Source organism: Lonchura striata, chromosome 3 (assembly GCF_050655825.1).
Source record: "Lonchura striata isolate lonStrDom1 chromosome 3, ASM5065582v1, whole genome shotgun sequence".
Lineage (NCBI taxonomy): Eukaryota > Metazoa > Chordata > Aves > Passeriformes > Estrildidae > Lonchura > Lonchura striata.
This window is the reverse complement of record NC_140705.1, coordinates 15013435-15301792: the sequence shown is the minus strand read 5'-3', so window position 1 is coordinate 15301792 and position 288358 is coordinate 15013435. Positions and strand designations below refer to the sequence as shown.

The following is a 288358-nucleotide window of genomic DNA, read 5'->3' as shown; positions in this document are numbered from 1 at the left end:
TTGGAGACATGTCTGTAGCCCCTCTGCCTTAGTGATTCCTCATGTTTTGCTTCAAAGGTGAGATGGTACAAATCATTATTTCACTAGTAGTGAGACATTTTTCATGGCCAAAGATGATCAGACACTGACTTAAATCAGCTGCTAAAATGACTGCTCTTTTTAGTGAGTCATCTGAAAAAGGATAATGAGGATTGACACGGAGGAAGGAGCCTTGGCTTCGGCTACTTAGGAGCTACTCTGATTAGTTCCTATTTCCTCTTATGTTTTTGTTTAATGATCAAAAACCTTTAATAATTTCTAAGCACAGCCCACAGTACACTTAGGAAGAAACAACCTCATTTGCTAAAGCAGGATGCAGTTTGCAATTTTTGTGTATTTTTGTTAAGTTTTCTGTGTGGTATTACTATCCGTATTCTCTCAACAGGGGAACGCGTAGTAGCCTTTGCAGCTGTGGAAGGAATCTTCTTTTCTGGCTCTTTTGCATCAATTTTTTGGCTGAAAAAAAGAGGATTAATGCCTGGACTCACTTTTTCTAATGAACTCATCAGTAGAGATGAGGTATGAGTCAAATTCTAGCAGTTAAGATGGTAATGTGCCACAGTAGTTCAAAATAATGACACTCAATTGGAGCCTATATTTTAAAACAGGAGTATATTTAGAAACAGGCAGACTATAAAGCTCACTAAAGTGTGTAAACATGTGTCATTGTGGATCTTGCAGAAGCATATGAATGAACTTAGCATTCTACTTCTCTAAAGTAGTCAGAGGGCTCTCACCAATGCTTGCAGCTGCTGTGCCTCACACTGGCAGAGCTTGCTTGTGGTGCCTTCTGTTGAGGCAGAAAGTTGTAGGAAAGAGTAACATGGCAAAGGTGATGCCACTTACTCTGTGCTCTCTTAAATCGGTATTCCTGAAATAATGTTCTGAAATTTCTTTACAGGGTTTGCACTGTGATTTTGCCTGCCTCATGTTCAAGCACTTGATACATAAACCATCAGAGGAGAGAGTAAAGGAAATCATCATGAATGCTGTTCTCATAGAACAGGTAACTGTCTCTTGTTTAGGAGCTTCATTGCAATCAAACAAAGCTGGGGAGCTGTTGGGCATAAAACTAACCTAGACAATAGAGTGAATGCCAGTTTCTATACATAAAATACTTGTTATCTGCAGGAATTCTTGACGGAGGCACTGCCTGTAAACCTGATTGGCATGAACTGCACTTTAATGAAACAGTACATCGAGTTTGTGGCAGACCGGCTTATGTTGGAACTGGGATTTAACAAGGTGAGTCTCTGATACACTGAGTGTTTCATGGGGAAAAGATAATGTTAATTTCCTTCAGAAACCCAAATCCTAAATTGGCTGCAGAAATATTCTTTTAACTTTTGAAATGATTTAGCAGTTCTGCTGCTACATTTTTTGCAGACTCGCAGAACAAAGAGCAAAAGGATGCTATGGAAAAAGCTGTATTAGTAGTTGTGCTTCTTAGGCTGCTTTACTGCAGCTAAAAGAAGACAGGAACAAATAGAGAAGGCTTGGGGCAGAGATTTTTGTTCACTAAATAGTAAGCCTGCTGATGCTGCCATTAGGCTCCTTCCAGCTGATCTCTAAAGTTCTTGCATACTCAAAATGTGAGCACCTGTGGTGACTACAGAATTGCCTGTGTGTTTCAGATATACAAAGCAGAGAATCCTTTTGACTTCATGGAAAACATCTCTCTGGAAGGCAAGACAAATTTCTTTGAGAAGCGAGTAGGTGAATATCAGAGGATGGGAGTCATGTCGAAGCCCACAGAAAACTCTTTCACCCTGGATGCGGAATTCTAAGTGACCTGGAACCACGTGCATTAATGTGCATCCTGCCCTGCTTACAGGGAAACGCTCAGTGTGCTGAGTCACTGTGACTTGAACCCTGTCCTGAAATCCCACTCTTGTAAAGTGTGGTGCTACTGGTGTACTTTAGAAGGCTGGTGTAGCTCCAGCAGTAAAACCCCTTTTAATTAGATTTTACCAATGGTATTAATGCATAGGATGCTCAGGTGTATCTTACAGCACATGCTATTCCACTTCCTGGAAGATACAGGTAGTTCTTTCTGCAAGGGGAGGGGTTGTGGGTACTGACCCCTAGCTTCTGCTGTTCTCACCATAAATAGAGGAACAGTTAAAAAATTTCAGTTGTAAATTTGTTGACTAGTCTGTAGAAAACTCCAGAGGCAACTACATGATGACCTCACTGCTTTTTTAGCAGGTTTTAAGTTTACCATTTTTACTATTTTAATTGTTTGTACATAAACCTGGCACTTTAATGTTTTAAATAAACAACTGTCTTGTAGTGTTCAACAACAGTAAAATGCATGTCAAAATCTTTTGCAGTCCAACCTTTTATGACTTGTGCTTCTTTCTGGATATGTAATTTAGAAATAGTGCTGTGAATTAAACTATTCATCTTAAAGTATATCAAAGAACAGGAAGAAAATTGGTACGAAAGGTGAAGAACTAAATAGGATATTCTGGTATTGAAAAATATAATGTAGCTGACTTGTGGACTTGATTGCTTTTTCTTTAATACCTGGGGACAGAATTTCATGTAATAAAGGGCTGGTTGGACTCAGTGTTGTACTGGCTTCAGTGTTCCAATGGGCAAAGTTGTATGCTGATTTCCTTTTGAGTTGCAGCTTTTCTGAGGAAATGCAAGGTCTTCAGGAAATGGCTGCTTAGTCATGTGGTTGATACCTAGTGAAATTGTTGTGCTTAGCTCTTTCAGACTGACTGCACTAAACAACTGATGTTTCAGGGCTAATTCAGGCTGGTGCAGTATTCAGAGCTTTTCATCGTGCCAGTTAAGTCTTGAGTTTTAATACTTAAAAGTAGTGCATACACCATGGTTATCCCACACAAACAGGAGTGAAAATGAGTATGCTTTATATAACTGATATAAGTTGTGTGGTCTGTGAAGGAATCCCTCTGGTCTCAGAGTTCTTGGAAATTATTTGCAGTGAGATGAAATGACAGTGGGGTAGACTGAAAATGGCTACTGCCTTGCTGTACAAAAGGAATTTATCCATTTAGTCTAATATTCAGCAAGGAATGTTCGGCAAGCCTTTCCTCAAGCATAGTTAAAGTGAATAAGCTTTATAAAACTCAAAACCTTTTTCTTCACAGGAAAAAAACGAGTTTGCTTCTTACTGCTTAAGTGCTCCCTCTTTTAAAGCACAGTATTTGTGGTGCTTTGAGAGTGCAGCCATGGTGTAAAATTGAGTGGCTTTGTTCCTTTGCTCTTGATTGCACTGAAGGCAATGGTGTGTGACTGCTCTTCCCCTGAGTCTGAAGTTAGCAGGATGCACAAGGCTGTCCTAGGGAGAAAGCCCCAGTAAATAATTAAAAAATCCTAACCTCCAAAGTCTGGAATTCAAGATGGAGGACTGTTAGCTGAGGGGTCTGATAATGGCCTTGCAGCACTGATGCTGCCAACAGGTCAGTGATTGCAGTGGCCTGAGAATAATGTATTAGGAACTGCAATAGGGATGTGCTAAATTGGACAGCCAGACACATTATTTTGAAGCATTGAAATTTAATGCTTGTTTCTGCCTAAATACCAGCATTTCCCATTTCCTTCTCAGCAAATTGGGCTTAGTGCCTTTTTTTTTTTTTCCTTCTCTCAGCAGTCAAAGCTTTGATCAAATTAAGTGATAAAAGTATCAGAAGTCAGAATGTTAAGGCTATATTGTTTAGAGCACAAAGGAGACAGTAATAAAATACTGAGATTAATTTTGACCTGAGTATGATTTAGCAGCATTCAATTTATATTCAAATCTGTTAATTTATATACTTAGATGATGTAGAGAAAGGGTAAAACCTCTGATCTGTGAGTGTAGGGGTCTACCTGTATTACAGCCATCTCTTCCAATTTGATTCTTGGTATGTGCCAAGAATCAATATGCAAACAATTAGGGCAGAAGGATTTAATCTGCCATCTGTAATACTGGGAAATAGGAACTGAAACTATTTTGAACATAATATAGGAGGTCTGCTAGGAATGGATATGATGGCCAAGTAATTAGTTATAATGGGAGGTAGGATGAATCCCTTTTAGCCAAGCATTGCTCTTATGGGGTAATAGACACTGTAGCTGTGTACCCATTAGAGATAGATTAGATAAGAATTAAGTCATTCAACAGGAGAACAAGGCTTGTGGCTGCTGTGATCTTGTGCTGCTGATCTCTAAATGCCTTTAGTTTGGTATATGTACCTGCTGTAATGCGGGTCAGTTTTTCCTGTACAGTCTGGAGAAAAGCTGTGCCTCTGATCCCACCTATTTTAATTCTCTGTTCAATTCTCTATTTCAATCACAAGGATTGAAATGTCTTGCTATTGCTTAGTTTGAACAGATTATGTCCAAGTCTTGATGAAACACTTGTTTCCTGAAAACGGATTACTTTCCAATTTGACTGCAATACCAGTTGTTTGGACACTTGATCCTCTTAAGAATTGAGGAGATAAGTCTTTTATTTCTTTAAAAAAAAAACCCAAACTAATACTCCCCCCAAAAAATTTCAATGAAAATTGAAATGGCCCTCTGGAATGTATTTTGAAGTGGAGTTGGAAGAACCAGGAGAGATTTGAAGTGATGAAAGTGCAGATGTTTTTGTTCATGAGTAAATCAGAATGGCTGGCTGGTAGGGTCTGCAATTGCCACAGAAAAGTAAAAAGTGATTAGGCTACTAGAGGAAAAAAGGGATAAGTGAAACTGGATGTGTTTGATGCTGCAGCAGCAATGCTCTAATGTCCGTGATAAATCCATGCATAACTGATTCCTAGCTCTCCCCTGTGTTTCTTTATTGCTGATAAAATTAATGGCTTTTAGTAGCAGCAGATAAAATGGGAGAAGGGTAACCTCAAGCATAGTTTTTCCTGTTACATTTTTTATTGTAGTTTGTAAAAAAAGCCAAACACAGGGGTGCACATAAAACTTCCATAACTCCTTAATTGACAGATTTTTCACTTCACATTACATGTCGAACGTTGAAATCTTGACAGTGATTGACAAAGATAAGCAACCTAATGTCAACCTTGTCCTCAGGAAGTAACTGTAACATCAGAGTGTAACAAGTAGAAAATCCCCTGATTTCTCAAATTTCCTGGGGTGATTATAAGAATTTGTGCCCAGAAGAGGTCAGAGAACAATTACAGTTGCTTGTGCCTGCAACAGGGCACAGTCAGCCTGTGAATCTGAAGGCACATGAACAGTCTGGTGTGATCCCTGAAGGGGTAACTACTTCCTCCACACCAGTCAATCAGAAACTGCCTGGCAGAAGCAGGAATGAATGGAGTTGCCTTATTCCAAGTCTATTTTTCACAGCCTGCTTTATTTTCAGCTGTTGATTACCTCTTGGAGCTTTGGCCTCTCTTTTTGTGCATAATGTACTATGAGAAGTAAATGCTTTCATCGGGAAAGGTTTGAGAGCTACAGACTTGACTTTCATGTCCTGTTTGCTGATGGACAGCTAGTTTTTTATTAGGAATTCATCCCTTGGAATTGTTTCTGATATTCTATGATCCACATAGACTGTTTTGGTTTATTTAGTAAAACAATCCTTACATAAAGAATGGTGAAAGATTAAGCTAATAGGAAGAATGTCTAATATGTGTCAGACACTGGTTTTGCATTTCAAGTTATGCCCAATGGATTTTTGAAATTACAATATTGCTGCTTCCTGTGCCTGCAGAGAAATGAGGAGAAAATCCCTTTAGAGAATATCTCAGAATATCACATATCAGTGATGAGATCTTACTGGTATCATTAATCAGCAGATAAATGTTAGTGTTTGTAATTTAGGACCTGCTCTTAGAGATAGCTGTGAGGCCCTGGATTGCGTGAAGAAGGAATACCAGCTGTTAATCTCTAACTTCAAATATCTAGACAAAAATACCTTAGTGGAATGTTCTTGTAATTCTCCCAAATAACCAAATTACTCCTGCTTCTCTCCTGTTTATTTTACAGTATGTAGTTGTGCCACAAGTGATACCACTTTGTCCATACAGCACTTTGGAGCTTTTCCCTGATGCTGATCATGTGTTGAGGTTTTTCTGTTGGCCTAAGGGTGAAGACTCCAGTGCTGGATAAACTCAAGTGCTTCTGAGATGCAGACTGGGGGAAAAAAAAATATCCCAGGCTAGTTTCTGCTAGCTGTCACCGGTAAGTAATTTGTGTTTTCTAAGTACTGTAGGAGTTAGCTGAAAGCAGGGGAGAGTTTGCAGTTCTTAGGTGTCTGAATCTTGAGTGTTAATCTTGCAAACATACTCCAAAATATTGAGCTGTATTTCTGTTCTTTTTGGGGTCAGGAGGTGCTGCTCTTTCTGTTACAAAGTGCTGCTGATATAATTGGGTAATTCTTGAACCCCCTGGGTTGGGCCTAGCAGAGAGTTGAGTTCAATTTTTTTGCTAGATTTTAATTTTAACAAGGATCTAGCAAATGGATTGTCAGGCAGCTAAAACTTAATGCCATCTAAACAAATTGTGGGGTAATGAAGCCACTCATATGAAGATTGAGGTATTTGGCCCCAGAGAAAGATGCCTGCAGGTATTTATTTGCAGATGGACTACTATTCAGGCAGATCAGTTCTTGCAATCTTAGTATATCCTGTGTATGCTCCTGGAGAAAGGATATCTCTGGATCTCTGGCTCCAAAGGTGCAGCACCAGGGAAGGACAGTGCATTTCTGTTCATTCCACATTCCTGCTTCTTTGGCAGATGAGCATTTACACAGCACCTACATAGCATTTTATTTCATAGTTTGACAGTAGTTTCTGATATCTTTAGCCACATTGCCTGGTGTTTTTCCTATCCTTCTCTTAGGGAGCTGCATGCCTTGTTTGTCCTTTCAGTCAGAATCCAACCCCTAGGTGCTCCCAAAGGTGTTCCCCAGTGTTCTAACTGGGAGGCATTTGTGAGCTTGTGTAGATCCAGGACAACAACAAATACCAGCCTTGTTCTGCCTGTGTTCCAGCATCCCTCTGCAGCCTTGTGGGCTGCTCTGCTGCCAGGGACTGCAGTGAGTCTGCTTTCTGACTGGTGCTGGCCAGAGCTTCCCTGCTTCTCTCTGGAAGATGTTGCCTCATTAAAGTGAAAATATTTTGTCAGCATTTATCTCTCAGATACTCAACCAGGAAAGCCGTGATATGATTCAAAATCAAGATGAAGCATTTGGCTTCAGCAGCGTTTTTTGTGGTGGCTGTAGCACTTCCTGTAATGATTTTGATGTGATCCAGGAGTTTGCAGTAAGTATGTTTAAGGGCTTCAGAATGGATCTCCATCTTCCTAGCCCTGGATTTCTGCTCTGGGAGACATTGAAATGTATTCTTCTGATTCAGGACACAAACAGCAGTCATGAGTTGCCACCTGCTTTAGTTTAAACCTGATTCTATAAGTAGCAAAGATTATTGTGACAGTTAAATTTCCATATCCCTGTTTCTTCTTGGTATTTAATTGATTTATTTCTTCTTGAACTTATTTTCAAGGTGCATCTCAGAAAAGGAATAACAAAACCCCTGCACTTCCTTGCTTTAAAAGTTAACATTCAGCAGGCAGCAGTGGCTTGGCAGGGAAACTCTGGAGCAATGAGCAGGTGAAAAAGAAATAGGGTTGGAGGTAGGGAGTGGTTTAGAAAGGGACATTTCAAGATAGGGAAACATTGGCTAGGGCAAGTGTTTAGTGTCTGTTCTGGCTGTAAATTTCTTTAATGTCACTTAAATGCAATGTCAGCTATAAGGAGGACTAAATGTAATTCACTCATAAAAGGAATTGAAATATTAAGTGTATATTGGATTTGGTAATAACTTTAGGTAGAACACACTAGGTTTATTGGAGGGTTAGCAATAACTTTGCTGTTTCAATTACTGCTTGTGAAAATTGTATCTCATTCTATTGATATAACTATTGCAGTTACTCTTGGTAATACTATAAATATGTAAAGATGTACAGACTTTGGAGAAGTTTTTCTGATCGGGGTTTATTGCAATGTGTGGATTAAGACTGGCAAATGTTGAGCAACCTAACAGGATTATTTTTAATATATGTTTTCATAAAATGGTTATCCCTTGTCAAATTGAAAAGCTATTTACTATGCTAAATAGGCTAATTTTATGGTAAGTTTTTAATTTTGCCACCGTTCCATTATTTAGCTGTGATGCTACATTTGCTTCTACTAAATCCCTGGGATTATGTGTGAAAGAGTTGGATGGCTGGGTTGCATTTAAATTAATTAAAGCAAAATATTTCAAATAAAATGTTAAATATTGCTGTGTAGATATTCAAGAAGCAGATGTGACTGCACCATTTATATCCCCAAAATAACACATGCAAAAGCAGATTGTGAAACATTTAAATATGCCTATACACTCAAGTGTAGCTTTGCATGTTCCCTAGGGGAGGGGAATGTGTGGCTTAGGGAGAGTTGTTCACCACGATGGAGCAGTTTTGTTTGAAGAAGCCATTTGGGGTGGCACATGTGGTTCTGGAGATCTCCAGCAAGTGTGTTCCCACGACCTGCCACCCTCCTCGTGCCTGCTCACACACCATTGCTCTGCCACCTCAAATGTTCTCTTTCATCTCTCTTATTTTGGAGCAGTTTGTGCCGTGACACGTTCCCTGTGGCAAGCAGTGCATGTGGCTGTCACCAGGTAAGGTGGCAGCAGCTGCCCCAGCAGCTCAGGTGACACTGCCAAGCCCTGGCTGGAGTGCCACAGCTGGTGGCTGCCACAGCTGGGGGAGCTCTCCCTCCCAGCGGCTGCTTTACTGAGTGCAGGGCAAGAGGGCACCCAGATCAGTGCAGATCCTGCTCTGCTCAGGATGTCGTAGCAGACTGGTTCCTTCAGTGGGGTAGAGGCTGCTGGGTTCTGCAGCATGGGTGCTTTTCTTATGACCTCACAGACATAAATGGAAGTGCATCGTATGTGCCAATTAACCCCGCAACATGACAGCTGAGGTTGGGAGTGGTTTTCTTGTAGATGTGTCATGTATTTTCATGAATGCCAGAACTCTATTTGTGCTCTCTTTCATTCACCTCTCTGAGAGTCCTTTCTGGACTGTGCTGTGCTCTTTTTGGGGTGCTAGGTCCATAGCAAACCAGCAGCATAGCTCCTGTAGAGAAGGACTTCTTAGGATGACACCCCAAGTACCCTCAGTAGGAAGAGATCCTAATGTCTGTTAATCTTAAATTCTTCCCTCAGGAATCAAGGTCATGGCTCTCCTTGAGGCCTTCAGCAGATAAAAGCAGTCCAAGCAGAAAGGTCGATTTAATGGGGTGAGAAGAGAGCAGAGAGGGGCTTTTTGTTCTATCCTACAGATCCTCTGACTGGGGTTGCTTCTCAGCTCAGTGTAGTGTCAGTCCAGGAATAGTTATTTGGGTGCAATCACATAGTGAATTGAGGCTGAGGGGTTAAAGGTGGGTTTATCAGGCCTGAATTTGTGCTGCTGAACAAAAGCACCAGGTGATATTTAAACCAGGTAGAAGCAGGGTGCATCTGACTTGTGGCAAAAACCCCATGTATTGCTGTGCTGATAGTTCATCTGAAATTCATTTAAAATGGGCCGTGATGTAAACTGAGATGTTACATCTCCTGAACTGCACAAGTGCAGGGGTTCCCTGTGGGATGTTTACCTGGGTGGCTTCCAGGACTGAACCTATATTTATACTGCTGCCAGCACAAAGGTGTTGGGGTGTGGCTGTTGGCAGGGGATGGGACTGGCTGCAGTGTGGTGCCCGACCTCAGCTCTTCCTGCTGCAGCCTCATCACCCCTGGGCACATCAGCATCTGCTTCTGACTGTGACTTCTACCAACACCCATCCAGGGAAAGCTCTCCAACAGCAAGTGCCCTTCAGAGCTGCCACAAATGCCTGGTGTGATAATTCACTTTCCCCTGGCTTAGATGAATCCTGAAAGACATTTTATTTGGGGGTTAGTTGTGCCCTGCTTATCACATATTAAAAACATAGTAGGTTTATCTTGCCCTCTACATGCAAACAGGCAGAATCCACCTAGAAGTGCCATGGTAACAGGCTGAAGCGATGCTGTCTGCAGTGCTGCAGGTGCTGTGCCTGCAGCTGCTCTAGGTATTCACTGAGCTCTGTTGACAAAGCATTGGGGTTGTGAGACTTACTCTAAATGTTTGCCAGAAAGTTTGCTTGGGAATGGTGAATACTATGACACAGGATAGCTAAAAATAGAGCTCTCACTGGTAACTTTTCAGTGTTTGGTTTCATGGTGCGAGATGTGATTTTTAAAAGAGTTGTACATCTCTGTTCCCCCCTCCCTGTTCAATCACAGCATCTTTTCAAATCAGGCCTTTTGTGCCTCCCAAAGTCAAGTTCTTAGATAAAATAGAAGACAGAGTAATGGAAAAAAATAGATCTTGAAGTCATGCTAGTGAGGGTTTATTATGGGGGTTGTTAATGCCCCATGTGTCATTTTAGAGTTCACCAAAGGGAGATTGGAAAGGAAGTCTCACAGTTGTGTAGGACTTGGGAATTAGCTGCACAGGCTTTTCAAGTTGTTTATGCCAAAGAAAGACAAAAACCTGAGGAGGAAGAAGTGGGCTACTGTGAACCACAAATAACTTGATCCTGCCCTTGATTAAGTGAATGCATTGTCTGTGAGAGAAGGCTGGGAGGCTCTTGCAAACCCTACCCTAATTAACTGACTGCTGCCTTAATGCCTCCCAGGAGCCTGGGGTGATGCTCTGTTGTGTGCTGTGGGAGCCCGCTTGGTCCTGAGGCTTTGTAAATCATGTTCAAGACCTCCTGAGAGGTAAGTTAAAAACATGGCTTTATTTAGAAAAAAAAAATTCTTTCTTTGGGAGCCTGTAGAGCTTTCTGGTAAGGAGGCTGCTTCTTGCTTTGAGCTGGAGGTTCTGCTGAGGTAGAGAGGCTCAGAATTGTTTTGCTGTGGGCTGAATTGTCTCTGTTTACCAGGAATATATTTCCCCCTGAACCTGAGGATGAGGGTCCTGTTTTCATGTGGAAGGCTTTGAGATGAAACAGATGGAGTGCCCTTGAATTTTTCCTGCTGGGTCCCTAGCTATGTTTTAAGGCAGAACTATTTGCAGGAAGGTTCAAGCCTGTGTGTCAAATGAGTAAGACTTTAATTACTGACCTTGGAAAGATTGGCCTGGAATGGGTGGACTTCTGATTCACCCTTGACTAGTGATGATCTATCTGACCTTCCTGGAAGCATGAAGGTGTGGGGTGTTAATGTGCCTCTTCCAAATGAGGGATTAATGGGTGTTTTACGGCTGTTTTTCAGGGAGTGGAGGTTGTAATAAAAGCCACTGTCCTTAAGCAGAATGTTGTCATTCTCTCTGTGTGTTACTATGGTGCTCGAGCAACTATGGATTGCCAGGTACTCTTTCAAAATAATAGTTTCTTTAATTATTTATACCTTAAAGGTCAAATAAGGTTTTGTTTTGCAAGGGTAGAGGAACAACTGGATGAGTCAGAAGAACAATTGACAGTGCTATCAGAGGAACCTTGATATTTCTAACAGGAAGTTTGTAATTAAGCTGAATCACTGTGTCATTTGTGTTACCCAGATCCATGTGTCCAAAAAATATCATTAGCCTTGTCTTGTATTACAGGGCTATAGCTCCATTCAAAGCTGAAGGCTGCTAAAGCTTGGTTTTGTTAGCTCTGCTTGTGGTGCTTTGGAATAGGATTTGAGGTGTGGAAGCATCAGGTCAGTGCTGAAGTACAGTGGTGTGTGTTAGGGGTTTCAGTGTGCATCCAAGCCTCTCTGCAGGACACTTTGGGTACAGAACCCTGAACAGGTGGATTGGTCTTTCTTGAAAGTCTGTAAGAGAGCTCCCCCAAGTCCCTCTAGTATCTGAAAGACTTTTTCTCACTATGAGGCACTTCTTGCTAAGTCTTCACTTTTCAAGAGGCTTCCTGTACTGTCTGCAAGAAGAGTAATTTCCCACAAGGCAGCCACATTTCCTTGGTGTTGATCTTAATTAGGACAAGTATGACAAATACTGCTGCCCTTAAAACTTAATGAATAATTTTCCCAAACAGTTGCTAATTATTACATAAAGCACTGCCCTCGGACTTCATTGAAATGATGCAGAAGATGCATATTTTTAAAGTTTATCCATGTTGGGCAATGAGCTGCTGGGATGGAGCAGGCCTGTGGTAGCATGAAAAGCAAGTGTCACGTGTGAGATGTCCTGGGATTAGTTTCATTTAAGTCTCAATGCTTTTTCAAAGAAATTTGTATCTAAGCTGGTAAACCCAGTATTTTAGAGCTGATGAAGGGGAAGGGGCAGCTTATCTGGACAGTGTCAGACAACAGCTTCCAGAGGGATGGAAGGTACCTCATTTCTTTTCATGAATGGCACAGGCAGTCTTAGGGATTAACTCTTGTTTTGGCATTTACATCTGGTGCCACGAATTCCAGCTTTACACAGCTGGAATCACATCATCTCCCTGATGCATCTGAAGCTTGTGGGTTTTGTAAATGGGATTCTCAGTGCTGCCCAGCTGCTGGTACCCTGTATCACACTGGGGTCAAGCCAGTCCTCCTCTAGTTCCCTCTTTCGTACCTCACACAACCTTTTTCAGACCTTTGTTGAGCAGGCACTCTGTTTGCTGCTTAAATCCCAGGGATTATGTGATTGCTGAAGTGGTGAAGCTGAGGAGGGCAGCTTACACTAATGCGAGCGGCAGGCAGGAGCCTGCAGCCCCTGCAGCCAAATCCAGCCCTGCAGCCAAATCCAGCCCTGCCCATCTGTCAGAGCTGCCCTCCATGGGCTCACAGGTTATCACTGAGTTTTTAAAGGCTGCCTGTTGAGCCGGGAGCTGCTGCATCCTGGTTTCAGCAAAGGCAGAGAGGCACAGCAGGCATTCTTGGGGTGGCTGTTTGGGTGGGAGCGAGAGCATCACAGGATCTGCTGAAAACCACGGTCGTGGGCCGGCTCCTCGCATCGCTTCACCTGCCAGCCTCATGAATGCCTGTCTCCCGAGTTTGCCTCTTTTGCTGTTGATGTTGTCTCTTACATATTTTGGTTTGTATTTTTATTTCCTCTTTGTGTCATCTGTTTTCCCTCTGTCTTTCTTTGCACAGGCTCCTTCCCACTTTGCCCTGATGCTGTGCCCGCTGTAGCATCAAGGCAGCCAAGATGAAGACTGCAAGCAGTGATATTCATATTGGGTCTTTTTTCATTTGTTTGTTTGGTTTTTCCTTTTTGTTTTGTTTGATGTTCATGTCTGTGGAATATGGCTGAAAGGAGAAGAATGGGATGTTGGAGCATCTCTGCCCAGGTGGGTGCAGGTAGCCCTGAGCTCACACGGAGTGGATGCTCAAGCTGTGTTTGCATCCATGCAGGCAGGTCCCCAAACTGTGCAGCAGCCCCTATGGGCACAGAGGCCATGTATAGGAACCAGAACTCTCTGAATAAAACCCTTGTCCTGAGAGAACACGTGAGAGATGCAGACTAAAATTTAGGTCATGCTTAATCTGTATCACAGATTAACTTGTTGCATGGATCCTCATAAGTCTCATGGATGTGCGGAGTGTGTAATACAAATGAGATTAAAGTAGGCATTATGGATAGGCATAAGCAATTTATATGTTAGCTTATGTGTTTACTAATGTGTATAAAAATTTATGTATTCTGATTGTTATTGACCCTTTATGTGAAGACTTTAAATAGAAACATTAGATTAAAACATTCATATAAACATTTCTGCAGTCTAACAGTGGCCTGCAGCACCAGAAAATATGTCTTCTATGCTTTCCTACATTAACAATGTTGTACTGTCTCATTCTCTGAAAACACCTCAAATGGAGAATTCCCTCTGTTGGCTGCTAATAAATTTCACAGGTTGTTGTAGGGAAAACTCTGAAGCTTGTAATATTTTTTTGCTTATGCTGGAAAGGCCAGTGATGAGGACAAAGACTCCCTGTTGGATCCCATCTGCTGCTCAGAGATGCACCCTCTTCCAAAACTGGACTTATTTTCTGTGGCAGCTCACTCCAGAGTTAGATCTGGGGCAACTGGGGATCATTCCTTAGCAAGCTCCATGTTTGCTGAGATGCTCAGGCTTGCCTGGGGCTATGGGATAGCATCTCCAAAGAGTATTGCAGGCCAAGCCTGGCCTGTTTGGGAAACACTGTTCTGGGCAGCCTAATGTGTGTAGGGAGAGAAGTTTGCTGACTGTGTTGAGGATCTAAAATGTAAGATGTAGCAAATTTATTACCAATCTGCTCCTTGCAGCAGCTTTTTGCAAGGTGAAGAGATGAAGCAGATTATTAGATCTGTGAAGAAACACAATGGTGATGAACAGCCTTCCCTAGGGTGGGAGTGAAAACCAGTCGAGCACATCTCTCCTATCTTGCAAAACAAACATCCTTCCCTTGTAGATTGAAGGAACAGTCTGCACCTGGATGTGCTCTGCTGTGGCTGCTTGGCAACTCCTGAGTGCCTTGTAATAGGGGAAAACCCCTTGTGTATAGTTCAGCCTGATGAAAAAAGCTGTTTGTAATCAGCAAAAGGGGCTAGAACTGACTCCCCACCACCCATGTTTTACCCACCTGCTATAAAGCAGCCAGTGGCTAACCTCAGCTGGAGCTGTCCCACAACCTGGGACTAAAATCCCAGAATATCCAGTCCTGTTGCCAGCCAAATTTCCTCTAGGCTTGCAGTGCTGGTTGCAATAGCAGTGAGCAGCTCATCCCTGCATGACGTGTCCCCCGTCTTGGTCGGGTTAAGGTGATGTGCTCCACAGGAACTCTCCTTTGCCTGTCAAGCTTTTCCCCCTCATGTTCCATAGCCAGGTGTTTGCTGGGCCAGGGAGAGCCTCTGACTGTGCATTCATACTTAAGGGGAAGGGTGGCCAGCTTGTGAGTAACCTGAAGGGGTGGGGAGAGTGGGGGCTTCTGGTGCTGAAGCTGCAGAATCCTCAAAGGCAGCCTGGCTTTGCTCAGCTGCTTCCAGCACCTGAGTGCTGTGGCCTTCAAGAGCAGGTTCCCCACTCTTCCCTGCTCTTTGGCTTCTAAGACATGCAACATATATTTTGTGGCTTGGCTACCTGGAAGCAGAAGTCTTTTATGGTGAGGGAAGCCTGTTCTTGTGAGTTATGAGCCAGATAGGGCTCATCTATTCTTACCTGGGAAGTCACAGGATGAGCCCAGCCCTGAGGGACTCTGGAGCCTGGGGTTAATTTAAACAACCAAAATCAGGTGCCAGCCCAAGTCCCTGAGGCAGCTGAATGAATTCACTCACTTAAGTTCCTAATAAAGCTTCCACTAGTGCCGTGCAAGAGACTTCTTCCCTCACCTCTGGCTGGGAAATGTGGGCAGTATTTAAGGTTTGTGTTTTCTAAGTGCCAGTCTTATTTGGAGCCTTCTACCTCTGTTCACTTAGTGCTTCATTGCGCCACTAGGGGTGTTACCTTTGCAAAGCCATGCTCAAATAGGACAGGAAATATTTATATTACATGAACTCTTCCTGGCTCTCGTGCTGCTGAGGCTTGCTGCTCATCCTGCTTCTTCATCACCCCAGTAGATGACTCCCTTGCAAAACTCATCTGATACCACAGTGGGAGAGAAAACAAAAGCTTGTATCAAGAAAATCATGGCCAGTAGGACTAGAGAAGAAATTGCTTAGCACTGGTGAGGCCTCACATGGAGTGCTATGTCCAGTTCTGGGCCCCTCACTTCAAAAAGGACTTTGAGGTCTGGAGCTGGTCCAGAGAAGGGAAATGAAGTTGATGAAGGGTCTAGAAAACTTCTCTTACAAGGAGCAGCTGAGGGAACTGTTCAGCAGTTTAGGCTGGGAAAGAGTAAGCTTTAGTGGTGTTGGAGCATTGGATGGTAGGACAGTCAGGACGGACGGAGACGAGAGATCTCTGGAGCCAGGTCTTGGAACACGGGGATTTTTACACAGGGTGTGGCTGCAGGGGCCCTGCTTAGAGCTGCCAGCTACACCTCAGAGCAGGCCTGAAAGAGCAAGAGAGAGAGGCAAGAACAGGGGCAAGAGAAGAGAGGGAAGTTCCCATTACAATACAATAAATCTTCTGTGCTGAATATTCTAATTTTCACTAACCAATCTAGTACAAGATACAAATCCTATAGCATTTACATACAGCCTATAAGAATCATGACGTTAATATACTGTGTTACATTTTAAACCCTAAAAACTACTCTCTGGACCCCTTCTGCCAAGCTAGTAGGGTCTGCTTGGGCCTGTCTGCAAGCAGAGGGAATTGTTTCATCAGATGGGGGTTACCTTCAGGCAGCCATACCATTGTTTTCTAGTTGTTAGTAACTAAGGCTTGGTATCTCAATGCTTGCTTTCATTTCAATCTTGCTTATAGTTTCTATATTCTCAAAATCTTTTGCCAGGAAATCATATTTATAAGGCTTTCCTGTTTCATCTTCCCTAACAAGTGAGGACTTCATTGCTTCCTCCAACTCTGAAAGGAGATTGAAGTGAGGTGGGGATTGGTTTCTTCTGCCATGTCTCAAGTGACTGGACAAGAAGAAATTGCCTCAAATTGCACCAGAGAAGGTTCAGTTTAGATGTTAGAATTTTTCTTTTTTTTCCAATGAAAGTCTTTAGGCGTGGGAATAAGTTGTTCAGGGAGTTGGTGGATTGACCATTTCTGGCAGTGTTCAAGAGGCGTCTGCATGTGGCACTTGGGAATATGGTTTAGGCACCGATATGGTGGTGCTGCATTGGTGGTTGGACTGGATGATCTTGAAGATCTCCAACCTATTAATGATTCTGTGAAAAGGTGAATTATACGACTGGGCCAAATCTGTTGTGATTATTGAAATGAACAGAAGCCCCTGGAATTAGGTAGATTAATGCATAAAACCAAACAAAAATGAAGAATTAGTGAAAACACTGAGTTGTTATGGAGTTCTTTAGTAAAGAAATTAACAGTGAAGTGAATTAAAAGTGGTGTAAGATAAGTCACAGTGGAACACAAATATCTCATGATTGTCCTCTATATTTTATAGCTTGTCTTTGAGACTTGAATGGAAGAGAGTTACAGTGAATGAGATATGGAGAATATGTTTTATTCTGTTTCGAAAGAGGCAAGATTTAAATTACAGAGTCTTGAATTTTGAGTTTGAGGCTGGGAGCTGCAAGTTCCAAGGATGGCATAATTTACTGCTGTATCATCATTTAATATTTAAGCACTTGCATTCCACAGGCAGTATTTTTTAATTGTCTTCAGGTGTAATTTAATTCAGATTATCCAAGTAATCTTCCAGATAAGGTCAAATCCCAAGGTGGGATATTTTGGTCATTATGGAAAGATGTAGATAGAAAAAAAAAAATCTGGTTTTGAATATGTACAGTTTAGCAATTATTTCATGTGTGAGTGGTCTGATAAAGCTTTAACAGTAAGAAATCTTTTTTTTTTTTTTAACACAACAGATGACTATGTTGAAAGTACAGTTTCTAGAAATGCAATTCCAAAATTAAGAGCTACCTCTTAAAGGCTGCTTATCCTTTTAGTAGGTAAATTGTTGGATATTTTCCCTTTGGGTGCTCACTTCCCCCTGTAATGCTCCAGGGCTTGTTAAATTCATTGAGGCTTTGTGATGTCCTGGGGCATCGCTCAGGTTGCAATCAAAGATAGCATGGTTTGTGTTCACACATCACTCTTCATGTGGAGGGAGTGTGCCAGAGGGAATGATTGCCTTCCACCCTGACCCTGATCTTGCTAGTCTGTTCAGAACATGAGGTTTTATGTGTAATGGTGTGTTGCATTTGGAATATCTCTGTTGATGCCTAGGCTGCCTCTATCCACTTGTGACTGCTGATGGTAAATCATCTCTTCTATCAATCTAAAGTCATGTTTTGACTCATACCTCTGAGTCTAAAGTACTATCTGCCACCTTCTCCTGCTGTATTCCTCCCTGCAGGCAAGGGCAATATTAATATTTCAGCCCTCTTATTTTTGAGACCAGGCTGTTCTTGCTAGTGAGATTTTCACCTGTCATTTTGGTGTCTTCAATTACTCTTTCTCACCGTGTTTTTTAAAAATCTTCTTCCATATGTACCAGTGAGCAGATGTTTCCTCTGGAGATGCTGCATTATGCTTAGGCCTTGCCTGCATGTTGAACATTTCCTTTTGTATCTCTGTGAAGTGTCAGGTCACAGCTATGTCCCTTACAGTTTTCATTCCACAGCTTTGGTTTTGTGTGCTCTGGGCTGCTCTCAGAGTACCCACCAGCAGTGCTGAGCATGCACTGCACAAACCTCTGAGCTGGGATGAGTGCACACAGGGCTGTGATCCCCCAGAGCCTGGCTGGGTATTGGCACCATGGGTTTCTAAAGATGCCCTGACCTTCTTCCTGGCTTTCCATGGTTGGTGAAGACTTAAAAAGTTTTGCCAGATGTGGGGAGAGCAGGTGTATGTCCTTGTTGCAGCTGTGGTTGAGGGACATACCAGGTGGTCAGGTACTTGCCTGTAAAGTGTGTAACTGCACTGCTGTGGGTTCTGGAGCAGGAGATGTGAGACAAGCATCCTCCTTCTCAGACCCACCAAGCTTTGTGTGCTGAGAGAGCTCCTTCCACACAACTACTCTGAGCTTTTTCATTCTACATTGTATATCTTGACCTCACATCATGGATGTGGCTCTGACCTGCAGTGAGTGCTGGACATGGCTGAGGAGCTGGATGCAGGATCAGGCTGCCAGTGGTGATGGTGGGTCCATGCCAGCCACAGCCCTTCAGCACACAAGGTCTCTGACATGGCTGGATTGTTGGGTGCATAAATCTCCTCTTCCAAACTTGGTGAACTTTCTTGCAAGTGAAACTCATATTTTGGTTATGTATGCTGAAATTCAGGCAGGTACAGTCACAATTGTTACTGCTGACTGCAGGGAAGAAACTGTGTCTTATTAAAGAGGCTGGAAAAAGATGGAAAAAAAGAACGAAAAGAACACATACAGGACTCCACTAGTTTAGATTAAAACCCATACAAAGGATTTTTGCTCTTTGTCTGAATGACTTGCTTAAATGACTGGGGGGGTGGGGCAGGGGAAGAGAGTTCCTGTGATGCTGTTTGGAAATGTCACTCCTCGCTGTTTAAATACCACATTGCACAAAGGCTTGTAAATCACACGTCATTTTCTAATTAAAAAATGATGAGCATAATTGTATCTTTCACTGCTGTGGCAGAACCTTGCTCAGACAGACCTGCTCTCTCTCAAGGTCTCACTGTGTAATCCACCCTGCCTGCCTCCTGCTTTCCTGTTTGGACCTAGACTGATCACAGGAAAGGGTAAAGCAGGTGACCAATTTTAATTGCTGGCAAGGGGATTTTGAATGACATTGAAAAGAAAAAGTCTATGAAAGCCTATTTCCTGTGTGCTGAGCCATGGATTGGAATTGTAGTTCAGGCATAAAGGCATAAACTACCGCTACAGCAGGGTGCTGAGGAAACGTGTTGGCTTTCTGGTTCTTGGTCTCTTTGGGACACACTGCATCTGTATCAGTAGCATTGGGATTCATAGTACCAGTTATAAAATATTTTTCTGGATGTATCTGTCCTGAAAAATTTTAGGAGTGCATTTTCTGCTGTGGTGCAACTCTCCTCAGCAGAAAAGAAACTGTGCTGTGTACACTGTCACAGGGACATTTCTCTCTCTCAGGATTTTTGTGCATATTTTCTCTCTCTCTCTCTGTGCACAGAGGTGCACAGAGAGAAATGTGCCTTTGACATTACACAGCATATGCATAAGAATACTAACAAATCTTATAGGCAGAAGTATGAGCTCGTGTAGGCATTTCTAATAAAGTAAAAACGGCTGTTTTACAAACTCTGGTTGTATTTTTTTGTCTCCTTTACTAATTAAAGTAATGAGTGTTGCTTTAGTTATCCTGCTGTGAATAGCAAGCCACTTGGGGGAGAATTAATATTGACAGGAGCTGTTAGATATTTAATTTTTTTTGTTATGTGTCCAATGTGGAAAAAGAGTTTGTAGACCAAGCATAGCACAAGTATCTGTGGCCTCCCATGGAGATTGCTCATCCTCTGGGACCTCCACAGCTCAAAGCCTCATGTGCTGCTGGGAAGGCACTTAGCCAAGCTGAGCTTCCCCTCCAGTGCAGGAGGCTTCTTTCTGCTCATGTTCCTTTTTCACATGATTTATTTTCCCAATTTATGAGTGAGTGCAGTTGTGAGGTCAGGTTGGTTTGCTCACTGCTGGTGGTGAGGAGCCAGCCAGTGGCTCTTCTTACCAACCTGCAGCCCAACAGAGAAAAGGACCACCTCTTCCAGGAGCCCTGATGTGCCTCCCAACTGTCTGCCTCTCAGTTCCTGTCAGCAGGGCAGATCCCATCCTCAAGTGATCCTGAGTACATCTGGGAGCACGAGAGCTGCTGTCTTTGGATGTCCTAAAGGAGACATTTCAAATTCAAAAGACAAGGGTTTGTTTAGCTGCAGAAGTCAGAGGCCATCCCTTGTCCCAAGACAGGGTGAATTCTGCCTGAATTACCTTATTTATATGCACCAAACAACAGCTTTCCCTCTCATCCCTAGGTGACCTGCTCTGGATCTTCACTATCCCACTGTTAAAAATCCTTTCTCTTGCCTACTCTAAGTCTCCTGATGATTTAAACCTTTTGGTTATCCTGAGAGAGAGGGCAATTAATCTTGTCTGCTTGGCAGCTAACTTTTCATGTCTTCAAAAAGAAGTATCAAGTATCTCCTCAGCCTTTTCCTCCTTACCTGCCTCACCACCAGTTAGTCCAACCTTTCCTTTAAGGCCATACATTTCTGGTCACTGCTGGTGCCTGTGGGTCCTGTGAGTGTCTCTTCTGAAACACATATCCAAGGCTACATTTAGGTTTCCTGTTGAGATCTTAGAGCTGTTGATTCCTGGGTGATACTTGCCTCCAGCCCTCCCAGGTGTTGCAGGATGTTTGTTCATTCTGTCTGGTGTGGATGCACACAGTCCTTGCAGGGCACTGCTTGCTTGTGATTAGTGGTGATGCACTGATCCTTTTTTATGAAGTTGCTGCTTTATTGTCTCTCTGTCATCCTGTATTTTTCCACTGTCATTTTGAATTGCATCCAATTTCTTTTCAGCTTGATGTTTTTTTCTCGTTTTGCTTTCTTCTCATCTAAAACATAAGCTATATAGCCTGAAAATATATGGTTGTACTACATGTAAGGAAAGAATAACACTTTGCATGTCACTCTTACCTTTCAACAGATTTAGCTAACTAACTTCAGTTATCTAAGTCTTCTCTGAGGCTGCATGAAATTGTTGTTAGCCACATGGAATATTCCATCAGAACAGTGCCAATTTCCTTCTGCAGCCTCTCAGAAGAGCTGTGTTGTAATGCTGGGTAATTAAGTTGTACTTCTATTGTCCTTTTAACCAAGGATACCATAACCTTGCTTTAAACTGGAAATTCACAAGAAAAGCTTATACCTGAGTTCTGGCCCAGCAAAATCCCATGTGAGGTGCTACTATGAGGTAGTGATGCTGGAACCAGCGCTGTCCTGGGACTGCTCTGGTGGGAGAGATAACTGAAGGAATTGCTGTGTATCACATCAGAGGGCTTTGTGGACTTCTGTGTCTACGTGTGATTTTGTGCAGTAAGAAATGCCTGTGCCACTATGGAGCTGAGCTCAGCATCAGAGGTGTCTTCCCAGTGATGCAGTCCTTTAAAGCACATACCATACTTCCCTGCTCTTCTCCCTTGGCAGATGCTCTCTAGGTTTTAAGGAATCATTGATGTGTGCTGTGCCATGATTTGGGTTGCTGCAGCCCACAAGGAGCTGTTTGCCTCATAACCCTGGGGAGGCAGGGAGGGGTACAGGCTGCACACCTGTGTCCCCTGCACAGGCCAGGGGCTGTGGTTCCAGTGCCAGCAAGGTGGCAAGGTGCTAGGAGGGGTTCAGAGATTAAATTGTGCTGGCTGGAGCCTCTCTGTCCTGGGACAGGCACTAAGGCAGGTATGGATGTCTTCTGCAGGAGTGGGCAGTGGTAGAAGCACATGAAGAGATGGGTACTGATCAGTGCAAGGAGCTGAGTGTCCTTGGTGGCTCCTTCTTTGGTGTCTGCAGGCATTTAGTAGAGAAGATCAAATCACTGGTGTCTCCTATATCATCACTGGAACAACTCAAGCAAAGCCTATGGAGCAACAGTCCAGGCTGCCACGTTTGCTTTTGAGGCCATTGTGTTTAACTCGTTCTTGGGAAGGGGGAAGGAAAAAGCCAATGGAGAGGTGGGAGCTTCTCTGCTCTCACTCCTATAATTTCAGAGTTAGATTAGATATTAGGAATGAAGAAACTCTTTATTGTGCACATGGTGAAGCACTGGAACAGGTTGCTCAAAGAAGTAGTGGAGGCCCCATTCCTGAAAGTGTTCTAGGCCAGGCTGGATGGGGTTCTGAGCAACCCAGTCTTGGGAAAAGCATCCCTGCCCACAGCAGGGGGATTGGGACTAGAAGATCTTTAAGGTCCCTTCTAGTCCAGACCATTCCATGAAACACTGCTTAGCTCTGGCCTCAGTTTCTTGAGCACATGCATTTCCCAGGAGTGTGGAGAGACTTAACTGTTGCACAGATTAAAACAGATATAGAAACAGCAAGGGCTGGAGTGATGTGTCTGTTCAGCAGAAAGTGGGGTATGGCAGGAGGCACAGAAATGGCAGTTTTAATTATAAATTAATTTATAATGCAATTTGCACTTAATACATCTGGCACAATAATTTTTCCATGGGAACCTCAGGATGCTGGGTTGAACAAATTGAGTGCAGTTTTCACTAAGTTGTACCAAGTTGCTCTAAACAATTGCATTTGTAATTCAGAAAATTCCTGACCTTTGCTGGGTGAATAAATTTGGACAGTAGGTTGAATGCACAGACACAAACATGCTTTTTGCTTGGCATTTAGATACCATTCATGAGCACAAGTAAAATAATAAATTCTAGCAAATGTAGGTTATTTCAGTAATTGGAACAATAATGATTCAAGTTTCATGTTATATTTACAAGTTTATCACTCATGTGAAGCTTTCTAGAGGAAGCTGCAAAGCCAGACACCAAATTAAAAGTAGTTGGTTGGCTTTCTGTAAGAGACGCTGCCTGGAAATCACTAGACAGAAGTTTAAACTCATCCCATGAATCCAGGTTTCTGGCCTCCCCACAGTGTCATTGAATTCCAGGTAAGAAGATCAATAAAGTCTAGTTTGTCTCTGGGTTCAAATCTAATTCTGGTTGCAGTTGTGATGACATTTTTGGGGTAGTGGCTGTGTTCTGGTCAAATGGCAGATCTTGGGATCATGCATCAGTTCAGAGATTGTTCAGTTAAGGTCAGAGACTCTTTGCAGATTGTTTTACCAACTATCTACCTGAAGAGAAGTACTTCATATTGGCTGATTGAATTCTTTCTTTTCTTCCTTTTTTTTCTTTTTTTTTTTTTTTTTTTTAATGGCTAGGTGGAAGGTGAAAAAGATGCTGTATAATTTCATCTTATATCTTTGATCCCTCCACAAAAGCTAAGTAGTAACAGAGGATATCAGAGAAAAATGTTTATCCAGATCATCTTTCTTAGAGATGGTATAAGTCCAGCAGGATATAACAAATTGTTGTTGTTTTATCTATTGACAATTTAACAGGGAATGAGGTGTTTCTCATGCTGCTGTAAAAAGCTAGTGTGGTTAATTATAAGAAGGAAATGAACAAAAAATTGAGGAAACAGCCTCCTATGTTTATCACACTGGATAAAACAGCAAAGTAGATGGAGAGGAACGAATGCTTGAAATATTGTTCATGGAGAAGATTAGTTAGTAAATAACTCCATTATCTTCAGACAAGTGTGAGCAGATGATTTTTATTTGGTTTTGTTGGGCAAGTCAGAAGTTAGAGGAGGATAAACTCTCCTGTGGACATGGATTTGTGATTTGTGTATGTGTCATTGCTTATCCAGCTCCTCTGTGACTGGGAATCATTTCTCAGTTTCTCCTTGTAGATGATGAAAACAATGGCAATTGCTTAACTATTTGGAAGCTGCAAGATTCTGAAAACAAGTAAACCTTTTTGTTTTCTAAATAAAGTATCCATGCAGCATCAGTCCAAAGTGAAGCTATATGTATTTTGTTGCAGTGGTTGGACAGTGCCTGTTTAGCCTGATTACTTCTCCTACTCTGATTATGTTTTGCAAGTGCCAAGGAAACTTTCCATTTGCTGCTTCAAATGCAGGACTCCAAAGTGGCCAGCATCAAGTCTGTCTTCTTGGTGGTGCCTCTGTATCTTATGCTGTGTCCAGACTCTGGTCCCACTGGAAATCACTGCCATCATTTAGTGCTGACTGTCAGACTGTGCTGAGTACATCATCCTCAGGGTACCAAATGCTTCTGACATTATGCAAATTTTCATAATAGCTCAAGTCTTAATTTCCTGGCTCCTGTGTGCAGTGAAACTAAGGGCTGGGAGCAGCAAACTGTGAGCCTGGAGCAGACTCCAGGAAGTTTTTACCTTCTCACTGTAATTCATTAGTCCTTTCACAACAGTCACAAACTGGTTTGGGACCATTTCAATAATTATTTGTTTTGGAATTATCTGGCAATGTGGCACCAAGATTTACAGCACACTTGTGCATTTGAGCTGTGTCAGATCTTGGTGACTTTGATAAAAGCATCTGTGGAATAGGTGGAATGTTGGTGTAAGGACTGTGTGTGCTAAACCTCTGTGCTGAATAATCTTGCCTTTCTCAGGCCTGGACATGCCTGGTCACTCAACTGGGTGTGAACCTAGCCAGGGGAAAGTTTGTTGGAGCTTAGAGGGGAAATAATTAAAAGTCTTGTCCTGAACTCTGCTGTTTCACTGACCACAGAGTTCCCTTCTGGGTTACATCCGTTCCCAGGTTCTCCTAAGGCTTACATGATGATAAGTCATGTAGGAGTTGTGACAGGTCCTAAGTACCTGGAAGGAAATTACCCAGCTCCAGTCTATCTAAAAACAGGATTCAGTTTAAATGCATGCAAACACTGGGAAGACAACAAAGGACATAACTTAAGGTCATTCACCTTTCTTAAAAACCTCCGGTAGAGCCTCTTCTGGAAAACCCTTATGGTTATTAGACCTCTCTCTTGCAAAGTGAGAACCTTTTTGGGGGAGAACTGATGATCTGGGGAGCAGAGGACCAGAGATAAACATAAGTCCATGAGGTTTTTTTGTAACTTGTGTAGTCTATTTCTAAGGCTTCCCCATGACATTTCAGTGTAGATGGTTTGATTCAGGAGCTCTTAGATACAATTATAGAAGACAGATCCTGATCTGCAGTTTACAGCTGTGGGAGCAGCAAAATTAATGTTTAAGTTGTTTATTTTTAGAGGCAGGCAAGCAAAATGTCATGTATAAAGATTTTTTATAAGGGTAATGCTGAAGTTTTGTTGGCAAACTTGGAAACTTCTAATTGTTTTGTAGATCAAGCCCCTTCAGCTGATTTTATTTGGATACCTCCCCCATTCCTGAACTGCACTCCTCAGATGTTTCTGTGGCTGGATGCAGTGATTGTCTGTCGATTGCTCAGTCAATAGGCAGCCAAACCAGCTGCCCTGTGCTGGGTGCTAACAAGCACAGAGGCTGATCTCACAGGCTCTCCTAATTGAATTTTGCTCACAGCACAGCAATCAGTCACTTGGTAGGATGAGACCTATAAATGGTCCCAATGTCTTTTGTGTAGTTGTCCATGGATATGAAAGCTGTGCTAGGGAGTGATGCCCTTTGCAGGAGACTTTAGAGTAGGAGAGAAAGACTCAAAAGTGGGGGGATGTTGCTTGAATGAATGAACTCCAGGGTTTTATATCCTTCACCAAAAAGTCTGTCTGGATTCAACAGGGATAAAAATAATGGTGAAAATAAATTACATAATCTAGATTCTGAGGCAATTCTGTTCTTTGCATGTGGTTTCTAGATCATACTAGAGAAGAACTAATTCTCCATTAAAATCTAAAGACTATTGCATGTGAGATGTGATGGGTAATGTCCATGGGCGCACTGATGAAGGCAGCTAGTAGCTCTCTTGCAGGACCACAGCATCTTGGAGGAGAAGCTGGATGCCTTCATAGCCTGCAGGGATTTGCTGTACAATGATTCCTGAAAATTTAATCTGGGCTGCTGCCAAACTACCCAAGAGATCACAAAATCACAGAATCCTTAAGGTTGAAAAAAACATTTAAGATCAAGTCCAGCTGTCAACCCAGCATCACCACCATGTTCACCCTCAAGTCATCAAAACTTTGATTTCCTCTCCCTTTCAAATACTTCAGTTTATTTTTTAGTGAACTCTAGGCTATACTAATGTGCAAAGAAGAGCACCCCAAAGGCCTCCAGTTCACATTGTCTGTTGGGTTTTAGGTGTTTTTAGGGCAGAAATTGTCTTTTTTCTTGTATCGGACATTGCCTGTTTTGTTCCTGGCACAAAACAGGTAGCAGCTACTGTGAGAATGCAGACTGCAAGTTTCTGTCCATGTAGAGTGTGACCTGGTTCCAGTAAAGTTTTCAACTTGCAGGTCCTAGAGTTTGACCTCTTAAAAATGGTTTCCATCACTTATTCAACAAAATACCTTACCTAGAAAATCCATCCAGGTTTTGTCAGAGAAACCTACACAAAAATGGTTAGGTTTTCCTGATGTAATAGTTGATGTTTCAACTAGGTTGAAACACTGGAGCATTTACTTAAATGATGACAATCTGGCATGTTTAAAAACAAAGATTCTTGCTCCTCTAATTTTAGCAAACGGAGCTGCTGCCCAGGAGCTCACAGTAGGTGATGACATTTTCTTGAATTCTCTAGGTCACACTGCCCTGTTTTTTAATTGGTACCAAGCTGGGCTTCTAGAAGCAGTCAGGTATTTGGTGTAAAAACCTCCACAAAAGCTCTTTGTCAAAATTAAGTTTTATTTCAATAAAGAGTGTTGCCCAAAGTAGCACTGATGAGGAAACTGACAGTGGAAAAGAGCTGCTTTGGTGTTGCTTGTAATTAAAGGCAGCTACCTGGATGGCACAGCTCTTGCAAAATGACTGCTTTAACCAGTCTTGCTTTAAATCTGTATAAACCACTGAAAGCCAAAAATAAACTGTGTTAAATTAACAGCTTCCAACACAACACAACTGCTTTGGAGTGTTGCATCTGAGACCCCTGTGTCTCTGTGGAAGCCTGACATGCTTCCAGTTGTTGTTAGGCTTGTTTTGCGTCCCTGATCTCCTTCCAGAGGTTCCCAGTTGTCCCATCTCAGGTCATGTATGATTATCCAGAAGCTTTGGATAGTCAAAATGAGCTGGGTTATGGGGGGTTAAAGAAACCCTAGACCAAGACAGATTTTTTTAAGCTAATGCAGATCACTTGACTAAACCAGGTTTAGGGACTGATTACGTGAGCTCTTATGCTGGAGGATTGGAGGGAGCAGACAACTTCAAAAGGGCTAAGAGATGGGGTTGGGTGGAGGGTGACATTCACAGGAGGTGACTGACAGCTGAGTGCAGTGCTGAGAACCTGGTAAGATGCTATCCCTGGGCCAGCCAGAATAGTGGGCTGGGGCTGGATGTCTTGCCCAGCTCCCTGTGAGGTGTTCACCCACCAGAGCTGCTCCAGCAGCCTGTGGCTGAGGGCAGATGGGTGCTGGGGACAGCTCACTGCTCTGTCAGCTCTGTGCTCCTGCCAAGGTTGAGCAGGTCCCCTGGTCTGACATCACCAGGTGGTTTTGTCTGAAGCAGATTTTAACCTTCCCTCACACTGCTCTGCTTTCTGAGAAGATGAAGTAACTGGTGAACTGGTGGGAACTGGTCTTTGCTGATCTCACTAGAGCCAGGAGAGGACAATTTTCAATTGCTTTAAAAGCCATTTGGGCTTGTACTTGTTGAAAACCTCCTGGCTGCTCTCCCTTTTAATGTATTTTTTGCTTTCTAAGCTTCCTTTCCTCGTCTCAACAACTTTCCTATATCTTTCCTGGAGCATAACATCTCTCTTGCTCATAAACAGCTCTGCTGTTCTGGGGTTTGGAAGGAAGTGCAGGAGTATCACTTGGCTCCCTGGGCCAAGTAGTTTCTCAGAAAAGGAAAGTCTTGAGGTTTTTCTGATTATCAGCCTCTAATCTACTTAAAACACTTGGAACATATACAAATGTGAGCAGCTCTCTTAGTGAGACCCTCCCATACCTACTGGACACTGCTCTCTGCCACTTCAGTGTCTCTCAGTGAGACTCCAGATGCAGCTTTGCCACTTTTGAGGAGATAACCATAGTCTTTTCCAGTCTTTGAGTTCATGGAGACTTGAACTGTGTGGATCTGCTTTGCACTGTGATCTTTGTGTTGATTCCCCAGGAAGGATGACAACTTGGGACAACCCAGGATGTTTCTGACAGCAATGTCAGATGGCAGAATGGCAGCAGGTCCATCAGGGCAGGGTAGAGGTATGTTTTATTCCTTATGAAAGAAAGAAAAGCTGTGGGGCAATCTGAGCAGAGCAGCCATGTCATTGCTGCTTTATGTAGGAGTGAGATTTAGAAACAGGATTTGGGTAATAAATGCAGGCTTCATGCTAGCTACTAAAGCAAACACACAGTAACAGAGATAAGCCAGCTGCATTTGTTCATGGATCAGAAGGTAATATAGAGGAACACAGAAATACTTTGTCAGAGGACCTCTGTTCCTCTGGAGAGTACTTTTAATTGCAGTTCCCTCAAGGCAGCTGGACCCCACTTATGAAGTGCTGCAGGGGAGAAAGAGCCTTGTGACCTCTTTTGGCCAAGATCAAGGGCTCAGACTCAAGTGACTGCTGCATAACAAGTTGCTTCTCCTTACCTTCTGGTCTTGCTCATGTATTTGCTTTTAGCCATGGCAAACATGGAATAATTTAGCTTGATTTAGAGGCAGAGGTGAAATCTAATTGCCACATGTGTCCCAGAGGCTTGGAGTGAACACAGACTATTGCTGGGGCCTGGAGGAGGCTTGTTAAGCACAGCAATCGTATCGTGACCCTAATGTCTGCTTTAAGATGAGATGGGGCAAGGTGGTGCAGCAAAAGGAGGGTGCAAAGCAAGAGTGATGGTATTGATCAACACTAGCCACCAGCTCCCTGACAGAACAATCCCTCTGCTTTGGGGCACAGGAAAATTGCAAGAAGTTAATGTAGGATTTAAAAAGTTTTACTGAGAACTCTATGTCCACGAGACAGCAGAAGAGAAGCAGAACAGGCAAAGAAGAGCTTGAAAAAGGGAAGCAAAATACGTTATGATTTTGATATGATGGAAAAAATGATCTGTCAGGTACGAGCTAGTTGGAGAATGAGGCTGCTATAGTATAGCATTCAAAAAATTATGGAGTGAATGAGGGCAAAGTGGTATGTCTGAAGCCAGCAGCAACCAGGTTGTGGTGTTGCCCATGAGCAACTCAGCTTGGGTGGAGTTAATTTTTACAGTGGGTGAAGAAAGAGTATTTTAACTTGAAAGGGAGGAATGGACTGATAAATCATCTGGGAAGGTTATAAACAGTCATCAGCAAAGTTTTCAAGAACATGCTATACGAACATGTGACAGGGAGAGGTTAGGATCCTGTGCTTCCCTGCCTTGGTGGGATCACTTAAATGATTTTTGCAGTGTCTGATTCAGCTAGAAGGAAGATCATCTTTCCTCATGTAATCAGGAAATTAAATAATTAGTCATGGGAGGTCTGGGAAGACAACCTGAAATAAGGCAACACTTTTATTGTCCTGAGTCTGTTTCTGCTGCTGAGGATGTTGAGAATGAGAACTGGAATGGTGGTGGTCCCTACACACAGGATATGCCTGGGTTAAGGAGAAAGCTTTGAGATGAGGTTTAGGCAAAATTTTGACTACTGATGCAGTAAAATGCATGTCTGTCTTGGTAAATCCTTCTCCCCATCATTGCTCCTGGTTGATCAGGGGCAAACAGAGGTGGAGGGGTAGTTCTTTGGGCTACTTTCATGAAGTTGCATCCCAGGGGACATGGTGGGAAGGGATTTCTGGGGGATCTCATGTGTGCACTCCTGTGTCTAAGTGGGCTGTGACGGAGTGTATTAACAAAAATAAATCCACATTGTCCTTGAAAGGTATGTATTTCAGAGTTTTTGCCTCTCAGCTCCTGTCTTTTCTTTCAAACTTGATTCCTAGGGCAAGTGGTGGGGTTGATCTCAGGGTTATAATCTCTGCAAGTAGGAAGGACTAAATTCAAGCCTGGGTTTGCTTTTGGTTTGCAGTAGATGATACACAATACCCATTGCCACATTGCATTGTGCTAGATTTGGATAAGCAAGGAGTAAAAAGGTGCAACAAAGGTACCTATGTAAAGATAGGTGTGCTTTGAAGAGAGAGCAGCCATGAGAAATACCCTTGTCAGTTTTCTCTATTTCATGTGTATGCAGAAGTAAGCAATGCTTGGATGGCTGGTAGGACAGAAACAGCAAGCTATCAATCTTTATTTGATTTAATATGTCTTCCAAGCATTTGGTTTAACACTCAGGTGCACACATAGATATTTCTGAAGTGGGCTGTTAACCTGAATCTTAATAAGGTCAACAGTCTTAATGTAATCCAATAGAGCAGTACAAATGAAAAATGCTCATCTTGAACCGTCTTTATTTTCTTGTCATGTTGTGTGTCCCAATCACTCAAGTTTGTTCAGTTAATAATCATAAAAGGCAGCATGAAAGAGAACTGTTTTCTTGGAAACTGGAAAAGGTTGTGTAAGACTGTGAGCCTGTGAAATTCTGTCCTGGATTGAAACTAACCCCCCCCCCCAAAAATTCTCAGGTGTAATGTGTTGTCTCATCTCATTAAGACTGTAGTCCTATTTCAGGTCCCAGCCCTTCCTTGGGTACCTCTAATAGAGTGAACATCAGTAAATTAGGATAGTTTTAAACAGCTGAGATGGTTTTGAAAAAAGGAAACATTTCCAGCCTGTTTGTTTTTGAAAGCAAGTGCCCTAGTCTCAGCAAAACACAATTTTCTGCACAATAACTCCTATTTGGCAGTGTTTTGGGTTTGTAGGGAAACAAGGTTAATAACACCAAGATGTTGTTGCTATTTCTGAGCAGGGCTCACACAGAACCAAGGCTTTTACTGCTCTTCAACCCAACCCATCAGTGAGTGGGCTGGGGGACCATAAGGAGCTGGGAGGGGACACAGCTGGGACATCTGACCCTGACTGACCCCAGGGACATCCCAGACCATATGGGCTCATGCTCAGCACACAGAGCTGGGGGCAGAAGGAGGAACAGAGATGTTCAGAGTGACAGCATTTGTTCTTAGCTGTGTTGTGTGTGATGGAGTTCTGCTTTTCTGGAGATGGCTGAACTGCCTGCCTGCCTATGGGAAGTGGTGAATGAATTCTTTGCTCTGCTTTGCTCACGCATGTGGCTTTTGTTATTAAACTACCTGTTCAGTTTTCTCATGTTTATGCTTTCAATTCTCTTCCCCATGTCACTGGTGAGGGTGAGCACGTGGCTCTGTGGGGCTGAGCTGCTGGCTGTGGTTTAACCACAACATATACAAAATACTTGAGGGATTCAGGTCTAGTGGAAACAGCTAGGAGGAATGTAGAAATAGCATCCAGGATGGCTGGAATGGATGCTCACTAAATGCCTCCGTCAAATCTGGAGAGGGCAGTGATGAGGGGAAGGCTCTTATCTGCTGCCATCACCATCTGCTGTTTTGTCTGTTTCAGAGTCCCACCTAGAGATGTTCCCACAGACCTGTCAGAGCTGAGAATATCTGGGATCCTCCATGCTTTCTTCCTGTCTTATTCCATGTCAGACTTCCTCTAGTATGTTTTTTAATAAACCATGTTGGGAGAGGGATGGCTAAAGATGGTTTTGAAGTGAAAGATGATCCCTCCGGGGCAGCATGGTCAGAGGACCGGAGGGACTGATCCCAGAGTCCTGCTTCAGCTGTCTCTTGCCCTCTGGGAGGGAAGGACAGGAGCTGACAAGCTTTTACATTGAATTCTCCTGATCTCTGACAGTGTGGATATGTTGATGTGCTTAGGACTTAGAACCAAGGAGTTTGCATAATTAATACCACATTTTTCTGCTGCCTTTATCTGTCATCTTGTTACCATCAGTTACATGAAGATCACATGCACATAGGATGAAATACCAGCAGTACTTCAACAGGATTTATTTTTATGGGTAGATTTTACTGAAGCTAGTGCAGTGCCTCGGCCCATTGCTGGTTATCACTTGTCTTTCCTTCATTCAAGATGTTGCTGCATAGGGATAAAGCTGTTTAATTGATCTCTAGTTGCTCTTCAGTGTTTCTGTTACATTCAGCAATGTGTATTACAAATATTTTTCACCACTGAAGAAGTGGCAGCTGTAGCAGATTAAGGAACTGGGCTGGTATGAAAAGAGACAAGGGTGAGAGGAAACATGCTTGGCACTTGTGGTTTCTTACAAGTCTTTTTTAGATGGAAATCTGATTTCTCTCTCATTTTTAGTGCTGCTCTTCAAGTCGAAATGGAGAGCTGGAAATAGAGAAATAAGTGATTGCTTTGGAGAAATGCTCTTACCCATTTGTGATTTGACCTTGTGCCAGTGCTGCTAAGTCATTAGCCAGTGAATTGACTAAAATGACTCCTATGAATCACTGAAATCACTCTTAAGATGGCAGCTTGATTTTCTCCTTTGTGCCTTGCCTATTGCCACCTTCCCTTGGACTCTGACTTTAAGCTGTAGTGCTGTAGCTGTCTGCACATCGTGACAGCCTTGCCTGGGTGACCCGAGACCCAGCTGTGTCCTGGTGACTGAACAGCAGTAAATAACAGGTAGGAAAAAGTGGCCCCCATTGCAAAAAAGCAGAGTAGACATAGGGTGTGATGAACCCCTGTGGCTGACACCACAGGGGGTTTGTGAAAGCAGGCTGGGGCTGTCTGGTTTGCAAAGGAGCTGAGAAAAACAGGCTGAGAGAATGGTGTGGAAATACTGCAGGGGAGTGCTGAAGGTTAGCTTGGTGTCCTTTACTCTTCTTCCTCATCCAAGAACAGAGGAAATGCAGTGAAATGGAGGTTAATGAGTCTAACAGCGGTGAAGAAGCTGCTCGCTCCTTCTGTTTACTGTGGGCCTTTACTGAGACCAGGAATTCAGCATTTTCCAAAAACATACACCCACGTGGATGATTAAATTCCCTGTTTGAGGGCAGAAGAAGATGTGTTTGTGTGTATCCTATTTCATGGGAAATGCCAGGGAGGGCAGATGCTTCCCTTTGCAGGGGATTAGGCAGGGCTGGGGCTTCCCAGGCAGTCTCCGTGCCCATCCCAGCTTGGCAAGTGGCTGCAGGGTCAGAATCACCTCGGCTGGGCAGAGACGGGCAAGGCTCCCATGTGTGCCTCATGCTGAGAGTGGAGTTTGTGCATTAAAGCTGTGTTACCTGCTCAGGTGGAAGTCTAACAAGTCTTTCTGTAGGAGCAGAGCCAATGAGCCAGACCTCAAAAATGTTTAAAATGCATTTGACCTTTTAAAACTTCCAGCATGATTCTTTTTGTCTCAGCTTTTTAGTGGCCACCGTGGCACTTGAAGCTAACTGCACTTGTGATCTGGCTCAGGAAGACAGCGTTTGTGGCAGGCACTTGTCTGCAGAACCCATTTTGGCTGTTGAATCCATCTGTTTGATCCCTTGAGAGCCTTTTAAGCCCTAAAGAAAGGAAGGGGATTATTTGGAGACTTATTTAGTAAGCTAGGTGGACAAACAGAGGTTTTTGCAGACTCAGACCCCTCACCTCAGGCTTGATGCAGGGCCACCTATGTTCCCAGGGTTGCTCAGGGCTGGTGATACTTCTGTGCCTGCTCTGTGCTGGGATCACACAGAGATCCTGTGACAGTCCCTGGGAGCCCGGGGGATCACACAGAGATCCTGTGGCAGTCCCTGGGAGCCCTGGGGATCACACAGAGATCCTGTGGCAGTCCCTGGGAGCCTGGGGATCACACAGAGATCCTGTGGCAGTCCCTGGGAGGCTGGGGATCACACAGAGGTCCTGTGGCAGTCCCTGGGAGCCCTGGGCAGGCAGGAGTGAGCTGCCTCCTCGCCCGCAGTGGGTGCTGCTGGCATCGCAGGACTGCTTTGGTACATGACACCTCATTCTTCCAAACATGGGTAAAAAAGTTCCAAGCTATTCAGTTTGAAATGTAATGTTGTTTTCCTGCTTCAGTTTTTATCTTTTTCCCTTTTTTCACCTTTGCTGCCTGTTTAGCTGCAGGGCTGGGAGCCAGGGAGAGCTTTGAGTGCAGCCTCTGGGCTGCCAGGCCACCTCCGCATCATCCCCTGCGGGCATCACCGACAGATGGGCGATGCCTCAACAGCAGCTTTGTGTTAATCGAGTTAAAAACCAGCCCAATCTCGTAGAGGAAACAGGATTTCTTAGCTCTGGAACTACTTTCTTTTCTTGTTCTCTCCTCATATTGTGTATGTTTTGGTTGGAAAAAAAGGTAGAAAAATCAAAACTCGAATCAAATTTAAACTTTTCTTTTTTGGAAAAATACTTCCTTTTTGAGGTAAGGAAAAAAGCAAATGTTTCCACGGACAGCTTGGAATAGTGTGGTTTAGCCACTTCCAGAAAACTTTTAACATTCTTTTGAACTGTCATAATTTTTTATTTAGTTGAGCCAGGAAAGAGTGATTTTAGTTTTGTCCCTTGATGTATTTGCCGGTGTGGTTGCCATTATTTTCTCTCTTTGATAGAAGCAATTGTCATGTTACTTTCTGCCCTGGGAAGCCTCAGCTGCCACAAAGGGCTGCAGTCTGATGGGATGTCAAACCTCAGAGCGCTTGTTAAGCGCCCGTGACTGGCAGCATCTGTGCATTTGCAATGACATCTCTAAATCCATCCAGGATACAAAAGTACTCTAAAATTGTAGCCTTTATGTGTGTGTGTGCTGTATGTTTTATTTATAATGCTTTTAGAGATAGCAGCTTGTTCTCTAATTTATTTTGGGTTGGTGAGGAGGAGGAAATCTCATTGGCAAGATAAGGAATTTGCATACTGAATTTAAAAGGCATGTAGAAAAAAAAAGGAATTAAAAAAATTTCTATGGTTCTGGGACATGTTTGTGTGAATAATAATGCTTCCAAAATGATAATGGGCTGTGTGTCATCCATTTGTAGAACTGTAGAAGCTGCTGTGATAAATAAAATGTCACATTTTAAACAGCATGGGGCCTGTGAGTGTCACTCATGAGATACAATTAAACATGGGAATAATTGCCTGCCTGCTAAGTGAAAAGTGGCAATGTCACAGTGCCATGTTCAGCTTTTGTTTGCTCTGGACACCCAGTTAAGGGCCTGGCCCTGTTTGGTGAGGAGCTGTGAAGCCAAAGATGGGTAAATCTGCCAAGCTCTCTGAAGAGCCAGAGCTGTGCTGTTGTGATTCAGTGTTTGAGATTTCTCTGGCGTATTTACAGGGCCTTGCCCATGACTGACACTGCCGGATCCTTGTTCCCTGCTGGGTGTGGAGTCCTTGCAGCACCGAGCACCATCCACAGTTTCTTCACAGTGGTCACATACATCTCACTAGGATGGTGATGCTGGGTCTTTCCAGCCTGACAGTGAAGTCTTTTGCTCTTGAAGGAGATCCTAGTTTAGAAGAGGAAGAGACATTCAAAGACATAGCCCCAGTCCTAGGGAACCTCTAGTGGCAGCATTTCTTTTGCACAGCTGTAGAGGTGGATCAGGACCTGCTAGAGGAGACCTGAGCTTGCCTTGAGGAGGAGAGATGCAGACTGGCTGCTCTCTGGTCAGTGCCAGGTCTGTGTTTCTGTTCCACACCATGGTGTGACTGCTACTGTCTGGAGACTAAAGCGGTGTCAGAGATGTGGCAGGTGGGACAGTTTCTACAACTGATGGAAAGGCAGTAGAACATCCTTTTTTTATTCAGCCCTGTCCTGTTTCTCCTTGCTTCTTTTTGTTTCCAGTTCCTGGCATGTGTTGGTGCTAAAATTAGAACTCTGAATTGCTGTCTGCTCATTAACTAATAATAACTCCTTAGATGCAGATCATGGATAAGTGCCTATTAGCCATTCCAGGTTTCACTGTCTGCAAATACTTTACTGGAGACAATAAATGTTTCTATGAAATTACTTGAAAATTGCTTTTGGGATCCAGGTATTGTAGTCAGATGTGAGGGAGATGCCTATTGTTTTGTTTTGTTCTCTTTTCCTTTGACCAGGTCTTTGTTGCTTCTAAGTCTTTCTGTGCAGTGTTTTCCCTTCTGTGTGGGTCTCTAACCCAGCTCTATAGTATATGAAGATTTCCATCTTCATGAAGGTTTGATGAAAAACACAATTGTAGTGCCAAAATTCTGCTTGCATTTTGCATTTTGGGGACTTAAAAATAAACATTAGTCTCAGGTAATGAAAGTTCTCATTTGGCTTCAGCTGTGTTGTAACCTAATGCCCAAGGTTATGCTGGTCCAGCAGAGGATATGAGCACTCATATATCTTACTAGTAAGATGGTAAAAGTATGATGAAATCAATTACATTGGCTTTTGCAAGAATGTGCTATTCTGCAAGATGCATGAGCAGATAAACTTAGCTCCCAATCATAACTTCATGGTTGGCACTGTGCTCAGAAGCTAGGCTGGCTATGGACAGAACAGTCATTTAATGTTATTTTCCTCTCTTGTGTGTTCTTTCTATGTTGAAAGCTCCTTGGAGTACCAGTTTCTTGTGTTTGGCAGTGAGTGCACACTGGGCTTGTGGACTCTACTGGGGTATGAAAACACAAGGGGTCAGGGCATGGAATGGACTGCCACTGGAGAGGAGGCTGATGGTGGCAGTGGCAGCAACCTCAGTGCTGTGGTCCTTTATCCCAAGAAGACTTTGCATCACTGAACCATGAACTTTACAGAAAGCACTGCTTGGACAGTTTGCTTCAACATCTTGCCTGGGTGTTATGAGGAAGAAAATAAAACTGGTGGTGAGCACTGAGCCAGCCTAGATCCTTTGGTCCTTTTGCTTTTCAGATTTTGCTTCTGCAGCTGAAAAGATGCTACTGCTGCCCAAAAGCTAGCAGCAGCATCTTCCTTTACTGATCTGTTAGAAGCTTCCTGATCCCAGGTCAGGACAGCTCCTTTGCTCCATCCCCACACAGACTCCCTGCACACCTAGGACTGGAACACTGCTTGGCCTGCTGGGACTGCCACCAATGTTGCTCACAGTGCTTGTCAGCCCAAGACCTGGCTTAAAGTGTACAAGTCCAAATACCTCAAATGCAGACAGAGCCATTAACCTTAAAGGTCAGTGCTGAAGCCTTCTGTATACACAGTGCAGGAGCTGTGTTAGGAAGTTCTCATAAAATTAGAGGGTGATAAAATGAGAATTAGCTGGGGAGTAAATGGATTTGCTGGATTGTGCCCAGTAAAACAGTGAAGCTGAGGCTTGTGTCTAAGCAGTGCCAAGCTATCCTAGGGCATGGCATTGTGTTCTGTCAGGCTGCTCTTCATCTGGCACCCATGAGAGTCATTCCTCCTCGTGTGCAGCTGGGACTGGTCTGAGTCCCCATGGGCTCTGAGCTTCCCTGGGTCCCCATGGCTTATGTGCAGCCCATGGGGCACATCCATCAGCTGACTCAGTTGTGGCCTTTGATGTCACTTTAGAGGAGGTTTCTTTTGGTCTTGATCATGATCCTTGGAGATTTCTGCACCTGGATGCAATGCTGTGGTTTGGCCCAGGACTCAGAAGCGTCAGGGCCCTCCTGGATTTTAGGCTGACCTCCTATGGAAATGAATCTGAGCATTGTGGTCTGTGCCAGAGCATCTGTCATTCTGCTTGGAAAGAAGAAGCCCTGCACATGCATGAAAATCTAGTTTCAGTTAAATTTTACAGAGGGGTGGTGGTCAATGGTCTCAAAGTTGTAATGTCCCAGCAGGGGCAGATGAGGAAGCGCTGCTCTGATGAGCTCCCATATGGGCAAGACTGAGAGAGCTCAGCCCTGTGGGATACTCCTGCCACAAGGGTGTGGTTATGAAATTCCCAACCTTGCAGGAAGCTTTGAATTTAGAATCATAGTGTTATTTAAATTGGGAAGGACCTCTAGGATACTGAATCCAACCATTAACCCAACACTGCCAAGTCCACCACTAAAACATGTCCCCAAGTGCCACATCTACATATATTTTTAATACCTCCAGGGCTGATGACTCAATCACTTTCTTGCACATCTTACATGTTGTTAAGCCATGAGGGAATCCTGCCATAGCATAGCAGCACTGGTCTGGGGCTTTGTTTTAGGGTATTTTTCTTCCCTGTATAAGTCAAAATGCCAGTGACAGTGTGTGTGGAATGCTGGCTGAGATTGGACTGCCTGTGCCGGAGGTGGCCTGCAGGGAGAGCTGGAGCTCTGGGCACAAGCATCAGCAGGTGACATCAAGGGTGTGCACCCAAGGGAGGGAGAAGTCTTAGAGGGGAACCTAAGATCAGGTCCTCCTGATTTTCAGGAAGGTCAGGTTGAATTGCCATCTACAATTTTTTTAAAATATTATTTTAAAATATTTTTTTTCCACAGAGAAAAGTCCTGTCACTTTTTCATCTCTTCTTACTGCTCTTAGTTTTAGGACTATGCTGTCAACTCTAAGGAGCCTGAAAAAAATTGATATTTATTTTTCTTCTAGGAGATCTTTTGCCTTTGTCTTTTGGAAAGCCCAGACCATTTCCATGATCCTGACTCCATAATAGGCCTCTGAAAACTTGTGTCCGCACAACCAGAGGGGACATCAAACTGAAAACATGAGAAGCTGGACAGCAAAGGGGAGAGGGCACTGGGCATTGCCAACTGCCTGTCAGACCTGCTGGGAATGCAACTGTGCTCCCAAACTGGTCAGAGGACATGGCACAGGCTGCATCAACTTCACATTTTTGAGCTGGCTTTAAGAGAAACCGTGCCTGTCTGAATTTAGGGTGGTTTGGGCAGGTGATACTCAACTCCTAATTTTTTTTGAGAACTTTATATCTGTATTTATTAGACTTTATTATTTATTAAGGAACTTAAAACTTTAGAGGTGAATTTGTACCAAACTGATGGGGCGAATTTGCCCCTGGAACTACTCTGTTCCTGTAGGAGCCCTGAAGCCAAATTTGATGAATTGGCAGAACAGGATCTTCTTCATTATTACAGAAGAGGATTTAGGTACCTAAATCACACTGCTGCTTTCAAAATCTTCTTCCGTGTTACTGTGTGGTTTTGATAAATTTAGTCATCAGAAAACTGGACTTTTTTTGAAAACACATCTGAACTATAACAAATGCCATCTTCTTCTGAAAAAAATAAAAAAGGGCTGGAGCTGAGTAGAAGGAAAAGTCATAAAATACTGACAAGCTCTGAGAATTCCTCCATGCACAACTCCATTAATCATATTTTCACCCAATTTTTAAAATCTTGATGTTTGAAAGTGGCATTGGGAATAGCCATGCTTTATCTGGCAGAGGAACCCAAATGAATGTGTTTCTCCTCTTGATGTTGCCAATGATCCTTGAGATCAAATGCTGTAAACATTGGTTTGAGGATTTGAAGGGCTGGATGATGGGTAGGGCAGGGACTTGGGGTTTGGGATGGAGAGTAGAATAGGTGTGTGTTCCCAGGGATCTGCATGGGAGCCTCTGGGGGGACACGGCCCCTCACCACAAACCATGTGAACTTTGCTGTGCTACAAGGAACGTGAAAAACTGAGAGATGCAGCCCTTATCATAGCTTTCAACTGTCACAAATATTTCCTCCTGACTTGGGTAAAGGAGGGTTTGGAGCAGTTTTTATTCACGAGGCTCTGCTGGTCCCTGAGAAGTTTTCTATGTAGGCATCGTACAGCAGGCATGCCAGGGAACAGGGCACATATTTTTCTTAATTTCATGGAGATCAAAGAAAGTCACATTTGAAAAAGCTGTGTGAAGATGAAGGTTTTTCAGAATTAAAGGTCATGATTAGGTGTGGGTCTTCACGTCACACTATCTCTCTGCATGTTTTCATGTCAGCAGAAAAAACAAGAGTGAGGATTTCTGACCTTGAAAGAAATGCCTGAGGGAAAGACTTCTTCATGAAATTTTTAATACTTTTCCTAGTGACTTTTTTTTTCAAACTGCTGTAGCACGATACAGGTTTGAACTAATGAATGTCACGCTCATATGGGGCAGTTCCAAAAATGAAAGACCTTGAGTGACTGAACGCTATTATTGCACTATTTGAAGATGTTATCCACATCACCTACATTTCTGACTTTCAAGTGTCTCAGTATCTTGTAGTTAGCCTGTCTGATGCATGAGAGGCACAATCAAGATCTAGTTTTAAACCCATCACACAAAACTTTACCCAAAAAAGAAAAGTTTATAAAAGAGAGCATTAAATGCCGATTTTTTTTTTCATTTTACTGTCATTTGTGCTTTTATTTAAAATAGTATTGCTAAAGGCTGTTCTCAACAGCTGTGTCCCTCCCAGATATGATGGGAAGTAGGGATCATTTTCAGATCCCTTTGAAAACCAATTTTTGGAGGTCTTTGAAAGACATCAGATTGTTTTTGTGGTACAGCTGTGGGTGCATTTTGTGCCTTTAGCAAAACACCTCAGTCATACCACTTGTCTCCTGGAGAGGGAAGACATCCTTCCTATCAAACATTCCCCATAGTGGATGTGTTAATTTCTTGAGGGAGGCAGCAGACACCAGGTCAGGTCCTCCTCCAATGAGGTGTTCAAATCCAGCACAAAATTTGATATGATGAGCTGCTCAAATGGGGCTCTGTTGCCATCAAGACAGGTGTCAGGGTTGGAATTGAGTCCATGTTAATGATAATATATTTCCTGATCTCAGTGAAGACAATGTTATCCCTCTCTATTTTGGGTAGGAGTATGAGGATGTAGGGTCACCTTTCAAACATAGCAGGTGGTATGCAAAAGGCACTGCACTGGGCCTGGGCCGATTAATTCCTAACTCTGCCACTGGCTTTCTGGAGCACTGAAATTGGGTTACAGCACTTACTTCAGTCTCAGTTTCTCCAGAAAAATTTCTTTCCATGTAGAGATTCAGCCACACTTTCTCAGTCCAGACTATACAACTTCCTAGATCCATGCTAATATTTTGCCTTTGTTTCTGCTTTTGTTTCAAGACCATTGGATTAGCTGTGTCTCTTTAAAAGTCTCCCTGGCTATTTTTTTTCTTGAAGTCGTGCAGAATATCTCTGTACTAACATTAATTTTCCTCCTCCATATCCCTTCCCCTGCAGCTTCGCGGGTTAGCAAAACTTTTCACGAATATCAGTCAGGATTTAAAAGCTGGAAAAAAACATGTCCTGCCTGAAAGCTACTGAAGTGAATGGGGGGTTTATAGATCTGGATAGAGCACGGTGTACTCAGGACAAAACTGATCTAGTTCAGTGATGCAGAGGCGTGTGCTATCTGGGGGTAGGTACCTGCTTTGGTGAGTGCAGTGTGATCCCTGGACTTGTGTCAGGGAGGGGGGAGCTTGCGGAGTGCAGTGAGATGTCGTGTCTGGCACAGACCCTTCTGCAGCACTGCTTCACAGCTCCTCAGTTTAAGTTAATGCAAATTTTTTGCCTGCACTTCTGCAGTGTTGTGCACAAACTACACACCCACACCTTTACACTACAGAAGAATAAGATCGGAGGAGTTCTGGCTGTTTGGCACAGATGTATGTGACAATGGACAGTAATATCAGCAACACCACAGACTTTGTAGTCGTGAATCCCCTCTTGCCTTAGGAGAAGAGGTGCTTAACCTACCTTAGCAAGTCACAGCAGACAGTGCACCAGCTTTATTTAGAGGGTCTGTGCTGTCTGTATGGGATTCTTCCGTGCCAGAACTGATTAATCTGTGGTCTTGTGTGGTATAACTTGCAAGCAGAGGGAGGATGTTGTAGGACACACATTGACTTTTGATTGACAGAGAAGGCAGAGTTTAACAGAAAGCTGCACCCAGAGCCTCATGGATGATCTCTTCTTGGACATGCTGGTGGAGCCTTGCCTGGAGCCCATAGCCTGTGGCTGCACAGAAGGTCCCAGAAGGTAAGTATGTGGTCTGCAGCTGCTGCAGTAGAACCCAGGCAAGCTGCTCTCTGGTTCTGCTGCTAGAACGTGGTACTCCTCCCCATTTTAGTGCCTTTACCATCCAAGAAGGTTATTTCAATAAAGTCCCTATGTTACAGGACCCTCTCAGCTTATAGAATGGGGCTGTTGTTCTGGGGCCCAGAGCCAGTGTTTCCCAGTCTCATTTCTGCTGACCAGCACTATCTCTTCTGCTAAGGAGACATGAAGGGGCCTTGGGTTTTTCTTGGCAACACCTCATGTAGCAGCCAATGCAGGGTTTATTGTCAAACCCCAACCACAGCCCCTTTTTCTTTGTGTGGCTGCCCAGCAAAATGTCCTAGGATGGTCTGGCAGGGTTGAGAAGTTTTCCACCAGGCATGTCCCAAAGCTGTTTGCAGCTGGAGGAAAATGGAATTAAAACAACGAATCAAGCCAACTATAGAAAACATCTTTTTAGCGGTTGGCAAGGTGGTTTTCTGATGTGAGTCTTGGACTCTCGGTTCCCTTTTATTTTCATAAAAACATGGAATCAGAGAATCATAGAATCATTTAGGCTGAAAAGAAATCTAAGATTTTAAGTCCAGACATTAGCCCAGCACTGTCAATTCCACCACTAAACCACATCCCTAAGTGCTACATCTTTAAATACCTCCAGGTATGGGGACTCCACCACATCCCTGGGCAGCCTGTTCCAGTGCTTGACAGCCTTTCCGGTTAAGAAATTTTTCCTGATATCTAAGCCTCCTCTGGTGCAACTTGAGACTATCTTCTCTGTACTATCACTTGCTGCTTGTGAGAAGAGGCTGACCCCAGCCTTGCTACAGCCTCTTTTCAGGTGGTTGTAGATAAGGTCTGCCCTGAGCCTCCTTTTTTCTGGGCTAAACACTCCCAGCTCCCTCAACTGCTCCTGGTGAGACTTGTACTCCAGCCTTCCTACAGCCTTCCTGCCCTCTCTTCCTCCAGTTTTGCATCTGTAGTGGTCCAGCCTGGAACAGGCTGTAATTATTTAAGCAGAGCTGGTACTAAAAATGAAAGTTGTGGCTACTTGGGAAGCACTGGGAAGGGGTACCTGTTCCCCCTAGAGCAAACACCAAGGGTCTGGTCCAGCCCCTCACTCTGACAAATATCTTGCAGATATCTTCTTAGTTCTCACTGATTGCACCAGGGCTGGTGTTTTCACTTTGGCCAACAGTTCAGAGGGATCAGCCCACAGGCTGAGTTTCGCACGTTTTGTCATCTTTCAACAACAAAGTACTCCAGAGATAAGATAGAACTTACCAGAAAAAAAAAAGGACTGTGGAATCTGGTTCAGTCATATCTTCCTTTTTCTATAATTTTCTTCTAAGTAGCTCTAGCAAGAAATTTAATCTTAGTCTGCACAAGCTGTCGTTTTGTGTAGAAAGTATAATTCAACAAAGAGGAATAAATATCCAATAAACTTGTTTTAAAATAGGCACACAGACTGGTTGTACTTGGGCTATTTTAGACTGTATTTTTCAACACATTTTGCAATGGCAGAAGAAAATATGATTTATAATTTGATGAAGATTGTTTTCATCTGAACATTTCTGATTTAAGTTTACCAGGAAGAAATGCAGCTTTATTTTCCTTCATTAAATTGAAAGTCAGGTTGGAAATAAATAATATTGTCAAAAGAAAAAAAATTCAGTGGTTAAAGAACTTATTGAACAGAAAAAAAATTCTGCATACAAAATAATATCTGCTTTTTTCATAAGGAAGGATACCCTCACTTTTAAAATTCCCATATTTGCAAATATAATTTCTTCACGAAGAAATAAATGCTAATGGATATGCTAAGAATTTGGTTACTCTGTAATGCCTCGTCATTCCAGTCAAGATGCTCAATATCTTCTGCTACTCTTAATAAAATAGCTCTGGCAGACCAAAATTTACAAGGCATTATAAAATTTCACAGTACAGTTTTATAAGTTAAAATTCCTTTCCATAGTGGAAAGTTGGCCTTTTATTTGTTCTGTGGAGAAGGCCAGTATCAGAGTTGTTTCAAGGGTATAGAAACCACTGGATAGAGAATGAGGTTTTTTCCCTGGGTGCAAGAGATCATAGTCGAGTTAGACAGATTTTGTGCAAGCAGGAGGTAAATTCCACAACTGATTGTATTATGTGGGTACTTGATAAGTGGCTGTTTTTCAAAGAAGAAAAATTAATAATGCGAAAAGGTTATTTGAATACCTGAAGAAAAGTGCAATTTTTCTCATTGATAAAAATTACTTTGGTTACAAAGTAGTTCTGGTTAAGATGTGGTGTGAAAAGTTCTGTAAACAAATCAATATTTAATAAGGGTAAAAGGGAAGCTTATGAATGTGATTAGCTGGACATTAGGAAATGCACCGGTTGTTGAGGGAAGATAAAACCAGAAATTAAAAAATCTGTAAATGAGGTTAAGGAGCTGGCTGCCCTACAAAAATAACATTTATGTCTTAAAACCTGATTAAATGACACCTCAAAAAAATCTATGATCATTTTGCAGCAGTGATCAGCTAGGATATGATTTTTTTTTGGCCCAGAGTTAGTGAAGTTTTATATCCAACATCTAACGTGGTGTCTGAGACACCTGCTGAGATGAATGTGTCTGTTTCACTTCATTGCCATTAAAAGAGATCTCAGTGACAGACTAGGCAAATGCTGGATAAAACTGAGATTAATCCCTCTCCTACAACATTGCCAGGAGCAATAATTTTTGGGCCATTATGAGTTTGGGTTAAAAAACATCAGATTTTAGAGGAAAATACTAATGATGCTCACCTTGGTTTCATTGGTTTGGTTTGCTTTTCTCATGTTCTCCAGGTTTCTTCCTAGGCAGAAAGGACAGAAACTTCCTTTATAATAAGAAGAAATAAACCCCAAGGTTTTCCCTTTAAAACTTGGACTTGCAACTTAAGACTTTACAGAGAAATCTGTGCTGCCACTGGCCCCTGATGAAATTCCAGTGCAACCACAACACCTCACCCACAGTGAGCGTGGTCCAGGGCTGCCAAGGGCAGGGTGAAGTCTGTCTCTATCAGCTGTTGTGTCTGCCTGGGAGGACACAGGGCTTTGCATGTTAAAGATGGAGGGGTGCAGGAGAAGGAGGACGTTCCCAATGGAAAAGGTGCCACCATGGGCTGGTGCCGTGCTGGGACACCGCGGGCAGCGCTGGCTGAGCCCCGCTCCAGAGCCCAGGGGTGTAGCAGGGAAGGCTGTGCTGTCACAAAGAAGATGCAGTGTCCTAAACACAAGTGCCTTTCATCACCTGATGGTCCTGGGAGGTCCTGGGGTGTCTCCAGCAGAACACAGGTCTGTGCAGTCATTGTGATGTGCCCATCAGCCCTCTGCAGACACCCTGAGAGCCCTCAAATGGCACTTACTGACTAGAGAACTAAAATGATCCCTAAAACACCAAGGACTATGATGGGAATTTTTACACTCAGTGTAAATGTAAGCATCTGAAATGTAGGCTTCTTAATCTAAAATTGAATCATGACCAAGCTCCCACCAGCATCATTCAGCAATGGGCACAGCATGGCTGCTGTGGTTAAGTGAAATGTGCTGTGTTTGTCAGGAGAGCTAAGTGACTTTCCAGACAAACCTTTCTCCACTCCAAGCAGGTAATCCTATCAGCAGGCCTATTTCCAGTCCTGACTGCTGGATACTTTTCAGTTGTGAGATAAAAAAGGGAAAATCTTTCTAGTATGCCCTGAACAAGAAGGGAAACATGAACTCTGGCCACCTGGCTGACCCCAGCAGATGCTTGGGGACTTGCTGGCTCAGTAGCTCTGTTTTGTGCCCTCACCTCTCTCTTACCTTGGTCAACACCTGATGGCTGGACACGAGGGGTGGGTGGACACCATGGGGCTTGCAGAACATGTGGGGGTGGTGAAGGAATTGTTTTGTATGAGCCATCATCTGAAATCTTGTATTTCTTCAGTTGCCTTGTGATTAACAGCTGTAGTTCAGATCCTTTGTCAGACTTTAGAAGTGCTCTTAGCCTCCTGGAAAATGACTTTGTGGGGCCAGTGCTGCCATGTTCGCTCTTCCCCTGAGAGGATCCTTCACCCCAGGTGCCTTTTTGGGTTCTCCCTCTGCAGCAGATGCTGTACCAGCCTTTCTCACAGATTTTTTTTCCTCTGGTCCCTTGCTGCACACTGGGCTTTGTCTCACTCAGTTGCTGCCAAGTGCCTTGTGTCTCAGTGTTTCACTTGACTGTGAATGAGCATATGTGCATGTGTGTATGTGCGTGCAGGAGGGAGGAATGGTATTTAAAATTAACCAACTTTGAACTTCATATTACTGCCTGTAAAACGAACCCCAAAATCATTTATTTCTAGGCTCTGCCTTGATTCCCAGCTTTTGATTTAATCTTAAAATATTTAATCATTTCCTTGGCAAATGACACTGAAATTGGACAGATGGTTTAAACTTAGCTCTCTTCCCTGGAGAAAAGCTGCTCAATTAAAAAAACTGTAGCTCTCACACTTTCAATTCATCCTTATCAGGCTGTCCCAATTAATCCTTTAAATGCAGTGTTACATAACGTGGGATCCTCTCTCCCTCATTTACTTCATCTTGTCATTATTTCCTCTGTGTTTGCTTACCTGAGCGGCGCTGTTGGGAGCCGAGAGAGCTGCTGCAGGAGGAGAGGTGTGGGACATTTCCCAGTCACATCTGTTCGAGCAAAGGCAGGGGGTGCACAGCCTTCACACCCAGTTGCTCATGGTTTTACTCTCTGATGTAATTTTTCTCCTTGGGCAAATGATTTTTGCAAATCCTTCAAACAGCAGAATTAAATTTCTATTATGCTGTTTTTTGAAGAGCCATTTTTTGAATTATCTCTTTCTGCTGCAAGTGCTGGGAGTGCTTGCCTTACAAGGTATTCACTGCTTGTGAAAATTTGCTTCTGTGTGTGCTGGGGGAATGCAGTTGGTTTTGCTGCTGGGCTCAAAGACTGTCAAAAATGGCCATAATAAATCCCACTGGAGACTGGGAGATCTAACATTGTTAGTCTCACCTCTGTGTGGTACTGCCTGCATCGTTTTGCTCCACCACAGTATTAAGAATAATAATTTGGATTTAATAGGTCTGGATCTAAATCATGCAGTCAGAGAGGGCAGAATTCTACCTTGAGGAGCCTTGGTTCTTCCATTGCTGTGGGGCTATGGAGAGGTGAAAAATAGGTCTGGGACACACATGTCAAGTGCTCCAGCTCACTTCTGCTTTATCTTGGCTGTATGCTGGGCTCAGCACACTCCTGGGTGAGTAGGCTTCAGGGCAGCTGGAGGTGGCTTGGGCTGCCATGCACTCCCTGTGCCCTTCATGTGCTCCCTGGGCACCCAGCAGTGCTGGATGGGTCTGTGGAGTCTGTGGGCAGGCTCCCACTGCACCCATGTGGAGCATGGAGAAAGCCTTGGGCACAGGAAGTGCAAAATTCATACATAGGCTGGGTTTATTCAAGCCACCTTCAGATTGTAATGGAGGAGACTGCCCCAGAGTGGCATCTTTGCCGCTGTGGTTCTGCTCTAAATGGTAGAGTGCCACATAGATTTCTATTAATGGTCCAGAAGAGAGCTGATATGCAGGGTAATAAAACCTGAAATTTGAAGGGCTTTGAAGCTAGTCCTGTTTTGAGTGGGAGATTGGACTGAGGACCCCTAACAGTCCCTTCTACCTTGAATTTTTCCACGATTCTACAGACGAGAATATTAAATGCAATTCTGAAGAAGGACAATCATTAGGAAATGCAAAAGAAAATTCACTGTGTTTCTCCTCTAAATAAAGGAATACAATAAGGCAATATGCCCTACATATTTATTTAAATACCTTCCTATAGTATTTGTGTTTCTTCTGAGTAATTCCTTTGACTGCTAACAGTACTGGACAAATGGCTGTGTGGGGAGGGGAAAACCCCACATCTTCAAATATGTGGAATTTCCATTGTATTCTACAGTTATTAAACAAGGTTTTGTTAGTTACCTGAAGAAGATCTTTTGTTATTTTTCTGCAGGACAATTTAATTTATATCAATTCAGAGTATATTTGAATTCTGAGCTATGAAAGCAAAATATTCTGTTTGAAGAGATTTGTGGGGAGCCACTGAAAAGTAGCAATGTATCTAGAGATCTTTTACTCAATCTCTATATCAAAAAAGGGAAAAGCTTATCTAACACTGAGGCAAATAAGAAATAGAAAATATTTACTGACAGGGCAGAATTTTTTTCACTGCTGTTTGTTTTTCCAGTCATATATCCAAGGCTGCAATTAAATTTGGAAGGTACTGGGAGGCTGCTTACCTAGGGAATTATTCCGCTGCTTTGTTTTCCAGGAATTCTGGGTATTCAGGGAAATGTCAGGACCTCTTAATTCCTTCTTCTTATTTATAGATTATTTCTATGTGTCAAGTGCTGGATCATTAGTAACTCTTAATAGCATATACTTGCAGTAGAAGCAAAGCAAGGCTTCATGGCCTAAGACATCTGTAAGCTTTGCCAGGATTTTTGATACTTGTTAAAGTCTATGCACTGATCCTCTTTAAATCCAAGTAGTTACAACTATGCATACAGTACTTCTTTGTAGTAAAAAGTCTGATGCTATTATTCTTCAGTAATATGTTAGCAGGAAAAGCATCTTTGCCATTTAAAAAGGGAAATTGTACAAATATAAATTGAAATATTGATCTTATTGTCATTCCTGCAGATTCTTCTCCTCTTTGGACAAAAGCATTTTGACCTAAATTTTCCCTGCTTCAGTTCCTATTACAAGGCTGAATTGAGACTCTCACTTTTTGTGTCTCTGTCTCCTCAGTTGTAGAAAAAATATTTTCTGGCCATGGAACAATATTGGGAATTTAATTTTTTTTAGATTCACTAAGGGCCCTGAGGTCCCCAGTGAAAATGAGTTTTGAAGGTATCAAATCTTTTTGTTGCAGCTGCAACTTACTTACAAATATTTTAAAATAAATTAATGTAAAGACAAACTCACATAAGACCCTGACTGTTTACTTCTAAGCAGCCTTTTTTGAATGCTTCTAATTTGTGGAAATTAATTACGAAACACAACCATATGTCCCTGTAATTACAAGAAAATAGATGGAAGATGAGGAGACTGACTGCATCCCGTGCATGAATAAATTTCCTCGTCAAACACATCAGCCGTAATCCCTCCCTGGGGAACTCAGTGCAGCCACACAGCTACGGGCTCCATCTGTGGCATCCTGCCATACTGCTGGGCATTGCTGTACCATGGAACTAAGCCTTCTGGAAAGGCACTCACAGTAACAGGCTGGTGAGGCTTTAGCTCAGAAGTGGAGGAGTGAAGGCTGCTTTTGTGCTGGTGGCTGAGGCACACGCACCTCGCTCTCTGCCTTTTCATAGGGACCCTTATCTCCCATGCCCAGCTCACCTCTGAAGCCTGGGGAGCAGTAGAAGAGAGCCAGATGTGTAGAATTGAAGCTTCCCTTTGGTCCTGAGGTGCTCAGACTGAGCAGAAGCAGTTCAGTTCCACCTTGGCATGGAGATGACCCTGTGGAGAGCAATGACTGGCAACTGCTCAAGGGGTTGCTGCCAAGGGATCCTGGAAACTATTACTCAATACGTTTAGGTTTTCTGCAGTCCATATCAAGGACAAAATGTACACATCTGACTCAGCCATTGTGTCCCAGGATTAATTTATTGACTTGTATGGAGTTACTACTCTTGCTCCCCACTGCCGAGGGTGGAACAGAGCTCCCAAAGGATCTTGGTGAAGGTTACAGAGAGGGGAACCACACCTGGCACAGCTAAAAGGTTTTCCACAGATAAAAGGTAGTTCTTTTCTTTTGACTGACTGTGCTAGAAGAACAGCAAGTATATACTTTTCAAAGTCCAAGTCAAAAAGAAAGCCTAATAACTAGTCTTGACCCAAACAACAGTGTGTGTGAAACTCTTTCAGGCTTTCATTTGATTGCTGGGAGAAGATCCCTGGTTATTGAATTTGTGTCATCATCCTGCTCTCCCTAAAACACTGCTGCCAGTTTTCATCAGGTGGTGTTTTCAGTTAAGTGACTATCAGGAAAAAAGGACAGGAAGAAACCTGAAGCTGTGCTGCTCATGACAGGTTCAGTATCAGTGTCCTCTTCAGGTCATCACCCTGCATGGAGCCTTTGTTATCAGAGATGATTCCCTGTGACACCATGTCATTTAAAAATTATTGCACACACTTTGACATTGCTTTGCACATCTTCTGTGTGGCCATCCATCCATCAAAGAGGCAGCTTGAAAAATGAATGCCCAGCTGAGCACAAAAGCATATACAAGTTTTACACACAATAGTTTTGTATGAAAAGTTGTGAATGAAGCTCAGCTCCCTTCTTACCATTTTTTATCTCTGGATACATATTGATTTTGTATTTTAAATGTACAATAACCACTATAATGTGTAATTTACTTATGAGACTAAATAAGTATTTATACTCTTGTTTTACAGACTTTGACTACAGGTAAATGACTGTTGTCAGCCATCTTTCATCTCCAACAATTTGGCTGAACAAATGATGCAAAGCCAAGTGTGTCTAAGGAGCACAGACTTGAGGTCCAGAATTGAAAGTCTTCCAAGAGGAATAGAAAATCTGGTGGGACCAAGGAAAGCCAGGAGCCCTACTATGCTTGACTAACAAAGGTTTAGCCAAGGAAATTTTTGGTAGAGCAACAAAAAGCTGAAACAGATTGTTTTCTTTTTTCTCAGGACTGCTTGCTGACTTCATGATAACCCATTCTTCCCTTTTTTATATTCTCAATTCCCCAGGTGCTCCTTGTGGTAACCTTTCACTTTTTGTATCCAGAGAGTAGGATGTTTCCTGTGGTGTGTCAATAACAATTTGGTTTTCTCTGACATCAAATTGAAAAATTCAGCTGCCAAGTCCAAGACTGGCAATTCAGCTGACAAACTCAATACCTGTGACTTAAATATACGACAAATGTGAGCTGACTTGAACAGTAATTTCAAGTAACCTATCAAGATATTGAAGATCTTGGGTCAATTTGAAACTGAGGAAAAAAAGCCATTAATATCTATTAATGCAGGACTAGCATTGACAAACTAGTATGCTTTGACATGGGTTGGAGAGAGGCATATGACCCATGTGCTTGGAAATAGTTGTGTTAACTAGAGCAAGGTGAATATTGAATACATAGCCCTTTTTTGTAAGGTTGGATTTTTGGTTTTGATATACATTATATCCTTCATTTCTAATAGCATCACTGTGATTCACAGCCCCAGAGAAAAGCAGGCTCAGTTTTGCCTGCAGTCAGGTTTGATGTTTGTACGTGAACCTATCTTTGAAATTCTCCAATTACAGAAAGGATGGAGTTAGAGGTTGGTGTTACACATACCCATCAGCTGAACTGCAGCCCAATGAAATGGTAAGTACTGTGAGACATTCCAGCATCATGAAGTTTGTCTCTGTCCTTAACTGGAGTGAAAAGCTGGAATTTTGAAATGTTTTGCAGAAGAGAAAAACTAAAAATATTTCCGGTGGAAACATCAGACAAATTTCTAGAAATGCAGCATCTCAGTGGGGTGTCAAACAGTGCCATGGATGTCAAGCAGCTTCACCTAATAAGGTGAAAAATATATTCCAACCTGCTCTGTTGTGCTCTGTTCTACTGTCAGTGCAATGGGAAGAGAAAAGAACAGTTGGACATGAAGGAAGACCATGAATTTTGATTTTAGATTGTTCAGAAACTTTTTTTCCATGGAACATATCAAGACAGGACTCTTTCGGAGAAACATCAGAATACTTCTTTATACAATGCTATTTGCCATGTAGTTTAACAATGACAGATAAAATATGCCCATCTTCCCTGATCGCTCATCCCTGCCAGCACTTCTCTCATTCCATCATCCCTCCTTCTGCAGCCAAGGCCCCAGCTGCTCCTTGGGTGCTGGAGCTGTGGTGGGTCTCTGCTGGGATGGTCCCACCAGGACATGGTACAGCTGTGCCAAGCAGGCAGATCCCCCTTTAAATAAAAGGAGAATTTTTATACCCAAGGTGTTCACAGCCTAAATCAAGCTGAGGACTCTGTGTTAACCCATCTCTTGAACCTAGATAATACATCTTTGAAAATGAAGGGCTGTGTGGCCTGGCATTGTTGTTTTGTGCCATTGCCCTCTTTGAGTGTGGGCTGGTTTGGGAGGGATGTCTCTCTCTTTCACGTGGAGGTCGGTATCTATCAAAGAGGTGGTCCTCTTTGGAATGTGGTTGGGCAGCCTGGAGGTGTCACATATCTTCTGGTGCTTTGGACAGGCTGCCAGAGCAGCAGTGCAGTCGCCCTGCAGCCTGTGGCCAGCAAAACAAGATGGTCTCTTGAGAAGTATGTCTAGTTAATGAAAAAACTCCAGTGTAAGAGTGACCAGAATCTCCTTGTGGTGGTCTTGCCAGTCAACACAGTCACAGGAGGGAAGGCAGTCAGAGTTTTACCAAGAGCTAGGCTTTAATCACAGAGCAAACAGGACATAGTGGGATTCCTGTGTGTGCTTCAGGGCCTGACTTAAACACTACTGGGAGTTAACCTCAGTGTGATGCTAGAACATCCTACTAGCTGCCAAATACGAAAAATGTGAAAACAGTAGATTGATTGATTGATTGATTGATTGATTGATGGATGCAGACTCCCACTGGGCACAGTGTATTCATGGCTTTGGAGATGGATCCTCCATTTGTTCTCTCAGTTTGGCTCTTCTTGGCTAAAGATCTAAATGTTCTAAAGTGAATTTATCTCCATTCCTGTTTTCTCTGAGTGTGTAGGCATGGATGAGCACTTGGCTATGGAAATTACTGTGAGAGTTATTAAAGTATTTTAATTGTAACATTAGTCTTGTGGAATGTAGAACACTGTCTTTTTAATAAATTGCATACAGAAGCACTAATTAATATTCCGATGGGGTGCTGTTTGTGTGTGTGCCTATCTGCCACACAATGTCCTGCTAACAAAGCAGGACAACACTCACAGCTGTACAAGAAATTAATCATTCTTCAGTGAGAGAAAATGCTTCATCTTAATCTCTGTGCCATTCCACATGTCCCATTAATTAGCATTCAGTAAGCACCAAGAGCATGCCTGGTGCTGTGCATTATAGAGCTTGCAGACTGGGCATGGGTAGATACACCCATGGCAAAGACCACGCTGGGAGAAGTGGGCACCCAAAACCAAGCTGGGGATGAAGGCTGAAGAGAGGAATTGAAGCTTCGCTCTATAGAAAAGACAAGGACAAAGTGACTGCAGACTTTGTAATTCTAGTTTAGCATTTAACTGCATCTAGGGGAGGAATCCTCTTAGTGTGATAGTAGGGCACGTGGGATTTCTAACGTGGCTGTTTTGGGGGAAGGAGCAGAAATCATCCTGTTTTCACTAATATTGTGGTAGATATCAAGTATTTGAGTTCAATGCCAGCTCTGCATGCCCTAAGTCTCCGTTTAGTGCTTTGGTGGTCAGTGACTATGTAATAAATGGAAAGCACAGTGGTGGGTGGTGATTGGATAGCAATCCTTCCTCTTGTTTACTCCAGTTCAGCTTTCCTCTCCATGCGGGGTTCGTAGGGCTGCAGCAGAGCTGGAACTCTGCTAATTACAGGCATTGGAAGAAAAGATTGTGTTTCATTAATTTGACTGTATGTAACCACTGTTATCCATTTTCCTGTAAGCCCAGATGCTGGTGACTGTAAGGGGAAAGACCTTTTGGCAATACCTGGGATTAAATGAGAAAATGTGATCACTTAAAACAAAAGGGAAGACCTGACCAGAAAAGAAAGACTGTAGTATCATTTGTTTGCTTGTCTATCATGCTATTGCTGTATTTTAATCTCAAATTCAGAAGTAATAGCAGGTGTAATTTTTCTGCACTAGGGTGAAGACCTATTTTTTATTCTTTCAAGTACTGTTTGCTTGGCAGGGGATGGACTCCACTGACAGATGATTTATAAACTGTGATCAAGAGCACAGAAAATCCTTTTGCCTTCTCTGGCTTTTAGACAACCCTGCAACTGAGCGAGGCAGCAGGATCCTAGAGCAGAGATGGAGATCTGCTGGTGGTGCTGTCGTGATGCTGCCCAGCTGCTGACCTGGACACAGAGGGGCTCAGATGGGTCACAGGCAGCTGCTGGACATATGCCCACCCTGGGGATGGGCTTGGAGCCCTGGTGGAGCAGGGTCATGGCTGCAAGGAGTCAGCTGCAGAGCAATGCGCAGCACGGTGTAGGCTTTGACTTTGGCTTTGAAGCTGAGCTCTGGAATTAACAAACTGATGGGTTAATATGCTCCCTGACTCACACTGTGCTCCTTTGCTGCCTGTGCTGGCTCGAGAAGGACAATATTAATATTAATATTGATATTGATATTGATGTGGCAGTTATTCCTCTTGCGCGACATTCAAGAAAAGGAATGTATAATATACAGAGGTCAAGGTAGGCCACTCCTGACATTTCAAAATGAAGAGGAAGTGAAGACAGAATAGCTCTCTTCTTCTGTTAGTTCAACATTCCCATGGCCATATTTCTGAATTTTTGTCACTGCAGGTGACTTGTAGGCACTACTTTATGTACTTATACAAACAAATATACATACAAATATGCATGTATATGCATATATATGCATAAACCCCAGTATAGCTCAGAACATTTTCTTGGTTGACTTGCAGTTGTACACTCACACACATTGGTATACACTTTTTTTGCAGATACTTGATTAAGGAGCAATCACTAATAAATGCCTGAACCTGATTTAAAGATACTAAAATGATAAATCTCTTTTCACCAGAGATAACAGGTTTAATTTTGGCTGAAAAATCCTCCACACATTTTGCTTCCCAATGATCCATTTGTAGCTTAACAATTAATTTTCACATTTCTACTCTGTGAAGATGTGGAATTCATTTCCTGCTGGAGAGGTTACTGGAATGATAATGCGCAGGTGGCTTGAGATAGAGCATAAATATATTATGCTTTGGTATGTCTCATTTTTTATGTAAATATGGAAATGCTCAGTGAAGATGAAGCAGTTTGACACTGCAGCAGGGCGGTGCCTTGTCTGGCAGACACTGTGAGACTGTTCAATAATGCAAACCAAGCACTGACCACAGAAGCTGTGGCTTCAGAGAGGGTGCCCTCCCCACAGAAGCTGGAGGGTGTGAGGCTGTTCTCATAATTTTATTTTGATTGACTCTACAGCTTGCAAGCAGTGAATGGAATGCAAGGAAAAGGATGCAGGACCTCTGCATATTATGAGAGCTGTAATAACATTGTATGCTTGCTCTCCTTGGACGAATTTCCTGATTTTTCCATATCAGCCCTCGCCTACTAACCTTGGAGGAATAAGGGAACATCAAGGCACCACAATTCAATGTCCAGATTGGTGTGGTGGCATTTGAACAGTTTACTCACTGACTGGGAGACCTTTAAGGTGTTTTCACTGGAAACATGGCCTCCCTCAGTTTCTGTTGGTTGTATTTTGGGGGAGAGATTCTTACTGTTCCAGGAATTGAACCCAAGGAAATCCTAGCTACAAGCAAAAGACTTCGAAGAGTAAGACTATGTTATTTGTCCTGAGATCACTGTTTCAGAGGGGCTGTGTCTGCTGTGGTATCATGAAAACATCACTGTTGTATCTCAAGATGGCATCTGACTTGGTGGTGATTTTCTGATGCAGGAACCTCAGAAAAGATGTGAAGAAAAACAAAGACAAGGAGAAACAGTTTTTGTTCTACGCCCCTGGCATTTCATGATGCGGTGTTTGGGCATGATGAGAGGAACTGGCCTGTCCCCTGGTGCTGGGGTGGGGGCTGCTAATTTACAAGCTGCAGGATGTTATTGGCCCTGAGTGATGCTCAGGTCCCATAGGGGCCCTGGCTTTGGGTGCTGAGAGAGGCTCCTGCTCTGGATCCTGATGCTGGGCTGTCGGTGGGTTGGTGTGTTAGGATCATGTCTGCAGGAAATACTTTATACCACCTTGGCAATTGGTTTCCCCACCTTTTTAGGTAGGTGCAGCCATAAACCAGGCACTTTGGGAGAATTACTCTTTGCACAGGGATTGGCAGTGTTGCCAAGGGACTTTCAGCTCAAAATGGTCCTCTCGTTTTGCCTTTCTTTGCAAATCGCACTGCTTCACATTCAACTCTGCTCAACAAAAATGGCTGAAACAAATCTGCCACTGTTGCTCAATTCACAATGATTTGCAAAACAGATCTGAGCCTGAACAGTTGTTACACAAATTAGGACTCAATGTGCAAATGAAAACTAGAAAACAAACAAAACGCAGCACATTGTTGTGCTTTGTTGTGCCTCTCCACAAGACAGGTTTGAGGAGGGACGTTTGCTCTTTTCCTCAGGAAAGCAAGGTTGCCAGCTGCTTTCCCTGTTGACAAAACAGCAAGCCTGGGAGAGGCTCACTTTGCCATCAGATAAACGGGAGCGCTTCCCATTGCCGTCATGAGTGGCAAAGTGCATCCCATGAGGGCAAAGCTTGGCATCATTATAACTAACAAGTAACTCCTGGAATTTTTCCCTCCACTGGCAGTTCATAAAATGTTAAGAGACTAAGCTTTGTGCATGCCTAAAGCTTTGAATAGGTCAATAAATAAATAAATATTCCTCTGCAAAAAAAATGTTTCCCAGAAAACAAGAACTGCTAATACAGTGGGGGATTCTCTGAATATGAGTGATGAGGGGGGGAAGGGGACATGTGATGAGCAGATGGGGGATTGTTACCCTGACCTTATCTTCCTTATACTTAAAAAATAAATTTCTCCTTTCTTTCATGCCATGGAAACAGTAGTATCTGCCAGAATAAACACCATTCAACATAATGACCATTCTCTTGAAAATACCCCTATAAAAAATTCAGTACGTGTGAGCAGTTTATGAAGTTCTGGTACAGCCTGACCTAAAAATTCAAATCAGAATAGTTTTTCTCCAATTCACTTTGACTGAAAGGCTGATGCACAGCTGTTGGTTTGAGAACTGGGTGATTTTTCATCTTTTTCAGTTAATGACCCTAAACCAAAAATAGTCAAATTACTGTTTAAGTCAAATGACACAAGCCATGTGCTTCCCATGTACAGCCTTGATCTTGGTCAGTCAATAATCTTTGCTCTTTTACCACCAGATTCAGACATAGTCTCTCTGGGCAATACTCCCATATGTGTCAATCACAGCTTAAATTCGACTTTCATTTTGCAGCACCCTGCCCCTGCAGCTAGATGATGGAACCATGAATTAGGTGGTGCAGGAGGGAGAGGGAACTTCATGGTTTCTGGTAAATCACACCCAAAACCAGCAACATGATTGCATGTTACAACAACCTTTGTGGTTCTCTATGCCCAGGCAGAAACAATGGGTGATGCAGAGCAAAGGAAAGAGCTGAAAGCTGCAGTGCCAGGTGGGTCTGTACAGAAGCAGCCTGGTCTGGAACAAGTGGCGGTCATGGGTACGTGTGAGCCAAAAGCAGGAGCTATTTCCAGCTTTGTACAGGGCAGGTCTCAGGCCCTCTCTGTGCCTCAGTTTCCCACCATGGTCAGGGTTTGCTGAGATGGTTGATCAGCTCCTGCAGCTCTTCCCTTGCTACTGTCTCACACCTGCTTTTGGTCAGCTTTTCCTCAGTGAAGTACAGCATTTAAATAAAATTGCTATTTCAGAGTGCTTGCTTTGGGATCTGGGAATTTTCTGAGGTAGGAAAAAAGCTGTTCTTTAAACTCCTGTGGATTAAACCATCATTGAAATAATAAGTAGAAATAATGTAAAGGAAGTTCCCTCATCCTTTCAGTACATCGGTGCCCTGCTCTTCTTGGGTTTGCCTGGAAGCACTCAGATGCAGGAAAGAAACTTGTGATTTTGTTGTTGCAGGCCTGTATAGGCAGAAGGTCTATATGGAAAACTTACCTTTTTCACTGTAGTTTTTGAATTACTTAGATTGGCAAAGACTCAATCCTGTCATACACCTAAAACTACTAACTCCACCAACAGACCATGTCACTAAGTACCTGTCTACATATCTTTTAAATAAAAGCAATGTCAAAATCATCTGAACATTGATTCTCAGGGAATCTGTGCATTTTGAAAATGCCTCTGTTGGGAGAGGAGTGTGTACAAGTGCAATTTTCAAATGTAAACCAGAATTATTCATGAGTTTATAATAATCACTCATGCCTCTCATCCAGAGCTAGTGGTTCTCTGGTGGCCTTCTTTCATTGTGCTGCAGACAGCAGTAGTAGCAGAAAGTGCTATTACTGTGCACTAGCTTTCTATTAATAATGCATATATTAAAAGTGCTTTTTCCAAGGTCTGCATGCTTTTTCTAGAGAGTAGGAAACTGGTGACAAGCATAATTTATGCCTGCTCTTGTAGATATTTGCTTTTTTGCCTCATGGCAGAGAATTGCCCATGTTTCTCCCTGCCCCCAGAGCCTGATGGATGGGGAGAACAGGAATCTTCTTGGCTGCCACCAGTCACAAAGCACCACTCAACCCTTGTGTGGGATGAGTGGGAGTATCAGAGGGTGTGAATGGGATTTCAGTGGTTGAGGCACAGCACAGAAGAAAACACTGTATGGAGTCAGCATAGCCTGCTGCCTGACTCCTGGCATTGAGGGAGTGAATAGTAAAACATTAAATGCAGTTTAGTCATTGCTGGTGGCCCCACTGGCAATTATGTATTTTCTTTCTGATCTCAGAGCATTCTTGCCATGTAGTATCTCTCTGTTACCAGATTAGCTATTGTGGTATGGCTGGTTTGGGAAAAAAAGATTTTATTGCTACAGAAAATTGTGCCTTTTGGGAGAAATAGCAAACACTGAAATATTTCAAATCAAAATCAAACATTTCCTCAACTAGCAAGCCAGGACAATAAATTTCAGTCCATATCTGAGGAGTGGGACAGACAATAATTTCTGAAAAGGCAGCTCTCTCTCTTCCTTGTGGGGTGTGTCCACAGGTAGCAGGATTGGTAGCAGACCAGTCGAGATTTAAATTTCCCAGTGGTGCCACCCTGGTGATTGAAAGAGGTTTCCAAAGACTTTAAGAGAGCAAATATACACCAGATTGTTGTGGTGCTATCCATGGGGACCTCAACAGGCTGGAGAGCTGAGCAGAGAGGAACTTTGTGAAGCTCAGCAAGGGTAAATGCCAATTCTTATACCTGGAGAGGAACAATCCCATGCTCCTGGTGCAGACTGGGGGCTGAGCAGCTGGAAGGCAGCTCTGCAGAGAAGGATCTGGGGCTCCTGGTAATCAGCAGGCTGACCATGGCCCAGCAGTGCACCATTGTGGCAAAGGCCAGCAGCCTCCTGGGCTGTGCTGGAGGAGTGCTGCCACCAGGTAAAGGGAGGGGACCTCTCCTTCTGCTCGGTGTGGGTCAGTACACATGAGGAGTGCCAGGTCCAGTTCTGGGGTCCTCAATACAGAGACGTGGATATATTGAACCGAGTTCAGAACAGGGCCATGAAGGTGGGCAAGACACAGGAGCATTTCTTCTGTGGTGAAAGCCTGAAAGAGCTGGGACTCTTCAACCTAGAGAAGAGCAGGCTTAAGGAGGGCATAAATACCTGATGGGAGGAAGTGAACAAGAGTGAGCCCGACACTTCTCAGAGTCTTCTTCACCGAAGATGCACTGGGAGAAAATTAGGAATAAAAAGGAAAATTTAATCTGAATGCATGAAAACAGCTCTTTCCTTTGAGGGTGGTCAAATTGGCACATTGCTGCCCAAAGAGGTTATGGAGCCTTCATCCTTGGAGCTATCCAAACCCCAAGTGGACAGTCCTGCGAAACGTGCTGTCGCTGGCCCTGCCTGAGCTGGAGAGTTTGACAGGATGATTTCAAGAGGTGTTTGGCAACTTCAGCTGTTCAGTGATTCTTTGATATATTGGTTGTGAACATCTGCTTGTGTCTGATAAATAAAAAGTGCTTTGATTAAAATGATTACTCTAAGTGTAAAACCTAAAATGCAAGTAAGAAATAAACCCTTAAAGGAGCCAGTATATTTGACAATGTATTGGTCCAATATTCACTGGTGATGAGACCTGCCTGTTTTTAATGTTTTTTAAATTGCCACCTGGCAGAGATGAGAGATCCTCATCTGAAAGCAGTGGCATTTCAGTATTGCTTATACGATGATAAATGGAAGCCTGACATACCTCCAAACACAAGAAAATGTGTGTTCCTCAGATAAAATGTCTGTCTTGGTTATTTTCTGGAAGCAGCACAGGGCAGTTATGTATATGCAAAGCCTAAGAGACAAAGGGATTTTTTGGATTATTTTTCAAGCACCAGTTTTTTCCTAACATGTTATAAATTAATAAACCTGTCATTGAGCTGAGATAAATTACTTGAAGTTCCTGGGAACTTATTACTGGCATCCCTTGTTTCACAGCTTTGACCTGCCCTTCCAAATGTTTTCTTGTTCGTCTGCAGCGTGTGGGCCCCTCCTGGATGGCTCCACTGTGGCTGCAGCATTGAACTCAGAGTTGGATGCCACATTTTCCTCTCATTCCAGCTTGCATGTGACAGAAGTATAGCTGTACACAGTATTTATTTTACAGATCAACTTTACAATTTCCATCTATTCAAGAGGTGGTCTTTTAATTCTCCCCTCTTGCCCCCCACCATTTCAATCTACATTTATAATTTGCCTTGGGTCATCATCAGTCATGTCTTTTATTTCTCAGTACCAGTTGTTCCATCACCCAGGCAGGGAGTCACAGAAATAGTTGTTCTGTGTTTGGATGTGTTTCCCCCTGGAGTTATTTGCATAGCCATACAAAAGGTATCAGGATGCACAAATTATAGTGACGACCAAGGCACTAATTCTTGAGCCCTACTTTATTACTAGAGTAGTTATTGGAGGAACACTGGTGTCCTTCTGCTATTTCCATTGAAATCCAGGGTGTGATGTGTGGGCATAAGACAACTCTTGGGTTTACTACCTGCAGAAGACAAGTCTCACATTTTCAGTACTATGGGACTAACTCATATATTTACAAAACCCTCACTCTGCCCAGAATAGAGCAGCAGAAACAATGCATGTCAATGGAGATTAAGAGGAGGATATTTGAAAGTGCTCAGGTCCTGTTTTGAAAGGTGAAACAGACTGTTCAGCTTTTGACTCTCATTATTACTCAGGCTTAGTAAGCCTTGGAGAGGTTTAGATCACCTTTGAAAATCAACCTTAGGTTCTGAAAGAAGAGATGAATTGTTGAAATATTGCCTTTGGTGTTGAAATAATAGCCCCCTATATTTACCTGCCAAACATGTGAGTTAGCCAAGCCAGTGCACACACAAATGCCCTTACAGGGCAGCAGATTCTGTGCTTTTGTGATTACTGCTTCAGTGCAAATGAGTTTTCCTAATTGTATGTATAGATATGTTCTGAAACTCCAGCATCTCCAGTTTTGAAAATTTATCTAAGCTTGTCATACTGTGAGAAGTCTCTCAATACATTTCTATTTAAAAAAAACCCCTAAACTGTATTTTAAGCCCATTAATCTTCCATCTTCTCTAAAAATCCTAACTCAGATGCTGTATCAAAATCCACCCCACTATTTCATGCCTGCTTTCGCTTGCAGACATCACATTTCTGCTTTCAACCTGTTACATACATAACCTTTATGAAGACTGCAAGATACCTGGCATTTGAGGGGCAGCAGAGCCAGCTGGTGCATCTCACAAATAGCATCTCTACACCTACATCTGTTTGATGGTATTTTGCACTCTGTATACATAGAAATGTGCACCACTTGTTTCTCTGGTTTTGATAAGAAGGCATAATCAGCTCTGAACAGTTCAGTGAAACTAAATAACTGTTATTTTTAAGTGCACTGCATAAGGGAAGTTTTCAGACAATGCGAAGGACATCCATGTATCTGAGTCAGGTTGGAAGTTAGTGAGAGTTGAGGGCTGACTTCCTCTGCCCACCCACCCTCCAGTCATGTCTCTCTGTGTCAAAACTTTTCCAGGCTCTGTTGGACCTTGCTTATGTGAGTATCTTCTGAGGAGTAGGGCTTCTATCCTCTTCTGTTTGGTGAGATCTGTGAGACTGGCATCCCTGACTTTTCAGGTGTCGCTGTCTGGGCAGTTGAGTTCCTCCGTGTGGTCCTGTGGGCATTCCCTCAGTTTGCCTCCCTGCCAGCATACAGGTTGCATCAGTAAATGTCTCACAGGTAAAACCACTTGTGCCTCCCTGCAAATAGACACAGTTTGAGTCTATCCCCCTGCTCCATGTTGTGTGTCAGCTTGCTCCAGGAATGGCCTGATGATGGCCACAAGAGAAACCACCCTTGGTCTGTTGGGGCAGACCCTGCTGCTTTTCCCTTGTGGTGCAGAACAGGATGTGAAAGTGGGATGGAGAGGGCTCAGACCTGGAGTAGCTGATGAAAATGACTGGTTTTACTGCTCTTTGTGGACTTGTGGGGCACAAGGTTGTACAATGATGTGGTTTCTCTGTCTGGGGCAGCTTGTCCATCCGCTCCAGACAAAAGTAGACAAGCACTCTGGTATCTAACACCAAGTCATCTGAAAAGACTGACCCATCCAATGAATTTCCTATGATGAATCCCACTGTTTCCATAGAGATCTTCATTTTTACTTCTTAGACATGTCAAATGAATCAGAAATAGCTGGGTTGTATTGTTGTGCATTTCAGGCCTTTCATAGTTTGATAAAGCAGATAGATGGAAATATAATGGAAATAGAATAGATTAGAATAGAACAGAATAGAATAACTATTTCAGTTGGAAGGGACCTAGAATGATCATCTAGTCCAACTCTAGTCCATGTTACTGTCAATATGTCTGTCACAAGGGCAGAATCTCACTAGTGAATTTTTCATGGCCAGGTTGGGACAGGGCAGTTTCCAGGACATTGATCCTCATGATGAAGCAGCTTCTGCTTCTCAACCCAGAAAGCCCTGCAATTTGTTAATTTGGAAAACTGGCATTTTAGCAACCACTCAGAGCATCCCAAAGCTCAACACTGTAGACTGTGGACACAACATCAAATGACAGGTTTTGATGTGCTGGTGCTGCCTGACTTTCCAACAAGCTGCATGGACATACTGGTGCTCTGCTTTGAGTGGAATCTCCCAGAGCAGAATTGATAGAAAGCATCCTCTTGCCCAGTAGCTGGCAGGTGAGGACCTTTGGTGGCCCCAGCAAGGTCTCACCAGCTGCCCAGAGCTCTTGGTGGGGCTGTCTGACCATGTCACTGACTATCACTCGTATCTGCACTGGCGCAGTCGAGGTCTCAGTCAGAAAATCTTGTGTGGCTGCCCAGGAATGCTGGGAAGGAGCTAATCTGGCTGGCAAGTAAAAGGCACTTCTGCAGCTGGAACTGCTACCAACCAGTCAGCCAGACACCATGGAAAAATCACATAAGACAACAAACTTGTCCTTTATTAATAAATGCCAGGTGACAGCTAGATAGTGAGACAAAAGCTTGATTAATTCATTGCTTGTGTTTCCTCTTGAAAGTGACAGCACCTTCTTCTTTCTCTGACATATAACAACCATGAACTGAAGGTTAAAGGACATGATCAAATTTCTTATTTATTTTCCCTGGTTCAGAGCCAGCACTAACCTCAAAACACCTGGATTTAACTAATTAGAAGTCCTGTGCAGGGAGTGCTAGAATGGGAACTGGATCAGCTGGAGCTCAGGCCAGCTGCTGGCCAGCTCCTCACATCTGCCAGGCTCCCACAGCTGAATGTAGGCGGACAAGACTTCTTCCTCCCAGATCTCTGTCTCCTTCCTCACCAGCTCCAGGAGAGAGGATGTCTCCACGTGCCCAGAGCTGCAAAGCTTGCTCTGGCTGAAGGCAGCTCAGCTTCTATTCCAAAGGTAGCTCCCAGGGCCATGGAGTTGGGAGAAAAATTCTGCAGGCAAGGGATTTAAGACTGCTTTAAGACTAGTAGTCCTCACAATTATTGCAACTACTGAAGGAAAAAGTACAAAAAAAAAAGGCAAAAAAGGCGCTACATTTTCCAAAAACCTGTTAAGTGTTGTTCTGGCTCCTTCCATTTGCCTCCTTTGCCCCAGCTGGCACTGGGTTGAATTCAGGTGCTAGAGAGGAAAATAGGAACATTAAAAAGAAAACAGGCATTTTTGCTTTGATTTTTCTTGGTATGTAAAAATTTGAAATTCTGGCAGAAATGTTTATGTGATTTTTTTTCCCTATGAATTAAAAGAGAAAGGATTTAATTTCTTTCCTCTTGCTAATAGGTTTTTTAGAATTTCTTGTATTAGTCAATTATAGTCTCTTTAAGCATAACCTTCCTTTTGCTTAAATGTAATTTACTGCCATAATTTGAATTTGTCCTCCACATAGCAGAGATAAAACAGGAGGCAAAAAATGCATTTATTCTTTGTACAGTGTAGCTTTGTCTCTACCAAATAGCAATATAAGATGTTAAGTAACATTATTTGAAACTAAATAATGCATTTTCAATTACTTAATAATAATATTAACAGGCTTTCTCAAACATGATACTTTATGTATTTTCTTTTAAAGCAGAGATCCAAGACCACAGAAACTAGTTTAGCCCATGGAAGAACTAAAAATGTTGTCACACCATCTGTAAAGGAACATGAGGGCCAAAGAGCCTCTAGAAATAAATGGGATTGTTTAGAACATGAAATATCCCATGTTTGGAGATCTTCCTGTAATTTGGCAGTTCTTCTCTTCTGTCCATACTCTCGTGGTTTCCCAGTCCTTGATGTCAGATTTCAAGATCTTGGTGCTCACTGGATCTTGGGTACAGATTTATGGAGGATATTACCAAGCTGACACAGAATCTGTTAGGAAATGTTTGTGTTGTGATATTTATGAAACATAGGTAGTTTTGAAGGCTTGAGAAGTGTCATGCCAGCTTCAGTGTTTTAATCAAAAGCATCTTCAAACTAATTGATCTGCTCTTGTATTTTCTATATGCTCTTCTTTTAAACTAGTCTCCCATCACCATAAAATCCTGTATTGCATGATACAGTGATAACGTCTTTCTGAGAATACCTGGTAATAACTAAGCTTTATAGGGGAACAAATCTTAGCATTCACAAAGGCCACTGCCTCTGCCATTTGTGTGTCTTGAATTTTTGAAGCTAAAAAATGGAGCAGTGTGTTGTGACATTATTTATGATGCCTTAGGGAGAAATTTTAAGTGATGGCTCTGCCTGTGATGGAGTAAACATTAGAGCTGGCGGGGAAAAGATTCTTCCCTCATCATGAAATTTCTTGCTAAGAATCTTGTTTAGCAGAAATTTATATGGAGTCAAGTAATTTTTTTTCACTGGAAAATATTATGACAAAATTTTCAAGGACATTCATTATGAAAAAGGCAGCTTTGGCTGTAAACAGCATATTCAGCTGAATGACATAGGAGCCTGATGTAAACATATCTGGTGCATACTCAGGGGAGAGTATTTAGATTTTTGGAGGGAATATGCACTTTTTTTTTTTAATGAATTGACATTGTGAATTATTATTCTGTAATCTAATAGTTAACAAAGAAGATGTGGTGCATCAATAAAACCAAAGAAGGAAATAATGTGTGTTTCCCATTTTTCCTTTTTTGTTAATGAATTCTGTTGCTTCTGCTAATGTGGGACACCTGTAGAGATCCTACGTGAGGCAATGGTGATGTGTGCTGGGTTCACATCACAAGCAGTCCTAGGATGCACAAAGAAAGTCATGAACCTGGATTTCCCTTCAGTGGTGTATGGGGTCTTATCTGGGAGTCATTAGTGGGAGAGGTGGTTATAGATGCAACCACACTGCAAATAGTTTTAGTATTGTGGTGAGAGAGCAGGACAAATTAATTCAGCATGCAGATGTTACATTCAGAAATAAGAAGCGACATTAAAAGGCAGTAATTAGTAAAAAGTCACACAGAACAAGCTCAACCTCCCTCAATAGCCCGAAATGCTAGGGTAAAATGCAAAGGTGAAATGTGTGCCAAAAATAAAGAGTGATACAGAACAACATGGTCAACAAAAAGGGTGGCTCTAGAGAAGACAAAGATCAGAAAGAATAAAAGAATTTTCTTTGTCCAAGAAAAACAGATTTAAAAAAAAAATAAATGTAATGGCAAGGCCCACAAAATATGTGAGCTGAAACTTAAACATGAGAATAAGAGGGCTGAAAAAAGCATTTGGAAAACACCTCACAAAAGGTACACAAGCTCAGAGTAAAAATGTTCCTTAGGTATAGCTAAAGAAAGGTAATGAATTGGTAGAAAAATATGAAAGGGACCTTATGATAAATGGACTTCATGGACAGGAAGACATAGCAGAACAGCCCATTGGAACTTGGAATGCATTGCTGAAAGTGTTGAAGACATTTCCACACTGGGTACATTCCTCAGGGCCTGTGGGTCAAAGCATTGAAATCAGTGTGAAGAAAATACGTGAGAAATATTAGCTCAAATAGCTGAATTAGATAGTGCTGGCCAAGGTTTGTAACCTCTCTTTAAAAGTGCCTTTATGCCTGATGACTGGTGAACTGGCAGTGTAATTCCCAACAACCCAAGAAGAGACTGTAGAAGATTGTTCATGGGGATGATGAACCAGTGATCCTGACTTCCATTCCTTGTACAATGGTGGACTTCATAATAAAGAATAAGTTTTCTGAGTATTCTATAGCTAAGAAGTTGTCATGTTCCCATAACTTCTGAGAAGAAGTTGTTGTGGGAAGGGCATCCTGCCCCAGCATCCTGCTGCAGCTTTGGAAATATTTCTGGAAGATGGTGGATAGAGGGGGTGCAGTGTACATCATGTGTTTGGTTGGGTGGATACTTGGATGAGCCCCAGGTGTTGCTCAAGGAAGGAAGCAGCTTCACTGCTTACAGGAGGAAAGTCTGGGTACAGGGTGAAATCTGGTTAACTATTGGAGAGGTTAGCAATGGGAGGGTAACAAATGGGAAAGGTGTTTAACAAATGGAAAGGAGAGGATAGGGCCTAGTGGTCACTTTGCAGGATGGAGAAGAGTTAGCATGGGAGTGATGAAGGCAGTGGATAAAGTGAGGACAGAACTAGGATTTACCAGATCCATCAGCATTCAGAATTCAGAGGGCATTCAGAATGGACCAGAAACAGCATTTCCTATTGGGATCTCTTGTCCTACCCATCATGGCCCCTCTTCTGGTGCTGCACCCTGCCTAAAGATAGGCACATTAAGATTATGGCCTTGGTCTCTTTGGGCTTTTGAACCCCTTTTCCCCTAACGAGGCAGGCATTTCCTCGTTTGGGAGAGAGCATGGTGGAAAACAAGGCTATGCCTTCTGCTCCTAAAAGATGTTGCCTTGTTTGAGAGCTGGTGGTCTCACACACTTGCTGAGGTTCAGTTCTGGGGTGCTGCATCTTGTGGAGGAGGAGGAGGATGCTCAGAATCTTATGCTCTGTAGGCAGACAAATGGGAATTATTGTAACTCAGAAATATTGTCGTGAAGCACTAGGTGGAGGACTGTGGGTGGGATGGGGGCTGGGGGCAATACCCTCCTGGGTGATAAGCAGAGATCCTTGGAGCCATGGATGGACAGACAATAAACTATAGATCCTCACAGCTTCTGCTGGATGCCCAAAGCATAAGTGTGAGGTATCTGAGATTCCTGTGTTTGTATAACATTCTGTGTGTCTGGCAGAGCCTTGTTAAAGAAATGCCACTTTCTTTAGAAGTGCCAGCACAAGCTTCTGCTCATTTCCCATCAGGGCAGGGGGATGGTGCTGTGTGGGGGGTGCACACAGCTCGCCTTTAACTATGGATGAGGAAAAATTTATAATGCCATGCATGCGTGATTTCCTGATCTGAGGGAGGAAACAATCAGAATGAACTCCCTGACAAGATTTATTACTGTGTTTGTTGCAGTTCAGAGGCTAGGCTAGTAAATCTGAGCACATTGATAAGGCAGTTGTAGCTGATATCATTTCTTTGGTATGTGTGCAGACATGTCTCGAGAAAGGGTTGCAGGTCTTTAATGGAAGGATGTGGTGAAATAATGTAGATTTATTTTCTTGGTAATGCACTGGATTCTGAAATAAATTATCTATTTTTCATGATTTAGGACAGAGTGGGAAAAAAGAAAGATGTGAGATACTGGTTAGAAAAATGCATCAATGTATAAATTAAAGTGCAGTATAAAAATGAGTTTATTTTGAAAAGTTTGGAAAAGTTTTGGTTTCAAGGGTCAAAAAGGCAGGTAAGTGGTTTAGGACAAAAATAAGGATCATGATAAAAATTACCTTTTTGTTAGCAGAGAAGTGGTAAATATTTTTAAAAAGTAGTTAAAAATATGACTGTAAGAATAGATGTACTGCTTAGCATTCAGCTGTTGAAATTGATTCCTGCTATTTGTACCATATGAATACAGTGTTTAGCAGTAGCTTTTTCAATATTTATTCAGTTAGCCATGGGTTGTATTTGAAACGTATTTCTTTTGTTGTGTATTGTAAATGCACTCCTTGGACCCCCAACTGGAGAAAAGCTGAGCACTTTGAGGCCACACATCTCTCATCCCTTGGCAATCACTCCATTGTGTCCCTCAGTGAGCTCCTTAATGGCTCTACAATGAAAGGAATTATTTTATTAGTGGAAAGCACTGGGCTATCAGAAATAGAGTCAGCCTAAGGCAGAAAATGACTGTGCCATTTCATTTCCAAATACTTGCAAGTGATTTATTTTAAAGCAAAACAAAGGAATGCTATGTGTATTCACACTCAAATTATCAGAGGAAAAGTCCCAAGATATCAGTAATCTTAGTTATTCCAGTAAATTATCTTCCTTGCCAATAATAATATATTTTTTGATTATATTTGTTTTAAGAAATTTAAGAATTGTATTCTTAAGCACATTTTTAAAGGAAGTACTCTGGAGATTTTACAGAAGAAGCAGCTCAGGTAAACAGTCTGGTTTAGTGACCATAACCCTCCCATCTTACCTAACTGAAGCTCATCAAAGCCCAGACTGAGTTTCAGCAGCACTGCTTTAGCTTTTCGATGCTCTCCATGAGCATAAAGTGTAAATACGAGTGGATTTTTATCGATCATACACAGGCATAAAATATCTACTTGGGCTTTCTGCTCATCTCCATGATCTACTGCCCTGGTTTGCTTCTCCCTCGGGAGCGGGTGCACTGGAGCTCCAGGGATGCACATTGGAACTGCTCCTGGCACGCTGCACGGCATCCAGCGCTCGTGGGAAGCAGTGCCTGTGTGCAGAGTGCAACCCAGGGCAGTCTTGGCAAGCCCTCGGGTCCCGGTCCCCCAGTCTTCTCTATCAGTAGGTTGGCTGAAACGCATCTCTGCAATCTGATTTTCCTCCCATTGAAGTCTGCTCATGGGAGGCTGATTCACAGCCCATCTGTATTTCATCCTGACATCAGATGCAGATTAGAGGGACTCCTGGGCCCTGCTGCTCACAGTGGCAGAGCTGCCCAATGACTCTGTTGGTGTTTGGGTCAGAAGCCTAATTTTAAGGGCTTGCTGGGATGAAAGAAGATATACTGTGATCATAAAGGTGGTGTCAGAGGGAGACCTGTCAGCTGTGGGTGTAGATCAATCTCTCTTTTGGATAAAGGAGCTGGTGGTAATAGCCCTGCAGTGTACATAACAGCACTCAACATTTATGGGCAAAGTAATCTGACTAGTGCTAAATGCTTCCAGGGAGGAAATAAGTGAGACAAAAATATCCCCCACCATTAGGAAATGCTCATCAATGAAAAGATTAAAGCAACATATAAATCTTAAGATGACTTGAGGTACTTCATGTAGATGGGAAATGCATCTTAATAATGCAAGATTTGTCAGGTGTTTGAAAGATGAGAAGCCTAAGTAGCTGTGGTCAGTCCATTTTACTGATGGTCCAAATAGTGTTATTGGTAGAAAATAGCCTTAAGCAAGAGACTAGATCTGTGAAAAAACCTCTTCCTAAATAAGATTTCTTCCCAAACTGAGGGAGTTCAGCTGCTGTTCTTATATCAGGTAGTTTTGTAAAATTTCTTCTTGTCAAGAGATGGTTTAGCCAAAACTATGAATATTGCTTTGGAGTTTTAGAATACTTATAATTTTTCAAGGCATAGGGGAGATGGGCATTATACACGTACTTTTTTATTTCAATTGATCTTTTAATTTTCCTGTCCCAAAGATGACGATAAATATTTTGTTGCAGCTATGAGACAGATGTGTGCTGTGTATTTTCAAGTAAGTCAGATTAAGAACAGCCCTTTATCTAACCCTACAGCTTGTCCCTCAAAACCATCTCAATCAGTGGAATCAGAAGCTGCTTAGTCCAGCTGGGAGCACATTTCAAGAAAATTCCTGTCATCTAGTCTTCCTCCTGTAGCTTTTTTTATTAGATTATTCCTTTATTTTTAGTTATACTCTGGACAGCACAAATCTGCTCACATATAGGCACTTTTTGATGGTGGATGGTGTTTTTGTGATTCATATGACTGTATTTAAAAGACTGTTCCTTGGACGGGTCCCATTTCCCAAAGGTCTTGCAGAGCTACAAGAAATACTCAGTATACACCTTCAGGAAAAGCTTTTTCTTATAACCAGAATTATTTCAAATGGACATTTTGGTAGTGTCCAACAGCTCTAGTGACAGACCCTTTTTTGCAAGAGGTTCTTGATTATATTGGCTGTAATCAATAGACAATCCTGGCCACAAGCATGCAATTCAAGGCTGTCTGCTCTGCAGCTTTGGGCATTTCCAAACATTTCCACCCAGATCACAGGCATGAGCTGTGAAACCCACCCAGATATTCCTGCCTGGACTCTCCAGGGAGACAGTGAAGGAATTCAGGGATGGTGATCTCAGACAGCCTGTCTGAGTTCAGGACATGACTGGAGATTTGCTGGCCTCTTAGTTTTCCAGCCTGATCTCTCAATTTTAAAATGCACAACCCAACTCCTTTTTTATTTAGTAGAGTAGCTGAAACTTGCAGGTATTTAGCTGGAAAGCAGATTCAAAGACACCTTAAAAGTTACTCTGGAAGGATGCTTTCATGTAGGGTGGACCCTACAGCCATGTAGAGTAGACCCTGCTCACATGAACCTGAGAATCCCAGAAGAACCCCAGAAAGACAAGAACCAAAGGCATCCATCCCTGTCTAAGACTTCCTGTAATCCTCTGTAAACTTGGCATAAACAGCTTGCCTGAGACTCATAGGAATTCTGTGAGAGATGAAAAAACAACACTCAAACCTCCAGGCAAACCATTCTTCCCCAAACCACTACCATTGATTGATGAGCTTTTCCTTTTGCTCCCCTCACATGTATAGATATTTCACTTGCCTGTACAATCAAATATCTCCCTTGAAATCACAGCATCAACGTGTGCTGATCACTAGAGCATCCCACAGGCTGCTGGGAATGCTGTGTGATTGCTCTCCTTATTTGACTCTGGTGTTGATGACTCCCATGATTGCTGGAGCACAAAAATGTCAGCCACTGAATCTCTGCAGTGGATTTTGCCAGTGATGACCCTTTGAAAAGCTGATGACCAGAAACAGGAGATATGAGGTGACTGTCTGGGTTTGGGGGTATGAAAGGTTTTTCTATCACACAGTGTTTTGGAAATGTCAGCTGTAATTGAAACTTAATCTTCCAACAAGTTTCATCTGTCTGTTATTTGCAGACAATGTGAATGTTGCATTTTAATAAATGGCATCTAAACTAAAAGGTTCTGTTGATTTAGTCTATTTTTTTTTCCCCCAGAAGGATAATGACAGCTGGGGTGTGGGTCCTATATTAATTTAATTTTCACAAATCAGATACTTTGTCTTCCCCAAATATAATTTTTAAAAAGTAGTCTAGGTAGCAAAACTCCAACATCCCAAAAGTTTGACCTGATGTAGCAGGACAAGTAATACTGATTCCATTTGGGAACTGGAGAGCTGAAGAGTAGGAGCAAAAAAAGAAATCTAAACTTGTGTCTGCAACTAGCTGGTGGATACTGCCCAAAAGCAAGGAGCAAGCAGATTTAGTCAATGTAATCAGAATTTATGCAGCACCTAAACGCATAGAAGAAATAAGAAATATTTATTATAATTAAGAAATATATTCTTATATAAGATATAAATTTTGCAAAGACAGTAGAACATGAAAAGTTGCAGAGGAAGTTAATCAGAAATATGAAACTGTTTCTATAGCAGAAAACATTGAGTAGACTAAACTTTCAAGACCAAGAAGAGATGACTGGGGGGGTGATGTCAGATGGTTAGAAGAGGTGAATAAAGGATAATTATTCACTATAATTTATAATAGAGTATCATCAGAATATAAGGCATTGTTAGCAGAAAATTTCACACAAGAAGAAGGAAGAAATGTATATGACTGAATCATGGAAGTTGTGAAAAAATATTGCAGTGGCAATAGGAAAAGAGAGGCTGGAATATACAGTTGGTTGTGTCAGTCAAGCACAAAAGTGTAGCCCCCAGTGCAAGTATTCTCCAAAATGTTGGTTACTGGATGATCTGGAACAGTGGGAATAGTGCACGCTTCACACATTTCTTACACCTTCTCCTTGCCACCTGTTGATATTCGGTATCAGAAACTTGTGTGGCAGCTCTGCAAATAATAGTAGTAGTAGTATCAATATCAATATTATTATCATTATTATTATTATTATTATTATTTTAATAATAATAATAATAATAATAATAATAATAATAATAATAACTGACTTTGATTGTTTTTGAGTGGCATTCAGGGATGAGCTCCTCCTGCTGTCTTGGCATGGATCCCCTCACTCTGAACCCCATTCAAGCCTTGGACAAACCTGTCCATCAGCTTCCCAGAATTTTCTGTACTCATCTTTGGCCTCAGAATAGGACTTCCTTGGGTGACTAATGCTATTTGCTCAGGGTTGAATAGATGTGCCAGTTCTCAGAAGCAGGTCACCTCAAAAGATTTTGTGATCCAGGGTGGGAGAAAGAGCCACTTGATGTTTCCCCAGAGCAGCCTAAATAGATGAGACAGTGTCGTTGGGCTGCAGTCAGATTTGGGGTGGTGACAGATACTGCTCTTAATGTTACAGTCTAGCACTTGAGAGATTCCTCCAGGGACTTCACCTGTGGGGAAGTTACGTGCCATAGTACCTACACCAGTCTTTAGGCTGTTCTGACTGCTGGGTGTCGTGATGTAACCCAGCAGGCAGCTAAGCATTACACAGCTGCTCCTCCACTCCCTCCACCCTCCCTGCAGTGGAGTGGAGGAGAACTGGGAAAAAAAGTCAAATTCATGGGTTGAGATAAAAGACAGTTTAATAGGACAGAAACAGAAGGGAAAATAACAGCACTAATAACAATGATACAAGAATTAGAGTATACAAAACAAGTGATGCACAATGCATTGCTCACCACCCACCCCCTGATGCCAAGCCAGATCCTGAGCAGTGGCCCCTGGCTAGGTTTCCCCCAAATTTATATGCTGAGCATGAAGCCATATGGTCTGGAATATCCCTTTGGCCACTTTAGGTCAGCTGTCACAGCAGTGTCCCCTCCCAGCTTCTTGTGTACCTCATCCTACTTGCTGGTGGGATGGGGTGAGAACCTGAAAGGTCCTAGATTTAGTGTAAACAGTGCTTAGCAACAACTAAAACACCAGTGTGCTGATAATAATCAACATTATTCACATCCTAAATCCAAAACACAGCACTATATTTGCTACTAGGAATAATATTAACTCTATGCTAGCTGAAATCAGAGCAATATTCACCCCTTTTTCTATACCATTTATGTCATGCCGGTCCCACATTTTTCAATAGATCCCAAGTAACCACCATCACTTTTCCTGTCTTCTGATGTATAAACACAGATATCATTCCCTTAGTCTGTCATCTCCCTAACAAGTCCACTGACTTCATTTAGTCCATGAATTTGTTTGAGTAGGCTCATGAGTAGTTCACGAGTCCAGTTTCATCTGTCATTTTACTCTGTTGGGGCAGGAGAGGTGCTGTGTGGTGTTGGATTTTTGCCTGCTGAAGCCAGTTCTCATTCCATGACTGCTGTGCTTGTTCAGTTCTATCTGGGTACTTTGTCCAGTTCCACCAAAGTTTGTTCTTCGTTAATCTGAGTGACTCCTACTGTAATATCCTTGATGTAGCATGTAGCCCCCTCAGCAGTGGTGACATGAGTGTTATATGGCAATTACCATCATACAGTCCATATCACTGGCTGTCCTCACACAGAACCAGATCCCCTGGAACAAAACTTTGGACTTCCCTATCCTCCCACAGTACCCACCAAGTGCACTGAGGTCCTCAAGCAAAAGCAATCCCATGGATCGGGTTGTCACTGACTGTTGCAGGAATAACCCCAATTGTTTTCCCCAGAAGCTTTTTTGTGTGCACTACAGGGACTTTATCCCCCTCTACACTGTATAAATGTTTTCCTTGAGCACAGCTGGCCCAGCTGGCAGACCTCTAGTGCTGACTGCCCAGGTGGCCTTCGCTAAATGTGTATCCCATTGTTTGAAGGTCCCACCACCCATTGCTCTCAATGTTGGCTTTAAGTCTTCTGTGTTTTTGATTTTCACAGATAAGGATGTGATAAACCCACACATCCTTCAACGCAGATGTCTGTGAGGTTGTTTTGGAAATGAGTCCCCTTGTCTGGCTCAATTCTTTCTGGGATGCCATGTTGCTGTAAGACTTGCTTTCCAAGGCTCAGGACAGTGTTCCAGGAAGTGGCATGGGGCACAGAATAGGTTTCCAGTTATCCAGTGGAATAAGCACATGGTACTTGCTTTGGCAGATTTGTGGGAGAGTAATAGAGACAATCTGCCATAGAATATCCTGAGTATCTACACTTGACACTATTCCTGACAAAACTGGTCCTCTTTGGAGACAGGTGTCATGAGTTCAGGTGAGGGGCAGCCTGGAAAACACAGCACTTGAGCCTTGGTGTTAGGCCCCCTTTGAGGAGGAAGGGAGCTTGACTGTTAACCCTGCTTTGATTGTGGCTTCAACTGAACAAATAATTTGATGGCCCAGAGACTGTTCTTTTGTATTGAAGACAATTTGTGCAGCACAGATTGCATTAATACATTTATATTCCCTTACTCTCCAAACTGTGAGAGCTGCACCTTGACAAGGCCCACCAGGCCATGCCTGGGTGGTGTCTTAGAAAGTTCTGAGCCCGGAGGCTGTGCCAGGGAAACCACAGGGAGAATGTGATGGTGAGCCACCCTCGGGCCACGTGCAGTGTGTGGCGTTTCTCAGCTGCCCGTACAGACTCCCCTGTTGAAGGGAGGTGGCCCCAGCTGCCCTCGTCTAGCCCAGAGGGGTCACTTGGAGTGAGCCCTGTTGGGGCTGTGTGCCCTCCACCCTCCTGGCCGTGGCACCTCCTGCGTGGTCTCTCCACCTGCAGGACTCTGACATGGCAGGACAGAGTTCCCTGTCCACTGCAGGGCTGCCTGTATTCCCCCATCTTTAGCAGCCCTCACTCTTCTCCACTGATTCCAGAAGAAAACTCCAGAGAGGTGTATCAGGCTGCCTGAACTGCCTTCTTCCCCCTCCTCTCCCAGGCCAGATGCCTAAAATTGCACTGCAACTTTGCCTAAATTACTCACCTAAATGAAACTGACTGGAGCCTGTCCAACATGTCTGTTCTAATGGGTGGTTTTATTGCCTCAGCCTCAATTGTTTTGGAATGTGCTTTGTTTATAGCAATAATTGATCATGCTTTGTTACAAGTGAATTAGTGGCAGCTGGAAGATCTAAGCTCTAATTTTCCTTCAAACCAGGAGAAATTTTATACCATCCATTGCTCATGTATAAGAAAACCCCTTTTCTTTTTTTCCTTTTACCCCTCTAGTTCTGGAAATAAAATTACAGTGTACAACCCCACAATGGGAGTCTATCATAATCTAGGGTGAGTTTGCTGCTCAGGACAAGTCTGTTATTGGTCTTTTTGATTTAAAAAGATTATTTGATGGTTTTTCATTAGCCAGAGTCTAACAAAAATACTTTACAGATATTGCTTCAGCATAATACAGCTTTCACAAGGCAGCTAAAGGAAAATATTCCCAGATGTTTTAAGGAGAAGGTTTGGTGCTCATTATTACTAGCAAGGGCAATTTTGTATGCACAAAGAATTGGCTGGTGAGGGGACCATGAGGCATGATCTGCAGCAAGTGTATCCACTTGAGCTCATCAAGGTCTGCAAGATAGTTAAAGTTTCTGTGAGATGAATGAAAACCTTTGAATAACAAACCCCCTAGAACAGAGTATTTTGGAACTGTCTTCCAATTTAACAGTCACAGAAAGCAAAGTGAACAGTCCAGCTAAATAATGAGACTTCAGGCTGTGTTCAGACCTGCCACAGTTCTCCAGGTACCCCAGTTTTAAGCACTTAACAGTAGCCCCTGGTGAAGCACACCTCTCAGTTCTGGCTATCTATATGGTAATGGAAAGAGTTGCCATTTTCTAAGATTGTCTGTGTCTTGGGAGAGCTGAGCTGTGCTGTGGAGTTCTTGGTTTCCATACACTTGTTCCCCACTGATGCAGGTGGGCTAAGTCTGTGCCTGAGTATCCCTATGGGCTTGGAGGAAGATATTTTGCTTTCCTACTTGCATTAGCCTGCCTTAAAAAGCTTAAATAAAGGTATTGGCTATAAAAATGTGATCAGAAAATTAAAGTAGATTCAAAAGGCTTGAACAAAGACAACATGGTTTAAATGACAGATGGTTTTTAGAGTATTGCCTGAGGTTTCCAGTAATGAGGGATAGTGACTTTAATTTAGGGAGGCTCAGCTACAGATCTGATTTTAGGTCTGTAGCATCTAAACTGATTCCTCCTCCTAAGTAGTCATAAAAACCATGTTTTCTGGGCTGGAGCAGGAAACAACCAGAAGCCAATGAAAACATAATCTAACCCCCAGATTCCATCAGATATAGGGAATGAACAGGTGTCACATATTTCCTTATCTTCAGTGCCTTTGCTTTGAATGTTTCACAGCAAAAAATGCCTAAAAACTCTTGAAGACTCTTATTGTGTTACATGTCATGTCAAGATAGGAATGCTGCTGTGGTCTTCTTTGCTTGAAGGAAAATATTAGAAAAATGTTCTTGTGGCTGGTACTGTGAGTTTAAAAATATTGTGTTGATTGATTTGACATCTTACACTCACACTCTCATGATATTTTTGTTTGCAGCAACAGGTCCTGGTGGAGAGTTACTCGTTAAAGCAGTGGGTTCAAATGCATCCACCTGGCTTATTGACAGTGGTCTTTTAACTTTAGAGATGTACTTCTCTGGCAGAGTCCACTAGCTGTTTGTCTGTTCTCCTTGGACCTCCCCCAGAAACTCAAGCTGTCATTTTAGACACCTATACAAGTATTTCTAAGCTTCAAAAAGCCTGAGCTTTTGTGCATCTCTTGGCTGCTGCCCAAGCCAAATGTCATTGCCTGTCCCGTTGATGTGAGAAGAGCGCTGACAATTTGCAACAGTTCGTGCCTAACCCTGTGCACTAAGCTCTTTAAAATATAGAGCTTTTATTGTTTGCTAACCTTTTAAAAATAACTTGACTTAGAAGCCTGAGAGACAAGATCACCTTGAAAATGGGTGCTTAGTTGTAAATCCAAAACTAACCCAAAATTTCTGTCTTGTATGGTTGAAAGATATTGATTGCTCTGACCCAGTTCCTGAAGATATGGCCAAGTGCTCTTATAAGAGCTGATCACAGCTGTGAAAAAGTTTAGTGCACATATTTGTACAGCTGATTGAAGGATTTAAACTCAGTCATCTAATGCCAGACAAGGAGAGAAAGGGCTCTACAGAAGGTCTGCTGGAGCCCCACAGTTTGTCTCTTGTTCTGAATCATAGAATCAAAGAACATCCAGAGTTGGAAGGGACTCACAAGGATAATCAAAGTCCCAACTCCTGGCCTTGCAAAGAACAGTCCCAGAGTCACACCGTGTGCCTTAGAGCATTGTCCAAATACTTCTTGAAGTCTGGAAGGCTGAGTGCTGTAACCACTTCACTGAGGGCACTGTTTCTGGGCTCTCTCAGGAAGAAGTTATTGGTCTTTCTTCCACCAGTAACCATGGAGAGCCCATTTTGTGAATGGAGCAGGCAGTGCTGGATTGTCCTGCTTGGTCCTGAGGCATTTATGTTCTTGGTTACTCTCTAAATGGGTTTCTTCCTTTCTTTTGCAGTTGGGATGAAACCAAATGAAAGCAGCGGTGCTCTAACTGAAAAATTGAAGGCTAGGGTTGATTTTGAAAAATGAGTTCTTTGCATTTTTTAATAGACCTATTTTTATTCAAGTTTAATGAAGGCAAAAGAAAGAGTTCTGAAAAATGCAGCCAACCATGACAAAATGTATAAAGCCCTAGAGAAGCCATGCCTGCATGTTGGAATCCAACTCTGTAGCAGTTTATAAAAAAGCAGGAGGAAAGGAGGCAATTTTATCACTATTGACAGGTCAGAGAGACACACAGAACAGGTTTAATTCCTTCAGAGCAGATGCTGAGGTTTTGAAGCCATATCTTTAGTTAATTAAAACTTTTCTTGCTGTTATCTCTGTCTCCACTTCTACCAGGCAGCACAGTCACGTTGCCAGGTTTGGCTGCATTTGACAGTCTCTGACAGCACTGCTCACACTCACTGCTGCTGCTGAGGGTATCCTGCTGGGCAGGACGAGTGGAAAAGTATTTGCAGTCTGGGCTCTCCAAGAGGCAATGTCTAGGGCTGGGATTCCCCCTCATTCTTACCCCTGTCATGGCATGCAGAAGGGTCAGCTTTCCAGTTTCTGGGCAAGCCTTTACTGACCTGAGTTTTGTCTGGCCAGAAGAACTTGGCACGATAATACCTGGCTCTGAAACTTGTAACCCTCCCTGAGGTGAAAGTGTGTTGGACATGTGAGCACCTGCATGAAGGTGTTAGAATTCTGCTTCTGTTTTGTTGACATCTAGTATTAAACCCAAGGCTGCATAGATGAGCTTGGTCTCTCCTAAACTGAGGTGCTCAATTCACAGATTATTGTGTCCTACTGCACCAAACATCTGTGCAGATATGTGATACATGTGAAAAGTCCCTGGAGTATGTATCTCAAATACAATTTGTCTCCTAAGCAGAGAGACAACCAGTCAACTTCCCAGACAGCTTGCTTTGGGAAAGCTGTGCTGCTGCTCACATGGCTAGCAGCAAAAGGTTTCTAGCAGAACACTTAATCATGTGCTTCATTTTAAAACCACGGGCTGTCCTGAAGACCCCTTGGCCACATGGGCTGGGTGGGTTTGCTGACTTGTTCTTCTTTCCTGCATGTACTCTTTCCCCATGTGAAATTTTTTCCCGTGGTGTGGGTCTTGGGGTGATGTCACATTTGCACAGATTTCTGGCTCTGCATCCCACCCCATCCTTGCAACAAACCCTGTGGCATGGTGCAAATAGTGTGCATTGCTTGAGGGGCACAAGCAAGAGTGTCACTGTTTCAGTGGCTGCAGGGATCCCCCCTGCACATGTGGGACACATTTAGAGCTCTGGGGGGGACAGCTCAAGCACGTGCCCCTCGCCACAGGCAGGATGCTGCAGTGAAGCAGCCAGAGAGGTTCCTGGGCAGCCTGCATGAACACGTTTCAGTTTAATGCTCACTGGCATTAAGCCTGTGAACCTGAGGTCTGGATACAGATTTCTGCCTTGGCACTTGTCAGACACCTTTTAGACAGAGGTGTAAGTGTCCCTTTACAACACACACATTTTGGAGCATTTTCCTGGCTCACGTCAGGCTCCCCTTGTGACTAGGACTGCATATTTGCCTAAAGTCTTATTTGAAAAGTTATCTTTATAAGGAAATGTAGGATTTCCTCTATTCCTGAGTGCATTTCTCATGGAGTAACAGCATTGTTTGTCCATCTTATGCTCCATTTCCCACCATGATCTTATCAAGTTTCAAGTGGGAGGGAAAGGAAGCAGTCAAACGCAGCAGCACAGCGATACAACCAATACAACCCCGGAGCAACACAAGCTCACTTTGAAAAATATTGTGACTCCTGGCAGGATTTTGGCTATTGATAGCACTGTACAACAAGCTGCAAGTTGGAGACTTCTAAACATGGCTTTGCTTCCAAAGGGACCCTTCTTGTTCACGTGCCCTGAAGGATCATCACTGAGTTGTTCTGCTTGTACAGACATTCCTGGAAATTGTGGTTTTACCAGAATTTTGTTTCAGCATGAAATCAGAGTTGGAAGTGGTGAACAATAATCATAGTGTGGCTGGGTTGTTCCATCTACAGGATGGATTATTGAATCATAGCTCTGGGGCACTTCTGGTTTGCTTTGTGAGAGATTCTCGAACCAGTGCTTTGAGGCTTTCTGGGGTAAAAATTAGGAGAGCAAAATTTACCAGGTATTTATTGTCTAAATAAAAGGAAATGAGCAAGCAGAAAGTGAAAGCTGATTTCCAAACTTTAAAAAGAAACCAACAAAATTTTGCTTCAAACTGTGTTTAAAAAAAGATTTTAAACTCAGAGTGTCTAGTTCAAGCCTTCTTTTTTGAAGTCAGTTTCCATAGAAGCCCCTTAAGGCTTCATTGCAGAAGGTATGGTTTTGCCAATTAATTTTTTGGTAGGAGACATCATGCTAGCCATGTATATTACCTTTAAAGCAAATACCTCTCTGCATATAGTCTTGATGCCATTACTGAGCTCATGATACATGTATGTATGCATATATTTTGTATTCCCACTCATCCTGAAGATATAAATCAATGATGTGACAATTTCCTGCCTAATTTGAATTATTAGCATGAAATGCAGGTACTTCTTTTGCTGTTAACTGCTATCATTTCAGGGTAGACACTAAGGGCAATCTGTTTTGCTGGAGATGCTAGCTGCTGGTAAGCTATAGCCCTACAAGATTAATTTTAATTTATACTTAGCCAGTTGGAAAATAGAATCTTTCTCTGAGTAGCAAAATAATGTATTTTTCTATTAAGTTGGAGTTTTTGGACACAGGACTGGTTTTCAGTACTCTCTATGTATACATCCCTACTAGTAAAGAAAAGAGTCAAAGACTGATCTTTGTGTGGGAGGCCAAGGGGAACAAACAGCTTCATGTTTGTTCTGTTCCCTCCAGAGCAGACTGGCTGCATCTACACTTAACAGCACTTGGCCCCGGCTCTTCCCTGGGCCCCATATAAAACTATGATTTTTACTGTATTTTTCCAGTTTCACTTCTCTAAAGGAAAATAAGTGAAGTGTTGCAGCCCACCACAGCAGTGGGCTTTCCCCATCATCCTGGTGGTGTGTTTTGCTGCTGCTTAGCACAAGGACGTGTGAGGTTGCAAAGCCATCCAGGATAGTTCTGGAGACGTGGTGGAGCAGAGGGAGCCAAACATGGGGCTCTTTCTCAAATCAGTCACACAAATGTAACACTGGGGAAAAGTCCTGCAAAGAACCATCTCAGCACACATGTCCAAACCCTGCTTTGCAGACAGCTGGTGGGGAAGTTTCAGGGCAAAGTGAGAAATCACCTGACTGAAGCAGTGCTTATGGTCAGGGGCTTAGTGCTGGGCTTTCCTCCTGTCTCCCTTACTTGGGATGTAGATATATTCTGTCTGACAAGCACTTGCTCTTGGCAGCTTTTAGTAGGAGTGAAGGCTGGGGAGGGTTGGAGGGCTGCAATTTTCCCCTCCCCAGCAGCACCACTGCTTGCTGCAGTCTGCAGCCCTGCCCATGCTATGTGATCTGTGGCACAGATGATTGCCTGGAGGATGGCAGCTCAGGGGTTGCTGACTAGGAATGAAAGGAGCCACCCTAAAGCCATGTCAGAGGCAAGACTACCTCAATGGGTTTTTCTGTCCAGCTTTTAGGAGTCATAGGATGCACCTTCTTTACAGCCCCAGCCTCAGTGATGAGCCTGATGTGGAGAAAGGCTGTTCTCTCCTTTCTTAGGCTGGGGAGAGAGGACTGCCCAGGCAGGAGAACCATGTGTCAGCAACAGGATGCATCTGCAAGGCCCTGGGTTTGCTGTGGGACTTGGGTTAAAATCTTCTAGATACCATTTTCCACTGATGGTCAAACAGATGCTGGAAAAGCACTGCAAGGAACTAGGATGCAATGTGGTTGAATGCTGCTGGGGGAATGACAGAGCTATATATAGAAAACTGTTATTTTTGCGGATATTGTGGCTTGTGTTTTGTCTCCATCATCTGAGAAGGCAGCTCCTGGAATGCCAATAAAACTGTGGAGTTAATTTTAATTACTGACAACTGCAGCTTGGGTTGCTATGGAAACACAAAGAACTGCCACTTCTACAAGTTCGGTCTGTAACTTGCTGTCTGGAAATATCATATGGGGTCTGATTCCTCTCTTCTGTCTATCAGTAGCAAAAAAAGCACGGCCACTGTATCAGCCCAGTTTAAAAAATGCACAATCAGTTTAGGTAAGAATCAAACCCCCACATTTCTCTGTGGTTCTAAAATAAAATTGGTATGTTCCTAGTTTCCTAATAACTTGAAAAACAGTCCCCAGTCAGTTGATCAAGGAAACTAGAGCACAAAATAATTGATATTAGAGTTGAAAAACAGCTATTAGGTCACACAGTCCCCATACAAAATTCTTATGTTCCTGTTCCTATGCTATTTTTTCCTACTACTTTTCACTGTCTAATTAAAAATGCAGCTGCATTTGTAATAAAACCTCCTTCAGCTTTCATTTCAGGGCCAGATCATGAGTTATCACTAATCATGAGTTACTGGACAAAGAAGGTTATTTCCACTCTGAGCTTTTCAGTTTGCTGTTGTTTTCTTAGCCTGAAGTGTCTCATTTTACTCCCTGCCTTTTTCCCGGGAGTAGCTTTGAAAAGTATACTTTGTACCTGTATACTTTGTCTTCCTAAAAACTACAGAAAAACTTGTTTATTTTTTGCTTCTACTTCACTAAAAATATGGTATGTTGAACTGAGGCCTGGAGTCAGTGCTATAACTTATTGAAATTGGTGGAGTTAAACCCGTTAACTCCTGGGATTCCTTTCCCTCTAGTTGTGCCTTACATTATAAATTATGCAAAGTGTCTCAGTTGCTGCAGGTCCTAGAGGAGTGGGACTCTTCTCACACAACTCAAAGATCTCTCTTTGCAGAAGAGGTTTATTAAAAGCAAATACTGATGTACTTTTACAAAAGGAATATTGAGTGGGATTAGAGTTCTGCCTTCACCTTCCTCACAGTAAATACATTACAGATTTCTGTGGTGTAATTTTGTATCCCTGCTCCATGGTACTTGAATACAATTCCCACTGGTTTCAGCTAATTGTCCCATTTTGATGGCAAGAACACACTGTCCCCTTTGGGGAAGCAGCCATCCCCTTTCCCAGAGGCTGCCCCAGCTACAGGATTACCCTGACCAGCTGCTTCCCTGTCCAGTGTCTCCAATCCCTCCAACCACACTCAGCTGTGAGTGCCTTGTGTCCACCTTCATCTTGTGGACTTTCTCCTAGACCACCCGTCTCAGGAGTCCAATTGCCTCAGACTCTGTGGGACAAAGGGAGAGTAGGTATGCCCAGGCTTGGACCTTGGAAGCCTGAGCTGCCCTACAGAAATGTTTTTCTCTCTGTTGACTTTGTAGGGAGCTTGGGCTAGTGAATCTCAGGACTCACAGTTAAACTGTTTGGACTCACCCAGGGCATTTTGGTCAAAATGACACGGATCCCTCCTAAGATCAGCTCAGACAGTAGATCTGAGCAGGCCTGGTTTCTCCTGGGGACAGCCTCAGGCAGCTTTTAGGTTACAAATGCAAGATGTGGCCGGGGGTGTGTATTCCATTGCCATCTGTTAGAACCAGGTGGGGCTCTTTTCTTTATCTCTTCCATGACCCATCCTCCCTCTGGGGAGATATCTTCTGTTAATGGGCCATGGACCCTCACTGCATGACTGATAAAATTTCATTGCCCCATGGTGAGATGCTCCGCCAAGGGGGAGGAGCCAAACATTCCTACTGGATATAATTGGAGATTTGGAACACCACAGGCAGCCTTTTCCCACTGGATTCCCAGAAGAGCAGTTTTTTCCCATGGGATTTTGAGAGGAAGTCCAGGCCCATCTACACCAGCACTGGACCTTCAGAGGAAAACTAAACCCTTCTGCAGGATCACTGCTCCAACAGAACCATATCTGTCACTCCAGGAGGACTGCAGCCATCATTTAATTAGGCTGCTGCCAACACCCTGTCCAACAGGGTGTCAGGTTGTATTCTGACTCTGTTAATATTGCTTTATATTACTTCATTTTTATTTTTCCTAATGAAGAACTGTTATTCCTACTTCCTTATCTTTGCCTGAGAACCCTTTAATTTCAAAAGTATAATTCAGAGGGAGGGAGTTGAGTTTACATTTTCTATTTCAAGAGAAGCTCCTGCCTTCCTTAGCAAACACCTGTCTTTTCAAGCCAAGACACAGTGTCACTGGCTTCCACTGGGACACATGTTCCCACATCTTTGCCCCAGTCATGCCAGCATGCTGCTATGCTTTTCCTTATGACATATGGGAATTTCTGGATGTCAATGCTCCAACCTTTACCCTCCAAAAAGTTGTAAAACCATTTGCTGCTACCCTAAGTAGGGTATCTAAAAATTATGAGGAACTGGACTTACCCTAAAAAACTTCTTCATTCTCTGATTATGTTCCAGCTAACTATTTTGCTTTAAAAATTGGAGGATGTATAACTGGACAGAAGCTTTGGAAGTCTCTGAAGCACAAGGGAAAGGGCCTGGGTTTGAGTGCAGGGAAGTCAGACACAGGATCTCAGTGGCTATCTTAAATGAGAGAGAATAATTCCTCTTATGTTTTACAGTATGTAGTGCTTTGAGCTGGAGATTTAGGAGAATGCAAGAAGGTTAATTAATGCTCAGCTCTATCTAGAACTTTCCTCCAGTTTGTCAAACTAGGCAGAAAGTTTTCATAAATGAAAACAGTGGGTCTGACACATCTCTAGTGCTATACTTGGAGAATGGATAAAGAGCACAGACTGTGTGGCAGCTTTTGTGAAAAGCGTTCAAATGGCTGACAACTCACATCTGAGCTGATGAATGACTCAAAAAAGAGTTTAGCTCTCAATCTTAGTGTTGGCACCCACAAGGAATCTGATTCCAGACACGTGTCCTTTTGTGGTTAGGAAATCCATAGCTTTTCCCTGTGCTCAGCTGTTGGGCGATCACAAGACGGAGGCTGGAAGTGCACCCCCCTGCTGAGCATGTCTGGCTTTCCAGGGAAGCTGCCAAGGACATGAGGAAGCCAGATACAATCTACTGGTCCTTCTTCAGCAGTTTCTGTAGCCACAATGGCTGTGCCCTGCCTCTGACAAATCAAGTGGTCTCTTTTCTCTTGTGTTTGGGCTTTTGAACACCCCTGTGTGGGGTATATGGTTTAAGACGAACCATGTTGTTGACTACTGCTTGACTTTAGTAAATTTATATGGTCCTTGCATGCTGTGGAATCAAAAGCCACCACAAACACAGTTAATATGTCACTTACACTCTTTGGGAGTTTTGCTGGGGGGTGTTGGAGGCAAACTTCCAGCTGCAGGACCAGATGTGGTTTACTGTTTTCCACTGTAATGAGCCAATCATTTGGAACTTGTTCCTTTGCTTCAATTTTACTATTTTCTAGGCCCCTGTACAAACTGTTTGTTCAAGACCTGTTTAAAGTGAAGACACCATACTGGTTTTGTCTGAATGCTTTTTGTACACATACTGCTTTCACATAGTCTGGGTTCTCTCTTGATATGATCCCCTATATCATCATGAGGCAGGGCAATTTTTTCAAATGATCACAAAGATTGTAAGATGCAGTCTAGGTTTTTTAGTACTTCAATTGAAAAGATGTACTGGAAATTCATAATAAAATATTAACTAATACATGTTTTTAGCTAATCAAGGACTTTCATTGTAAAGTCTTTAAAGTGAAGAAGGTAAAAATGTCCCATTAAGGGAAGAGGCTGACTATAAGATCATTCAGTTGCTTTGTTTGCAAGTGAAACACAAACAAAGCAACTGAATGATCTTATAAAAAAAAAATCCTGACTTCTAAAAGTGAAGGGGGAAAACATCCCCAGCAATTTCCCAGTATGATTGTGAAACAAAAAGGAGATAAATAAAATAACAGCTTTTGAAATTGTGAAGGATTTTTGTGAGGAAGACTTTTAGACACTCTTAGAATAAATAACAGCTGTCTGCAACAAAGGGCATGTGATGCACGCGTGACAGGAATGGGTCATGAACTGCATTGAATTATGCCACATATCTACACTGCAGAGCAGCTAGAGCAGTGAGGGAAGACTGTGTGCAATAAACTCTGTGTACCTGATGCTGTAGGAAGTCTTTGGCCTGTTCTCCAAGATGACCTCTGCATTTGGGGTATGTACCTCTGAGATTCAAGGGGTCAAGGGCATTAGCTGGGTCATAAGAGGGAAAAGGGGCCACTGTGAAGGTGTATCAGCTGTTGTTTGGGGCAGTTTTGGGTGTGCTGCTTCTGGGGAGGTTCAGAATCAAGAGCTTCAGATGGAGAAGTTTCATGTTCCCATCTTGGCAATGAGTGAGGCTAGAGGGTCTTCGTGTGCAGTGGAGGGCATGCCTGGAGGTTTGGGGACTCCAGACCATGTGAAAAATATAGCACAGATTTACACCCACCTGAGCAGAAGGAGGATTTAGGATTTATGCCTACCTGGACAGCCAGACTGGGGGACACATCCCTGAAGAAACCATGACAGTGATGTCTACCTGGTCTCCAGATGCCAGCGTGCTCAGCAGCAGCTGAGCACTTTCCAGAGGGTCAACCTACCTCTGCTTTGGTGCTGAGGGCTTGGTATGTCCTCCCCAAACATGCTCAGCAGACAGTTATGGCTTTTGGGGGGATCTAAAATACACTTAAATTAGATAGACGAGTGCCCTTCTCTGCCACGAATTAGTGGGCACCAGAAAGAGCAGAGCAGCCCTGGAAAATTCCCTTGTTTTATTGCAAGCTAGTTTTATTGCTGCACTACATGGTGAGAGTCCAGTTGCTGCAGTAACTGGTTTTATTGGGTGCTTTTGTCCAACACATGCTAAAAACAGACACCGAGCAGGTAGGAAAATGTTCCATGTCTCCTTCCCACCTGGAGTGGGTCTCCTTCAGAGAGGTGCCAGCAGCACTTTCACCTCCTCGCTGTGGCTCATCCCATGTACCAAGATAAAGGCACAATCACAGTTGGTATCAGCAAATGTCATGCTCTCATTAGAAACTCCCTCTTTCTTTGGGTCCTGTACTTGTGACTTCTCATCACAGTACGTTTTGTGCCCATTCCCTTGCAGAGATGACCCATGTGACTGAACGTCATGTTTCGCACTGAGTGATGGCAGTAACTGAATAATTTCAATGTGTCTGAATGCCACATTTTTTGAAACATGTTTCTGTTTTGTGTATAGTAGACTCAGTGAGAAGGTTGAAGCTGTCATGTGTTTTTAGAATTCAACTTCAGTTGCTGATTGTCTTTTTCCTGATTCTTCTTCTTTTCTGATTTCTTCTGGTAGTCTATAACACTTGAGATATGTCTGAATAATGATTTCTTTGGTAATAGTCCTTCCTTATATTAAAATGCAATAGTTTTTACATTTTAGAAGACTTCCTAAAATTCAAATTGCTTTTCCTGGGTGAGATGTCTTCCTTTTTTTCCCTTCAGTGTTTAATCTGGGGGCTATTCAATACAGTATCGTTATTCTTTCCATGGTTTACATGGTGACCAAGGAATTTACAGAAGAAATTTCCTTTTTTCAGAAGATTTTAGTATTTAATTGCATACCAGTATATACTACTCAAAAATAAGTGTAAAGTAGTATGGAAGACGAACTGAAGTGAGAGTGAGGCATAAGCAAAGTATCTGTCATACTTCGCAGTTTTGAAACCTTCAGTCTATCCTTTCATGTCTCTGAATTAATGAGAAACTCCAAAATTGAATTTGTGCAAAGCAAATGCACTGACTTGGTGACTTTGATACATCTTGAGTGGCCTTTTGGGAGAAGCAGAGCTGGCAAGTGGCAGTCTGAGGGGTATTTCAGCATTTACCCAGAACATCTGATAGCCAGGGAAGGCTCATGGTTCTGCCTGTGCCTCCTATACAGCACATGGAAAGAAACAATACCCTCCAGGAGGTGACAAAAAAATAAGGGCTGAGCTTCTACCATGACATGTGCTCTCCTTTTAGGACAGAAAGGGCCAGAGGAGAGGAGGGAGGGAGGGAGCAGAGCTTGCAGGAGACAGGAGCTCCCTGTAGCACCCAGGGCTGGTCTGGCATTAGATGTGAGTGCCTGTGACCCTGGAGAACAGGTGGAAATATGGGAGGCCTCACACCTCCAGGGCAGGGCTTGAGCAGCCCTGTGGGCTCCTTCCCTTGCTAATGCCATAGATTGGAAAGCCTTCCAGCTTTCAGGCTCTTCATGATCATAATTTTCTTCAGAGAGGCTTTCCTGAATGCTGCTGTGTGCCTTGCAGCACTTGAGGTGCTCCCAGTAGCCTCTCAGCCAGGAGGAGATGGATCTCCCAGGCCTGAGTTTGGGTTCAGTCTGATTTGGCATTGGTGGGACAGTCCCTTCATGGGTATTTGGCACTGCTTTACCTGACACAGTATCTACAGCCAACTCTGCTTTTCTTTCCCTTGGCACTTTGTCCTTTTCCTTGAGGGACTCTGACTTGCTGAGGCTTTGCTGATGAAGGAGACTCTGTAGGCTGGAGCTTATCCTTACTTTAATTTCTATTTTATCCTTTTAGAGCACATACTCAAGTTGAATCTGTTACTTCCATTCTGAACTCTGTTTTACTAAGACACAAGGTTTTAGAGAGGACACCACAAAATGGAGAACTTGCAGTAATGCACTCTCAGGTTTCATCACTCAGTATGAAATATAAGTGCCTTCTTTCTTACTTTGAGGCATTTTCTTTTAGCTTTGTATCATTAGTATCTATTATGTGATTCTCTGCTTGTTGCACCTTTCTTTTCTTTCCTTCCTGTCTTTCATGTTCCTTAATTTCTGCTAAAATTTTCAACCCTTTTTTTCAAATTTTTGCTTGTAAGAGCAATCACAGATCAGCCTCAAATAGCTGTATGAGTTCTAGTAACTGTTTTTACCTCCAGAGATTTTAAATTTTGTCAGAACATCCTGATAATATACTGATTGAAATTCCCCTCTGAAGTCTCAATTTAATACACACTGTTGTTTCCCCTGTAACTCTTTGCAGACAGACACTGATGTTTTTATTTAACCTCTTGAGAAGACACAAAATGGGAAACAAGCAAGTAACAAGCATTTCCAAATCCCAATGCTATAAATCTGTTTTGTTGCCCTTCTGCTTACAAAAGTGGCAAATTATTTATTTTATTATCTGATATCACACCAATAACAAGAGGAGTCTGTTCCATGCAGTCCAATTATGAAAAATTGCCTGAGATAGAATGACTCACAGTGGGCCTGTTTTCCTGTTTTTCATGGCACTGTTTCAAGGAAATATTTACCTGCCTGTAGTGAGGAGAATTTACATTTAGCTGGCAGCTGAAAATTTCCAATCAGAAAAAAAAAAGAAATTGCCAGGTAAAATGTTGGTCAGTAACTGCTGTTTGGATGATTTTCTTGATGCACAAAGTCTAGTTGGACCCCAGATGTGGAATTTTTCTGACCTCAGCCAGTGGTAAGATTTGGGGCATTTAGATGGTTTGGAGGATTCCCTGAATTCCTTTCCAAACTGGTTTTCTGAAAAGCTTAGTACAAGTTTGACTACTCAAATGCCTTCTGTTCGGATGTGAGAATGTGAGGGGATTTGATTCTTCTGGGTTTGTTGTTTTAACTGGTTAATGGTAAATCAGCTAAAAGACATCATTCCCTGGATGTGTGTGAAGCGTTGGTGGAAGGGAAATGTTAGCAATATATATCCATAATAAGATTAGAGTGTCAGTTATTTTATTTGGTTATATCCACTTCCAAATGGTTGGATCCCCTCTTGTGCAGTGTTACAATATGGAATTATCTAGAAGAAGCAGATATAAGATTTCTTTGCCAGAAAGCCATGTAACAGGATTACTTATTTTTTCTATATTAGCACAAAATATAGTTAATGCCTTGACCTCCATTAGAAGTGCACAGCCTGCTGAGGCTTCAGCCTTTAGGAACAGCTGATGAAATGCATAGGTTCTGTTCATCAGGCTTCATATCAGAGTGGAAATATTCTAAGTACATGTACATGGGCGTATAGATGAGTACAGAGAGAGACTGACTGTGCTGGTCTGCAGCTGCCTCAGAACACTTTGTCCCATCCTAACCTCACTCCTGTGCCTCCCACAAACTATGGGGGCTGAATTTTCTGCACCATTCTGGCTGCTAATATGGGCACTGATGCTGCACTGGCTGTGTGTCCTGTGCAGAGAGGGGGGTGGTTTGAAGGACACAAAATCAGGAGCCTGCATCATCAGTGGGGGACTGATCCACTGCTGGAAACAAAGAGCATTTCTCAGCTCAGCAGCATATTAGTTAAGATTTAATGCTCAGTAATGGAGGAAAAATATTTGTTTTCTAAACAGGTTTATGTGACACGGGGGATAAGGCTGTCACTCTGGGTGCAGGCCAAGTGTATGAGTTTTCTATTCACCTGAAAGATGGCACATGCAATTAGCCCTAAGGGTTCCATACATAAATGTCCACTCCCCAGCCCTGCCCAACAGCCTGGTAACAACTCTGCAGCCATTCTGGGTACTGAGCATGAACAGAGAGCAAGGACAGTGCATTACTGGGGCTTTCAGTAACAAGCAAAGCAAATTTTCCTTGGCGTTTTTCTATCCCCCTTTGTGAGTTAGTATGTTCTTGGGAGAGAAAGTGCTTTACTTCCAGATCAAGTGGTTAAGATAAATGATTTATAGCAGAGGAACATCAAGATGGTTTACCAGGGTGAGCTTTTGTTGAAATGGTGGTGGTGGTGGTAATCACACATACATGTTCATATTAGTAGTATTTTTGTGTGTGTTTGTCTGGATGTGTTGCTGGAAGTTTATATTGAGAATATCTTCTTTGAAATCAGAAAATAACCTTTTTTTGTCTCATTCATGTCTTAGAGAACAACAGTAGACACATTCCACTCTCCTGAAAAATTCATGCTTGTTCTGGGAATTTCTCGGGCCTCAAGGCAGCACATTTAGAAATGTACTTTTAGAAAAAAAGGAAGACAGATTTGCTGAGTCACTGCCAAGTCTTGCAGAGGTCCCTGCCCTGAGATGGTCCTTTTTCTCCAGCCAACCTCCTCAAGCCTGAGCTTCCTGCTCCACTCAGACCAGCCTTCACCATGCTGTGGTGCAGTGGGCTTTGCTGGAGAGGAAGCCTTGATGTCTGATGCAACCCAGTCAGGATGGTTTGCCATGTGCTGTGGTTTGCCACATACCATGGTAAAAAAAAATAGAGTAGAACAATTCCTGCTCTGCAGAGTGCAATCCTGCTCTGAGGCAGACATGCTGATAGATACAAGAAGGTCTCACAGAGGATGAAAAGAAGAGCTGTTAATGAAAGCAAGAGCATGCAGCTAACAGGATCATTACTGCCTGGAGCAGTTGTAAATCAATGGAGAGTTTAAAAACTCAACTGTGCTGCAGCTGTGATGGAGTGCCTCCAGGGTGCCTCTGGGTCAAGAAGAAGGCCTGCAGGGTGTCCCAGGAAGATGTCCACCTCAGATGAGCAGAGAGCTTCATATTCCTATCAGAATGAAGCAGCAGGGCTGACTGAGATGCTGAGAGTCCATTTGCCATTATCAGGTTGACATCCTCTCCTGTACCAAGTCTGTAAGTGCTCACAAAAAGGCTGTTACAGGCTGCAGATGAAGATGTTTTTCCTCTTTTTTTTTTTATTTATGAGACAACCTCTCTTCTGACCTTTCTGATGCAAGAATAGCAGTCTGACCACAGTCTGAGCCACCAGATGTTTTGTGATGGTCATGTGTGCTATCTCACATCAGTGTGGTCTTCAAAGGCAATGAGACCACACAGTTTGTGTCCACTGGTCTTTTCATCCATCCATCCATCCATCCATCCATCCATCCATCCATCCATCCATCCATCCATCTCTACTGCCCAGCAAATATAAAGACGTTTCTGTTCTGATGGAGAGATCTCAAGATGATGTATTCATATTTATATCATGACATTTGATCTCTATCCACTCTCTGGAAAGAGGAGAGACACCAATTAATGTCCCTGCACAATGAGAGGCTGCAGTGAGAGGTCAAGTACATTTGTTATTTGGAATCAGCTCGGCACCCACTGTCCTTTCTTCTGCTGGTAGGCAGGAGTGTGGCAGGCTATAACGATGCTGCTGGACTTGTGGTGGTGTTGTGCTGGCTGGAGACCTTTGGGAGGAAAAGCACTTCTCTATGGAAAGCCAGTGAAAAGATGGATGCATTTTACTCACAAAACACTTAATCCCTTGGAAAAATGAATCAGATTTATATATATAATAACAAGAATATTCTGTATTTGCAGAAGCTGTTCACAGGCAATGTGCCAGGCTATGTTTTCTTGGAAGCTGCAAACTAATCTGTGCTCCATGAATTGCCAACCTGCCATTTTTCCTTCAGTGGTATCACAAAGGGCTTTACAGGAGAGGGGTGGGCAGTCCTTCTTGGCTTTCCTCAGGTGGCCAAAAATTTCCAGAAGCAATAGGATAGGGACAGAATGGGTTTCACACAGGACAGGCAAACCAAATTCCAGATAGATAGATTACCATTCTGGGCTGAAGACTGAATATTTGTGCTAACCTTAGTGGTGTGGCAGGGACAGCTCTGAAACCTGCCTTTTTTCTTAGTGATGTCTGCAGACAAAAAAAAAAAAATCCCGGTTTTCCTTTTGGGCTGGGTTTTGGCCACCTCCAGGATGACTGAACAGCACCAGGTGTATGTCAGCCTGGTGGGACTGTGGTATGTAGTGCCAGGCCCCTCTTTCCCCGTGTCTGAAGGGTGATGAGTCTGGTAGTGCTACTGTGTGCTCTGGTTATGGCTCACAATGTGACAAACCCATGCAGAGAAACAGAAATCTGTGTTACCTCCTTATGTAGAGTAATGGGAAGGCTCCTCAACTACACTTTGAAATATTGCTCAGAGTGGGATGTCAAGATCTGCCAAGTGGAGCCATCTGCCAGAAGGTGGTGAAATGCAGGATAGAGCTGATCAAGTTTTGTGAGGATTTAAAACATTCAATGCCTAGGCCACTGCAATGCCCTCCTGGGAATGTGCACATGAAGGAAGAAGTGTTGCATAATGGTTTATGAAACTCCCATTCAGAAGTGTTCCAGATGGCACAGGGATTCCCCCAGTTGCATGGTTATGAACTGCTATCAGTTGGCAAAAATTATATTGAGAGAAAACTGCCTGGGTGGAAGGGAGCCCTTTTACATTCCCTCTAAATACTACAGTTGCTCTTTCCCACTACTGCTCCTTTGGCACCTAAAACATCTTCCAACAGTGGCTGCATGGATGAGCTTTCCGTGGCACCAGGGTCACAGGCATAAGGTTGTGCTGTCCTAAGATTCACAACACCTGCATAAGTCTGCCCACATTTATTTTTATTCAGGCAACTGGGAACTATTCTCATGAAACCCATGCAAGTTGTGCTGCATTAGCCACTCTGGCCACAAGAGCTTCATAGCTGGCTCAAGGCAAACCAGCCTGGCGCCACTGCTCGATGGCTGCACCCTGTCGCCTCTTTTGGCCACTGGTGTCAGAAGGGTCTGAGCACCTCCTGGACAGGACAGGCTGGTGGACTGGCTCAAAACTAGACTTTTGAGCCATTTAGCTTGCCAGCTAAACTGACTTGCTGTAGCAGCTTGCTCAGGGTATTTATCACCAGGCTTTCTTGTCTCAATTTTGCTCTATCACAGCTGCAGCATTAGCAAGTATCCAGCTCATTTGTGTTAGGGCACAATGAGCTGCAGGTCATACAGGGACTGAAATGACAGCTGTGCTCTATGGGCACCACCACAGCTGTCTCCCCTTAACATCTGTAGCTGTTGTCTTTCTTGGCTCTTTTTTCCCCATGCATCAGCTGCTTTAAAAGCTCAGCATTCCTGGCTGTGCTGTCTAGGGCGATGACTTTCTCAGATCAGAAGATGGTTGTTCTTCATTTGGATAAATATAAACCTATGTAATATTTTAACAAATATAAATATTAAAGCCAGATATAAACAAAACAACAAGAACCTTCTCAGGCTGGGGTCCTTCAAATAAGACAATCACAGTTTTAAATATCATAAAAAGTGACGTTATTGACACTTGCTGTGTTTGATGCAGTGTTTGTCCAAGGTAGAGTTCGAAATGTTTGAAGTCTTGCACAAGGTGTTACTATAATTCTCATGAGTAGTTGTATGTGTTTGAAGTGCTGGTTGAGATCAGTACAGTCTGACTCCTGCCAGGCTGATTTCCTTCTCTGTGTAAACTTTGCTTTCCGTGAATCCTCATGAGTTTCCAAAGTCTTCTTTAGGTGAGAATGTGTGTGACTATAACAGAATTATTTACCTATTTGAGAGAAGCAAACACAGATGGAGCAAATTAATTTTTTTAATTATTGTGACTATTTGTGAAAATATTTTTTGGTTGTATTCCCTCCACTCTGCATTTTCTGGCTGATACTTGCACAGAAATATGGCAAAAAGAATATATTTCTTTTCTTTTGATAAGACCACTACATGTCTCAGCTTTTAATTGTGACAAAAAATCACCTTTGACAAATCTGCCAATTTAAAAGTCAACCTCCATTTATTGAAATGAAATAAAGGAATTGAACTTCAGTTCTCCCAGAGAATCACTCCTCTCATATCCTGAGCACACACTGCTTCTGGATCTCTGTGGAATACAATAGGAGAGAGGTTATTGAATTGAAGTTTCAAGCACAGAAGCAGAGCTCTGGCCAATTACATTTTTTTCATGGCTGAAATTGGACTAGTCAAAATAAAAGAATATCAAACCACAAACCAATATGATGCAGAATCAAATAACTTCTGCGACAAAATGATTCTCTGACTGGAAAGGTGAGGGAAGTGATGCTGTATTTTTTATCCTCAGTATCTACCTGCTCTTCATACCTTGCTTCCTGACTTTGTCTTCTATCTTAATGGTTGTTGTGTGGATGCTTAAAATTCAGTGACTGTACCAAGTATTAAATGTCAGAGTGCTTTTGCCTTTTAATTACTGGTCTTGTTGAGGGTGTGCTGGACAGTCATGTGAAAGCTCAAACCATGAGCTCCTTCAGGACCTCATGAGGACAGTTCCCAAGAGGTCTCCTGCATAGGGTGGGGCAGAACAGACTGACTGGCAAATGTCCTCTTTGCTGCAGTGAGATGAGGTTTCATGATCAGCTGTTATGGAGTCGGTGCTGACTTTCCAGTATCTTCCTGTTCCTGTTGGAAGGGCACTTATATTCAATAGTTTGTATAAGGTGTTGAGTAACTATTTTCTTCAAATATTTAATTTTGTGGCAAGTTTTACTACATTTACTTCCTTTCACATCATACCTTGCCCCGGGCACCTTTACACAAGATTCAGATGTACCATCTGGGAAGCAGTCTGTGGGTGGTTGGGGAGCCCACACATACAGCTATTAGCTTCAAGGTTCTAATGTCTGCATTAATCATCAAATTGTCTCCCTTGTGTTGCATTTTTAAAGAAACACAAAATTGCTCTATTGGTTGTAATTATTTACAGTCTCATTTATATCAACTTTTCATACAAAAATTATTTCCTCTGATGCAATGTAAATGACTCAGTTTTTACAGACTTTCAGTTATGGTGGCATCTGTGATTCTGTTATTTCAGGAAATTTTCATTTTGTGCTATCTCTTAATGTACACAGCACAAATGTGAAATACATGATGCAAGGAGTCATCACTGGGCTAAATCTAACAAGATGCAGGCAACCTCAATATTATCTCAAAATTTATCTCAAGGCTGAGATGAAATCTTCAGAAAAAAAATCAGTGATTTGCAAAAATTACTGTAGCTTCAGAGAAAGTATTTTTACTCTTTGTATCAGTCAACTTAGTATTCAGATAGTGCAAGTTCTCTACAAGTAGTATTTGCTTATCCTAATGAGATATAAACCCAATATGCCTGGATAGCTTATATATTGTTTGAAAAGTTATTTTGAGGTCCTATTAACCAAATGATTTTGGCTAAAACCAATGCTGAAAACCCAAAGTTTCTACTGTGGACAATTCAAGGACACTTCAGACTAGCTTCAGACTGTTCTCATGGATTGGACATCCTCTAGAAGTTGAAGCCCACCTTTGGAATTAGCTTCATACAGAAAGAGACAAGTTTGCATGGTCCACTCTCCCACAGTGCTGGAAATCAATGTTTCGTAGGGGTCACCATCAGGAGATTTTGCTTCACCAGCAGGCTTTGATTTGAACCAAAATGCTACTGTAAGTGCACCTGGACGTTGTTTATAATGACAACTGGAACAAAAATGTCAAAAGCATTTTTTTGTGGAATATAGGAATTTTCAGATAAAATTAAATTATTACACTGAAGTGTCTCCATTCTACAGTCCCCCCTCCACCCAAACCCCATATTTTTTTTGTCAAACATTTTAAACTAATAGTCACAGACTTCAACTTGCATACCTTTTATGTCAGACCCAGCCCAGGGCATCAAGTGTCTCCATGGAGGTGGGGGTGGGCTGAGGCTGGGCAGGACATCAGCTGGTGGAATAGGTTAGTATCCAGTGTGGTGACAGAGAAGCTGTGGCATAGCTCAGGCAGGGACTGAGGACAGGACTTCAGCTCAAGGATAGCTTCAGAGAAGAGGGGTGACCCTGGCCCAGGCTTCAAGTGAGGCCACCAACCACCCAAACCTAGACTTCAAAACCCCATATGTTCAGGACGCAAACATATGTAGAGCAATTCTAAATATCCATCTTAAAAAGTAAATACTTTGCTTGCACTGATAAGTGAGACAGAGACTTTCAAAACTGTTACATGTTATTGATCTCCCACTTGGCTGCTTTCTGCATTATTTCCTTAACTTGGAAGGATTTTAACTGCAGTGGAGGGGATGTCACATATTGCCCTGGAAACACCTGCACATTCTATCATGGAATGCTCTGCAAGGGAACTGGTTTCAAAATGCTTTCCATAGGAAAATTTCCACTCTGAGAGTCCATGCCTTAGTAGGTACTAGAGACTTCAGCACTGAGAGCTGGAGGTTTTCTGTGGGACATCAGGCAGCAATAAGGTGGGATCATGAGAAAGTAATTTTTTGCCTGTGGTTTTGCACTGAAACAGTAAAAATATGAGTTGGTAGACTCCAAAGAATGTGGCCAGGGTACACGTTGGACTTACTATTTTCTGTGGACAGAATTACTATTTTGGACAGACAATTACTTGCCTGGGACATGCAGGGAGCTTTAAAAATGAGGGAGCAATGGGAAAAGGTTTTCAGACTCTTGTTTAATTTAGATGTTTTCCCTGATTGTTAGAAAATAACACTGATCTTCTTTAAACTTTAGTCACCTGGGTAGATAATTGAGATTGTTTACCAAAACAGTAAGATTTCATTTGGAAGAAATAATGAAATGAAAAATGTGCATTGTCTGTTTTGTCTTCTCACCCTTTATATTAAATTTGGGTGACATTTTTCAGTTAGGTTTTGAATTTTTTTTTGTGGGGGCATGAAAGAGAAAGGAACAACAAAAACACAATATAATGACTCTAGAACTGAACCTTTCAAACCTGTTGCTGTAAGATTTACAAAGAAGTTGTGAGGAGCAGCACCGATGGACAAAAGACTTTACCATCAACTATTGGCAGGAACTTAGAACCAGAATAAATGGGATTTGCTTACATCTTTCAGCACTTTAATTACTTGTGATGCCCCCTTCCTAAAGACATTACAGGACCAGAACTGGTCGCTGAGCCAAGAATTTTGTTCCCTCATATCCTGAATTTCTGGGGCAGGATGCTGAGCACATTCAAGCTCACCTCACTGTTAGCTTTTACAAGGCTGGTTGGGACACATGTACAGATGTTGTGGTGGGGGTTTTTTGTGGTTTTTTGGTTGGTTGGTTGGTTGGGTTTTTTTGTTTTTTTGTTTTTTTTTTTTTAATGAAGAACTTTCATTCTGGAGTCTTGGGAAAACTGCTTAATTGTGAATAATACTTTTGGGACCTTTGGAACATGGGACAACACCTCCCTCAGCTAAGGAGCAAGAGGCAGCAGGGCTGTGCTGGGAATGTTTTAAAAGCCCAAACAACCCAGGGAACAGGCAGGTAACTGCAAACAGCTTGTCTGACAAGGGGGCAGATTTGGGGTAGGGCACTGGCAGGCTGGGAGGGGAGCTGGTGTGCAGGAGCACCGTGGCAGTGCTCCATGCAGCAGGTCCCCAGGTGCTGTGGCCATAAGCAGTCAGAAATGGCTGCAAGATCCACTTGGCACACGAGCTGGGTGCATCCATACCACTTTAAAAGCATTTGTATGTAAACACATAATACCCATAAACACTGCTTTTCAGCTAGGTCAGTTTACAGGTCAGAAGAACAAAGTGCATGTCAAAGCTGGCAGCAGGCATCCCTCAGAAAGGGCTGTCCCTGCTCTGCCAGGCAGGGCTGTGCACTGGCCCAGGCAGTCAGAGTGTTTAGCCATTCAAGCAGATTAAAACAAGCTCATTGGATTTGTCACTTGCAAAGTTTTATCCAGCAATCACATTTAATTTCCCAGCTCTCACTGCCTGCAGCCTAATTTCTACATCTGTATTGGGTGTGTGGAAAGCATGGGAGGAGGCTGGGAGGAAGCATCAGACTCAGAAAGAGCTGCTGTCAATTTAAACATCATTTAAACCCTTGAGGCTGAAGCTCCAACAGAGTGGTGCAGTGAATAACACCAGGTGCATGCTGGCATGAGGACTAGAGCTCACTGGTTACTGTTCTGCCTGTCCCTGCCTTGCTCTTAGCAGATCCTCTTTTGGAGATGTGACCTGCTATTTTGTTCTATCTGCTCAACCAGTGAGGGTAGACCCATTGTCTCATCAATTTCTTCCTGCCCAGAAACCTCCATTTTCTCAGCTATGAGAGTTTTGGTTCCCCAGCCTTGTCCAGGGTTTGAAGTCCCCCTGCTCATGCCCCTGCATCTCCCATCATTGTTTGTGTGCAGGCTCTAATTCTGTGTGTGCCATCACCCCTTAGATGGTGATTAAGCCTTTCAAGTTTATGGAAGTACTTCTCTTGTCTGCAGTTATCTCTTACCTAAGTTATCCAAATTTAATTGCTTTAATCATTCCTCAAGTCCTTCCAGACAACCAAGTCATTACTATTTGATTTTTGCTTTTATTTGTTTTCAGTTTCTCAGTATTCTAGCTTTGTTTTGTACTGCAGGCTTGTCTAGAGACCTCAGAGCTTGTGAAGACTCTTTTGTTCTTTTAAGTGGACTTCTTGATGAGCTCAGGCATAGGCTTATCCAAGAAGCTGCCCCCAGCCCCAGGCACTCTGGCTGGTGCAGAGCAAGGATAGATGTGCTGGGAACAGGTAAAAACTAAAGAGGAATTTGGGCTGGAGCTCCAATGGATGTGCAGGGCAGTGTGCCCCAGGACCTCTGCTGGGTGTCCCCAGCACCCAGTGATACTGGGAACAAATCTAAGAATTATGTTTTTCCATGTGCAAATGCTAGGAAATGTCTGGAATGAATGTTTTGAATCACCTTATGACATGTGTCATCATATCTTCAGATTTTTTTTAGAAGCTTTCCATCCATATTATTTGTTTGGAGTTTATATTTTTTTCTTGCTCTAACTTTTGGAGTGGAAGCAAATGTCTTGAAAGTAGAGTCTGATGGCTCAGAGATGAGTGCTGAGTTTCAGAGTCTCTCCTTGGCTGAACCCAACCTCACAGGCTTCCTGGGGAAAGAGATTAGTGAGTTTTGACTCTGGAGCTTCAAACTTTATTGTCACTACTGCCCAAATTGTAAATTAAAGTGCAACAACAGACTGGAAGGAAAGGATGGGGTTGATTAACATGTAGTGAGAGATATGTCTGTGAGGAGACATGTGGAGTGAGCACTTCTATTTTTTAATATTTCTTTCCATGCATCTTTCAATTTATTAAATATTAATATTTGGTTTCATCTGGAAATTGACATTAGGTAGAAGAAATAAAATCAATTTTTAATAAATATGAGCAATAAATAAAACATTTAATAAATTATACATGAAAAAAGATTACAGAAAGATTAAATAATGATCTTGTATACATACTCAAGTAATTATTTATTAATAACTTTTTGCAGTACAGAATTCATGCCACTCAAGAAAAGTACCGTTTCACCTGAAAAGTAAGCCAGAAAAGAGGGGAGCTTCAAGTTTCCATTTTTTACCTCAGTGACTTTCAAATTAAATGTCTTTTGTGGATGAGAAAAAGGAAATGTTTCCTTTCTCTCGTCCCAGCCCTGGAAATGCTGTGTACCCCAAACCCCACCTGCTATTAGGCTGAGGCTTTCTGCAGGACAACTCTTGTGAGTCTGTTACTCCCTCCTAAAATATGTAGCATAAAAAATAAAACCCCAAAACTGAAAAATCCAGTGGTAGTCAATTTAGCACCTGGGACTTGGTTTTTAACCCTCTAAATGCTTTGTTTTTTACAATACTAAATTTTCATGCCAAGGGAAATGTCAGGTGATTGTGTCAGACTTGGCTCCCGAGGTGCTAAACTGTTACGAGGCAATAGAGTTACTAGAAGGGATCAATATATTTGCAGCTAAATGTGATTATTACTGAAAAGGTTTGGCTTTCAGCAATGAAAATTCAAATACTCTTCAGACACCTTCCCCTCTATTCTCCCCAAAAAAGTGCTTTACAGAGGTACAGTGCTTAAAAGTGCTGTGCCGAAAAAAATAGGTTTTGATTTCTAGAACTGAAATGAGCAGTTTAAAAGCAGATTTATATATTTGTTAATAAATATCTGATACAAAATATTACTAGAAATATATATATATTTTTTTTAGTTTTAACATATGTAGGCTGAGTTTTTCTGCAGACCTAAGGAGTGGGAGTAAAAAACCCTATTGATTTTTTTTTTCAGGAATAATTGTGTGTCAAGAATTTGTGTACCCTTTTAACAAATTCTTTGGATACCAATTGCTTTACTCTTTTTGCATCTCAGTGTAGTGCTCAGTGGCAAAACAGTCTGGAGCAGCAGATTGGGACCTGCTGTGGGCCTCCCAGAAAATGGCCATATCTGCCTGCAGTCTGGCACCTCGTTTCCTTCTACTCAGAATTAGCTCAGTGATAAATATAACTACTAATTATATTTTAACCTACATATTTTCTGCCTTTTTTTTCCCCTCATGTTTCCTTCTAGCAACTTTAATTGCCAGTGGAAGACTTCAAGGAGGCATTTTATGCAGTCTGTGGTTAATTAGCAAGCATTCAGTAACGTAACTGCGGCATCTCGGTAGAAAAAAAAGGTTGGAAAATGCAAAGGGCAAGTGGTGGTCAAACCTGACCAGTGCATTTCTGCATGACACCAAGCCACACATGGCTTTCATGTCGGGGGGAAGAAAGCTCTGTGCCACCAAGGTGTCCCTGCTCCACCCCTGGGAAGGCTCAGCTGGAGCAGCACTGCAGACAAAAGACCTGGGGCTGATCCCACTTTGCCTGGTCTCATGGGCACTTTAATGCAAGTGTGATTTAAAGGCTATCTGTCTGCATTTCCTGTCAGAGGGGTGGACAGGATTACATGTATAAAATCAGATTATGAGCCTTAAATATAGTAATGTGTAAGAGGAGGATGAGGGAAATTGGACCCTGCACCAGAAGCTTGCCTTGTTGACAGTTCTGGGATTGCTCACTGACGGAACAAAACCTCCCTACAGTCTTTTCTGTTTTCAGCCTGTTATTATGAGCCAAAAGGAAACCAAACTAATACCAAAGCATATTTTTTAAGAAACAGGGAGGTTATTTTTCAGCCTGTTCAGATTGTACATTGACGCTGTTAGTTTTACCAAGCACTCAGCTCTTTCAGTCAAAATTAAGCAAATGACTGTGCTGAACTTGCAAACAGAGCTGGCTAAGATATTGATTGCAGTTTTTTGTAGAAATACAGTGTCAGAATCTCTTTAGAAAGTGGCTGGAAGAGATGGCCCTGTGGCATGTAACAGACAATTTCAGGAAAGCTTCTGGAAAGGAATACAAAGAACAAGTCAGTGCACCAATAGTAATTTTGCCTTTTTCTCTTAGTGCCAGTAATGCTCATCACTGATCCATCCCTAGGGCACCTGGCACTGCCGTGTGTGTGTCTGTGACAGAACAACAGTGCTTTACTGAATCCTGCCAGTGATTTTCTTCAAGCCATAAGATTTGATTTCTGCTCTGTGAGCAAGCACACTGGAACAGAAAGCCTGAAAAACCACCTTCCTGATCCTGAGGCAGCCTTCATCCAAACCTAAATGTGAATTTTGTTACTAAGGCTGATTTTTGTTATAGATTAGCCCCATCTCCTTAGAGCAGCTGGGCAGACTGAGCAGGCTCCGTGTCCCCCTGTTTTGTGTGCTTTATAACACACCTGAGGAGGTGCAAAGCCTGAGGGAGCTCAGCAGTTTGAGACCACTCCTAACATTTATGTAGTAGTGGTATAACACACTGATTGGATCTTGCATGCCCTGGAGAACCCAGAATCTGCATCTTGTGGGAAAACTGATGGCAGTGCTGCTCCTTCCCCTTCTTTCCACCATCAGCTGAGGAACAGACCCAAGATGGCAGCAGCACCAGTGCTGTGAAATTTGAAAGGACTTTACACCAACATCTGGAGTTCCCACTGGGAATAGTGATGCTATTAGGCTGTAAACATGCAGATGACATTTACAGTAGAGATGGCTGCTGGGGAAAGGAGGTGTTTAAAACTCCTCTTGCAATTCCTGGGTTTTTTTCCCACTTATAGGTGAAAGAAAAATAGATGCAAAGTGAGAGGCAGGGGACATTATAAACATATTGCCTCCAAAATAACCATTTAGATTAATAAGTATATTTTTTAACTCTTGGCAGCACAAAACACCTGCTTGAATATAATAAAATAGAGTAGACTATTTAATTGCTCAATATAGATCTTTTGATAGGAAATACTACAGTGAAATATTGACATTTACTAAGACTCAGCCCTCTTAGACTGAAAACAGAAGTTAAAAGGGTGCTGTGTGAGACCATAGGCAAATGTGTTTATTTGTGCATGTGTAGATTCAGAGAGAGAGACACAGACAGAGTAGTTCTGTGAGAGAGAGCATTTGACAGTTTAAAATCTGCTTCAAAAATATGGGGTGAAATCTTACCCTCAATTAAGGCTTTCTGGCTTGAATGGGAGGAGGACTTGCTGCTGGTATTTTGCTATTTAGATCTGCAGTGCGAGAGGCAGTTGTGTTTAGCTTTACTTGCCAGCTTTCAGCTACTTGCAAAATCCAATTAATTTTTTTTTTTTTTATTATAACACTGGACTATTCTACTCTTGCAAAAAACCCCTGTGGGCTATGCTACTCTTCAAAAAAACATTCCCCTAGGACAGATACTCAGGAACCAACATCTCTTATTGTTCTAAAGATTTATTTTGAGATTGCCAGCTGTGATAACTTTGCAAGGCAGTTCAATGCTTGAAGATAATTCTGGTTTAATAGTGAATGTGGTAAATAAAAAAATGCAGATGAGTGTAACTTAGGTTAAAGCCTCAGCAAGCTTACTGTATCTATGAAGCCAAGAAAGATTGAAACATACAAATTTTGCATTAAAAAGTTGAATTATTCATGCAGTGAATCAGCAAATGAGGTTACAATGCCACGGGTGCATTGACCCTCACACAAGAATTATAATCAATGGTTATTATAATTTTTCCTGGTTTTGTTCAAGGATGAAGTAGCTCAGCAGCTTTTTAAAATTTCAATGGCAGTGATGAGATGTGAAGTTTGCCCTCCCAGAAGCTGCCAAATAGTCACAGGAGTGAACTGGAAGATATTTTTAGGTGACTATTGGTTGTGCCACATGGATATTCTTCTTGAAAGCTTCAGGTCCCGGAAAACATTCTGTAGCCTGGCTTGCAGTAGCAGCCTTCTTGCACTCAAGTTGCTCAGGTGGCAACTTTCCAGTCTGAAAAGCTCATAGCCTACTGCAGTCTGAGCTGTCTCTCAGGAATTTGGCCCGACTCGTCATGGTTTCCCCCTCATGATCACCAGTCTCATGAGATGTGAAGAGCCAGAAGGCAGAGGAAAAGAGAAATAAAAATGGCTGATGCTGTTAGGCTTTAGAGCTGAAGGCAGGTGCCAGGGCAGTTGTCACAAATGCATGATTTTTTCACAAGAAACTCAATCCTGAAGATAAATCCAACCACTGTGGGATGAAAAGTTGCAGTGAGCTCTGTAGCCTGTCCTGCCCATATCCTATTCACATTTCTGGGTCTCCTCTGGTGCAGACTCTGGCCACACAGCCACACTCAAGCATTAATTCCAAGGGCTTGCTTCCAGGAGGGCAGCACATGCCTGGGAGTGCATATTGCTGCTCCTGTTTGACGTCACCAAGTCTATTAGATAACACCATTTCTGTGGTAAACCCGTATCAGCCAGCTGTGATTTAAGGAGCTTTACTCTCCTTTTGCTGTGACTACCATTTGAGGATGTAAGCAACTCCATTCCCCAGAAATGTGTGGAAATGGCTCGTCCCAAGCACTTGGTCCAGAAGTGCAGATGTTAGAAGCTGGACTCCAAATTAACGATTGATTTGTGTAACAGTTCTGCTTTGGGTTTTATCTAGATCATGGTAGTGATTTCTCCTGTCACCTTTTTTAAGGTGAAACATTAGTTAGATGCTTTTCTGTGGTGACTGTCAGCTTGTGTTTCTGTTCCACTTCTATTGGCAAGCACTGATTTGGGCACCATTAAATTATAAAAGAGGCAAGTATTAGAAATGGAAGGATTTTAATGTGTTAAGAGAAAGGCACTTTACTGATAATAGTTTTGAAGAGTCTACCACTTGTGTGGGTTGCACAGAGAAAAATAAATTGCTACCATAAATGCAGAAGGCTGAAAGGTGCTTTTAGTCGAGAAATCAGATTCATGTAAAAGAATATTACCCTTTGGTTGTCTGTGCCAAGTTTTTGTCCTCATATTCATTTTACTGAAGGATGAGGCATTACCTAGTGAGCCTGAAGACTTTGCCAGTCTCATCCATCAACAGCAGCAGATACATGAGAGGGTGAGACCAGCCCATCAAAGTAATTTGCAGTCTGAGTACAGGCACCCTGACACCTGGGCAGGGTTTCAGTCTAGAACCGACTGTAGAGTAGGAGCCTACGTGTGCAGCAGCATTTAAGTCCTGCTGGGTCAGTGTGAATCCAGCTGATGTTCACAGTGCAGCCTGGGGAGTGATCCTACTGAGCAGAGATCTGAAGGGTCTATTTTAGGATGAACTGGCCCCTGGGGCTGACTCTCTGCAGGCTATGTTGAGGACTTAAATACCTAGTGTGTCTATAGGACCCTTGATCTCCATAAATCGCATGTCTGGGATGCATACATGTAATTTGTTACTCCTCTTTCCCACCTGCGTGGGAGCTGTGGAGCTGTGTCCTGCAGCCTCTTTCCTTGCATGGAGAAGACTGGATCCCGACTGCTGTGTGCAGTGTGGTGTGTGACAACAGCCTTGAGAGACGCTGCTGGCAAGATCTCTGCCCCTAGGTATCATCAAATGCACACAGCTTTCTTTATGTCCTAAACAGCTCCAGTTGCTCTGGCAATTGGTTTTCCCTCTTCTCCTGTTAGGGAATAGAGGACATCTTCCAAACCAGCATCTTGAGAAAGCAAAACATGGACTGCCTAGCCTCACCCCAAAATGGCAGTGGCACGTGAGATGGTGTGGGCAGGAGGAAGGCTCACTGCCTGGATGTTGTGAGCAGACTTTCTTCCTGCGTGTCTTCAGAGGTGGAGGACTGCCAGCTCTGTGTCCAGCTTGCAACAAACTCAGTATGAACAAGTGTGTGGGTGTCTGCTTTCTTGTCTCAAGCAAACTAACTGGTGTAGCTGGGAGAGTGAACTGAGGCAAATAACAGCTTTAGTCCCTGTCTGAGTTGCTGTGTGGTCTGTTGGGAAGTCAGTGTGGATTTTCTGTGGCCTTTTTTGTGAGTTTTGGACTACTTCCTTTCCCTTTGAGAGCAGCTATCTGATTTTCTGGCAGTGAGTATACAAGTGGGAAGGATAGAAATGGAGATCAATATGGAACATAACATTATTAAAAAGCTTCTCAAAATGCTTAGGTCATTTGCACCTTATGTGTGAATCCTCATTGTCTTTGTTCTGCTGGAATTGATAGATATTGACCCAAAATACTTTCAAATCCAAAGCTGCTGTCAGTAGTACTTAATTACACACTTCAATTATCTGCCTCAGAGAAAGCTGGAGAAGTAGCTGTGGGTACAAAACCTCCACCACGCAGCCAGTAACAGTGATCACAAGTGGTACGTAGGATGGGAGAACATTGACATGAGGACTGAAGCCCAGTAGCTGCACCATGCTCTTCAAAATGCTTTCAAGCTCTTCAGAGTGCTTCAGAAGACTGGCAGCTTCAACCAGCATGGTATGTTTCAGGGGATTCAGAAATTCTGATGAATATTGGAAAAATACAAAAGATTACCCTCTTCAATGTTATTCATCATAGACTGGCTGGGCTAAAGGACTAAATAGAAAAATAAATTTGTGTGTTAACCTCTGCAGATATGTGAGGCTGAAATGTGTTCTACTCTTGAGTGTTCATCATCACAGTTTTCAAGTGTCTTTTGGAAACACAAGTGAATCTACCTCAAAGAAGCACTATAATCCTCTTTTGCAGGTGGGCAACAGAGGCAAAAATGTTCCATGGTTTAATGAAGATCACGGAGCAGGTGTAAATCCTGGATTGACTAAGGATCATTAATGCATCAACATCAGCATTGTAGTCCACTCAGAATTTCAATTCTGAGTGAGACTCCTGCCAGATCCCACCTCCAGGGACATGGTGGTTGCCTCTGAGAAATCATGTTGGGTGGCATAGGCCACACTCCTTTCACATGGACAGAACAAGGAGAGTGTGTTCCTGTTTCTGGTGGGTGTTAAGTCCTCAGGGCCAGAATAAAGCTGGTCTGGAGAAAATGCCCTGAGCTTTAATCTGCTGCTCCTGTACACTGTTTGCTAAGGGAGGCTGCCTCAGTGCTCCCCTAACATCGGTGCTGTAAGTGCCAGCCCAGGCTTTGAGCATGAAGGGCAAGCCAGGCTTAATGAGATCACTGATGCTGGTTGTTGGAAGCACACTGCCCCTGACTTTGATCTTGCTGAGGGACCAGCAGCAGGCAAGTCTCCACTCAGAGAGTGCCAGTGCCATCCTGCCAGGGCAGGGTTTCATGCTTAGCAGCTGTGAAGAACCAGCTGATCCAGTTAAATTGCTTGAACAGAACCTAAACCACAAAGTATACAAATGAAATTAGAGTGTGTTTCCTGGGTAAATGTTGTTTAATCAATAGGGAAACTAGAGCTCTGGTGAGTTCATAGGATGCAGAAAGATGATTTGCTGATTTGGTTTTGGTAGCTTGCAGGTGAAGCCAAGAAGTCTGGGGTTTAGCCATATTTCTGGCAGTAAATATTTGGTCAAAAGAAACCAAACCAAACCAAACTCCACTGATACATGTTTGAGTATTTTAGCATGGTGTACCCAGATAATAAATTAGGTGCATATATATTACATGACAGATCCTCAAAGAAAGAAAAATGTAATATTTCACCCACCTCCTTCTCTGATTGTTAAGTCGTGTTGAGTGAATGGTGAATAAAGAAACCTAATTAGAGAAGCAAAGCTGCTCTGTGTTTGGTGAATGTGGGGCATACAATGCCCCTAATACAAGGCTCATGAGCAGGGATGAGGTGGGGGGAGAAGAATTAGCTGTCATTGGGCTGGAGTTAAAACCTTTAGAGAGAAGCAGCTTTGCTTGTACTGCTCATCATTTATTTCTCCATTTATAATGAGATGTTGTGGTCAGGAAAGTGGCTGATGTGCATTTGCAAAGCATCAGCCGCAAGAAAAGAAATTGGCTGCTCTTTTCAGCAGCCAAAATTCCAGTGTTAACAAAGGGAACAAGGTTTTCAAAGCCAGGCTGCAAAATTAAAGCCTCGCTGACAACCTTGGCAACGTTCCTGCTGACTTCAGGAAAACTGAATTTCACACAAATCAGCTAATACAATTGGGAACTTTGTGAGCAAAGAGTATTTAATACTGACTGTGCCTCTGCTGAGTGGACTTTCAGATCATGAGATTATGTTCTTTATTTGTCTGTCAGTAACTGCTGTAATTTGTGTCCACACCTGCAATTTTGCTGTGATTTAAGCCTGTCCATGCAGCAGTATTAATAGCATTCCTGGGAGAGAAGCCATGATAGGCAAGTCTGTCAGAAACGCTCCTCACAGAGCTTTGAAAATGCTGTTCTCTGTGATGCAAATGCTGATCCAGTGCAAACATGCTGTGCTGGCTCAAAGTTATTCAAGAAATGTTGACATGAATCAGTTTTCACAAGGAGAATGTGTGCTGCATGGGTGTCCTCTGTCCTTCTGCTGCTTAAGTGGAGTCAGAATACAAGCATGATGTGAGTGCAAACCCCATCCCTTATGGTGATGGGTTGCCTTTGATGGAGATCCTCTTCTGACCACACTGGGATCACACTGGGATTACCAGGGGTGGGCCAGCACTGTCCAGAATGGTGTCTGAGGATGAAGGCACCATGGCAACAGCTGGCATGAGTACGACACTGCTAGTGGCTTCTCTTCCTCTTTCTCCTTTTTCCGTGTTTCTATTATTTTCTCCTGTTTTTCTACCATTAAGACCAGTTGCTGACTTAGTCCCCTTAGCAGGTTCTCAACTAATTATCCTCAAGTAATTGTCCTATTGGATTTATATAAGAATTTTAAATTAAGATATTATCATCTTACCAGCCCCTCGGTAGATTATCTGTCAGTGCACAGATGTGTTATTGCAATCAATTCCAGTGCACAAATAGTTGCATTATCCCCAAATTAATGTACAAACTCTCTGATAGAGGAGAACACAGATTCAGTACACATTTATTTGTGCTTTAAATTTTACTGCCATTCAAAGCTAATCTAGTTTACAGAAGCCTGACAAGTGCAGAGGTGTGCATTACTGTAGGGATGTACTTTAGTCTTAGGGACTCCAGTATTTCCAGCAGTACCTCTGCATTACTCTTGCATGTGCATTCTACACATGATGAGTAATGTATCCCACTGCACATTTACAACTGAGGGGAGTCTTCCTTTAAATTTTGACAAATAGGTAGGAAGAAAGTACAAACATATTGACAAGAACTACTTCAAGTACTCCTTAGTTGCAAACTTTATAATAAGCTGACAAGAAAGCACAAAATATTTAGTCAGTTCAGAGCTCAAGTACCACAGCACATTAAAACACTTGGGATCATCTAATGAGAAGTGGTTAAGTCAAAGCTCCACACCAACGATGGAGTTTGTTTTGTGTTTTCATTAAATACATATCAAATACCTTCTGTGGAGCTTTTGGCATAGGACCAGATTCCTGTCTGGTATGAACTGAAACCACCACACAAGCTATTCTCAAGAGTTCCTACTGGTCTTCTGCTTCTTGCTCTCCCTCCAAGGAGGAAACCCTGTAGTGGAGCATCATGTTATTTTCTTGTTCTACTCTCTTGACTGAGTTTCAAATGAAGCCAAAAAAGCAGACAGCATTATTCCTGAAGGTATTGTTTAGACCTTTACCCTTATGTTCTTCCTTTTCTGTGTTTGCTGCTCATGGCTGCTGTGGCACTGCAGTACCCAGTCCCAGGAATGAGAGAGAGAGAGAGAGAGTGCGTGTGTGTGTGTGTGTGTGTGTGTGTGTGTGTGTGTGTGTGTGTTTGTGTGTGTGTGTGTGTGTTTGTGTGTGTGTGTGTGTCTGTGTGAATGATGTCACAGTCCTTCCAGCATCTTCTCACAAGCCAGACTTCAAGTTCTTATTGCCATTTGACTTACAGAGAGTTTCCTTCTATCATTAGGAGCAATGACTCCAGGTGTGGTCGAGCAGGGGAGCACAGTGTGTTGCAGGCTGTCCTGTGGCACATTAAACCACAAACCCCGTGCTGACATGGTCTGGCCACTCGTGTTCATATCAATGATTCCCAAGCACTGTGTGGGGGAAGTCACTGCTCTTAATAGTCCAGAACCTTTGGCCAGCACCTCATGTCAATAGTCTATGAATGCTCCTATCAGTCACCAAGTCATATAGAGGGACAAATCTGTATCCATTTAATCTGTAAGCAGCTGCCTGACTCCATCTGCATATGACTCCAGATTTAAAAAGAGATTTTGGTTGTGAAGTCTAGCCCATGCACACTACAGGGTATTTCTAACAGAAAAAAAACCAACTTTTCTTCAGTCAGCAAGGTAATTTTGGAAAATTTTGAGCATAAAATCTGAAGAGTTTTAACCCCTCTTCTAGGTCTTCCAATCCCAGCACAGCTCAGATAAAGTGGAAGGAGAATGATAAATATTCTGCTTTGGTAAAAACACTGGAAACAGCCTGAATTTCAATCTCCTTCTTGTTAGATTCAAATTAAGTATTTTGAGATATCCAGATAATTTATTAATCTTGAAAATAAAAGCTTAGAAAATTACATCACATGCTTAGTGGCATTGGTATTTCCTTTAAGCTTCTTGAAAAATTAGCCTGTATTTTGAGAAGAAATTGTAAAATTGTGCTTATTTTCACTTGAAAAATAAGATCCTTTAAAAACATTGATTGCCTCATTATCATTCAAAAATGGCTCTCCCTGTGAATGACTCTCTCTATGAATGAAAGCCAGTTTTAAATGGAGTGTTCCGAAACATTAGAGTAATTATTGACACAAGAAAATAAATATTCACATACTGAAAAGTAAACAGGAAAGAGGAGCATTCATTCTTTCCATGGAATAATTTAGCACATTCTTGAGTGGTAATTGGGTGCACAAGCCAGTGTAACACTGCATACATACACTGAGGTTTATCTCTGTGAAATGTTTTTGAAACTATTCCTTCTGTATCAAACCCTGAGGTGCAGGATGTGGAGGGAGGGAGGGATGGAGGGAAGGAGAAGAGGGGTCATAAAGACAGTGTGTACACAGGGTGTATTTTTGCCTCTATGCAGGAGCTCTGGAGCATGTGTTCAGTGGGCTGAAAAATGACTCAACAAAACCATGAATTTTTTTCTTACATTTTGGGCAATGATGCCAGTCACTTTAGTCTGAGCATGGAAGCTGTGCTTGTATTACTGAAATTCTACTCTAGACCTTTCAAATATATGAATCATATCCACATATGGGTTTCTGCTTCAGCATGATGTTTCTCTTCATTAATAGCTTCATTATCTTGCTAGCTCATGGACCTTTTTCAATGTTGAAGTCAGGAGTCATCATTTTTCTGACAAAGTGTCTGATGTCACTGCATGACTCGAGTTGTTCACCTGCCTCAGACTCCTAAGATGGCACAGGCCCAGGACAGAAGGGGTCAGGGGGCTCCTCGGGTGGGAAGGGGTTAATTGCAGACCTGCCAGAGCATCTTTTGCACAGCTGCAGGACAGACACCACTCTGTAAGGAGGTCCTTCTGCAGGTGTACTGCAGGTACAGAGGGCTTTGACATTACCATAGGAGCCTGCACCTTTCCAAGCACTAACACTGGCACATGAAGGAGCACTATAGCTGGGGCCCTTTGTTCAAAGCAGATTTCTTTTATTTTTTGAAAGATTCTTAAAGGTTCAAGGCAATTTTTCCATTGGATCAAAGTACAGCCATTTTAAAGAACGGTGCAAAGCTTGATGTAATTTTTTAGAGTATAGAACAGGATTTTTGTTTAAGATAGTACATGGAACCCAGTGGTTAGAGGTCTTCATGGTCCCAAGTTTCTTTGCTTTCTTTAACCCTGGTTATTTGACTCTAGGTCTTCCATGTTTTAGGTTGATTACCTGAATGGTTTGGCTGTCAAGGAGTCAGAGGTTGTCTGTCCTCTGTGTCTTGCAGGAGTGTTTTCATTATTAAATTTAAAAAAGCAAAGAAACCCTCACACTTGTCCCAGTGTGGAAGAAATCTGAATGCTGGTAACTTTCTTTTGAAACTGAATTTTGTTTTCTGGATGCCTACAGGCTTTAAGCTCTTCAGTCTGGAATTTCATCAAGTTACAGTTCAGCGAAGCAATTAAGCAAACAACACCATTGAAGTTAATCTTTGCTAATTCTGTGGGCTAAAATACATGTGGCCATGGTGCATTTAAAACAAATTTTAAAAATAGCTTTAGTACAAAGGTAGCATTGCAACACTAAAAAAAGTCAGGATATTCCACCACCTTACATAGAAAGACACCTGTGTCCTAGGAAGGGGGTCTCCTGCTGTATATTCAGATCCTCCTGCTTTGGCAGGATCTAAAGGTGAATCCACTTGACTTCTCCACAGCCTGGTAACCAGGCTGAGAGCTGTGTCAGGCAGTGCTGGCATACAGCCCCCACCAGCATCAGACACGAGGACATGCCTGACAAAAGATATCAGGAGTCACAAGGGACCCCACCGCTCACAGAACTGGGAAGACAAAACCAGAACTAAGTTACATACAGATTTATAAACTTTTGCCATCACCTGACCACAACCTTTTGCATAAAAAATTATGGACTCTTCCTGCCCTTAACTTGCATGAGACTGTTGCACCAAAGGGCTGTCACTCAGAGATGCAGCAGTGGTGCCCTGCCTGCTGTAGCTGTCTCATGTAACCCTCAGCCTCTCACAAGAAGTGCTGAGACACCCACCCGACAGACGGATGCCGTGTGGCTGCTCAGACACAGACACACACTCAGCTCCTGGCTGAGTGCACATCCATGGGAGGATGGGGGTCTGGCAGCAGGCAGGGCTGCCAGCCTGCGCTTTCTCAAGTACTTGTTCAGCAACAGCTGAGCTTCTTCTCTCACTTACACAGCAAAAATCAGTATGGGTTTGGATGGGCTGGCTTTGGGGAGACTTGGAGGGGAACTTTTCACATGTTTGAAATGTTCTGTCTGGGACAAGTTGAAACCACTTAAAGTCCCCAGACGTAGGAGAGTTGGCAGGGAATTTGTTGACACATCAGATTATATAAGCACTTGGCAGCTTTTCTGTGTGTGCATGGGTGTGTTGTGTATGTGTAGGAGAAGAATAGCAGTGGACCAGACCAGAGACCATGATGCACAGGCATCCCATAATAACCTCCACACGCTGATCTGTCATGTTAAACTTCAGGAGATGGAGGGGAGCGGAGGACGGAGGCACAGCTTGATTTTTACCTTCATCAAAATTCCACTTTAGTGTGTGTGGGTGGACCTGCCATTTAGTTAAATGCAACAGGGCTGGACTCTGTTCCCTGAGTTCCAGGGTGGTATCTCACCAGTTAGCTGGTCCTGGTGATAACACCTAATGGGAGCAGGATTTATACTGGCAGATTGAGGAAAAGCTTCAGAGATTGTGTCTTATGTCCACATCAGTGGAATTTTAGGTAAGCAAGGGAGGCAATTACTGTCTGTGTCCCCAAACACAATGGTGAGCCTGCTCAGATGCATGAGCTGGGTGTCCAGGTCCTCAGGGAGGCTGATACATGGGATGTTGGAGTGTCCAGGGTGGGGCAGCAACTGAGCCTGAACTTTTGGAAAGAAACTCAGTTTCTTTGCAAATAAATTAGGATTTTTACTCATCTATCTCCCAGAATAATTGTGATTAAATGGCTTTGAAGGTTTTAGAAAGATTAGAATATTAAAGCATTTTCAAGGTGGAAATTGCCATTCTGGGCTAATTCACTGATAAAATCTTTGTGGATCAAGTGGATGAATGACTTGGGAAGATACTATAATGCTCTAAGAAACAAAACAAAGTGAAGAGCCAGAAGCCTGGAAATACAAGATGAATACAGCTCTTGAGAAGCCCTTCTAGGTGAAGCCTTCCAGAACTTCTGTGGCAATTTGACAGAAATCTGAGGCTTGCCTTGGGGGGTGGTCTTGCCTCCGAAGGGGTGGATGCACGGGCTGGTGATGAAACTCATTCTCAGATGCCAGTACAACCCACAGGATCACTCCTTTGATCACTCCTTTGATCCTGTCTGTCAGGCTATGGATGTGCATTTAGGGCCAGACTTTCAGAGCTGGGAGCAGCCACAGTTGTAGGTCACATCCTGAAAACCAGGACCTGGGGGTGGCTGGTGGCTGCAGCGGGCCTTGGGTATAAACCTGTGTGCTCTAAAGGAAGAAGGGGATTGAACTGAGAGCTGTCCTATGGTAGCCACAGTGCAAGAGCCAGGAGAGACATTTTTGGAGCTCCTCATTCACAGCCTGGTGCCACTGCTTCCCTCTGCACTGAGCCTTGGGCTGGTCTACATTGCCTGAGTGCCTGTCCTAATATTCAGCACACAGCCCTCATTCCCTCAGCTCTGCAGGGATCAAGCAGTCTGTCCCAGCCTTTGTCACTGTGTCATGGCTCCCTCAAAAGTGGAATGTGTGTTGAAAAAAATAGGATCAACCTATGAAAGTAATTCACCCTATACTAACAGAAATATCTCTGGCAGATGTTCATATTGTCTGATTTTCTCTCCACTGTTGCAGAAAGAACATAGATGATCATTTTAGGCCAAAGAAGTTAAATTGTCTGAAATGCCTGGCTCTGAATCTGTCTGTTCAGGGGTATAAGATGTAGATAAAGTCTTCAACAAACTTAAGAACTTTTCCAGTACTCTCAGACTACCTTCATGGACATTAATGGCCCACTGATTTCCCTTGGATTTACATTGAATACTTCGTCAGTCTTGGGTTAAATAGAGTACAGAAGATTGAACTTGGTTTAAAGGCCTTTTATAAGCTTGTGTGGGACTTTTGCTATATAACTTGACTTTCCATTTGTAAAAGTGTCTGTAGCATTTATTCACAGAAAAAAAACAAAATTGGGAGGAAGAAAGTCTTGGATTGAAGGGTTTATTTGTCCACAGTTCTCACAGACTTATTAATTTGAAAAACTTACCAAAGGTCCTTATGTTTCCCAGAAATTGTTGCATGGAGGAGGTTGAAGGCATGCACCTATCTAGACAGACTCCTCATTTTATAACTGTTTTAGATTTATGAAAAACAGTTTCAAAATTTCCTCTCTTGTATACAAGTCAGAAAAACAGCTAAGTATTTTGGCATCCCTACTGTCTGTGGAGTAGTTCAGAGGCTCTTTATGTGTTTTTATGGAAGGTTCTGGTTACAAATGTTTTTTGTAACTCTCAATGATTCCACCTAGCAATAAGGTCCTGTCAGCTTGACAAAGACTCCGCTTTGAGTTCATTTGAAAAGAGGATGACCCTTAAAGACTTATTCGGCTTTCTCTCTTCCTTCTTGTGAAATGGACATTGTGAATAGCTCAGAGTCCAGGAAAAAACACATAGTTTTTCTAAACTCATGAGGCTTGCAGCAGCCCTTCCCTGGCTTACCCAGCACACATCATATACAGAAGAGATGTTGTCCCTCTGCAATTCAGTGTCATTTTAGTCTGCTTTGTATTGATTACATTTCACATTGTGTTCTACTTTAATAATCCTCTTTCTTCAGGATCTTGTGATTGTACAATAGCAGAGTTTATCCAGTTTAGTTTTTTTTTTTTTTTCACAGAACAGGGATTTTCTTGTCATATTGCACTGTGCTCAGGAAAGCTGAGCAAAGGGACCTAATCTCCATAATATTAATTTGTCTGTGCATTGAGAAAACAAAAGCAGCAATAAATCTGTGCATGTTAATTTTTGTTTGGTTTTGAGTTGTTTTTTTTTTTTTTCAACAATCCCACTGATTTATGTAAGGACAAAGGGGAGGGAGAGGCAGCCAGTGGGCTCAAGTTAGCAGTGAGTCATAATGTATGGAGAAGGGATAATGCAAATGCTGGAAAAATAGAGGAGAAGGCAAGATAGAGAAAAGTGCTTTCCCTGATAGGAAAGCTATTAAACATTTAGCTCAAAGGGGCAGACAGTATGTGTGCAGCTTCCCTGGACATTTCCTGGAAAAAAGGGTAAGAAAAAAGGAGGGTGTAAGGAGGATGCTAAGGGCTTAGAAAAGGGTTATACCTGACTGATGTGTGGAAACCAAACTGAATACAGATGTGTGCTCTAGAAAGCAAGACCTGGAACAGGACCCCCCTCCCCACCAGACAAAAAATTCTTTGTTTTCCAGACCTTTTCTGTCAAGGAAAATTTCTGCTCCTGATTTCTCATACAAACCCTTCCTAACTCACTGGAGGGAAAGGTAGGTTACAGCTGCTGCCTGGGTGGATGCCACCAATTGAATCAGAGGCCACTGGAGTTGAGAGCATCCCTGCTTAGAGCTTGTGCTGATTGAGCTTTGCTGTCTCACACCCTCCAGACAGATACACAGTCCAAACCAAGCACTGGTTACTGGTGCTCAGTGCATGCCCTTCCCAGAGCCAGTGTGAACCCAAGGACACACTGCAGCAGGTACTGTGGCTGAAGGTGTCAAGGGCTGCTGCTGCAGCAGTTTGTAGCCATGTTGCTCCCTACAGGATCCTGGGCATCCCTTGGCCTCACAAATCTTTCGGTGCCCTCCTGCTTCCCCCCGCAGATGAGAGTCCTGCTCTGTTTTCCCCTGCCTGTTCCACTGTGAACCAGTGAACAGGGTAGCCTACCCATGGTGTGGAAAGCAGTGTTTTGTGTGATGAGAAAAGGTCTTGAGCATTTTGTCTTTATAAATTTTATGTAAATATTTTTATGTGCTCTTTTTTTCTTCTAAGTGAGGTGTATTTTCACATGTATGATCTTTGTCATAGCTAAACCTCTCTGCTCCAGAAGCAAAGGATGGTGGATCCAGGAGGTACTAAAGAACAAGACCCACTCAGGACCAGTGTTAGTGAGGGCACCTGGGAGTAATATAGGAGTAATCCAAGGCTGACATCAAGCCTCTTACTTGGAGCATAATTGGCACGAATGTCTCTGCTCTCAGAGTCAGTGTTGTGCAAAAGATCTCCTGAGCAAGCAGGTGGTCTGATCCTGCACCCCCAGCCAGTCTGTTGGGTGGCCACAAAGCACAGGGACAGACCTACACGAGGAAATCCAGTGGGAAAGCTCAGACCTTGGTGTCTCAGAGGAGTGATCACTGCTCAGTCACTCTTTGGGCTATTTCCTGGATATCAAGGACTTACAGGTGCATATCCCACATTTTTCCAGGGTGGAAAATGACATGTGCTGAAAGGAAGTTCCACAGCCTCTAGGATACCTGGCGTGTTTCAGAAGCAATGAAAGGGTTAACAGGCCAGGAACTCATTTCCAAGGGACAGACATTGAGAATAAGCTACTGAAAGTAGCTTAGAAGCAGTACTGAAAATGAGACTTAATGTGGTTGTGGATGCTGCAATGAATAATGCAAGGAAGAGATGGATCTGAGACATCTGAAAGAAACTCACCAAGACAAGCTCATGGCTCAGGGAACAGAGTCCAGTCACGAGGCATCGCTGCTGCAAGTCTGCCTGCGAGCACCACTGCTCTGCCTGTTCACCTCAGGACACCCACAGAGGGATCAGCAAGACCTGGCTGCACATCCCACAGTGTGAGAAGTCATGGAGCATGGTGGTAGGAAGGAAAGAGTAGGAGAGTCCCCATGCCTAGCTCTCCTACTTGTGCAGACTTGTTTTAGAGCCCCGGTGTCACCTGTAAGCCCAGATATGTGCATGAAGCGATGAGTGCTTTGGGATTTTTAACAAGAAAAAAAGAATAATGTTGTTATTATTCTACATTACTCTAATAATTCTCTTTCTATCCTGCATGTATATATCTGACATATACCTGCAGTTTCTCATTTTCCTACCATGACTTGTCAGTATCTCATTTTTGTGTGTACTGCTTGGGGAGAGTTCCTCAGTCCATTGCTGATATTCTCTGGTTTCTCTCCTATACCCAGGACCAAACATGGTGTTGGGTATAGAGGTGTCTCTAATGATGGCTGTGTAGGGAGGGTATGGCACTAGTATCTCCTGAGAGCTTAGCCCAGGGAGCTGCAGAGGGAGCTCTTATTGCTGCCAATTGCCTCCACAAAGCTCTGTCACACTGCTCATCCAACCACATTGCTTCTGTTTGTCCTTCTTTTCTGCCCTGATGCTTTTTGGATGCTTCTTCTAACCAAAATTCTGTATTTGTGTGTGCTTTTCTCTCTTTCACATACATGGTCCTAACCCATGTGTCCCCAAAGCTGCCTGTTCAAAGCCTGCTTTGGTCCCAGTATTGTCACAGCAGCCAGCCTGAGCAGCCTGTCTGTCTGCAGAGCAGTGAAATGCAAACGGTCCAGACCCATCTTGGTTGACTTTGATGCCCTTCTGTGGCTTTTACACAGGGTTCTTAATTTCCTCACTTAGTGCACTTCTTTACTCAGTTTTTTTCTTGTGAAATTGTGTTTTTAAGTTCCAGAGGTCTCAGCTGCTTTGGGTGACTGACAATTCCATAGTCAATCAAATTATTAATGGTTTTCTTAATCAGCTACCTCTAATCTCTTGATATATTTAAAAACTTCTTAATGTCCTCTTGAAATGCTTTGCTGCTCTTTAATGCTGATACCTATCAGACTGGTGTAAATAGACTAAAACTGCATTCAAAGCAACAGTTAATCTGAAATTACATTAAAAGAAGGATTTGTCCTTCTCTTCAGCTGATGCTGATGTTGAAAAGATCATTTGGATAAAAGCTGAAGAGACTTAGCTGTATCAGGCACTCAATATTCCTACACAGCTGAACAGATCAGCATTGACACAGATCTGAAGGCATAAGAGAGTGGCAGCTTTGAGGAGACATTTTAATTACTCAGGGATTACACAGCTGTGCTAAAATAATAGGGGAAGTATGTCCACAGAAATAAGCCTGAATTGCTTTCAGTTTGCTTGTTCAGGAGTCAGATGCTCTCTGGCTTTTTCCTTGACTTTCAAATGGTAAGAGTGCTATTTGAAGGAGACATCTCTACAACAAAGCCAAGCTTGATTAATCAGGAGGGAGCCATCTGACATTTATTTTTATATCTCTTACAATGGACCTCTAATATCTCTGAGGAGAGCTGACCTATGGAAATGCATATTCTCTCACTTTCTCCTCATTCTTCTTGCTCTTTCTCTGCTGTTGCATCCAGCACCAATTTCATCAAGCACCATGCTGGACCCTAACCTAGTCTCTCAACTTCTTTGCATGGCTCTGAGCTTTGGATAGTGCTAAACAGGATGTGGCTCCCTTCTCTCCAAGGGCCACCTGAACTATTGTTCAGACTGTGGCAATGCCCAGGAACCAGCTCAGTGCCGGCTGAGATTTGCATCATTGGCACTCGGTGGGGCACATCCTGTGTCATCTCCCCAGTGGTGTGGCAGCACATTCCTGAGCAGGAGGAGCTGGGGGTGGATTGGCAAGTTAGTTAAATACAGACACTGGAGAAGGGCAAGGCAGGTTGCAGGGACAGCCTGTGGTGAGTGAAGGGCAGCAAGGATCTGCAAAGTACCACCAGAGGCATCAGACCTGGAATGGAGGACACACAATCATGGGTTTTGAAGGAGCAGGACAGAGCATTGTACATCAGCTCCTGTGGCTGTGTCTGGGCAGCCTGTAGTACCACAGCAAATTTGTTCAGAGCTTGCTGATACCTCTGCCCAACACTGCAGTTTTCAGACTGTCTGTGTGGCCTGTTGTGAAAATTCTAAGGGGTGTCAGCTCCTAAGGGTGTAAATCTCCCCTGAAAATGAGAATGGGTGGAGAGGGACCCATGACAAAGCTTGGAGCAATGTTACAAACAAAACCTGTCAGATCCTGCACTGAAGCATAAGCATTTGCAAGGCTAGCTGGTTGGGGGTTTTCTTTGTTGAGCAGCATAAGTCTCAGCTGTCTTTGCAGATCAAGGCTGTAGATCAAAGCATGTGAATACCTTCAAGGATAGCAATAGATCAAGGGTTTGCTTAAAATACTTGCTAAGAATATCCTGACCCTCCACAGAAAGGGTTAAGATGACTAACAACTACTGTTTCATCTGGTTATTGAGCTTCAGTAAGACCAGGAATTGAATCACAAGGTTAATTCCAGTGAGATTTTTTTAAAGTTTGGATGATACTTTTCTACTTGCAAACAAAATGGATTGTGTTGTTTGGGTTTTTTTTGTTTGTTTGTTTGTTTGTTTGTTTTGTTTTGTTTTGTTTTGTTTGTTTTTTTCACAGGAACTCATTAAGATTTCAGATCATATTTCCAGAAGCTCTTGCCACCATCACCCTTCACTATTACATTCTGTAAAAGGTAGCCCCACCTCTGCCACTTTCCAACATCTTGTGCTGATAAGGGTTTACAACAGGTAGTGATGTGTCTGCCTCTGTGTAGGATCATTGTTTGCAATTAGTGTTGTCTTTTATGTCCAAGCTGTTGCAACAGGCCCAGCACATCAAATGGCAGTGTTGGCACATATGTGGCAGCAGATTAAACTGAAACAACAGGAGTGAGTGTGTGCTTGTCTGCTTGTGCCCCGGAAGTCATGACAAGGACCCCTGGATGGGTTGTTCAGCAGCTCACAAATGACTGCAACTAATGGGAAGTTGAATTAACCTCACACCCACCTCAGTTTATTTTTGTGTGCAGTGTTGACCCTGCTGGGGTACTCAGGAAGGGAGTGGTGAATGAAAATGCTCCTGCCTTCCCTGTTTAATCTGCAGCCACGTGTAGGTCAACACATGGTCAAGCTCCTTTGATCTCAGCCAGGTGCTTTCTGTATGTTGCTCTGCTTTCCTCTCCAAAGAGAGTTGCAGTCCAATACTGTTATTTTTTTCTGGGAAGCAGTTTGAGACTCATCACAGAACAGGCAATATAAGAAAATACTGCCTTGTGTGGGGCTGTCAGCTCATCTGAGGATATAACCTTTATCACTGTGGTACATCTGAGCTGGCTGCCTGAAACAGACTTCACTGCCATCCTGAGCAGGGGACTTCCAAGAAGAAAAGATCAGCCCAAGCTTAAAATATTATTGTAGGAGTTACAGGAAATTTATTTTTATGAAAAACATGAACATTTCTTTACTGATTTCAGTGCTGTGATCTTTTAGGACAGGAAGATTAATCTCATTTCTGGGACTGGGAAATAAAAACTATATGTTATTCCCAGTCGACATGGAAGGAATACGAAGAGCTGTCAACAGCTCAGCTGAGTTATCTCATTGAAATGATGGAAGAGCTGTGGTCAGATATGAGTTTTAATGATGGGCAGCCAAGGCACACAGACTAATATGAACTCAGTTACATGTTGCTGAGATGACTGCACTTCTGCTGGAGACTGGAGACGTGAGGGACATTGCAGGCATGAGCTTGCACATGTATTTTCCTCTGTAATTCCAACACCAGAAGCCCAAAATTCCATATTGTACCTGAAAGCTGCCTTGTTTCAGAAGTCTGCCTGGTGTCACTGCAAGCATCTTTTGGTTATGGGTGAATACTGTTTTTAGCAAGAAAGTCAGTGTTTAGTGAGAACCAAATAATGCTGAAGACAGTTTGCTTTTGTGGAACAGGATGAGGGGGCTCTTCCTTTAGAAAGGGGGACCTACTATTAACAGGAGACTGTAGACACAGCACAAGGAAGTTGGGTTGGGAGTCCATGAAAATACCTTACAGTTCATGAGTTATGTTTTACAGGGAAGACCAGTAGCTCTGATCTGTGTTGAGCCAGTTATCCTGTGGCAGATACAAAGCAAACAAAGATAGTGTGGAGCCAGCCATTGAAAAGGACTGTTTATTCTGATACTATGAGAAGTTTATACATAGACTGTGGACCCACAGTTAATTAAATCTCATAAATTACATGCACATGTACTCACACGTGCAGCCATAGCTTGTGTCTTTGGTAAAATGTGATTGCTGTTAAAGAAAAGAATTGGAGGATACTACCATAAGGTAAACCTCTATCTCCTCTGGGAGCAGAGTGCAGTAACTATCTTTTGGTGATTAATAATTAACACTTCAGATATCAGAATGAAAGAGTGCAGGACTCAAATGCAGAGTATATATCTTAGTAGAATGACATTTACAGAAATGTCACAAACACATAGTTTTGTAATCAAACCTACTCCCACAAGTGATCCCGAATTGCCAGCATCTCACATCCACCTTTCAGGAGAGAGCAGGATGACACAACCACTTTTACAACCTTCTCTATTTATGACAGTTTAATTCTTTTTATTTGCAGTCTTCTGTGGATATGAAGCCCAACAACCATGTATGTCTCTGGCCCAGATCCATCAAATCCACCCATGGGCAGTGCAGGTAGTGAATGCTTCCTGATGGCATCATTTCCTGGCAGTGGGAAGCCTGCCTCTGGACAGATGGAGATGAAACACAGCAGCTCCTCCACAGCACAGGGCAGGTCACACAGCAGGCAAGGAGGACACAAACATCTGGTCCAGGACAGGACAGGATTTTTAACCTTCTTAATCATCCTGCTAAGCCAAGCCAGTGCCCAGAGCAGAGAACCTGAATGAGAGTCCAAGGCACTGTTCAACTTAGTTATACTTTATGTTCTGCCTTATCTTTCCTGGCAAGGTGCCCTGTGGCTTGGCGAAGGCTGTTGGAAAGCCTGCCCTGCTTTGCTTATCCAGCCTCAGTCTGCCAAGGGGGTTATCAGTCAGCAGTGCCTCATTCTGTGCTGCAGAGAACCAGAGTTCTCACTGAGGCTGATGTATCTGGGTTTCCTTGGCTGGTGTGGGGCAGATGTGTGCTCAGTGCTCATCATTGCCTGCCTTGACTCTCAGGTGCGCTGCCAGACCAGCAGAAGCCTGGGTCTTGCATGGAGTGACAAGGAAAAAGGAGGAACCTCCCATTCCTGGACAGTCAGAGATGGATGCAAAGAGTCACTGTAAGTCCAGCACCAGACCAAGGCTCTGAGCCTTTGGCAGCTTGAGACTCTTGGTAATACTGAGATAAGAAATTCCTAGCTGAGCCGATATAGTTGTGCCCTTCCAAATCCAACAAGCCAAATCAGAGCACAGTGCTCAGTGTGTTCTGGTGGTCTCTTACAAGTCCAAATCTCATCATGATGCTCTGGATTCCACTGTTGACAGATACAGGATGAAATTTTCAGAATCTATTACAGATTTCCACTAAGAAATGAACCACATATTAAACTGTATTAGGGTATTGAGGTCAACTGGCACATCTACACTGTCAAAATTCAGCCTTCAGAATAGGAAGGCCCCATTCAGAGTGCCTGCTGGGGGCAAAATCTGGTCTGTGCTAACAACTTCTCTGTGCTTGGGAAGGGTTTTGGTGGGTGCTGTAGTCTTTGCACAGGCTGCTAGGGCTCTTCTAGCAGTTTGAGAATACAGACCATTGACTCCCAGTGTCTGCCTGTATTGCCTTAATTTCTTGATAAAAAAGCAGTCTGTATGAACTTTGATCCTGAATCCAGATTTAAAACCTGAATTATGGTGACCTTTCTTAAACTTTGAGGGTTCTGGTCAAAAATACTGAACTCAGAAATTGGACAGAGGGTGAAGCTAACTCTGATGTATATGCAACAAAATGGAAACCCATCTTTCTGCTGCCAGGCATGTGCCTGTCTGTGAAAAGTCCTAGGATGATCAGCTGGAGTTGTCTGATGAATCTGTTGTCTTTCAGAAACTACAGATTGGTTTCTTGCAGATACTTATGTCATCATCACTGTCACTACTGAACAGTTTATATGTTCACCAAGCAAATGCTCCTTTGAAAAACTGCCCCAGAGTGTTGTAGATTCATAATCATGAAAATGTGCTCTATCTTATTATCCTTAATTCAGGAATAGTCTGTGTTTAGGGTGGGGATTTGGTCCATGCCCCCAGTGGCACCACCAGAGCTGGAAGAATATGTTCAGTAAGGCAAGCTTCAGAGTCTGGATTTCTGAAGTTGTCCAGCAATAACTAAGTTGTTTCTGTGGGAAAATTTCAGCTGTATTTGTATTTGTAAGCCAGCTACACTCTTCAAGGACTTGGTTCTATAAGAGGCCCAAACTTATTTGCCCATCTAGAGGATTTAAATTCCACATGGTCTCTTTTGCTCAGCTGACACAAGGCTATCATGTTATCATCATTATTATTGCATCCCTGGATAGCAAGACCTCCAAGAGAAACAATGAACAGCAGTCATATTTTTAAGAAAGTTTGTTGTTACAAACTCCTGCTGATTTAAAGTCACCTGCAATAGTCACAGATCCAGACTTGCTGAATGAAATTGCTAGACTTAACTGAGGGCATGCAAGCTTCCAGCAGACAGCAATGTTTATATTTTACATATAATTTTCTCCCTTGACTTCCATTTATTTTAATCTCTCTCTATCACTGCAGGTTAGTTGCCATAGGATACATATCTGTGTTGAACTTGAGTTCAGAGGACAGAAGTGAATCTGGAGAATCATAGGATGTAGAAGTGTTTTTTCAACAGGCAAATCTTTCACCACTGACATTGTGCTTTAATAGGGTGGAATGTTTTGCTGCAGCTTGTGCATTTCTGATGAGCTAGAGAATTAAATTGTCACTAAATGTGGTCATAAATTATCCCATGGCATTTCTATAAATGCCCTCCCTCTGTTAATGCAGCTTTCTGCTTAAGTTCCAGCCCATGAATCCTATCCTGACATCTTCAGCACTTGCAATTGCTGATGTATTCAGTCACTTGCTATGTAGGGTTATCAGGGTTATCAGTCCTGCTAAATCACCACTCAGTGTTTCTAAGTGCATGTTTAAGCCAACTGCAGTTGCATAATCCCTGAACAGGCTTCAGCAATCGTCTTTACTAATGCCCTTGGCTTTTACAAGATGATTTTTTTCCTTTTCTAGCCATTGTTAAAAATGACTTGAGCATCTGTCTCCTGGGCATGTGAACACCACCTTAAAATTTATTTTCCCGTGTCACTATTTGGACTGGAACACAACTTGCTTGAATCAATCATAGGACAGTTCATGTTGTAAAGGACCTTACAGATCCTGCAGTTCCAAATCCCTGTGCTGTGAGCCAGAACACCTTTTACTAGACTAGATTGCTCAAAGGGCCTTCCAGACTGATCTGAATTCCAGAGATGAGGTGTCCACACTTTTTCTGGGCAACCTGTTCCAGTACCTCACTGCCCTCACAGTCAAGAATTTCTTCCTAATATGCAAACTAAACCTACTTTCTTGAAGTTTAAATCCATCCCCTCTTGTCCTATCACTGCATGGTCTTGTAAAAAATCCCTCTCTACCTCTCTTGTAGTCACCTTTTGGCGCTGGAAGGTGCTCTGGGGTCTCCATGGAGCCTTCACTCCTCCAGGCTAACCAGCTCCATCTCTGTCAGGCTGTCCTCATAGGAGAGGTGCTCCATCCCTCTGAGCATCTTTGTGGCCTCCTCTGGACTCGCTCCAACAGTGTCCTTCCTGTGCAGAAACCCAGGGCTGGATCAGCACTGCAGGTGGGGTCTCACCAGAGTTGAGCACAGAGGCAGCATCCCCTCCCTCACCTGCTGCCCACAGAGCTTTGGATGCAGCCCAGGACACATTTGGCTTTCTGGGATGCAAGGGAACATTGCTGGGTCATGTTGAGTTTCTCATTAACCAATATTCCCAAAGACCTTTCTCCTGAGGTTTGTTCTTAATCCATTCCTCACTGAGCCTGTGTTTGTGCTTGAGATTGCCCTCACCAAGGTGCAGGACTTTGCATTTTTCTGTGTTGAATTTCATTAAGTTTGCATGGGACCACTCCTTCAGCCTGTCCATGTCTTTGGATGACATCCCATCTCTCCAGCATGCCAACCACACCACACTGTAACCCTTTTTGATACTCCCTGGATTCCTTCTGTCTGTGTCACTGGTTCCCAGAAGAAATATCTGTTAGTGTTCAAGGCCAGGTTAAATGAGGCCCTGAGTAACCTGATCTAGTAAATGGCATCCCTTCCCATGCCTGAGGTGTTGAAACCAACTTTTTTTTCTATGATCAGGAGAGGATAATAGTCACTGGACTGTTCCAGTCCTTGCTAATACCTGAATGGCACTTAATGCATGGCTGAACCGCTAGCAAATTTTCTGTGACACCAAAGTATATTATTGAGATGGTTCTCTTGACCTCTTTTCAAAGGTGAGTTTCAGAAAATCATAACATTGTAACAGTGTCATTTTCCTTTTGCTATATCAAGCCTGTGACTGAACTGCTATCTTTTCTTGTTTCCCCTCAAATTTCATTCCTGAGCTCTTAGTGGAAACAGGTCTTGGAATACAAGTTGCAGTTTGCAAAAGCTTGGAGGCAAAGCCTGAGAAAGTAGCTGAACTTTTGACTCAGCATAGCATCTTGAGGTTTACAGATTTATTGGTTATATCTGCTAAGGTCAATCTGGCCTGTGAAGCCAATGTTACTGTGCTGCCATCACCACTATTTTACTCATTTGTAAAGACACCCCATTGCCAGCATTGACTTTTAGCCAATTTCCCCTTTTCTTTCAATCCCCAAGCTCTTATGGTTTTGTTTATCCCTTTCTGATAGGTAGAGTGGGAGAGAGATGAAGAAAAATATATTCCAGAATAGTGTACAGTAGGTGTCCCGCGATGAATCATCCTTCCTGCCTATCTACCTCTCCTAAAGTGAGTCATTAGGAGAAGAACACGAACCCTCTTAAGGGTTAGGCTTTTCTTAGCAAGACAATCATTCACTGTATTCTCATGTATAAGAAGATCCATTCTAGTTAAGCTATTATTGTGCCAACATGAAATAATTGCTGAGATATTTAAAGTATTTGTCTAGTGCAAATATAAGGAGACTCTGAAATGCTGGTGCTCTGAGAAAAAGGAGCCTTATGGTTTAGTATAATGCTATTGATTTATTTAATAGTACAAGCTTCAGTTGGTTGCTTGTTTATTTGTTGAGAAGCTAAGGTGCTCTGCCTTTTCCTTACTTGCACTTAGAACAATGGGAAGTAGCAGGTAGACAGCTCTTCCTTAGGAGCCCACAGGGATTTGAAACCTTCTGGCCATACTGAAAGCTTCCTAATATCATTTATGTACAAATACAAAAGCAGAGGTTATCCTTCCTGTCTCCGAGTGCCAACACCACATGTACTTCTGCAGTATTCCCTTTGCTACTCAGAAAAATCAGGAGCCTCATTCAAGTCCTTTAAGAGCCTGGCTGAGCCACCACAGCTGGTAGGGCAGTGAATTTTTGAGTTCAATGAGCTATTCAGATAATTTTAGTGGCAAAACTACCAGACCATGACCTAATCAATGAAGAGAAGTTACCATGGTGCTTACACTAGGCAACAATAGATTAAGTCCTGAATGTCTCCCATGTTAAGCATTTACTCCCACATTTTTGCATCTTTCTTTGAGTGTCTCATGTAAAAGTCAATGACCCTTCTGTTATCCTTATGTCTCCATAATGTGGCCATCAATAATCCATTTCTTGAAAATTATTTGAGCCACGGGGTGCTTGCACTGAAAAGAGCATCAGCTGTGAGTAAACAAACCACTGTAAAATATCTAAGAAAAACAAAACCAAGAAATTGCCTTTGCAGAAGGTGTAGAACTGCATGGTAGCACCCTTAAAAGTCTCTGCCTTTCCTGTCTCCCTTTCTCTAACTGCTACAGTAATTAGAAGGTAAATCCATATTCATAGAAGCACCATCATATCATGTGCAATGAATTCATTAAAGCAAAATGACAGTCTCTTGAAGGAGCTGAGACAAGAAATGAATGTTCTTAATGAGCTGAACCCTTTCAGTTGGCCATGATGGCTCTGAGCATTGTGCCATGGCTGCTGGAGGTCAAGACAGCACAAATGAACTAACAAGGCTGGAGACCTGGAGTAAATTAACTTTCAAGTCTTAAACTTGTCATTCTATCACAACCTCCTGTCCAACTTTGTTTTCCTGCAAGGTAAAGCTGAAATGCTTGGTAGAGTTCAACTGCAGCAATTGCGCCACAAAGGCATTCTCTAGCAAATAAATCAAGAGGGAAGCCTTTGGTGTTGTGTTTATTGAGCTTTTGGGAATAAAGTTTTTTGATTCATCCTAAAATTGTTCTAGCCCTTCATGCGTCTCTACGATAATCTAACTGAACAATAAAAATAACTGTGTGACATTTTTTTGTCAAGTAGTTTTGTCAAGTAGCAATACTTCATGCTACTGCAGCTGGCAGTGAGGGAAAGATTAATATATTTTGCCATGTTTTCCCAAATATTTCAAAATACCAGAGTTATTGAAGCTGTTGGTACAAGAGAGGGAGGCACCAAAAGCTATGTATTTTCCACCTACTATAGTGGAGCCCTGATGAAGAAGGCTGAAGACTGGGCATGGAGAAGCAGATAGATGTGGGCCAAAGTCATCCCTGTGACTGATCCCCAGCTGTACTGCTCCTGTTTGCAGCAAAAGCCAGATCCTAACTCTCCAGGACACTTCTATTCATATCTACTTTTGATGTCCCCTCTTTGTTCCTCTTCCTACAGAGGGAACTGTGCATTCTGCCTACCATCTCTTCCCTAGGGCAGCAGAGCTCAGTTTTTCCTGCTTCTGCATTTACACTGCTACATTTGCTGGGCTCTCACACTCCTATGACCTGTCTGCAAGAGCTGAGCAGTACCAGTGAGCCACACGGTTAGTAAGAACCATCTTTTAGAACTGTATCCACATTTTTCAGGGGTTTCTCACTTGAAGAATTCTCCCAAAGCTATATGAAAAAAATCCCATCTGATAGGATTGTGTTCAGGGCCTATTCAAAGAGTCAGCTCTTTAGTATATTATTCTTCTGCATATAGGATAGAGTAAAAAATATTGCCTTGACATTTTTTCAATGGCAATTCAATTTGAAGAAAGACTTTAATGGCAAATGAAAAAGTACCTCTTGAAAATGTTTGTGGCTTTTTTTTTCCAAAGACCTTACTCTTTTCCCGTGCAGTGAAGAATGTTTCTATTTGTAGCTTTTGAAAATCAAAATCTTGTTGATTTCTTTTTATAACTGAAATAACTGTATGTCTGATATGTCAATAATGTAAAAAAATTCTAGGCAGCTCTCTGTATTTACGTCACCATAGCACCAGTAGTCCTGGAAGGGGCTGGGAATTTTTACAATATGTGCTGTACACTCAGAGTCCTCAAAAAGGATCTGTTTTGCAACTTGATCCTCTTTCACTGAAACCCAGTTTTCTGCTGTATCTCTTCCACAATGAGAAAAGGTGAGGTATTGAGGCAGCTGTCATCAAGCAATTAGTGAAGGCCAGTCTTAAATCACCAGCCAAAGGCTTATCTTGTCTAGCTACAGTAAGATAAAACCAACAGGATCTTGTTTCTGTTAGAATTGTAGGTAGAGACTGGATGGTATATTGAAGACAGTTAACACAACATATTTATCTGAGGATTTTCATTGCTAGCCTTTTCTTGTGGTATTACTAAAATCTTTTCATTAGGATTAATTTAGTCTGTGTTTAACTTCACCTTATATACTTAAGTAACAAGCTGAGCAGAGCATTTGTTACTTTGGGCAACCCAGAACTGACTGACAATAATTCGGGGCTTTTTCTTTAGCATTTAGTTCCTAAATAGAGCTAAACAAACAATTAGCAGTAGGCAATTAATGCATTTAATTTAATTTTTTTTCTATTTCAGCTTCCCTTTTTACAGTTTTAGACCCAATTCTCAGTTGATGTGAACTGCTTTTATGTTGCTACTGCTGCTGCTGTAGCCATACATGTTTAGCTTATTTAGACTAGACATTCTGTCTGTCATCTTTTTGTAAGATGTGAATTACCTTTACAAATTTGCTATCCACAAAAGCAGGAATTTGTACCTTTAGCTGGTCAGGACCTAGTTTTTGCATTAATGATTTTGAGCTTTGACTGTTCTTTATTTATTCATGGTGCTTGTGGATGCTCCTAAATCACACAACTTTGTTTCTGCTCCTGGCTGAATGCCTGTGGCTGACACCTCTGGTGTAAGTCATGGTATATGCATTTTTTTGCTCATATGAGCATGCATATTAGAGTCTGAGTTTGATAACCATTGGGTAACTTTCATGTCAACACCATCTCACTTGCAATAATCTTTATGGAAAAAATAGACACGTTGCAGAAAAACAGGATGCCTGGATTCACATTCAGTCACTGTATTCATTAGCCCCAGCACATTTTTTGCATGCAGAAACCAGGGAAGCACTACAGCATGACCACGCCAGGTCACACCCAGCTCAGTCCAACCACCTGAGGTCCTCAAGACCTCAGACTCTGCTGCTGCTTTCCTCTTGTAGCCTACAAAGGTCGTTTTTTGTAAAGGAGGAAGAGCCTTGACTCTGGCCCTACTTCTCCTACAGAGTTGCTGTGGCATCAGGCAAATTTTATGTTCAGCTTCTCTTGAAGAGATGACAAGCTGAATTCTCCATCATATCACAGGAGTTTGCTGCTCAGTTCACATCTGAAGAACATTTTCAGAGCTTTTACATGATGATGTTGAGCAGTGAGACTTGTAGCTGCTGTTATGAGACAAATCTGTTCTTGCCAGTGAGACAAATTTATTCTAGAGACCTGGAGCTACTATCTTTAGATGACTTTTTTGAAATAATCCAGTATTTCTCTTATTGTTTTGCAGTTATCCTTTTCTTTCTTTCTTTGACTTTTGGCCAGATCAACCTGGACTCTGGACCACTCTCAGTTTTATTTGATGTTTCCTCTTTTCTTGCATACACCAAGAGGTGTATATTGGGATATACTTGCTTAACAAAACACAAAGTGAAGCAGGGGAGGAAATTTAAACCGAAGTTCAAATGCTCAGCTAGCCCCTGTTTAATTAAGGAAAAAAAGCCTATTACCTAAAATGTCCACATCTCTTTCAGAACTGACAGTCATTCACTATTTACGTGGGACTTAATAACACTATTTATTAATCAATAGGGATATCCATGGCAACCTTGGCATTACAGGACTTGATCTCTTGTAGGAACACAGCTGAAGAAACATTAAGTCTTAATCTTTAATACACTGTTCTTTTGTGCCAGGTTTCAGAGGAAGGTAAATTTTCCATTTTGTGTCTTAATTCTTTCCTTAAAGAATAAATCTGCTTTTGGTCACCACTCCTTTCATTTCCTTTCTCTGTTAACACCTGTGGTGTGTGATACAAGTAAAATGCTGCCAAGAGACCAGGAGAGGAATGCAGTGGCATCAAGGTGCATTTGTATCCTTATGTCTGCATCTGTATCTCTAGGGCTTTATATTGACCTAAATATTGAAATCAGTAGGATGGACTCCTCAGATGCCATTTATCTGGCCAGGAGCATATCACTGCCTGCAATACATTTTTACCTACCTTTGACAGGTTTTTTTCCTGTTGCATAAGAATATTCAATCTTTTCTTCCTCATATTCCTGCACTTTGGTCACAACAACCTCATGCATGATGCAGGCTGCTGAAAGAGTGGCTGGAAAGCTGCCTGGTGGAAAAGGACCTGGGGGTGCTGGTCAACAGCCAGCTGAACACGAGCCAGTGTGTGCCCAGGTGGCCAGAAAGGCCGGTGGCACGTGGCCATCAGGACCAGGGCAGTGATCACCCCCCGTACCCAGCGTGGTGAGGCTGCAACCCAAACCCGTGCCCAGTTCTGGGCCCCTCAGAGACACTGGGGGGCTGCAGCAAGTCCAGAGAAGGGCAACAGAGCTGGTGAAGGATGTAGAGAGTGAGGATATGAGGAGTGGCTGAGGGAGCTGGCGGTGTTTATCCTGGAGATAAAAGAGTCTGAGGGAGGCCTTATGGCCCTGTGCTACTCCTGAAAGGAGGCTGTAGCCAGTGAGATTGGCCTCTTCTCCCAGGCAACCAGGAACAGGACAAGAGAAGATGGCCTCAAGACCTGCACCAGGGCAGGTTCAGGTTGGAAATCAAGAATTTTTTTCCCATTTATTAAGCATTGAAATAGGCTGTCCAGGAAAATGGTGGAGTCACCATCCCTGGAAGTATTCAAGAAACAGCTGGACATGGCACTTAGTGCTATGTTTATTTGCATGATGGTGTTCAGTCAGAGGCTGGAATCAATTATCTTGGAGGTCTTTTCCAACCTTAATGATTCTATGATTCTATTCAAATTTCTGTCGCTGTTATTTTAATTGCAGAATAATGAAAGTTTTTCTCAAATTGGTCCTCTGATTAAATATTACCTAGTTCTGTTTCAGCCCTGATTTTATTAATATGCTGGTGGAATTTTAGAGAGATTTAGATTATTTTCTTTGCAATCGTCTTTCTGCTTAGTCCTTATGGCATTTGTACTTGAACATTTATTGTTCTATTTTTAGTTGGAATTTCAGCCAGTTTCCTGGTATTAAAATGATAGTCTGGCAGAAACTCTCAGGGAGATCCTTACAGACCTGCTGATAGGTATGATTAAGGCTGGCTGAAAATTTTCCATTGAAATTCTCAGTTAATGAAAACTGGTTCATGACTCAGAGACAAGTATTGATGTTTATTTTTGCCACAGAAGTTTTCATTGAACGAGAAACAAATGCCAGTAGAGCCATTTCAGAAAAGTTGTGGTACCCCATCCCCAGAAGGCTTCAAGGTTAGGATCAATGAGCCTTTGAGCAACCTGATCCAGTGAGGGACATCTGGGACTATGGTGGGGGGGGGGGAGTAGCAACCCCCATGGAATCTGGTGGTTTTGGGTTTTTTGTTTGGTTGGGTTTTTTTTGCCAGTAAGATGCAACAAGCTGATACAGGTAAAATTGCCTGAATAGATGAAAACTTCAAATAATATATATCTGAACTCTCAAAGTAGAAGGAAAAATGTTCTTTCTCACAAATGGAATATAACCTGTTACCTCTGCAGCTAGGCTTAAATGGAGTCAAATCATGTCTGTGAATAATAAAGCAGTCATAATCCCAAGTACATCTTTACAACTCCACAGGTCTGGGATGGGAGGCTTTGTGATGTAAAATAAGCTTTCAGAAATGGAGATGGGAAAAAATTCAATTCTGAATTAATTGCTGCAGCATCTCCTTTCAGGATCTGGATGCTGACAATAACCCCCAGGAAGTAGCTGGAGGGAGCTGGAAGTTTGATCCCTCATGGAAAATATCTGTGTTTGTGGACTAATTTATGTAGTGATGGATACCCACCTACCACCAGCCTCCTACTATGTCTTTTTCTTTTTTCCTATCAGCTTAGGACAAATGGTAAAAAATGCTAATAGCAAAAGGATAAGCCTTAGGTGGCTAATGAACATTCTATAGTCACAAGTAAAAATGCATATCCTAACTCTGGAGGTGAAATGTGTATCTCAATCCTGAATAAACATCTTGCAGGCCAGTTATTGCAAGGGAAGCTGTGCCTAATGTCCTGGAACTTGAGGTCTGTACAGGCCCTAGCTTCTCCCTGGATATAAGGAGAGTGAAAATCCTGTAAGTGTGATATACAGCACTTGAATGTGAACTACAATATCTCTGTATGGTTAGGTCTTACACAGATACTCTGCAAGTAAAAATTTTGCAGAATTAGATGTAATTATTCCTTGTCTATTGAATATTTACTGTTTCCAATACTGTTGGACTAATAGAAGATAAGCCATTATGGAATATGGAGCAAAAATGTGTCTGGACATATGCTCAAATTGTATTTGAAAAAAATAAACCAGCAAATGATGTATACTGATCGGAGAATTGATTGAAAAGATATGTCATTAATATTTCAAAAGATAGCAGCTTCCAAAAATGCAAGGTTTGCCTGCAAGGTTCTCATGGTGACATAATGAAGGAAGAATCCTGAAGATCTTCTCTGCAGAAACTGCAACAACAATTGGAGATAATAATCCTGTAAGAGAAGAGTTTCCAAGAACAAAACTCTGATTTTCAGTCTGAGTATTTGGAAAACCAGCTGCTTTCATGAGTCTTCTGTGGCTTTTAAGAAATGTCCTGGTTTTAGACTTCTAGAGCCTTTGAAAACTGGCTAGGTTCCTTTGAATACTTGTGTATATTCATAATCATTCATGGCAACTGTTGATATAACTCAGTGCTAGCTGAAGACACATTTCCTATTCCCTTTCATAAAATTAGGCCAGTGATTTAAGCATTCTGGAAAGATCAGAGTTTTGCTTTGTTCCAATATACCTCTAAGCTTGGATTAATGCCCAAAACTGCATTGACACGTAACAACACCTGAATTCAGCTCTATTACTTAAGAATACAAATGCACTCAACCAAGATAGAGCAATATAGTTTTACTGACTTTTCCAAGAAAGCACAGATTTGAGGGGAGTGGATGAGGGAGGGAAATAATCTGTTTGTTTCATTTTTTTAATTTTTAGAAAATCTAGAAATTTTAACTTTTCAACTTGCAGCCCCCTCACATAGCAGTGATTGACCAGATGAACAGAGATGAAATGACACTTGCTATACAAATCAAAAAATGTGGGTTAAACAAATGCGTAGTAGAAACAGTAAGATGTTAAAGAACAAGAAAAATAATCATAAAGCTCAACTGATGCAAAAAACTTCAGACACAATAATGCTCTTTTTTTCAAAGGCACAAAGGCTGAAGTGGTTTCATGCTATATGAAGAAGGAATAGAAAATTCTCTTGAGGTATCAGCAATCATGGATCAAATTTCTAGATTATGTTATTTAACCTTCAAATGTTGTTCAGAGCTTCATCTAAGTACTACATGTTGGAGAAGTTGGTATCTGTTGGCTCTTTTTCACTGTGAAGGGTGATCGCCAAGGTGATATTTAATTAGAGCACCAACTATCACCATGATATCCCAATGTTGGCTGAGCCTTTCTTAAGTTTTATTTGTAGATAAAGCATGGTATAGTAGAACTTGCATTAATTTTCTTCTTTGCTCTAAATCTTTTCCTTAGTGTGTGTGTTGTGTGTGAAAACATTGATAGTTTCCAGGTCCTCTGCACAAGATATGTTGAATCTGTAGGCAGTGACAAAAAGCTCACTGATTTTGATGGGGCCAGGATTTCACCTGAGAAATCTCAGCCCTGGTGAATTTTAGATTAATGATTTGTTTCCAGTCAACAAATGCAAACTGGAAGTCATCTGTCCTCTTAAAATGAGTCTTATTACCTCACGGTTCCAAATTAGTTTTTGGTGTTAGGAAAACATCCTCCCTTCATGCAATCCTTCAAACAATGAGCTTTCCTGACATCTGGAATCTTAGAGGGATATATATGTGAGACATAGAAATGATGGCAATAAAAAAGGGAGGAAAGAAGAGGTGTCCTGTTTACAGATGTGTGTCTTTGGTGGCTGGCTGACTTAGCTAATGTGCCATGTGTGATTTTGGTAGTGTACCACATCACCAGCTTAGCAGAAAGGAAGTTACTGCTGTCACATGTGAGGTCTGATGGAAACAGGTGGCTCAGCTTGCCTGGGGATTCAGTGTGAGAAGGCTCAGCTGGACAGGTCTGTTTGCCAGCAGATGTGAAATGGAGAAATGCCCTCAAGGCTTCAGAGACATTCATGGTAGAGATGCCCTCAGCAGGGATGTGATGTGGAGCCAGACTCCAGGTACCTGTCCCAGAACTGCCATCCAAATCCTAACCATGAGAGAAGTGGGGCTGAGGAGAATCCCTCCAAGTGGGGGATTTACTTGGGAGGTAAAATGATGCCTTTATCACTGGCTGCATGGCAGAGCTGCTGGCTCTTCCAGCTGCCTGCCTGTGTTGTAGGCAAAGCATTTGAAGATATGAAGTCCTATTAAATACAAACAGGGTTGTGTTTTATTCCTAAGAGCATTTTTTTTCTTTTCATTTTTAGCATTTTCCTTGAGCCTTATTTGTCTTTACTTCCTCCTATCATTTTTCCCACTTGTCTGATACTGTATAACAAGGAGAATCCAATTAAAATATCAAAGTTAGGGCACTCTATTTTCTGCTGTGGATGACACCCTCAGGTGATGGTTTCTTAGGAAACAATATATGCCCTCTTGGACAGGAGGAAATATATTCTGCCAGTCATTGGAGAGTCAGTGTTGGAGCTTATGCTGACAGGTGCTGGCTCTTGGAAGGGAGCAGATGGCAGAGAGACATCCAGCAGATCTAATTAAACAATGAGGCATCATAATACCTATGAAGGAAATGTACATTAGTCCAGTCCTGTCACACTTGGAAGAACTTCTGCCAGGGTTGCAGGAGTTTTGGGAAAAATTGTATGTTGTTATTATTATTTATTTTTTTAGGTGCGTTGGCAAGGGGATTAGCTTCTCCAACACATACTGATCTGTGCCATCTCCTTGGGATGGCAAGTCCTATCAGTAGCAGCTGACAGGACTTCAGGAAGAGCCAATGTGAAGAGTACAGGAGGCAGGAAAAGCAAGATCTTAAATTATGGCCTACAGAATAAGAGGATGGCTCCTGCAATAGCCTGTGGATTAGACCTCATTCTCTGATGATTTTTTTCTTTATTTCCTGGTCTTTTCTTTGCAAACATCGGTGGTCAAGAGGTTACTGTCTCTGATCTCCTTTCTCTGCAATTTGAATACAAGAGATTCAGGATGTTTAAAAGTCTCATTTTTCAAGTGAATTCTTGGAAAATGCTCATTATTGCATAGTAAAAAGTGTTGGTATATATTACAGGATTTTTTTTTTCTCAGACAATATCTAGTTTTTGTTGAAACTATTTTTCTTTGAAGCTGCAAACCATTAGGCATTGTATACAGCTAGTATGCAGATATGCTTACAACCAAAATATAATCAATCAAACACCACTTTCTAAACAAAGCTGGAAACTTTTTGTGTAAAAACCATTAGGATCACTTATATGCAAGATACCAATTCACTAAGTGGTAGGATAATGAACAATCTAAGGCATACACTAAAGTGCAGATAATGAGACTCCTACTTATTCACATTTCATTAGCAGTATAAAGGATCTAAATCAGCTCTGTTGCTACTCATTCCATAAAGCATTGTCATCACTTTAATTTAAAAATACTGATCTTAGTTCTCTATAATTACTGTATAAAAGCCCGAGATATTGTTTCCAAGAGATCAGGTTTACTTTCCTGAACAAAAATGGGCATGGGCATCATAATGAGCTTTGTATCAGCTAGTCGGGTTTATTCACCCCTACAATGGCTCATCTTACTCTGGAAATAGAGGGACCTCTGGCTGACCTTTTGTTTCAGAGTTCATGGGCCAGGAGCCTCTTTTAAAGCATAGCTGGCCTCTGCTTTGGAGCTAGAGTGGCTGTTCCCTTCAGACAAAATGAACCCACTGGGATAAAACTCTCCATGAGCAAAGGTCTCAGCAGCTCCTGTGGACTGGGAGCCCCATGAAGTGCTGAGGGTGTGAGGAAGAGGAGGTCTTTGCCTCCACGGAGCCTGCTGCAGAGCCAGGAGGCTGCCCCTCTGCTGCAGCACCTCAGGGCTCATTGCTGCAGCTGCAGGGAGCAAACGTTACCCAGTATTGTACCCTGTTCCTGGACAATTATACTGACCCTGTCCGGGCTGGTTTCTGCCATGAGGATGGTTGGTTTGCCCCAGTAGTTTGGTATTGCTTGCTCAATTGCTTGTCTTCTCTTTAAGACACTGTAATACCTACATAAAAGTTACATTATTGTTTTTTTCCTTCATCAAACCATTATATTTTTATACTCAAATATTTTAAGTATAAAAACCTACAGCAGATTATTATGAATGCTGCCAACTTAACATTTAATAACTTTTGCACTCTTTTCTACCCAAATGTGCTCTATTTAATGGAAGATAGCTCTTGCTTATGTTCAGAGAGCATGATTGATAGTCAATTAATGTTTGGTTCACTGGTACATCTCATCATGAACCTACAGCTCATCCTAGACAGGAGTTACTAAACTTCACTGCATTTATGTGAGAAATATTCCTGAAGTGTAGTAACTTTACTTCACATAAGGGTTCCTCCAAGAAGTGAGCGAAGAATTGAATTGCCCATAGCCTCCCAGCAGAACTGTGGGCAAGACAGATAGAAGACACTGTCCTGGGTATTCTTTGAATCTCTGTGTGGCCTATTGCTCTGAAAATATAGCACATTACTTTTATTTAAAAAAAGTGAATGGATCAATAGAACAATGCTGCAGCAAAATTAATTTTGAATCACAGTCGTTCTTGGAAAATAGTCATCATGACTGAATAATTGCTTCCCAGTACAAAATAAAAGGGACAATCTTGGTTATTTAAGAATATTCTTATTATGTAACATCACTTTATTTAGCAATAGAGTATTATTTTTAAAACCACCTTACTGAGAAATAGAGCATTTTTGGGTTTAGTAGCAATCTTTGAAAGCAGATTTTTTTTTTTCTCTACAGTACCAGCAACCCATTTATTGATTAGGTTGATACATTTTTGTCCCACTCATTAAAAAAAAAAAAAAAAAAGACAAAAAATTCTCAGTATTTTTAGAGAGATGAGCCTGCATGAGCATTTTAAAATCTTCTATAAGCCCATGCTTTGTTTCTTGAAAAGATAAATTCAAATGTTTCTAAGTGCTTTATCAAGGAAGAAAAGACAAGAACTCTTCCTCCTGTGCTTTGCAATTTAACCCTTTAAGCCTGTGAAAAAACAAGTCCAAAATGCTGCTGGATCTAAGTAGGAGTTTCATTTTTCCTTTCCTGCTTTGCACCAGTGAAAATGACTTCCCCAAATGCTGTAGTTAGTAGACCTATTCTGGTATTCCTATCTTCTATGTCAAATTTCAATCAAGAGAGAAAGTCTGCATCCAATTAAATGAAAAAGTGGGTTGATTTTTGCAATGATGTTTCCATTGAGCTTGAATGCTTCTCTGAGCACTCTCCAAAGGTGGCACAGTGTTTTCTGTTCCAAGCTGAAGGCTGATCAGGCTGGCAGGGAGGCAGTAGGAGCTCTGGGGAGGAAAGACGAGGCTGATCACTGCTGTTCCCCCTCCCTGCAGGCTGTGGAGGCTTTCAGCCCCCATATTCAAGCCCAAATATTCACTGATTTTTGACACCCCAGGATTTTGTACTGCCAACCAGTACAAAGGCTGGGTTGCCATTGGCTTTTTCAGTCTTGGTGCAGGTTTCATCTGTCCTGAGAATCAATGTGAGCTGATAGGAGTGGTTTGTACTGCAAGTGATGGTGATGACCCTGGGTCCACACTAAGTGCATTTCAATGCTTATGAGGTCCTGGTCCTGGTCCTGTGCACTGAATTCCTTTTAGAGTATGGTAAGTGGAAACAACTGAGAGACAGCTCCTTTCAAAGCTGCACTCATGATCCAAGCTAAAACATTACAGCCCAATGCACTGATACAGGCAGAAATATCAGGAGGGAAAATAATGGTAAAACATCCTGCTGAGTGGCCCCAGAACTTCACTGAGGATTGTCTTGAGAACAAAACAAACCCAAGGACATAACAGAGTGAATAAAAGGCCAGTGAAATTTCTGAGAGCTAAATGGTTAATAATAGCAAAAAAAAAAAAAAAAAAAAAAAAAAAAAAAAAGCAAAAATAATAATAATAGCAAAAAATAGTACAATCCCAGAGAGAAGTTGTCAGGGATTTAATTTTTAATTACATTTTTTGTTATAAAATAGGTGTTTAGGAGAAATTAAAAATGGCTGACTAGAAAGAAGATTATTTGGAAAACTAAATTTCCCCATATTCTTGTGCTAAGCAAAAGCCCAACAAAAGGAGGAGAGATTAATCCCTTAGGCTTTTTTTCTAAAAGCAAACTGTATTTGGACAATGGATTTTATTAGTACCATTTTCATACAAGCTAATGTAATGATTAATATTTTGCATTACTTGCAAAATACTTGCTTCTTAGTCCCTTAGGATTGTCAGTGAGATACACTGCCATTGTTGTCTGCTTTTTCTCCTTTTTTCTTACGTTAAAATGGGTTCTTCCCTCCCCTGGTTTCCAAGTATCTTTCCGAGAAAAAAACATAGCAACTCATTGTCATTGGGTTGGGTGGAGAAAGGATGTACAATGGAAGATATTCAGAGATGTGTTTCCAGGGAAAAACATATGCCATGAAATTCTGAATGAACCAAACTACAGACTACAAGGACGACAATGTAGCAGAGGGGGAAAAAGGAACAGGCATTTAAACAAATGTGCATTAAAACACCTGAGCCCTTATGGTCTGTTTAGAAACTTCATGCCAAATATAACATTTCATTTCCATGCCAGCATCAGCCTTAGATATTATCTCTTCTACTTGATGCCAAGTAAGTTGTTATTAATTGCTATCTGAGTGCTCATCTTTATGCAGCATGTGGAGGCTGACTAATGTAGCATTTGGGCACTTTCAATCAATTCACATAAATGCAAGCCAAGGACTATTGCAGGGAACTTCCACAGTAAGCATGGGACTGGATTTAAAGTTAATTTGCTGGAAATACACTAGGCAATCATATCTTCTTTTACTGTTCAAGACTGCGTTTGGGTTAGAATCTGACCTAAAATTACATGATTGTTGTTACTCTGAGTGTTTCCATATTTTGGTAGAGAATGAATTAGAAAATGTAATTTCCAGTTTTACACATTTAAAGATAGTATAGATACTTTCCCCCTCTTTAAATTGCTTCAGTTATTGCTTATTAATTTCTGCTTTTCATAGTAAATTATAATTGCTCTTTGCAAACCTTTCCTTCTTAACTGCTGATTTTTAAGGATGAGTTATAATAGCAGATAGATTCCAGAAAATTCTTTACTCTGAACTGTTTTCAGTTCCATTTATGTTTTTATGATACACTGATATCCTTACATGTGTAGTGAAATCTTCAAAGCCTGCTGTTACTTTCTGAAAGAAAATTAAATTCTTCAAACAATAAAAATTATTCCTTCCTAACCTGTGTATCTGATGTCACTCAACCTTTCTTTCTGAAGCTAAATAGAGCTTTTTCCAGCCAAGGAGTAGGAAAACTAGGATATTATTTTTTGCCATGTCTGAATGTATTCTTTTCTACTCGCCTGATAACTCCACTTATTTGAAAATCTTTAAATACATCTTAATCTGAAAAGGTACATTGATTAGAGTGTTCCTTCCCTTGTTTGCAATCAGGCTGTGTTTTGTTCCCTGAACTTCAAAGAGCTGATTATAATGTATCCTGGCTTCTTCTGGGTCTGGATTTTGATCTTATTCATAATAGCATAAATGGGAAAAACTTGCTTGAAATCACTGTCTCCTGTCAACAAAAATAAGATCTGACTTGGATTTTATTAAGAGAGAACTGTATTTGTTCTGTTACTCACACTCCAATTCTCCATTGGTTTTCTGTCTGCATCCAAATCCTCACTGCAGGGTGTCCATACAGTGTAGAGACCTCTGAAGAACTCTAAACCTTACTTTTATTTTTCCCACTATTAATTCTTGCTTCTAGTGCTCCTGCCTTCTGCTTGCTCTCTCACAATACCTCTACAGGGTTTTTCACCCTCTCTTCTTCTCACAAATCTCCGGTCTCTGTCCTGAGCTACTTAGCTACTTCAGCTGTTTGACTCATTAGAAATTATTCCAGATGCCATCCATCTCTCTCCTGTTCATTGTTGAGTCCTCTTGCTGTGACTAATTAGGTTTTTTTCTACTGTATGAAATAATGGCTTGCAATATTTGCTTCTTTTTGGGTCACAAAAGTGGGCAAATAAGCATAAGAATCACAGTATCATAGAATGGTTTGGGTTGGACAACGCCATAAAGATCATCTAGTTCCAACTCCCTGCCATGGGCAGGGACACCTTGGAAAAGCACCAGAGCAGGTTGCCTGGCCTTGAACACTTCCAGGGATGGGACAGCCCAGAAGCAGCATTAGCCTTTCTTCCTGTTTGCTCCTGTTGCATTTCTGACACCCTGTGAGGAGAGTTGACACGAGGGTTTTGTGAAGACAAGATGATCCTTGACATGGTTCACAGGAAACATTGAGTGATATAATATAGATTCCAAAGCCTTTTTCTTAATGTGACTTTATGACTCTTAGTGTGAATTCTGTGCCTATAAGCACCACACAACCACACTCTATTACAGAACTTGTGTGTTTAAGCTAACTTGTTCTCCTGACCTCCTCCATGGGCAGTTCCAGCCTGCAGTGCAAACAGATCTCTGATGTGTTTGATGTTGATGTAGCCTTGGCTTTGGTCATTTACTGACAAGACATTCTTTTAGTGCTTTGGAGAGAAATGCTTCTTCTGTGAATCTTCACTGGCCACTAAAGTAACCAAATGATCAGCTCCTAGACAGAGCTGCATAACACTTTTTTACCTCTCTTTTCCAAGATCACAGGTCTCAAAACTGTCCTCATTAAATGGTTGTAGCTACCATCACCTCATCACACAGCCATCTGCTCCCCACCTTCAAACAAAGGCAACTTTCTTCTGATCAATCCCTGCAACTGCTGATGTGGAAAGGTTGCACCAAGAACTATGCATATTTTGTGTTGCCCCTTAATGGCATTTTGCAAGTGAAAGCAACAAGGAGCAAAAAGCATTATGTCATTAACAAGCAAGAAGAGAGAAATGTGGAACCATCAGAGAACTTTAGCACAGAGCAGTGTGGGACAAGGGATGTGTATTTATTTCCTAGAGACATTTTTCTAAAGGAAATGCAGTATGAAAAAAAGTCCATTGAGATATCTATTGAGATAGAAATAATTCAGAGAGAATGGAGTAATCCATTTACCTCTATTTTTTCCCAAAAAGCAGTGAGCAGTGCAGATATTTTCTTAGTTCTATGAGACATTCAAATGCATTTATGTGTGTTGCTGGGTTAATGGCAAACCCTGGTTTTGTGGATCCCTGAATGTAACTTGGCCTTATCCCATGCCTGGCACTGCAATGGAGACTTTCTATGATCAAACACAATGAAGAAGATTGCTTGAATAATAAGCAGTAGCATCAGGTCAGCTCCATAGAATTTCTTAGAGCATTATCTTGCAAGACCATTTGTTATTAATGGCATTCAGGTTAGGTGTCCCGAAGTCAACCTTGTGGGACAGAGGAAAGTGCTAGTTCTGAGTTTTGAAGGTTTGTAAGTCATATGAATATTACCATGTATGAATTGAATGTTCAAAGCAAAGAAAAAATCCCACCATTATTGATCAATGAGACTGTATTGACAAGATTTGTGTTCCCCCATTTTTATGGAAGAATGGCAGTAAAAAGTACTGGAAAAACTCTAGGGCAAGTTCTAGACTTGATGGAGGAAATGGATATACTCCCAATAGCTTCATCTTGATGGTGAGATGGCATCTTCCCTAGCATCAGTGATCCAAAAGATTGGGCCATGTGATCTCCCCAGAATCTACCTTTAAATCATTATTCCAGACATCAGAGAAGGCAGTGTCTCCTCTCAAGAAATGAATCCCCAACCCACTGATATTAAGAGATTTTCCATGGGATTATTTGCCTTACTGGAAGTCTCATCACCAGTTGATGGTGTTGATTGTGCTTTGTCTGGGAAGAATAAAATTAAATAGAGGAAAGCACTGAAGTGAACTGATGTCTGAATTCACTGGGGTAGCACCAGGGAGAATTCTCCATTTGTTCTTACCTATGTCACTAGATCAGCTTGATGCTGAAGATCCTTCCCTCACATCCAAATCAAACCAAATCAGACCAAAACAATCTCACCCAAATCCCCAAAAGTGCCAAACCAGACATTTGGAATCTGTATTATAAATGGTGACCACGTGCCTTGCTTCTGAATGCCTTCTATATAACTACAAATAATTATTTTAAAGGTATAATCCTCTAACACAAATTGTACAAAATGTGTGTTTTCTATTGCTGATTGTAGTCTCCCCAGAGACAGCTGGGACATAGAGATCCACATTTGGTCATATCCAGATGACAGACTCCTGAAGATCTTGGGTTTTTGGGAAAATAATGACTAAATAACCCTAAGAAAATTTGGAAGGTTTCATTCAGGAAAGGGGGAAGCTTTTCCTATAACTGTTTTTTACCATACCTATCATATAAATTAAATAATGTCCTTCCCCCACTCTCTTTTTTTTTTTCACATGAGTGGTAGACTATCTTTTCCTACATAGAGATACTAGCATTGAAAGTTGGTGAAAACAGATCTGGAGGAGATTTTTTTTTGAAATGTCATGTGGGATTTTGTAGCTGAGAAATACTGAAATGGATACTGAGTTAGTGACACATATATCAGTTCAAAACTATCTCTTTTTTCCTGATTAATTTAAAAAAGATTATCATTTTGTCTTGTGTCTCCTCACTTTACTGGAGTTTTCATTGGTGCATATGGAGCCTGGGCATGGATCATAACTCTCCTGTTGCCTGGCAGGGTGGGAGGGGAAGCAGCCCACAGAGCAGACTTAGGCTGCCCCAGTCATGGTAGCATAATTCAGAGATGGATGGAGTGGTGTGAATGAAATTTGTGCAGTTAACTTAGTCACTAGAATAAAAATTAAGACTATTGATGCGATTTGGGGGTGGTGGGCTGAAAGAAGTGCCAGAGGGTTTTGTGGACACTCTCTGTGATTCAAGGCACCTATTTGTTTTAGGGATTTTGATCCTGCTTATCACCATCCTTCTGTTCTAGAACAAGATCCACAGCTTCCTGATCTGTCCCACAGCCATGGAGGAAGGATCCCCATTAACATCTTGGACAACAAGGACAGCCCATCTCCTTCTGCTCAGGTATATGCAAAACAGACAGTCTGAGGGCTGAACCAAAATTTTCATGGAAGGTTTGTCTCCCAGTACTTTTCCATGAATATAACTTGAATGGTCTGTAACAGCTGGAAAACAGATCAGTTAGCTGTAAATATGCCATGTTAGTCACCTGTTTAATGGGATATTTCCTCAGATTACATGTGCACATTTCTAAGTGTGGGATCTCAGCTCACCTAACACCTGGCAGATGAAGGTTTGAACAGGAGACCTGGTGGGGCTTTCAGCTGCTGCCTGAGTGGGGATCTGTGGTGTGCACACAAGCAGCCAAAGCAGCAGGCTAGAGGGCTCTGCATGTCCCTGCTCAGCTTGTCCCCCAGGCACTCCACCCTACTGGAGTTACTGTCCTTACACTGCTGTAAATCTGGCTGCTACCTTTGCTCATTCCTTAGCAGACACTTCCCTCATGATAGGTTTATATCCTTTCTGGTTTCTTGGTCAAATTACAACCAAAGAATTGCCTTTGTGCTTTCATACATCCCATCTCAATGTTTGCCACACAGTCTTTTTCCTCCTGGCAGCTCTTGCCTGAGTTGGCTGATTTTCAGCAGTGGATGAACAAAGTACTTTTGAATCAGGTGATCATCTGCCATCAGCCAAAGCAGCTCTGCTCATTATAATGGAGTTTTTCTTGGACCCACAGATGACCTCATCCAGGTTCCCTAAAGGCACCTGGGATTCAGGTGATGGGAACACAGCATTAGCTCATGCTCTCTGGTACATGGGAAGATCCCAACCATAACCATCAGGATAATTTTTCTCAGCAAGGCTTTCCCCATGAGACAAATTGGCCAGGACAGTCTCTGGCTGCAGCCCTGGTATCGGTGCTGGCCCGGTGGAGTCGGCTGTGCGAGTACAGCAGAGCTGCCTGAGCAGGTTTGCTTAGGTTGAAAGGTGATTATCACTGCTGCTCTGAACAGTTTCTGACTGTACAGCCCAAATGTTGTTTGTGTTGTAATAATGCCTTCAAGTTCTCAAAGATATTAAAGACCTCACTCTGTAATATTCTCTTCATGGGAGACCATCACTGGCCCATGAGCTGCCAGAATAAGGACAAATGTGTCCTTCTGTGAACTGTGCAGTTAATGAAGCTCAGATCCATACAGATTTGAAGCCTATGTGTCTATCCTTTTCCAGGATGTTCCCTCCCCTTCCTAAATCCTCACTGTCCATCCTACTATTGCAATAGAAACACCAATTTCTCTCTACAGTGACATTTTCCCCCTTCCTCAGCCCAAGTCCCAGGCAGGAGGCAGACCCCACCTGGGCTCTGGTGGGGATGGAGGCAGGACATACCTTGGCTGTTTCAGAGCTGCATGTGTGCTTTGGGCAAGAAGCATGCACCCACTGAATGCCTGGGAAAAGGCTGCACTGGGGAGGGAGCTTCAGAGCTGCCTCTGATGGGGCCAATGGGTTGGCTTTAATTCCTTAAACTCACAGAAACATGATGCAAGCAGATCTTCAGCCAGGGAGAGTGTTTGATGACATTAAAAATGATCAGGTTCAATATATCTTTATGCCTGTTAAAACCATGTAAGATCTCCACCCAGGTTTTTTGGCAAAAAAATCCACTCTGCATCTGACCTTCTGATTTTCAAGTACTCCAGGTCTGTAATAGGAACTCTTTACTGCTCTTTTAAGAAACACTTTATTGGGAAAAGGAGCACTCCTAAGTTGTGGAAAACACAGTATCAAAGTATGTGCAATTAGTATGTGTAATAATACCCCTTATCACCATGTATCTAATCACCTTCTCTGCTATAGCTGCAGATGCATTGTAATATCTTAAAAATGTAAATGAAATAATCCACTGATGAATCTGTTGTGCAGATTTAGCATATTGATGAAGAGGATTTCAAGTGCATCACAGAAGGGTTTTTTTTTTTTTGCAGCATACATCAGGTAATTACTGATTTTTGGTAGGGAAAGGCTGTATGGTGGGATTTCTTTGGTCATTGTGTGCACAAGCTCCATCTCAATGGCTTTGTCTGCATTCAGCTGGGTTGTAGTGTAAGGATCAAACATCATGCCCAGCCCCAACAGGGACACCAGAGATCTCCACATGTGTTTAGAATCAGCCCTCTGTGACCTCTGAACATTCAAGGCAGTGTAGTCTAATGCAAAAAGGTGAGTTTAAGAGACATTTGATCTTTGGCTGCTACTGGGTCTTCTCTGATTTCTGTATCTTTGAGTTTGGATATTTTTCTGCCTATCCATAGGTGATGTCTAATAAGAAGTAAATTTCCTAATCTTCCCACATACTCAGTGGAAAAAGAAAAGACTTGATTCCTTCTGAAATTGTTTTTATCTCCACTGTCTCAGTTGTGAGCCTATGAGAGTTGCAACCCTAGTTTAGGTACTTAAAGATTGCATTGGGTGTGTTTAGACTTGATTACCATTCTCTCTTTGGTTACAGCATTTCATCTCTAAGGAATGAAAGATTTCTGTTATGTCACTAATACCTTAGCACATCCTTTAGGAGAAACTGAAAGGCAGAAAACAACGGTGATCACAAATTAAAAAGGAAAGTATTGTTGCTCACAGCAAAAAAATAACTTCTGCCCATCCTCCCATCCTGAGTTGTCAGCCTGCCACTAGACCTCCCTACCCACTCACTTCTGCCTCCCCTGCTGGGCTGGGCAGCAGTTTTCCTTCTTTTCTTATTTTTTTCAGTAGAGTTTGTAGAAATCAATGAAAGTAAGAAAAGGAAGAGAGCAAAGGAAATGATGAAGAGACACAGGTGACAGGGGGTGAAAGTGAAAGGGTGGGTGTGAATGCTAGAATGAGAAAAAAGAGACACTGCCTTTTAAAAACAGGAAAGAGTTGATAAATAACCCTGAGTAAAGCTATGAGTACAGGAAAGAGTAGAGTAGACATGGAGAACACAGATCAAATGAAGAAAAAAATAAATGCAAATGAAGAATGAATAAGAAGAGTAAGACAAGAAAACTCAGTTTGGATAAGCTAATTTTATTTGCACTTCCAAATAAAAGTTTCTTCCTGAAGTCATCCTACATCACAGTTAAAAACAAAAAGAGAACAATAACCAAACCAAAAAAGTGATGTCAGGCAGATAAGGATGACAACTCATACTGCCTGCCTTCTTCAGTCTTCACAATTAACATATGCAAATGGCTCTAAGCGTGGAAATCCTGCTGCAGAAATCCTTCTGCAGAAATCCGCTTCTGCCAGAAGTCCTGCAATGGAGAGATTGCAACATGGATAAGCAAATCTTTGGAAGCCAGGCATGTATCCCACTTCATCTTGTACCACTTGCCTCCTTTTTCAGGTACATCTCTGAAAATGATTGAGAGGAAGATGGGGGCAGATGTAGACAAGAAATCAGCACTTTGATAGAAAGCAGAGGCTTGTGGTTGGGTGTGTTTATCTCAGCTCCCTGGGCTTTCAGAGGCCTCCCTCTTCCCCAGGCTCCAGCCTGCTCCTGCTGCTGCTTTTCCCTTGAAGGAGTGTTAGGTTACTGCTGCAGATTTTTAAAAACACTGATGTGAAATATCCTGCTTCTGTCACCATTGCCTAGGCAATGCTTTTCCTAAGACTCCTTGAATTAGCTGGAGCAGGGCCAGCCAGGACTTATTGACAATTACTCTGAGGGAATGATTGAATCCTTCCCCATCTTCCATCAATATAAATCAAGCTGGTCAGAGGGAGGAGAGGTTATTTTTATATCAGATAACAGTGTTTGATGGAAGATAAGAAAAAGCAATCAAAACTAAACTATAGTTTTTCTATTTCTTGAAAGTAGCTTTGTCTACCAGCTTTTGCTAACTATAGGACATCTGCTCCACAAAATTACCTCCTTATGGATCTGCTCCAGACTCACTATAAGTATCTGCAGATCATGCAGAAACAGGAAATAATGGCAGGGAAGAGGGAAGCAACGGGCATCTTCTTTCACCTGGAAAAATTAAGAGAATGGGAAAAATTTGCAAACCTTGGTAAGACAGTGTAGGAAAGATGATGATTAATATCACCCATAAAAATAAGCAAGACAAGCATAGAAGCAAAAAATTGATAGCTAAATTACTCTGATCTTGCCAAGGGCCTTTCACTTATGGTGTTTAGCTTTAGAAAAGCTGCAGGGAGTCTATAATAGGAGGATAAGCCAATCCAAAAAGCCTACAGCAGCTTTCCTGATATCAGTAGAAGATCTGCCCTGAGGCATGTTCCAGGTTTTCCTATGGTGATAAACTGGTGGTCATGGCAATCCAGATAGATGTTTGTTTGGTCTGGTGGTGGTGTGTTGAAAACCCTGTCTGTGGCAGGGGAACTCTGCTGCTCCCCTGTTAGCAGGCTGCTGGTCTTCTCCTGGGTAAGGAACATGCACTTCTGTCTGTGTTCAACCTTACTGTCTATTAAACAGTACATATCCCAGGAAATAAAAAGCAGGCTGCAAGCAGGCTTCTGTTTAGCTAATTGAATTTTATTAGTCCAGTTTTAAATATTGTTCCTACATCTTCTAAATTAGCTGATCTGGGGGTCAGTGATTCTTTCTTTGGTCGGGTGATTTACCAAAAAGACATTAAACACAGATTAGTTGTGTGTATGATATGAATGGGAACATATTGACAAATTCATCATAATGGTTTCAGTCCTGTTTCTTCCAGCAAAGACACATGGTAGTCAAGTTGCTGCGAAGACTATCCCCATAGAGCTGGAGTCCTGGGCAGATGTGCTCAGCATATATAAATCATTTGGAAAGGATGATCTGTAGGTCATTATGAGATAACTTGTAAAGTCCAGCAAGTGCCAGCATGAAGGCTGGTGGAGTCTGCTATTCTGGAATTCCTAGACACTCATTTTGTGGGCCAGTGTCCTCTGAAAATATCCTCACAGATCCTTGTTGATGCCATATTGATACATTTTGAATTCCAGCTTGGTTTATCAGGTGGTGTTACATGCTATGCAGTCCAGGGAGACAGCCATGGTCTTAATTTGTTCCCTCTTTCTCCTACCCTCCCCACCCTCCCATTAAAAAGTATTCTTTGCCTGGCTCCACCTTATTTTATTGTGCCTTTCAAGTAAGAAACCATTAGAACAAGCAGTTAATTTGATTTTTATTTTAATGAGCTGTAAGATGTTCTTGTCTTCATCCATTGCTTTGGACTGTGCCATGGAAATGTTATACTTATGCCATTTTATTCTCTTTCTGGTTCTTCTAGTGTTTGTTTTTGTCCTTTTTAGAGAGTAGGAGCACTCAGCCCTTCTGTTGATGTGTCTCAGGTTTTGTGCTGCACCAAACTTCTTTGTGAAGGTCCCTTTTTCCATATCATTTTAGCATGCACATTATTTAGCTGTATTTTCTCAAAGTTGAAATTTGGGTTGTGTTGATTCACATTCATTTCTGAGTTGTGTATGTACATAGAAGGAGCTGTGCATTTTTTTCAAGACATATTTATAGTTGCTTTTCTGACCACAGATAGCTGACGAGGAGATTTCCTTGGAGATTGCTTGAGTTAACTTTGAATGTGGCCAGTGGTGATGCAGACAACACACTGAGCTCTAACACAGCTGCTCCCGTTCCCACAAGTGCAATTACTGAGTAATCTCAGTGCTAGTTGCTGTAAGCAGGGCAAGCTGAGTGTGGATGAGCCTAAAGCGAGTCCAAGCACTAATCAGCACACTGAAGCACACCCAGGTTCATATCACATATGCTGTATTTACCAGCCAGGAGGAATCAGAGCTGTTGACAGTGAACTGAGTCAAATAAATACCAGTAAGTGTGGACATTGGTATGGCTGTGTGGCCTCAGAGCTGATATTCCAAGCTAAGCTGCAAGTCAACTTCTGAAAATACTGAGTGTTTGCAAATAGTTATGTGACATCAACTGGAAAAAGAGGCAATTCAGAGCTCCTGAAGAGAGATAAAAATTGGCAGCTAATATCTGGTTTCAATCTCCTAAATTACAACTTACAGAATTGCTGTAGCTGAACCAGTTAAGCAAGGCCTGAGTTTGCTGGTACATAGAAATAACCTGTGTTTGCCTGCTGTGATGGCAGTCACAGCTTTCTCCTCTTGGTTGTGCCAGCAAGCCTCCACCTGTGATAGGAATTTAGCTACTCCCAACGTCTCTAAAATATGTACAAACTCAGCTTCTGATATGCTGGCTGAATCCAGGTGATTAAAACAGAGCAGGAAATTCTGCTGCCCTGGGATCAGTGAATACAGATTATCCTGCTGCAAAGCAAGTTATCAAAAATCAGGGATGTGGTTTACTAATGTCAAAATAAAAAGCCTCAAACTGTATTTCTCTGAGGCAGAAGGAGTGACTAGTGTAAATTAATTGTGTGATGTCACCAAAGCTTAGAGGCTTGAAAATAAAAGGGAAGGGAGGGGAAATATTTGGTTGCCACCAGAGTACAGTACTGCTATTGTCAAGACAAGAAACTAAACCTGCATTATGTATGATGTTGCAATCAAAGGGGGGTTTCATGCTCTCAGCACAGGGGTGGGATGTGCTCTTTGCCTGACAGATATAGAGAGGGATAATTCTCTAGCAGGTTCCAAGTAAACAGAGGTGAAATTGAAGTTTGCACTGTAAGATCAAACTGTATTAAGCAATAAAATTTGCTCTAATTTACACTGTGAGCGCCTGTGCTGGCTCCCAGGTGGGTGAGTACAACAGGGGCAGTGTGGGTGCCCCTACTGCACATTGTTTGTTTCTGTCACTATTCTTCCTGTTTCCCAAGCACTAAAGCTACCAGTAAGTTAACCAAGAGTGAGAAAAATCCCTTTGGCATGTCTCCAAATTCCTCCCACCAGCTGTAACTCGTTGTGACTTAATTTTGGGCCAATATTTCCTTCTTTTTGAAAAATTGTCCTACCATTCATTCCCTTTAGCTCTTTGACCTACGACTCAAAAAGCAGCAGCCTTGGCACTGCTTCTTTCTGTGAGCCCTGGCACTTGATGAAGAGCTCTCCAAACAAAACTCTGTGTCTAAGTAGACAAAAGATATGTGTCTAATTAAAACCTCTCCTGCTGCCCACCTTTTTTTTTGTTTTTGTGAAGTTTATTTAAAATGTAGGATTATTGATTTCTCTTCACATTAATTGGATTTAAATGCTGTGGGTATTTTCCTCTTTTTTTTCCCCCAGAGGTATTATCTTAACTTTATCTAGATTCTTGTCTGCTCAGTCCTGCTTCATATATTGGCTAGAATTTTTCATCCCCTCTGCACCATAGATTATTGTACTCCTCAATGCCTCTTGCATTTCACCCTGAGAGGTTGCAACAAGTGTTGGAAACTGTAAGTAAAGAAATATTTTTGCTTCAGTAAACTTGACTGCTGTTCAAACATCAACCAACCATGCTGTTTGTTTTAAGATACAATTGTTAACATGACCCCATTAACTGCAAATTTGCTTGATATATTCTCAGAAATCTGAAAAATCAATAAGTAAGGACCATGAACTCTGGAAAAATGCACCCTGTTCATGTGGCATAGGATGGGAAAGCTGAAAGTGGAGTAGTCCAGGTGATGTCAGAAATTAAGAAGTTCCCTCTAAAAAAAAAACTTTTTTGAAAATCTTCCTTGTGAAATGTTAAAACTAATTTTTCTTCTTTTCAGGAAATTTGAAAAAGAAAAAAATTGCTTTTTAAATTAAACATTATCTAATCAATACATATAGAGAAGGGGAAAAATAGAAGAAAATAATAAAGGAATTTGATGAAGACACCAGAAAAATGCAATGTCTTAAAAGGTGTAAGCATGGGGTCAGAGGTTTCCATGCTTGTGAAAATTTGGCTGTAAATGGCTAAAGGTAGGGAGAAGCAAGCTGGTTTTGTTTTGATTTGGTTTGTCTTTTTTGTACTGAAAGCAGTCATAGTGAGAGTTACTGAACTCACTGAGACACATTGCATGCAAACTGTTTCTATTACAATTTAGTTTTCTGAAAAGTCTGTTGATCTGACCTGTACAATAGGTAGGTGCTGAAAAAAACAGAAAATCTCCTGGTTTGGTTCCCCCCCCATCCCCCGAGTTATCAAGACCCCATCTCCAGATTTTCAAAAGGAAGGGTGGTGGTAGTGCCAATGTGGTAACACACACCACGCAGATGGTTCTTTCTAAAAACATTTATGCTGCATATATTACTAGCCATAGCACATATTCTCATTCTGCTCTAGACACTTTCATTTGCTGCAGCTTCTTATAACCACCATGTGCCACTTGAGATTCTGTTAGGTGATGTGACTTATATGTATCACACTTCAGTGGTTCTTCTGTTCTTTTCTAAGGCAAGATACTTAGAGAGTAGGAGTTTTGCATATATGTGTTGCATACATAGCATGAGGCTGTTGGAAAGCCTTTCACAGGCAGTGCAGGCTGTGGAGTTGGTGGTTTGACAAAGCCTTAATTTCATCCTAAACTAGCCCCAGAAATTTCCCTTTCTTCAAGAGATGAGGCTGTCACCAGTGAAAACAGCCTGGCTGGAAGCTTTCTGGATTGGAGGAAGAAGGTGAACAGTGGTCTGCAGCCCAGAGCCTTACAGGAGGGTGCTCAGATGTCCTGGGGTACCTGGAGCATGAGTCACTAGGGTTTGGTGTGAAGGCAGTTATTGTGTTTTGCTTGTTTGTTTGTTTTGTTTTCCATTCAATGAATATTGCAGAATGAAATTCTAAGTTGTGGCTACAACAAAAATGTAGTGCTGTAGACATTGTTGAAAGTCATCCTTAGCCTTACTACTATAAACCAGCTGAATAAATCTATCCAGTTTGTCTACTGAGGTACAGAGCAGCATCAGAGATTTGTTGTGATCCTTCAGCAACTTTCCTCTTTATTTGGGTTGTCTCAACTCTTTATGATCTTGCAGCTTTCCTGTGCTGTTACATATACCAGTATAAACTGTTACACCATGGAATGTCTGGGATGATGGTGTCATGAATAAATTGACAACATTTTCATGAAAATACACAAGGAAAGGTGTTTATGGAGAACTTGCCTTGCACCAACCAAAAATATTCTGGAGTACTGTGCTGGGAAGAGATAGCAAGATATTAGTAGCATAGTTAGAGCAAGCCCAGTCTAATCTAAATTTTTCTTGGATAGAGAAGGAAAGTCCTGTAGATGGTAACAAGTCCTTTGGCTTAGCACCAAGCATGGACATAATATGGGTCCATGCTAGAACTATAACTGTTCTAGGTAAAGGCATTTCTTACCACTGAAGCTTTGTTGAACATTGCAAATATAGAGTTGATTCCCAGCTGCAGAATTTTTGCTTCCTTTCTATGCAGACACAAAGTCCATCATACAAAACAAATGTAAAATAAGGTAAACTTTAAATTGGAAAGATGATCTGTATTTCTTAGAACCTACTCCCTCACTAATCTGAAGAGACAATGTTTTTCCTTTGGTCAAATATTTAAACTATTTATCCCACATTTGACCTCAGTAAAGCACTTCTATTTATTGTATTGATTTTGTCTGCATTACTGTGAAGCTACTGCACTGAATAACATCATATAGAAATTTCTAATTTTCTTTCTTGAAGGCTTCTGTCCTGAACACTATCTCTGGCTCACAGATGATCAACACAGATTATTAGTATGGGATTAGTTGGAAATTATTCAGCAGATAATACATCATCATCTTAGATCACTTCAGTGGTTAAAGCTACTTTTTGGTTCTGCAGCATTTAAAGGATTTTCACAGTTCACTTCTAGGCATGCCCAGTCCCTTTTCTTATCTTTATACAGCCATGGTTATAAATTGTACAAGTCAGATCAATAAAAAAGGATTTTGAAGAAGGTTGAAAATAAATGTCATGCTTCATAATTTCTTTTAAGACATCACTATCTTTATTATTGTCACACCTACACTTTGCTAAAAATAAGCACAGGTTAGAAGCCAGAGTTAAATTCATTTTCAGATATGTCCTTTTCAGGTGTTCCCAAAGAATTATTTGGAACTTGTATTATACACCACCACTCTTCCAAGTTATATTGCCTGATGATGAATTTGGGGGGTAAAGCTGCTGGTGGTTCTTTTGGATTTTCATGTGTATAAACACCTGCTGGAAAGGAACAGAGAGGGGAATAAGGAAGAGAAAGCCAGATGCTGACAGTGTAGGAAGCACTGGGCCCAATTGAAACCACATGGAATTCCACCCAAAACCATCTTTTTCTCTTGTGAGGGTGGTCAAACTCTGGCACAGGTTACCCAGAGAGGCTGCGGAATCCCTGCTGGTGGAGATGCTCAAAACCTGACCGGACATAGTCCTGAGCATCCTGCTCTGAAAAGGTGACGTCGGATGCATTGTCCTCCAGGAGAAATCCAGGTGCAAGGGGCAGAGGACCATTCCAGCCTCATCCATTTTGTGAGTCTGAAATTTCCCACTGGCTCCGGAAGCTGCATGTGTCTTGCCTTAACACATTGAAAGGGATGGTGCAATTCAGCATCCCTTAAGAGAAATCTACCTGTGCGTCTCCTTTTGCATGTGTGGAAACCTATTTCCTTTGGAATACACAGCACACAGAATGAACACTTGCAGAGCTCATGTCTGAATGTACAAATATAAAAGCAAGGAGAGAAGAGGTAGATCTTGCTGAGCTGAAAGCTTTATTGTGAGTTATTGTCTCCTGCAGGGATCAGTGAAAGCAGAGGGAAGCCTGTTCCTGTTAGGAATTACCAGGTCAACCCCTTCATCTGTGAAGACTAAAGCTGTTGAGAGAACCTGCAGAGGTTATATTAGAGTTATGGATTGGCATCCCAGAGATGTCTAATTTATAACATCAGGATTGCATTCCTCTGAATTTTCTTTGTGATCCAACAGCTGAGATGTGGTACAAATGCAAAAATAAAGTATGAACGATATCAGCTCATTTAAATGCTCCTTCAGTAGTTTTCTCTCTTTTAAGGTAGGTTGCTGTATGTGGATACTTTTTGTTTTGAATTGCCCTTCTTGTATTTTTGTTACAGGTTTTATTATGGTTTTACAGATGATGGAATAAGATAACAATTTAATGAGTCTGAAAGAAAAACAGCACTTACTGGTGCCTCCTTGGTGGGTTCATGCCTGCTGCTCTGGTTTGGGGCACTGCTGTGTCCAGCAGCCTCACCAGACTGCTCCTAGCCCAGATGCTGCTTGTACAACACCAGGGTTGGAGGGATGTGGAAGACAGACCCTGTCATCTGGGGGATGATTTGAAAATGTTTAGGAAGCTCTGCCCTCTTTAGTTTTAGCACTCATCTTTCTTTGTTCTAGCTAATCAATAGTTTCTGTTGCATTTTCTTTACCAGGGGAAGTATTCTTCCCTGGAGTGCAGTGCAAGGAGAAGTATTCACATCTCTAGTAGGGCTTGACTGCTAGGATTTATTGGCTGAGGCAGCAGGAGCACTTATCCTCACATCCCATTGCAATGGTAATTTCTGCATTTTCACACATGCTGCCCTCATTTGAGGTCATCTTGATATATCTGACAAGCCTTCAAATGACATAATCAGACAACTTGTGCAAATAATTATTTTGAGAAAATTTTATGCACAAGGACTATTAATTTGAAGAAATTGAGACAGAGATAGAGAAGGAGGCATCAGAGATTGAGAGACCAGGAGTATAAAATGGATCCAAAGCAAACATATGCCACCCATGCTGCCAAATTTTTGTTCTAAGGGGCAATTGGGGTTTAGCATGTGTGAAAGCATAGTACTGCTGTCCACCTTGATAAACAATTCTGTTGTCTCCAGTAGACAAAATTGGAGGGAATTCAGAATGCAGCAAGCCCACAAAATTGTCTGAAAATTAAGCCTGGGTGGAAAAGCTGAGAAATCTAGGATTGATCACAACAGCCTGAGCTTAAATAAGATTGTCTGAGAGGAAAAGTGATGGCTGCAGGTGCACAACAGGAAACAGTGAAGAGGTCAGGGCGGAGTATCACCATTAATGAGTGAGGACAGAACAAGGAATAATGGGCTCAGTGTGCGTCTGGACTCAAAAGGTGACTACAAAAATGGCACAGTGTCCAGGCAGTCTCTTTGTTGTTTGTGATGTTTGAATGACTTTCCCAGGCAAAAAAACTGCTGTGCTGGCTTTAACAATGAGCTGATGCAGCCTTGCTTTCTGCTCTGGGAGGATATATTTGCAGCAGAGGCTCCCTTGGCAGGAGAACTTCTCAGCTTTTGTTGACAGACTGGAGCTGCAAGAAGGCACAGTGTAGTGAGGGAGCAGGAACCTGGCATGGGGCAGGAAGGAGGGGGTGCCCTGTCCCCCACATCAGCACCTCACAGGGTGTAGACAGAAGTAGAGTGCAGAGGCCATGGAAAGAAGAAAAGTGAGGGAAATGGGCAGTGCTATCAGAGGGAGGGAAGAGAGGAGGTAGCCCTTAGGAAGGACAGCCAAGGGAAGTGAATGGAGGGAGCTGGACAGCCCAGGAATAGGATGATTCCTCTGTGTGTGTACACACTGCACTCATCAGGGGGCTGAACTTTCTTTACTGAATAAGTGAAAACCCCAGGGCTACTGCTGCTTCCAGCAGAGGTGGGCAGCACTGGACACAGAATTTAGTGCTGCTGTTTCCTCATTCCCAGGGGTCCCATGTTCCAACAGAGGGACTTGGAGAGTTCAGAGATGGGTGGACAGAATGCTCCTTGGGAGGTGGGCAAGCTCCCATTTTAGAAGCTTGGAACTACACTTTCTGAAAGCTTGTTTCCAACTTCAGTAGCACTGAGTTGGGTTTCTTCCTGTAGCAGACAATAGTGTTTCATTATTAAATACATTAATTGCTTTATATGGGGATGGATACTCCTTAGCTTGGCTACCCTGTGTCTGGGACTAGTAATCACTTACTTTTGTGCCACACTTACAGTGTAAAATACTTTCCTTCTCTTTATGCTTTGTCTTGTGATGTATTTATTTAGAAAGTGCAATAATATTTCTTCTCAGCCCAGGGTGAGCAAAATGAACCATCCTTTTTCACTCTTCATGACAAACTGTAATCCCCTGCTCATACTAGTTAACCTCCCTTTACAACTACCCTGTTTGTAGCCTCTCTCTCTTGTGTGCAGTGGGCAAAACAAACTTGCAGATTAAACCTAATTTTCTGTTGATACATATTCCTCATCCTTACTGGAAATATATGATGGTTTCCTAAGCATTCATTAGATAATTTGTTGAGTCTGGTGAGTGCTAGTAGAATAGACTTTGTTTGTCTGACTTCAACAGCCTAAAATACTTCAAGACAACTTTTGAAACAAAGGAGACTGGATAGAATAAGGTATAAAGTAAGGGTGGATCCTGCTACCTGTACCTGGTAAAAAGGGCAAAGTGCCCCTTCACTGTGCATACATGAAGTGGTAGTGCAGGAAGGAATGACAGGCAAGCAGAACTGCTGCTGCTTTAGCACTGCACTGTTTGTGAGGAACTGGCTTACAGGGAGGGAAGATGCTGTGAGGATGAAAGCTTTGGCAGCAGGAATTTGCTAGAGGAGTTTCCCTGGGCTGGTCCCTGTGGGAAACTCCCTGCAATGTTTGCAATAATGGTCTTCACACAAAGTGCAGTGTGCTAATGAACTGAGTTTTGGCTTCGCCTATAAATAAGAGTGGAAGACATTTTAGGATATATCTTCAGAATAAATAGGGTGATGGAAGAAAGATGACCCTAACAAAGGTTGTGATCATATGTATGAGCTGTGGAAATATTAATGGAAAATAGCAGAGGATAGAGCTATTGGAGGTGGTGTGTCTAACTCCACAAACAGAGAATTTAAGGTAACTGGAAACTTTACAGAAGAGTCTCAGACTCAGTGGCAGCTACAAGTTGTGTGTGCTGCCCAGTATGTTGTACAGTAGTTTTCCCATGCTCCCATTAGTAGCTCTTGTGCTGTGAGGAAACTGAACATTGTCCTTGCCAAGTGATCTTTGTCTGGCTGGACTCCAGAGGTTCCTGTGAGGCTCTGAGCAGACAGGAAAGCCCATTTCCACATGGACCCCCTGGCCTGGACCAAGACATCTGTCACTCTGGTATCACCAGCAAGTGGCTGCATGGTACCTACAGCAGCCAGGAAGCAACTGCTTATCCTTCAGGAGATGGAAGACTCCAGGATGTAAAGCAATGCTTTTGCCAAGCATTGATGCATTTCAGCATTACTTTCACAAATGCTTTACTTAGGCCTCCAGTTGTAAAGATTCACTTTTCCAATATTTCAAATAGCTTTAAAATAATTGTTCCTTTTTGGGAGGGTATTTTTCTTGTGACTATTTCCCAGTAAGGTGGTACCTGGCCCATATTTTAAAGTAATTCTTCAGGAGTGCAGGATCAATCAAAATACCTTCTGCAAAGTATGACTATGCTATGCAACTTGATGCAATTTGATTTCCTCTCTAATGTCATCCTGAGCAACCCTTTAATAAAAAACAGCAGAGCTTGAAAAAATCCAGAAACCACATTCCCATTTTGAACTTAACTCAGATTCTCCTGCAATGCACATCACAAAAAATTCGGGGTGAAGTTTTAGATGGGAGATGTGACTGGGGGGGAAATGTTTTCTGGCATGTGCATGTGGTTTGTTTACGTGCATCAAGAGGAAGAACATGAGTAAAGAGGTCCATTTGTGGCTGTGCAAACAGCAAAATTGTGCTGTCAGTTGATGCTTGTGTTTCCACTGCAAAGGTTTAGTGGCTCTGTATTGAACAGGTCCTTGAGTAATGGCAGGCAAACTCTCCTTCTGGTGAGGACACTCATGGAACTGCAATAAACTTTCCTCTCAGATGAGCAGTCCATGGACATGGAGATGGTTGAGCTGCTGGTGTCTCCATCACAGCCAAGGAAATTGGAGCAGGATGGTGGCACAGCCTTCAGATGGAGCTCCCCATGAATCTGGGATGAGGGCTGGAGCAGAAAGGGAGGTAAAAGTCTCTAGAAAGTCAAGACACAGTAGGGAAGAGGTTCTGGCAAATGTCCACCAAGGCTGCTGTTAGAAGGATGAGGAGTGTGATCAGACTGAAGTAAAGATCTGAGATGACTGATATACCCCTGGGAGAGAAAATACTAATTTCTGAATGACTCAGTCTATAATATTTCTGCTGATGGCAGTTTTGTTTCCTTAAACAAATTTGCATTTATGCAGTACATTTAAAGTCAGCTTTATGTAGAAATTATCTTAACAGCCACCAAAAGGCAAAGAGATACACGTGAAAGATTTTTACAGGGTGGGTCAACTGCCTGTAAGGATGACCATGACAACACAACCATTTGACAGCTGAAGATGTTGTTTATTTATACCCCTGTACCTCATCCTGGATGTTGGCTGTACAGGGAACCGTCTCCAGGATCTCCTGGCCTGGAATGATGAAGGTGCTGAACTGACAGAACAGTCACAATCTCGGTTTCAATCTCAGTGTTATTTATATATTCCTAGTCATTGAAATTACAGCTCCACCTAAATGATGACCATGGCGCTGGTAATTGTTGCAGCATCTGAAGATACACCCCCTGAAAGGAGAGGAGATTTATACTTTTCTGTGAGTTGAGAAATCTCCTACAGACCTGTAAAAACAGGAATAATTTATGCAAATTTTACCTACTAATTTGCTCATTATGGACTGTGAAGTGTAAGAGTATGCCAAAGGGATAGATTATAATTCTATTGTAATATAAGATATAAACTCTTGCATCTTTTTGTTAAGCAATGTGAATGTACAAAATAATAATGACTTGCAGAAACAGTGGAAGGCTGCCTCAGATTTTTCTACTTTTTTAACGTTGGTCCTCCTATATTCACAACAGCTTGAGTCAAACATCTTGACAGGACAATCTCCTTGAAATTACAGAAGGGAATTAAATGTGAACTTGTGGAAATGTTGAGGCATGTCCAGCTAAATGACTGTTAAATGTCTTTAATCAGACAGGGTTATTGGTGAAGCTTACTCACCGCAATATTAAGTTCTTCAAAGATTTTCTTCCTTCTCTAAGCACATACAAAACCATAGGGATGATGGACAGATATTTATTTATTCCTGAGTACTGTTAGCTTTTTCACAATAACCTGAGTACTTTTTTGTTATCATAATAAATTTAGAAAAAAAATTGAATGTATATGCTAAAATTTGACACAGCAATTAGGTTGAATAAAGAAATATTAGAAAAATATTCATTTAATGAGGCATATATTAGCTCTGCAATTCTGACTTCCCATTTTCTTTCAAAGTGTCCATATGTTTCAGGAATCTTTGGTTTAGGAGTGATTAGGTATTTTTATCTTCAGCTCCTGGCTGTTTCTACTTCTTAAAACTAATGGAAGTTGCTCCTCTCATTTCTTCTTGAAATTTGACAATGGAGAGACCTTTTTGCTGTGTGTTAACAGAGTTCGACAGATTATATAAACCTGCAAAATATTGATTTTGCAGATGAAGGGTGTCAAATCAATTTGAATTATCCCTTTAAAGAGCTTAGACACTGATTAAATATACTAAGTGACATTTAAACTAATAAATTGTAGCTTTGTACAATTGCATATATTAATATAGCTTCATATTTTATGCTAGAATAGCATGCATGGCTATAAAAATGCACACTCTTAAGAGCAGTGGTTCAGCTTTCATTTTAAGAGGTGTTCCTCATTTTCACCCTAGAGATTTAAAGATGCTACAAATGAATGGTCCATGCAACATTTTGGGCTGAAGAGGGTGATGAAGCCCAAGTCCCCACTCAGCTCTCAGCAGCAGGGGTGTAGTTCTCCCCACCTCTGCCCTGGCCCCTATTCATGATGGTCCTCACTGCTGTAGAGGCTTATACAGCTGGACTTCTTTGCAAGACAGGGCTCTTTCTATAAAACAATAAGGAACAGTCCCATATCTGCCACCATTTCAATTTTTGATGCAATCAAATTTCAATGAATAGCTGCATAAAATCACCTTGAGTAGCTGAGCTGGCTTTTCCCCAGTCCCCCTGCATGTGACCACTGGACCTAGCTGCTCCAGCACCACGGAATCTCTGGGATGCACCTTCTGGCACAGCTGAGCTGGAGAGCATAGCTGGCACCTTTGGGGTGAGGTCATGCTTTGCTCTCCATGCAAGGCTGCTTGTGCTGCACCTGAAAGCACACTGTTGGCACGTGCTGGCACTTGTCTGCATTAGCAGGCTAAAGGGGTCAGAACTGCCCAGGGATCCACATTTTTCCTGTTGGCACAGATGCTGTAGCACGAGTGTGATGGGGACTGCATCAGCTGGCAGTCTCAGCAGCACTGGCTCTGGGTGCCCCTTCCTGGGCTGCGCATGGCAGATCCCAATGCTCCTCTTGTGCTCTGTGCAAGAGAACTGATGCTTCTTGGTGAGTGATACTGTAGGCATAGTCAAGGACTATGGAGGAGTCTGAATTATCTTCTTGGTAGCTATGTAATAAAGCACAGGGAGAGGCATAAGCCTGAATGCTCTGTGTAGGATATTTATTCAAGCTGGAGGAGCTATGTCCTCTTACTGTCACAGTCTCTCTGATGTGCATTTGTACTATATTTCCTCTTTTATACTGAGGACTTTGTGCTCTTTAAAGTTCTTGAGTGGTTCTTTTATAAGTGGGAACTAATGTTAAATGCTTCCCTGGCTTGGCTTGTCAGCTGCTTAATGAGTCAGGAGAAGAAGGGCTGCAATATGTTTCTGCCAGTGGAGTTTAGCCACTGGCTTTTCTGATTTGCAGAGCTGCTGGGATATCAGCCCACTGGCTGGTCTGGCAAACTGGACTGGCAGTGATGTTCTGGTTTGAACCAAAGTGCTCTTTAGAATGCCATGTCAACGTGAAGCAGAGGAAATGGGTTTAGATTATGCAGAAATCCTCACAGAAATATACCTCCTTTTTGTGTTAAATATATTCTAGCTTTCATCTCTTTATTATTAAAATAGATCCTCCCTTTTCTAGCCTTCACCTCCCTCTTAAAGCCCATTTTTATATCTGTCCACTACTTGTTCCTTAAGTAAATAAAAAGATTTAATGAAGTGCTATTCAGAGTAATTCCTTTCCCTTTGATGCCCCACTGTAATTTTCTTATGGAAATAATATTATCAGGCCAAATAATATTCTTCTGACTCCTTCACATGTGATTATGTTGTAACAATATTAAGTTCATGGCATGTGAAATGTCCCTTTGAATCAATACAGGAGTGAAGTAAAGGGGAAAAATAAATTATTCAGTGTGGTTCAGATTTGCTCATGCAAGTGAGTAAGCTCAGAGCTCTGAAGTGTAGTAGCAGTCTGAAGTTCTGCTGCCAGCCTTCATCTCATAAAGTCACCTGTTTTCCTCCCTGCATTTAATGTTGTATATAATGTGCACAGATTGACAAGAGAAAACACTGCCTGCAAGACTGAAAGCAGAGCATTGTGTGCACTAAAGTGCCTACCAAGCACTTTTAGGAGTATTTAGGTTCTTGACTCTTGGAGATGGTCTGTGGGAACTGCATTTTGAATTCCCATGTATCCACTCCAGAGAGAGGGAAGGACCCTCAAAGAGATATGCTAATTCTTCCTAAAGCTTTCATTCCTTTTCCAAATTTTGGGAGCAGTGAGTTCACTTTGGGAGTATAAAAAATTAGGTCTTCTGCTCTCACTATAGATGGGGACACCTGTGGTGTGTGGACATCACCTTCCTGGAGTCCAGGTTTGAAGGGAATTGAAGGGAGGGAAAAAGGTTTCCTGTAGTATAGCCAGGTGTCTGGGGCTCAATGTCAGGGGTGGTGTGCAGGCAGTCATTTACCAGTCCCTAACTAGAGTCTGTACTAGGGAAAAGACTTGGGTTCTCCCACATGGACTCCAAGGAAACTGGTTTAGAAATTCTGCAGGATGTGAGGGTGAAGTAGAATTTCAAAGTTAAAGCACAGACACAGTAGAAAGTGCTGTGTTTTTGCTGTGTTACAGTCACTTACCTTTGCTTACTCTTGCTAAAGAGCAGAGGTGTCCTTTGACTCAGAAGAGCAAGCTGTTTTCAGATCCATCTAATGTGATGAATCCCTCCAAAATCAGGGGCCAGAATATTGGGAGCTCAATGACTGTGGAGGGAGATGGTAGCCCATACGATGAGAAAAATGCGATATAGTCTAAAGTACTCAAACACAGGTAAGAAACTGTGCCCTCATGAATCCCAAATTCTCAAATGTAAAGCCTTCTTAGTGGCTTTAACTATTGCTCAGTGGTAGTTCTGGGAGTCACAGAATATTCTGAGTTGTAAGGGTCTCACAAGCATTCTCAAGTCCAGCTCCTGGCCTTGCATAGGACAGCCCAAAAAAACACACCCTCTGCCTGACAGCATTGTGCAAGAGCTTCTTGAATTCTCTTGGGCTTGGTGCTATGACTGCTTCCCTGGGGAGCCTGTTCCAGTGCCCAACCCTCTGGATTAAGAACCTTTTTCTAATATCCAACCTAAACCATCCTTGACACAATTTCAGACTGTTTCCTCAGGTCCTGTCACTGGTCACTACAGAGAAGAGATCAGTGTCTGCTCCTCCTCTTCCCCTCAAGAGGAAGTTATAACTTCAAGGAGGTCTCCCCTCAGTCTCCTCCAGGCTGAGCAGACCAAGAGAGCTCAGCTGCTCCTCAAAACATTGAGTAGTTACATCTCTTCTGAAGATGAAGACCAAAGCTTTTATTACCTTTCTATCATCTCTTGCAGATGGCATTCTGGCTTGATTCTGGTATTATTTCAATTTACGTGGCAGAGAATCACAGCTGTAACTCCTGACATTTACTCTTCTCCACAGAGAAGCCACATACAAGGATCTAATTCAGCATAGCAGTTTAGTGTGAAGTTTGTCTTCCAATGAAGTCTGACGAGCTTCAAGACAAATATGTGTGTATGTGAGAAAGAGTCCATTTTAGTGTGTGTTCAACCATGAAACAGTGTAGGGTAACACCTGCCTTCTAACCCCAGGTTAGCTGGTCCAAGTCATGCTGCTTCACTGAGGCTGAGAGGGCAGCTCGAGCTCCTCTGCAGAAAATAAAGTATTTTCAGTCTCCAAGGGTGGTGTCTCAGTACTCTTTGTAACATTTAAATCACTTTAAAGGGTCTTTAAGAATTTACAGTAAGCCCTCGAGTTCTCCCACAAGCCAGAAATTAATTAGCTTGTTCCTTAAATTCCAGCAAGTTAAGTGGAAATGCTTCAGAGGTTCCTTTACTGGAAAATGTAAAACATCCTTTGATTAACTCCCCACTTCATGATAATGAAGGCTTGGGTTTTTTTTTCAAAGAGCTTGATATGATTTTTAAATTTAAGATCGAACTAGAGTTTTAGTCAGTGTTTGAGATTAAACTGGTACTTTACTCAAAGTTGGAGGGAAAGAATTTAGCTGGCCACCAGCAAGGAGAGACCCTTCTGCCAGTGAGAGAAGGACCATCGAGCTCTGCCTGCTGGCTGAGGCAGCTTGCAAAAAAAGCCCAAAGCAATGTACTACTACAAGTTACAGATGGAGACAGAGCAGAGGCTGGGGCTGCAAACCCTGTTGGGTGCATGATATCATAGAAACATAGAATGGTTTGAGTTGTGAGGGACCTTAAAGATCATTCAGTTCTGACCCCCTGCCATGGGCAGGGACACCTTCCATTAGACCAGGTTGTTCATATGCTCATCCAACCTGGCCCTGAACACTTCCAGGGATGGGGCATCCACTGTATCAGACCCACCTGCCAGCTCAGTGCTCACACCTGTCTGTGTCTGCCATGAGTCTGCAGAATGACCCATGGCCCAGCAGACTTGTAAGGGTGCTTGAGAGAGATCTGTGGACACTGCCCTGGACCAGTCTATCCCCATGTCCTGTCAAACTTTGCATTGCCCTGGTGACCAGTCAGCCCTTTTTCTTGCCACAGTCTCTGGAGATTTCAGAATCCTGATGTCTCCTCCTTGGCTTGCCTTTCCTCTAGTGCATACACAATTGTCCATCTTTTTCAACTGCTCTCAGTGATGGCACTGGCTTCCCTTCCCTTGGTGCTTCTTTCTATGCCCTGTTTCCTGCATTCTCTGGCTGGTAGATTTGAAGTCAGATCTCCTTACAGATGACAGTAAAGGGAAAAAGGCCTGTTTCTTAGGAAGCTGCTAAATGAAAAGGTCATATAAGATCTAAAGGGATTTGAGAGACTACAGAGAGAGAATGGCATCCATACAGATGCTGAAAAACACAATCTGGCCAGTTCCTGAGCAAAGAAATCATATTGTCATCTACCTGGAGATAAAATAGTGAGAGGGAGGTATTCTTTCTTGCAGAAGGTCTAATTCCAGCCATCCAGCTGAGGTAGGTTAATTGCCAGTTCCTCAGAGTAGGTCCTGTGGGGTTTGGATCATGCATCCACAGCAGCAGAGGTTGGATGTTACACCAGTCCTGATAGTGAAACTCCTCAGACATGGCCTGGGAAGAGCTCTGTGGGCATACACTGCAGTAGAGAATTTTCAGCAGGTGCAGATGTGGCATATCTGTGCCAAAATACACAGCATTACTGTAAAACAGGCACCTGAGAGCCATATATGGTCCTTGAGCCAGGGAATGGCTTCAGGCAAGGTCTGAAAGGGTTAGCAGAGTTTAAAAATCAAGTCTTGACCACTATATCCCTGTTCTCAGCTCCACTCTGCAGTGAGACTGAGGGCTAGGGAGACATCCCCATGGCCTTCTGCATCCATGTTTACTTAAAGACTGCTGTTACAAGTCCTGGGGTCCCTGGTTCACTTTCACTAAATTCTGGACAAGAAAATTTTCCCACTGAGTTAAGTGACATTTTTGCTTTGTAAATCCTTCAAATCCTTCAAGACCAAGCACTATTACACCTCCAAAGTGGCAGTATTGATTTTCTGCCAGTGTCTGTGAGCCCTGACTACAAGATGACTCCACAGAGTGAGGTGCTATACCATTGTGACCAGCTAGATGAATTTGGAAAATAGCAGATACCCTGAAGTGTTTGAGATTTCTGCTGTCCCACAGGATCCAGATACACACGTGCCCCTGCGACATAAGAGGGCTCATTCCCACTGTCTGAATAGCAATTGCCTTGCAGACCATCACACTGCTCACCTCTCAGTAGGCCCTGGGTGAGATGTCCCCTGTTTCCTCCTTGCCCTTTTCTGCTTGATCCTCACCCCAGATATTATATTTTTCTCTTATGAAGTTGCAGGGGTGACTAGGCCTCACATTTTTGCCATCTCACTGAGATGCTCAGTTTGCTTTCCCAATATTGGCAAAACCTTTCTAACAATGGGCATATCCTAAACTGTCAATAACCTTGTTTTAGTTATGTAGTTTAATTTGGACAAAGCAGATCTTGGCCTTGGTTTGTTCACTACTAAGGAATGTTTGCAGTGTGTGTAGAGTGTGAAAACCTCTACAAACTCTACTGGTTGTTGTATCCTTAATGCACAAGTTACTACAGTATGGTTGCTAGAAAGTCTGTCTTGTTTTGCATGACATTGGCTACTCAACAGTAAAATCTCATTCCTTTGGAGGGGTAACTTGGTTGAGTAAAGCAACTGACAACTAAACTTCCACTAATGATTCTTCTAATTACTTCATACGCTACAGACTTAAAAATTTGATTATTATCTGGCTCATAAGGGATTAGACTTGAAGAAGGGAAAAATTTTATACCTGATCTTTGTTATTAGCTACATAACAGTTGATTTTGTTTTCCAGAGGAAACAAAGTAGGAAGTTGCAAAAGATGAAAATATCTGGGCAAAAGACAGTTGAGGGGAAGAGGGTAATAAACTGAAGCCTAATGAAAGAGCATTCTTAGAGAGTAGACAGAAAAAATACTTATGCAGTAGGTCATAAAAGTCTGAGGAAGATGATTAGCCCATCAAAACACTGCTACAAGGTAGTTGTTTCTGAATTACAGCTGTTTAGGCACTTCAATCTATCTTCAAAGTAAGAATAATGTAAACCTCTTTCATACTCTCAGGTCAAAAGGTACTGCTTTATTTTTCCTTCAATGGAGACATTATGGAAGGTTATTAAATAGAAAGCATTGCCATGTTACTGTAGGAGAATTGAGTTCCTCTCCCTCTAATGACAGTTTGCATCTTTGTTTTTATACCAGCCTACTGCTTTTTTTATTTAGGTTGTGACATAAGGCAGGATACAAATTTTGTATTTCAATGACTGTAGTACTATTTAAGGAGATAACAAAAGCCAAAGTAGTTGAGAGTAAAATACCCAACCTTATTTTAAAGGGAAAACTTTCAAAGCAAGCATGCTACAAAGAAAGACAGTTGTATAGTCTCAGAAAGTAGGTTAGGGTACCCAAGAGACAGTTTAAATGAGCTAGTAAGGAAAAACAGATCTGGGACTGTTTTGAGATATTCCTCCAATAATATTGTAGAAATGAGTAAATCCAAGGGGAAAGAAAAATCACGTTTCATATATACTGTTTCATGTTGTGCTGATTTCTCCAGACCTCAGTGAATCGTTTGTATGTGAACTGTGGGAAGAAAGAATGCCAGGAGGAGACCAACGTCTGTGACCTAGTGTAACAATGCTATAGCAAAATTTACAAGGAAAGACTGGGTTTTGTTTCTTATGATTGAATGTGTGAGAACCTTTTGGGGTCTTTGTTTTTGCTGTGCACTGCTTGTATCCCTGTTATTGTTGCAATCAGGGTTCAAGAATAAAAGCCTTCCCTGACTGGGATGCCACAGTTTAGCAAGATACACAACAGGACTTAACACAATTTCTTGGGAGGGCGCAGGAGAAGGAGTGAATCATGGCACGTGAGAAACACGTGAGATGAAAACATGAATTGTGGCATGTGGGCTTTGGCAGCAGTGCCCTGGTACAAAAACTCATATGGTGCAAACAGCAGTCAAAAAGTGAAGCACTGCAAAATACGAGCCATCAGTTTAGGCTCTTGCTAGCCAAAGGCAAGTCTTTATGCCTGAGGCTGCTAATGGAGGGCTGCAGGCAGTCCCTGCTGCAATTTCTGTGGCTCTGGGCACCTCTGGGGGTCTGGTGCTCTGGGTGCTTTCATTCAGCCAGCACAAGAGGAGTTCACAGGACAGTCAAGCCTCAAATGTTTTAGCTTGGCAAGCTGGTAATTTTTTCTCTTCGTGTAGAAAAGATCTTCCATTTCAAACACACTAAAATATTGACAGGCAGAATAGTTAGTGGTCCTAGAGCATCTTTTATGCCTTTGTTCAGTTACGCTCTAGTTGTTCTGTCAGCTGTGAACCTGCCATAGGGGAAAACACCACTTACACCCTGTCCTTATTCCTTTGTAGCATCCCCAGGTGAACAACACAGTTTAAAAAAGCCCTCAGTATGATTTTCCATTTTCTTTATAACATGGCTCATTCACCTGAAAATAAGACTATCTGTTGGTAAAATTAGAAACCTTTGTGTGAAGTCAAATTTATTTCTACAGCAGTTTGTAATGACATTTATTTCATTTGGGATTAAATTCTGCAATTTCCAAAGCAGTAACTTTGAATACTGCTGAACCTTATACAGCAGAACTGCAATTCTAAGCCCATTACAGACTATGGTAAAATTTCCAAATCAGCTGGTGCTAGGTTTACAATATAGGAACAGGAGCAACATACAGATTTTCATCCCCATTTTACCAGTTTTAACCATTTGGTCATATAACTATAGCAAAAGAAAGCATGCATGTATGCAAGTTTGCTTGCAAATGTTGATACTGATACAGAAAACAGAATTCAAAAATTTGGATAAAACTCTTGAGGAAAAGCAGGAGTTAAAAACAGAGGAGAAACTCTGTCCAGCAGTATGTGACAATCAGACTGATCTTTCATCCCTCAGGATTTCCAGAATCAAGTACTATTTATATTTCTGCCTGCTGGATGATAAAAAGGAACAAGTGATTTTGTGTGCACAGGTACGGATGAAGCCTCATGTCCAGTGTGCTTGTCTGCCAGTCACACCCTGGCCCAGTGGATGTCTTATCCTTAGGGAACAGAGGGGCCTCATAAAAAGGCTCATGTCGCTGGCATTGAGCTGTGGCTTGGACTACAGCTTTTCCATTTGTCAAGGCATTTACAGCATGTTTTCTCTCTCCACTACTTGCTCAGCCCTTGTGCTTATAATACTTGAGGAACTAGAATATCTCTGCATTTTTTCTCTTCTCCTGACAACTTCTGTCTGGGATGAGCCAAAGGGTTCAGAAGTTATTAGAAGAATACAAGAAGAATGTGTGGAAGCATTAAGCTTTGTTCCCATAGAAACCTGTCTAAAAAGCATTTTTGTTGTCAGATGGCAGGCAGGGAGAGCTGGCTTGCTGTTCCTGAGAGCTTGGCTACAGGCAGGGGAATATGCAGGTGCTCTTTGGTTTCTATCTTCATGTGCTCAATTCTGTGTGCTGTCAGCAGGGAAAAGCCAGGCACCAGGAATACCCACCCTGGCTGCCTTCTTGTGGCTGCTGAAAGCTCACAGAGAGCCAGGAGTGGCCAAAGAGACCAGGCAACTACTGAGATAAGCACGCTTCCAACTGGATTTAGAGAAGAGAGACTTCTTAGGGCTCGGAGGGACTGCACAGGACACACTGCAAACTAAGAGCCTTGATGAGGAGACCTACATTTAGCCCAGAGGCTGGGATAGAGCCACAGAAACACAGAACAACATGGATTGGAAGATCACCCATTTACAATCCCCCTACCATGGGCAAGGACACCTTTCACTAGACCAGGTTGCTGTAAGCCCCATCCAGCCTGGTGTTGAACTCGTCCAGGAACTGGCATCCACAACTTTTCTGAGCAACCTGTTTCACTGCCTCATCACCTTCACAGTAAAGAATTTCTTCCCAAAATCCAACCTAAACCTACTCTCTTTCAATCTGAAACCATTCCCCCTTGTCCTATCACTGCATGCCCTTGTAAAAAGACCTCCAATTCTCTTGTAGGTCCCCTTTGGGTTCTGGAAGGCTGCAATAAGGTCACACCAGGACCTTCTCTTCAGGCTGAAAAATCACAGCTCTTTCAGCCTTTCTTTATAGGAGAGGTATTCCATTCCTTGAATCATCTGCCCTGCAAGGACATGGACCACAAGGAAAATATTGGCTGACATCTTACCTGAAAGTTGATACTTGCTACATACAATCTTATTTTGCACATGAAACAAAGTCTCAGCGTCGACACTCTCCTATTGGTTTTGAGATCCACCTTTTAGTTTATACTGTTTTGTGGTGAACCAGCACTTTGCCACTGCAGGGTTTCACTCCACATGCCACTTAGCAATAGCATAAAAGTGCACAGCAGCAGAGCACGGCTGCTTTGAGCTGGGAGAAGGAATGGTTTCATTGTGCCTTGGTGAAAATTCTCTTCCTAGTGTACACATTCTGCATGGGTACCCTGTGGTCATTATGCTCTGTCACTGGGAATCTGGGGACTTTTCTCATCGTTTATTGAGGTACACCAAGTGGAAGTTGGCCAGAATGAACAGAATTTCTAAAAACTTGGGCCAAATTTGCATATTTCATCTTTGTGTTTCAGAAAATTATATTCCAATGTCCAAGTTTTCATGTACCAGGCAGCATGCTGCAGCATTATGGAGAGATTTTTTCCCTCTAGGTCCTTCCACGTTGTTTTCCCATGCCAAAAACAATATATCCTAAAACATCTCAACTTGTTCTGCACACTGACAGTGGCTTTTGCACTCCTGACCACTGCATATACAGTGCAGAGCAAAAAGGATTACCTATTGAAGATGCAGGTTGTCAGCTGAGTGGACAAGATTCTACTTAGGTCTGTATGAAGGGTATTTTGTGAAAGACCTGTTTAGGGTCTTCCCTGAACCATTTAATAATGAGGAAAGAAAGGGAAACAAAATCTCCCAGAGGAACACCACATTTTGGGCTTTCTCCATTGCTTTTGCTGAATATCCATTTCCACGTATTACTAAAAACTTCTGGTACCACATCCTGCTCAGTAAAGTTCCTTGTTTTGCCATCTTCAGCAGGATTTCAGCTCTTAAATGTACTGCACTTAATGTAAGTTGGCATTCTTGTACAAATCTGAGCTGACATTCCTGTATATGAGTGATTACTGTGGTCATCTGGGCTCCTTTTGAAAACATTGTTCCTCAAGAATAGAGCAGTTGCAGTCTTGGAAATATGGAAAAGAAATGTGGAGGAATAATTAAAATTATAATTGGAAACCATGACAAACAGTTCATGGCTTGAGGCGACTCCTGTTTCAATTTTGACAGTGGGATTCTGTTATAAATGTTCCTTTCTCTTTCCTTACTGGGGTGATGTTACATTCTGGTGCTGATCTGAGATGGCAGAGTTGAAATGCCAGGCATTTCTACCCTCCTTACTTGCAATACTGCATGAAAGAAGATGAAAAGTCTTCCGTGTATGTGTATGTAGCTGTGGCTGAGGGGTGAGCAGTTAGCTTTCTGTTAAAGGCCTGATAATGCTGAGCCAATTAAAGGTTTTGATTCAGTTACTGCAGGCAAACAAAAGTGTTTGCAGAAAAGGAATAAATGTTCTTCCTCAACTATTTGGTTGGAGAATCTGAAATTATTTTTTAAAAAATTTCTCTAAGCATTGATCATTTTTTCCATCCTCATCAGTTGAATATGACGGCTGCAGATTTATGTCAGATGAATTCTTGCTTCTTTACATTAAAGTTTTTGTAATGTGTTCTGTTGGTGTCTTTGAAATCCTGAGGGTTTGTTTTTTTTTTGTAATCTGTCTAAACTTGAGAAACTGATGAAGAAAACCAATTCAAATTTTCTTAGAGAAGAACTGGGTCAAAAGTTTTCACCTAAAATGTGCTTCTCTTTTTTAAACTAATTTTTCCTTTAATAAATTCCCTAAAATACTGAAATGGAAATCTTCAGATTCCAGACATTTTAAAGGCATAATGCCTTCTTAACGTCAACATTTGTTTGTGGGTGTAGCTTACAGGTTTTGGAAAACTAGTTCACTCTCTTCCACAAGAAAATGTCTTCAGTTTCCTCATATAATGAAGTGTTAAGCAAATACTGGAGAGGAAATTCTTGAACAAGGAGATGAAGTAAGTCACTTCTAGTTGTGCTATCAGTCAGCTGCAGAGCTGGCATGGGTGCTTGGCCCTGGAGGGTCTCACCAATGCAGCTCATTCGATTCCAGCTTGAATTGATGGATTTTAACTATAACTTCCAGCTGGAAAAAAGTGGTTGCCTGTATCCTATTGAGCTTCTGGGGATGGTGGTTACTTGGCAGGGCTGAGGGCAGTGTTGCTCTAATGCAAACTTTGGGGCTGTCATCCTTTGGTGGCTTACAATTTCTGTTCCTGTTAAGGGGTGTGCTGTGTGATCCATGACTGATTGTAGCCACAGAGATGCATCTTATCAGCATTTCTACCCACCAACATCTTTAGTCTTTATTCAGAAATGGGAGCTATTTTAAAAACAGCCTATGAATACAGATTCAATGATGTTGTTGTAATTACTGTACCAGACAAGATGGCTCATTTCAGAAAGGGGAAAGGAGTTACAAATGCAGCATTTCATAAAAAGAGACTTTAATTAAGCTGAGAGGCAAAATATAATAACAGTCTTCTTAATGTAGACATGCTGTATCAAAGATCCTTCGACTCACAGGAAGTTTAAACTGGTTAAGGTTTCTACATCACCATAACTCTTGAATTCAGCACTTGCTAAAATGAAGAGGATCACAAAATAGGCAGGTTCTTATATAGCAAACTATGGAAGCTTTATAAGATTTTTTTATTTTTAATTTGAATGAAAAAGTTTTATTCACAGTGAATGGTTTACTAGTTCATGCATTGGTATAATGAGAGATAGAAGATCCCCAAATTAATGAAAATTACCCAGGTTCTCCCTCATTTCTTCCCAACAGAGCTAAATCCTGGCAATATCTTTTCATATATACAGTGCAATTCATGTGTGCACTGCTCCCACTAAAGCACTGCCAGTCATTGTAACATGGTTTTTCCCATGTCCAGTGAGAGTCCTCCAGTGGTGGTCCTGTGACATTCCACACTGAAAATCTTACTGGCCTTTCCAAAGTTCTCCAGCTCTTGTGCCTCCCTGAAGGTCTCTTTACACCCTACCCCAGCTTGTACATGTTGAATTCTTTATCTTTCTGTTTTGATTTATTCTCCATCCTTGCAAAGTGACAGGGCTTGTCTTTGAGACTTGGGATACAAAAATAATCTCAGTGGAAACAATTTTTTTTCCAAATTTTTATTCTCCACATAAGCAACAGATTCCTTGTGTTACTTAGAAAGCCAGGTTGTGTTGGCTTGATCCCTAGGACTGCCTTTGGGATGAATGGTCAACCTGGGCCAGCTCCTGTGTGTCCCTTCTGCTTCTATGACATGGTTAAAGCCCCTGGGCTTGGCTGCTCTAGCAGCAGATGGGAACATCAGGGACTAGAGCTTAGAGCTGGAGCTTCTACCCCAGGAAGGAAAAGGTGAACATTTCTGGTCAAATAAGCACCAAGTACCTCTTGTGCTGTGGACTTGTGCTGCCAAGTCCTTAAAATCTTGGACTTAAATCAGAGATTTCAGTTCCTATCTTTGACACAGAGTTTTTTTCTAAGTCAGGTAGGTCTATATCACTAAAGATAATTTTATGAGCCTGACTCCACTTGTAGTGATAATTTCTGGTTAACCTCAGTGTGACTTAAGCATTTGGATCTAAATTTTCTCTGTTTATGAGATGTGGATCCTTTGCTTCCTATTCCATAGCTGGCAAGTGTGTTCTTCTGTGCATGTGAAATAATTTGTATAATAGGACACTGTTACAGTAATATTATTAATTATTAGTGGAATTCTGACAAGAATAGTAAACGAAGGTTGTGGACCACTATTTCCTTCAAGAACTTCATTGGGGATTCAAAGTGGGGAGCAAACCAAGGCTAGACTGTAATTTCATGGATATTTTAATTATAATGATATATAATATATGTTTATATAACATTATCATATCATATATTATCATATCATATAATATCAATTATATTATATTATATATTATATATCATATATCATATATTATATATTATATATTATATATTATATAATATATATTATATATTATATATTATATATTATATATTATATATTATATATTTATTATATATTATATATTATATATTATATATTTATTATATATTATATATTTATTATATATTATATCTTTTGGATGAAAGATATTTTGTGAATCAGAATATTATTTGTAATCATTCAATATTTCATAGCTAATATCCTGTTGCTGACTGTAATTATTGGGAAGAGGCAGGACTTTCGGAATTCAAATGATATACAGAGATCATCATTCACTGGGATGATTCCACTTTTGTTGGCAATCTATCAAATACGCTGTCAGTGGAAGTCCAATTCTGCAAGATGAAGAGCAGTCAAATCCACTGGCTCCACTGCACCCCATGCTGGTTTTCAGCCAGGTTTGAAGATGGTTCCCAAACATCCATTCTCAGCCACGGCTGGTGGTGGGGTTGATCGTGGCTGCTTGAAATTCTTTCAAAGGTGGGAATATTTCACTGGCAACAGGAAAGATACTGTAGGCTTCTGGACAAGGGTCTTGTTTCTACAGTGATTAGGATTTTAATAATAATGTAAATAGCATCTGTTTTCACTACAGTATGTGCACAGTACTCTTTGGAGATAAATGACCTTTGTCTGGTTAAGGGCTTGGTTTGATGGATTCTGCCATCTACATTTAACTAAGAAATTTTAGGGGGCATTGTGTTGGTCTGGAGCTAGGAAGCAGTTTCCCTGGGCTGGGGTTATCTGTTTGCATGTTTGGGTCAGCTCTCATGGCACGGTCCCACAGACAGGGATTCTTTAGGGCCATCTGGTTTCATGCAAAGGGTTCTCTGAACAAGTCTTTCCTGGGCTACCTGGGAAATCCCTCCTCAATCTGGCTGCTCTGAAGCTTTCACAGGTGTCATTCAGCTGTTTGACTTCTGTTCTGGGACTGGGTGTGTAATGAGCACCCCTTTCCTGCTCTCCTTGGGGGCTCCCTCATATCCCAGCTGTCCCAGGCCCCCTTTCCCAAACTGCCAGGAAAGCAAGGTCATGGCAAAGAAGGGGGAGGAAATATTTTTCTTCCCATCTATCAACCCCCACATAATTAACATTTGAACTGTGTCCAGTGGTGGACAGTCTAGTTCATATGAATTGGTTTGAGGTTTTTCAGACCAAAGTGCAGAGATCAGTGCTCAGTGTCTGTTTCCCTGACAGCAAAACACTAATTTTGTGGGGAGGGAAATGCTTGGGAAGATTTAAATCGGGAACCTTTTGGCTCTTGAAACCTGCTGGATAAACACTGGTTTTGTTCCTGGCAGATGCTCTTAGCACAAGTCTTGAAGAAAGTAAGACGTGAAGCTGAGCTGTCACTGAATGCTTGGGTTGTGCAGGGTGGTGCAATGCACTGGCAGAAGATGGACTGCAGGAAACGTGGCTCTGCCTCTCTACACCACGTGCTTGAGAACTGATGAAACAAAGGGCTAAACATGAGCCTGGTGATGTCGTTAACATTGTGAATGAGCTGTTGAACAAGAAAAAATTGAGAGACCGGGGCACTCCTTTTTGTCCCTTACCCTCTCTCTTTGCCATCTTTAGCTGCCCTCTGCTCATCATGCCCTTCTGTCACATCCAGTGAACAGCTGCAGGCTTTGGCAGGCTTCCCAGCCCTCCTCCACTGTGGCTGGAGACAGCCAGGGCTGCTGCTGGCCACACTATCCCAAGAGGCTGGATGAAAACACTTTTGTCAGTCAAGACTAGGTTATCATATTCTTTAGAAATGAGACCTAGATATGAAAGACCTTCTTGTGTCTCCAGCTGCACTTACACCTCTGCAAATCCTTAAGCAGCAAAGTGTCCCAGAGCTTGTTGTGGTGAGGTGTAGAAATAGCTCACTAATTTAAAGATGCAAACCCATGGCAATATTGCTGTGTAATGTTCCTATGGCTAAAAGCTCTTCTTAGGTACTGTTGTCCATTTGGTTAAAATTAATGCCTGGGAAGGTGAAAGGCAGTGTTGGGTTTCTGCTGTTTTAAGTTCCTTCTAAATTGCTGTCAGTTTGGAAATGTAAATACCATATGTGGGTAGAGTTCCAATCAAGCTGGAGATCCCATTTGGATGCTGAGTATCAGGGTTATTTTCTGATCCGTGGAGATACTAAAATGTGTTTTGTGTGAGGGAGGCAGGCAGTGGTCAAGAATATTTGAATCATTTATGACTGAATCTTTTCTTCCTATTGCAGCAATCAGACTAATATATTCAGTTTTCTAATTACTTTCTGAAATCATTCAGCAATTGCAAATGCTTAAGCACCTTCACAGATTTTGTTATCTGCAATATCAGAATTAAACATATTAAATAGAAATGAAAAGTAAATATTGCTTGCTTCTCCATTAGAAGTGTTTCTTATTTAATTTCTGAGATGTCACCAGTATCTGCATGATGCCAGTATCATACTTAGAGAATGGAATTGCTTGGTAAAACATGAAAAATAACAGTACAATATAGGTTACAGCTTCAGGCACAAGGAATTGCTCAAGTGCATAAACCTGCCTAGGTGATGATCCAGCCCTTCCCAGAAACTTTGAAATGGTTATTTTCAAAGTCATAGAAGAGTGAAGCAAGGGAGTGAGTGTGTGGTAACATGTTCACACCTTCTTTCCATCTGCACCTCCCATCTGTTGAGAGGCACAGGTGGTATTTCTCCAGGTTGATACTCTTCAGTGGGCTCCTGTCCTCCTCCAGATTTGTGTAATGCTGTTTTCTGTACCCACAAGCTTTTTGTAACCTGTGGCAAGGAGCTCTAGAGATGTTGTGTAATCAGGTATTTTCTGCACTCTCAAAATTTTGACCAGCGGGAGAGCATTAAATAAAACTGATAGGAGACAGGCTGAGAAATTATCATTCTGCTTGTCTTCTCTGTCCCACCTGGATCCTGGAGCTCTCTGTGGTGCCTCTGAAGATGACCAGTGCCTTGAACCTTCGCTGCCCTGCCCTGTGTCCCTCCCAGCTCATCAGTCCACACACCGTGACCTGGAGATGTTCACTGCATGGCCCCAGCACCACAAGGGCAATTTCTTTACTGTTCTTTGCTTCTCTCCTTATTTTTATTATCACTATTTCTAACTGCAACTGTGCTGAATTTTTCAAAACTATCTCATCTATTAACAGTATGGAAAAAATAATATCAAATTTATTTTAGGCAGGATTAGATTTTTTCCATGTGTGTCACAATGTATTTTTCATTAATTACCTACCAGCTTGCTACTCAAGTACTGCTCAGTGAGGTCCTTCTGAAATTCTACAAAACTTTTTTTTCCTAAACTCTGTGTCAGCAGCAACATTTTTTGATATCATTATTCAATCTCTTACATCTAATATAACTTCAGCATCCTTTTCCTGAGTAGTAATGGATTGTTCAGAAACCACTCTCATGGAAGTAAAGCAAGAGCTGTTCTCTCTTGTCTCTTTATCCACATTGAATTTAATTTGATATGATAGAAAAGTACATTGTTTTAAAAAACAGAAGATATTTATTTAAACTAGATTTTAAAAGAAGTAAATAATGAAACAAATAACATGTTTTGATATATGAAATTATGAAAAGTATATTGGGCAGAACTTGTTATAATAGTTGAGAATTTAAGTTGATATAAATGAAATAGACTATTTAAGAATGACATTGCTTATTTTCAGAGCTAGGAAAAGTAAGATAATAAAGCTCATAAAAACCACCTCACAAGCATCTAAAACGAGGGGTATTTTTTGTCAAAATAAGACAGTTTTACAGCTATTTCATCTCAGCAGGAATTCAGCAGTGGGTTTTTTTTTTTTTAGCAAGTTTATGTAGTTAAGCTCAAAGCCAAATTAACTGAAAGCTGAAAAACTGTTTCAGCTTTTAGGAAAAAATGAATGTGTATTTTTTGCATTCTCATAGAAGTGGGATGTGAGGAGAGCAGTTGTAATGGTTTCAATGTCTTGACTGACCCTGTGGTTACTGATGGTCAGTTCAGTTAATTAACCATAGAAAATGCCTAAGTTAATAAATAAGAAATATTTTCAATAGTAATCATGTCTCATTAAGGATTTAAGGAGTATACAACCAAAATAATTGTTGCATGTTTTTTAAGTTGCTATTGTGCTTTGTATCTGTATTTTTAGACAAAAAACCTGATCCAAATTACCTAGGGAAAAAGCCACATGCAAATAACAAATTGTCAACTTATATTTTAAAACTGGAAATTATGAGCTACAATAAAAATTTGCAAGACAGACATACAGATAAGGTTTATCTACCAGTCCACAGATAGTACCTCACATATCTCAATCTTTTATTAAGTTTTAAAATGTTGTGTCTTGGTGAATGCTAGAAAATAAGAATGATTTGTTTTTTAAATTTAAGTAACTTTTGCAAGATATTAATAAAACTAATTTGTTTCAATCTGCACCTGCAGGAACCTATTGAAACCAATGAAAATTGCAGGTGGTCAGAGTCCACCCTTCCAGAGAGAGCTGCTGTCACTGTAGGTGTCCTAATCTTGTAATCTTTCTTCCAAGACCCTGAGCAAGATACCACTAGAGCTAGAGAGTCACACACAATATTGGTTTATGGCAATAGGTTAAAATAAAGGCAAATGCCTGGGTACTTGAGCATATTCTGGCTTGATGCAATCTTGATGCAATTTAGCAGCTATTCCAGCTGAACTTAGACATTGATAACAGAGGTCCCCTGATTTGGAACAAACCAGGTATTTCCTTCTTGGTAATGCCTCTGACACCCTGAATTTGGGCAAGTTTTGATTTTTAGGGACCTTTGTAGTGGCATGCAAATGGCCATCAAATGCCACTGATTCTGCTGGGTGAGGTCTGGCACTAAAAGCTTCCTTAATTTCCATAGGCCCCTGCTGGACTCTTTCCTCACTAATCTGATTCCTAGCCAGAGCATAAACCAGAACATAAACCCATTGACTGCAAAGGAGGGCCACTGAAAAGGCCTGGCCTTGTTTATGCACATGTGTGTTTTACCTCTAATGGAAAAGAAACGTGGCAATTGTTCATGTTGGTAATTGTTGGTTTTGGTAATGGCTGTCCTTTTTCATCTACCCCCTTTGAAATATCAATTAGCTTTCTTGCTTCTTCTCTGATGAGCTAAACAGGGTGGCCTTCCTGGAGGAGGATTCAATCAACATGCAAATATCAAATTTTATGGAGAATAGATGACGCCTCTGTCTCAGCCTTTGTGAACTTAATTCATAAAGCGTCGTAAGCAAAATAATTGCTTCTTTTTTGAGTCTGTAATTGCCAAGTACACTATATTTGCTGTTCAGGAAGAAATTATCACTGTGCTATCAGATAAAAATCTGGAGCTAATGGGAAACACAAAATTTAATGTCAGGGAAATACAAAACAAGGTCATGTAATTTCTGCACATAATTATGATAGTGTAAGGCCTAATTCTGCAAGACCATGAAATTCATCCACTGAACAGAAGTCCTGATAAGACAGGTAATTCTAGGAGTGGATTCCTATTTAAATAACAATTGTGAATAACATTCTTAACTAGACTTAAGTTGGGATAAAAAGGCATTGTGGTAAACATTCAGATAAGGCACATTAGATTTGATCATAAGATGCATATGTAGATAATTCTTTAAAAGTTTCAGGGAGTCAGCTGACTTGTTTTTGTCACATATAGCTCTTTAAAGCAAAATAAAAGAGACTGATGATTAGGGAGATAGTATCTCAGTTGCTAATTTGTGGCAGAATTTGAGAGCAGATGTTCTCACCCCAGATCAGTGATGTAGTACAATCAGGCAGGTTTCTTTTGACTGTGGTATTTTTGTGGATAGACCAGATCAAGGAGATGGAGCTTCTCTTGAAAAGCAGATGAAACATGTAAAACCAAAAAATACCCCACCTTTTAAGCAAGGAAAATGTGACTAGAGCAACAATGTAAAGGAAGGGTGTTTAATGCTGAACTCTCATGTGCTGAACTTGCCAAAGCAAAATACCTGTAATGCTGTTACCAGCTTCAAAGCCTTGCGTTGGTAGCGTTGCCCCCCGAGTTAATGCAGTGCTCCTGCAATAGTTCAGGCAGCACAACACTGACAAAGCTGATTTTTAAAAAAAATATTAAATGAGGAGGAGAAAAAAAAAATACCTCTTAATGCAAAACAGGAATAAGTAATGGCATGAGATAAAATAAGAGGTAAGGACTAGACTTCTGTGCAGGTTCTGCCCGTCACGGGATGGCCTGGAGCAGTTCAGAAAGGACCATGCCCTTCCCTGGGGTCAGCACCCAGCAGGCAGCAGGAAGGGATAACTGGATAATTGCAAGTGCACGAGGAGTGTGAATGAGTGGGGACAGGTGGAATCACAGCTGTGGCAGGAGCACTGCTGGAAGCACTTCCCCTGCCCAGCTCTCCCAGCCCTGGCAGCTGCTAGCAAAGGGACCAGGCTGGCCACACTTCACGTGGCTTGGCCCTTGGGGATGACAAGGTGAAGTGCTTTGCAAGGGTGAGAAAAGGCCTCAGGTGTCTGTGTTCACATCAAAGGAGACAATCTGCCACAGCAGCTGGGAGCCAGTAACTGAGGCAACTTGGTGCCCAGCACTGAGCTCACGTGTCATAGTGCAGAAACATGCTCCGTCTTTCCATGTATGATGCCTTGATGTGCCATAGTTGCATTCCTTCTGACAGGAGGCAGAAGCACCTCTTTTACTCTGCTTTTGTTGCCACTTGACACAGTTCATGGAAGTGAACATGGTTGTGCCTTGGACTAGGTGAGGGAGTAAGCAAGCTCTGCCACAAATGCTGCCAACTGAGAAGTAAGATTATCCCTTGGAGAGAGATTTTCATTGCTATTAGATAAATCTAGTTAGGTTTCCTTGTGCTTACATTTATGAGCATGCTTGAATGAAGAAAAGACATACTCCTTTTTCAGGATTCTCCTGCTGCCTAGGCACTCTGTGTCTCTGCTGCTTTTCTCCCATGTGTTGGTAGCTGCTGGGAGCAGCCACAGCCTTTGCCAGCTGAAACTGCAGCTTCTCACACAACAGGACCCCAAGCCAGGGCATCTGGATGCTATCATAGGGTCAACAGCAGCCTATGGGTGGAGTCACACAACATAAAATTTGGGAAGAAGAGACGTTAATATGGGACATCTACTGTTGCACTCCTGAATTTCAGAAACTGATACCTTCTGCATACACATGCTGCCCTGTAACTGGGATTATTGACAGGATTGACAGTGCTCTCATAGTATCGGCGTGACATTGCAGTAATCTTCATCTCTTTCATTACCAGCTCCAGAAATAAAGGATATCTTATGTTGGCATCTGCATTATTTGCAAGATGTTCTCACTATTCATCACAATAATTTTGTTTCTTGTCTCTTTCCTCTTCTCCCCTTCTGTGTATAAATGCAGCATATTATCTAGGTTCCATGATATTTTTTCTCTTATTGTTTCTCAGAATTGTATTTCCACATAAGACTGACTATGCAGTCTGATATTGCTTCCTTTATGAGAGTATTAGATTTCTCAAGAGATGAAATATGGACACTATTAGATGGCATTGACTTTTTTAAAGCTGTAAGTAGTGGCTGATAAAATCAGTAACACAGATCATTTTAAGTGACCTTTCATCCTAATAATTCTTTGGCTTTGTCTGATACGGAAATTAATTTTACATAATGTGAGAAGATATATGTATGAGTCTTGAAAGAGCATATTTTCTTCTGAGTTACTGAAACTTGCAGCTGTATTTTCTCTTTGAAGTTTGTGTCATTCTCTGTGGTAAATGACTGAAGATGCTCTCTGTCTGTGTTAAAATTTTGTGCAGTGGAAGATGTGGCTAATGTGAGATGGAGGTATTGTGGTCACACTGTGAGAGTTTTATCACTCCATGAGGGTCTGCAGGAGGCCATCTATGGCTGACCCTGCTTGCCTGTTTGAAGGTGGGTGTTTGCAAGGGTTCATTTTCAGAGACAGCAACACCTCAACCACAGTGATGTCAGTAAGGCTGGTGTTGTGAAGGCGGAGTGGCAAAGGGGACTCTGCAGTGCTGGAGTCCTCTCCAGGGCTGTGACAGCAGCTGGAGAAAGCGAGTGTGGCTGAGGATGAGGGTGGTGGGATGAAGCTGCCTGCCCAGGGATTGCGTTGTGCAAAGAGCAGCTTGTGATCTTCAAGGAGAAAGGTTTGCATAAGGAGCTGAAAAAAGGTCCAGCAGATCCATAACCTGGAGTTATTGGGTTTTCTCCATTTACCGTGGATGGATGGGTAGAATAGATCCCCAAATCCAGAAAAGCCAATGCCCCAGCCTCCCCTGGAAAGGAGCTGCAGGTACTCACTAAGTGGAAGACTCCAGCTCCCATCCTTGTCCAGAGACCATTGTCTCTGTCTGCACCTGTGAAAGAAGACTGCGTTGGGAAAAGCATCCTGTGGCACTGGGACTGGGGTGGGAATGGAGCCAGAGAGTGCAGCTCCTGCTGCTGCTGGAGAGGGACTAATGGCACCTCCTTTATCTGCACCATGGATATGGAAAGAGTGAGCTGGGGGAAAGCTGTGCTTGTGACAGAGAAGTGATATTGTTGATTCATATTGTTGTAGCATTCAGAGGGCAACTTTTGGGTGTCTGCTGTGTTGAATGCTGGGTGAACATGTAATTGCCATCAACAAATGAGAGCAAATGTCAGTTTTACTTTGAGGTGAGAACCCCCTTTAATTGAGGGTAAACTATAGCCATGAAAGGCTCAAATTACTTGAAAATTTTATGTTCTGCAGTATGGTGCAGTAATACAGAAAAACATCTTTTGTGGATGTAACACATGGAGCTGTAACACATGACCATTGAAGGGCTTCCATCAGCTTCTGACTCAATCTTTCATTTTTTGTCTTTCAGAACCTGTAACTGGGCATTTTAAAGGGGCTAAACATGACTGCTGGCACCAAAATTTGACTTTATTTAACGGCATTTGAGGTAAACCTTGTTTAGTATCTAATCTTTTATTTTACTAAATAGGAAGATTATTAGTAGTAACTTGTATTTCATTACCTTTTCTCTGTGCTTCCAGACTCTTGGAGGAGAAGAACATTTAAATTCTCACAGCTGTGTGAATTTAGAATTACTAAACAATTTCCATTCTCAACTCCTGTTTTCAGTTGATTCTCCCTTGTCAAATAAGATTGAATCCAAATTAATTACATGTTATACTACCTATCCCAGGGGTTGGTGACTTTGCAAGCTTCAGCAAATTTGATCCATCAAATTTGGAAAAAGCCTGACACAAACCAGTTTAATTTCCTTAAGCCAGAATTCTTGGAGCTCTTTAGCCTGAACTGCAGTGCCTCATTTTGGAGCAGGAAATGAAGCTCAGTAGGAGGGTTTGATTTACAACTGGATCAGTTTTCAGTTTTCCCTCTCCTCAAATCTGGCCAAGACATAAACCTCTGAAAAACAACTTCACTATTTCACTTGCACTTTAGCTATATGGTGCTGAGGGTAAGTTCTCAGATGATTTCATCTCTGGACTTAAGGCTCCAGCCCAACATCATCTCAGGAACTCTTCCTCTGTAATTGGGCATTGGAGCCAAGGATGAAGGAATGCCACCCTTGCAGTTCAAGCATATGGATGCATAAGGCAAAGCTGTGAAAAGCAGGTGGAGACAGACTAGTGAGTGGAGAACAGATGTAGGGATAGACAGGGTAATCTGGATGGTAGGAATAGGAGCAGGGCAAAAAAGCTGAGTAAGGAGCTGGGATATGAAGCTAGAGAAGACAGTGGGGAGGCAGGTGGGTTGTAATCAATGGAACATATGTCCTTCTAAGATCAAATTCAGGATGGGTGAGTTTCTTCAGAATCTTCCCCAGCAAATGGACTGAAAATAATATCAACATTTTTAAATTCACATAAAATGTGAATGTCCTCCTACATAGAAGGCAAGGGTTTGCTGTCAGCTCCATGAGCTGAGTTTGAAGGGATTCACAGATTGAAGCAGTCCAATTTGGTAAGGACTGCTTTGGGGTGGAGCAGAGAGGTGATTTCAGTGCCTCATACACACAAGAGATTATAGTGCTAGTGCATCAGAGTGAGCCAGAAAAGCACTGAGACATTTCAGTACAAGGTCTCCTCAGTCACTGTGTGGGACAAGTCACCACAGAGGAACACTGCTGCCATATTAAGCATATTAGTCTCTAGTGATAGCATTTGAACAATACCATCAGAATGCTGGCAGACATGTTTCAGAACACTCTAATATCTTGTATAATATCAGCTAAGGAATGAATTGCTTTTCCAAGCTTCATCAAGAGAACTGGGTCAGATTGGCAGAGCACATACTGCAGGGTACGTGACACTTCTAAGGAGAGAAGTACAGGATACAGGATATACTGAATTTAATACCTTTTGTATTAACCCTGACAGCAGAAAACAGCTCTGTGTGCTTCTGTGCTAGACCTGAAGTGATCCATTCCCCATACATGCTGAACCCTAGCACTTATTGCCATCTGGGTTAAGGGTCTGCTTTTTTCCTCGAGGAAAGGACTGTGAAGGGTTGACAGCATTTGAGCAGGGTTGATGCAGAGACATAATTAAAGGAGAAGGCAGGTATTAAAATTAGTGGGTAGCCACAGGGCATTGATCACAGGAAAGTGACAGTCCTGCAGCTGGAGCACAGACAGCATGATACCTTGGCTGGGAGAAGAAGTGAAAAGCTGGCAAAGTGAGGGATGTAGCTGAGACATGAAGGAAGAAGGATTGGGATGGGGGGTGTGTGTGGAGTGTTTTGTGCTTCCATTCAGTGCCAGGGAGATGTGAGCAGCAGTATTTCAGTTGTAAGTGACTGATGCAGGCTTGGTTTGAAGAAGTACCCTTGAATCTCTGCAAAGTATTTTTTGGAGGTAACATTTGCAAGAGCAATACATTTTCAATACAAGATCAGTGCTCTCAAATCCAACTGAGGAGGCTTTTGTAGAAGATGATTCACCTTGCAGGGAGATCAGGTGCACCTTTGTTGGGGAAGTAGGGCCAGGAGACTATTGAGCAGTGTCAGCAGACCCCCAGAGCAGCAGCTGAGGGACTGTTGGCTCTCAGACCTCTCTTGAGTGCAGTTATGACATTCCTCCAGGGAAGGAACCTCTCCTGTGCTGCAAATTACATCCTGACTTTGACCACCTTGATGGGGTGCAATACAAACCATCCTATGGGTCACTGAATGATCGTTTGTAGACTGTTAAAAATATGAATTTGGAAGAGCAAGCTCAGTTAATTGAATTTACTCATTTGGAAATTTTTCCTCAAGCCTTGTTTGAGATCTGCATGCATTTAGTATATGCATGTCTTGTAAGTGCCAGAAGAAAATGAATATGCAGGTCATGAAACAGACCTTTGGATGGCCTCTCATTTAGGGAAGTGAAGGGATATTTCAAGCAAGGCTGAAAAGTTTCCCTCCAGGGCAATGCTTTTCTGGTAGAGATGGCTTAAACTGTCCTTTTTGATCACCATATCAATACAAAGAAGTGTGTTGGGGTCTTACTTTTAAAACCCTCAAATACTAGATTTACCAAAAACACATAATGTAACAATTTAATGTTAATGATATATTAATGTAAATTTCATATTTAGTGCTGCCTCACCTGTACTTGGACTGAGACTAAAACAAAGCAGTTCCTTGGCCCTGTCCCCTTCAGTCTCAGCCCCCAGCTGAGACCAAGCTCAGGGTTTCATTCCTGCAGAGTGAAAGGAGAAGTTGGCCTAATGTGGACCTGGGCAGTGTCTTGATCCCTCTAAATCCAGCAGAGCCTTACAGATATTGTGCATAGCACTGTGGGCTTTTTCTTGCCTTGCAAAGGTCTGCATTAGAGAAACGTGCCTCGGGACACATTTTCAGGGAAGAAGTAATGTGCTCAATATACCCAGAGAACTTAGAATTCATCCCTAAGTAACACTTTCCTGAAGACAGTTTCCATGGGACATTTTCTTTGAGTACTAATGATCTACCTTGGAAATATGATTCTACAACTTTACTCATGTTCTTCATATAAATAAAAGAACACAAATTATGAACTTTGGAGTCTGAGTCAGGGCAGATAGGTAACACTTGAGAGGGTTTGCCAACTGTTTCTCTTGCTGGCTGCATCGTATTTCTATAAATGCTGGTTTCAGTGCTGATACCATCAACATAGGCCTAATGAAGCAACATTGTGTTGAGAGAAGGAAAAAAAGAGAGAAGGAAAAAAAGCTTCCGTTTGGAGATGAAATTCACTTTTCTTTCTTCTTCTAATCTCATTGGTTTTGTATTACTCATTTAATTCTGTGGTCACTTTTCAAGATCTCCTGCAGGGGATTTTGCCTCCTCTTCTCTGGTAAGGTTATGCAGGAATTTTCCACCTGTGTTCAAGTACTGAGCAAATATGAAATTTAGAAATGAAATATCTGTCTTTTTAAAAGGTGAGAGAGACATCTTTGCACAGAGTTGCAGGAAATGATAGATGAAGTTTGGAAGGTTGTTATAAACATGAGTGGTGCTGCTGCCTGATCTATTTGTTATGTACTTAATTTGTGGCTTAGTTTTAAATGAAGCTAAATGCCAGGTGTCAATCTAGCTCAGAAATGGTAGAAAATCTGGGATTCTGGCTGCAGAACTCATGTTGCTCAAAGCAACCTGCATTAATAGTCTAAGGTAGCCCATCCTGCTTTTCCTACAGCACACAGTCAGCCATTTGGGTGATGTATATGCTACTGTCTACTGTAAGTGTTGGTGATACTTTCCATGTAGAAAATGCCATCAGTGTGACAGATATTCACTGCCAACACATCAAAATGGAAAGCCTGCTGCAATTCAAATAGAAATATCCTGGGAGGTTCTCAGCTATGTTGAATTAAGGCTGGAATAATAGATCAAATGTTTTTTTCTAAGCTCAGTTAACCATGAGAACAGGACACAGCTGTGAGTCCCTTTAAGGCAGTACACTTGTCTGCCAAGTTAGAAGGCAATTATTCCTCATAAATCTGTCTTTTTAAATCCAAGCAGATCGATTGTCTCGTCCATCCTTTGCCTATGCAAGCACCCAGACAGGCTCTTTTAGCACCACCTACAACTAAGAACCCCTCTTTTCAGGAGAGCCACACCATGGAGGTGATGGAAGTCCTGGCAGCCCTACATATTCCTTTATAATGAAGGATGTAAAGGTATGTTCATTTTGCTCACATTTTTAGTGCTTTAAACAAGAAGTCTCTGTTCTGGTTTTAAGCATCATCTTGGATTTAAATATCTGACCTCTATACAAAGAAATAAAATCCTTCTAAAATTTTGTTGCCTAGCTAATAGGCAGAAAAGTGTTGCAAGAAGACTGGGTAGTTTCCTTAGGTCCATGTCATGGTTGCATCATTGTAGAGCTTCCAGAGCTGCACTAAAATTGGCTTGGTTACAAGACAATCATCTCCTAATAGCCCTATTTTGCCAAATCACCCAGGCTCTGAAAGTCAAAATGGCTTCTGCCCTTCCTGGTGACCTGTAATCATGGGTAGACATCCAGCAGATTCAGTGAAAGAAAAAACATTTTGGTGCAGTTTTAAGCAAAGCCTACATAAAAATACGTGCTCATTTTGATCTGAGTAACACACTGGTGATTTTCACTTTTTTTTTCTTCTTTCAGTTAGGGAGAATGCTTTTCAGTATTTGCAAAGTGCATTTTCAGATTGTTCTGACTACAGCTATTACTGCTATGGTGTGTCTTCTCTGGCTGACATTTGGCCCTAAAACCCCAACAAATGCTATAACAAAGTGAGAAGAGTTGGCATAAATTGTTCTCTCCCATGCTGCAGTGGCATAGCAATGAAAGAAAGGAAGTTCATTTTATTTTTCTTTGAATTATAATTTAAAGAACATATTGATATATGTATCTTTTCTGTTATCATGAAAAAAAGCAAGGAAATGAGATATTTGTCCTTATTAACAAGCCTCCAGACAGAATCCAGCAGAAGTGAGAAAAGGAGAGATGAGGGGTGGGATGTGGTGTGGAACAGATTCAGCAGCAAGCCCTGGGCCAGTTGCTTGGTGGCACTGGGTATGACTGGGGCAGCCTGGAGACACGCCCTAATCAGAAAATACAATGGGAAAGTAAATGTAAATATAATTGGAATGTAAATGTAAATACAGTGGGAAAGTATGTTCTAGGTATGAAAAATATGGGAAATTCTGCTGGCACTTAGGAAATTTCTGATTTAACTCTGTTGGCATCATAGAACAATCCTCCAGCTCTTAGTCCCCTCTATGATCACAGTATGACCAACTTAAAAATTAGGTGATATTGTTCATACCCTCATTCCACTGAATTTTTAAACTCTAGGATGGAGAAAACATTGCTTCCCTGGATAACATGACCAGTGATGGACTATTCACCCTCAGGATGAAAATACCTTGCTTGATTCCCCTGCTGCATCTCTGACTACTCTCACTTGTCTTTTTGAGGTGTGTATCTGTGAAGAGGTGAAGCACCTTTTGAGATGCTTTGTCCTTCCCTGTAACCCACCATGCTGTTAAGCAGCAGGAAGCTGCTTGCCTCCAAAAAAGCAAATTAAGAAATTAAGACTGAGCCAATATATACATAATAGTTTCTGGGAGACTAAAAGGCCACATGAATCTCAATTTGTGAATCATTTCTGCTGCAAAAGCAGAACAAATTCATGAAAGTGAACAGCTTGGAATTGGCACTTCCAGAACAGGAATTTGAGGGGGTTTTCTTTAATCTTGACTTTGAAGAGACTTAAGAGATTGACAAAGAATGATGGAAGAAAGAAGGGTTAAACAACCTGGAGGCTGAACAGAAACACTGCTCTTATTTTGAACCATCAGTAATTTGTTGTTTATAGTTCAGCTCCACACAAATGGAGAGAAAAGCTATGAGCATTACCTTCTCAGGTCCAGAGGATGCCAGAGCAAAGCCTGCTGGTGACTTCATGGGGGCTTTTTTTAAAAGTGCTGAGGTATCACTGGGCTTAGATAAGAGGACTTCCACTTTCTACCAGCATCTCCACTGCAGTGTTGAACTACATTTTTAAACTGTGAAAATGTGGAAAACTGCAGCTGTGAATCCTCTGATAAATCACAGACAAACAGGGCTAGAAAGAGTCACAAGGGCTCATTTAATTTTTTCTGCAGCCTCAAGGCAGGTTGTACCACTTCATCATTTCTAACCACCCCCTGTCTGACCTGTATGTAGGATGATGGGAATTTCAATCTCCCTAACTGCTGTTCTTACCTGCAGGATTTTTTTTTCCCCATGCATGCTCTGAATTTTTTCTTGCTTTAATTCAAGCTCATTGCTCCTCTTATGGTAGACATCCATTTATTACAACATTTTTTGTAGATGGAGGATTATGTTTCCCTTCAGGCTTCACATATTTAGGCTAAACCCCTATTCAGTCAGCCTCTGCTTCTGGGGTGTTTTCTGCCCCTGCTTGGCAGCTGTGCTCTCTGCAAGCTCCACTCCTCAAGACACAGCACATCACTCTGTCTGGTGTGGAAGGGTAATTTCCCATTGTATGGGCTCTTCTCCTGCTATATCCACACTAGAACATCTATGTTTTGAATTGTCATTCTGCCCTTTTCCTGCCCATAGCTCCCACTTGCTTTGCTTTATCCATAAGCTTACAGGCATACTTTCTGTTTCTCCATCATCTGAACCCTCAGCAGATGCTCTTCCCTTTAATTGACCCTAATGTTTTCAGACACAAGGGAAGAATATATGGTGCTTTACCTGCCATCCACTTTAGAGCCCTAAAAAGCTGAGTTTCGGAAAAATGGATTTTGTTCCCTTTGGAGCAGGAACCCCACAGCAGAGCTGGATGCATTTTTGGCTGATACAGTAATTCTTGCTTCCTCTCTCCATTTGCTTCATGTTGTGTCAAATAACTCCTGCACTTGAAAATGAAGGAGAAGATATCTGCTTATAGTACATACCCCTCTTGTGCACATTGAATGGCAGTGGCATATAGGAGAGCCTTTTGCTTTGGAAGATACCAATGCTCTTCATGAATGAAGTCTCTGGAAAATCAAAGTTCACCACTATAAAATGAGCTCTTGTTTGATAATGTGCTTTGGCAGTGCTCAGTAACTTTGTACTGGTAAGGAATAATGCCATAACAGGGAGCTTGTGGAAACAGGAGCTGACACAGGACAGACCCCTCTGCCAATTCACATGTGTCTTCAGTCAGGAGGTATGACTGGAAGTGCCTGGTCCTGTGCCAAACAGGACACTGGACAATAAAACAGCTCCTCTGAAGTAGTGATAATCTCCTTGGTGGTCTGTGAGTAGCCTGCCACTTCTGGCTTTCATAAAACTGAATTCTCAGGTGATCTGCTGCTGTTACTAAGAAAAAGCAATAAACTCCTGGCTCTCTGTGGATATGCTCTTTTACCAAAAGACAACAAATAAAGGCAGAGTTAGTCTGCAGGACCCTGTGCAGAGTCTTGTGGAGCTCTCTGAGATGCTGAGGGCTCTGGGATTGCATGTCTGGCACAAACCAGTCACCCAACACTGGCTCCTCCAGCACTTAGTGAAAACATGTCCAGTACACAGCCTGGCTGCATGTGTTTACACATGAACTAGAAAACTCCCACCACTCCGTACCTGAGAGGAGTGAGTTAAATGGGCAGTCCCAAAGATTCAACATCTAACTAGGCACAGTAATGACTGGCTTTAAATCTAGGAAAATGAAAGAAAATGTCTGTGTTCGCTTGCTGATGACTCAGGGCTCAGGGTTAATGTTTTCAAACTTGCCATGAAAAATATGGATTGGAATTATAACTGGTTAGGAAATTGAAGGTCTGTGTCTGCAAGCAACACATTAATTCCAGCATCTGGGGCTTTGAAAAAAGCCTATATGTGATATGGTCTGCAAAATAATGGGGATTTTATGAACTACTGGTAACACAGTAGACATGGCAGTGGAAGCAGTGTAGAAGGGAAACAGGTTAAACTAGCATATAACAAAATATTTCAGAAAATATCACTCCGTATTTACACCTGGGGCATGAATGTTAACCTGAAACAAATGTACTCCTTTATTTTATGCCTTCCCTACCAAACGGTGTTATTTTAGATTTCTACTCCATCAAGTTATCTGGTAGGGGCTGCTTTCTCTCCCTGGGCTGATCCCACCCCAGGAGGAGCTGTCTGTAAGACTATGCAATTCTGCCAAGTCTGAATTTGATCCACTATGCTCAGTTGTCCTACTAACGCATCTGTCTTGGGCCCAAGTGCTCTCCTGGTTTGAACTATAATTATCCTAAAACTAGATTTTTCTAAATTTCATTCCCTTGTAGCTTTTTATAGTTCTGTGAATTAATTATTCAGAGCTGTAGAAGTTCTCAGCAGTGCTTTTCCATAGCTTTTATGGACATGGATGCATTTCACTCATGTAGAGCAGAGCATGCGCTAGAACTTCAGATGGGGACAAGGGAAAGACTTTGTCCGAATGTCAAACATGCTGAGTTCAGCACGTTCTCCTCTGACACCATCTTCTTGAATCTTCTGAGGCATAGATAATCTCAGAGGCTGAAAGTGTCTGTATTTCCTCCCTGGCTTTTTGCAGCTTTAAACTCTCCCTTTTCCTGTTACAAGTTGATGCACCTGTAGCACTGCGGGGCAGGTGGGGCTGCTGTGAGCATGAGGACCAGTGTGGCTGCAGAGCTGAGCACTGCCAAAAACACCTCCACATTTTGGCTGGGATGGGGGTGAAGTGCAGCTGGGATGCAGTGGAGACTGGAGGACACAGAGTTCTAGCCTGGAACCAGAAGCTGGGAAGAAGTCAGCAATCTCATTTTGCTGCTGAGAGAGAGTGGATGTGTGTTTGGGGTTGGCCGGGTTCTTGGGAACATGTGAGAGGAGTCTCTGGGATGCAGGCTGGGGAAGATGCGTCCAAATAAAGCATAAAGCTTTGTTTGAATTTCACTTGAGCAGGAAGTTAGCAGGAATATTAGAAGGTTGTTGAGGCATCAAATCACAGACCTATTGGGCTGCTACTGGCACAGCTCTTCTGGCTTGTTCAGCTAGGTCTGAGCAGTTCCCAGAGTAGGTGTGTGGGGAGATGTGTCCACATGGAGGTGTTGCTCCTGCCCTCAACAGGTTCACCTCATCTTCCCAGGCAGTTGCAGCCCCTTCATTCACTGCACCCTTTTCCCTGGAAAGGCCATTCTCACACTGGGAATTTCCATCACACAGAGCAGTGAAGGGAAATGTCTGTGCTGCCAGGCTCTGAGCAGGACCCTGGTTTCCCTGCAGAGGCAACACAGCAGCACCAGCAAATGAGATTGAGCCTCTTCTGCCTCCCACATCCTCCTTTGGGTAAATGCAGAGTGTGTACTTTAATTAGTGATGATACATGAGGGAGACAGGAGATGAAGCAACATTCAAATTAAGTATCTGCAGAGCTGGTAAGAAGGTAAATATGAGCTCCTAGACTTGGGGGATTTTCCTTAGTCCCTTCTTTTGCCGCAACAGTTTTAATTCAAAAAGCAAACAAATCATTGTTGCAATATTTTTTTTCTACCAAAACACACCTTTGAGGTCCACCTTCACAGGCTTCTGAGCTTTATGGCACTGCAAAGCCCAGGGTGGGCTGGTGGGGCTCCCACTGAAGCTGGGGGCCAGGCACAGCATTGCATCAGGCAAAGGGTTGTTGCTTCCATGCTGCAAACCTGCAGTGAGGGTGGTGGACTGACACCTGCATGATACCACCAACCTCCTGCAGCAGAGCACCCCTTGACAGAGGCAAACCACAGCAGGTTTGGAGCTTTTCCTCAGGAGCAGAGGCTTCAGTGACTGCCAGCTAGCCTGAGTCTTCTCTCCATGCCTTTGCTATGTCAGGGGAGCTGTGAGGACACCTCTGCATTTATTTCTGCTCCCATGATCAGGAATCACTGCTCACAGCTGTGTACTTTGTACCACTGCTCATCCTGGGACATCTGAACAGCTCATACTTCACACTGAGCATCCTCTTTCCTGCTGTCATGGGTGGGCCTTCAGACTGAAACTGGGTGGGATGCTGAACACAAATATTACACAGATGCCAGAGGGATAAATGAAAGCTTATTGAAGAATAAGTTAACCTTGCATTAATTTTTTTTTTTTTGAAGTGCTAAACTTCCTTATATGCCTTATATGACAGATTTTTGTTTGATTTTGTAAGTAATACAGTATTTAATTATTGGACAAAGCATGTTTCATAGGAAAATACATTTTTTTAAACCATTTTGAACTGATAAACAGCAAGTATTCACACCCCCTTTGCTATGATTTCACTTTAATAATGATTTTGGTGTTTCAGTATGAGTCAGGCAACAACAGAAGAATTGCTGAAGAAATTTTGCTAAAAACCTCTCTGAAAAAACAGTTATGAGTCAGAAGAAGCACAACTGGATTTTACTGGCTTGGGACTGGCTTGCTTGGATCTGTAATTTCAGAAACCAAATTCCACATCTGGAGCTGTCTACAGTTTAGCTATTAATAGGATGTCTGTGGTTTTATTTCAATGCCACCACTGGGAATCAGGACCTGCCCTGAAGAAGGGGTGGCTGCCAGTGGCCACTGATGCCAGGCACAGAGAACCCCACTACAACAGGAGATTTTCTGCAGTGATGACTCAAAACAAGCAGCTTTTTTCCAGTGGAAAAATGCATTGTCAATGTGAAAGAAAAACATAATTAGCAGAGGCCAGATAAGGAAGACACTGGAAAACCCCACAAGCTCCAGAGTCCCTGCTTTTGCTTTCTGCCCCTGCCAATGTAATTTGTTTTACCTATCTTTTTGTTACCAAGTATTAAATTTATGTGCCATTAAAGGCTGGTTATTTCTGACAGGATACCAAAGAAAAGCAGCAGTTTTGTCATTTTTGGAAGATCATGTGTGGAAGGGCAGAAACTTGTTCTTTGCCTAGTTGAAGCCAAACTGTATATTTCTTAATCAAACTCCTACGGAAAGGTGACCCAGTCCAAAACTTTTAGGGATGAATCTAGTTTAGCAACTTATTGGATGCTCTTAATTATTTCTCAGTTTCTGTCAGCATAAAGGCATGCCTTTAAAACCTCTGCCAGAATAAATTTTGCTCAGATACCACCAGTATGGAGTAAAAACCTTAATTTCTCTTACTTGCCTGGATATAATTTGATATAAAACACCTGGTATAACACTAATATAAAAAAAATCTGTGATATTTGCATGGCAATCTGAACTCAGAGGAGCTGCTGTGGCTCCAATAAGCTGTGCCTTTGAATGCTGTCAGGAGGATCAGCTGAGCATGGCTGTACCTCGCCAGAGTACCAGTGGGATGCTGATCATAACACAGTGTGACACATTGCCCAGGATCCTGCTAGTGGGCTCCTTTATTGGATTATTGTCTGTTTGGAGAGGGGAACACATCCTCTGCTTGAAGCAGATTTGCTCATGGTTTGTGTTGTGATAAAAGGTGATCAAACATCCATGGAAACTGTGAGCCTTTTTAGTTGTAAAGTTGCTGCCTCTCTCTGTTGGCTTTATAAAAAAAGTGCATGTTTTGGTAGAGCTGTGGCAAAGGTAGTGCAGGATGCTTGGCAAGGCTGGAAAGCAGCCTGCCCTGGGGAGAAGTCCTGCCATTCCAGCAGGAGTCCCCTAGCCTTGGCTGTCATATTGCTCTGGGTGAGCAGCCCCAGTTGAAGGATCTGCTCCCCTGTGTGCCTGCCCCAGTGGGGCTTTGTGGGATCACATGTTGGGTGCACCAGTTCCTGGGAAACACACAGGAATTTTTCAGGCCAGTGAGTAAATGTGGCTGTCTTCAATTCATGGGAAACCCACATGGATTTTTCAGGCCAGTGAGTGAATGTGGCTGTCTGCATGCTTGGAATTAAGTGTGTTTTTCACTACTTGAAGTCAAAGTTTGAGTCAGGAGAATCGGGACATGCCTGCAAGAGCATGGAGGATCTGGTGATTATCTAAATGCATAATCAATACCCCTATTTACTTACTAGTGTGCATTTGTCAAATGTCCAACAGTGTGATTAAACTATTTAAGTATTTTCTTCAGGCATAAAGCAACCTTTCCAAAATTACTAACTTTTTTCTCATTGAAAATGTTGTTAATTAATACTTTTAGTGTCCTCCCCTGTGATTTGCTTTCTCTTAATTACCAACAGGAGCAATACAAGAGTGCTCCGCTGCCAGTGTCAAAATTAAACTGACTTTCTCCAAATTGCACTGACTGATCCACATGGCTGTGCCTTCAGGTAGTAAGCAGGAGACCTCAATCCCATGGGAAGTGCTGCTTTATGAGGCACTCTGTTTTCACAGAACCACAGATTGATTTGGGTTGGAAGAGACCTTTGAAAGTCATCTAGTCAAACAACCTGAAATAAGCAGGGACATCTTCAACTAGATCAGGCTGCTCAGAGCCCCACTGAACCTGTCCTTAAAAGTTTACAGGGATGGGGCATCCACCACATCTCTGGTAGATGTGCCAGTGTCTCACCACCCTCACTGTAAAACATTTTTCCTTCTATGTAGTCTGAACATGCTCTCTTTTAGTTTAAACCCATTGTCCCAAGTTCTGCAGCAACAGGCCATGCTAAAAAGTCTTTCTATAAGCCCACCTTAAGTATGGAAATGAATTTCAATAATAAGTATTTCAGGGTGGTTTCATGCAGATGGGAGCAGCATGAGGGCATGGCTGTCACAGCAGTAAGGTTTGAGCCCTGGATGAGAAGTGCAAACATGGTGCAAAGTCCCTTAACCACAGGGTGCTGGGGAAGCAGCAATCCTGCTGCCAGTGGAATGCCCTGGCTTTTGCAGGGCTCTGGAAAGTGTCCCAGAGCACGCAGGCTGGAAGAGCACTACAGTACCATCTTGTTGGCTCCAGCATCCCAGGAAGCACTGTCAGATTTCTTTATTCTCTTTTGATCAGCCATATGAAAAAAAGTGGTCTCAGCAAAACTGAAAGTTGCTGTGGGGAAACACCAGGCTTAGAATATTATTTTTCATTGACCTGATTGAGCAAAAATACATGGCTTTACAAAAGCTTTGCAAGGCAAAAACTAAATTTCATTTAGACACACTAGTATTTTTTCAAACTTACTTTCTGACTTTTGCATTCTCCTGTTGTGTTTCAGAATAGAAAAATGTAACAGTATTGATACTTTCTGCTGCAGTGAAACTCTTAAATCTTCTTACTCTATTCCCCCTTTCTCAGCATAAATGTACCATGTTGAATGACAAAACCAGAGTTCTCTGTGTTACATCTCACAGAAACAAGTTTTTCAATGGCTACTTCTCTCTGTGAGAACTCATCCATTTCAAGGGCTCTCTGTTATTTTCTGCTCAGACAAATTAGACATGTCATTTTGTGTTTAGAAATTGCTGCTGCTGCCAGCATGAGGAAATAGCCTGGGTGGGAATGCCAAGCCCAGGTGGGAATGCCAAGCCCAGGTGGGAATGCCAGGGTATCACAGGCAGACACCCAATGCCCTGCAGCTCTGTCCCGATGGTGGATATGCTTGTGCAGGGACACTGTGGGACAACAGGGTTGTTGGTAGATGCAACTGGAAATAATCATGAGTGGGCTATGGAGTGTAAGAAATTCCAATTGTTTTGCTAATAGATGCAGCTAAAATGCTCCTGGCCCCAAATTTTGTTTGATGATGAATCCCAGCAAATATTGTAGCAAACCCCACATCTCTAGCATATAGAGCATATCTCTAGCTCTAAAGCACCATAGCGAGAAATGAAGCTTTCACATTTTCTTTATTTAGCAAAGTCTTTCTCCTTTTGCGTAAGAAACTTTAATATTAAAATCTTGTCTAAAACACCTAACTTTAGTGTCTGACATAGCAACTGCAGCCTGGGAGGCAGAATCAGGTCCTTTTTAGGTTTCCATGTAATAAATGGGTAGACAACAGTAAATTAAATGAAAACGTGTCAGTTTAATTCATAAATTCTTCACCTCTGTCAAGCCTAATTTTTTTTAATATCTCCACCCTCAGTCTTTCTATTATGGGAGAGAAAAACCACGCAGCCAATTTTCCTTTATGTTGGTTTAATTGTTGCTCTTTTTGACTTTGAAAAGGATACCAAGTGTTCTCATATATGTAAATGTGCCTGATGGCTTTGGCTGTTCAAATACTGAGGGCCCCTGTAGGCATTGGGGTATCCCTGGGGCAACCTTAATACAAATGTAGGTAGAAAGTGCATTTTTTTATTTGTCCAGCTGTGCAGGCTCACATCTGCTGTAATCAGGCTTGCTGCCAATCATTGCAGCTCTTACCATTTATTTTTCCTCTCAGGGGAAGAAAGCACCCAAGACAATCCTGCTAAGAGAAAGAAGAGCAATCATGCAAAGGTGGACTATTGACGCTATTTTTGTTACTTTCTTTTTTCATCTATCTGATGTTACTGGCATAGTGGTAGGCATAGTAAGTAGGCTGGAGATGAAAAAGCATGCAAAAATTACACTAAATATTGTGTTGTAGCTACATTCTCTGAACACTCATTTTCACTTGCTTTATGTTATATTATTCAAACTAGGCAAAGAGCCTTCAAAGGTAACTAGCAGATTTCCTTCTCCTGCCTCTCCCCACCCTACAAGGTCATCTAAAATAGGCCAGGGAAGTACACTAGAAAATACTGCAGGGAACAGGCTTGCTTTGTCAGGAAAATGCATTGTAAATGTCTAGCTGCTCTTTTTCACTTCCAGTTTCTGTGATCCAGATGACTGGCAAGACCCCTTGGCATATTTTTTTCAGTAGTACATTAAATACTAGGTCTGCCTGTTCAGGTGATGCTGCTTGCTTGTACAGAAGATAAGAACCATGGATGCAGCTGGCATTTCCCAAGTTATGTTTGCTTGGTTAGTCTGATTTGGAAATGCAAAGGAGCACAAAGAGGGGTTAAAGCTCTTAAACAAAGAGAGGGCAAAGGTTCAAGCCCCAGCATCTGGTAACAAAAATAGGAGGTTGTAGAGATGAGCATCTATATATTTATCACTGGAATTCAAAATTTATCAAAGCAAATGGTTCTGATAAAAATTTTTCCTTCTTATTTCCCCAAGCACCTGCCAACTAGCTTGGTTTTATCACAGATAAATAGCACTGGTTTATGTCCCCATTACTGTTCTCATTTGAATTTCTTTAAAGTGATCCCTCATTAAGGGATTTCCAAAAACAAGATTAAAAAAAAAAATTGCCTTTTATTTTGAAACGCTGCTTTCTTCTTCATCAAAAATACATTGTGAGGAAGCTCAGTGTTGTAGGGGGTCTCAGGCCTGCTCCTCCAACCTCTCCTGCAAGCTTGTTCTTCAAATGGCCCAGCCAGGCAGGAGCTCCTTCCCAGGCAAAGTTGCTGACCAGAAGCTTCCCTTGGGGAAGTGCCATGCGCTTCCAGGACTGCAGTATGGGGTGACCAGGATGACCACGTCCCAGCTCAAAGTCAGAAGACATGCTTTTGGCTGTCACCGTTTGCAGAGGAGGCAAGCTCTGGCTCTTCTGGGAGAGGAGGATCAGAGCCAGCCTGACCCACAACAATCTCCCTTGCCAGACGCCTGCCCGTGTCTGAAGCAATTGGTCACCTTCAAGGACACCACCAGTGCTTCCCATCCCAACAATCATGACAGATATCAGAAGACCAACGGGAAAAGAGGATCTCAATCCTTTAATCCTTGCCAGCATTTTCTTTCTTTGCTTTTTGGTGCTGGGCTGGCCAGGTCAAGTCGATAAACTGCTCAAAAAAGGTAAATACCACTTTAATCTCTTCCTCCAGTTAATCATGGCAAACCACAGGAAGGCAGATAGTAATTCAAGATTAGCAATAGCCTTATGAAGCTCACATTATAACCAAAGAAATTTAAAAAGCCACACATCTCAAATGCCTTAGTTTCCATCTAATCCTTTGATAATTAAACCCCAGACAGAAAAAACAAAATTCACACATTATCTTCAAATCCCATCATTCCATAGTTGGAATGATGCAAATGAATCAAATTTAATCCCTCTTTGTTTCTCACTCCTGACTGTGGAATCAGAATGAAAAACAGAAAGAAAAATCAAACAAAAGGTGAGATGCCAAAGCAGTTGTAGATTTAAGTTTGTGAAAGTCCATGCTGGGTCATCATGGGATTATTACAGATAGGTTTAACAAACATATCCCACAAAAGAAGAACTTTGAACAAGCCAAATATACCCAGTGGGACCAATTTTGCAAATGTTTTCACAGAATCAGAAAATCATTTAGGTTGGAAAAGATCTCTAAGATCATCAGGTCCAACAATTAACCCAACAGGTCCACCATTAAACCATGTCCCAAAGTGCTACATCTACATGTCTTTTAGATACCTCCAGGAATGATGACTATACCACTCCACCCAGGGCAGCCCATTCCAATGCTTGACAATGCTTGACAATGCTTTCTATAAATAAACTTTTCCTAACATCAAATCTAAACCTTCCCTAGAGGCTGTTTCCTCTTACTCTACCACTTACTATCCTGAAGAAGAGATTGACACCCACCTAGCAACAACCTCCTTTCAGGTAGTTGCAGGAAGTGATAAGGTCCCCCATGAACCTCCTTTTCTCCAGTCTAAACACTCCAATTCCCTCAGCTGCTCCTCATAACACATGTTTTCTGGATCCTTCACGAGCTCCATTACTCTTCTGGGAGGGGAGAAGCAGCTCTCACAAACTCATTGCAGGAATGAATCTGCAGCCTCTTTTCATCTCAGATTGTTTGTGAGCAGTTGTCAGCTTTCTATGGCCATTTTTCTTCATTTCCCCAGGGATTTCTGTAACTCAGGAACTGATCTTTAGCAAGCATTACGACTCTAAATCATTTGACATCTTGGTGGTAATTCTCTGGTTGGCTCTCTGTCTGGGTTGAACCATCTTACATGCTGGAAAGCTGTGATTCTTGAAGAAAGAAGCTGGGCATAAATGATAGCAATATCTCATTTGGATCTTGTTGTATGTTCCTCAATAGCTGTTGAATGCAGAATTATTTTCAGTGTTTATGCAATTTCTTGTGGGATAATACACAGAACATTAGAGGGTTTGAAGAGAGCAGCAGCCACAGGCACTTCTTAAGCAAGTACCCACTGACCATGGAATGTCCCTGAGCCTCCCAACACAGGCAGCTCTTGACAGACACATCCAGAGCTGCGCTGAGCCGGGCGCAGAGCAGCACAAAGACCCATCTGAGGATCACCCCATACAGAACACAGTACTCAACAGCTGCCAATCCCTGTTGAACCTGGGCAGCCTGGAGAAGAGCCACAGAATTGGCTGCAGGTCTCATCTCAAAACCTGTCCCCCACAGGTCACAGGGCAGTGCCACACAGAGGGAAACCTGCTGCGGTGACAACCACGTTAATTATGAAAGCGGGGTTGAGCACCATAAACTGTTTTCTTTCCCCAGACTTGAGCCCTGAGGGGTATAAATCTTGGAGGAGGCCTCAAGTAGGCACTTGTGCTGTTGCCACCTATTCCTGGGTGGAGTGGTGTCGTCACCCGTGCCACCGCCCTCGCTGGCAGAGCAGCTGGAGAGGCAGGGCAGGAGCCACAGCCCCATCCTTGGGTCCAGCCGTGCTTACGTCAGCAATGCTGGCACAGGAAAGGGTTTTCTGGGAAATCAAGGGGATTACTCACATATCTCCTGTGAGGAGAATCCAGCTTCAAGCAGGTGAAGCTGGCAGCGCTGCTGGTTAGATAGTTTTCCATTGTATGTTCCTGATTGAGTTGCTTCTAGTTTAAACTGTTCAGGTGCTTTAGTTTCCAAGTTTGTTCTTTTCCTTGGCTGACATTTTCAGTATTTTCTTTTTAAACTGGCAGGATGGTTCAAGCATTTTTGAAGGGCCTTGGAGAAAATGGTTATTGTTAAGTAACATTTTAATCTCTGTCACATTTTCTGTTCTTTGCATCTATGTATCCACTTTCAAAGTATTCCAGCTTGGGAGTACATGTGAAAGATTTGATTTCTTTGTGTAGTTTTGGTTGGTTAGTTTTTTTATTTTTCCCTGTCCCTATGAAAATCTATTGGACTTAATGCAGAGATAAGCTTTGAAAAACTGCCTTGATGGTTTTGAAATTTTTCTGTTTGTTTCCCCCCCCCCCCCCCTCCATTTTGTCGCTTAGATCTTTTACTATCTTTTTTCCTGGTGTGGCCTTGATTCAGCTCTATTCAGTTCTTATCTCAACACAGCACTGAAGGTGCTCGTGGAGAATCCTACAAGGGGAGGCAGAGTGAAAGCTACCGATAAGGCACAGTGACAACTACATTAAATTCTCTATATATTTTTGACTGGAAAATATGCTGGGCAGGAGCTGGGAGAGGGCAGGTGGGGAGGAATACCCTAACAGGAAAATTCACTTCGTGCTACATGCCGTATTTCTGAGCAATGCTTCCAATCACCTCCCTCAGGAAGCAGATTAGCATAAATCCCTAAATCCCCTCCATTTTGTGATGGGGTACGGGGAAAGGCTCTGCAACTTCATGTCTTGCACAGAACGCTGAGCGAAGGGTGGGCGTCCGTCTCTAGCGAGAGGGATGGCACCCGTCCCGTCCCAGCCGACGGCACCAAGTTCACCTGTGCCGCTCTCCACACTGCTCGGGGCCCTGCCGAAACGGGATGGGGGCACTGTTGTGGCAGGGAGCTCGTCCCATTGCCCGTTCAGAGGGAACCGTGGGGTCCGTGCGCTGGGAGGCGGCTGCGCTCGCTTCCAGCAGCCGCTCCAAGCGGCTGCTGCTGCCGCCGTCCTCCCTCCGTCCCCGCGCTGGGCACCTTCAGCCGCTCTGCGGGATTCGTGCGGAGCCGGGGGCGAGCTGGGGCCGCGGGAGACGTCCCTGTCCGGCGTTCCCTTATTTGTTTTCGGGGTAAAAACCACAAAAAAAGGGGAAAAAAATAAAAGAAAGAAAGAAAATAAGGTGTGTGTGTGTTGGGAGGTGTTTTAAAACCCTCCAACATAAAAAATGAGAACTTTTCCCGCCCCGCTCCCCTGCCCGCGGTGTCGGAGGAGCCGGCAGCGAGCGCCAGCGGGGCGGGGGCAGCTCCCCGCGGGCGCGCAGCCCCGCGGAGCCGCCTCTCCGCGCTGTACCCCGGCCCCGCACTTCCTGCCCGCGGCGGCGGCCCCGGCGGGGCCGGGCAGGGCGATACCAAGTGTCCGGCGGGCGGGAGCGGCGGCGGCGGGCGGCCCCTGCGCGGGGCTCGGCGCTGCGCACGCCGCGGGGCGGCCGCGGAGCGGCGGTGCGGTGCGCTCCGCCCCCCGGCGCGCCCGCTGCCCCGCCGGGGAAGTTGCGCTCTGTCCCTCGCTCTCCCTGGTCCCTCGGCGACGGCTCCTTCCTCCCCCTCCCTCCCTCCAATGCGCCTCCCGCTCATTTCCTCTTTTCCTCCCCGCTCGCCGCCGCTCCGCAGGCGCGCGGCTCGCCCGGGCGCCGCCGCGGAGTTGTAGCTCCCAGGAAGCCGCCGCGCCCCCGCGCAGCCGCCGCCGCCGCTTCCAGGCCGCCCCGGGACCCCGCTCCGCCAGCCGGGTAAGACACCGGCGCTGCTTCGCCGCTGCCCGCGGAGCCGCGCGGAAAATTCGGTAGGGCTGCGGGAGGTCTGCGCGCTCTCTCCTGCCGCGGCGACTGTCGGAGAGCGAAGCTGGAGGGAAGGGAGAGATTCCTGGCTTTTGGCGGGGGTATTTTCGGGAGAGAGGGCTCAAAACGTCCTGTCTGAATCGTGGGCGCGGTGCGCTCCGCGCATCTCGTACATCCCCGCGGGGCGCGGAGCGGGGCGGCTGCTCCCTTCGCCGCCGGGAGATGCGGAGCGGATCCGGGCGCCCTCTTCGCGTCCGGGGGATGCGAGCGGATCCCTCCTCTACCGCCGCGGGGCTGCGGTGCCAGCGCTCGCCTCGCCCCGAGCGGAGGGAATTGCCAGCGTTTCCCCTGCCCTCAGAAAACCCCGAGCCGGGTGTATCTGTGTCCTTGTACGTCTGTGGGTGTACGGATATCTCTACATCTGTGTGTGCGTATCCCCGGGCAGCCCGCGTGTGTGTTCGGCTGTGTGTGAGCCTCCCCGATGGTGAGGGGCGTTTCGCAGCTCTGGTTTATGGTGGTTAATGGTTTACCCGGAGAAGTTCCCGACGCATGAATGTTGCAGGGCCCTTTGGGTGAACTCCTACAGACCCGGACTTCCTATTGCCAGCCTTCCCAATCGGCCTTTAAAAGTGCTGGCTTTTGCCTCTGGTGAGTTCGCTTTTTTGTCTGTCTCCTCGCCTGGGAGATGTCTGGGGCTGTCCTGGAGGCCAAATGGCTGCGGCCAAGGTCACCCCAGTTCCCTGGAAGCCGGGCAAGGGGGGACACCCTACTCCTGTGAGGCTGTGGTAGCAAAGGCATCTGCCAGCTGTGGTTTGCATCAGGCTGCTGGGGGACCTGCTGGAGCACATGGCTCCAGCATACACTAGCTGCCGAAGTAGGGAAAATTGCAAGAAATAAGAAATAAAACAAGGCGAGTGTGTTTACAAGAAAGTTTCTATGTAAATAAGTTCCTGCTTGGTTTGGGAAAAGGTCATCTGATGCATCGTCAGGAACGAAAGGTTTGCTGAGAAAAACAGCTGGTTGCTCAGTAGGTCTGTGTCTCCTGCTCATAGCTGGGTGATTTATACCTACGTGACAAAATCCGGAGCTTTTTCACAGGAATACTTGTAGTCAAGCCCTGTAGATGAGCATCATTCTGTAATCCCATTCACAAGTAAAAATCTGGTAGAAAGATCAAATTTTTCTCTGTGGGAAGAAGAAAGGAGGAAACAATCACTCCCTCCCCAAAATATTTTCCGTTTTTCCTAATGGGAGCCATTTGTCGTAATTTCAGGTTCAAAAGCTTCTCTTGCCTGAGATGAAATTTGAGCAAAGACTGGGAGACTATTTCAGCAGCCACTGATATCATGCTGTCAATCCTGGGGTCCACCAGCATTGCTGGCTACTTCTGGCCAGGGAGCAGAGCCTGGAGGAGCCTCAGCATTTGTTTTAGGGCCGAATATCTACCTCACTCCTCAAGTATCTATCCTCAACTCTTCTCAGGTGCTTGGATTGGGAACCCTTTGATTCAGGTGAATGGATCTTAGAGCTGAGTGTGTTTGCTTTCATGTAGTGTGTGGGGCTTGGGGAAGAAGGCAGATCATCTCACATTTTCCTTAGGTTTGGTGAGGAAGCAATGGCCAGCCAGCAGGACACGCATCACCTTGTCCTCACCCCTATTCTCTGTATTTCTTTGTTTCATGCCTTTCTCTGTGTAGAGGTGGAAGTGTAGGAAACTGAGAGGAAAAAATGGGTGCCACTACAGAGTGGCTGTTGCAACACTGTCAGGAGCTCTGCTGAGGAGTCAGCTCTGCTGGCAAAACAAGTGCTTTTGTTGGCATAGCTTAGTCTGTTCAGGGAATTGCTACAGTGCTGGAGTGGGGTTTGCTCTTGCAGCTGGCTGCTTGCACCGGCAGGAACTTGTGTAGACAAACCTTTCTAGCTCTCAGATGAGGCTGCCACTCTGTTGGTAGAGCCAAATGCTTTGCTCGCTGCATGTTGCAGCTGGCACTGTGGTGCCCCCATTCTACCACCCGAGTTCATGGGCATGGAAGTAACATGGGGAGATGGGGATAGAGATTAATTTGTAGCCTAAGCAACATTAAACTTGGATTATGACTCCACAAAAAAAAAAATATAAATCTTGTAATCTGGGTTTAGAAATGTTGCAATTAAAAATCCACATGAAACATGGTTTGTTTTTTTGGTTTGTTTTTTTTTTTTTTTTTACAAGCAAGGTAACATTCTTCTGAGTGTTGATTGCTTTGACATGGGGAAGACAAGAATGGTGGTAGAACAAGGGGGCAGTGTGGATTAAAATTCTATATCATTGGGTTTCTTACTTCCTTTTAGTGACGTTAAACTGTAAGCAATGATGTTGCACTGTTTGCACATGCAAAATGCACTGATACTCATGGGAGGAGGATCTCACACTTTTCCAAAGAACTGCTGGAATTTCCTTCAAGCATGACTTTTAGGTCAGATTCAGGAAAAAATGAAATGTGTTTTCCAGTTACCGGAAGAAATACAGACTCTTCTTTTTAAATATGTTTTCTGTCATTTTCCTAGGCTTTTTTATATGTGGAAACAGTTTCTTTGTTCATTATCTGTCTTAGGAAATTGTTTGCGTCCAGCATCTGCATCTTCATTGAGCTTAATTTGGATACAAGTTAAATTTCTTTTGGCAAGAGGTTTATCTTAAATTGTGTTGACTGTGTTACTCTATTGTGTGTGATCCTACCCATGGATAATGAAAAGATTTGCTTTTGCAAATCTTAGTTTATCAAAGTTTAGCTTTAATGAACAGAACTTGTTTTCAATCAGTGCCTAAAATTTCCATTGTTCCAATAATCCTCAACCAGACGGAGAGTATAAGAAATGCAAACAGTTATCTTCACGACATGAGTCTTTTGCTGTATAAACGGTTCCACAAATTGGGTTTTTTTTGCTAACCTGCTAATTAACCCCTTCATTTCTGCATTTCTCAACTTACCCAGATAGATATCCACTTCATGTTGTCATGCTCTGCAAGCAGAATAATTGTGAATCCTTGAACAGTGAGAGCAAATACTCCATGAGGAGTTCCTTACTTTACTTCTCAGAGTCTTTCAGTGCATAGAAGAGAATTTTCATCTGACTCTCCTGGAAATGTGGCCTTTCTGGAAGTCTGGTATTGCTTAATGACTGGGAGACCCACAGGGTCCACCGCAGGATGTATTATGCGTTCTCCTACTCTGATTGTGCTGGAATTAGAAGGCAGGAGCTGGAGGGGGGAAGGGCAGATCCGTCTTGTAATCTAAGAAATATTGCAGTTCTTCTGGATTGCACTGCATGAAAGATGCCTTTATTATTATTATTAAGAAATGCTGCTTATCATTTGCACAGTAGGTTTGTAGATACCTGTGAGTAACTAGTATGAAAGAAATGCTACTTAGGTTGTTTCGGTGTTTCTTGTCCTGCAGGTGTGTATCTTTTTAAAATCAAAAAGAATAGCAAGTAGTTTAAGGAATTCTCTCTGGTGATCACTATTACTTGAGATACTTGGAAACCCATGCCAAGCAGCATTCTGTTCAAAAGATGCTAGCTACAACCTGGCCAGCCTTTTTCTTCCCTTGTGGGTGATGTATTTCCCAGTGATTGAGCTGCCTGTCTGAAGGGGCATAGTCCACTTGAAAAAGTAGTGAGAAAACTTAGACATAGCTGTAGTTGCATACACTTCAGGCATCAGCCTTTGAGACCTTCTGCCAGTTTTTTTGGTGACTCCTTCAAATATGTTCTAACCTTTTTTCCTTTTTCTGCCCTCTGTTTTTAAAGGAAATCAACCTGCCTGATGGGGAAGAGTGCAGCTGCATAATTGCATGTTTAACAGCTGGGGGGAAAAAAAGCATGCTTGCTAGTATTTCAGTTGCTGTAATCTTAATGCATTCAGAAGGGTGTTTAAGATGATGGCTTCCCTTTAAATATCCACTTGGGTTGGAAAATACTGGATTGGTGACAGAGACTTCAAGGTTGGAAGGCATGGCTTGCACCTACAGAGATACTTGCTGAAAAACAGGCGTACTAAGATCCTGATATGTTTGCCAAGAGCAACAGCTAAACTTGGGCAGCTGGTTTAGCAATTAAATCATGTTTTTGTTTTGGACAATGGGTTTATCATAATGAATTAGCCGGTGGACAAGTCAGAGTGGCAAAGGGGTTTGTTTTTGATTCCCCAACCATGCAGCATACCTGCTTCGGGCACGTACTTCCCAGCAATGGAAGTGCAAGAAGCATTTCACACAAATTGTCTGGGAGTGAGAGCATGTACACTTGTGTGTCCCTTGTGTGTAAACTCCAGATTCTTGTAGTCTTTTGAAAATAAAAATGTGATGGATGGTATAGCTTGGGCATGGAATAAGGAAATACATGGTGCCTTGCGCTTAGAAGTTGGCGTGTGGCTCATGCAAAGTCATTTTAGAATAGTCGGGGGCGGCGGTGGGAGGAGGGAGGAAAAGAAATGCCTTGAGGGGGCTGGGAGCAGCGCGTGGGCGCGCTGCAAGCCGTCCTCGCCAGCCTTCCACGCTTCTCATTCACCTCTGCTCCGCACAGCCTGGCCTCGCTGTGCAGAAAGGAGCTTTTCCTTGCTCGGAGGTAGCAGGAATTTTTTTTCAGGTTCCTTTTTTTCTTTCAAAAGGGCATTATGCGCAGGATGCTCTGTTCTTGGCAGCTTGCCCACTGTGTGAGGGGAGAAAGCTCTTTGGTCTGGTCACAATGCAGATAGTCACTGTCAAAGCATATGCAGGGTATCCTTTCCTTTTTCTCTTAAATAAAGCTTTTTTTTTTTTTTAATTTAGCAGGCAAATTTTGTTTCACCAAATAAATCACTTTCTCTTTCTTAAAACTTATCTGAGGGAAATTTCTTTGTAGGGCAGTTTGGGGTTGCTGCATGAAAGCTGCCTAGTGTGTGAGAGGAGAGTGGGAGTTCCATGGAAAGATGTTGTGGGTGCATAACCATTAGCACCAACTTTGGTTATGAAACGTGTGTTCAAAAATTAAAAAGCAACCGAACTTCACAGTGCTTAGGAAAGGGCCTAGAAGCAACACCTGTTCAGTATGTTAGAAGATGCTTGAAAACCCAGTATGTCCCTTGCCAGAGCTGAAGGGAAGGCAGCAGCTTGAAGCCTAGGCTTGGGAGCAGGGGCCTGGCAGGAGCTGCCTGGCCAGTGGGTGTCACAGGCCTTTCATCATCTGCAGAGTGATCAAAGGGCTGTCCTGGAACAAGCTGGGGCGTCTGCTTTTCCTTCTAGTTTCTATCCAATTCAAGGTTCTTTTTCAACAGTCAGTATCCCTGTGTGGCACCACCGTGGTGTCCATCCTCCTACAGCTCTTGTACTGAGAGAGCTGGAGTCACTGTACAGGGGCAGGGGGAAAGAAAGTGGGATCAGTATAAAGCCCTCCATGGTTAGTCACCACGATTTTTGCTGCGCTGAGTTTTATTGCTCTTGAGCTCATGTATGTCAGCTTTGTTTCTGGAAGGCTTTCCAGAAAATGGGTGCTCCTGTGTGTCAGAGTTTATTAAAGGAGGCACTTATGCCAAATAAAACATGGGTTGAAAACAAGATATTTGACAATTGCAGAATCACATGTGTTTCTGAAAGTCAGAACCACTTAAACGGGAATGAGCACATGCTTGTATCCCGCCTCTCTGGTGGCTTTGTGCAGTGAACCCTGGATGGTTGCATCCAGGTGGAGGATGGCAGACCAAGACCACCCCTGATGTAAGAAGCCAAATTTCCCCAAATACCATGGCAAATTATTTCCCTTGGCTTAGGCTTGATATGAAACAAATGGGCTGAAATCAGTTGTGGAAGACCTTTTCATTTCAGGTGGTTCCTCTGCTTGTCAGCTGGGGATGGTTCACTGGGTGCTGCACCCTCAGTGATGTCTGAAGCCCCTTCTCTGGATGTCTAGAGTCTGGTCACTGCTCATGCCTGTCCTCCCAGGGAACACCATGTGAGCCTGAGGTGCTGTGATCTTCCATGCCAGCCTTGTCCCAGGAGCAGCAGCTCTGCCAAGACCAGTCAGGGTTTCTTCTACGGTTGTCAGAAGATGCATCAAAAGATAATTTTTTAAAATGGAAATTAGATTTCATTCCAGCTGAGGGTAATTGAAGCAGTGGTAATGGTCTGAAAATAAATGAGATTCAGCTCTGTAGACTGCAGCCTCAACTTTCTGTTCTGCTGGTGTCACGCTTCTTAAAATGGCATTCATTCCTAAATCTGGCCCTAAAGCTCTGTTACAAAGAGCTGTGTTTGTCTCAGGAGATAGGAAAAATCACACTTTAATTCATTCTCTAGCCCTTATCTCCTATTTTCTTACGGATTCCCTGAACCTGCAGGCTGAATTTCCCAGCCAGGTTTGTCCCCATGGGAAGCCTTCTGACCTGGTGGGATTTGCAAGGGAGCAAAGAATCCGTCTTGCCCTGTTCAGATGGAACAGCCCTCCAAAGCAGCTTGCAGTTTCAGGCTGAATAATCTGTGACTCCAGCAATGCTTCTTTACCAGTCACAAAGAAGACAGGAATCTTTGCAGGGGAAAATTCCATTGCTGACACCTGCCAAGGTACCACTGGACTGTCCAGAGTGGGGGATGGCTTCAATAGCTGAGCCTGTCACAGGTGGGGATCTCCCTGTCTCTCTTCTAACAAAATGTCTTGCTATACATGGGGTTTGCCAGATCTGGTCTGTTCAGTCACACCAACTGTGATTTCTCTTCTCTCAGGTCTTCTGGTGTTTGACTGTGTCTTTTGTGGCCCCTGCTGGGGGCTGTTGGGCAGGCTTTTTATATGGTGCATGCTGTAGCTTCCCAGAAGTCCTGTCCCTTAAGTAAGGCACACTGTTCTGAACTGATAGCACCAGAAAAAGTTGAATTTACTGAATGTTTGCTTTTATGGGTGTAATTCAGAATGCACAGTTTGGAAATGAAGGTGCACTTGCTGGCCATTTTCAGAGCTTTGATTTGTTGCAGGACACATTCAAGGATGATCTTCCTCAGATTTGGCTGAGCCATCACCTTCTGAGCACCAGGGTCTTTGCAGCCAGGTGTTGGCTATTCCCATTTGTTTTGGGACATTTTGAATTAGCTGTGCTGAGCTTTGTTTTCAGATGTTTGATGCCCACTGCTGGTACTGGTGTCTTCTATGTATCACTAATGGGTTTGATGGCTTTTAATCCTTAGTGGGAAGACACATTTCTAACAAAAATGCTCTGCACTGATTGCTCAGTTTAAGGAAAGTATTGCAAAAACATCTTGGTGGAAGTTTTGATGTCCTTAAGGTGTATGCCTGCAAAAGTCCAGGCTGACTATTGAATATTAATTGCTCCTCTGGGGCTTGTGAAGTGTGCCTTGAGGTGGAGTAGCCTTAGACAGAAAGACTGTGGCACGTGAGTACCACAAGGAGTTTAACGCTGTGCCTGTGGCTTTCCACACCAGCACATTCCTGTGTCGTGCCTGGTGTTCGAAGGCAGCGGGGCCTGAGGAAGATGTGCAGGTGCTGGGGCAGAGCAGTGCCATAGGCTGAGCTACTCAGTGCCAGCCAGCACTGCCTTCTCTGTCTGTGACCGTGGCATCCCTGTGCCAGGTCCTGTGTCTCCACAGCCTGTGGCTGTGTGCTGTGGGGCTTGCAGGGTGCCAGTTTGTCACTGCTTGTCTCCTCTGCACCCCATCTCACCCCACTGCCCACATCTAGCCATAGAGGTGCCAGGCTCCTGCTCGTGATATCAGCCTCCATTTAAAGCCATTTCTTAACTGGCAGCCACAAGTGGGTGAAAGGAGAGGGAAAATTCCCTGACTGGAGTAGCAATGGTGACAGGTCTCAAAGACATCAAGATGGTCACTGTCAGACTTCTCCAGGAGCTTGGGTTCTCACAGGCCGTGGCTCCCACCGAGTAAAAAGATGAGGGAGCTTCCAGCATTGTTACCCTGGTGTCCCTGTGGCTCCTGAGGAGGGGTTTGCCCAGCTGTGTTCCAGAGAGCCCTGCTGCTGGCTGAACCCATCTGCATGCACCCTGGTGTGCTGGGACAGACTGTGCCAAGGGAAATTATGAGCTGCAGGAGGGCTGCCTGTGAGGAAGTGGCAGCCTGTCCTGGCAGAACAGGGAAGACCCCTCAGCTTAGAAAAATCTTTGTCACCTGAGGTTGATATTTTACAGCCTCTGACACTGTGATTGATGTGTGCTGGAAGTTTTGCAGTTAATGTTGATTTTCCAGCTCTCTGGAGGTTAACAAGACACTGGAGTATCTGGTTTTTGCTTCGCATCCAAGGTGGTTTTCCCCTTACAAAGATGAGAGTGTGTAGTTTTTTTTAAATTAATAAATGATTTGCCCAGAAGCACTGGTTTGTGATAAACTTAATTTAAATGCAGCTGCATATTCTGTAGCTGGAGTGTGGTTTTATGTAGCATAAAAGACCCTCAATATGCAGAGAGGATTAAGGTTATGTGAGGCACCTTGGCGCTGGCATAACAGCTTATATCACTATAATTTGGGTTTTGAATTAATTGAGGTTTTATTCAGTCCTTGGAAAGTTTTTGAACTATTTCAACTATTGATCTCTTATGTCCCTCCATCTGGTATCTTAGCTAATATAAATTGCATTTTGCTGTAATAAAAGGCAGTTGACACTAGGTCCTGTGTAGCTGCTTAGCAAATCTTATTTTAGCAGATAACTCCCTTCCCATGACCTTCCTCATTCATTCTATCACTCCCAAATCTTTATTGTGTAACTTGAATGTAATGTTTAGTTTAGAGCATCCTGTGAAGCAGGGAAATGCAACTCAAAAGGAGGCTAAAAAGGGGAAGAGAGAAACTTCCTGGCCAATGAATGTGTAATTGCACAATTTAGTTAATTGTATTGGAAAAAAGTTTAAGAGGAAATAGGATAAATAACTGGCACTGTTCTGTCCCCAGCTGCCTGTACCGTGTTTAGCTGAAGGCTGATTGCTAGTGTGCAAGTCAGACCAGGCAGTATGTGGCATTTGTCAATAGTCTTCTTGGGGAAAAAAAAACCAGCATCTAAACAACTCTTTGATTCAGTAAGGGAAGTCAGGAGGAATGGGAGCCAAAACTGATATATAATGCAGAAATGCAACCTGGAAATTGGGGTTGGGGGAATTTCTTCTGCCTCCACTGAGATGAATCTGTTACAGAGCAGCCCATTATGTGTTTCCTGAAAGGCCTGGTTGGCATTCAGGTTTCTCCTTTGCACAAGCTTCTTTAGGCTTCTGTTGATTTCCCTGCTGTCTCCCTGAATCTGGCAGGGATCACTGCTTGTTATGATAATATCAGTCAGAGATAAGACTCTTGTACAGAAGGCTTCAGGCTGTCAATGGTTTAACTACCAGTTGCAACTGTGTTCAGTAAATAAATCTTTGGGAATTCTCAGAATGGGGGTTTTAGAGGTGTGGAACAACAATTAGTCACTGCAGACCTAAGCTACTAGAGTAGGTCCTACCATTTTGGAATCTGCTCCAAGTGTTTCTGTGCTATAAGGAGAGCTTCAGCAGAACAGATATGCTATGAACATATACAGGGCAGCATAGAGCATTTTCTAAAATCCCACAGGAAAAATCTAAGGCAATAGATGTGGTCATTTGGTAGGATATCTGTGACTTCTGTGAGCCCAACTCTGATGTCTCACAGCTAAGGTGTGATGTTCCTGCTTGGGCAGGAGCGGAAGTCACAGACTTCCAGAGAAAGATGTTGGTCTTTTGCTCACTTGAGAGTTTAATTTAAGCTCCCAGGTGAATATCTTGTGCTCTCAAGGACTTGTTGACTTACCTGATAGACTGATTGCCAAGGGCAACTGAAGGAAAGCAGGGCAGAGATTATACCACTATCCCTGCAACACCCAGCAGACCCACTCTCCTTTGTTTAAACTGGGTTATGGTCTGTTTGTTTTGGGAGGTTTTATTTGTTGGTTTGTTTTGGGTTTTTGGAATTGAATTGTTTTGATTTTTGTTTGGTTTTTTGATGGTACAATATGGGGTAATGGTTCTAAACCAAAGGAAAGTTGCCTTAGACTAGATGTAAGGAACAAGTTTTTTACTGTGGGAGTGGTGAATCACAGACACAGGTTTCTCAGAGAGGTGATTGATGCCCCATCCCTGGGATCATTCATGGTGACATTGGAAGGTGTTCTGAGCAGCCTGATCTAGTTGAAGATGTCCCTGTGCATTGCAGGGTTGTTGGGCTGTATCACCTTTAAAGGTGCGTTCTAAGCCAAACAATTCTATGATTCTGCCTCTACAATTCTTTGGGGTTTTTTCCCTGCTTAGGGGTGGACCTGGCTTTGCATTCACTTCACTGCTGCAGGTTATATTCATCAAGCAGTGTCAGGGTGACTTTGTGAACAGATGTAAGTACCAGTGGTACAGCAACAGGCTTCAGGTTGCAAAAACTCATATTAAAAGGTTGTCTAAGTAAATTGCAGAAGGGAAACCCTGGAGGCAGAGAGCTGGCAGGAGTTGGACACCCTGCTAAAAATGCAGGCTGCTTTACAGCATGTGAAATCAAAGCAGCCTGGGAGCCTGTTGAAGCTGTTCAGTCAATAGGTGTAGAAGGTGTTCCAAATAAGCAATCCATGGCCTCGAAGAATGTTTTGAACGTCTCCCTGTTGCTGTTTCCTGATACTGTCAGTGCTTGGTGTTGCCTCCATGCTCTGGTATTATTACTATTATTGTAGTTACTGAGGGTGTTGCAAGCACACTGCTTGGGTGAAATGGTAATGGGAGAGGTGCCACTACAGAAATCTGAGGCAGAAAAAGGAGGGCAGCAGTTTATGCACAGCATCAATCTTGCTCAGCAGTACCAGCCTCTCTGGTGATGCACAGTCCGAGGTGTTTCTGCACTGCAGCCACAGCAGGCTGAACAGAGAAGAACACTTGAATTAGCTTTTACATTAGCCAGTGTCTAATTCCCTAACTGTAGCATCCTGGAGGTCAGGAAGGGCTGGAATACCTGCCCAGCAGCCTGTGCTGGGCTGCAATGGCATCTGGGCTCTCTTGAGTCAGGTTTGCAGCGCTCTTGGGTAGTGACTGTCCTTTGGTGGCCTGAGTGAACTGACCAACAGCTCTGCTGGAATGTATGGGCCTAGAGGCCTCTGCTTCTGCCAGGGAATTAATTTCCTGGCATCGGGGGTTGAATCCTGCCGAGGTGGGCTCCAGGCATGGTGGCTTATGGGCCTGGTGTGAAAGATGGGGAGGAGAAGGGGGTGAGACGTGAGTGGGAAGAGACTGTGCATTAGAGGAAGGGGTTGATGGACATACTCCAGAGCTGCTGGTCAGCCAGGAAAAGTGTTGGCATGGCTGTATGTGCTGTCTGGATGCATCCAGAAGCATGTGCAGAAAATCACCAAAGCTGAGGTGCAATAGTGAGAGACCAGTGAGCCAGCTGGGGGAGACTGGAGGAAAGTTAGAGTAGAATAGAACAGTTCAGTTGTAAGGATCCTACAATGGTCATTGTTCTTGAATGTCCATGGAGTATTGCTACCCACATGTGAAGGGAACTGCAAAACTGTGTCCTACAAGCCTTCATCAGTTTGCATTTGCAAGAAAAAGATAAAAAAACCCACCCCAAATTTATAAAATAGCAGGGTCTGCTTGAAAAAGAAATCACAAATAAGGGAGTGCAGAGACTTAATGTAGTCCTGGCAGTATCTCCACTGCTGCATGCAGCGTTTGCAGGCAGGTCACGCCATCCACAAACATGGCAATGTTAATAACAGTATTGATTTGTCTTAATACAGCTATGAAAGCTGAACCTTGGAGGTGTGGGAGGGTTTTATTGGTAATTGGCATCAAGATTGATGAAGGATAGTATCACCCAAAGGGGAGCAAATGGAGACTAGAACAGGGCAGGGTGAAATACTACAATATAGGAAGAAAAGTGACCACAGCACTTGAGGCTTCTCCATTCAGTAGAAAGAAATCTGCTTAAAATGTAATACCTATGACTCAAAGTAAAGGAATGGGGTTAAAATCACTTTGAAAAACAAGACAAAAGAAAAGTAAATGTGTCTGCAGTGCCTTTGGTACAAGCCAAGGCCTGTCCAAGGATTCTGCAGGACATGGTGGAGCTGCAATGCCTGTGGGGCAGGCAGGGGTGGGTGATATCTGACCCCTCCGAGGGAGTTTTACCCCTGTCAGATCAAAATGTGTTCTGAAAAAATAATGTGTCACCTTGGTTTCTCAAGCCTCTCAATTAAGCTCTTTTTGTAAGGAGAATCTTTTCACATGATTATTTGGAGCAGTCTTCTTCTTAAGCTTTTTGCTAGCAGCTCTGAAAATAGTAGACTGATGCACTCGCCTCTTCCTGCCCAGCTTCCAAAAGTTTCTGACATCTCTTCCTTTAATTCTGCTTTGTAATTGAATTTCTGCCATGAGTTTATTCTGCTAATTCATTTATAGCATACTTTTAATTGTCAGTGAATTTGAATACTGTGTGGACTGTAAACATAGAAATTAATGTGTGCTATCCAATTACCCTCTACTCCTGCAAGTTGGAACAAAGGTTTTATATGATTTCAGACATCCCTGAAAGTCTTTTAGAATGCCAAAATCCAGCATCTGGACTGTGAAATTCCATTCACTTTGAGCATATAAATATGGCCAAATAATATTGCACTATTTGGTTTGTTGGATGGAGAAAGTACAACAATTTTGTAGCAGCAACACAGAAGAGAAATTAAAAGAGTTTGTGGATTGAGTTTCCTATTTTGCCATGGACCAAATTCAGTCCTTATCTTGTTTTTCCATTGGTGTTCATTTGTTTTGCAGCTTAAAGAAATAACATCCATCACTCTGTAAGATAAGGATACGAAGTTTTTATCATAAAAAGATGTTGAATCTAAAATGATTTGCTTAAATGTTTTTGTTGTTGCCAGGCTGCAGCATTTATGAGTACCTGCCCAGGGATCTCAAGAGTAACAGAAAGTTTTATGGTAACAGAAAATATATTGGAATTTACTTCCTGGGAGCAGAAGACTGGTGCAATTAAAACCTGCACTGATGAGGGAAGCTACCAGGATAAAATAAGAACACAGTCATTTAGGGGGCACACACTTAAGGGGTTTTCTCTTTGCCATTATTTTTCCTTCTAGGCTCTTTGGCCCTTAGGGAAGTTTGTTTGAAACTGCTCCCCAGATGATGGGAAGATGCATGTGGGAAGGTTGGTCTTCAGTACAAGACATTCAACCAGCATCACTCCCCAGTAATCAGGGGAGAGGACACCTTCAGGGGATGACTGGTGACCCCATGTCAGGGCAGGATACCCTAACCTCACCTCTGTGACACTTGTTTTGTTCTTGTGATTTGTAGAAGGAGCTGTATTTCTGCTGGCTGCTTGACTTCTTTTCTTCTTGATGTTTACTTCTGAAAACCTGTGCAGAATTTGTGAGGTTACCATAACAATCAAAAACCAAAATATATAGTACTAATTTTTTTAAAAGGAGGAGATGGAATGGCAGTGCAGACACTCTTACTTTTATTACAGTGTTTTTCTGGAAATTAATAAATTATTTCCAAACTAGTCATCTTCTGGGTGCTGAGTAACAGTCAGCATGGGTTAGTTTGGAACAAACAATGTCAGACATCCTAATTATTCTCTGGAGAAGGCTAACAGGTCCTGTAGATAGAAAAAGAGCAGATTATATGATCTAGTCCAATCCTACTTAAGTTTTTGGTGATGTTTTGATATTCATAGAAAAAAAATAAGGAAAAGAATTTGGTTGAAACTTATGGATAGTGCAAGGTAGGTGTGCTGGTCATGATCCAGACTTAGCTTCTATGTGTGATAAAGCTCAGAGGTAGTGTTGGGTGAGAATTTCCAGAAGTGGACCCTATGGCATGGATTATTGTTACTGATGCATTTGATAAAATGCTGGTTCAGACTCAACAAGCAGCACCAAACTAGGGGATATTACAAGTACTTGGGGGGAAAAAGTTATTTGATTTTCAAGTAGATTTGGACAGAATCAGAAGATGACCTTGGAGGGTCCATCATTCCCACCAAAAGGCTTTAGTGTGGGCTTGCATTTATCTCTGGTGACTGGGTTGGCTGTACAGAATACTCAGGGGTGGCTGAAGGACCTCCACTGAAAAGTGTTGTGGGGTCATGGTGGGTCATACATTGCTTCTGCAGCATCATCCTGACCCAACACCAGCAGACACATGCTTCCATTGGGGGGGACTTTGCGTCCAGTGATGGGATCTCCTGGTGCTTTGGCATTGCTGGAGTAGTAAAGCCTGCATGAAGCACTGCACCTGAGGGAAGATGTAAAAACATGAAAAAGGCCAGTAAGGATCTAAATAACAGGACTCAAGAGGAAAGATGGGAAGGAATAAGGGTGTTTGGTCTGGAGAGAAGGTGTAGGATTGGCACGAGGAGTTTACAGTGTCAGCAAACAGCAGCAGCTTGCTGTAAGGGGAGAAATATGAAACCCTGTGTCTGTAGGGGTAAGGACCAGTGGAAATGAATGTGAGTGGAAAAAAAAAAAGCAGGAACTCCTGCTTGTAGGGATGGTGAAGTGCCAAATGAGACTGTTGGGAGGCTTTGTCTGGATGTCTGTGGCTGGTGTTTGGCATTGGTCAGGAGGGCTGCACGTGTGGGTGCTAGGTGTGGGCTGGAGGCACCTAAACACAGTGGGCTTTTGTTTGCAGAAGTTACAGGGTTACTGGGTTAGACAGGGATCTGGCAGGAAAGAAATTGGTGTATTGGGTTGGAGAAGATGAATTCTTCCCAGCTGAGCTTGGCCTTGGTGGTGGAGGAAAATCATGGTCAGCTCTGTGAGAGGCAGTCAGAGCAAGTCACTTGCTTTCGATTTTCTAATCCACAGATTTTGAGAGATTAGGAATCACAGGAGAAGGTGAACCTTGCTCCTGGTGCTCTTATCTCTGACTCCTTAAAGGCTAATGAACCCTCAGCATTCACAGCTGACAGATGCTTATGGGATGCTAATTATTATATTCTTTTTCCTTGAGAAACATGCTCAGTGAAAAAAAAGTGATTTCTAACCTTTCAGAGCAACACTTAGTGGCTGCAGTAAACTTGGAACTGGCTTTTGTATTTTTTCGCTTATTTTGCTCCAGTTTTTACATCTTGGTGTATTCTGTGGTATAAGCCAAGCAAACCTTCTGAATCTGAACTTGATACTTACTTATTTTGAAAGATGATTTTTTACAAAAAATTATTTAAATTAAGAAGGGTGATTTCAACAGATTATTGAATGTCAGAAGAATTTGCTGTCTGAATTCAAGACAAATCTGTGCATTTTTCAATATAGAAATATTTCATATTTCAGGACAAATAATAAAATGCAAATACAAAACAAAGCTGTTTCCCATTGCAGGGTGAGAACTGGTGCAGGGGTTTTTGCATGTTTGGACTATTTCTGGGTTTTTTCTTGTTGGTGGTGGTGGTTTTTTGTTTGTTTGTTTGTTTTTGTTCTGTTTTGTTTTTAACTTGGGAACAGTAGCTTTTACTGGAGAGGCCAAGATTGTCACTTAGAGAAAAGCTGTAATGTAAACCATGTTTGGTTTGTGTCTTCCCTTCCAGGTAACTGAGTCCTGTGGATTTTCTCTGAAGAGATTCCAAAATAGGTGGTGAGTACTTTGCAGACCCTGCTTCTTTCAAGTCACTCCTTAATTTAGTAATAGTAAAACTAAATGAGAAATAGAAAATACAAGCTTTGTTTTTTGTTCTGCATTGAGTGCAGAAGCTTGCATTTTGCTGAGTTAATGATGTGCTTTAATTTTAAAGCTGGCAGGGCTAATCTTTAAGCAGGGGTTTGTTGTCAAAATGGTAAGATTTGCACTTAATAATAACCTTTGCACTAAAAATAATTTCCTGAGATTGGATATGTGAACTGTTACATTTTAAAAAATACTTGACTTTAGGGAAAATCTGTACAAATTACATTGCATTTTTTACTAAAAGCCTACACATCTCACTGGGGCTGTGTTTTTTGTGTCAGAAAGAAACCTTAGGATTTTTTTCCCCTCTGTTCTGTCCAAGGTGTTAATCTAAAGGAATGCAACTTCCACAGAGTTCCATGCTAATCTCTGCCACATGTGACTGATTTTGTTCTGCCTGCACCCAAGGCACCCATGTATTTCATTTTTATGCACTTCATTAGGTTCTTATTTGTGAGTAAGTGAAACATTAAATCAGTCAAGAGCTGCAGGAGGATGAGACCGCTAAGAACTGCCAACTGGTGCCATTGCAGGTGCAAAATGCTCCTGTCAATCAGTGCAATTTCTTTTCCTCTGCTGGAACTGGTCTTGCCAATGCTGCCAGCTGATACTCTGCTCTGTAACACCCTTTGCTGTTTGTTTTTGTTGTTTCTAGAGAAATACATACTCTATTTCCTTTTTCAATTCTAGTTTTCTTTCCCATGAGATTAACCAAATTATATAATTACCCATTAATTCCTCAGGAAGTTCATTCCTTCGTTGCATTTCCCTAGTGCACAGGATACAAGCTATTAGAGCTCTTGTGTGTTCAGACTGACTAATGAACCATGGCGGAGTGCCCCAAACCTCTAATGGACTTCTCTGCCTTCCAAATCTGTGTATTTCCCATAGATCAGATGCCTTTTGATACACATGGTCCCAGGCTGATTTGAAGTATCCCTACAGTGAAATGTAGTCATCTGCACTGATAATTTCTCAGGGCAGGGGAGGATGATGGAGTTTGGTGTGTTTGTCAACCTAAATATGAGTTCATTGTGCTAGAAAACGGTTACTTTGTACTTATAAGGGGCTTACTTAACACTCCTTAAACGTATATCTTATCAGCTCCCTCTTTCATCAGTAAAAACATCCCTTACTTAGTAAACTGTTTTATCCTTATTTTCTGTATTGAGGCTTATGTTCCTAAAACTTGAGTTTTACTAGCCCAAATCTTTAATCTCATGTGCCTTTCACCAGAACGCTTTTGTATGCAGTGGCTGATGAATCCCTCCTCTTCCCCAGCCCTGGAGCTAGGATGGGATCTGTATTGTAAACCTGCATGGTTTGTATTGCTAATTTCTGCATTGGGACCTGAATATTCAGTGGCTCTTTCTTGAGAGGTTGAAAAATGAAACAAAATTCTTTTTCTGAGGACAGAAAGGAGTATGGGTTGGATGACAGTAATACCATGTGTGCAAAATCCAGGTAATTTTAAACTGTCTCTTTAAATTGTACTTAAAATTGGATTTTCTTGTTTTCTTGTTTCAGGTAACACCTGAACATGGTATGAGTAAAAAACCACTTGTTGATACTCTAGACTGTTTGGTTAATATGTCTTTTTCTTGGATAGTGCTTTGAAAAGTTCCTCTGGTCTTTCCTTGGAGCTTGGGCTCCTGATGCACTTTTGCTAACAGAGATTAGCATTGTTTGGTGACCTGTAAATCACATTTTTTGATGCATCAGTGGTCTGTATTCCTCCTGTTTTCAAGTTCTGGTGTGTCTATGATTTCAGTTTGGGAATTCCTATGATCCATACCAGAAGAAGGTACATCTCCAGATCATAACAGCTCCTGTATGGAGCCTTACAGTGGTCAAGCTGCATCAGTTCATGTTTAACGTGTGGTAAGAGACAGACTTGAAGGCAGACCAGTGCTGAGTCTGATGGGCATGTTCCAAAATGTAACATGTGGCCAGTGGCACATGGATGGCTTCAGAACAAAGTATGAAACTAAAATGTGTATGAGCATGCCTGAAGGTAGCTTGAATTTTACCCCAGCTACACACATCTGGAGGTGAGGGTGCTGGCCATGGAAGGGTGTGGTAAGCAAGGGGGAGTTGACATTTGGATGCTTTCCTGCCGGGATACCACAGGGTCTGATGCAGCAAGCTGCTTACCTGTGTTCTGCCTGTAAGCACATAAGCAGCTCTGGGCAGGGAAGACCAGGGAGCCAGACACATGATGGGACATGCACCCATCAAGGCCACCCTGGACACTTGAATGGGCAGCTGGGTCAGCATGCCTTGGCATGTTTCAGGGTGCTGCTGGGGTGGCTGTGCTGGGAGGTTGGAGCTGGGATGTGGTCAGGAGGGCTGCCTCTGTCCCAGGTGCGCTGCATAGGGGCCATGGTGGTGGCATTGCTGTAACCTCTGTGCTGTTCTGGAGGAGCACATGAGCACCTGTGACCCGTGGCCAGGGAAGACAGAGGATGGGACATGCGATGGTGTGAACATCATTTCAGAAACTGCCTGCTGCTTACATGGACATGGGGCTCTGAGTCTGGAATAGGGCTCCCTGCTTCTCTGGTCCAAAGCTGGAGTGTTTGATGCATGAAAGTGAAACTTTTTACAGCCAGACTGACGGATCCATCCTACCTAACTGGCTTTGAGAAACATTATATTTTTAAACTGAAAGCTGAGTTAAAACCTCTGCAGCCTTTGTGTTTGTGGGAAGAAGGGTCCCCTTGAATGGGAGGTTGCAAGAAGTACTGGAGGGTTGAGTTTCTGAACATATCTCAGGATCACCTGTGGCAAGACATGGAAATCAGGGAATGTTCTTGCCATTGCTGATGGGAAATGTGTTGGAAATATGCTGTATGTTCTGTGCACAGAGCAAGGCCATGGGCATGTCCCCATGACCTGGCTCTGGTCATCACTAGGATGTCCCCACTCACCAAAATCTCCTCATCCTTGAGTCCTGGTGCCTTTCAGCTTGACTCTGCCTCTATTGCCCTTGTCAGCATTTCTCTGCCTTCTCTAAGCCTACCTGTATCCCCATATCCAGGGTCCCATGGGATCACCCTTCCTGTGAGCATTCAGGCTCTGCAGGAATCAAAAAACCCAGCAGCGGTGCCAGGCTGAGGAACAGGGCAGAGAAGGAGAAGGGAGCAGGCAAGATAAGTAGGAATTTGAGGCTGTTGTCTCCTTCCCTTGGGCATCATCTGCACTACAGCCTTGAAAATCTGCCTTGTTTCAGAACTCAAACTCAAGTCCTCTTGGGGAAAGGAAGACCTTTCAGTTGTGTTAACTTTTCCTTTTACCTTTCCCTACTCTCTGGAGAGGGCTGTGAGTGCCACATGTCTGCCATACATATATCTATACTGTGGGTACAGGGAGGGGAGATGGAAGTGCAATTAACTAGAAAATGTCTCTTAAAAAAGAACAAACGAAGAGCACAATAGCAAATGAAGTACCTTTTGTGAGTAGCTTATGTAACAAAGTAATTGAATATACTTTGTTACAATTTTAAACCAATTAATTATGGTTTAAAGTGTCTTTGATCAAACCTTCCAATTTTTTCCTTAACCATCTTTAAAAATTGCTCTTTGAATTTTCAGCTTTTACATTCTTATAAATAGGTTTTACTGATGTCTCCTCTCTGTAGACCTTTCTATGTTGCACTGCACATTTACTTTCCGTATTCACTGTTTGCTCATTCAAGGATGTTAAGAAAAAAAGCCCAGAATGACTGTGCAACACTACTGTTCAGCTGTGTTTGTTTTTATGAATGAATCTCCTGTGTGAGTGCTCACAGGCTTTGGGATTGCTCACTTTTCAAAAACTTTTAAAATTCAAACATTTTCCTTTATTCTTTACTGTGATGGGGAAAAACTAAAGCAGACTTTCCTTTTAAAAAAGTAAACTGTTAGCTGAGATTTCCAAGCTGGAAGATAGTGGGGCTCTGCAATTGCCTGTTTTCCCCACTGTGTGCTGTGCTCCCCCAAACATCACCTCCCTTCTCCATTTTGTAGAGATATTGCTATATGGCATGAAAAAGGAATGGCTCCTAATGCAAGTATCTCGTGTTGATTCACTGCTATACAACTGTTCATCCCCTAAGAGTGTGGGATTACAAAGCATTATCATGCTCAGATTGACTCAGGTAGTACTATTTTTATTTAAGCTGTATTAAGGTATCGTTGTGAATCTTTGGTCTTGCAGCATGGGTGTAATACGATTTACTATTTTTATAAAAAAATCAACATGTCTGTACAAATCCTGTCTATGGCAAGAGCTGCAAAGATTAGTCATGAACTCGATACTTTTTTCCCCCCTTCTCCTCTACAGTGAGCTATTACACTTTTAATTTTCCTTTGACCTCTGTTGTGTTAGCTAGACTTGGTACTTGCTGGAAGAAGTTTTGGCATAAGTGGGGGGCTTTGGTGTAAGAGGGATCAAAGTTTGGGAATGCCCAGTGGAGTTACCTGGGCAGTCACCAAGGGAGTGCAGTGGGTTTCACTCACCTGAAGCCTTGAGGACACTTCTAATTCAAGCAAATGAGACCTGCCCTGACCAGCAGTTCTGTACATCCTCCTTTTATCAGGCCTCACCAGTCTTAATTTTAAAAAATGGTAACTTGGAGTGGATTCTTACCTTGCTCAGCTCCTTCTCATTACCCTTCAGCAGCTTGGTACCCTGGTAATGCAAAGATAAACATGCATCCTAGGGTTAAGCTTGGCTAAGGGATGCAGTCAGAAATATCTACAGACAGCATGTCTGTCCAGCTGCATGCCTGCAGGCTGGATAGACTGCCAACCACTGTGTTTCCAGAGGGGAAGAAAAAAAATCACGGCCTTTCTTGAAAAGGGAATGCAGTGAGATGAGGCATGATTTTCCTCTACTGGGACAAATATGAAGATGATCAAAAAAACTTCCTTTGCAATGGGTCTGAATGGTGTTACCACTAAAAGTCAGCATGGTTTGCAAAGATGGTGGGTGCAAAAACTGCTTCACTACATTGCTTTGGTGATCTAGGAATTGCATAGCAGAGTGACAGTAGCCCAGGGGATATTTCCTGTAAGCAGCTTGGATGCAGCTCCCTTTCTGGGGAACTCAGTAGAATGGGCATTGCCACTCCTAGGCTTCTCAGCTCCAGGATTCACTGGGATAGGGGCTGCTCCAGGGCTAGGAATGCAGCACTGTCTGCTGAGGGGGTGTTTCTAGGAGCCTTTCTGGCCTTCCTCAGCATTTGGAAGGAGGGGTGATGGAGAGAGAGGCTCAATGTGGGCATCCTCCTGGGCTCTGTATCCTGGGACAGCCTGGCTGGTGAGCAGCTTAATTGCTGTAACTGACCCATGGCACCCAAAGGCAGCAGGAGGCACCATGGTTGTGTTGAGTGTGGTCTGCAGTTGTGTGAGTATGAACATACAGAGAGACAGAAGGAGCTATTTCCATTCCCATCAAGCCTTCTTTTGAAATGGAGGCATTTAATAAGAGGGGTTTTGCAGCCTTCTCCTTAATTAGCAGGAATGCAGGATAACATTCAATAACTGCTTGACTACTACCTTAAATAGAAAAGAAACTGTGGTAAGGGTTGGATGCTCCACGGCTCAGTGTGGGCAGCACAGTGTGTGCAGTGAATGGGGGAGAAGATGCTGTGGGTTTGCCAGTGCAGGTCTCCAGCCGGGTTCTTGCAGAGTCCTGTTCCCTGCTGACCATGAGCTGTTGCAGCAGGTGTGGAAATCAGCTGGTCAGCTCTGGTCTCTGTTACACCATTTATGGTAGAGGAACATAATGTGCCAATTTTATTATAACAAAATATATGGATAATTTTGACATAGGATGCACATTGCTTTGTTAATGATTTTGTTTGGCAGGCTCTGTTTGGGAGTTTTTGGGAGAGGGGAGTTCCCCTAACATCACCAAGTGTTGCTTGTACATCTGCTGTCATGTCCAGGCATTGCTCTCCTCCTGCACGGTGTTCTGGTGAAGTTCCAGCAGAGCATCAATTGGGCTGATGGGGTGCAAACCTTTTTGTGTGAATAAAGAGAATCTCAGCTAAGCCAGGCAGGTGTGTTTCCTTCTCCCTGTGCATTTGGTATTTATAAATATCACCCCTGTGGTATGAGCTGCCATAAAATCTGGTCTCTTTGAAGTCAAAATTCCAGTTGTTCCTTTCCAGAGAGCTAGCATGAATTCCCAGGAAAAGCAGACATGGCCATCAGTCCCTTGTCTAGATTTTGTTGTTGTCTGGAAAGAAGCATTGGGGTCTGCAGTTGGACTAGATGATCACTCTGGGTCTTTTTCAGACTAAACAACTTTGTTCTATTCAAGTGCAGAGAGGTTTGGAGAGCTGGAAGAAGACTGGGCTGTAGGTCTCAGCTGTAGCTGTGTTCCTGATTTTGTGCAGGAGTGGTGGGAGAGATTTTCTTTACTTGGTACTTGCTGGCTGACTATCTTACACCCTAAAGCCAAAGATTTCATTGTCTCTATATTGAATTCATCAGTAAATTGAGTGTAGTAAATCTGTTACAGTAAAAATGAAGTGGATTAAATGACAAAATTTTTCATTCCACAAAAAATTGTATTTGGCCTTCATTGAATTTCAAAGGGAATATAATTTGTCATTTTATTCAATGAAATGCTACAGGCAAAATAATTTAGGAAATATGTTACTTTTTATAATTTGGGGAGGAAATTTCATTTTAGGTATTTACCATCTCCAAATTATTTTGTGGCACATCAGTATTAAGACATATCCTTGTGAGTATAAGTCATGTCTCATTAGTTATTTACCATTACTACCTATTTGTCAGAATAGTTAATTATCTAGTTCTAGTAATTTATATTGCAATCACTAAGGCAGCTTGGTTTTAAATCCTTTTATTTCTAGGTGAACATACCTTCTCTCTGAATGATAATGAAATATTTTAACACTGCAACAAGGAGCACAATAAATAGATATGTTAATACAAGTGCCTGAAAATATAAAGTTGAGAATGTAAAATCTGTGCACACTGGTTTCAGAATATGCCAGGAATACCTTCCCTGAGTTTTCATATGTTTTCTAACTGTTTTGAGTCTGAAGAAAAGATCTTTTTTTCTTTCATTTTGGTTGGTTATTTAAGTTTGACCAAGTAGAGTTCATAGACTCAGCTCTTCAGTCAGAGAGTGAGGTAAGAGGATGGAATGGCCCCTGTTCTCCACTATAAAAATAGTGGGAGGTGAATTTACCTGTAAAGTGGTAGCTGAGTGGAGAAGTGATAGAAGACAGCAGGTGGAAAAGGAATTTCACAGCAGACAGGTGCTAAATAATGCATTTTGTGTGGTACCTGGGAAATTACTTCAGAATATCCTCATGAATCAGTGTATTTTAAAGATCATAGCCTGGGACTCTAGGAAAAAGGGTTTGGTTTTGCAGGTTATCTGGTTCTTCAGTTGTTTCCAGATGTTTAGCAACTTTGTGGTAGTGTTCCACTCCAACCATGTTTTCTCTGCACCCTGGATAAAATGTGACTTAGTAGGAGAGTGGGCCTTATCTTGCTTTCCACCCCTTCTGAATCCTTCCCATAATAATAAAGAATATCTAAACAAATGTAAAAGTTTTATTTTATTTCTCATTGCATCTCAAGCATCCTTCTCCCAGTCTCTGCAAGATGCCCCAGCTGGGGATGATGATGTCTCTGCCTGGACAGCCAGGCATCCTGGGGGAACTGAACAGCATCCACCTCCATGACAGCACCCATGCAGAACACAGGATTTGTTATGCCCAAATACAAGTCAAAACTTGCAAGAAGTGGTTTAAAAATGGGAATACCAGCAGACTCCTGAGTATAATGCTGCTGCTGTATGCTTTCATAAATCTAAGGTTTAGGGATGACAGTTACAATACATGGCATTGGGAGTATGTGAAACAGCAGTCATTAAACAAAAATGAGCTTTTAAACTAATGACAGCTGCCTAAATGGCTTTGCAGTGAAACAGATTCCCTGAGGCTACCATTCTTCAAATAGTACAGGTCCTATTGACTTTTGAAAAAAGGAGGAAAATATTTTGTTTTCATACTGTAGTACAGCTTTTACATTCATCCCAAAGGTCAAGCTGTGAAGCGTTCACTAAGCTTTAAACTGGAGGTGTTAGAAAACAATGAATGGCAATATTTCCAGTAATTCATTCACTGTTATTCCCCTGAATTAAGCCACGTGCAATACCAGGGATTCACACCTGTACCAAGATGGTATACTTCTAAGTATGCTTACTTAGAAGTAAGTATACTTTTCTCCATCTAAATTCAGCTTAGTTTAACCCAGTAGGTAGTTCGGCACAATATCTATTGTACAGAATTTTATCCAAATGTCTTTATCAAAACCTCTTCCAACTCCTGCTGGTTTAAAATTATACAAAATAAAGCGGCGTGTTGCTTTGTCTCCTTTGAGGACACCATTCTCAGCCTAAAGCCAAAGGTTTAAAGATGCATATTTTTTCTTTTCCTTCATGCCAGATGTCCTGATGGACCACAGCTACCCGTATCTGAAATGCATTGGCCAGTTTGCTTGAAGACATATTTTTAAGCAGGTTGATGGTTGCAGAAGAGCAACCTATTCTCAGTCAGCCACTTCCATATCTTTTTAACTTTGGCTTTTCCCCTGCCCAGATTTGGTTTCTTCCTGAAAGTGCTTGTTTGGCCTCTGTCTTCCTGTCCCACTCATTCTTCACCTTTGTCAGAACTCATGGGTTTTTGTTCCTCCTTTTATTACTAGGAATAGAGGAGAGGACAGAATAACCCAGACTGTGAAAGGGTGTCAAACAGCAGAATTTGGTTGTTTTGCATCACATCTCATACCATACACAACTTGGAACCCATTTCTTGCTCTATAAACCCAGCTTCAGCCTGGGACTGGCCTTGCTTGCTGAATAACTCCAAGTAATTCCAAATGTTTATAAAGCAAGCAGTTCTACTACAAATGCATATGAAATCTGTTGAGAGCAGTCATATTTCACTTTCTTCCTGTCATGAGATGGCAGTTTAAAGCTGAATGCTGAAGTGCTCCTCTGGCCAGAGGTCCAGAGGTCTCCTGGCAAGCCAGGGATGTTGCGTGCAGCTTTCAGAACCTGACAAATTCTCTTGCAAATATCACCAGAAATCCTGGCTCTCTGCAAGCTTTGGTGCTCCTGGAAGACCTGGATAATACACTGTTCTTTCCACCACTTTTCTTGTTTGCCTCCATAGTCTGACCTAAGCACAAACATGCTTTATGTGGGCAGTTCTCTGGGGAAGAGGAGGGCTGGCTAGTTGTGGTGACTTCAGCCATATTCTCTCCTAGGGATTCGTACTCTCATCTTCCTAGGGAGTATGCTTGAGTCAGGAGACAAGAGTGGAAGAAGAAGAGTTATATTAACTAAAACATGAACATTTGAACAGATGGCTGACCTCTGTAACACCAAGAACTGTTTAATTTTAGAAATTTGCAGGCTGTTTCAAGTTTGTCATGCTCCTTACAACCATCTGAGCATAGATACACAATGATTTATTAGCTTCCTGCAAAGCTTTATTGTTTAATTTCCCTACTGTTTGAAACACTGAGCTTTAGGCTGAATAAGAAAGATCCTGGACATCAATGGGATTGGTTCCCTTTGTGACAACTTCCTTTAAACCACTGAAGACTGAGGGAGAGGAGACACTCCCTGTCATGGTGGAAGGAACTCGGCTCCTCGTTTTTCTCACTTCCCCAGCATGCTCAGCCGTAGCACAGACAGGGGCCGTGGAACAGTTAAATGTGGGCAGGGAGGAGACAGATGATCATCCTGCCCCAAATCACTTAAACGCCTTAGGAGTCTACCCTTGCCTGTCTGAATGAGCCAACTAATCTTTCAGTGAGCTGCACAAGTGAGCACTGGGTTATATATGGTACAAAGAGGGAGATGACACAAAATGATCGAAGTCCCCTATCCGACCTCTACCACAGCAAAATCTGTGCATCCTTTCTTGCTTAATAGTAGAATATCACTGTTTGAAGAAAATTGCTTCTGGCTATGGGCGGTTCTCGTCCTGTGGAGGCTTTTAAGTCAAGGTTGCGTATCTTTTGAAAACAGGTGGTATAGGCCAAATGGTGGTGACTGGGGGCCACAATTCTTGGAGAAATTATTTGAATGAAAAGGTGTTGGACTAGATCAGTGGTTCTCAATGCTTTTTGTGAGATCACAGTGAATTCCTAAGAACTGTGCTTCAGACACTTATGTGGCAATTTGAAAGAGCAGTATCTGCTTGGTGACCACACATAAAGTCTTTGGTGCTGTCCTGTAGACATGCTGGGATGAGTGATGCCAAGAGTCCTATCTGGGATTCAGTGACTCAACATTGGAAGAATAAATGAAGGACTTGAAAAATGTTTTTATAAGGAGTGTACCATGTTAGTCCACTGAAAAGTAAAAGAAAAAATAAATCTGTATCAGTGCAGCATATATTTCTTTTATAGACATCTGGCTTATCACTATGCTTGGCTCTTCTTAATTACTGCTAATGCTTCTGAAGTCTGTGCAGTTGGAAATGGAATGTGACTGGCCCAGAGTCAAGGCACAGCAGCTTTTATCAGGGCCATTCGGAGGCAGACCATCTGCAAAATGTATTTATTTTTTCGTTGGTTGTCTTCTCTAAATAAAAATGTGATGCTGTGAGAATTTCCATTCCATTCTATTCCTACACTCCACCAAAGTTTCCATTTTCTGACAAATTGTTTTTGAAAGTTGTATTTGACAAATGTTTATTTAATTCCTCTTTTGTCATTGCTGCTTGTCCATGAAACCCAAATCTCTTTGCATCCAAACTCAGCTGTAGCTCAGGTTAGAGTATTCTTTAAAATGTAGTTGCTTTATGCTCATTTGTGTTTTTTAGCTCCCTTCCTTTGGCAATGGAGGAAGTGCAGGTACTTCACATCTGATGGAGGCAAAGCTGGTACCTGCAGAGCCAAGGGCTGTTAGAGGAGGTGTGACACTCGTGTGGTCAGGGTTCCTTGCTCACCCCAGGTGTTGGAGCTTCAGCACCCGTGGCACCTCCTAGCTATAACACAGGAGTTTAACAGGGATTAGCTTTGCAGGATTGAGTGTCTTCTGCCTGCAGAAAAACTTGTGAAGGTCCTGCTGGCTTAGGTCTGTAGCCAACAAAGGATATTTCATCATTACCTTCAAGAAAATTGTCTTTTCAGGAGAAGACTTGGAAGAAGTAGCTCTTTTTCTTGTCATTTTCAGAAAGTAATTTCCCTGCTCTCGTTGCCCTCTCTGAAGTGAACTTAGCTGCTTGGGACACTGGGTTTTGTTTTAGAAATAAAACAGTACTTCATCATAGAGCTCTATTCAATACTGTGCTGTTCAAATCAGTAGGGAAAAAGGGATAGTCCATTTGTGACACTGATTTTGTAGCAATTTTTTAAACTGATTAACTTAAGGCTTTCCCTGAAAAAAGTGAGCTTAAGTAAATCATAGCATGTTTTCCCCTTAGTTACAGTGATGTAATCCAGCTTTGGCCATCCTGGCCTAGCGGTGGGTGTTTCTGGAGGAAGGCAGAGAATATGGACTGTAGTTAGAAAGGCAAATGCAATTACAAGAGCAAACAGTTGTTTATATTCTATAAAATTGGTACTCACTGCTCTCAGGTTCACCTTCCTTGCCTTAAGGTTTTCTCATTAGAAGCAGTTTCTGTAAATACCATCTCTTTCGTTTCCCTTGGAGAGATCTCAAAGAGCTGGGCTGGAATTAGTGTCTGCATAATCAATAAACTCTAATCTACATGATGGGTTTTTTTTCCTTTAAGTTGGTTCTTTCTGTACTGGAGAAAATATGTCTAAAGCAAATGTGAAATGAAAAAGGGTTAGATTCAACTTGACTCACTGTTACTATATGCACTTACAATTTTGCAATACGAATGTCTTCCAAAACAATTTGAGTTATTGCAAGGTTGACAACTAAATGATTCATATACTACTAGACAGCCAGTGCAGTAGTGTCTTTGAAACAATTTTTTGAGCCTCTTTCTTGCTGGTCTTTCCCTCCCAGTCTGATTTAAAGATAAAACACTGACCATAAATAAATTGTGATGTGTCACCTGCTTCTTTTTCAGTCTTCTCCTTTGCTTCAGAATTGTGCTTCTGTCTTGCATTGAAAAGTGTGTAATGAAAGGCTCTGAAGACTTCCCTGAGTCAGAACATCCAGTCTTGTATTTAATTTGAGGCACATGCTTAAATTATCTTGGGGTTGGCTGGATTTGTTTATGCACTCAAGTGCAAGTGCCGGCTTAATCCAGGTGAATAATGATACTTGAAAGATTTTGTTGATGGGAGGTCACAAGTGTTTTGCTTTGTGTTAGTGGTGTAGGTGCAGAGCATGTGAAAATATTAATTGGTCATCTCTTTGTCTGGAGCAGTTCTTGTAATGAGAATACCTGCTTATATTCTGGTTTTCTTCTCAGAAGGTCTCTGCTTTTCATGCTTAGTTAAGGAGCTGAATCTGCAGCTGAATTTAGGGAGGTGACTAAGCATTGTAAAATCCAATAATTTGTGAGAGAAAAGGCAAGACCACAGAAAAGATTCCTGTTTTATTCTTCATGCATTCTACAAACCTGTACATTTTTAACATTTTTACAAGCTACAAGTCTTAACACTGTGTACTATGCTGCATTGAGACAACAGATTCAAAGGAGCCTTCTCATCACCTGTTGATGCTGTGAACCTGCATCTGTGCTAGTTCTGGTTTTAATTGTCTTCCTTTTTAAAGAGATGTCCTCAAATGTGAGCTGAGGTTAGAGGCTAAGCTGTTCCTCGTTACTCTGAATAGCAATGATGCATTTGGTTGTGTGCCCTGTTGAGCCGGCTTGGAGCCAATGAGCAGCAGTGGAGCTGGACATAAGTGATGGAGTTACTCACAGCTTCTTAATATTTTCCTTAAGTTGTTTTGGTTAATAATACAATGTAATAATAATTCTGGACAATAATAGGTTTGCTTCTCTGGCTTGTGTGATGCCAATTCTGTTGTTGTAGAGGTTTCGTGTTTAGCTCTCAATAAACATCAGGCATAAAGCCAGTTGCTGTGCTCATGGTTGACCATGACTTGATGAAGCTATAGCACATTTTGTCTGCTATAGCTTGGAAATATTTTCTTGTCTCTTAAAGGCAACTCTGTGCTCTGACAGTGACACTTTCATTGGAGAATGAGAAAACTTTGACGCTGGCTCCTACTGCCCATCTTTACAGTCCAAGCTTTCTCAGCTTTCTTAATTCCATACAGTGGAAGAAACAGTCCTGAAGTGCTCATAAAATTCTAAACTTTGCATTTGCTCAGTATGCTGAAGTTTGGGAATGAGCTTCATAGAGATATCTGTGCTATGTTAAGGTTATTCAGAGCAAAGCTTGGTTTTGGTCTTAATGCCTTTGCTACCAAATTTTAGTAGGTAAAGGTGAGGCAGACTGCTCCAACCCAGCAAGAGATTATTATTGTTTTGTGAGGCAGCTTTTGTTTCTCTTCAGAAATGCCTCAAATGATCAGTATTTATAAATAAACAGTCTCACTTCCTCTCAATCTCCAAGTGCGGGAGACCTGTGCTGAAGTCAGAAAAGGGATGCAAAGAGAGCATCAAGAGCACCCTTGCCTCTGGGTGCTGTGGGATGAGGCTACTAGTGGAAATTTATCTCATTTAACCTTATTTTTAAGATATTTTTGTCCATTCTCATCTTCACACATCATCACACTCTCATCATCCTCTTGTTTAGGTTTCTCTGTGAGGTGGTTGTGAGGTCAGCATGTTTCAAAATAGCAGATTTCATGAGGCTGTGTTGATTGCAGAGCCCAATCTCCTGTAGTTGCAGGGAGTAGACTCCAGCCCAAACAGATTGCTCCCCTCTTGGATGCTTGCCCTGGGGATAGGCTGTTCACCTCCACTCTGACTAGAATCACTTTCAGTTTCAACTTGATCATGGGCTGTTTAATAGTTTAAAGGGGTTTTTGTCAGCACTGTGGGTTTAATTTTTTCCATCTTCTGTTTCCCATCCTGATGCAGAAACAACAAAAGCTCCTCTTACTATTAAGATAAATGAGCCGAGTGCTGCTACTTTCCACTTTCTGTACTTTTTTTTTTTTAATTGTCTCATTGAAGAACATTTTGATTTTTGTCCTTTATTTTTATTTGCATGACCTAATTCAGCTTGACTTTGGCAATTTCTCTTTCCCTCTTTGTTTCCTGACCTCTGACACAGCTGTCTTTGATGGGTAGCCCTTCTTTTCCATTCCTCACATACACTCTGCTTAGCCCTAACAATCCCTTTTTGGTGATTTTTTTTTTCTCCATTTAGACTGGGATTCATTCCCTGGATATCTCCCCTACTTTGTTTGGGGTTGCTCAGTACCTTTTTTTTTTTCATCTTTGCCATACAGATATTCTAAGCTTCTTACAAGAGTGTTCTTGAGCACTTCCATCCAGCTGACTTTCATGCTGAGTTCCTTAGATTCCTCAAAGCTTATGGGAAATTTAAATTTTTGTGTTTCCCTAAATCACCTCTCCATGATTACGATTGTCTCCAGAGTTGCTTTCATTGAGGACTTCCAGCTACTTACAGTGTCTAAATTAGATTTCTAGTTTAGCAGCTGGAGGATTACAATTGTCTTTTGCTTTCAGGAATATCTGTGGTCAGCTCTTTACGTTAATAGTGGGTTCTTTGGTTGAGTACTTTGGGAAATTGCAGCCCCACAGTAAGATAAGCCCTGTTGGCACTTCTGTCTTGCTGTGAATCTTGGAATCTGCACTGTGCTTTCATGCAGGCTCTGTAGGGTGTAGGATAACCTGTGATGTGGCCCCTCTTTCTTCAAAGTAGTGGTGACTCCATACCACTGAAGTCCTTTGGAGTTTCTTGTTGTGCTACCTGAGTTTTCTCTTGCAGTGCCCTTCCTCTTGGTATCAGTAGGTTAATCCATGCTCCTGTTTCTTACTCATCATCTGTGAATTCTGGCTAATTATCTAACATCCTATCTGACTGCTGCTATTAATGTTCATATGCTCTTTGCTCTCCTAAGTGTGGCTATTATGTGCTTTTTTGTCCACATATACCAATCCCCCCGTCTGTTTATTAAAATCAAATGTGGGAATTAACTGATTTTCCTGATCATCCTGTCTCTAGAGGTGTTTTTTTCTGTAGTTTAAGACTCCTGTCTGTGCCTGCTGTGATCACAGAAGGACGTATCTCATACACAGAGAAATGTCCTTTTTTTCCATGAATGCATTCTGCTGGTGGAACATCTGAAAACTTCCCCTCCAGTGTCAGCTCTTGAGCCATATGGATGACATTAACTTGTAATAGCTTTTCCTTCCTTTTGTAGCATCTAAAGGTCCTCAGGGATGATGCTCAGAGTCTAAGGCTGGTCTCCCCAGACTCTCTATAGCCTAGAGGGAGGCAGACACCACCAGAGAGCATCTGAAATAGGCTCCTGCTCCAAATTGCCTTCCTGGTCTACCGGCAGAAAGACTATCCTCTTCTGGGCTAAATTTAGTCCTGAGCCTGGTTCATGCCTGTGGTTGAGTTCTCCATCTGCACACTGAGACCAAGGGCAGAGATAAACCTCTGGGGGAAAAAGGAACTAGAATACTCTTTGTAACAAGAATCAAGTGAAATGGTATAAATAAACAGAGCTGAGGACAGTACAGTGGAGCAGCCAGGGGTCACCTCATGGAAAAGGAGATGGGGAAGCGGAATATGATGGATAAGAGTCAAGCCTCCAACTGTGAGCTGTGGCCTTACAATCAGAAGCAGCTGGAAGACTTTCCTGGTGCAAAGACATCTTGCATCATCTCTCCGTGCAGGAAAAAAGAGTCCAGATTGCTGTGTCTAAAGAATTTTTGTTTTATTTCCCATTAGAAGGGTAGACACAAAATCAGATTTCCACTCCAAGTAGTCTTATATTTTTAGCCTGTGATTGGATTGCAAATGTACACTGGATATTTACATTTCTGGAAGCAGACTCTGGTGCTGTTGTCTTAACCAGGATCCAAGTTAATTTACTGAGCTTCCAGATGGGAGCCATTTGTTTCTTTATTACAGATTTGCAGGAATGTTTGATTTAATCTAGATTTTCTAGCTCAGTAATTTGCCTATTTTAGCATTCAAGCATTTTTCCTACCTCCCCCTCTGCATTTTTTTTTTCTCCCTCATCCTTGAGCTGCATTATCCCCTGTGCAGAATAAAGAAAATGGGTTTTGCAAAAGGAGCCACCTGTCCATCACCCATCCAGTGTGTAAGCTCTTGGGGAGCTGATTATCCTTCCATCTCCTGCATAAGGTTTCCTAACAGGTGCCTAAGTGCAAGGCATAGCTGGTACAGCCTCATAGCCCTATTTCACTTGGTTTGTTGAGGCTCATTACATTTTGCTGTCTTCTTTGTTTTAAACTATTTAATGATCACCTTATTCTGGTCTAGTCCTTGTGCTGAATATAGATGTTGCTACACGATTGGCTCTTTTTATGTTGTGGGTAGATAAGGATATTTGCAGGAGGAGGTTCATAATTTTCCTTAGCAACATTCAGCCTCCAGTGCATTGAGTGGCTTGTGATTGTATTATAGCCATTTCTTTAATGAAATTTTGAACTACATGACTCTCTTGCAATCACTTATGCCTGGGGTTCTTAGATAGCCATGCAAGCACTATGTGTATCATTGCTGTGACATACAGAGCATACTGAAGGAGCAGAGGAGGTGCAGACAGGTAATGTTAGCTCATAAACCAGCTCTTTTCTTCATTGCTGATTTTCCATAACAGCTAAGACTGTGGTAGGAAAAAATGATGCACCATGTTCTAGCTACTTTAGTTTCAGAATGAGTGTATTGAACCAGCTTGAGGTCAACTTTATTATTTCTTCTTCTTGTGTTACAAATTCCCAGTGCTCCAAATAGCCAAATGTCATTCCGAAAAACCACAGAAGTGCTGCACAGAGAGTTTGCATCACTACACGCTGGAGACACAGCATGCCCAGAGTGGCAGGCACGATTGAGAGCTTGTCTTGAGTGGGTTGGGTCCACACTGTGCAGTACTGGGCAGTACATGTGGATGGATATGTGCAATTGCTCTGCATGGTTTCTGTGTTGCTTGTGGTGATGGAGCAGCTGAAGGAAGCTGGGGCTGGCAGGGAATATGCAATAGGCAGCTGTCCTACATCATTCCTTGCTGAGGTAAGTTGTCTGTGAGGCAGATGATGGGAATGACATGAGGTACCAGGAAACATCCTTTTATTCTTCATCTGTACAACATGAAGTCTTGCTGCCTCCTGGCCTGGGACTCAGGCCCCAAGATGCTGGGGTGATGTTTTCAGCCAGGTGGTGCCCAGCCCTGGCAACTACAGTGCCAAGTGGGAAGGCTGGCTATGCAGTCAGGTGCTTATAGCCAGGCCCTTGGTACTTGTACCTTTTGTGCATGAAAGAGTCAACACTGGCCTTCTCCACAGCACATGAGCAGACAGGTTTTGGAGTGCTTTCTCAGGTGATGGAAGACATGAGGCAGGGCAGGTGAAGCAATACTGTGGCTGTACCCTGGAAGGCGGGCACAGACTCAGCAGCGTGGCTCATCCTCAGCACCAAGGGAGGGGATACATCTGGTACATGCTCAAAGGGTCAGGGCAAAACCTGGACATGATTCCCAGCACCACTGGCAGGCTGTTGAGCACCACAAAGGCAAAAGTGATGTAGTGGAAATATTAAAGTAAAAGTTTATTTTGTTAAGAGTTCTCAGGTCAGCCTTCCAGGTTAACAGACAGTAACTCAAACAGGGTGGGATTTCTTTAGAAGGAATAAAGTAGTATAAGAGATGTTTAAATTCTTGTCTTACATATTTGAAGACAATAATGAGCCATTAGTGGGAGAACTGGTTTAATTTACTTACAGGAACTGAAATTACATTATATATTTGAACAGGAGAATAATTTTTTACATTATTTGATATAAAACTTATATATTTTATTAGAACACTGTTTCTTATCTCTCTCTACCACTATAAAAAAGGATGAATATAAAGGAAAAAAAATTGCAGTTGTAGTAAGTTCTGATGTGTAGCTGGGAGATAAGCTTACTGCATCGAAAAGGTCATCCTGGAAGTTTTCTCCCTATTATGCTGTGCATGCAAACTCATTACGACCCTCTAAGAGTTTCTCAGAGTATTTTCCTGCCTTATTGTGGTCTGGACACTGAAAACACAGGATAATCCTCTATGCTCCCCCCAGTCACAGTGGTATGCATGTGTTGTGAAAATGGCTCAGCAAGGCTGCCCTGCAGCAGCCCGAGCTGGTTCAGGCTACCTAGGAAATCCTATTAAGTCAGAAGTGTCAATACAGTATGCACAACTTTGGTGCAGAGGGGACTATTTATAGCTTCAGTAAGAGTATTGTGTGCACAGGGCTTTTCTTTCACACCTAATCAGGGACCTTGACAGATTCACCATCCCTTTTACCTGCTCAGCAGCTCAGGTGCCAGACCTCTGAGACCACCAGTGGTTTAGCTGGAAATCCTCATCATCATCTAAGAGCAGCTGAGGGCCATGGTGGAGGAGGAGGCCATGATTTTCCACCTGCCTCTCTGCACATCATCTCCTCCTCTCCTCACTCACGGGCTCAGCCTTTGGCTCCTGGGGCATGCAGTGCCCTGCTGTCACCATGAGCTTTGCTGTGGGAAGAGAAGGGGTGCCCTATCTATGTCAGTGATGTCATTACAATTCTGAAGCTCTTCTCAGTCAGGAGTGAGCTTTGTGGGGTAAAGTGTATAGGATCAGGAGGCTGGAGGGACAGAATGTGGCAGAGCTGCAGGGTTGGTAACAAGGCAAGGTGCTTGGCCTTCATGGGAATGATGATTTTTCACATCCCACCAGCAATGTCAGTGGTTTTTTGGGTCTGCCTGGGGAGATAGGAAGGACTCGCCTATAAGAAGTTTCCAGGCTGGGATAATCCAGTGGTGGAGCAAGAACCTCCTTTGTGAGTGTGTCTTCACACTCCAGTTTTAAGCTTTGGCATTTGGCAAGCACACTAATAGTATGTCAAGGAATTACCATGAATTAGTTTAAAAATGAAATAGCATTGAGTGGAGCACAAAGAATGAAGAAGAACACATTCCTTCCAGCAGCTGGGCTGGGCTGAGGTCCCCCCACTGCTGCCAGCCCCCTGAGATCCTGCTACAAAGTGCAATCCAATGTGTTAACAAAGTATGTGAGCTTTCTGCAGTCTTACTGCATTGCATCAAGTGAGTTGATTAGAGAGACTCTAGATTTTCCTGGGTTTTTATGTTCTTGTTGGGAGCCATTTGTCAGTCTGCACAGAAATCTGATTAGCTGAGAATTGCTGGCTCTCTGGTATATGTTGACCTATAACATGAAGGATGCAGCAATAAACACAGTCAGCTGGGCTGCTGAGGAAATCTGTAGGATTATTTGGAGGCTGGGAAGGAGACACTTGAATGTTTTTCCTTTGGGAACTTGATGATGTTTGGCCTGCGGGTTCTGTGCAAGCATTCCTTGAGGGGGCTGGCAGCATGTTTCAGCCCTCTGGTGCTGCTCTGTGGGGTGTGTGTGTCCACCCCTGTGGTGAGACAAGAGGGAGCTGCCTTGTCATGGGAGGGGAGCAGGAGTCTGGTGTTACTGCAGTTTCAAATCTACCCTGTTGGCAGAGAGGGTGAGGCAGAGCCTCAGGCAGTGAGAAAGGGAATATGCTGCTTCTGCAGAGCAAGGAAATTGTAGCTGGCTGTGGTGTTTCTGCGATGCTTCCTAACAATAAGCACACTGCTTCTCGCACAGTGTGGTTAGTTAGGTAGGTAGGTTTAAATTCAAAGCTCCTTCAGGAAGTGGGGCACAGTATAAGGCTTTTCCTTCACTCAGTAAATACACCTCTCCATCACTCCACACAAAATAACCTGCAGCTCTTAAGCAATGGGATAATTAAACTTGCCACCAGGCACCTTGGTGCATTTCAGAGGGTGCTGGTTGGGCACAGTAAGTAATTGGATAAAGCATGGACAAGGTGGCTAATGACACGCACAATAACCAACAATGAGCTGTTTTGAAAACCCAGTTTGGCTAGTTAAGATGGGCCAAGAGGCCTGAGCAAGAGTGAAGCAAGGGATAATTACTAGCTAACATAATCTGCCGTCCTACAGCCAACAGCTTACCATGTGTTTGTTAGGTTGGATGGGAGAAGATGTTCTACTTCAGCTCTGCTTCCTAAAATATACAAAAATGGTTGCCAGCTTTTCCAACAGATTTTTGAATTAATTAAGGTATCAGTAGGGCTGCATTGGATCTACTTTTTATCATAGTATAGAGGAGCACAGTGGTTGGAGTGACTCAACCGTCTTAGCTTACACCTTTTTATATTCACAAACATATTATTATTGTTGAGGTTGTGGAGCAAAGTTTATGTCTTCAGGTCTTGTAATACTTGAATTTGTCCAGTCCATCCTTGAGCTGCTGTGCAAACTCACCAAATTCTTCTTGTCTTGGAGGTAAAAGTCAGTAGGGAAGTATTAAAATTGAGGCAGATGCCTTCTTGTGATTTCAAGTGCCTTGTTTTATCTCTCAAGTTTGTTTTCATCAAAACTGGTGGCTTACACTTGCTGTCCAAGCAGTATGGTATTCAGCAAGTAGTGAGGACATTTTTCTGCTTGGGATGAGGCATTGCCAGCAGTCTCAGGGTGGTGCAGAGCTGGCGTGGCATTTGCAAATGATCACTTATAAAGCCAGTGCTGTGATTAATTAGTGTTTTCAGAGCTCTGAAGCAGGCATTTCTGCATTAATAATGTTCATGTCTAAGTGGCACTCTGCTGGTATGGAGTTTCTCTTTGAACAGAAGTTGAAAACAGGTAATTTTGCCATTAGAGCCTGAATGTATCCACATCAAACTATGGGCACAAACTGGGTCTTCTGTTAAATGTATTTGCTCCTTGAAAGTTTTTGTCACTTAGATTCAGAAATCTTGCTGCTCAAGGTGTATATATGTGAGTGCTGACTTAGTGCCCCCCTTCCTCTTAAAGGAGGTGAAGTTTCAATAGACATTTTGGAAAAAAACAGGGGATCTTTCAACTTCTTATTTTAACTTTGAGGGAAGCTAAGTTCTGTTCCTAAGGTAAATGGGTGGTTTCCTCCTAGCTCCAAAAGTTCAACCTGTTGACTGTAAAATGATCAGCTGCTGGGAAACCCTTTAACTCTTTACACCTGCTGCACCTCTGAAACTAAATTTTGAGGAGTCACTTGAGATCCTGTAACTTGTTTATCTGAAACACTCAAAGAAATTACAAGGAGGAGCTGCAGAAGAGAAGCCAGAGCCGGCTTCTAGTTAGTAGGAATTCAAAGCTGTGGTTGAACTCATGGGAACAGACTCATAATCCCACATTAGCTCTTCTTTCTCCAAAGAGTCTGCAGTGAACCTTTGGAAGTGTGAGCTGCAACTTCTGCCAGTGTTCCTGGATATCCTGGATGGTTTTTGGGAAGGAGGGAAAGGAGGAGACCAGCTGAGAGCACTGACCTCTCTCTTCAGGCTTTGCCTGCTTCATGGAGAGACTTAATTCAGTCTTTGAGAGACTCTTATTTTGCCAGTGTAGGAGCAGGGATACTGAGGGGCATAATGGAAATTTGTGATGTGATGTCTGCTCTGCATCATTGCCCAGGAATTTCTGAGCATTGGAAGGATGCAAAATGTAAAACCTGTCACTGGGTGGAGTGAGCGTGAACATGTGGTTTATGCATGTGGTTTTACTTTTTATTTAAGAGAAAAAAAAAAAAAAAGCTAAAAATAAACTACTGGCTTGCCTCCATTTCCTGGTTCACACAGGGCTGTGAAGGAGCAGCCAAAGGGATGGGGTGGCCAATCCAGCCTGGAGACCCTCCTGCCTGAGCTCAGGGTGTCTGGAGGGGTGGGGTGAGGTGAGGGGGTGATTACAGGGCAGCCAGTGAGGAGTGCAGCTGGTGATGTAGGGCTGTTCTTTCTCTGAGTGCTGGGAGGTGACACTGCATTCAGTCTGTCCCACTTGGGATGGCTGTGCAAAGTTCCTCTACACTCATAAATATTTGTTGTGGGGCGAATGTTTAGGTCCTCCATCAGTCCCCAAGTGTATGTTTTGGCAGTGAGGGAAGGGGTTGGCTTTCAACCCTAAATTCCAGAGAGTAGTTTATGGAATGGCTTAGAGGTGTAGGTGGAATGCGTGAGCAAGCAGAGAAATGGTGAAGCCATGGAAAATGTGTAATGTAATGGCAGCCCCTGTGCCAGCGCAGCAGTGCAGCAATAGGGTGGTGCAGCTGGTGCCAGAACTGAGAGCCACTGGGCACTGAGTGACCCCAGCTGTGCCAGCTTTGCCCTCCAGCCAGGGAGGAGCAGTGGGTGCTGGGCTGGTTTGCTGAGCTGCTTCTGGGAGAGCTGCAGGGAAGGGAGAAAGGCATCTCCTGACAGAGGGGATAGTGCAGCTGTGTTTGTCAAGAGTTGCCATGGGAGTTTATTTTTCCATGAAGGATACTACATTTTGTTTGTTTGTTTGTTTTGAAAGAAAACCTAATGATACTGTGTAGGCAATGCACAGGTGATAAAAATGTTCTTAATATGAAGAAGTTTATGAATGGTTGACAAAAGCAATAGGAAGTTGCATCGTGTTCTCTGCTTTTAACAAGCAGGGTTGAAATTCCCCAAGGTTGTCATCAGTAAGGTGTTGTGGAGTCAGGTTCTGGCCCGAGCTGCCAGCAGAGAAATTTATGTTATCCATGTGAGCTAAATTTGTATTAATCCACCTTGTTTGAACCTCCATGGATCTGCCTCAGTTGTCTTAAATCCAGAAGCTAAGGATTTGGAAAGATTTGTCTGAAAATACTCCTAAATTTTATCAGTGATTTCATGACATTAGTCCTACCAACGTCTCTGTATTTACATTGTGTATTTATACTTCACAGCTTGGTAGTTCTCAGAGGTTTAGAAACCTCCTGGAAAAATTTGTATCAAGCAGTGAAGCAACCTGATGGGGTAATCAGTGGCTTTGGTCTTTTGTGATCTCAGTTTTCTGGTCTAAATGTGTTTTTCCCACAGCTTGGAGGAGATGGTGCTGGCAGGCTCAGCTGTGGGCTGGTGGATTGGCACCAGGAAGGCGTGGGATTGTTGAGCAGTGGGTTGCACATCTAGGGTGGCTAATGAGAAGCATTTTAAAAACATCAGAGGATAATGGATATTATGTGTGTGTGTAAAAGGTACTTTAGACAGTGTCTGGAGGGGTTGCAGGTTTCCCATCTAGCTGGCAAAGCATCTGAATGTCAGAGCTGCACAGAGAAGCATCTTGCCATACTCAGGACTTTTCTGAAAAAGAACAAAGTTGATGAATGTAACTTTGTGGAAAGAGAAACGTGGCTGTTGTGTTGCAGTTGGGCAATCTGGGTTTCTTTCCACCTATTTTTTCCCTAAAGCAAGTCCCAGCCCTAGTGGCTCCATCTCTGCTGCATGGCCCTGTGGGGATGCTCTGGGCTATGGGCACTGAGCACCAAAGCTTCAAGGGAAGAGATGCTCCAAGGGAAGAGGTGCTTCTGCACTGACTGGAGTGATAGCACAAGGGCCAGGAGTTTGTTTGCCTCATCCTTGCTGCTGTTGCAGCCCAGGGATGGCTTGTGGCTTTTTATGAGCTGCAGGTCATCCATCTGTTTGGTTTGCCTCTGTGGGGGAAGAATTGATTCTAGCACACAGATCTTTTGGAGTATCTGACAGTTTCAGCTCGCCTTGAATTTTGTGACTAATTGCTGCAGCAATTGAATTTGGTGTCTGAAGGCAGCACTGCAGTCATGCATGATGGGAGGGGACAAAATTAATTTTTCTGTTTAGCTTCTTTGAACACTTGTTTTAATACAGCCAGTTTGGCTAGTTTAGCTGTTGGATGTTTGGTTGGGGTTTTGTTATTTTGAGGTGTGTATGAGTTTGTGGTTTTTTTGTTCTTAAGAAAAAATAATAATCTCTTGCCTCTTTTATATAATGTAATTAGACACCAGAACAAACTATTGAATGGCTCTGGTTAAAGCTGTGAAAAAGTATTTTTAACTTCATGCTGTTGCATGAAGGGTTTTCCTTTTTCTGCCTTTATGATGCTTACTGCCCTTTTATATTTTAGCATCTGTTCCTGTAAAAATGTGGAAGGAAATGAGCTGGCTCAGCAGAAACTGCAACCCAGACTGATCTCATGCTGTAGTAAATTCTCAATAGTCTCATTGTCCATGGGCACTTCAGCAGCGAATCAGGGGGGTGGGGATAGCAAAACCACCACTGAAACCTGAAATCCATTGCAGAGGAAGGGCCAGAGCGCTTTTGTTTTTTCTCCAGCATCCCACGGGCTTAGCTGCGGTGGGCCATGAGCACAAAGGCAGCAGCAAAGCCCGTGTGTGGCTCGGTCCTGCTGCCGCGGTGCTGGAGCCTGGTTCTGTCGCCTGCCCCAGCGGCCAAAGCTCCTTATGAGCTTTGCGAGGCTGCCCCGCGTCCCGCAGAGCCCCGCTGTCCTTTCACCCCGTGCTTCCCCCTTACATAACTGCCTTAGGTATTACACTCCCGGCCCTCCTGCCGTGCCTGCGGCGCTCCTGCATCACTCAGCCTCTTTGTTCCAAGAAATAGCTTTCCAGCCAAGTCACTCCTTAGGTGAGGCTGGAAGTGTTTTGAGGCAGAGGCACCAAGTTTACATTCTTGCCTATTTTGTTTTGCAGATCCGTTTCATACCTAAATTCACTGGGACTATTTACTGAAAGTATATGGAGAATAACATTTCTCATTAAAAAAAAAAAAAATCCTGGTAGCTTGTGAACCCATGTTACTTTCTCTGGTCAGAAACTGAAAGTGAAATGGATTTTTTAAATTGCTTTATCAGACTGAGGGAAGTGTGGAGATTAGTAGAGCATACACAGAAGGAAATAAAGCATCTCTCGAGTGCTTTAATGATCCAAGTAGCTAATTTGTTTAGTTTGGATTGTCAGTGAACCTTCAGTTTGGCACTTAGGGTTTTAGTTTGTTAAATACAAATAAATAAAGCATGGAAATGGAGTTTCTAACTATAGTGGCCCAGTGTAGCTGTGCATATATTCTTCAGTCTGTTGGGCAGGTTTGTTCAATCCATGTTGGTATTCCCCAGCTGGGCTGTTCTGTGTGAGGTATTGACAGGTATGAGGGAAGTATTCCTGACCCTCTGCTCTGGTGAGACCTCACCTGGAGCACTGTGTCCAGCTCAGGAACCTTCAGCACAGGCAGGGGCATGGACTTGTTGCAGTGAGTCCAGAGGAGGGTCATGAAGATGGTCGGGGCATGGAGCTTTCCTGTGAGGAAAGGCCGAGAGAGTTGGAGTTGTTCAGCCTGGAGAAGGCTCCAAGGAGACCTCATTACAGTCTTTTAATATGAAGGGGCTTATAAAAAAACATGGAGAAAGGTGGGGTATTTTCAGGGGTCTATAGTGACAGGACAAGGAGCAATGGTTTTAGACTGAAATTGGTTAAGTTTAGTTTGGCCATAAGGAATAAATTTATTTTGAAGGTAGTGAAAACCTAGAACTGGTTACTAGAGTTGTAGATGCCCCATGTCTTGAAGCGCTCAAGGCCAGGTTGGATGGAGCTTTGAGCAACCTTTTCTGGTGTAAGCCCCTGACCATGGCAGGGGGTTGAACTGGATGATCTTTAAAGGTCCCTTCTGACTCAAACCATTCTGTGATTATGTGATTATTTCAGTCTGATCTGGTGCCAAAATTTGCATCTGTTTACTGGCAAGGACTAATGTTTATACTGTACTTTAACAACTGTTGGCACTACTGCTTGATGAAGGTAAGCAAAATTCCTCTCAGTGGAAAAAATGTTCTTCAAGTTTAAGACATGAGACCTCTAATATTTTCAGTCAGGGTAAATTTAATGATGTTTAATGGACTGGGAGGCAGCAGTGGGAAAAAGGACCATAACCTTTTGAAGAGAGGAAGCCTTTTTTTTTTTCTTGCCAAGCATTGCCATTTATCAGGCAGCTCCTCTATCTTTAGCCCATCTTTAGACCTGCTAAGGACCAACTTGAAAGGACTCTCCACCTCATCAGTGCGGGGTGATGTTTGCTGCTGCAAAATGTATTTCTGCAGCCAGCTGCCTGGCAAAGAAGGGAAGCCCTATCAGCTTCCTTTCAGTTTGAATCACCCACTTTTTGGCACAACAACAGGCTCTATTTGGCCGAGTACATAGTGCCTGGCACAGCAGAAGCAAGATCTCAGCTGCCACTTCTCTGCATCACAGCAGGAGTCCTTCAGCATCTTGCTTTTGTTTTGGGGCAGCCACTGGCAGGTGTTCCCCCTTGCAAAGCTGGAGTACTAGGCTTTGCTACTAGTTAACTTTAACTTGTACTAGCCTAAGATGCGCTCTTAGTGAAAAAATGGGAGCTCCCACTGCTTGTGTGAATGCTTGAAACCAGACTACTCATATCAAATGTAGCGAGGTCTGGAGTGTGTGCATGCATTGCCATGGATTTCTCCTGAAAAGCTGCAGGCTTGGAAATCCTGGCATTATCAGCATCATCAAGAAATTGGATGTGTTTTAGTGGGGTTCTTTGTGGGCAGAGAGTGGTGCTGTTTTTGAGGAGTTCTGTGAGCTTTTCCTGAGGTGCTCCCAGCAGCCCCTGTGAGTTCATGGTGCAGCCTCAAGGAACGTGCTGCTGCAGCTTCCTCCTCCCTGCTGAAAAGAGCACACGGTGGAGAAGCAGGCACTTTCTATAGGAAAAGTCAATATGGGGGGTTTTATGCGCACACAAATTTTATTCAGTGGCATGCTGAGACATTTTGAATGAGTCACATGTCAGCAGTGATGAGCCATCAGAGTGAGTGCCCAGCTGAGCACAGCTGTGCCTGGCCAAGGATGCCTGCATGCCCCAGTGTACATCCAAATGCCATTATGGCATAGCCCAAAGCTCTGGCAAACTTGGGGTATTTTTGCACAATTTCTCCCCATCCATTGGCTTGCACAGTGATCCAGTCCAGAGGGAATTTCCGGTTTGCAGAAGGTCATGTTGTGTTGCTCTGGTGCAGATGCTGCTTGGAGCTGGGGGAAGAATTGTGCTAGATCCCTGTTGGCCTACCCATGGGTTAGAGCAGCAAAGACACACTTCTTTCAATGTAAAATTTCTTTAAAAAGGAAAAGAAAGTGCTTTTCTCAGCAGCAAATTTCTCATTGTCTACAAGCACCATAGATTTGTAAGTGTGAGTGAGTATCTGCTGAACTGCTTCTGCTGCTCCTACAATGAATCCTGGAGCTCCTCACACTCCAAGGGGGCTACAGCCTGTTTGTAGCATTCAGGGGTATTTTCAGTCATCTTTTCACTGCTTGGTAAGAAGGGATTTTTTTACTGTATTTTTAGAGTAAACTGCCTGATGGACTTTCTGCTTGTTTCAGTTATTCCTTGGATGTGCCAGATCTGAATCTCACGCTTTATGTTGGAAAAAAAAAACCCAAAAAAACACAACCCTTTATTTTGAATAAAATAGAAATATATATGTGTAGTACACAGACCCTACTGAATAGCAAATAGAGAGTGATTGTGGTCTTTCCTAGTTGAGGGTGTGGTTACATTTGGGTTGTGTGTTGGCTTTGTACAGCCCTACTGTTTTGTTTTTGAAACAAATAGGCTATGTGCATGCATTGGATGAGTGATAAAAGTGGTCCTCCTCATTCACCTGATACTGAGAGCTGGAGAAGAAACTGGAAAAATCCTTGTATGATTCGCTCTACTATGCTTTACGTGTGGAGATGTTCCAGTAATATGCTGGATCACTTACATCTTGGCATTGTTTTTCCTCTGAGCTTTACATCTCATGCATTAGACCTTCTCAGCAGATGGGTTTTGAAGCTCCACATTCAGGGGTGCACAAGTCACATATCTGGTGCCATGACACTGCCGTTTGCCATCAGCTTGGAAAAAGATCACGATGTCATTCTGAGAGAGCAGGGTACCCCTTTGGATGGCAGGAACAGAAAAGGCATGGAACACAGGGGTAGTCTGTCCCTGAACAGGGGAGAGGCTGCTCACTGGAAGTGTGGAGGACAGCCTAGGCAGAGCTGAACACAGATTGACCCAAGGCACTAAGGTCAAAAGGCAAATCCCCTTCTTGGAAGAGTTCCCAGTGCAGATAAGGAAACTTGGTGTTGAGATGGTGCGTGCGGTGCCAGGGGTCAGGAGGCTGTCACTGCACTAAGTGCAGGGGAGGATTTCTGTGACACGGGGAAAGGACACTGAGTCTCAGAGGAGGCAAGAAGAACCTGGTCAGTTAAACCAGGAAAGCCAAGGCAGATGTAGGAGTGATGGCTCTCTATCCCTGTGTGTAGCAGAGGGGAAGTTCCAGAGAAGATGGTGTTGGGACCAGAGCAAATGTGGTTACCAGCACTGAATACATTTGAGGTCAAGTTAGAAGATGATTTTTGAGCCAGTACAGGAATGAGGCCTTGACTGGGGTGGTGGGAGCAGCACCTGGCTGGCTTTTGGGATAAAACTCAGGAAGAAAGTCAGTGACTGACACTCTATCTGCCATATCAGGGCCTGAACATAGTTTTACCGAGAGAAGCAGCTTGTCTTCAGAAATTTTGAAAATAATGAGTATTGACTGCACTAAAGTCAAATATGTTAAGATACATCCACTCTGACATAGCTCTGTACAGAAGTCATTAAGACAAAGCTGACTAACAAAAGCTAGTAGGACATTAGGACAGCTTGGAAACAACAAGAAATAGAAAAATAACCTATAATAGCCATGTTGAATTTGAAGGAACAGTGGCAATCAGCATCTTTGTGTTGAGTTGTGTTCACCCAGAGCTTAGGGCAGCTTCTTTGCTTCAGTGCACACCACTGGAGGATATTTCTTTCCAGGGCTGGCACTTGAGCAGGTTTGCCTCTCTCACTCTTGGCTGCAAATTTGGTGTTGGCTTGGGCTGCTTCTTACTTCACTTTGCTTTATTTCAGCCCAACAGAGTCACACTCCCAGCAGAGTGCTAGCCAAATTGCCATGGGATGTGAATTAGTAGGGAAAATCCGGGAATTTTATAAGAACAGTACATTTATTGAGAGCAGCTTGCTGACCATTGAAGCCAGAGCCTAGCAGATAATTGCTACAAGAAGTAGTTTTGACTCCTTCACTCCTTTGTAAAGCAGAACAGGAGTTGAGAACTTTCTCTCCTAGATTTGGGCCAAGTACAGTTTCAATGGCTGTCTTGGCAGGTCAATATCACAGATGTCTGTTCCAAACTGGTGGCTAATTGCTTTGTGCAAAGCCATTAATGAAATATTTTTTTTTCCTCCAGGAATGTGAAATTTGCTTATTCAATCCCATTGCAGTGCAAAGCCATTTTGTACCATAGCAGAAATGTATGCACAACTCAGTTCTTTCTGACCTGCTGTAGCTTTGTTTTTGTTGTGAGAATATAATTTGGAGTATAATTTTCCACATTACTTTTTGATCGGTCTAGCCTGATATTTTTCAAACCTGTGGTTTCCTTCCTTCTGTCTCTCATTTTCTGTTATTAAGTCTTCCAGACCACTGAAAATATCTGAGATGTAAATTTTACAATTTTGGCACAGAACAAGTCTTCTTTTGCGTTACAATCAATGGATGTTCTAGCAGACTAAGGACAGGTTGAAAAACAAAAAACAGGCTTCGTGCTGTGGGCTAATGCTTAGGATGGAGAAGATGGGAGTTGTTACAACTGAATATGTACCCTAAAATGGATGGATAAGATAATTGATGTGGTACTGTACAGAGGAAAGATCTGGGTGGTTTGCAAGTATGTATTACTGTATTTAAGGTCTGATTGTGTTACATCCAAGCAAAATAAATATTCCATTGGTGTTCGTTAAGAAGGTTTTTTTGTCAGTGCCAGTCATTTTCTCTTCAGTATTGTTGCTCAATCCTGACTCCTGTGTTTATGGTCTGTGTGTGGGACCATGTGAGAGGAAAGAGGGAGGCAAGGCTGGAAGATGATATGTAATTGCAGAGGTGGGGAGGATGGAAAGGAGCTGAGGGGAATGGAACAGATTGAATGTCTCTGTCCATCAGAATAAATGTGCTGCTGCAGCCTCATAGACCATACAAGAAAGGGCTAAAAGGTAAACAGGTCTGAGAAATGGCATAATGATGAAATGATTTTACAAAGTGAAAATGTACACTTTGATTTGCCTTTTTCATCAAAAGATGTGCTTGACTGACAAGTCTGGCTCTGCACCTTTGGTGGTAGAGCTGAGAGCCCTGTCAAAGGTTTTACAGGCTTTTTTTTCTAGTTGATGCCAGTCACAATGGGACTGTGGAGAGCCCTCCCTCACTTCCCACCAGCATGTTGGAAACTGCAGCGGAGCAGCAGAGTTCCCTAGGAAAGCCCCATCAGCCTTCAGCTGGCTCCCAGTCAGACAGGACTTTCTTCCAGCAGCAATCCTTTTGGTCTTCAGCAGAGCTCAGGAGGAGGTTTATTTAAAGCCCTGGTCCTTTCTGTGGAGGAAGTAGGAAGCGCTTCCTCCCTGTAGATCTCTATCCAAAGCTTTTGTCCTCATTCTTACAGTCCCACCCTGCTTGGAGTTGCTCCAAAACCCAGCACGCAGCCAGAGCTGTGTGCTGTTGTTCAGCAGGGTCATCCTTAGCTGCAGCTCCTCTCCTTTTCTAAAACACAAAGTTTGGGCACCAAATGCTGAAGAGCTCTGCCCTGGGCCTTGCATGTATAAATGCCCATCTGTCTACTCTGCCCCATTGTCCTCCTGCAGTTGGAAATGTCAGTGGCAGAGGAAATACGAGGCTCAGCATTCTTTGGGAGGCTATTTGATTCTTGCCACTGACTTTTAGTTGTGAAACTTAAAGAAGGTCTCAAATTAGGTCTGACAAGTCATGATCTCTGCAATAGAGGGTCAAGAAGCTAAAAAAATTGGTGTTAACTACAAGAATGTGAGAGCCTAAAATGCTTTTTAAGGTACTCTCATCAGAGTAGGGGCGGGGAAATGTGGGATTATTTCTGTTATGCTATATTCATCTCAGAGAAGTCCAGCAGCAGGATCGTGCCTGTGTTTGCAGCGGGGTAAGAAGAGTGAATGACAGGCTCAGTCAGGGGAGAGTGTCATTTGAAGGATTTACCTGGTTCTTCCATGGTCCAGACTCACTTCACCTGAGCAAGTAAAACTTCATTTTCCTCTGGCAGGAACCTCTCCCCTAATGCCAGTGTCACTCCAAACACCTATATCAGTTGTAGAACTGACTCCTCTGACCTTGAGGGTGGTACATTTGCTGGCCTTCGCTTTTTCAACATATGTAGTGCCAACAAAGAGCTGTTAGCAGGCTTGAAGGCAAAGGGAAGCGGCCTTGCTGTTGTGTGCTGAAAGATGATGTGTGCACACCCCAGGAGAAGGCATTATTTCAGAAACTTTCAATTCCTGCACCATCCTCCACCATCAGAGCCCTCCTTTTAACCACTGCCACAGTCTTTAAACACTTTTTTCCTGTTCCTTTCAAGAGGAAAAAATAAATGATAAATTATTGTGTTGATCTTACGCAAATGTTGCATTTACGGAAAGATCTTGTTGACATGGTCTCTCGCACAGGATACCTTCTCCTCCTGCAGAAAAGCTGCTGAAATCTTCCAAGGAAATAGATAATGTTATCCTTGGTGAAAGGGAAATTAAAAAAAAACAAAACGAAAGAAAACCACAAAAATGCCAGCTTGGTGCAGATCTAGTGTGGATCTTGGTTTGCAAAAGATGCAGAGTTTGGTTTAGCAGGGCTTTTTAGTCCTGTTAGAAGTGGAACAGACTAGTAGTTGATACCAGGTATAGCTTATGGTCTTTTTAGAGACCAGAGTGATAAATTAGGAGGTTACAAAATGGCTGAGGTCAGTATCCTGACCACCTGCTGTGGCCATACCCAGGAAAGCTTATCTGTCCATGGCCTGATATGTTAAAACCTTATGGATTAAGTGCCTTTTTTGCATTTGCTAAAATGAAGTTCATGAAGATCCTTCCACCCGAGAGATCAATTTTAAGGGGATGTCAGGAGTAGATTTTCTCCCTCATCCCCTTCTCCTCATGTGAACATGAAAGTCCATCTTCAACGTCACTGTTGAGAGAAGACACATTTCCTGCTTTTGAAACCTCCACCAATGTGGCACCAAGGCGGTGGGACAGGATGTGCCCCATATGTGGTCTCAGGTGTGGGTCAGCTCTTCTCATCCCATGCCTGTTGGGATGCTTCCTGCTTCAAAACTATCACATCTCCTTCCTGTTCCTATACCCAGTTAGTGAAGAAAATACACTCATTTGGCCACTACTGGCATCAATTATATATAAATATAAAATTCAGCATGACTTGATTTTCCATTTGCTTCTTACCCAGCCTGCTAATAGAGGCTCAGCTTCAGGCAGCCCTAACCCACAGTGCTCAGAAAAATACATTTGGTGTGGGTATTGCCAGGGATGGAGCCTTGTGGTGGAGGTTAATGAGAAAAGTAATGTCTTGAGTGCAGATTGCTTCCAAGATGATTTGCATTAAAGTGTTAAATGCTACACAGAAATGCCAGAAGAGAGAAAGAATTTTCATAGGGCTGTTCTTGGTGCCCCTAAAATCACCACAGTCTCTTCTTTCTCCTCTGATATGGAGTACTCCCTTTCTTGGAGACAGTCACATTGTTCTTCTGCATAATTTATAGTGAATGCACTTAAGAGCTAATCACACTCTTGAGTGTGCAGGATTAATGGAAGTTGCAACTACTAAATGTGTGGGCTGGGACTGGAGGTGTCCTGCCATGCTGCTGCACCAGCCTCCTCTTGCCTTGGTCTTGACAGCTGGGAGAGTCCAGTCAGTGCTGTCTCCAACAGCCCAGTGAAGGGATGGTGCCCATTTCTGTAGGGATTTCAGAGGAACTAGTCACAAAGTCATAGGGTTTGCTGTTTTCTGGAGATAACTCTCCCATTTTTAACGATGGAAGCTAAAGTGAGAGGTGAGAGAAGGTATTATTAGAGATCCCTGAGCATGATGCATGGCCAGAGAGATGGTCTGTCATATCACTGCTGGTCAAAAGGGCCCACTGTGTTCAGGATCCACCTCACAGGAGCACCAGTGCTCATCCCTGTGATCATTTGGTCTGGAGTTCACACCACCAAGGCACTGCCTTGGGCAAATACCCACGAGTGCCCTTGCAGGTGGTTGCCTGTGGGGAGCCACCAGCCTGGGTGTGCCTTGGCATGGGCAGTCCTTGCCATGCAGGGAGGACAGCAGGACATTGCAGGACATCTGGGTGTCCACATCCCAGCATAAATCCAACACAAGATTCTTGCCATTGTGTTCTCAAGGCATGAAGGCTGCCCTGATAATAACCTGAACAAAAACCTTGCATCATGTTCCTGGTGTGACACTTTGTCCAGGTTGTATCCTGGGTTCATGGCTTTCCTGCACAGGATAGTAGTCACTGTAATTTTGGCTCCCAGATTCTAAAAATGAATTTTAAAAAGACCCTGTGAGATTGGTACAGTCACATGCACCAACTTGAGTAATATCCTTAGCTATTCTAGAGGTTGGGTTGGTTCCTACCAGCAGATTTGGTCTTCTGCTCCTTGAATTGCTGCATCCAGCAGAACCAGGTTCCTTCCTTATGAGTGGGGTGCCGTTCTCAGTAGTTCTTTCACTCTCAGTTTTTAATTCACATCTCTGTAAGGAGAAAAATCCAGGAAAGTTAAGCTCTAGGTTTGCTATTGGATTTGAAACTTAAGTGTTTTTTTTCATTCAACAAACAGGAGAATAAAGCTGTGAAACAATTTGATTACTATTATTTACCACTGAAGGGGAAATAAAACAGTGTTTTGAGAAAAAATCTGGTTTAATGGAGTATATTTTTACAAGGAATTTAACTAGTGGCTTTTGTGCTATTTTGAAGTGATGATCAATATTTGAAAAAATGGTACTTTAGAAACCTAGATTAATAAAATAAATGGGTGCATATATATTAGATGTCATATTTTTGGGAAAAAAACAACCTGTGTATTAGTAGTAGAAATTGTTAGCCATAGCTGTATATTTAGAGATTGAACATGTTAGTAACAAATAATCTTTCTCTTTTGGTTGATTTTTTTTACCCCCAATATATCTTAATACTTTTAGTTAATGTTGAATTTTTGTTAGAGGTAGCTGGTTGGCATCTCTCCAAAGCCACATTTCATAGCAACTTTTTGATGCCTTAAGTTTTAGTTTTCATATTTTCCAGATTCTGTACTGCATTAATGTGTAACTCTGAGCTTCATATAAAGTGTTAGCAAGCTCTCCTTACAGTTTAGTCAGGCGAAACAATCCTTTTCCAGCCTGAGAACCAAGGATGTCATTGCAGCTTTGGGCCCAAAAAGTGTAAACAGCAGCGAATTGAGGAGAGCAAACTGGGAGGATGGGACTTCATAACCTGGAGCTGTAACTGGACGATTAACCCCAATATGCAACAGGACTAAAACTTATAAAAGTATGAAAATGTGTGACTCAGGGTCCATCTTCAGTGGAGCCACAGCCAGGCTCTTGTACTGCCCAGGGTGTATCCTTTTAAATAAATACCTACTTTATTCCTTTAATACTGTCTAGCTTCTGCTCTAGGTAGCCTCTAAGGCATCATTTTCACTAAGGATATACCTGCTAAAGAAAGCTTTTTAGTTAAGTAAAAAGGTTTCTTTTCACTCTTTGAAAACAACCCCAACTCTCTTCCCTGTTCTGTTTCAAAGTAGCTGCCCTGAAATCCCTTTGATTCCTCCAAGCCCCATATTTCAGCACAGTACCTGCAGCTGGGGAAGGAAAAGATGTTAGATGTTTTCCTTGGTTATTTTTGTGGGTTTTTTTTTTTTTTTTTTTTTTTTTTTTTTTTTTTTATTTAGGCATCATTAGCAGTGAGGATGGTTTTGCAGACCATGCCTGAGGGCTTGATATCATCTGTCATTGTCTAGTTAGTTGGTGTCCTTGTCCCCAAACTCTCCATCTTCTCCACAGGAGTGGCTCTGATGCTGTGAAATTTGCTCAGGTGCCATTGCTGGCTCTTGTTACTGCCAGAGTTTGACTAATTCTTCTGAAATTTAATCTGGATTCCTTTCTCCCAGGGCTGCGATTATTCTGTAGAGAATTTTTCTGTGATTTACTGTCATCAATTAAATAAATGCATCATAGGAAACTTCTAAAATCTAATGATAAAACAGCCCAACTGTGCTACTTCTGTGGTTTTAATTATATTAACAACACAGTGCCTTGTGCTAATTTTTGTCACTTTTCTTCCCTTTTCCTAAAAGTATTCTCTCTGATTTCTCAGTTCCCATCAGGAACTTCTCCTGTCCTGCAGGCCAACACTCAATGAGTTTTATTAAAAAATATGTATTACAATTCTATATTCGGTGAACGTGACGTGGGTTTTTCCTCATGCAACCCAGCCTTCTCAGAAAAAGACCTTGTGCACTGAGACATTGTGCAGACATGTTTTCCTTGATCTGCAATATTGTGTAAACAAACTGTAACTTTTTTAAGCCTTGCCAACTTTGCACAGCATCTGAAAAAAATAGGACTGGCTGCTTCTCCCTTGGTTTTGTTTAAAAAGTAAGGACAAAGGGAGGAGATGAGGAAAATCCACTCATGATTTTCTTTTCCTGTCTGCAATCACAAGCTGCATTACTGCCCAAACTTCTCCCACCCAAATTAACCCAATTTCCTAAATTACTTGAAATATTTCCGTGTTTTTCTTACTGCATTGGGAATATTTGCCCTTTACAGTAATAAGGTCTCCTCCCTGAGATGGAGAACATCATGGAGAGCTCTCAAAGAACTGCCACGTTTCTGGTCCTGTCATTAACAACAATTCATGTATGTTTGGGGGTAGTTTGTAAATCTTTGGCTTCTTTTCAGTAGCTTGTAACCATACCATCCATGGCAAACTCTCCTCTGCTGCTGGGGCTCGGTGGGCAGCAATGGTGCAGCAGGTGTCAGCATGCCTGTGCTCTTTGCTGTGACTCCAGCACCTGGAAAGATCCTGCCCCTGGGACCTGCAAGTGCCTCTTCACCACACACATGATCCAAATGTAAAATGGTTCCAGGTTAATGTACTGATGCTCGATGTCAGTGACTAACTGATTTTTCCCTGTAAATTAGGACTATGATCCTGAATAAAGTGATTTCAATAGGTGGGAGTAACCCAGATACCTGTAAGCAAATTTATTCTGTTTCAGCCTTTGCAGCTGACTCCATGAAATGAAGGTGCCAGCCTTTGTCTCACATAGCCATTTGCAGGGTTGGAGTATTTGTAATTATATCGTTCTTTGGCAAGGTGAGGGGTAGGTGGTTATTATAATGGATTTTCACCCCAGACATGGAATCAGGTTTTCAAGACCACACAGTTCCTGGGTATGTGTTTATGAATGAACTTACATAGTGAGGTGGCTCGAGGTCTCTTCCAATTCACTCTACCTTTCAAAGGACATTCAATGAGCATATATGAATTGTTACTGAGTTTTCTGAAACTGAACTGTGGGTGGTACATGGACTGGTCCTTCCCCTTCAACGCTGTTTTTAATAAACTGAAAAGGATTGAACTTGAAAGTAAGATCCAAATAAAAAAATGTTTCTTATATAAATAAAAGCAGAATTAGCCACTGAAAGTGAAAAATTTAAAAAGACGATTTATTATTTAGATTGGTCTTTTCTTCACTTTTTAGGTTTTATTTTTCTTTCTGTTTCCCTGAAGGCAGCAGCAGAGGCAGCTTCAGCCTCTCTTGATAGGAGCCTTTTGCATCTCAAACCCTGCAGGGTTTGAATTTTTTGTGTCATTATTGATTAAAGTATTTCTTTTATCTCACAGTTTCTTTTATTAGCTTTTCGAGAGGTGAAGATACTCCTTTTTGCAAATGAGACTTTACCAAAAGGTGTTACTTTTGGGCCCGTGTCTGCAGCCTGGGAAAATGCAGCAGGTGCTGCAGTGGCTGGTATGTGGGTGTCGGCTTTTGCCGCAGGGCAGGAAAGAAGTTCACATGAGTTTACCAGGCAGGACCAGATATCTATAGCAACGTGTTTGTATATCCTGTGTCTTGTCTGTTGCAACGCCCGTTGCTCAGGACACTGACATTAAAACATGTAACAAAATCTGCTCTTCACTCTGGAGTTCATTATCCGCCCCAGCCCATGTAACTGTGCATTATCCCCAGCTCAGACCAGAGTCACTGACCAGCCCTCGGCAAAGCGTGGTCCAGAGTGTGTTGTTATAACGCGTGATCATTTTTTACCTAAACATTTGTCACTAGCTGGGGTGTCTGGGAGCCCATCTCCCTCTTACAGCCTGGCCTGCGGGAGCTGGAGGCTTCCTAAACACATCTGTGTGTGCCTGAGCCGGCGTGGGCTGGCGCTAGCGGTGCACAGAGTGTATTCCCAAGGGTGTGCTCCTGAACTGTGGCAGCACAGACCTTCAGGGGCTGAGCCTTGCCTTTGGACTACCTGTGGGGAGTTCCTTGTGGTGTTTTGTTGGTTTGGTTTGGTTTGTTGTTTGTTTGTGGGAGTTTTGTTTGAGGTTTTGTTTGCGTATTTGTTTGGCTGTTTTTTGGTCGTTGTTGTTGTTGGCTTTTTTGTGGTTTTGTTGTTTTGTTTGTTTTTTTAATACAAGGATCAAACGTTTAAAAATGGAACCTCAGTGACAGATCTGATGCTTTAGGTATTTTAATTAAAAAATCTTCCACCCCTGTTGAAATGGTTCTTGCATTTCAGACCAACCCAGAGCAATGTTTGCTGCCTGGCTTACGTTGTTCATTTTCTTTGGGTTCCTGCAGTCATGGAGGCACTGTGCTACATCTTTGTGACTGTAACAGATTTGACACACTTATTCTGCTTTATAAGTGAGCACTGCAAGAGAAATGGTGCTACACTTCCCCCCTGCAAAGCAGATAGCTCAGATAATATGAAGAGTATTTGTTCTGTTTCTCTGTGCACTGCCTTTCTCAGCTGGAAAGCACCTCTGTCCTGTAGACAGGCATTTCATCAATTTTCCTCTTTTTATTAGCACTAAATTAGTATCCAAGGGGGTTTGCGCAAGGAAATACATCTCTAAGGAGTTATTCCTCCTTTTGCAGCCGTAGCTGATTCACTGAGAGGATCCCATCATGAGCTCATTTCAAGGCAGTTTTGCTTTCACAAGCTTTGCAGTAAAAAGCTGGGTTTGTCTCTGGCTTTCCTGGGTTACATGGTCAAAGCACATTTCTACCAGCTGTGGCTGGTGTTTGACAGAGAGTTCTTGTGAAAGTGGGATGCACTGAGCTTTGTTACAAGTATTTCAAGTACTTTAGCCTGAGGAAGCTGACAGCCAGTCCATCTGTTGGTAAAAAAACAATTGCTACTTTAGCTGTTTCAGATTTTGTGGTTTAACCCCAGCCCCCAGTGGGACGAGGAAGAGAACTGTGGGGGGGAAAGTAAATCTCTGGGTTGAGACAAGAGCAGTTTAATAACCGAAATAAAATAAAATATTATTATAATAATGATGATAACAATTGTAATAAAGAGGGAGATAATAGAGAGAGAGGTAATATCAAAAGAACCAAGAGATGGACAGCACGATTGCTCATCACCTGCTGACCAGTGCCCAGTGCATCCCTTAGCAGTGACCAGCCCCCTGCCCTGCCAATCCCCCCCAAGTTACATTTTGACCATGACACTATGGGGTATCCCTTTGTTCAGTTCAGGTCACTTGTCCTGGCTGTGTTCCCTCCAAATTTCTTATGCACTTTCTCACTGGTAGAGCATGGGAAACTGCAAAAGTCTTTGACTTGGGGTGAGCACAGCTCAGCAACAACTAAAACGTCAGTGTGCTATCAACATTATTTTCATTCTCAAATCCAAAACACAGCCCTGTGCCAGCTACTAGGAAGAAAATGAACACTGCCCCAGCTGAAACCAGGACACCAGTGTGTGTCTTGGCTTCAGTAAAATACCTTTTTGCTCATTTCTAGGCTTTTGCTATGCGATTATTGCTGATTTTTTGTAAGCCTAGAAGGACAGAGGTTACATTCAGGTGGGAGTTCTCTGGCAGCTTGATTTTGAGCCCGACTGGAATTAATTAGAATTAGAACAGGCACCACATAATTTTAGCAAAACTTTTGGTGTGAAACAGGAACAAAAGTGCATTTGCATTTCCCCCTGTTTAAGCTTTACATGGCCCGGGGTCTCTTTCTTGAGCAGTGATTGACTCACTAAGGCCTTAGCTCTGCATTTAGACTACCAAGATGTTCCTTGTCTGATCACCTCAGGGGCATTCCTTCGATTGTTTTTCTTACTGCTGCGATAGTGCCAGATGCTCTGAGGGCCTTTGATCACCATGGAAAGCAGGGACAGACCTTGCTGCAGTGTTTGTGGCATCACTTCCCTGGATTTCACCCTGGTGTGATGGGAAATGAGGGAAAGGCAGGCTGTGCTGGGGCTAGGTCTCTGCTAACTGCCCAGGGCAATGCTGGGTGCAAGAATGTCTCTTCTGCTCTGCTTTCTACACCCACTGCAACAAGTGATTCAGGTGGTAAAGGCTCGTTTAAAAAAGCAACAAAATACAGCCGTAATCACAGGACTGACCAGAGCATCCAGCCCTGCTCCCTGTGATTTCCATTAGCAGCCATCCTCTGAGTGGTCTTGTGGCTAAATCAGCTGCTGAGCCTCTGGAAAGTGATTTGATGAAAGCATTTTATAGCAATCGAATGAAATGCCAGTTGGATGCCAGCAGCAGGGGTTGCTGTCATGATTAATGAGATATTTAGGCATTTCATTTTGAAGGAGCTACCTGCAACACAATTTACATCAAAGCTGTTTTTTTTCAGATGGGCTTTAATAAATCAATGTTAATGTTGGTTATTTAATTATTCACATCAAATTGGTTACAAATGCAGGACTGCATTTGGGCTGAACACGTTATGAAGCCTTTCAGAAAGAAGGCTTATATGCAAAAAAAAAAGGTTGTGTTCAAGCATTGCACATCTTCTGATATAAAGTGAAGTGAAAGAGGAGGAAGGGTTGAAAAGGCCTGTAATCTTTTGAATGCAAAGATTGCTTGAATATAAAGCTTTTGAAGCTGATATTTAATGAGCTTATCTTCAAATAACAGGATGTATCTACCACTAGAAGAGGTAGTGAAATCTAGTTATTGATTTATTTATTTATTCTATTAAACTGGAATTATTACCTTACCTCTCTGTTGTCTAGGGGGTCTCTATTTTTAAGGGAACGGGAATAATAAAGGTATTATAGGAAGAGGGAGAAATGATATTAAGCCTTTTCAAACCTCTTTTAACTTCCAGTTGAAGGTTTTACAGTCCTGAACCCTGTGAGTCAATAAAGCTGAGGTAATTTCTGCTTAAAGCCCAGCTCCTACATTAAGTGGGCTCTACTGTTCCTCCTGCCCCTTTCCCAGGGAATTCTGAGGAAGTGGTTGGTGAGGCAGGGACTGCTTTTCAACACAGTTCTTACAAACACCTGGGATTCATGAAGTGAAGGGGCTCACTGAATGCTGGAAATTGAAGGCACCTCCTCACCCAAGGAGAGGAGCATACTGTTACAATTTCTGCTTTTAAAAAAAAAAGAACCACATCTGATCCATTATTTGCTCCAAGCTGCTCTTTTCTGCAATTTGACTTCAGCAGACTAGAATATTGTGTTTTGTGCCCTCGGCACTGCAAGGATGACTATCTGGAGCAGAGAAGATTCAAGGATGGAAAGACAGTGGCAGTAGCTGAGAATTAGTGGTTTAACTGGAGGGCAGCCTGATGCTCTCCTATGGGTGATGCTGGCAGGGATCAGGAGCTGCAGCATCCCTGCATGTTGGGAGCAAGCAGAAGCATGTCAGGTATGTGGAGACAACTGCAATATAATGGACAAAAGTAAAGCTTTGGAGTTGAAGTATTGGCAGCTTTTCTGGAAAACAGAAGTGCTAATGATAACACAGTTGTCCGTTAAACCCAATGCACGGAACTAACGAGCAGCTGTTTGTCTCTGAGCATTAAGCCACAGAGCAGGATGTGGATTTTTTACATTGCTGAGGCAGTGCACAGACTAAGTGGAATACAAATAAAACAAGCTTACATTCTGCTGTAGAGCAACTTATTTTTTGCTGACCTTTAGCATTTTAAATTTTTTTGGGTTCTTATGCATGCTTGGAATTTTTACTCTCTGGGAAGTGCTTAGCCCCTGTTTTTCCTGGTTTCTGCATGCTTTGCAGCTCAGCTCTTGCAGTTTCCAGGTAGTCTCCAGTGTTGGCCTATTGCTAACCTATCTTCTACATTGGCTTTGAGCAAACCCAGCAGGCACAACAATCAGTGCAGAGAAACATAATTTATGCAAACCAGTCACAGGGGTTTGTGCACACTTGTGAATAAACTTCTTGAATATGAGGAAGGACATGCAGCTCAACCTCTAACTTGAGGCAGCAGAGTTTGATATTGCTAGATAGCTATGAAAGACTGCAATGCATAAAAGCCAGAAATTATGAAGGTTTGTTTTTTTTTCCTGTTGCTACCTAAGTGCAAATTGACCATCTTTCATTTTACTGGACGCGCTCTCCTATTGCTGAGCAGTCTCACTTTGTGTGGCATAACAGGGACATTGTCAAGAGAGAGGACAGGCCCAGCCCTCTCCTGATATCCTGATGAAATCCTGGATTTAAATGTGCTTTGGCCCTGGTGAGGGAATATTGAACCCACTGAATAAGCTTCTCTAAAAGTATAAACCCAAGTAAAGATAAGAGTTGCCTTGCCAAACATTTTGCATTAAAAAACCTTATTCTTTGATTCCCTGGGAGGGCTGGAAAGGATGAAATCCCTTGTGCTGGTGCTGCTGTCACAGTGATCCATCTGCTCATGCTGCCTCCATGGCTGAAAAAAGAGGGAGAGGTCTTTTGGGGTGCTGTTGTTGATCATGGGCTGTGCTGAGCTCACCCTTGCTGCACCCTCCTGTGACCCTCAGGTGCTGCAAGGGGCACCAACCAAGCGCCACCATACAGGACCAAGCTCCCACTGCTGTGGGGAAAATAATGCAGGGAGGGAGGAGAAGCTGTATCAGCTAAAGGGTTTCAAAGAGCATCTGGACAATGCAAACATGACTGGCACAGAGCCCCCTGCCCTTCTTGCTTCTTGTTCAGCTGCATTTACTTTCACTTTTGAATACATGAATTTTTCTTTTCGGCACTGCTGCTGTCCCTGCCCGCTTCTTCTCAGTCATCACAGCAGATCAGCCTGTGTAGGCATCCAGAGCTGGGCATCACAAACCATGTGATGGAGGAGTGGGATTGCAGCACAGAACTAAAATACTGAGCTTTATTATTTACCATGTAATAAGGATTAATAATAAGAATTACTATTTCCCAAATACTTCCTCCCAAACTACATTCCCCTCCACAGCATATTAGTCACTGGGAGAGCCTAGAGGAAAGGAAGCCAAATTAAATGAGGTCTTTTCCTGGTGATTTATAGCATCCTTTTCCTCCTCTTTCCCCCTTGCCCCAGGGGGACCCTCTGTTTCTAGCAGGGTTCTACCTCTCCCCAGCCCCTCTCTGCCTAGTGTGGCTGGAGCTCAGGCAGATTTCCCTTGCTTTGCAGCTGCTGAACCCAGACCCAGAAGAGGATGGGGAAGCAGAACAGCAAGCTGCGCCCCGAGGTGCTCCAGGACCTGCGTGAGAACACTGAGTTCACAGACCACGAGCTGCAGGAGTGGTACAAGGGCTTCCTAAAAGATTGCCCCACGGGCCATTTGACTGTAGAAGAGTTTAAAAAAATATATGCAAATTTTTTTCCCTATGGCGACGCGTCGAAGTTTGCGGAGCACGTCTTCCGCACCTTTGACACGAACGGCGACGGGACGATTGACTTTAGGGAATTCATCATTGCCCTGAGCGTCACCTCCCGGGGCAAGCTGGAACAGAAGCTGAAGTGGGCGTTTAGTATGTACGACCTGGATGGCAACGGCTACATCAGCCGTGGGGAAATGCTAGAAATTGTGCAGGTGAGGCATTCTCTCTATTGGACATCTTATTTGTGTTGCTGTAACCTCTTCACCATGAGACAGCTGGAGCTGGAGATGAGGGATGTGCTGAGCTGGGTCGCTACTTCCCCAGGGAGGTTCCTGAGCCCATGGTCCCCAAAGGGACCCAAGATCAGACCTACAAGATGCAGATGAGGAAAGGCCCTGAGATATGAACAAGGCACTTGTGCAGCTGGCCTGCAGCCAAAATTCTGCAGCTCTCCCTGGGGGTTTCTTAGTGTGATGTTCACAGGATCAAAAAACCCTAAATGCAAATTCTATTGACCTGATTAATCTCAGAATTAATGCTTTGAATCTTCAAATCTGAGTCAATGTGAACTCTGGATGAAAGGCTGTAGCATTTGTCTCTGCTTTTGTCTCCCAAAGGCAGAGGACATGTAGACCCCAGGCTGCAGTGGGGGCAGGCAACGCAGTCCCCTGTGCCCCTACCCCACATGCTGGCGGGGGTTTGGCCTCAGCAGTGGCTGCTTGTCACCCACTGTGCACCTGAGATGTGTGTCCTGTGCAGTGCAAGGGAGTCATGCATCAGCCAGTGCCCTGACACTGGTCCTCATGTCTGACGTGGGGTAATTTAGGTGGAAATGTAGGACTGCAGACACTCTAAAGAGGTCTTACCATTATTCATGTTCTTGTAAGTCAGAAGATGCATTTCCTTACCCATCCACAAAGGCAAACAACCCCTATTGCTGTATATTCATATTCACCATAATCCATGTAGCACCCACATGCATACATGTAACTGGGTGGAGGGTGAGAGCCAGACAAAGAGGCAATGGCTTAGCCCAGCTGAAGAAGAGAAGATTGCATACCATTGTCTCCTCTATTTTAGCTCAGTCCTGCTCATACATTAATCTAGCGTCTGACTTTCAATTAAACTGACCCAGCTCTTCTTTTGAAGCACAAATGAGTACAGGAAAGAAAAGAAAAAAAAGCTGCAGTCAGAAATTCCCATCCATTTTGGTTTATAAAGTCCTGCAGCTGCCTGCCAGGGTCAGCTGTGTTTTTTTGTTGCTACAGGCTTAAATTCTTTTTCTCTGTCCTGTGCTTTATTGTTTGGATTGTGTTTTTCTTGTATCTCTTTTTCTTAAACTTTTTTTTAATACTCAGGCAATTTACAAAATGGTTTCATCAGTAATGAAAATGCCAGAGGATGAATCCACTCCTGAGAAGCGAACAGACAAGATCTTCAGACAGATGGACACAAACAATGATGGTAGGATTGCCACTGGTACCCCTTCCTAAGCTTTAGCAATAGAGGTTTTATAGCCCAACCTTGGTAGATGGAAGGATTTTGGGAGAGGGGAGAAAGGTTGAGAATGTCCCCACTGGTGTCTCTGGTCTCTGCCTGGCCTCGCTGAGCATCTCTGGCCCATGATAAATAGGGTGAATAAGTGAGCAGTGAACAGAAGGTGAATTGTCCTGCTGGGGGGCTGGTAGGGGAGTAGTCTTTCCCTGACATTTCATCTCCTTCTGCAAAGGCTCCTCTGAAATTCCTATATCTTTGGGTTATTTTCTCTGGGCATTACACAGACTTGGCATAGGTTTTGCTCCCACTGCCCTTGATAGGGTTGCACTCCTGGGTTTGTCATCAGTAACATGAGTCCTGAATGTGGTTGGGCACCTGAAAGCAAAAATTCCCCAGGTCCATAACATTAATTTTCTGTGCATATTTATGGCATGTTTGCATACATGGTCACACATCTCTGTTGCACTGTTGGCATCAGGAGGATGTAGCAGCTCCCAAGCCAGGTTGTGGAGCTCCTTGATAAATTATCTGACAGTATACTCATCACAGCCCCTCCACCTATGCTGGCTCATTTTCTTGGGTTTGAAAAATACAGGCAAAAAATTATCAATTTCCTCTTCTCATCAGCCTGATGACATATTTCCTCTATTCCCAATTGAGGTGGAGCTTTTCTCTGGGAATTACCCTGCCAGAGGCTGAGGTGGCAACTGCCCACATTTGTCAGGAGCTGTGTCCCACTGATGTGCTCAGTAAGAGCAAAGATTTGATTCTAGCACTGAGATATGGAGACCTGAAAATATACTGTCTTATGTACATAAAGGGTTTTATTTAAGAGGATTTTATAGCTGCATTTTGGTGTCTGTGCTACAGTCCCCAGGGCAAATTACTAGCCTTGCTGAAGTCCTCAAGTATTTTACCTTTGACTTCATCAAAACTAGCACTTCATCCCCTGGCTTGACATGTGGAGGGCCCTAAAATAATATGATCAAAATATTTTTGGTCTGCAGAAAGTAGCAGTGCATGCAGATGTGTAACAGAGTAGTGGTCCCAAAATCTGCTATATATATATATGCATCCTCCATCTGTTGCACTTTGTTGCTGAAATAAAATCATCCTATTCCCAGTAAAGTATCAGCCATATGACTGCTGGGCATTGCAAATAGATTTTGATTTGGGCTTTGCTTTTAAGTAATACAAGGCAAAGGGCAAACTAATAAATAACCTGATAATTAGGAGACCTCTGCTTTTGTTAAAAACACTTGGTTTGGAAGCATTAGCTTAAAAGCCAGAAATCAGTGTGCCACGGGTTTTTGAGTTTCTGTAATTTCTACAAGAGAAAGGATTGCTCATTCATGGGGTTATAGAGCTGTGTCCCTAAGTGTCACATCTACACATCTTTTAAATGCCCTGGGCAGCCTGTTCCAATGCTTGACAACCCTTTTGGGGAAGAAATTTTTCCTAATATCCAATCTAAACGTTCCTTGGTGCAACTTGAGGCCATTTTCTCTTGCTCTATTGCTTATTACTTGGCAGAGAAGTTCCTCCCTGTTCAATCTCTTTTGGGTGCTGGCCACCAGGGTCATTCCTTGCCATGCCCACAACAGGCTGGTAGCATCCTGGGGCTGGTGCAAACTGGCACAATGACCTGGTGCCTCTCTCTCTTTGGGTGCATGTGGCCATAAGTGGCAGCAGGCTGCTCCCAAGTGCAAGATGTTTGTGTGTGGGTCCTGTCTCGAGCATAGCAGTTTGGGGTGGGTAAGGATAGCCCTGGGGTGTTGTGTGAGGGTAGGGTAGGTGACTGCACAAGCTAAATGGGAGGTCACTAGACATGATGTCTGGGATGCAGCAAATGCTTGTCTCTTCCTTTTCATAGGGAAAACTTTCATTTTTTTATTCATAGTGCCACGTCGTATTTCTGCCATGGTTCTGAGTGCTGGAGCAGGGGAGTGTTGGTGCTAGCTGCCTGACAGGGGCCTGGGTCACCCCACCATGAGGTCTGAAGGACTAGATGGAATATTTCCTCCTTGCTGTCCCATGCCATTCCATGGGACTGTTGGAGCCAGGGGACACAAGGGTGGTTGCTCCTTCAGAGATCAGTTTTCAGACCCTCAGACTGTTACAAGGTCCATCCAAATCAGTTCCTCTGGCCTAAATTAAAGATGTGTTCAGGAGCAACACATAGCAGTAGATGTCCCCCAGGGCTGGCTTTACTTGTATAAAAAGAAAGAACAAAACCTATCCTGTTCACCCAGCAGGGCACAGCAAGTGACTTGCAAAGTCATGGAATCATGGAATAATTTGGGTTGGAAGGGGCCTTTGAAGGTCATATAGCCCAACACCCCTGCAATGAGCAGGGACATCCTGAACTAGATCAAGTTGCTAAAACCCCGGTCCAACCTTGTAAGTGCCAGAGAAGCCATGACTGCTCAGCCTCATGTGTCACAAGAAACAAGAGGACAAAGTGGGGATATTTGGAATATTTAGGTTTTAAGTGTTGTAGTAATACAAGCATCATTTCAAAGCATACATGTGTTTAGGTACCATACCTTGTGTCCATGTGTCATGTTATTCGTATAGTCTGGTTCTGAGTAAAAAGCTGCCAAATTGTATTGGAACAGTTGTTTTTAGATTTGAGACTGTCTTTTTAAATAAAAAATAGCAATTATTATGCTGTATTGTTTTGCAGAAGAAAAATGCATTTGGGCTTAAAGGCTTGAGTAGGATTTAGCTGCTGTGCATTGTGCTAAATTCCCCTCGATGCCTTTGCGATAGATTAAATAGATGTTACGTTGCCTCGATGAGGAGGGGTTCTTTGCTACAGCAATGGTGACAGGAACAACTGACTTCTAAAAAATGATTTCCATTTTGGTTGTCCTCCCTGTCAGGTAAACTGTCGCTGGAAGAGTTCATCAAAGGTGCCAAGAGCGATCCCTCCATCGTGCGGTTGTTACAGTGCGACCCCAGTAGCGCGAGTCAATTCTGATGAAAGCGGACAGTGTGCTCAGAGAACCTCGGCTTGTGTCCTTCAAGCTTTGCTCGCAAACGGATGCCTTCTCAACCATCCCTCACACTCCGCGGATAAGAGCCCGTTGCCAGATCGTGTGTGCGCGTGTGTCCGAGCGAACCAGCCCTCGCTCCCCCACTAACACCAGTGCAGTTCTCCTGCGGCAGCTCCGTTTCTGCTTCCCCGTAATGTTACCATTCACTCTGCACATTTTAAACATTAATTGAAAGGTATGTTTACATGCAGCTATGAGAGAGTTCAATGGCTGGTGAGATACCACTTCACTTAGTCCGTGAGAAAGGTGATGTTCCCATAGTTCCTGAGAAGATGCTAGGTAGGACTTTTACCCAAAATAGCAGATGGTAGATAATTTATTTTGCTTCAGAAATTACTATGTTGGAAAAAAAAAGAAAAAAAAAAAAAGTGGACTGAACAGAGTAGAAAGCTAAAAAAAAAAAGAAAAAGAAAAAAGAAAAAAAAAAGCAGCTTTCCTGGGCATGGTTCCAATTTTCTTTTTGAGGAAAATTGCTTGCACTTATCTAATGGTCTTTACTTTCTTTTAATATATATATAAATTATATATATATGGTGAAGTAAAATTTTAAATATTTAGGTCATCTATTTAAGGCATAAAATAGAATTCAAGCTTTGTTTCTTCTAGTCGTCTGTGATTTATTCAAATCTTGGAGATTGTTTTTTTGTGATATTTATGCATTAGCAAATTGCTGTTCCAAAAGAAATGCATGACTAGCAGTTTGTGGATATTTCACTCTGTTTAATTCCTGAATGCAAATATTTGTTCATTTTTATTGTCAGTCATTCCAGCATTACTATATTAACAAAAGACCTGAAAGGAGTTCATCCTCATTTTGTATTTCTCAGTGGAGTCCTACTTTCTGGTGGTTGCTGCGTTAAATGGCTTTTGAGTGCCCTGAGGTGACGTGACTGGCACTGCTGTTCTCAACTTGGCTACACCTCCTCCCTTTTGCTGTCGATATGTTAATAGTCTTGTGCATTCCAGTGTTATTTAATATCTGCCTAATGCCAAGAAATATTAATTGAAATAAAAGACTACTTTTCTTGTCACTGCCTGTCTTGATCTGAGCCATGCACCAAGTTCCTAGTGTCAGGTATTTGGGGAAGGGCAAGGATAACTTCCTGCACATCTCCTAGTCTTGTCTGAGACACATTGCCTTTAAATGCATAAGGGTTTTGGGAGCTGGCTCTTGTGGCTGGGTTAACACAATAGTGTTGGTGCCTGTGGGATCCAGCTGCATCCCAGATGAATCCAGGGTAAAGATTGCAGGAAGGTGACAACTCAATTTCTGCTGGATGCAGAGCAACTCAAGGCAATGAAGGAAAAGCTGCTGGCCCTGCTGACTGGGCTACCATGACCACAGCTTTTTAAAATAAAGTTCCTGTCAGGTACCAGGTACTTGGTGGATAAACACTTTACATTGGTAGCATGGAAAGCAGTTTTCTCCACATTCATCAGGTCTGCAAGTAGCTGCATATGCCTGCCCTCTCTGCAAAATAAAGTATCAAAAAATTATTTGGCCTGAAGTTAATGTTGAGCATGTAATGAAGGGATTTTTGCTGCGTAGAATATTCTAGTAGTGGTGAACTAGAATGTTCTAGTATGTGATAAACTTTAATAATAAAAGAAAGAGAGAGAAATGTTTGCAATATCCAAGTGGAAGTACATTTAATCAGACTCGGTCTATAATACAAACTTGTGTCAGTGCTGCCAGCAAAAGTGTGTTCATTTTTTCCCCTGGAAATTCAAATTTGAGCAATTAAACCAACAGTCCTTTCAACCACAACACCCTGCTGATGAGGCAACCCTGAAAGCGATGTTAATCAGAATCCTGCCTGCTTTTCCAGGGCAAGACCAGCAAAAAAGCCCAACTATTGAAAAAAATGTAATTCCACAGTAGCTGGTAGTCTGTTTCCAGCCTGCTGTCAGTCTGTCTGCCAGAAGATGCTGGAGTGTTAGATATGCTGCACATGTTCTTACACTAATGACTCTTCTAGCATGGGTTAGGTCTAAAAGCAGCTGTTTAGATGTGAACTGGCCACCATGTGCTTTATAATTTCTCTATCATTCTTAGAGTGTGAAAAAATGTCTTTGACCTTGTCCTCTTCAGGCATATCCTCAGTCAAGCATTGCATGGTATCTTGGGTACCAAAGATGCAAAAAGCTGTTTTGCTGTAGCATTCATAAATGCAGCAGCTCTTTTTCATTTGCTTTTCTAAGTGGAAATATTACTGACTTTTCCTGGCATCTCACTTCTTCTGATTTCCTTTGCTGACTGTAATGAATAGCAAGTTTAAGTAGCTGTTTAATAAAGCCCAAACTCTTCTCATTTGGAGAAAGAAAAATCTCCTTACAGAAGCTTATTTTGATAAATAAGCTTACCTTGTTTTTGCAGAAAGAAAGTGAAAGAATGTAAATTTTAGAGGTTAGAAAGTTCCCATTTCTTTGATATTACAATATTTTCTCTGAAACAGGCCAAGGTATCCATGATGGAGTTTGCTGCCCACCACAGTCTGACAAGCCCCTGCACAGCCCTGTGTAAACACTGGGATTGTGTCCTGCTTCATTGGACCCAGTTTCTCCTGTCTTTCCCTTTGCCTCTTTAAACTTGTCAGTCCTAGATTTGAGGGTTTTTCCAGTTATCCCTCACCATTTTCATAGCTTTTAAGGAGTTTCTTCTTTTCAGGGCAAGATGACTTCATTTCCGACTGGGACTGTTACAAATTATGTAAGATGCTCCCAGCTTGCTTTTTGGGAAGAAGTGAAGGAAGATGCCCAGGAAAAGTGGTTGTGCATGGCATCCCAGGGAAAATGAGAGATGCTCTGAAGCCCAAACAGGCTGAGCTTTCCACAGGTGGCTTCTGATACGGGGAACCTTTTAATTAAAAGGCCAGCTAAGTACTGGAAATGGCCTTATCTGCTGCTGCCAAGCTGCTCTCTTAAAATCAGACCTGCTTCAGAGGCTGAGGTTGTGCATCCACAGCCACTGGGTGACTTTGATCATCTTGGCTGTGCTTGAGCAGCTTCTGGGAAGATGTCTCTGCTTTCCTGGCTGATAACAAGGACTCAAAGGGGAGAACAATTTCCAGGCTCCTTCTCCAACATCACTTGCATGTTGATAACCAGCAGAGTTCAAAACCAACTGAGAAATCAAAGAGAGCTTTACTGCTTGTTGGGCTCCCAGGAATGTGTTTCTTAGAGGGATTATTGTGTAGAGCGTTTAATCATTTGGGAAATTAAGTCCAGGTGATTAAAAGGAAACTTCAACTTGTAAAGTGGTTTAAGTGTTTTTGAGAATGGTATTTTTAGTCAAAAATGGAGTCAAACTTAGCAAGAGTAGTTTAGTACAAAACAATCTCATCACTGTGTCCATTTTTACCTCACTTTAATAACCTATGTGATTATTTTCTCGCCATGGAGATATTTAACACTCTGAAAGCTCTGGCTAATTACTACATAAATTCAGGCTTCTCTATATGAATTGCAGGTCTTGTTAAGCTAATTCAGAATTCTGTCATTGCCTTTCAGATAAAGTCTGTCCGGTTGCAGCCTAACTCCAGTGTGGTTGGCAGAGGTGCTTGGGTACAGTCTTGGGTGTCTCCCTTGCCAAGTTTGAATTAGCCCTTTGTTTTTAAATCAGGCCCTTTGCAATGTATTTTTAGCATTAGCCTCTGAGTAATAAACTCCTGTGAAGAACAACGTGAACATTTCTGCAAGCACGGGGCAGATGGTCTCCATGGATAGTCCTCGATCCATTATGCAGGGCTCTATTCATATTTAAAGGTTAGGAACAGCCATCGACTTTAATGGTCCAGTGGGCAGACTGGCATTTTGAGCTCCCTGTGCTGCACCATGGCAGATACAGTGCTGATGAACCTGATAATTGCTGTTATCAAGGAGAGACGCTTTATTGAAAAGAAGGAAAAGGGTGGGAAAGGAGAGCAGAGCATTTCTGTGTGGGAGCTTTGGAGACATGCCTGCATCTCTGGGAGCAGTGTGCCTGCAAGCAGACCTTACCTGTTCCCTACACGTATGCAGTGCGGTGGTTTGGATGCAGACACATTCTGAACACTCTCATGTTCACTGTGACTAAAGGGCAACCAGTGCACCACCAGAGGGTCAGGTTAATCCCAGGCTTTCAGCCATGTCACACAAGTCAGAAACTACTGCCAGAAGGAGGCAAGGAACTGTCATGGCAGCAGCCTGGTGTCTTTAGGGACAGATGGGCAAGGTCATGACCCATCAGTTGGGTAGGTTATTTTAAGAGCTAGATGACCCTTCCAGATGGAGGAACAATTTATCACAAACAAAATCTGTATTGATTGGGCTGTCACTAGAGGGAATTATCTCTCACATGAAGGTGAGAAGCAGGATCCCCTCCTTACTCCTCTCTACACACATCCCCACACCTTGGTGTTTGGTGTTGCTGGGGCCTGGGTGGGTCATGATCAGCTGCCTTTGCAGTGTCACCCAGGCCATTCTGCAGGAAATTAGGTGTAAGCAAGGGAGCCCATTTTTCCCTGGCACTTGGCTGTGTCTTCTCTTTCCCAGCACTGAGGATGGGTTCTCTGCAGCAGAGAACAGGAGCAGGGACAAGTCCCGCCTAAGGATCCCATCATGTCAAAGTCACCCACAACATAAACTTTCATTGATTTTCCCAGGTCAGGAAACAGACAACTTTCCATTTACTATCAGTTACTATTTACATTTTGCTTTTTAGTTTCCAAGTACTATCCTTAAAGCCTAATGTGGGTATATATACATTGAAACAGGATTGAATTCATCAGGAACATGTGGAGAAAAGTAGCCTGAGAGGACACCTTATTGCTTTCTACAACTACCTGAGAGGAGGTTGTAGTCAGGTGGGGATGACTAACGAGTAACAGGATGAGAGGAAATGGCCTCAAGTTTCACCAGGGGAGGCTTAGGAATATAAGAAAAAATTTATTCACTAAGAAGGTAATCAAGCATTGGAACAGGCTGCCTAGGGAAGTGATTGAGTCATCATCCCTGGAGGTATGCAAAAGATGTGTAGATGTGGCTGTGGTTTAGTGGTGGACTCTATGACCTTGCAGGTCTTTTCCAGCCTGAATGATTGCATAATTCTGTGCTGTGGCTGTGGGTGGTTCTGCTCCAGTCTTTCCTCACTCACAAGAGCAGCCATGTATTTGTTCTATGTATTAAAACACCTCTAATCCTTTTTTGACTTGTTTGCACAAGAAGACACAAACTATTACCCCTGGTGCCTCTGTTGTGGGTACTTGCAAGAAGAAACATCTTGTTCCTCCCATGTGGGGTTTGGATTGTAACCCAGGCCATGTCAATACTGTGCTGAGCCTGCACCAGCAGTCATGTACTCCAAAGGAGGTATCTGGCAGGCAGCCTGTCCTTTTCACCTCTGTAGGACCCTTGTTCCTGCTTCTAAGAACTGTTCTACTGTATCTTTGAATTTTCTTACTGCATCTTTGCCATGGCAGTGGCTGCAGGGACAGCCCATCCCACACCTTCTACACATAGCCATGAGACTCTGCGTTGAGATCTGTGGAGCAGGGCTAGAGTGTTCCTTGCCAGGTCTTAAACCAAACAGGAATAATGGGCAATAAGAGAAATCAGGCTTGTTTGAAGAAACACTGAGATGCCCAGGTTCAGAGGAGAGTGCCAGCTAACTCACCAGGATATTGGCCCATCCCCTCTTATGGAGAAACAGAACAGAGTTAGGGAAAAACAGAGCTGGTACAGATAATCCTCTGCCTGAAGCTGGACTTTGTGTTTCATTTGGGTTGTTCAGGAGCAAGATGTCTTTGTGAATGGTTTTTAAAGTGTTTTGGGAACAATCTGGGGAAATGCCATGTGCTGAGCATCACAGCATGGAGCTGGGAGTATCATCCTCTTGGAGACACTGAGCCCTCATTTGCTGCAGCTTGTAAGAGCAGCAGGCTTCCCATCTCCAGCTGCCTCTGCATTGCTGTGTGGGAGCTTCAGCCTCCCTGCTCTAGTGCAAAGGTTCAGTCACAAAACGGGGTGGGAGAAGAGACACCCCCCCCATCCCAGCAGACCCAGCTGGTGTGAACAAACACCCTGCTCCTGGGGCTGTAGCAATGACTGAACACATGTGGTTTTCCTCTTTATTCTTTAATATTTTAATTTAATATTTTCCTGGACCCTTTTCTGGGCAAATTCCACTGCTGAGTGGATACATGGGCAGCAGGCGCAGTGCTGGCAGCTGGTTCCTCAGGGACAAGGTGGGTGCACCAACTGTGCCTTAATATGCCATTAATGATCAGGAACAAAACACAAACATTACAGACACTTTCCTTGGAGAAAATAAAATAAACTCAGCTAATTTAGATGTTAGTGTTGCACAGCCATGGTTATTCCTTTGCTGCTTTCCTTATGAAATATTAATAGATGTGAGGCTCACGACAAGCAGGTTTGATGCCTGCTAAAGGACACAGGCAGTGCCATTGCATGTGTGTGGTGACACTGAGGAGCAGGGCTGCCTGCACACTCTGGACAGTGCTGGTGCTTGAGATGGGTTTCAGGTGCCAGGGTTTACCCCACTCTGCACCTTCTTCCATGTCACCAGCATCGTGTGCAGTGAGGCCTGAGGGAGCTGCTGCTGCAGACACCCTGACCACTCTGGAGAAATGTGATCTCTGGGGAAACTGGCTTTCATAGCCTTGCTGTGCCCCACCTGGGTAGCCCTGGGGGCTAAAGGTAACCGTGTGTAAAAGAAGAACTTCACATTTAAGCATGGGTGGCTTAAGTCAGCTTTAAAAGCAGCTGTTGAAACCTTCTGAATTACTTGAAAGGGAATTCCACAACCACTTTTCATTGAGCTGCTGATGCTTCAGGCATGTCACCACAAGTCCCCTGTGGGACCTGCTGACAGCTGCAGTGTATAGCAGGGCTCCTCAAGTAGTTCCCCGTGGGACTCCAGCTGTCCTATGAGGATCCAAATGTCTTTTGGGATCAAGGCATCATGGGCCACATTGGTGAAACCTTCAGGATTGCTCTCTTGATGAAACTCAACAACTCCAAGACTGCTTAAACTTTTAATAACTGCCAGCACTGCTGCTAGAAACTGTGAAAAAAACAAAATTAAAAAAAAAGAAAAAAGGTCTTTTCCCTTTTTTCCTTTGAGTGTGATGCTTTCCTGGGGTGCCTGTGAGGGAGATGCTGGCTACTCTGGCTGCACCTCCATGTGGCCCCTCCAATGCCCACCACATTGTATCCAGACGCTCTCTACACAGCAGAGGCCAAGGACACCTCCGTTGCTATGGCAACACAAAAAAAAGGAGCCACAAGTTTAATTTTTTTTTTTTCTTTCAAAGCAAAGCAACTTGTTGAAAGCCCATTTTCTATTTTGGGCAACTTTGCAGCCCCTATGTTCACCTTCTGTGCACAGTTCACAGCATCCACACTGGGAAGGATGCTTGAAAGGAATAAAACATCCCTGCCCAGCAGCATGAATGCAGCCATGCATGGGATGATGTGCCAGCCAAGGCAGTGGAAGGGACTCAAGTCTTCTCTTTCTCTTCTCTGTTCTATCAATTGTCTAGCAAAGTTACTCTCAAGGCACTTGTGCTTTGCACTCCCCTGCATTTTTTGGTGGAATTTGGCATCACCTAGAATACAAGGAAAGGGACAAAGAGGAAAATTATGATGAATTTCCATATTCTGGTAGCTGATTCTCAAAACAAAGCTCACAGCACCAAGCCTGATAGAGTTCAAGAAGTGTTTGGACAGTGCTGTTGAACACATGATGTGAGTCTTGGGAATGGTCCTGTGCAAGGCTGGGAGCTGGACTCAAGAATCCTTGTGGGTCCCTTCCAATGCAGGACATTCTGTGATTCTGCCATCAACCAGCAAGGTTTGTGCTGTTCCTTGCATTTACACCATAATTTTTCTAATTTTATTTTCTTATGTGGCAGCTAACTTTGTTAGGCTTCTTCCACCCCGCTACAAGTGTCAGTGCCCTTATGTGGTATGTGTTTCTAAACTTCCTTTTCATGCTTGAGCCAGCACCAATTAATGGTAACACCCCCAGCAGCCCATGCTGGCTTGCTTTGGGTGGCCCACAGATCCCAGCAAGCCAACCCAAGCTGAACTTGTGGGCAGGCAGCAGGCACTGGTGGCAAGGGAACTTTATTGAAACTGTCCATCAGCTGATGCCACAGCAGTGCACGAAGCTGATGGCACTGACAGTGTGGCTCCTTACTGCACTGCTTTATAATCACAAGCACTTTCCTAAGGATAAGGCTAAATGACCTGCCTCTGGGGTTGCCTTGTTCTTCCCTAGAATGAGCAATTCCCACCTCTGTCCTGGAGTCTGAGTCACTTCATAATTTTCACCTCCATCAGCAGCACAGTTCTGTCTTAAAGGCTTTTTCTGAAGATAGACTTCGAAGTTGATTCCTTCCTCAGTAATGTGATTTAAATCACCCTTCAATCACTAGTCATTTCCTCACCTTGTGGCAATAAAGACAAATTAGCAGCTTAAATAAGAGAAACCTGCTTCTAGGAAATGGGTTCAATTTAGATGGTTTTTGAGAAGTAGCTGCCAAGCTTGGATCAGTTGGTTTCTCTGCTGTGAGTGTACGAAGGAAAAGGGCACAAACAGGAAAAATGGCACATTCTCATGTTGTGTATGACAATGATGCAGAAGGAAAGGATTTCTAAGTGCTGTAGGGGGATGCTACTGGAGCACTGTAGTCATCCCTGCCTGCATCCTCTCTTCACCTGCATCAGAAGCTCATTGCCACAGTGGGTAGATTTTTCTGAGCATCTCAGCACACTCTGGAAGTCACAGATTTCATTGCTTAATCAAGCCCTGAAAGGTGAGGGAGTCTGTCACACTGATGGTATGAAGCCACTTGCATCATTGAATAGCAATGAGATTTCCTCTCCAGCTTGCCTCCAGGTCATGCCTTTTCCATAAAAATAGGGGAAATTATTTCCAATTTGAAAAAGAGTAATGTTGGGGAGGTATTAAGACCCAGCTGCAGGGGTTGGCATGGTGGGCTTGCCTCCAGAAACAAAGCTCCAAGTTCATTTGCTCTGCTCATGGGATTGAGATGATTATTGGTACTTCAGAGAACTGACCACAGCCTTAGCAAGATTGGCCACCTTGGATGACTAACTAGTGATTTACAAGGAGTTGGAGCCCACAGGCATGCTCAGTTGTGTCCTGGAAGAGAGGATGGAGTTGCACAGTGAGTACCGGGGTAAGCAGGGGTTTCACACAGATGAAAAGAGGCTTTTAACTTTATCCATATATCTTAATGTAACAAGCTTCTTTTTTCATCCCAGAATAGTGATATTTTACTCTTTATGCCACCAGCATGGTGGTGAGAAGCTAAGCTATTTAATTTCTTTTCCTTAACCAAAGTTGCAACCACTGCTATGGGTGACAGTGACCCAGGCTGAGGAGCTGCTGCCACCTGAAATGCCACAGGAAAGGTTTTCCAACAACCTGCTAAAATGAACAGAAAGAAATGCTTGGATCAGGTGGTAGCCACCTGAGTGCACCCAAAGAACAGAAGGATAAGAGTGTAACTGCTTTTTAAAATCAGCCTCCAGCAAATATGATACCAAATTTTTAGCTGGGGTCTCTTTTAATCACTCCAGGGAATCACTAAGAAATTCCAAATCAGTAAGCCTCATAGCTGGACCAGAAAAAATCTAGTAGAAACTCTAGCAAATTACAGATATTGCAGATGCTAGATAAATGGGATGTATAAAGGGAAGAGATAAAATAAGCTCTTACAGATGGAAGTTGTGCCTGATAAATCTGTGATCTCTGCAGGAATGAAGAGGTAACACATTCTTAAATGTTCTGAAAAGGGAAGGATGGACAGATAGATAAATATAAAGAAGTTTACTGGAGATACAAGATTGTTTAGGATCATTAGATATTAGGCAAAATATTGCAGAAATTTTTCCACATATTGATTTTGAGGCAGCAAAGCTACTACCCATTAACTAAAGCTTAGTTAAGTTACCTAATATTAACTAAAAGGAAAAAAGGACTCTAAAAAACAGTAGTTCTAACCATTCATACACTTTAAGGTCAAAATTTAAATGGTATTCACTTTGAGTAGAGGTCTGAAAATATCAACTCAGTGCTCATCTTACAAGACGAAGCTTTTGGAGAGCCTTACAGTTTAGGATGTTACTGACCTGGGTAAATTGGTTCCCTGGGCATCACACTCATCATATGGGGTTACCCTGGCCTCTAGGACCTGCCACCCCTGCTTGGGCACAGCATGTCCCCCTGTGCAGCCTGTGTGTCCATGTTTCTGTGCCTTTAGCTCTTTGCTTGACAATTTAAACTCTCTACATGGCAGCTGGTACCTGGCTAAATCACATACAGTGTCAGCCATACTTATGCAGAGCAGTGGCAGGAGGTTTCCCAGCTGCCTAATGCAGGCAGGGAACATTTTGATCAGCCCCTCTTGACCCCACAGCTAATGCAGGCCAGAGAATCTGCCTTGGTAATTTGTGTACCAGGCTTGTACCTTTGGCCTGAGGCTGGAGACAATGTCAAACATCTGCTGCTGGACTCCTGAGGGTGACGTCAATCCTCTTTTGTCCTAGGTCTGGTATCAGCTCAGCTGCATCTATCTCCCAAATATTAGTTGTACTTTATTGTTTGGTATTGCTTAGGACAGAAAAAAACTCATTAGATACCAGCAATTCAGCACTTTACACTCATAGTAATAAATAATGACCAGGCTATGTTTTTTATCCCCCTTTTCACTTTTTCTTTCCTTTCTTCCTTTCTGCTGGTGCACAGACTCTCAGGAATAGATGAGTGGCAGGATGGCAGAGGTTGGTTGCAGAGGGTCCCTATGCATTACTGGGGACAGTATCAATAGGCCAGAGTAGCAAAGATATGCTCTGTCTTGCTGCAGTCCCTCTGGTATCCTCTGCCCAAGCAGGGTGGTTTTCTGCAGGGAACAACAGCAGTGGGAGAAACTCAGGGCTTCTCCCAGAGCATGTCTTGGGATGCATCCCAGGGCACACCCAGATTAAGCTGTCCAGCCTCGGGTAAGGGGTGATCTCCACCTCCCACATGCAGTAGGCACTGTAAGGTATCTGTCTCCAGCCTTCCTTGAGCCATGGGATGCTTGTCCGCTCAGGAGTGCAGGGAGCTGGGCACAGCTGGACTCGTCTGCTGCGGAGGTTTTTAGGGAACCCTCACTTTTCCAGCCTGCCCTTATCCCTCATCAGTTGTGGACACTTCAGGGAGTCTCTACTGTGTCCCACAAACACCTGGACTTGGTGGCATTGGGCAGAAGAATACAAGGAGATTCTGGCAACCCACCTGGAGGGATGCACCCTGGGCAGGGTGTACTGGGTCTCTCTGCTCTGGCCTCTTCCCTCCCCACCATCTTTCCTTGAGCTCAAGAGCCAAAGGTTTAAGGAGTTATGTTTTGCCTGTAAGCTCTGTTTCCTGCTCAGCTTGCCTCAGTGCCAGTCAGCTTATTTGCTGGTAATAAAGAAATTTCCTCTCTTCTCCCAGAAATGTAGTATGCGGGCATTAACCAGAGCCTTGGGAAGGTGCCGGGGCTGACGGCCGGGTGCTGCCGAGAGCAGGCGGCAGGAGCCGGACTCGCAGCCTGGGATGGATGCAGCGGGGCGCCGGCGCGGGCTGCTGCTGCCATCTAGCCACGGTCCCGCTCAGCCCGCACCCACATTATTGCTTCGCTGCAGCTTTTCCCTTCTGAGCCACCAAGAGAAGTATCTTTTAAGGTCTCTTGGTTTCGCGCACCCTTTCCAGGAGCGCAGCGGCTGCGGGGCCGGGCCGCGCGGGTCGCTCTGCTCTGCTCCCCACAGGCTCTGGGCGCCGCATCCTCCCATCCTTCCTCCCGAGTCACCTCTCCTGGGGAGGACACCGCCCTGCCCTGCTGCTGGCATGGTTATTGATCCAGCGGCGCTCCCAGGGCCTGTCCTAAGGGAGGACACCAGTCCTACACCTGAGGCTGGGGAGGCTTCTCAGCTTTTGAAGCCTTTTGCTCCCTCCAATGTCCGCAGCTCTCCCAGGAGGAGAAGCAAACAATGATCAGCACATTCAGCTGGGGACACAGAAGAATTTCCTTAGGAAGGTGAGAGGCCACCTTATAAGGGTGGGGGCTCCTGGGTGAGGAATCATCTTCACACCATGGAGCAGGATGAGACTCTTCCCTTTGTTCCAACGGCAACATTGACTTTATGGTTTAGCATCTGTTACCAGTTCTTCCTTGCTACTTTTTTTTTTTTTTTTTTTTTTGAGGCAGGAGTGGGTCCTCTCCCTTCGGCAGCTCCTCAGAGGCTGCTGCCCAGTTTAGATCCATTTTAGCACTGGAGCACAAACCCTCAACAAGAAGAGCCCCATAGAGGGGCAGGCAGGCAAGGTTGGTAGTGTTGGCAAACCCCATTGCTGAACTGAGGGAGCTGTGCTGCAGGGCTCAGCCCCATGGCACTGCCAGACCCACTGGGGAGCAGGGCAGTGACACGCACACTAGGGTTGGAAGGGACTTCAGGGGGTCTCCAGCCCATGCTCCTGCTCCAAGCAGGATCAATTGCAAGATCAGCTCAGGGCTGCTCAAGACCTTGATCTGTCAGGTTTCAAAATCCTCCAGAGATGGAGCCTGGCAAACCCTATTAGTCCTGTCTGCCCCATGAAGCAAGTTTCTCCTTGCATCCAGCCTGACTTCCAGGTTTCCAGCTGGTATCCACTGGCACTTGACATCTGCAATTTTGCAAAGCTGCTCTATAGAAGGTGGCAAAGTTCTGTGCACTTACTCAAAAAAAAAAAAAAAAAAAAAAATCCCAAAAAACCACCAAAACTCTGACAACAGCAAACCTAAATTGACCCCAGCAAGTGAGAAGAAAAAAAATTAGCACAGAAATAGCTACTGAAAGAACCAAGCCTCAGACTGGGCTCCAAGCAGGAAACTGGAAGCTGACAGAACATTTGAGGTAACAGCCTTAATAAATAATTAAAGAAACCCCATCTCTTTTTGAAATTTTCTGTGTATTAAAACCCTCACGTCCTGTTTCCCTTTGGTTGGGGGTATGGTTTTTTTTTGAGCTATGCAATATCTTAATTATTACTTTGTACATACTTTTCCCATGTACTTTCTTATTTGCATTTGTTCTCTCCTGTAACATCTCACCCATGCTGTGCTCTAACATCGGGAGTGTGGGATTTATTTGAAAGCCTTCCGTTTCACTCCTTTCCTCCTCCTTCCCTGGCTCTGACCGACAAAGTTTCTTGGATGAATTTTTTTTTTTGAGCTGAGCTCCATCTTGTGGGCTTTTGTGCAGCTAATTTGTCACCGCGTCCTTATCTCTGGGAGGATCTCCCTTGGCTCCAGTCACAGAGGAACACCTCTCTGCTTTGCTTGCGGCCAGGTATGATCATAGAATCAGAGTTAGAGAATGGCTTGGGTTGGAAGGGACCCTTAAAGACCAACTTTTCCAACACCCTGCCCCTGGAAGGGACACCTGTCCACTAGACCAGACTGCCCAAATAACCCACAGGGGAATGAAACCCAGATGGCAGAAGAAGGTGAGCCCCTAGTACCTGACCTGTAAGGAGTTTGGGAGCCATTCTGGTCAGATGCAGAATTCTCCCTCCCCAGAATGAGCAGTCTCTGGCAAGTTGGATTTTCTTTTGCTTTTCATTTCAGTCAGATGCTTTAATTGTTTAATGCATGCTTTGACTGCAGAAAAGTGGGACAACCATTGATGAGAAGTATTTATTGAGCTGTTAATGTGAAATGCTGTTGATACTGATGAACTATAGTTAACAGCAAGTAAATGGAGTTCTTAAGCAGGCTTTTTAAAAATCTGACAATGCAATAGAGTATTTTCTTCTTATCCTCACAGTAAGAGCAGCAGCACTTCTTACTGAAAACTGCATCCATGTTATCTTGTTCCAAGCATTGCAATCCTGTGCTTTGCAAGATTGCCAGTATCTTCTTTTTTCCAGCTAGTGAGCTTAGTAGCCAATAGAAAAGGTGATGCTTAAGCCAACTGAATGTCCAAATCCTGTTCTCACACGGTAGGGAACTGCTGTCTCAAGGTAGCTTAAATAATGTAAAATACTTTGGGAATTCTTTGTACTGAGCTGCTACAGTTGCCCTTTCTCAGCTCCTTGCTGAGAAACTCAGTGCTTGCTGAGTTCTCAAGGTACTCTGAGCCTCCTCATCCCAGCAACCCAGCTGGGAGCACTGGTCTCTGCATCACTGTTCTGAAAGTGTCTCTGCCTTTCTCTCCCTTCCTGGACTGCTGCACAGCCTTGCTGGCTGCTGGCTGCTCTCTGGACTGGAACCTGGTAGTTGGCTCCATACCACAAAAGCAGGGTGAACCAATTAGTCCTTTGCAAAGCATGAACTGAAGAGACTATGACTGGAAGGCACTTTTTTTTTTTTTTTTTTGTGGGAATACTGTGGGTAAGACTTCCAGGGATCAGCTTCCTAAAATGAGTGAGAAAAAGAAGGGTTGGATTCAGTATGCTAATGCTTTTGTCTTCGTGCAAAGACTAGCACATAGAGGAAAATTGTTGCTGCAGTGTAAGCATCAAGAAACACATTCAAATAAGGGTCTCATATTTACTGGACTGTAGCAATACTTGCAAGACTACATGGACACACAAGACTGCAGTGTGCTCCCTTGAGGGAGCTCCCTTTGTCTGCCAGTGATTTCCCTGTAATGCTTGTGGCTTCTCCATGCTGGAGGGGACTCAAGGAGCCGGTGTTGTTCATGCCCAAAGTGCTCACCTTCACCCTCAGACTGATCCTGCAAAGGGCAACATCATCTTGGTGGCTGTGCCCCTCTGGGTGCTCATCATCAGCTTTCAAAAAGTGGCACCACCATGGTTGAGTTACTCTAAACACCTCCTGTACTGAGAACTACGAAACCAACTGAGGCACAAGAGCAAAGCTTGCCAAAACCTAAGTCCCAGCCCCAATATATGCTCCCTACTCTCAATGTATTTTTAGGGTGGTCAAATACAGTGCTTTAATGAGCTTAAGAAAAATTTGAATTGCAGGCATTTGTGACATGGGTACTGAAACCACATCATGGCCATGGAGATACCAAGTGCCTTCAAACTGTAAAGAAAAGCAGGTGATGCACTCAAAACCAGGGACACTCTCCAAAGCAAGTATCTCTCACTTCTTTTGGTACTGATCAGTGCTTCAAGAGAAAATGAAAAATAATAATTATTGGAATGATTGATTATTTTTCTTTTTGTCAATTAAATAATATTCATCTAAGCTCCTCTTGCAATACTTGTGAATAATGATTTTTTTTTTTTTTTTTTTTTTTTTTTTTTTTTTTTTTTTTTGTGGAAGAGGGTTGGTTATGATTGGGAAATCTTGCTGCAAGTTGATGCAGTGTTTAGCTATACAACACGTTGGGGATGAGGTCTGTGGCAGAACTGCCTTCAGCACCAGGTCTGTTTCTGCTCCTGCAGGCACAGTCATGAGGTCCTGGCTCAGGGCTGCTCCCAGCTCTGGGTTTCTCTGCTGGTGAAAGTGAGGCAGCAGAATTGACTCTGCCATGGCAGTGGTGCACTGACACTTCGTCTGCAAGGCCTATGTGGTAGCCTAGAAGCAGCTTAAAAAGTAAAACATGAATTAAATGGTCATGCAGTAAGACAAGGGATATCTGTCACATAGTGTGCTGCCATCAGCAAATTCCCCTTGTCTCTTACCTCCTATCACTCTGTGTCAGTATTCTCCAATCTCTCCTAAAACAGCTCCACCTTTGATTTTCTATCTTATGTAATTCCAGAGGATGAGTGTTTCTCAGCTTTTTTTGGTATATGAAACTACCTCTGCACCAAAGAATATCAGCTGAACTCCAGTACAGGACATGTATGGCTACACAGAAACTAAATAATGAGGTCTCAGCTAGACCTCAAGTTAGATCTCAATTATCTTCACGATACAAAAAGTATTTTCTTCAGATAATATTTTTTGTTTTACACATGTGATCCCAAGAGAATTGACACCACCGTCGCAGGTGCCAGTGAGTGGAGTGAGCACCAGGGACAGTTGGAGCAGGGATGCCACAACCCCTGCAAATGTGCCAGCAAAGCCCACGGTGAGACAGACAGAGCACCACACAAAGCAAGGCTAGCAAGGAGCAAGCTGAAAGGCATAAGCTATTCTTGGCTGCAACTTTAATATTTGTTGAACTAATTACATCAGACAGATGCAGCTGATCTCAATTTTTCTGGCATGCAGCTCCTCCTTTCCTCCTGTATCAGACAAGCCTGCCCCAGGGAGGAATAATTAAGATGTGCACTTAGAACAACTGGATTTGATTAATAAACACAGCAAAAGAGAGCAAAGGCTTTAATGTCCCAAAAGGCCATCATGGGGAGGTCGAGGGGAGCTCACTTCTTAGTTATGTCTTTGCTGTCCTACATGGTCCTTGCTCCAGCAAGGAACAAATTTACCTGCTGTGGATTGTAGAGAATGCCCATAGTCACCAACTACTGTCACTTGGGTTATTTTAAAGTCAATTAACAAATGGTCAACTAAGATTCCGTAGAAGCCAGGAAGGTGTGAGATGAAGTATCCCAAAGTCCAGAACGTGTTCAGCATAACCTGAGAAAGTTAAGTCTTGCTTAAAGACACACCAGCATTACTGTAAACACTTACTACTTCCAGAAAGTACTAAAAGTCCCTTGGCAAAATCCATTGGGGTTTTTTAATACAGAACCTGCTTCAGATTAGCCTTTTTAAACACTTGACACACTTGTTAGACATGGCTTGGAGAGCATCAGCCAGGTCTATGACATATCTGCCATAGGAGAGAAAGGTAAAGAACTACAGTCAGCTACTCCATCCCTTTTGGTGGAACATCAGATTGAGCAAAATGCTGGTTAGCACATTTCTACAGTTCTGGCCTCCAGCAGAAACGTACATTTTGCATTTTTGAGACAAAACCCAGTGAAATGGCTAAAACAACCAAGTTAAATGCAGATAAAGAAATTTAACTGGCAGCCTGCCAACTTCTTCTCAGTGAAGCTCACTAACTAGTTTCCATAAGTGATTGCCTTCAAACTACCTGCTGGAGATGGTCTCCAAGTATGGAGATGGGCTGCAAGTAGAGGGAGGCAGATTGTGCCACTTGCCCAGCAAGACTGCACATATCACATAAGGTCTCACTACAACTCAACTCCCTTCTGACTCAAAACAGCCCCAACCTTCAAATAGGCACTTTGAAAAAGTAGTTACATCTCCTTTAGACAACTGCAGCACCTCAGAGTGTATTTTCTGCCTACCTGTTCAAATGCACTTAGCTCTCACAGAGCAAGATGTGGAATTGTTACAGTATTAACATTTAGTTACCATTTCCTACCTCTGTTTACATGTAAGAATCACTACATTTCCAGTTGAATTTGGAGAAGCTAACGGAAACCCTGGTTTGGATGCAGTGAGTTTCTATGAGATCAAGCCTATGGCACCACTACGTGTATGTACTGGAGTCTACCATATACATAGGCATAAAGGCAAGTGCTATTTTAATTACAAGCTTGAAGCTCGGAATAAAGCAAATAAAGAAAGTCACTTGGGATGCTTCAAGAGACTCTGGAATGAGGTACCGTAAATCTTGTTTACCTTACTAATTCAGCTAATGGAGTTTCTGCTGGAAGCACAGAATGGAGGTTAAACATTGCCTTTCAGAGCTGCTTGTACGCAGCTAAAAACCAGATTTATTTCTCTTCTTGCTAAAGTCAGTGTTTCTATCAGCAGCACCAACCTTTGGACAACCTTTCAAATTTTAACACTTATTCCAAGTTAGCTTAAGCTTTAAGTATTTACTTGATACATTAAGATCTTTCTCTTTTCACATCGGGCATTTGCTATGGTATGCTTCTGGCAAATACATCAAAACCAGCTCTAGGACCAAATAGTTTATCCTTCTAATTTTAGTGCAGAAAGTGGCAGCAAACTAACACAGGTTAAACATAAGTCAGAATGCTCTGCTTCAATAAGCAGACTATTTTATCACCAACAGCCCCTGTATTAGATGACACTAGGCAGTAAATACTAGGAGCTATCACATTTAATCCAAAGGCAGAAGGGTAACACACCTTTTAAGAGTTCTAATCGTATTGCACATACAAAAGATGTCAAGTTCCATTTCTTATCTCTTTTATACTAAAGCCCTAGGCAACACAGGCCAGAGAGCCTGTCAGCCAGTTTCAGCTTCCTGGGTTTTCCTGTAACATATTTTAGTTCTCACATACATAACAAGCAATGTGCCACTTGTGGAGCCTGTGCTGTATTCTCTCATTAATGACTAGTATGTTTATAAACAGCCACCAGTGCTGGCCACAGGAAACAGCACTGCAATGAACCTGCAATGTGCAACTTGGTACACACATGTTCAGTAGTGAAAAACAAATCTGAATTCACACAGTATTAAATTTGTTGATAGTCAACCTTCTTCTAACCACATATGAAAAACAACAATTCAGTTTCCCTACCCATTTGAGGGGGTTTCCTTCACTTCAGCTGGGAGGGCAAGGGTAGGGGAGATCCGTTTATTAGTAAGTTCTGGGCTTGCAGCATGTGGTTTGGCCTCATATATGCTGTAAGAGCCATCCATGACACATTTATTTTCTACAGATTAATGAAACACAGGACCAGTTATTTCAATATACTTTATTTTAAAACAGGTAGGTCACAAAGCACTAAGCTTAGCCCATTCTGCCATACACAAGCTACAAATACTTGTTTGACAGTTGAGGGTCAGTCTTTAGTAGCATACATGAAAAGTGAATAAAAATCCATATAAAACAATATTGAAATAGTTTCCATAGGAACACAGATAATTGTGACCCATCTCCTAGTCATTTTTCTTGCATTTATGCCAAACCTAAATGTTAAAAAAACACTTAAAAATTCTACCAACAATTAAGTTAACAGTCCCCCAAATGCCCTAAATTCAATGCCTAACCTTGCACTTAGTTACTAAATATTACCTATACATTAATACTAGCTGAAGCACAAGTTGCTGGATATTCAATTCCACTTTCCCAGGCACAAGAGACTGGCAGACTAGCAACATCCTGCTCTTCCACCTCAGCTAGGAACCCTTGCTCCTTGATCTGCTGCATTAGTTGCCTAGAAAGAAAAAAAAAAAAAGTGAGTCAAAAACTGTTTCACTAAATCTACCTAAAAATGTGAGGTACATTTTTTTTAAAATGCGAGTGAGTAGGAAATGAATTCTTTATGCATCACCTGCAATCCTGATATTATTAAAAAAACCTAAAAATAATGAAAGCAGAATCCATGCAGGTCACTTGTGGCTGGCTAGGCTTAGGGTAAGTGCCCATACCAAGCTGATTTTACCATTTCTGTATAGGATTAAGATTTGCAAAGATGCACCTATACAGCTACATCTGTATACCTCATGCTATACAGATTTACTAACTTAGTGCTCAATAGTTTACAATTTCAGATGTGAAAATCCCTGACAACTTGACTGTCACTTATCCCACACCCTCACATTACTGGGTAATTTGAATCAAGGAAAAGTATGGATAACAGACTAGAATTATAAAGGAGTTGACCAGACCAGTAAGAACCAAGCAATTCCTTCCATACTCAGACAGGAGTTGTACTAAAACACAACCTCATAAGAAATTCAGTTGACTGAGTTTTTGGACTTAGTTCATAGACTCATAGAAAGGTTTGGATGCAGCCCAGGACACGTTTGGCTTTCTGGGCTGCAAGGGCACATGGCTGGATCATGTCCAGCCTCCCACCCACAGCATCCCTCAAGTCCTTCTCAGCAGGGTTCCTCTGGATCTGCTCATCCTCCAGCTTGGATTCATACCAGGAGTTGCCCCCATCCAGGTACAGCACTTAGAACTTTGTCTTGTTAAACTTCATGGGATTCCCATGGTCCCCCTTCTCAAACCTGTCCTAGTCCCTCACGTGGCATCCCATCCCAGAGGGGTGGCAACAGCAACACTCAGCTTGGTGTCATCTTATAGTTCTAGTTATCTTAGGTATGCAAGGCAAACAGTTGTGCCATTGCATGGCTCCTCATGTATTCCTGGATTTTACTTACACAAATGTAATCATCTTGCCCTTTATCTTACATAGTTTCTAGTCACAAATTTAGTTGTTCACCTTCAGAATTTGTAGATAACATTCCACAAGACTTTTGCCTGTCCTAGAAAGATCTGCATTATCTCACTGATGCATGCCTCTCAGTTAAGGGCCAGCCTTTATCACAGAATTCTCTTGCCAAAACAGAAAACACAAATAGGCCTGAAAGAGGGCTGTGCTGTGGCCTTGGATTACAGTTATGTTTACATAATTAAGCTCAGCATGCCTCAGACCAAGTATTAAATTTCAACAGCAACCTAGTATCGCATTGAAAAAGCAAATTATTCTCCCACAGAGCAATTTTTCGTTCAATTAGACAGTTTTGGAGTGTTAAAGGAAGTCTAAAGCTTCAAGTGTTTTGAAAAATGCTTAAATCAACTGGAGGTTTCACTAAGAGAAAGAAGAAATACAAACCCTGCTCATACTAGCAGAGTTAGTAGAAGAATAGAAGAAGCTTCCTCTTACTTTATGTCAGGAATTCCCTTGAACTTAAAGATTTTCAATATATTCAAAAACAACCTAATGGCAGAGCTAATCATGCTTTAGGCTAACACATCTGCCCAAAAATCCTCTGCCAGTTCAGCAGGCAGATCAGACACCAGTAGAGAGGTAAGGGCTTCCTTTTACAGAAGGAGAAATCCATTAACCTGTCTTGCACTGTCTTTAAACTGCTGTTTAAGTAACACTTTCACAGTATTCTTGCACTTAAAAGGTAGTCCTGCTTTCTTTACTTACCTGCTTAATAACTTCCATTGGAGATCTAGCACTCTGCACTGAGCACTGAGCCAGAGCTCAACCTAAACCAAGGAATAGCTCTCAAACAAACATAGAGATCACACTGTGAAGCAACACTGATGAATATCCCTGCATCTTGCAGTCAGGATTTAATAAGCTACTAATTTAGAAGACAACATATTATAACTGTGATTGACTGGTCTCTGATTACAAGTCACAGAAGCTAAATGTAAAGAATTCATAATGATTCTGTATGTTGTACAATAGTGAAAATAGCTAGAATCCAGATAAGTGAAGTCTCCTAACATTACCCCTTTAAAAGCATCTCTCCTATAAGTGTGTACAACAGAGAAAAGTAATTAGTAGCATCAGCATTTTTTTAACCACACAACAAAAACCTTCAGAGGCACTGCCTTCTTCCACACCAGGAGGTTTTACAAGAGCTGTGGCACCAAAACTACCCTTGCCTGTTAAGGGGTAGCCAACTGATACAAGCTGTTTATCACAGTGATCTCAGAAGTACTGAGGCTCAAGATACTTAAGTTACTAACCATGCTGGTCTTGACATCACATAGTGTATTGTTGGCCTCTGGAATCCATTGAAAGTAGAAGCTGCTGCAACAGTATAGGCACCCATGTTTTCAAACAGGATCCAGTCACCAACTTGCAGCTCTGGCATATTAAACCGCTCAACAATCCGATCTAAGCCATCACAGGTTGGTCCCCAAATGCTGCAGGAGTAGCAGCTGTCATCTGGCTTAGGCCGCTAAAGAAGAGAGTGGAGTTTAATTATTTGACTATCAAAACAGAGCTTCCAGAAGTAATATCATGGTGTAACATTCCCCTTCTGAAGAAAAGGAAGAGCTGCTTGCAGGTTCTTCACCTATGGCTTTAACTTAATTCCACTGTATTCTTCATAAGTTACCAGAGTCTGGCAACATGAAAGGAGCGGTGAACTGAGAAGTGACTGCTGTGACAAGGATTCTCCTACACCCATGATATGTGACTGGTATGTGGTATTTCTGAACAGGCATACCTTTTGCAGGACTGGCTTAACATGTGCATGATCATACAAGATGCAGTTGAATGATCCATAGACCCCATCATTCACATAGTACATAAGAGTTTTGTCATTGGCATCATCTTCATCTGGAAGAAGTCGAGACACCAGTGAGAAAAAGTCTTGGAAAGACACACACAGTTAGCTAGATCTAAGTCTAGGTCTTGATTTACATACCATCAGAACCTGTTTGCT

The 288358-nt window shown here is 42.7% G+C and overlaps 3 protein-coding genes across 16 annotated transcripts in view; 2 read left to right on the top strand and 1 right to left on the bottom strand.

Moving 5' to 3' along the window:
- RRM2 (ribonucleotide reductase regulatory subunit M2) overlaps window positions 1–2611 on the top strand; it is a 5354-nt gene extending 2743 nt beyond the window's left edge. Inside the window, exons 7-10 of the mRNA XM_021525457.4 lie at window positions 425–558; window positions 941–1045; window positions 1171–1284; window positions 1674–2611. Coding sequence (XP_021381132.1) covers window positions 425–558; window positions 941–1045; window positions 1171–1284; window positions 1674–1826 — 506 coding nt within the window. The 3' untranslated portion in view covers window positions 1827–2611. The remainder of the gene's footprint in view (window positions 1–424; window positions 559–940; window positions 1046–1170; window positions 1285–1673) is intronic.
- An 83718-nt stretch (window positions 2612–86329) lies between these two features.
- HPCAL1 (hippocalcin like 1) lies at window positions 86330–267285 on the top strand. 6 transcript variants are annotated; one of them, XM_077782427.2, is made up of 7 exons: window positions 86330–86425; window positions 144587–144684; window positions 183539–183616; window positions 218788–218834; window positions 261508–261910; window positions 263057–263162; window positions 266081–267285. In XM_077782427.2, exons 5-7 carry the CDS (start codon window positions 261533–261535, stop codon window positions 266176–266178), a joined length of 582 nt encoding a protein of 193 aa, XP_077638553.1. In that variant the 5' UTR covers window positions 86330–86425; window positions 144587–144684; window positions 183539–183616; window positions 218788–218834; window positions 261508–261532; the 3' UTR covers window positions 266179–267285. The 6 variants fall into 6 exon arrangements, with proteins under 6 accessions (XP_077638553.1, XP_021381092.1, XP_085432441.1 ...); XM_021525417.4 differs by lacking the exons at window positions 86330–86425; window positions 144587–144684; window positions 183539–183616 and adding an exon at window positions 187754–187826; XM_021525415.4 differs by lacking the exons at window positions 86330–86425; window positions 144587–144684; window positions 183539–183616 and adding an exon at window positions 202851–203173.
- A 17613-nt stretch (window positions 267286–284898) lies between these two features.
- Window positions 284899–288358, bottom strand: part of ODC1 (ornithine decarboxylase 1) — a 10322-nt gene continuing 6862 nt past the window's right edge. For all 9 annotated transcript variants that reach the window (XM_085576301.1, XM_021525413.4, XM_021525408.3 and 6 more), the window contains exons 8-11: window positions 288341–288358; window positions 288140–288252; window positions 287655–287869; window positions 284899–285375 (exon numbers count right to left, since the gene is read on the bottom strand). The exon at window positions 288341–288358 is cut by the window's right edge and continues 145 nt beyond it. In XM_085576301.1, coding sequence (XP_085432427.1) covers window positions 285234–285375; window positions 287655–287869; window positions 288140–288252; window positions 288341–288358 — 488 coding nt within the window. In that variant the 3' untranslated portion in view covers window positions 284899–285233. The remainder of the gene's footprint in view (window positions 285376–287654; window positions 287870–288139; window positions 288253–288340) is intronic.

What these genes read in the sequence shown, in the direction of transcription:
- HPCAL1 (XM_077782427.2), top strand. Translation starts at nt 261,533, where the DNA reads ATGGGGAAGCAGAACAGCAAGCTGCGCCCCGAGGTGCTCCAGGACCTG. An exon ending in AAATGCTAGAAATTGTGCAG is followed by an intron (nt 261,911 to 263,056) that starts GTGAGGCATTCT and finishes TTTAATACTCAG; the next exon opens with GCAATTTACAAAATGGTTTC. An exon ending in GATGGACACAAACAATGATG is followed by an intron (nt 263,163 to 266,080) that starts GTAGGATTGCCA and finishes CCTCCCTGTCAG; the next exon opens with GTAAACTGTCGCTGGAAGAG.